The sequence below is a fragment of the Nelumbo lutea genome, chromosome 8 (genome assembly GCF_056320005.1).
Source record: "Nelumbo lutea isolate HS-2025 chromosome 8, American lotus-T2T, whole genome shotgun sequence".
NCBI classification, from domain to species: Eukaryota; Viridiplantae; Streptophyta; class Magnoliopsida; order Proteales; family Nelumbonaceae; genus Nelumbo; species Nelumbo lutea.
Window position 1 is genome coordinate 34,703,375 of NC_142691.1, and position 288,358 is coordinate 34,991,732.

The 288,358-nt window shown below is 38.8% G+C and overlaps 3 protein-coding genes, 1 long non-coding RNA gene and 1 other non-coding gene across 5 annotated transcripts; 3 read left to right on the top strand and 2 right to left on the bottom strand.

Moving 5' to 3' along the window:
• Positions 1–14,742: 14,742 nt before the first annotated feature.
• SEC6 lies at positions 14,743–137,439 on the top strand. The gene is made up of 26 exons (XM_088958254.1): positions 14,743–15,054; positions 15,173–15,330; positions 17,429–17,467; positions 24,505–24,593; positions 24,743–24,833; positions 33,085–33,174; positions 33,532–33,611; positions 54,052–54,144; positions 55,815–55,841; positions 73,563–73,670; positions 73,774–73,912; positions 74,033–74,077; positions 74,888–74,943; positions 91,223–91,331; positions 93,065–93,205; positions 93,313–93,492; positions 93,740–93,823; positions 93,922–94,008; positions 118,661–118,705; positions 126,947–127,025; positions 130,922–130,991; positions 132,383–132,470; positions 132,585–132,674; positions 135,408–135,524; positions 136,650–136,712; positions 137,074–137,439. Exons 2-26 carry the CDS (start codon positions 15,202–15,204, stop codon positions 137,212–137,214), a joined length of 2,280 nt encoding a protein of 759 aa, XP_088814380.1. The 5' UTR covers positions 14,743–15,054; positions 15,173–15,201; the 3' UTR covers positions 137,215–137,439.
• A 16,922-nt stretch (positions 137,440–154,361) lies between these two features.
• Positions 154,362–154,468, top strand: LOC148843789 (small nucleolar RNA R71). The gene has a single exon (XR_016103945.1). It is a non-coding gene; the product is annotated as a small nucleolar RNA R71 (small nucleolar RNA).
• Positions 154,469–178,547: 24,079 nt separating this feature from the next.
• LOC148843790 (uncharacterized) lies at positions 178,548–188,012 on the bottom strand. Its single transcript, XR_016103627.1, has 2 exons — positions 187,736–188,012; positions 178,548–179,385 (listed from the first exon to the last, which is right to left on the bottom strand). It is a non-coding gene; the product is annotated as an uncharacterized LOC148843790 (long non-coding RNA).
• A 28,033-nt stretch (positions 188,013–216,045) lies between these two features.
• Positions 216,046–219,338, bottom strand: AIL5 (AINTEGUMENTA-like 5). The gene is made up of 9 exons (XM_088959102.1): positions 219,033–219,338; positions 218,533–218,881; positions 218,368–218,450; positions 217,936–217,944; positions 217,690–217,778; positions 217,537–217,610; positions 217,402–217,452; positions 217,171–217,247; positions 216,046–217,068 (listed from the first exon to the last, which is right to left on the bottom strand). The coding sequence occupies exons 1-9, from the start codon at positions 219,208–219,210 to the stop codon at positions 216,392–216,394; spliced, it is 1,587 nt and encodes a 528-aa protein (XP_088815228.1). The 5' UTR covers positions 219,211–219,338; the 3' UTR covers positions 216,046–216,391.
• Positions 219,339–250,305: 30,967 nt separating this feature from the next.
• On the top strand, positions 250,306–251,338 carry LOC148843792 (fasciclin-like arabinogalactan protein 14). Its single transcript, XM_088958041.1, has one exon. The coding sequence runs from the start codon at positions 250,337–250,339 to the stop codon at positions 251,201–251,203; it is 867 nt and encodes a 288-aa protein (XP_088814167.1). The 5' UTR covers positions 250,306–250,336; the 3' UTR covers positions 251,204–251,338.
• The last annotated feature ends 37,020 nt before the right edge of the window (positions 251,339–288,358 follow it).

Here is a 288,358-nt window from a genome sequence, read left to right on the forward strand (position 1 = left end):
TAATAAATCAAAATTTAATAAAAGTAAAAAATTATTAATTTACTCAATTTTAAAATAATAAAAAACAAACACAAAAAGATAGGTTCAGTATGGATGCCTTCACCTTACCTAAGCCCCACACTTTGCCACATCATTGAGCTCTTACCCTCTAGCCATATCTCCCTACCTCCCATTTCACTCCCATAAAAAGGTGAAAATTTGCCAAACATTAAACATATAGGATAATTAAAATAATTAGAAATATCAATTTATTTTGATATTTTTAGTAATTAATTATTCATAAGTACATAATTTTTTAAAAAATAATTTATTCATACCAATAATTATTCAACAATCATATTTAGTATTTAAATATTAATTATTATTATTATTTTATGAAATTATTATATACTAGTATTATCTAAAATTAATAATTAGTAATTAAAATTTTCAGGTGATTTTTTAATTTTAAAATTTCAGAAAATTAATTTTCATAAATTTTTGGGTAATTTCAAAAAGTTATTGTTTTTGAAAATTAATTTGGTAATAAAAGTTATTTATTGATATTTTTATTTACATTGGTTTTTGGTAATTTTTAAATATTAAATTGGAAAATTATTGGGGAATCTTAACTATATGTATAATTTCCATATCAATCTCAGAAAATTTAATATTTTTTGAAAACTATTAAATTGGAAATTTTTAATAATATCTATAATTAATTATTGGTAATTCAATTAGTTTTTGGTAATTGTTAAATTGGAATTTATTTGGAAATTTTAATATTGATAATTTATATTTGATAATTATTAATAATTTCCCTATTATCGGTAATTTACATTGGTTTTTGGCATTTATTGAGAAATTTTAATTTAGTGGTTTCCATTAACGAATTTTCATGTTTTGGTAATTTAATTTAGTGAAAGTTAAAAAACTAATTTACTAATTTGTTATTTTTTAAGCAATTAATTATTCATAAATTAAGATTTCTTTTTAAAAATCAATTTATTAATATCAATAAATTCTAAAGTTTTTATTCATGTCAATCAGAAATTTATTCATAAATTTTTTAAAAGTAATTTATTCATTTCAATATTTGTACTGAGGATTTTTTGGATATTCAAGTTTTTCTTTCTATTTTTTATTTTTCTATTGTGCAAATAACAATAAATAGAGATTTTTTATTAATTTAGTTTTAAACATCCCATGCCAAAGTGTCAATTGGTTGGTAAGGTATAGACATGTTCATGGGTTGGGCTTCAAGCCTAACTAACATTGTGTCCGGCTTGGGCTCTAGGCTCTATTGTGTAGCCTCATGGAGCAACAAAATTTAAGCCTCCCCTATACTTTGACCCACAAATAAGAAAAAAAATGGCATCTTTATTATTATCAATTACTTGTGCATCTCACGGGCCCTACTAGTAATCCAACACAAACACCAAAAAATGGTACATATAGAATCTTGTATGAGCAATTTCCTTGATGTTTTTTATCAACACTACGATAAGTCCTAGTCGCATCTTTGGCATAGGCAGACAAGCTCTAGTCGCCTCTTCGGCATAGGCAGACAAGTCTTAATCGCCTCTTCGGCATAGGCAGACAAGTCATAGTCGCCTCTTCAACATAGGCAGACAAGTCCTATTCGCCTCTTAGGCATAGGCAGACCACTTCTTACGCCTGAGGCATAGACAGTTTGGTTACAAACCCAACTATGTCTAGCCCACCTCGGCATATAACAACAAGTTGATCCCATTGGAAGTCGAGCCCAATGGCTCAGCACTAAGGGATAGCCGACACCTAAGCGAGTAGCCCATGTGCAGACAGGTCGGGTATATACCCTACAGTGTCCGCCCACCCCGGCGTACAACAATGCGAAGTTATCCCTACTCATAGTCCAGCCTGTTAGCTCGATAGTTCGGGGTAACCAACACTTAGGAAAAAAAATCTACTCCTACTTGGGGTCGGCACAAAATGATGTGAAGTTATCCCTATTAGTAGTCCAGCTCATTAGCTCGACAGGTCGGGGTAACCAACACTTGGGAAAAAATCTACTCTTACTTCGGATCTGCGCATAATGATGCGAAGTTATCCCTATTAGTAGTCCAGCTCGTTATCTCGACAGCTCGGGGTAACCAACACTTAGAAAAATCTACTCCTATTTTTGGTTTAGTTCGCTAGTTTGGGAGTTATTTACACTTAGAAATTTTTTACACAAGGATTGCCAAAATACTTGTATTTCATTAATGTGAAGCTTTGACTACAAAAAAAAAAAAAAAAAAAAAAAGAGAAGAAGAAGAAACTATCACTATGAACCAAGCTCAGAGGCCCGGGGTACATCATAAAAAGGTCCAAGAAAAGAGGCAAGGATTATGCATCTGAACTACGGGGCATGTTAGTCTCCATACAATCCTCCTCCGCGTCCTCTCGACCTTACGGGCCTGCCTCGGGGACTTCATCATCGCTTTCCTCCTCGGAGGAGCCGGGTTCTTCGTTGGCCGCCTTCGCCATCTTGGGAGTGAGGTCGAACATTGACACAACTCCGAGGTCCAGTTCGGGAAACTTCTGCCACAACAACCATTTGCATAGCTTGAAGCTAGACTGGTAAGAGCTCGATTTGTACTCAACTTGGAGATTGTGGAACTCTGGAGACTCCTTGAAGCCTTCGATGGCACGCCCTCTCTCCTCAGCTTGCACCTCTTAAATGGCGGTCTCGAAGATCTCGGTGCGTTCTTTTATCATCACGTTGAGGTTCTTGTTCTCACGTTGGAGCTTCTTCTTCTCCTCAATTAGCGCCAGGGTCAGTTCCTGTTGGTTCCGAGCTCCTTTCTTAGCCCAAAAAACCTCACCCCGAGCTAAGTCCAGCTCGCGGTAAAGTTTTTGAGCATTCTCCTCGGCTTCTTGAGCTCGCTTTAGGTGGACCTTGGACTGGTAGACCAACAAGTGAATGGCGGAGTTTACCTGGCAAAAGGAAAGCTGAGGTAAGTACCTTTCAAAAGCGAACAAGGAAATAAAGTATAAAGGTAAAGTACTCACCACCATACAATAACAGGCAGCCCGACCTCCGAGCTGGCTTGTGGGCATGTCAGCCCACTCCGCGACTTGAGCAGGAAATACGACATCCTTACTTCTGAGGAACCTGAGTCGAGGAGTCATTATGCTCTCCTTCGAAAGTTGAGGCTCGGGCGCGGAAGTTCTCTCCGGTTTGCGAGGCGGAGCTCCTTCATCCTGGTCTTGGTCCAGGTCCACAGTAGGAGGTTGGGGACAGACCTCCTCCTCTGGAAGCTCAGCGGAGATCGATTCCGACGCAGCGACATCGTGCAGAACGGGGGCAGAAAGACTGACCTCTCGGCGAGACTTCTTTGAGGCCTTCCTCTTTTTTCTCCTCTAAAAGCTCCTCAAAAAGGTTCTTTGCATCGACCTCCAGCAAGGCTACTGCAAGAGAAAAAGAAAAGGTTAGTTGCGAACTAAAGAAAATCCAAAAAAAAAAGAATATGAGCACAGAGGTGGAGGCCTACCAGGAGGGCTCAGCCCAACTCGCACAAGCTTCTCCTCAGCCAAGAAATCTCTTATCTCTAGGCCGAGGTCCCTCTAGGAGTTAACGACCGCTCTGGTCTCCGCATCTAGCCTCACCCCGGGATCTTTAATGGCCACCCGTCAGTGAGTTGGGAAGGACCATCCCTCAAGGTTCCAGACAAAAAAGTATCTCCTCTTCCAAGTCGGTATTTTGTTCGAACTTCCGAACAGGATTTTGAACCCGAGGCGAGGAGAGATGTAGTAACTCTTTCGGATGTCCCCGCGCAGGCAGGCGGAGTTCTTTTTGATTGTACAGATCAAGCTAAAAACATCTAAGGACAGAAGTCGGTTATACTCATGGAATAGGGAGATTGTACCTACTATAGTTCAGATGGAGTTTAGGTGTAATTGGTCGATGGTGATGTCAAAGAACTTAATTATTTTTATAATAAATATGTGGAGCGGGAAGCGCAGCCCAGCTATGAGCTGCTCTTCAAAAACCGCAGCTCGTGGTGACCATGAACCCAAGGGAACCGACCCAAAAGAATACTAAAAACTAGGTTATCAGGAAGACGATAACGAGCTACCAAGGACAGCAGCCTGTTCAAAGTCATAGTTGAAGGCCCGAAGTCATCTGGATCCCGACCCCGAGAAGATGATGGGACCCCCTCTCTGGAGGTCGGTCCCTCCTCCCGAGCTACAGGCTCCTCAGGCCGAGATGGCCCGACTTCGGGTAAAGAGGTTTCTCCTAAGGGGCGAGGGGGGGAAATACCTAGCGAGGAGCTAACCTCGCCAGCGGGGAATGAGGACTGCACCTCAGCACCCTCAAGCCCACTAGAGTCACTAAGAAACCTATCTATGATAGCACTAGACATATTGAAACAGAAACAAGAAAGGAGAACAAACTAAGGAAGAAAAGATGAACTCACCAAAAAAAATGAAAATGACCTTGGAACACAAGGGAAGAAGTGGCGAGCTAAAGGACTCCGACGCGATCTCGAGAGAGCTCAATCACAAGATTTTTGGTGAAGAAGAGGGGCCCCTCAGCCCCCTATTTATAGCTCACCCTGTGGCGATCAATGGCTGAGACCTGCTCAATCCAACGACTCTCATGAAAACTGATTGCATGACACCCAAGGACGAAATCGGTTGAGCGCACTCTTTGACGTCTGCGGAGTCTATAAACAGTGTGACGTCCACACGTACCCGAGACGCAATCTGGGTCATTTCATTGTTGAGCTAGACGGTTCAACAGGCCCGACCAGCGGTTTGCTCTTCAGATTGTTAGACCCCGCGCCAAATTCACCTAGATCATCCATGAACACCTCGCACCGGGTTGGGACCCCTAGCACAAGGAGTGAGGGGCAATTGATGAAGGGTGATTTAGAGTGACCTAGCAAGAAGGGGACATGTGGACATGACCTGACTAAGGGATGACAACTCAGCCTAGCAAGACTAGTTCAGAACGTTTGAGCTTGGGTGTTCGATCACCTCGGCATTCAATCCAGCTCGGAACTAAAAGAACCGAAGTATCAGCTCAGGGCCACCAACCCAAACTGCCACGTACCAACTCCGGAAGTTTCTCCAGTAGACTATGGACCTCACAAGATCACACTGCGTAACGGCTGGCCTAATCTTCTCCCTGCCCGGATCGGGCAGAGTTGTTATTAATTGATACGTTACTCCCCAATTAAAGCGGAAAAGGATCCCCTCAGGATGAAGATCCCAGAACCAATCCGCAAAACCCGCGAGAGCTCAACTAAATAAAGGCACCAACCTCAATGACACAAGGTACACATGTGATTTTTCTACTCTCTAGCTCTCTAGCTTCCAAAGCTTTCAGCTTGCACCACAGTATATTAAGTTAAGCATCGGAGCGACCTTGTCGGGTTACCCCCCCCCCCCTCAGGTTCTCTGATCCGCTGTCTTGCAGATTCACCTAGCTTGATGCTCGATTGGAAGCTAGATCATCCTCCAGCAGGGACTAGTCAGATCACGCTCCATCATCTCTCATTCAAACCTTATTTCTCTTATACTTATATGCATCTTACCCTAATGTTCCAATCTAATGGGTAAGATGGCATATCACCTGTTAAAATATTCAAACCGTTTAACCCAAACGGTCGAACCGCTGACCCAAAACCGATGGATAGAATAGTTCCATTTTCGAATCGGTTTTTAAAACCTTGTATTGAACTATTGATCACAAACTACTCCAATCACAAAAACCAAATGGCTTATAAAACAACCCAACTACCAATTTATAGGAGATTAGGAGTCCTAGAAGGATGGAACATAACAACCCCAAGGTTGTTAAGTGATCATAGCTCCTTATCAGCCCTTCCCCTTAATTTGGAGTCTGAAATTAGGCTCTTTTTCCCGGCTCTTCCCCACGAATGATCAAAACAGCTCCATTGATTGACCATAATAATAACTGTTTGTCTAAAAAACATTACAGTGCATTAATGATGCTTAAATTTCTACTTAAACAGTCTACTTGTGAGAAAGTTTACATGCCCAGCGTAGGGGGATCCTTCTTCATTTGCCCTCCTTCCTGGTGGGGCTTCTCGGCTCAACAGCATAACAAAGTCCTTGTCAGGGCTCCTTCCTCAGTGAAGCACTAGGAGAGATTCTTTTTTGTGTGCTGCCCCGGGGGCTATCCATTCCTTGCCGAGCTTTTGTTAGCAGTATATGCCCTTAGCTCCAAACAAATTGATGTATATGTACATTTATTGTAAATAAATAAAAATACATAATTGTTTCATGTTATCATCGGTGTGTTTCTGTGTAATTACCCCTTAAACTAGACACTTATGAGATTCATGTTAGTTTAGAATGTTCTCAGCCATTGGATAGACTTGGGGAGTTTATCCTGCCAAAACTGACACTAATGTGCTGCCAAAGAAGTTGGGACAGTTTGTCTCGGCTACTAGGGTTAGACCCAAAGCATATGTAGTGTGTGTTTGTTTGAAGCACTGAACCCAGACCCTTTTCCAGTGATGCCCTGGACCTTGGAGACTAATGGGAAAAAATTGGAATGTTACACCTAACCCCTAGACTTGATTATGGTACTACATTGAGTGTCAGATCGGGTTGTCTTTGATATGTCAATCAGTGAGATCCTTTGGGGATCAAATCCTGGGTATGTTGGGGCAGTTTAAGAATTCACTTTAATGGGTGATCATAGTAATAGGATCAGTCCCTTTGTCGGACAAAGTGAATGATTGGCACTGCACTCTCTCTGATGGAAACCAAAACTGCTGGCAATCGATTTCAACCGTATTTGAGATTTGTTTTGCAAAATATATTTATATGATAGTTATATATATATATATATATATATATATATATATATATATATTATATTTCAAGAAAAATGTTTACAAAAAGGTTTCAATTCCTAGGACCATCCGAATAGAGAGTGCAACACTACACTTTATAGTCAAAGGAGATATCCTTCCCTGATGGGTAGTGTTTGATCATTGTGGACTGAGAGGTTCAGTGTAAGAGACTATTAAGGGCCGGTTACCTGATGGGCTATATCTTGCTTAAGTCCATTATCCTTGAGCCTTCATAGGATGGCTGGACTCAGAGATCATTTAACTATAAATGTTGGACCCATTTTGAGACCATAATGATGGACTCAGGGGTTCACTGCATTTGGCAATGAATTCAACCAGGCCTTTTCACAAAGGTTGGTTCGAACCCATGTGGGCTTATGTGATATCATTGTTGGGGTCCCACACCATACAAATTGAACCTAAATGGGCCAGCAACTATCTTGGGATGTGAGCACTTGCTTAATGGGCCTAAAGCCCATAATTAATGAGATTAATCAAGATGTCACATGATATCTTAAATAGTCATGAGACATGGGCGAATATGGGTTTGGATATGGGTTTCGAGAACCTATTCTCATAAGAGGATAAGACCTATCTGCTGATAGAGTCTAGATCCAAATAAAGATTTGGATTATAAACCTCCTAATTCAATTAGGAGTGGTGCTCCTTAAGGCTTATAAAAGGAGAGGAGGCGAACTACTCCAGATATTACTCCACTCTCAGTTCTCTCTCTCTCTCTGCTCTTATCGCCTAGAAACCCTAGTTCGATCTCCAATTCTTGGGACTGATCTTGATCAGTTCTATCTCTGAAATTTGCAAGAAAATTGCAGAGAAAAACCGTTCTCATCTCCCTTGTTCAATCCATACAATTAGATTGTAGTTTTGTTGAAAACTACGTTGTTGAACCAGCTTAATTCCAAGCTGTGCCATTTTCAGTGGAGGCTGGTTTTGGGAATCTATTTGGGCGTTAATTACCACATTGTGAGTTACATCTATGGAATCCGTATCAAGTATTCTTCTCCCTTCTTTTGGTTTCAAACCTGACCTGGTTTTGGAGCAAGAACAATCCTTGAAAAATGCAATTTTTCTAAAACAGAAAATTCAATTCCCGGAAGGTGAAATAAAATTTTTGAAAATTCTCCCAACCATCTAGCATGGTTTGGCCATCCATATGATGGATTACACCTTCCTTCAACTTTATGTCACAAGGACCAAGGTGAAGGCACCAACCGACACCAAGCTTTCTAGAGAGGAGTTAGTGTCCATAAGGAAGGTAAAGAGGAAAGACGTGCAGGAGTACACATCGTTCTTGATGTTAATTTGTGTGATTAGAACAACCAAGCACTACCAGTCCAGTCCATGGTTTGTACGATCTTTCCTTTATTTTGATTTTATCTCTATTATGTGCTAACCTTGTGTTGAACTATGCAGGAACGGATATGGATGGTGTTGAGGAGATGACTCGGCGTACAAGGGTTGTGGCAGAGAGAATAGCGCAAGCGGCTAAAGCATAAGCATGCAGCCCAGGGTTGCCAAACAGTAGGGGCGCTTGGTAGAGTGCGCACCTCAGTAGGTGAAGAGGTTGAGGCTCCCTAAGGAGGTTGTCGTCATCAATCCCGAAGAGGTCGCAACCCAGTTCAATCAACTGTCGTCGCCGAGGGGGACATGCTGGAGCATGCCACAGCAGAGAGCTTGACCGAGTTGTATATACCGTGGTGGACTGCTCAGCTGGACGACACCCTTGAGATGGATGGAGTGCCCGAGAAACTTGCTTGGGGTCTGATGCTCCCCGACATAAAGCAAGAGAACAGTAGTTCTACCAGCAGCTTTTTAGAGAGTGCGGCCATGCACCAGGCCATGGCGATGAGTTTTGCTTTGTTGTTGTTCATTGCTTTTCTTTTCTAGTATAGATAGTTTGTTCTTTTGCATATTGTTTGCTCGGTCTTTGGTCTCGTTGACTGCCTCCACGCACTATAATGCCTTTGTGAGGCACGGGAGGTCAAGTATGAGCAACTGAAGGCGGAGTCTGTCGAGCTGAAGGCATAGATGTCCGAGCTAAAGCGCGGTGCTAAGGAGAGGGACAACACCGTTCATATGTTAAAGAGACGCGTCCATGACCTGAAAGAGACATTGGATGCGCTGAGGAAGGAGCTCGGGAATGTTGATGCAAAGATAGCTCGGGCAAAGGAAGAGGGCGTCTCCGAGTACAAGGCTTCAGAGGCCAATCAGAATGACCTAGATGACTTCTCCACTAAATCTTGGCAATAGGGGTTTGCTCTCTGCCAGTAGAGGGTCGCCCGTCACTTCCTAGAGGTGGACAAGGCTGTTTAGGAGTTTGGCCCGTTCGACCCCCCTACGCCTAACGGGGAGGACGCCACTGCTGATGTCTAGGAGCAAGTAGAGGAGCCCCAAGTCAATGACTGAAGCGCTTCCCTTGTCTTTTCCCTTCTTTTTTTGTACTCAACTCTGTATGTCAAGCTTTTAATCAATGTAATTAATTTTATAATTAATGAAAAATCAAACTTTTGTCGAGCATCGTGTCCTTTCTTTTCCTTTACTATTATGCTTAGTGAAAAAGTTTATTGCAAGTCCCGGTCTTGTGTTGGCCGAGGTATCCAATAGTCAAGGTCATGGGTTCCATGGCCTCGGTTTTGTGCTAGCCGAAGTGCTTCCAAGCTCTCAATACCTTTGGAAAGCTCGGTGGAACCTAGTCTCAAGGAGCCTTATGCTCTTTCTGGGCTAGTTGTGTTCCTCGTCTTGCTGCTCTAACAATCTATCAACTGGGTATGGGAATTCAATGGCCATCCTCTTGCCCCTTGGGCAGGGATGTCATTCCTATATGGACCTCGGTTGTTTGAGGTCGGTCGGGTCTGTTAGTCATACTAGTTCAGCTCGATTCTATCGTTGCGTGGAGGTGTGTGCAGTGACGAGTGTGTGTTGTGCTTGAATACCTCAACTATTTAGTGTTTGGTTGGGCGAGTGTGTGTTGTGCTTGGATACCTCAACTATTTAGAGTTTGGTTGGGCGAGTGTGTGTTGTGCTTGGATACCTCAACCGTTAGAGTTTGCTTAGGCAAGTGTGTGCTATGCTCATTGGTCATCGGCAACAATGTGAAACTTCATTAGATAATGTGGGGTTGGCTACTGATAGTACATCCTTAGGTTCCTGATATTCTAGCTCCTTGGCACTGGCTTCCCATTGAGATCTTCTAGTTTGTAGTTGCTTGGGCCGAGGACTCTGGTCACCCTGTATGGACCCTTCCAATTGGGTCCAAACTTCCCTTCTCCTGGTATTGGTACTATGACTTTGCAGAGGACGGGGTCCCTTGTCTTGAACTCCCTCCTCCAAACTTTAGAGTTGTAGTACTTGGCCATCCGGTGTTGTTGCGCTGCCATCTTGAGGTGTTCTCGGTTGTGGGCCTCCTCCACTAGATCGAGCTCTGCGCGAAGATCATCATTGTCCATCTTGTTGTTATATAGTTCAGTCCGGAGAGTAGGAGAACCGATTTCCATGGGAATCATTACTTTGGCTCTGTATGCTAGGCTGAAAGAAGTTTCTTCAGTGGCTATCTACGGTGTGGTTCTGTAGGCCTAGAGAATGCTTGGCAGTTCCTTGACCCATCTACCCTTGGCCTTATCAAGTCTAGTCTTCAGGCCGTGGAGCAGAGTTCAGTTGGTCACTTTGGTATTCCGTTGCTCTATGGTTGGTGAATGGCCATGGTCCGGTGGTCTATCTTTAGCTCTACTTAGAAGGCCTCGCACTTCCGATTGGTGAACTTGGAATCGTTGTCGGTAATGAGGGTTCGAGGAATGCCGAACTGACAAAAGATGTTTTGCCATATGAAGCTCTAGGCATTCTACGTAGTGATGCATGCTAGGGCTCGGCCTCCACCCACTTAGTGAAATAGTCCACCGTGACAAGGAGGAACTTCTTCTGCTCGACCGTGCTTGTCGCGGTGGGGAAGGCCCCGAGAATGTCCATTCCCCATTGGGTGAGGGGCCATGGACTGATAATTGGTGTTAGAAGAGCCATTGGCTGGTGGTGAATATTTGAGTGCCTTTGACAACAACCACACTTCCTGACGAGCTGGGTTGCATCCTGCTTCATGGTGTGTTAGAAGTAGCCTTGCCAAAGTGCCTTATATGCCAAGGTTTGAGCATCGGGGTGATCTCTGCAGATACCCTTGTGTATCTCCCTAAAAACATAGTTGGCCTCTTATAGGGGGAGACACCTCAAGTAGGGGAATGTATGTGATCGGCGATAGAGTTGTCCTTGGATAAGGTAGTATCGAGCTAACCTATGGGTGAGTCTCTTTGCTTCGGTCTAGTCTGTCGGGAGTGTGCAGTCCTATAGGTATTGTACTATAGGGTGGTCCATCCTTGATTTCTGTTGTTAAACGGGGAGTTTTAGTAGGGTTGTCTGTGAGATGTTGGCCTATGCTAGGATGTCCATCCAGACGGTCATTTTGAGGTTTGTGCAGGGCGAGTTTGTGAGCTTAGAGAGTGCATTGGATCGAACATTTTTGGCTCTAGGGATTTGTTGTATGGTGAAGTGTTCAATTTGTTGAATGAGCTCCTGCATTTTCTGTAGGTAGCTCGCCATAGTTGGTGTCCTTGCTTCGAACTGACCGATGACCTGGTTGACCACTAGTTGGGAATCACTGGAGGCTTCAACTTGCCTAGCTCTAAGGTTTAGGGCAAGCCGAAGTCCTTTTATCAGGGCTTTATACTCGGCCTTGTTGTTGGATGCTTTGAACTCAAACCTAAGGGTGTGCTTTGGAATGGCATTGTTTGGACCGAGGAGAATGAATCCTGCTCCACTACCTTGTTGGTTGGATGAGTCATCCACATGAAGAGTCTAGGTTGGTGGGACCTCGGCTGGATCCTATACTAAGAAGGTGCACTCAGCTAGGAAGTTGGCCAAGGTCTGGGCTTTGATGGCGGGCTGAGGCTCATAGTCAATATCGAACTCGTTCAGTTCCACACTCCATTTGCCAAACGTTTCCAACCTCCATAGGACTTGCCTGAGTAGTTGATTGGTGAGTACCTGGAAACTATGCTCCTAGAAGTATGGTATGAGCTTCCTCTCCAAGGTGACTAGGGCTTGGGTGACATTCTCCATGTTTGAGTACCACATTTCTGCAACTGTGAGGACCTTGCTGGTGTAGTAGATCGGCCTCTAGGTCTGACCTTCCTCCTTCACCAAGATTGAGCTGACCACATCGTCTCCGACCGACAGGTAGAGTAGGAGTAAGTTCCTAGGCTTGGTGTTGTGAGTAGAGGTGCCGAACTCAGGTATTGCTTCAGCTCCTTGAAGGACCATTCACATTCTTTAGTCCACTAGAAGCCTTTTACTTTCCTCATCATCTTAAAGAAGGGAAAACACCGATTCATGGATTTTGACATGAATATGCTTAGTGCTGCTATCCATCCGGTGAGGCGTTGCACTTCTTTGTAGGTTAACAGTGACTAGATGTTGAGGATGGTTTGGATTTTCTTTAGGTTTGCCTCGATCCCCCTCTACATAACCATGAACCCCAGGAACTTGTCAGAGCTGACACTAAAGTGGGGCAGTTATCAAGGATGATTAATGCAAAAGTGAATTGGTAAATGAAGAATCAAGAAAGAGTCTGAAAAAATTGGAGCAATTAAGATGATTTTATCATTGTAGGAGCTTTTATGATGACACTTACATGCTAGTTTTGATTTTCCCTACCCACTTACATTTCGTCCCATAATAAAGTCCTCCCTAATCAGTAAGATGTCACAATTCATGTTGATGAAGAACATGAAGAGCAATCTCCATCCATATGGCTATGAAGAGAGCCTCGATAAAAAAGGGGTTGAAGCAAAAAAAAAAAGAGAATACGAAAAATATGATGATGAAAGTAGACCCTGAATTAGATCCGTGGAGATTAGGGGTGAGCATTCAGTTTATTCGGTTTAAAACCGAACCAAATAAACTAAAAATTTAAAAACCAAACTAAAAAAACCCGAAACCAAAATTTTTGGTTATTTCGGTTAAAACCGAATTTTAATAATATATACTCTATTATATATATATATATATTATAATATATATTATATATTATGAAATCAAATTTTAGTATATTATATATTATATATTATATATTATATGTTACATATTATATATTATATACTACATATAATAATAAAAAGTTTGGTTAATTTGGTTAGCTAAATTTCTAATTCTAAAATCTGAAACCGATAACCAAATTAGCCAAAAATCGAAATAACCAAACCGATTTAACCAAAAATCAAAAAAATCGAACTGAAAAAACTGAAACTGAAATTGTCGGTTCGGTTGTTTGGTTTTAACCGAATAGTGCTCACCCCAAGTGGAGATTCGAGCATCCGATGCCTGTATTAATTGCTATTTTTGGTTCGGTTCGGTTGTTTGGTTTTAATCCATCATTTATAACCTCCATCCCATACCACGTTTTGTCCTAATGAGCAAGACCTTCTTGATCTTTGAAAATTTGGCAAATTAGCACTACATAGACCTATTTGGCCGATGATGAAAGATTATAGTTGTCACTCACTCCATTAATGTATTAGCTTCATATCCCACCATTTTTGTTAACAAAAAAAAAGAGAAGAAAAAAAACTGGGATAAACCCCCTCTGATAAAGGCTTTTCTTATAGGGAATCCCTTGTTCAACAACTTACAATTCCATCACACATGCTTTTGAATTCAATGAGTAATGACCTTGAAGAGAGGATACACACTCTCATCTGATGCAAACCAGACATAGCCCATTTGGATGAAATTACTCTCATATGAGTTAAGGTTGAGGGTACTTTTACCCTTGAGTCTTGGAGTTTATCATTCTTAACATTCCTATTTTTCATTTCCCTTATGCATTGTTTGATAATTGAATACTTCCTTGTACTACAGTTTGAGGAGATGGTTTGACATTTCCAATGCACTTGGCTTTACCATCACATTATATCCTTTTTGCCTGCTTATATGTTGGTTATTCTGAATTCTGTTGTGCGAATCATTGCCTTATTCTCCGAAAAACCCTTCGATTGTTTATCTCACACTTTGATATTCTGTTTCTTAAGTCCATAATTTGATTAAATATTTATTACTTAGAGTATCTAAATCTCAATTTCATTGATGATATTCAAATCGGTTTCCATTTAGTCATGTCAACCTCTATGTTTTGACCCACGTCAAAAAATCCTGTAGGAGTCATGTCATCCTTTTATGCTTTGACCCGCGTCAAAAATTCTGTCGGTCATATTAGCCTCCATGCTTTGGCCCACATCAGAAAATTCCACTAGTTATGTCAGCCTCTATGTTTTGACCCGTGTAAGAAAATCCCATTGGTCATGTTAGCCTCTATGTTTTGACTTGCGTTAGAAAATTCCGTTGTTCTAGCACGACCTGATTTATACCTCTATTTGAACCCACCCAATACTCGGGACAGGGTGGGGAAATTCGAGGATTCCCTATCTTTAACTCGAAAATTCCCCATCCTTGATGAGGAGTGGGGTGGTTTGCCCTTAAACTTACCTGGCATTGAGGAGTGGTTGCCTTGCCTTGAACCTGGTTGACACTAGGGATGAGGTGGGGATGGGGTAAAGTGTCTTTGACTATGGGGCAAGGACAGGGATGGGGTAATCTGCCTTCAACCCACCCTCTTGTCATTCCTATAATTAACATTTATTTAAAGTTAATCAAAATTTCATTTAAAAATAATAAAAATAACAATTATTAAAATTACTACAAATTATTAATAAAACTAAAGAATATTTGTTCATATCAACTTAATAATAATTATTTTCTATAAATTAATATTAAATTAGATATTAACAATTACTAAAATTTCCACGCGTCCCCGCTAGTTTTCATAATATCGGAAAGTGATTGCAATTACCACAGGTGGATTGAGGTTTGAGAAACTTGAGAGGAGATTTCAGCAATTTACCCTTTATTTATTAACGTTAATATCTGATTACATCTGATTGCATCAAATCCGTGCCTTCACAGCCCATTCGGTCCACCATCGGCCATCTCTACAACTAAAGTCTACCATCTTTGTTCGAGTGCGGGACTCCACAAGCGGTTTCGTTGATTTTCGTCACTGGAAATAAGAACCATTCTCCATACAAAACGCGTAAAATGCAATTCGATTTCGCTGGTCACCAACAATTTGTTTCAGTCGATCCACTCTTCTAATTAAGCTCTCCAGGTACTTCAATCGTCCGTCTTCAACTTCATTCCTTGAATTTTCGATACAGAGAAAGCTATATATTTTTGCTCAAAGTGATAAACGAAATCGTCTCTAATTTATTTATTTATTTTTTCAGGTATACAATAGATCTCCATATTTGCCAAAATGATGGTCGAAGATCTAGGAATCGAAGCTAAAGAAGCAGCAGTTCGTGAGGTTGCAAAGCTGTTGCCGCTTCCCGAACTTTTGTCTTCCATTTCGTCGATCAAGGCAGATTATGTTAGTCGCCAACAGGTATCATCATGAACATTTCCTTTCTTGAGCTTAAGTACGACCTGTTGGCGTGTAAACTTAGATTTAAAGTTAATTAAGACCATTCAGTTACCAGGTTTTGGATACGGTTCTTATGAATTGACTTGGCCGGTTACGATGTATATGTTATTGTAAGAAATAATCAGATGGATATGAAAACTAGATATAAGATTGTAGAGTGCGGTATAACAATGAAATATGATGATGTGATGCAAGAACTGTCACCTGGGGGGGGGGGTGGATTAAGTGAGCAACTAAACCTAAAGCCCGAGCGACTAGAAGTGTGGATGTTGGAGTAGTTTGATAGGAGCTACTTTGTCCAATTTGTTGTGTATTTTATGTTTGATTTTAAGATGCTTGTTAGTGTGAGTAGAAGATTGAAAAATTTGATGAGGGACTTTTTGTGGAAGCTAGGGGAGGAGAAAAAGAACCCTAGAGTTAGTTGGGAAATGGTGAGTCGGAGCAAAAAGTTTGGTGGGTTAGGTCTAGGCAACTTACTTAAAAAGGAATGTGGCTTTGCTGGGAAATGGCTTTGGAGATTACTTGTGGGACAAGCTTTGGGCTGAGATAGTCATTGGTATTCATGGGCTTATAGCTAACGGTTGGGATCTGGAATACTATCCGGGGCTACCAGAGCCTCTCCTTAGAGGGGCATTAATGTTGTCTTCCCATCTTTCCTGCCCTTTGTTAGATACGGCCTTTGTTTTGGTAACCTTATAAAATATTGGGAGCAAGTTTGGGTGGGTGATCTCTCTTTGAAAGATAAGTTCCCCTCTGTCTTTGCCCTATAAGGATATAAAGATAAACTTGTCTCCTCTTTCCTGGCTCCTTCAAGCTCAAGAACTGGCTTAGATTGGGATTTGTGTTTAAGGAGAGGTGTGAGGGATTCAAAACTTAAGGAGGTTCTGGATTTACTTAACATCTTTGATGGGGTATACTTGGAATCATTGAAACCTGGTAGTCATATTTGGAACCTATCTTCCTCTGGTTTCTTTTTCTATGCTTCTTTTTTTAAGGCCATTATTCAACTTGTTGATTCTTTGGGAATTCCATTTCCGGTGAATGAGGTCTGGGGTAATCCTATCTCTCCAAGAATTGGGAACTTTTGTTGGGAAGTCATCTTGGAAGCAATTAATTGGAAGTGCAAGGGGACTCCCAAGTGGTCATTTCCTGGACAAGATGCAATGGTTAAGTTCCTTGGACTATAGGCACATCTTTAGGGAAATTGATTAATTGAAAGCCCATCAAGGGAGTTAAATGTTGCTTTTAAGTGGGCAACGAACTGCAAATGGGATGGCCAATGGTCTAGCTAAACAAGGGGTTAATAGGAAACAAGTGTTTTGGGCAAAAGTGCAACTCATTTTGTATTTTGGGATGATCGAACCTTCCCAACTTATTGTACTCATTTAAATTAAGTATTTAATAAAATCGTCTTTGCTGATATATCTTCTAGCGATTTCTTGCAACATCAACAAATCTACTTTATACCATCTCATTACATTTCTAACCACCTTTATCTTCTAGGGTCGTTTGGGCCCCCTTGTGTTCCACGAGAAAATTCTCATTTTTTTTCCTATTTTTTTTCTTTTTGTTTCCTTTTTTCCTTTCCTTTCCTTTTCCTTTTTATTTTTTAATGATTCTCACTATTTTCTTCTAAATCCTTAAACACCTTGAAAATTCTTCTCCTCCTAGGAAAAACAATCTCAATGTTTTGCTCACGTCCACCTCCTTGTTCACCATTGTTTCCAAATTGACAGAGCTCTCCACTCCATGTGTTTCATCCAGCGTCACTTCGCCCTCCTGGTTATCTTCCTCTTCATCTTCAAATTCACTCACTTTGTTTTCATTTAGCGGTTTTGTTTCATATTTCTTTTTCTATTAAACACTTTCCATGTCACTGCTAGTTCAACGAAGATATAAAAAGGAAATAAAACTGGTCCATAACTAAAGTCCACTAACTAACAATAACACATTATTAACAGCACAAATAAAATAAAAAGATTAAGGCTCACTCAGCCCATCATCTCTACACATCATAATCTTAACGTTATCTGATGCTACACTTGTGCTATAATGGCAGGCCAATGATGCACAACTCAGCACAATGGTTGCAGAGCAGGTATATCCTTGTATTCCAGATAATTGTTAATATCATGTAATCTTAATTTCACTATTTTTTTCAGAGAAGTTCTTTAATGTTTCACATTAAGTTCTTTGATTATAAATCGTAACCACTTGTTGTATTTGTTCCCTAATTAATGAATAGACTTCTTCTTTGTTGCTGATATATATATATATTTTTTTTTGAGAACAGGTAACTTAAAAAACTTTAATGTTCTGATTTATTGTTTTTCAGCTGTTTTAGCCTTGATGTTAGTGGCACATGACTGGATGTGGAATTAACACTAAAAGTTGAAGTATCCAACAACATCGTATCAGATATGAAATTAACACTAGAAGTTGAAGTATCCAACATACTGATAAAAAAGTATCTAACATGATACAACACCCTTGTACAGGTATCCATGTATCATAGGTTTAGAATACTTTTGAAGGAGTGGGTATGTATGTGAACCCCTTTAGAACCATCACTTCTCATACACTTTCAAATTCAAACTTGTCTTCTACTATCTCCCTCTCACCCCACCTTAGTAATTTATTTCCTCTCATATCACTATCTGCTTCCATAACCACAGTTTAAAATGTCGGTATTGGTGGAAATGCTGGTCATCCAAATAAATGAAACATGTTGAAAATATTGGAAATATCACATGGAAATGTTGTAAAAATTATAGACATGGTGGAAACATTGTAATATATGCAAAAGTATAGAATGATATTTTATGAAGTTATAAAAGATGTATGGACACACCTTTTTAAATTATGATCTTGTTCCAAATCGTTAAATAAAGCTAAAAAACTTAGGTTATAGACAAAATAATATGTTGTGAAGTTATCCTGTAAACCTTAAGATTCAAAACTATATGACAGAATGAGTTGAAGCAAAATTTAAACTCATAGAAAGCAAATGATGCAAATAAATCAACCAAATAATCTATTATACAAACAGAAACTAATATTTAACTTCATGTTTGAAATGAATATCGAGCTGGCTCAAAGTGGTAATCATGTACATTAGGCAGGCAATAAAATTGCTACTCCACATATCTACAATATTGACATCAACTTATGTTATAATACTATCTCTTGTACTCCACATAATGCTGGTAGTGTTCATCGGAGAATATGTCGATTCCAGTAATCATGTCACTAGCCATGAAAATGGAAATATGTTGTGGAAAAGTTGGGAAATTTATGGACATTTTAAACTATGTTCTTAAAGACCTATTTATTTATTTATTTTTGAGAAAGTTAAGGTAAAATTTTATTGATGAAAAGGAGATAATGATACAACAAGCCACTTGTATGAGCTTCAAACTAAGGAGCCCCTAGACAGGCAACATCCATCAGAACAGAACAACATCAAATGAATATATGGACTGCAACAGGGAATTCATTAGATACAGATACCCATGAGCCAATTTTGCTTACAGCCATGTTGATGAGATCCTCAAAATAGTCCTCAATATTGCTTCTGGTACCAGATCCCAGATTAGCTTGCCCTTGAAACGAAAGCTTTGAATCGTCCAAGCCAATAGCATGTCCAGAACAGATCCAGACATTGACTGGCTAAGGTGAGCAGCTTTGAAGAAATGAATCAATATCTGCCCAGAAACTTTACAATGCAAGAAAAGGTGGTTGCTTGATTCCAAATCCTGGTCACACATAGATCTGTTCTGATCCTGAATCAAAACACATCTTCAAACCAAAGTATCCCTCGGAAGAGACTTTCCTAAAGCTGCAGATCAGACCAAAAGGGCAATTTTGGAGGGCACCGAGGATATCCAAATCAGATTACTGGGAAAAGGAGAGCTAGCAGGGTTTCTCAGAAATCTGCTACAAGTTTGAACAGTGAAGCAACCTGTTTTCTCCCCCTTCCATCTTCACTCGTCCACCTGGATGACTCTTAATTGCTGGTTCTTCAATAATTGCTTCAATCTGATAATACTCTCTGCCTCCCAGTCCTGTAAATTCCTTAGAAATCAAGGGGTCTAAATCACTCAATCACCTTGGACAAAATGATTCAAATACCAAAGCATCCTTATTTTTATCAAACAAGTAAAGGTGTGGGGAATAGCTCATGAAGAGACCTATCCCCACACCATCTGTTGTTCCAGAAACTAGTCTGTATCCTCTCCTCACCTTAAAGCACACCCCTATGAAAGTTGAATAAGTTTTTAGAATGCTCTTCCAAAGTGACTGGCCTTTTTTAAAAGGCTGGTATGTGGAGGGACTAGCCATGGCAGGTTGGTGTTCTGCATGCTTCCTGCTGCTGCCTTTTGGACCATCTGGACACAGAGGAATTGCAGAATTTTTGATGGCAAACCCTTTCAAATAGATGGAATGATTCAAAATATGATAGCAAAAGTTTTCAGAATGCTCTTCCAAAGTGACTGGCCTTTTCTAAAAGGCTGGTATGTGGAGGGATTTCTAGCAATGGCAAGTTGGTGTTCTGCATGCTTCCTGCTGCTGCCTTTTGGACTATCTGGACAGAGAGGAATTGCAGAATTTTTGATGGCAAACCCTTTCAAATAGATGAAATGATTCGAAATATGATAGCAAAAGTTTTTCCTTGGGCTCATGCTGCTAATCTATCAACTGAAGCCCTCTTTTTCTAATTATCACAATGTGTGAAATACTGTGTTTTCTCTGTTTGTACAGTTACTGACCTTACCTACTGTAATGGGGCTTACCCTTTAACTAAGAAAGGGATCCTTGCAGGGCAGGGGGAAAATCATCCCCATCCCCACTCCCACCCCATTCGGGGTGGATCTCCATGGGGATCGGGGAAATGGGGAAACATTGCTCCGTACATTTGGAGCTTATTGGAATAGTTTGGTTTATTTTTCTGTTTACTATGTTAAGATAGTTCAGTTTTATATTGTTTATACACTGTAAGTACCGTAGGGGCATAAGGGTCTTTTCCCTTATTTTAAGTGATGCCCTATAAATAATAAAATATTCTGGCACCGCTAGAATAGATACTCTCTCCAAAAACTCTCTCTTCTCTTCTCCCATCTCTCTTCTCTCTCTCTTCGTCTTCCTATTTCTTCTATTCTTTCTCTCTTAATATGGTATCAGAGTGGTTGTACTGGGTTTGAGAGCAGATCAAACAAGTTTTTTCTTCTCCATCTTACTATCTTCTCCAGACTGAAGTAAGAAAAGACCACCTACAACTGATACAATTTATTTTTATTCCTTCTCCTTTTCTCTTGGTCGTGTACCAAGAAAACAACCAATGAATCAAGGCTGTTGAATGCTGTACCTGAAAATAGAACACCTGTAGGTCATGGATGACCTGTTTTTCAACCTTTTTGGTGTGATGACACAGTTTTATGACCCCTCCTGGTAGTCGGTGTGTTTGGGTGATTTGGAAGTTTGACGGATTGTGACTATTAAGGCAGTACAGCACTGAAATCAACTTAAAATTTTTTCTTTTTGGAAAATTAAAGCTTCTCTGTATTCAGACTGTGTCCAGATTGCAGTGTTTGCATGTGGGCTGCATCTTTGGTGTGTTTCTAGGACTGTTTTTGGTGTCAGGAGGGATCTTAAGGTGTGTGTTGAGGCTGAATAGTGATCTGAACCATGTCTTCTGAGAATTCTGCAACTTTTGGGGTTTTTGGAAGTCAAACCAGAATGGGTGGGGGGCTGGATATGAGTTTCTCCATGGTTGTAATTCCCTTTGATGGACTAAATTACCTTGAATGGTCCAGGGGAATTAAATTCTATATTACTGCTAGGGGGAAGATAGGGTATATTAATGGTAAAGTTAAGGAACCAAAGGCTGAAAGTACTGAACATGACAGGTGGAACCAAGAGAATAGTATGGTGATGTCGTGGCTCTTAGTTTCCATGTTAGCACAAGGAAAAATTTCTGTGGGCTGAAACAACTTGTGAAATATGGGAAGGTTTACAAGTCACTTGTCTCCCAATAGCGAGTGTTTGCTTTTCTTTTGGGGCTGAACCCGATGTATGAGTCTATCTGGGTACGAATCTTGGGTAGTAAAGACTTACCTTCAATCTAGGAGGTCTATGCCTTAGTTCAGTCCGAAGAGAGTAGAAGAAGTGTGATGAAATGTGCAGAGGGGGAGCCAGTTGCATTGGCAGTCTAAGGAGGTACAAGTACAAATGGTGGGGGCTCTTTTAAGAAGGGTGATTTGCAGAAGAGGGTGGATATAAGTACATCATTACTTTAATTGATAACTACTCTAGATACACTTGGTTTTATCCTATGCGATCTAGAGATGAAGTGCCAAAGATTGTGAAAGATTTTCTATGCTTGATTTTTACTGAATTCCAAATTGGGATTCATATTTTCCAATCGAATAACACAGAGGAGCATTTTCACAGTGATCTCACGAAGTTCTTTGCTTCTTGTGGTTCTCTTCATCGGAGCTCCTGTGCTAAGACACCTCAACAAAACGGTGTTGCCGAGAGAAAAAATCGTCATCTTCTTGAAGTTGTTCGTGGATTATTACTCCATATGCATGTTTCGAAATGCTCTTGGATGGATGTTGTTATCTGTGTTGCATATATCATTAATCTATGCCGTCTTGATTGCTAGAGTATAAGGCCCCACATCAACTGTTGTTTCCTAAGGCACCTTTGTCCTCCATTCCAATGTGTCTTTGGATGTTGTTGCTTTGTTCATGACTTGTCCCCTGTCGTGGTAATCTTGAACCTCGTGCTATCCCTTGTGTTTTTCTCGGTTATCTTTTGTCTCAAAAGGGCTATTGATGTTATGATCTTGCTTCACGTAAGTACTATGTCTCCATGGATGTATCATTCTTTGAGACTCAACCTTTTTTTTTGGTTTCTCCTCAGGGGGAGAGTAGGGTTTAGGACAAACCCAAACCTAAGTTTTATTACCTCCTCTCCAGAGGTAGATCCTCATAAGCCAAGTACACTTGTTCCCATTGATATGCCTGATCCCCTTGATATTGATCCTCCTGTTATTAATGATCTTGATGTTCTTATTGCTAAAAGAAAATGGTGTTAGATCTTGTACTACTATTCATCCTATCTCTCACTTTGTGTCTCATGATCATATCTCACCTTCATATCGTGCGTACATTTCCTCCATTGACAACATCTCTATTCCTAAGAATGTGGTAGAAGCTTTATCCAAACCTAAATGGATAGATGCAATGAAGGAAGAGATGAATGCCTTGCACAAAATGACACTTGGGAGTTGGTGGATCTTTCTAAAGGAAAAGAACCAGTGGGGTGCAAGTGGGTGTTCACTGTGAAGCATAAGACTGATGGTACAATATAAAGGTACAAAGCCGGATTGATGGCAAAGGGGTTTACTTAGGTGTATGGAGTAAACTATGCAGAGACCTTTGCCCCAGTAGCCATGATGAATTCTATTAGAATTCTTCTCTCATTATTAACTAATCTTGACTGGGAACTTCATCAATTGGATATTTAAAATGCATTCTTGAATGGTGACCTAGAGAAATGTTGGACATGACTCAACCTCCAGGTTTTTGTGCCAAAGGTAGTGAGTAAAAGGTGTATAGGTTAAAAAAATCATTATATGGGATGAAATAGTCACCTCGGGCCTGGTTTAGTAAGTTTCACATAGCTGTATAACAAATGGGTTTCAAACAATGTCAGTCAGATCATACTCTGTTTGTAAAGAATGGCGAAGGAAAAATTGTGGCTCTAATTGTTTATGTTGATGACATAGTGGTCACGGGAGATTGTAAGATTGAAATTCTTAGCCACTCAGTTCAAAGTAAAAGATCTAGGCCTCTTATGCTATTTCCTTGGGATTGAAGTTGCCCGCTCTCAAAGAGCATCTTTATTTCTCAAAGGAAATATGTTCTAGATCTATTAGAGGACATAGGCAAGTTAAGAGCGAAGCCAATTGATTCACCCATTGAATATAATCATCAACTGGGTGACAATCAGGGGGATGTTCTGAAAGTTGTGAAGAAGTTCTGAAGACTTGTAGGGAGACTCTTAAATTTGTCTATGACCAGACCTGGTATTGCCTATGTAGTGGGTGTCCTTAGTCAGTTCATGCATAATCCTAAGACTTGCCACTTTGAAGTTGTAGAAAGGATCCTTAGATACCTCAAGTAGTTCCTAGGGCTGGTTTGTTATTCCAAAAACAGGGGCATTTGAAAATTGAAGTGTATACAGATGCTGATTGGGCAGGGGCAGTCGATGACAGAAAGTCTACCGGTGGGTATTGTACCATTGTGGGAGGAAACTTAGTCACTTGGAGAAATAAGAAACAAAGTGTGGTGGCTAGGTCTAATGTTGAAGTAGAATACAAAGCTATGTCTCATGGAGTTGCTGAAATCATGTGGATAAAGAACCTACTAGGCGAATTGGGTTTTGTAGTTAATAGCCCTATGTCACTCTATTGTGACAATAAAGTTGCTATCAACATTGCAGCCAACTCAGTCCTCCACGATAGGACAAAACATATTGAAGTGGACAAACTTGTCAGTTCAGAAGAACAATTTGCAGACATTTTCACCAAGGGCCTTCACCACATACAGCACAATGAGCCGTGTGACAAGTTGGGCATGATTGACATCTATGTCCCAACTTGAGGGGGAGTGTTGGAATAGTTTAGTTTATTATTCTGATTAGTTTATTTTCTGTTTACTATGTTAAAATAGTTCAGTTTTATATTCAATTTTATATTGTTTATACACTGTAAGTACCACAGGGACATAAGGGTCTTTTCCCTTCTTTTAAGTGATGCCCTATAAATAATAAAATTTTCTACGCTGCCATAACAGATACTCTCTCGAAAAACTCTCTCTCTCCTCTCTTCATCTTCCTATTTCTTCTATTCTTTTTCGGTTAATGGAGCTTTTCAAATGTAATGCTCCAACTTGTGTAGGTCTTCATATATCTATTAATGTGTGAAGGTCTTCACTGCTGGTATGATGTTGGATATGAAGTTTACACAAAATTGAAATATCCAAAATGATATGGCACCATTATACATGTATCTGGGTAGAATAGATCTACAGTAGAATATATTAAACCAACGTTTCCTCTTCCCTGCAGGTTGAACAAGCACATGCTGGGCTAGAAGCCCTTTCCCTGTCCCAGAAGACAATAACCCAGCTACGCAACAATTTTATTTCTATTGAAAAGTGAGTTCTGAATTGTTTGTTTAGATTTTACAAAGAACTTGTGAGCAAATTGCCTTTATTATCTTTCACAAAGGATCTTTCATGCAGCATTGACATTATCATCTTCTAGCTATTTATTTTTATGTGTTTATTTCAATTGTGTTCATCAGGCTGTGCCAAGAATGCCAAACACTAATTGAAAACCATGATCAGATAAAGCTCCTTAGCAATGCAAGGAACAACTTAAACACAACACTAAAGGTTTGCCTATTGTCCAATCTTGCTGCTTAGGTTTGATTTCTTATGCTTGATGGACAGTGATACATAGTTTCCAGAAGGAAACATGTATTAACAAAATTAATTATTAGTATGATTTTGTTTTTTCCTCTTCTGATCGGTAAAATGAAAAATAGTACACCTACATAGTTTCCAGAAAGAAACATGTATTAACAAAATTAATTATTAGTATGATTTTGTTTTTTCCTCTTCTGATCGGTAAAATGAAAAATAGTATACCTACTCTTTTGGCTTTAACAGATTGGTTATAAATATGAGTCTTGATGTTGTAAAAACTTGTATAATTGCCAATGTGTCACCAGCTGTTCATTGTCTTGAGGAGACTTTGAGCACGCTGGACTATGAACACAGGGCAAAGCACATAGAAAACAAGCCTGAGGTTAACTAAAAAATGATGAAGTCAACTCTTATCAAGGATCTTTACGGTGAAATTGATAGATTTAAAGCAGTGGATTGGGAGATGGGGGCAGGTAAGTTTGTGAAGCATGATTCTTGGAAAAGGATTGTGAAGATTGAAGCAAAGCAGTTCCTTCTCGAGAGCATCATGGTGAAAAGGAAACCGGTACTCAAGATTAGGGAGATGAAAAGGGCAATGGCGCTTCTGGTTGGGGAAGAGGTTATTGGATCGTTCAAGGCCTTCGAAAAGAAAGCTACTCAGGTGAGTTGGAAGCAGGAGTGCAAGGGGATACTGGAAGAAGGTGAAAGAAAGTATGTTGCAGAGAGAATACAGAATGAGAAGGGAAGATTCCTGGTGCTTGTGGAATTTTTTTTTGGAGCTGGGGAAAAACAAATAGTATGTATCCCATAAGGAAAGTCAGCTGCTGGCTGGAAAGAAGTTTCAGGCCTGCTGGAGGACTTCACGGTCAGCAAAGGGAAGTGCAAGAGACCTGGAAAGGCACAGAGGTAAAACAGGAGAAAGGTAAAGAGACAATTGATTTGAAGCAGAGGCATGGTGAGGAAGTGGAAGCCTTGATGGCAGCAGGACCGGCTGCAAGTGATGGTAAAATATTCACTTGTGTCTCAAAGAAAGATTGGAAGAAGAAATTAATACCGACTGTTAATGCACCACCTAGAGATTGGAGAGTTGTAGCTGAGGTCTTCAAGGAGCTGAAGCTGAACAATACCATTATTTTAACACCCTTTGAAGACTGTAAGGCTCTGCTGGAATTGGAAGGGAAGGAGATTGGGTTAGTTGCTGTGTGCTTAAAGTTGAACTGAGGTACAGTTGCTGTGTCCAGGTGGTCTCCTAAGTCCAATTCCAAAAACTTATAGTGTGAAAGACACAGTTCTGGTGCATTTGCTATTTGGATTTTTTACAACATTCCGGGAAGAGATAAAGAGGCTTAACTCTCCCAAAAAGAAAAGATAAGAAAAGTACAATAAAGCCCAAAACATCTTTTCCCTTCCCACCCCTTGTTTTGCCAATGTATCTGCAAAAGCATTTGCAGTCTTCTTCACCCGCTGAAACTGAACCTCCAGCCCCCTAGTTAGCCATTTAGCGTCCCTTCTCTCATTTGTATATTTCCATAGTCCACTGTCCTTCTGTAACCAGCTCTTTTATCCTTCTTAAACCTTCCATTAAGGCACGCTGAGATGTTTTTTTTTTGTGAGAGATTTGCAGTTGGAAGCTGTTTATCTGAGCCTGAAGATATCCCCAGAATGGTGAAAATATGGTCACATGGAGTGTTTCTCTGTTTGGTTGGTGACTGCCATTGAAGCTTCTTTGTGGTGTGAAGGAAGGTGGAAGATGAGAAGGTTGAAGAAGATGGGTTACCTGCAACTCAGGGAGTGGGTAATTCAAACTGGTTTGAGAATTTCACAAATATGGGAAGTCCAGGACAAAAGATAGTAAAAGCAAAGAGAACAGAAGTCGAGCTAGAAAAGGAACCACCAATTGAAGGAAAGATGTGTGGCAGATCTTATGTACAGGTGCTGACAGGAGGTAGCCTTGGGCAGATAATTGATAGACAGGTTACATTAGATAGGCGAGCTAAAAGTCTTACAAAGGGATGTGGACTGACTCCAAGCTCCTTTGTTCCACCAAGTCAGGAAGAAAAAACAAGGGAGAATGACAGTTCAGCCCAGGGTCAGAATTTTTAGGCCCAACTGTCGGCCCAGGTCAGAATTTTTGGGCCCAAAGTACAGTTGGGGTGGGTGCCAGCTTGGAATTGATGCCAATTCACGGGCGGGCGTTGGTGTGGAGAGTGGGGGTTTTTGACATTTTGAATGTTTATAGCTCTGCAGTGGAAACCAGAAATCTGCATTCGGCCTGTCTGTACTCTGAAAAAACAATGGGTAGTGACATCCGGGTCATGGGTCATGTAGGCACCAGCAAAGAAGGTGCTCTTTTAAGTGCCTGGTTCAATTATGGTAGGACAAATAATGTTGATGAGGAAGGCCTTTTGTCTAATACTGGGCCAGGCTTTAGCGAAGAAAGGTTGAACCTAGTTGGGCTTTCAAACAATTTGAGACTGATTAAATGTGGGCCCACTGACCCAAAAGATCCTGGATCAAATACAAATAGGATTATTAGAGAGGAAATCAATGGGCCGAGCCCATTTTTAAGTTTAAAAGATAGGTTATGTGACTTTAAAAGTGGTCACGTGGGAAGCCTTAAGCGGTCGATGATAGATGGTTTGCGGGGTCTATCATCATCCCCAACTCGACCTTTGGCTCATTCCAGGGACCAAGGGCAGGAATGCTCCATTTAGTGGATGCCTAAAGTAGCGAACAGGGGGCTCTCATTGGATCTTCGCCACCCAAGATGCAAGAAAAAGTACACTTCTGGGCATGCTGAAGATGAGGAAGGTGATTTTTCAACCAGTGAGGAGTACGAATCGGATGACACTGAAACTTCAAGTTTGGGCAGTGATTGTCTTGGAAGATCAGTAGAACTTCAAGAGAACGAACACTTTGAAATGGAGAAACTTTTTTTGGAAGACGAGGAGGATTTCGGCCCTAAAAAAACTGTTCTTGCGATCTCTGAAGCCCCAACAGAGGTTGTAAGGGATGAAGATCACCTGGCTGGTAGTTTGCCTCGATCACTGCCTCTTGGGATCGATTTCTTTCTTGGATGCACAACAAGTTCTGGGCATCCAACAGTTTGTATACAGTCTTCCTTCTACGCAAGGCAAAGGAACTGCAACTTTGGATTCTTCTCTCTACCCGAATGTTTAAGTTCCACCCAAGCATCCCTTCCAACTCCACGTCCGATGAAAAGTGGTTCGTTTAGGTCATTTGCTGATCTAGGTGCTCAGTAACCAAGCTTCCTTGTTGTGTCCATATTTCCAGGTACGCTTGTCAATAACATCAAGGCTACTGATGTTTTTTTGTGCCTATAACAGAGACACTCTAGTCCCAACCACTAGCTGTAGGTGTGCAAGAGGAGAGTAATAGGGATGAGGAAGTCAGAATAGAAGAAGGGGGTGGGGAGGAAACTTGTGGGTACTAGGGAGAAAAAAATTGCGAACTAGTGTGTGAATTCCTTGAGGACCTACTTAAAAAATTGAAGAAACAGGAGAAGCTTTAGAAAAGCCATTTGATAAACCGAAAAATGGTCCGGCGAAAAGGGATTTAACTAGGAGGGGAACAGGGAACCTTTGGTAGAATTAGTAGGGGAGTTGGGTCTTGGGGTGAAAGAGTTAAAGGATGTTAAATTCTATTCCAAAAAGAAGGGAGAGAAGGAGACTCAAAAGAAGAAAAAGTTGACTAAGGTAGAAAGGTTGAAATCCAATGTAGCAGAGGATCTAGATTTCAGTGCTAGAGGGGAAGAAGGAAAGGTCAAAATTAGAGGGAAAGAGGGTAAGGGGTGGTTCGATACAAGTTGACATGAAGATAATCAGCTGGAATGAATGTTAGGGAGTTGGGCAATGCTAGGAAGAGGTGAGTAGTGAAGTATCTGCTTAGAAAGGAGAATCCCAATATAGTGCTGCTACAGGAAACAAAAGTTGCGGATATGGATAGAAGATGGGTGAGAAGTGTGTGGGTCTCTAGAGATATAGGATGGTCCTTTATATCGTCATGGGGCACTTCTGGAGGCCTAGTAACAGTATGGAGGATTGAGATGGTGGAGCCCTTGGAAGAACTAATAGGTCGTTTCTCCCCTTCCCTAAAATTCAAGAAAGAGGTGAAATGTGGGAAGAGCTTTTTGATATTAGGGGTCTGTGGAATGAGCCTTGGTGTTTAGGGGGAGACTTTGATGTGGTCAGATTCACTAACGAGATGAATAATCCCAATCAGTTAGTCTCCACTAGTATGAGGAAGTTTAATGATTTCGTAGTGGAGCGTGAACTAAAGGAATTTCCCACCCAACATAGTTTATCCACCTGATCCAATTTACAAATCCCCCCTAGTTGCTCAAAGCTGGACAGATTTATTTTCACTCTGGATTGGGAAGAACATTGGAATGGATTGGTGTCAAGAGCTTTACCGCGAGTTACTTCTGACCATTGTCCGATTAGCATTGAAACCAAAGAATTTTTGAGTGACACAAAACCTTTCAGGTTTAAGAATATGTGGCTTACACACCCTAACTTTATCCATAAGGTAGAGGAATGGTGGGGAGCTGAAGTGCAAGGAGTGTGGTGGAAAGGTGCAAAATTTCATAGAAAGCTACAAAGGCTTAAATGTGAACTCTAAGAGTGGAGCAGAGACCATTTTGGAAGAATAAAGGAGAGGAAATTTTTGGTAACTTTTCAAATTGAGCACTTGGATGCTAAGTAGAGTCAAGGTTCAATAAATGAGGAAGATAACACTCTGAGATGGTCATTAAAAAAAGAATTGGAAGAAATTTTGTCGAGGGAAGAAATCAGTTGTAGGCAGAAATCGAGGCACCTTTGGATTAAAGAGGGAGATGGGAATACTAAATTTTATCATACACTTGCTAACAAAAGAAGAAGAAAAAATTTTGTGGAGAGTTAGAAGCAAATGGAGAAACTTTGGTTAGAAGAGATTGCTATTTTGTGGCTCATTTCAAATCAACGTTTAAAAGGCAAGGATGTGGGTGCCACTTTGGAAGGACTGGATTGGCCAAGATTGAGCTCGGATTTGGCAAGTCTGTTGGAAAGGGATTTCAACTTGAAGGAGATAAGGGGGCTGTATTTTCAACGGATAGATCTAAAGCTTCGGGACTTGATGGTTTCACTATGGCTTTTCATCAAAATTGTTGAGAGATAATTAAAGCAGACCTTTGGGCAGTCTTTGAGGAGAGACTTTATTAGTCTGAGAATAAATTATACTTTCCTAGCCTTGATCCCAAAGAAGGGAAGTGCCAATCAACCAAGAGATTTCAGACCAATTAGCCTAGTAACAAGCATCTACAAAATCTTGGTTAAAGTGTTGTCTTTAAGATTAAAGCAAGCCCCTCTTGGTTTGATAAGCCACTCCTAAAGCGTTCATTCAAGGTAGACAGATCACAGACCAAGTTTTGATAGCTAATGAATGTGTAGAATGTTTTAAAAAAGGGAAAAGAAAGGTTTTGTGTGTAAATTGGACTTGGAGAAAGCTTATGATAAGGTTGATTGGTCCTTCCTTTTGGACATTTTGAAAAAAATTGGGTTTGGGGAGAGATGGTGTGGATGGATTGAAGGATGTTGAAGACTTGTCATTATTCAGTACTAATTAATGGAGTGGTGAGAGACCTTTTCCCAGCAACCAGAGGTTTGAGGCAAGGGGATCCCTTTCTCCTTTCCTATTTACCTTGGTAACTGAGGTGTTTAGTAGTCTTATTGTAAGAACTGAACTGGTGGCTTGGGACTATTTAATGGTTGGAGGCTTGGGAGAGGGAGCACAGTTGTTACACATTTGCAGTTTCCTAATGATACAAGTATCTTTTGTGAGGGTGCTGATCCTCAAAAGGCAAGTAATTTGAAGCAGGTGATCGAACTGTTTGAATTTGTATCTAAGTTGAAGATCAACTTTGAAAAGAGTTCCATAGTGGGACTGAACTTGGGAGAGGAGGAGATGGCTGGAGTTGCAAAAGCCTTAGGTTGTCCTACCGCTAGGTGGCTTTTGAAATATCTAGGTATGCTCTTAGGAGCCAACCCAAGGGAAGGAAGCTTTTGGAGTCCAATTCCTGAAAGATGTGCCTGGAAATTGTCAACTTGGAATGGGAATTATGTGTCTTTATGGGGTTGTATCACTCTGATTGAATCTACTTTAACTAATCTTCCAGTTTTCTTCCTCTCAATATTCAAAATGCTACAAAGGGAGGTATTGAAAGTAGAGAAGATCAGGAGGGACTTCTTGTGGGAGCTTGGTGAAGGAAGGAAAGATCACTTGGTGAGATGGGATCTAGTTGGTAGAAGTAATGAGCAAGGGGGTTTAGGGTCAGGCAATATAAGAAAGAAGAATGAAGCTTTATTGGGTAAATGGCTTTGGAGATGGCCATTAGAGAGAGAGAGAGAGAGAGAGGCTTTGTCATAATCTGTGGGAAGTATTCATGGTTATGCAGAAAATGGTTGGGATGCTGGAGTGTCTCAGTGGGTTACTCTAATCTCTCCGTGGAAGGCTATTCATGGTATCCTTCCTCAATTCCTCAGCTTTAGCAGGTATGATGTGTGTACTGGTGATGGGATTCTCTTTTGGGAAGACACCTGGATTGTTAATTCCACCCTTAAGGACCTTTATCTATCTTTGTATTCCCTTTCCCTTTTTAAATGTAAACCCATTCAAAGATTTGTTTCTTTTTCCCAGTCCTCTGGATTCAGTTGGAATTTGGGTTTTAGAAGAGATCTAAGAGATTCTGAACTTGATCAAGCTGCTTTGTTAATCAAAACCCTCGACATTGTTTGTTTGGACTTTTCTAAACCTGATGCTAGAATCTGGATTCCCAACTCTCTGGGTCTTTTTTCTTGTGCCTCTTTATTCTCTCAGTTGTGCTCAGTTTCTAACCCTCAACCTTTCTTTTGGAAGGAAGTCTTGTCTAAGCCCACTCCCCCTAAAGTTGTTGCCCTTTGTTGGGAAGCCTCTCTTGGGAAATTAAACACTTTGGATACCCTGTAAAAGAAAAGACCTAACCTCTGCATCTCCCCAAGCTGGCGTTTCCTTTGCAAAGCAAATGGAGAGAGCTGTTACCATCTTCTAATTTCTTGTCCTTTTGTTGTGAATCTTTGGGAAAAAAGTTTTGGTCTTTTTGGGGGGTAGGTGGGTGATGCCTCTGCAAATTAGGGGGCTTTTCGACCCTAAAACTTTTAGGTGGCCTATGAGAAGAGGTAGAATTTTATGGAGATGTGTTAGGGCTTCTTTAGTGTGGACAGTTTGGGAGGAAAGAAATAACAGAATTTTTAAGAATAAAGAAAGGGATGTAGATACTGTTTGGGAATGTCTGCTAATAAGGGCTATTAGTTGGGCCAAAACTTTGGATTTATTCTCACTTTTCTCCTTTGATGACATACGAAGAAACTGGGAATCTGATTCTTCCTCGGTTAAGGACAAACCTGTTGTAGACTGGAAGCCCCCAGAAGAAGGCTTCATAAAGCTCAACTTTGATGGCAGCTGCTTTGGCAATCCTGGACCTTCTGGTATTGGGGGTGTATTTAGGAATGAAAAGGGACAGATTGTTGCCTTATTCTTGGGCCCAATTGGAGTGGGGGATGCAGTTAGTGCAGAGGTGCAAGCTGCTTTACAGGGAGCACAAATTGCTAAAGAGATGAGCTTTAGGAGGTTGATCATTGAAGGTGACTCTAAAGTGGTAACTGGGTGGCTGAAAGAACCAGAGACAGTATCCTGGTCTTTTAGGGGAGAAATTAAAAGATTCAAGTGGCTTACCTCTAATCTCACAGTTAGGCTATGTTTGGTTTGAAGGAAAAGGTAGGGAAAGGAAGGGAAAGACAGGAAAACCAATACAGGGGTTGTAAAGGTTTCCTTACCTTTCCCTTCCTTTCCCTACATTTTCCTTCAAACCAAACATAGCCTTAGAGTTCAGTGGGAGAGGAGGTTGGAAAATGGGCTGGCTGACCTACTAGCTAAGCAAGGGGTGAACAGGGATCAATTATTCTGCGCTCAATTGTAATTTTACTTTGTTTTTAAGGCAGCAACTCACTTCTCCTGGGAGAACTCAGTTTTGTATGTATTTGTCAGTTTACTTTTATTATTATTAATAAAATACTTTATTATTCATAAAAAAATATGAATCTTGATATTGCGCACATGGAGATCTCTGTTACCTGCTTTTCTGGGTCACCTTTTATCTAATTAGCTTCTTCGTTTTACATAGGATGTAGAGGGGATGATGTCCATTTCTGTTGAGGCAGCTGAGGCACGGGCTTCCTTGAGTGATGATAAAGAACTCATTAGCACTTATGAGGTATGCCTATGACGTTTTTTGGTTGCTTCCAGACTAATCTTATGATGGCATGGGTTTCCCAAACCAAAAGGTGGAAAACCATAAATTAGGTTACTGCAGGTGCAAATTCACACACTCTTGTGTATGTGGTAGTCGGACGGATACTTGCAATAGGGGTTATCTTTGCCTACTTCCTAAGATTTTAACCCTACTCATGAATCATGGCCTGCCTTTCCCAGATTTATTGTATAACTTCGTGCATTTTTTGTTGGAATAGTTTGTGTTTTCCTAGGTCTGGATTGCATATCTATGCTAATAGATATTTAACTCTGTATTTACCTTTGTTGTTCTTTTTTTTTCCTGCCTATGTTGAGTTAGAGATTAACAGCTCTAGATGGAAAAAGGAGGTTTGCATTAGCAGCAGCAGCGTCTCACAAGGAAGAGGTTGGTAGGCTAAGGTTAGCATCTCTCACGTGCCTTTTGTATATTGGGCCCTTGGCATTTCTTAGTTCTTTTTCTTTTTCTCTTTTTTTTTTTATTTTTATTTTTTATGTTTGACAATAGTGATGCTTTTGGAGCAGAGCTACTAAGGAAATTGAAAATTATGGTTCTTTTTGTGCATTGAGTGTGAAGGTTGAGAGTTGAAGGAAATTGAGAGAAGACTTAACTGGAATTGATTGTCTTTTTTTTTGCAGCAAAATAAGGTCCTTTTTTGATGTTGGATGATGACTTTTGATGAATTTCTTCTAGGTCTTTTATGGCCGTTGGTGTCTGAATTGAGAAAACTTGCAAGAGAAGACAAGAGAGAGTGAAACAGGAATCACTTTAGGGTAGGGGCAATCATTTCTAGCCCAGCCTGCAAGCTTGTCTCCTGTCCTGGAATATACTTGTATATATATATATTCATGTGTGTGTTATTTCATATTATTGATATATTATATATAAATATTATAAAATGATACATGTAATATATTATATGCCATACAATATAAATTAATTGATATATACATATATATGTATATATATTAAATATAATGCATTTAATGACTTAGGCGCAAAGCCTGTCTTGGGCCTGGCCCAGGATCATCCCTACTTTAGGGCTGTGGAATCACTCAGAAGAAGTCACACAAGCAGAAAATGATCTCCAGATTCATTAGCCATATATTTGGAACTTTACAAACAAACACATTAAACCATTTAGGGTCAGCCAAACTCCGTGAACAAAAAGAAGAGAACTCAAAATTACAAACTGCCACTCACTTTCCAACTCAAAGAAAATTATCTCCTTAACTACTTAAGAAATGACTCTGAAATTTTGGCAACCCAGGCCCTTCAGGAATCGGAGGGGTATTAAGGGATGAAAATGGAGTAATCTTGGGTTTGTTCTCCAGACCACATGGAGCAGGGGATTCAACAACAGCTGAGTTGAAGGCAGTGTGATATTTGGGATTGGAAAAGCTAGAGTTGGGGGTAAGGAGACTCTAAAGTTGCCCTAAGCTGGCCGAAATGAATGGAGCAGACTCCTTGGTTTTTCAATGGACCCCAAGATCAGCCAATGGTTTAGCAGATCAGTTAGCAAAGCAAGGGGTAAACAGGGAACAGTGCTTTTGGGATAATTTGTAATGTGAAGGTTAAAGATTTCTAATAACTGATGTCCTTTGATTTAGTTTGTGTGGGCCTGTGGGGTAGCCAAGGCTACATAAAAGCTAATCCTCTCTGTTTTATTAATAAATTTTCTTTTACTCATAAAAAAAATTGGGCACAATTAACTTATGACTAGATAGTTCAAACTAATAATTTGGGCGCCACATACGATAGTCAAAATGATCCAAGTACCCCTATTGAGAGGATCACCAATGAATTTTCATTGGGGATAATGAATTTTCATTCTGCCTTCATGAATTTTGTCTCCTAATGCTGGAAATGGAGCAAGTATCAGGTTTTGGGAGGATTATTGGTTAGAGATTGGAAAGTTATGTCATATATGTCCAAGACTGTATAGGTTAAGCATGAGAAAGATCCCAGTTTTGCAATGCTATGAAGTAATTCAAGGTTCGGTTGTGTGGTTTCCAAAATTCAGAGGCTTCTCTCCTTGACTGTGAGATTGAAGAATGTGTTAATTTGTTAGCTAAGGTGCAGGCAGCAGAGTTGCTGGAAAGGGCTGATTTAAGGTGGTAGGAGAGTAACAAAGGCATGCTTACTGTAAAGTCATTCTACAAGGCATTAGCAAGGAATCAGATTGAAAGTGATGATGTTAAAGGTAGTTGGGGCAATCCTATTCCTCCTAGGATGGAAGTATTTGCAGTTAGTGGCTATGGACAGCATTCTTACCCAAGATCATAACAAAGAGTAGAGGTAGTCAGTTGACAGGGAGGGATGGGGTGTTTGAAGGTGAAAATGAAATTAGTGTCTTGGAATGTAAGGGAATTGAGAGAAGAATGGAGAAGAGTTCTAGTGATGCTTTGCTGAGATACATAAACCAGATTTAGTTTGCTTCAAGACTTGACAGTGGAAATTATGACTTTAGCATGAAGATTGAGTCTGGGCTTTTAGTAATGGGGAGGGGGTGGAGGTGAACACGGAGGGCCTTTAGGGTGGTTGGTGGTTATGATGATAAAGCTTGGAATAAGAAAGGTTTGGTGCAGCCATTGATAAACCTGTGTTAGTTTGGGTGCAATAGTGCTAGAATTCAAACCTTCCCAAAGCTCCTTACAGCCTTCAACCACATACAAGAGTTTCTTCTCCCCCCTCTTTGTTTGTTAGTTCTGTTTCGGCTCCTTTATCTTTCTCTCAAAGCAACCACTTCTCCTCTTGTTTTCCAGGTTCGAATGGTGAGCAATCCCAACCACAACAGAATGATAGTCTTCGCCCAGATTCTGTGGCAAGGAAGGCAAATGAACAAGTTCAGAACAGTAACAAAAGGGAAGCTTGTTTGGAAGGTGGTGGTACAGAGGAGATGGCTAAACTTCTCAGTCTCAAAAGAAGAGAGAAAGAAGCAGAAAATGAGAACACAATGAAGGAAGAAAGTAAGATGAGAAGGAAAGATCAGGAAGTGAAAGAAGGGGGTCTAAGAGGGAATTGAGATGTCTACAGTGGGGGTTGACAGATAAAAGATTAGCAGGTAATAATAGGGTGGCTAAGGGAAAGACAACAAGAGAGGCCTAATGAAGATTCTAAGTTGGAACATCAAGGGATTGGGAAGGCGGCTGAATAGGTGTCTAGTGAAAGACTTTAAGAAGACAAAACCTGGATATCATTATTTTACAAGAATCTAAAAAAGAGGTAGTAGATAGAAAACTGATTAAAACAATTTGGGGAATCAGAGGAAAAAATGGGTGGCAGTACCTGCAACAGGTTTGTCAGGAGGAATTATTCTTGCTCGGAATGAAGAAGTCTCAGGTATAGAAGTAGACAAAGGGGTTTTTCTATCTCTATCTTGTTCACTAATAAGAAAGATGGCTTTAATTGGATAATGACTGGAGTATATGGGCCAAATTCCTCTTCAGAAAGAGGAAGATTTTGGGAAGAATTGGATTCAGTACATTCTCCAATGGCAGAACTTCAACAAGAAGTATGAGGAAGTTTTCAAGTGTTGTAAATAAACACAACTTGTATGATCTCCCCCTTAATAACGGGAGATTCACTTGGTCAAACTGCAAGAAAATGCGATAAGTTGCAGACTTGACAGATTTCTAGTCTCTTCAGAATTGGTAGAGAAGTTCCCTAAACCTGATTCAAGAACTTTGCCCTCACTGCACCTCAGATCATTGGCCAATTGCCTTAAGAACAGATCTGAGTTTTAATTGCAAGGCCCCCTTTAGATTGGAAAAGATGTGGACCACTCATAAGGACTTAAGCAAGAAGGTGGCTTCTTGGTGGGAGGAATGTAAAGTGGAAGGCTGGACAGGTTTCAGACTGCTACAGAAATTGAAGTTCTTAAAAAGCAAGTTAAAAGCTTGGGAGAAGAGAGGAGTTTAAGGCCTTTAAAGAAGAGAAGGGTAAAATTCTTGCGGATCTAGAAGAGCTGGACCTCAGAGATCAAAACAGCAACCTAGATAAAACAGATAGAAGGAGAAGACCTGACCTGAGAACTCTTTGGGAAAAGCTTATTATTAGGGAAGAAATTTACTGGAGACAAAGATCACGGGTGAAGTGGCTAAAAGAAGGAGAAAATAACTCCAGATTCTTTCACTCTTATCCTTCAGGAAGGTGCAGGGAAAATCTCATCTCTAAACTCAAACTAGGTCATAGGGAAGTGGAGGATTCAGAGGAAATTACTGAGGCCTTTCTCTCTTACTTCAAGAACCTTTACACTAAAGAATTTCCTAATCAGTACACTCTGGACAGGTGGGAAGGGTTAGAATTATCAGAAGAGAATAAAATCTGGATTGAAAGAGAGTTTGAAGTGCAAGAAATCAATGAGGCAATATTTCTAATGAATGGAGATAGGGCCCTGGGTCCAGACAAATTCCCAATGTTCTTTTTTCAGTTGTGTTGGGATATTGTAAAAGAAGATCTCTTGGAGGTTTTTAGGGACTTCAATGAAGGGATAGGAAATCCATCATATGGACGCCCAAGATTGCGGAATAAAGGGGCGAATTTCAAAAAATTTTTCTTTCCCTTCAACTGGGAATCGAATTCCCTATTTAGAAAATCATATTTTTAATGATCATTCTTAAACCATAAACTGAACCAGATCTGAACCAAAAGGAGGAAAGAGAGATAATACCTGATACAGAGAAATAATATCTCTCAATGGAGGTGTTCACGCCCAAGGTAGAAACCAAAATCTGCTCCCACTGAAGATGGCGCAGTGCAAAGTGGAGCAGAATCAGCAGTGTCCTCCTAAGAACTTGATTCTTCCAAAAGAATCACCTGGACGGCTTAAGAATACAACTCTTACCAATCTTTTCTCCAAAAGATTGGAATCAAGATCCAATATTGATTTCTCCCAAGCATGGAGATCGAACTGCTATAGGCGGCGGCTGCAGGAAGGAGGCGGCTAGAGAGGATTTGCAGGGTGCAGAATTCTCTCTTCTATGATCTCAGCTCTGAAGACAAGACTCTTGTTGGTGAGTGTGTTGGATGTTGTGTCTAAAGGCTGCTGCCCCCTCTTCCTTTTATAGACTTAAAGGGATCAGCTCCTAATCCCATTAGGAGTTGCTAACCCAAATCATATCTGGATTAGAAGTCCCTTTAAGATAAATGATAATCCTTATCTTATCTGTAGATTAGATCAGCCAGTTCCTAATCTAATTAGGAAGTTTCCAAATCTAAATCTCATTTAGATCTTGGACTCTTTGAGTGGATAGGGTGTGGGCCCAATCCTACAGCTGATCTTATCTTAGAATTCGCCCCTTAAAGACTAATCAAATTAGCCCAGTTCGAAATAGGCTTAAGACCCATTTAGGGTTATGTATTCATTAAGCCTTCCAGACTGCTGCCTAGTTGGGCTTCCTTGTATGACGTGGGACCCAAACATTGATCTACACATCAACCACATGGGTTCAGCCCAGCCTTTGTTACAAGGCCTGGCCGAATACACTGTTATGGACAGTGCACCCCCTGAAACCCATCAGATGGGCTCTATGGGCCCAACACTTACCCTAAGTGGTCCTTTGGCCAAGCCACTTTGTAACACCAGGGACTGTGGGCAGATGCAAGATTACCCTATCAGGTATCATCCTTAATGGCCTTACACTTAACCTCTCAACCCATAATGATCATACACTGCCCGACAAGAGAGGACCTCTCCCTCGGCTGCAAGGCACAGTGTTGCACTCTCTCAAATATGGATCCCGGGAAATAAAACCTTTTGCAAATCATTTCGAAACCATAATTTTTATATATACTTTTATATCTCATATAAAATATATTTTGCAAAACAAATTTCAACGATTGAAATTTGCTACTGGCAGCCTTGGTTTCCATCAGTGAGAGTGCATCCCCGATCAGTACCTTTGTCCGACAAAGGGGCTGATCCTGTCATTATGATCACCCACTCAGATGAATTCTCAAACTGTCCCAACATACCCAGGTTTTGACCCCCGCTAAGGATTTCACTGATTGGTATATCAAAGATAGCCCAATCCGACACCTAGTGCAGTATCATAATCGAGTCTAGGGGTCGGGTGTAACTTTCTAGTTTTGCCCATCAATCTCTTAGGTCCAGTTACTCCATCGTTGTCACACAACAATGGGATGGGTGATGTGCTGGATGGAACTACTCCCAACTCGTGAACGAATTTCTTCATCCACACGGCTTCTTTGGCAGCCTCACTTGTGGCAATGTACTCGGCCTTGGTCGTGGAGTCTACAGTGGACCCCTGTTTGCTGCTTTTCCAGCAAACAGCACACGATCCTATCGTGAAAACATGCCCAGATGTAGACTTTCTATCATCTGGATCTGAGTATCGACATTTATATACCCTTGGATCTGTAGTGAGCTACCATCGAATAATAGACAAAACTCTTTTGTCCTTCGAAGTAGTCCAATGCTCCTGCCCTGGGTTGGCTTGAAATCTGCTTACTACACTCACTGCCTGAGCAATGTCAGGGCGAGTGCACAGCATGGCATACATGATGGTCCCTACGGCAGTGGCATAGGGAACGTCCTTCATGCCATCAATCTCCTCAGAAGTCTTAGGAGACATCTTCTTGGAGAAAGTGACTCCGTGCCTGGAAGGAACATTTCCTTTCTTGGAGTTTTCCATGCTGTATCTTTTGACTATTTTGTCAATGTAGGCAGATTGGGATAATCCTATTATCCGCTTCGATCTATCTCTATAGAGTCGAAGACCCAGTATATAGTAGGCCTCTCTAAGATCTTTCATGGAGAATTGCTGTGAAAGCCATACTTTTACCGTAGTGAACAATCCTACATCATTCCCAATGAGTAGAATGTCATCTACATATAGAACCAAGAAGGTAACCTTATCTCCACTGTACTTCCTGTAAACACAGGGTTTATCCGGATTTTGCTCGAAGTCAAACGATTTGACGACAGAGTCAAAACGGATGTTCCAACTTCTAGAAGTTTGCTTAAGTCCATAATTGGATCTATTAAGTTTACATACCATGTTTTCCTGACCCGCAGCTATGAAGCCTTGCGGCTGCTGCATATAGATATCTTCAGTAAGATCTCCATTCAGGAATGCAGTTTTGACATCCATTTGCCAAATCTCATAATCATGGTGTGCTGCTACAGCTAGCAAGATCCTAATGGATTTGAGCATGGCCACAGGCGAAAAGGTTTCCTCATAATCGATACCCTCTTTCTGAGTGTACCCTTTCGCCACCAGACGAGCTTTGAAGGTCTCAACTCTACCATCGGGGCCCTTCTTCCTCTTGTAAATCCATTTGCAACCGATTGCTTTTACCCCGGAGGGCGGATCTACTAGAGTCCAGACTCCAATGGTATCCATTGAGTCCATCTCTGCTCTCATGGCCTCCACCCACTTCTGGGAATTTATGTCCAACATAGCTTCCTCGTAAGTCACGGGATCCTCCTCACTAGTCAAGGTTTCCACCAGGTAATTATCCTGGTCATAACCCTAACGGACTGGTGGCCTGGATACCCGAGTGGATCTTCTAGGTTGGTCACTACCTAGAACTTGTGGGACATCTCTCACTGCTCCTGAACTCTCCTCATCAAGAACAATTTCCTGACGATGGGTGTACAGGATGTAATCGGTCTCCAAGAACTGGGCATTTCGACTGCAGAACACTTTCTGCTCACTTGGGTCATAGAAAAGGTAACCTAGAGAGCCTTTTGGGTAGCCTACAAATAGGCAACGACTGTTCTTGGATTCAACTTGTCTGCATTCGTTCTTTTAACGTGTGGTGGACAACCCCAAATCTTAAAGTGTTTGACACTTGGTTTCTTTCCGGTCCAAAGTTCATATGGAGTGTTCGGAACCAATTTGGTTGGAACCCGATTCAGCACATAAATCGCAGTTTCTAATGCATAACCCCAAAAGGATGTGGGTAACTCTGAGTGTATGAGAAGTGACCGGACCATATCCAATAAGGTCCTATTCCTCCTCTCTAAAACACTGTTAAGTTGTGGTGTAGCAGGAGGAGCTAATTGTGATACAATCCCATTGTCGTTTAAGTAGTCCCTGAATTCGTCAGAGAGATACTCGACACCTCGATCAGATCGAAGGGTTTTAATTTCTCTCCCCAACTGTTTCTCGACCTCTTGTCTAAACTCTTTGAACTTTTCCAAGGATTCAGACTTGTGTCTCATTAGGTACACGTAACCATATCGTGAGAAATCATCTGTGAAGGTGATGAAATACACGTGTTAATTCCGTGTCCTAACACTCAGGGGACCACATACATCAGTATGTATTAGGTCAAGTGTGCCTGTACATTTTTCAGGCTTACCGTTAAATGGCGGTTTTGTCATCTTGCCTTGCAGGCAAGGCTCACAAATGGGAAGATCTTCTACAGTTAGAAAATCCAAAGGACCATCCTTTACCAGCCTTGTGATTTGGTCAACACCGATGTGGCCAAGTCGGTAATGCCATAGACACGTGGGATTAACTGTATCACGGGCTCTCTTCTTGGGGATTTCATCCGACGTAGTTTCGGTTATGTTAGTTTCTAGAGAAGGATGTAGAACATAGAGACCGTTCTCTAGTTCCTCGTATGCGATGAATCTGTTATTTCTTTTAATAGTAATCGTATTACTAAAGAAGACAGAATAACCATCTGCACACAGTTTTGAAACAGAAATCAAATTTCTTCTTAAGTTTTGTACATAAAGACAATCTTTTAGTACAACTTTTCCTTCTCTAAAAAATAACTCCACGGTTCCTATTGCCGCGGCTGCAACAGTTGCAGTAGTCCCCAAGTAGAGAGTGACTTCTCCTTCACTCAGCTTTCTGCTTACCTTGAACCCCTGCAGTGAGTTACACGCATGAGTTGAAGCCCCGGAGTCAATACACCAGGACGCAGAAGCTACCAATAAATTGGTTTCTATAACACAAGTTTCGAAATTACCTTTCTTGGATTCCAGGTAGGCAGGACAATTCCTTTTCTAGTGGCCGGTCCTTTTGCAGAAGTGACAGGCATCTGATGCTCTGTCTTTCTTCTGCCTTTTGCTCTTAGTGGCTTTCTTCTAAGGCTTCTTTGCCTCCTTTTTCTCTTGCCCGTTTTGCTAGCTTTAACAAGCATAGCTACAGGTTCATCCTTTTTAATCAGTTCTTCAGCTCTTTGCAACATATTGCTGAGCTCTTGCAAGCTGACATTCAGTTTGTTCATGTTATTGTTCATGATGAACGGATTAAAGGAAGGAGGCAAAGAATTAAGGATATCATCTATCTGGTTGCGAGGTCCAGGCCGGATCCAAGAGCCTCCAGTTCGTTGATGTAACCCATCATCCGAAGACAAGGTCGTGAACTTGTTGGCCCTTGGACATTTGAGTGGTCATGAACTGCTTCAAGACCTTTTGCCGAGTAGAACGATTCTGCTCTTCATACATCGTCCTCAGGCTGCCCAATATGTCCTTGGCAAGTTCGATCAGATCGAACTGCCTCTGTATTGGGTTGTCCAAAGAGGCGATGGTGTAACACCGGGCTAGGGAGTTTTTCTCCTCCCATTCCAGAAAGTCTCTCTTTCGGGCCCAAGAAGCCCTGTCACCCGGACGCTCCGGGGCAGGATTCTTTGCCACTTTGTCTAGTTTTTCTGAAGCTAGGACCAGCATAAGGTTCCTGTACCAGTCGACATAGTTTGGGCCCTTAAGCTTGTTGTCATCAAGAAGCTTTGCAAAAGATCCGTTTGCCATTTTCTGATAAAAGAGCAAACATCAGTCCACAACCTAATTTGATTCATGTTCATTTCATAGATATGGATTTTAATTTACGATCCGTTTCCATTTATTCATCTCTGAGATTTCCCTCCTTTCTCAGTGATGGGTTGTCTCTGGAAATGTGGGAAATCACATAGGGTGCATGGAGCCAACTGTTTCAGCTGCATAACCCCACCACCTTTCTGTGAATGATCATATCTACTCATCATATGAGTTTTCCCTTTGGCCTCTGTCAGACAAGGTTCAGAGACGTTTTTCAGGTAAACCTTTCTGTCCAGTGAGTGTTTACCCATCATATTCGTGAACGTCAAGGTACCGTGAGAGAGTTCCCATTTTCTGGTGAAGCCCCTCTCACATCTGTCTATGACGCCCCTATCATCTTATGAAACATTCAGACAAGCCCAGCAACAAATGGATAGCCCATTTTCTGGTGCGTTTCCTCATTATTGAAGGACCCATCCTCATGTTAATGATGGAAGGCCTTTAGAGAGTTCATCATATGAATCTCCCTATCACTTGCACTCATATTAGTTGGAGGGAACAAATAATTACGCCCTAGTTTGATTTAGGTCAAACCAAAGTGGCTCCCACTGACTTTCATAAAGCCAGATTTTGGTGGGCCTTAAATCGGCTACGGTGCTGCACGTTACCTCTTGATGAGGTGTGGGGCCCACCACTGAGGGAGGTCATCCAATGACCAAAAGGGACACCATGGCAATGATGTGCATTCAGCCATGGTGTGCGCAAGAGCCACTGTCGAATGAGCATGGGCCAAGTACTTATGGCCCATGTACGCAGCACATCACACATCCATACATCTCATGCAGGGATAAATTGATCCAATCAATTAATTATCTGTAAGGCCCGTTGGAAGCCCGTTAAAATTCCATAAAATTAACCATTAATATTATCTAGGTATATCGGCTGAATTAGGGTTACCCAGTTCGGCCCATATAGCTTTATCCTTTAAAATGGGCTTTTGCAGTTTTAACTATTTAAAACTGGGCCTTTACAGGCTAGGCCGAATTAACCATTTAATTAAATATCAACCCTCAGGCCCATTAGTGGAAAAATTAGGGCTGACTTTCAGCCTTGATTAAACCCTCGAATTGGTCCAAACAGTTTGAACCAATCTTGGTTCGAATGGGTCTAGGGTTTGATTTTTAATTAAATCATTGATTCAAGAAAATAATCTGAAATTAAATAACTGATAAAAGAAAAACAAAAAACAGTTAATCAGGGCTGTTCGCACACTCCATCCTGCAAAACAGAGGTTAGATCGCAGATTGCAGTTTCTCAAACTACAAGTCGCAGATAGCGATTCTCCCATCTGCGAAATCTCCTTCTCTGTGCCACCAACTTCGATCCAAAAATAAAATTAAATAGAAATCCTATTTCTATTAATTATTACATCAGATCGATTGCCTATACATTGAGTCTAAAAATAAAAAAAATATTTACAGACCAAATGTAATAAATAAATTCAATAAACTGCAAATCTTGCAGTTCTCCCTGCGCAAGCCAAGATTTCGATCTCCTCTTGTATGAACAACCCATAAATCAAGAAAATTACAAAGAATTATATAAATAAAAATCAGATTTATTTAAAATCAATTTCAGATTATTTGCCCCTTTGTTTTGGGAACAAATTTCCCAAAACCCATATCTGCGCAAATTGGGTAGAACGCCTTCTCCCTATTTGCGCAGGTTCAGATTTGAAACAGAATGGTTCAAGATTTGAACCATGACTCTGATACCACTGAAGGAATAGGAAATCCATCATATGGACGCCCAAGATTGCGGAATAAAGGGGGCGAATTTCAAAAAAAATTTCTTTCCCTTCAACTAGGAATCGATTTCCCTATTTAGAAAATCTTATTTTCAATGATCATTTTTGAACCATAAACTGAACCAAATCTGAACCAAAAGGAGGAGAGAGAGATAATACCCGATACAGAGAAATAATATCTCTCAATGGAGGTGTTCACGCCCAAGGTAGAAACCAAAATCTGCTCCCACTGAATATGGCGCAGTACAAGGTGGAGCAGAATCAGCAGTGTCCTAAGAATTTGATTCTTCCAAAAGAATCACCTAGACGACTTATGAATACAAATCCTACCAATCTTTTCTCCAAAAGATTGGAATCAAGATCCAATATTGATTTCTCCCAAGCAATGGAGATCAAACTGCTATAGGCGGCGACTGCAGGAAGGAGGCGGCTAGAGAGTATTTGCAGGGTGCAGAATTCTCTCTTCTGTGATCTCAGCTCTGAAGACAAGACTCTTGTTGGTGAGTGTGTTGGATGTTGTGTCTAAAGGCTGCCGCCCCCTCTTCCTTTTATAGACTTAAAGGGATCAGCTCCTAATCCCATTAGGAGTTGCTAATCCAAATCATATCTGGATTAAAAATCCCTTTAAGATAAATGATAATCTTTATCTTATCTGTAGATTAGATCAGCCAGTTCCTAATCTAATTAGGAAGTTTCCAAATCTAAATCTCATTTAGATCTTGGACTCTCTGAGTGGATAGGGTGTGGGCCCAATCCTACAGCTGATCTTATCTTAGAATTCGCCCCTTAAAGACTAATCAAATTAGCCCAGTTCGAAATGGGCTTAAGGCTCATTTAGGGTTATGTATTCATTAAGCCTTCTAGACTGCTACCTAGTTGGGCTTCCTTGTATGGCGTGGGACCCAAACATTGATCTACACATCAACCACATGGGTTCAGCCCAGCCTTTGTTACAAGGCCTGGCCGAATACACTGTTATAGACAGTGCACCCCCTGAAACCCATCAGATGGGCTCTATGGGCCCAACACTTACCCTAAGTGGTCCCTTGGCCAAGCCACTTTGTAACACCAAGGGACTGTGGGCAGATGCAAGATTACCCTATCAGGTATCATCCTCAATGGCCTTACACTTAACCTCTCAACCCATAATGATCATACACTGCCCGACAAGAGAGGACCTCTCCCTCGGCTGCAAGGCACAGTGTTGCACTCTCTCAAATATGGATTTCGGGAATTAAAACCTTTTGCAAATCATTTCGAAACCATAATTTTTATATATACTTTTATATATCTCATATAAAATATATTTTGCAAAACAAATTTCAACGATTGAAATCTGCTACTGGCAGTCTTGGTTTCCATCAGTGAGAGTGCATCCCCGATCAGTACCTTTGTCCGACAAAGGGGTTGATCCTGTCATTATGATCACCCAGTCAGATGAATTCTCAGACTGTCCCAACATACCCAGGTTTTGACCCCCGCTAAGGATCTCACTGATTGGTACATCAAAGATAGCCCAATCCGACACCTAGTGCAGTATCATAATCGAGTCTAGGGGTCGGGTGTAACTTTCCAGTTTTGCCCATCAATCTCTAAGGTTCAGGGCAATACTGGAAATCTGGTCCAGTTCAAAGATTCATTTAATCCCACACTGTGTGTGCCTAGGGTTTCACCCTGGTAGCTGAGACAAGACACCCCAACTGATTTGGTGGCACCACAGTGTCAGCCTTGTCAGGATAGGTCTCCCCAGACTGACCCATTGGCTGTGAACATTCTAAACTAACATGAGTCTCATTAAGTGTCTAGTTTAAGGGTATTACACAGAAACATACCAAGGGAACATGAATCAAATATGCACTTTTATTCATTTACAATAAACTCATAAAGTACATCATTTTGATTGAAGCTAAGGGCATACAAAACTGTTTAACATTCAACTCCTTGGCCATCGTGGACAAAGGATTGAACTCCAATTTCATTTGTCTCATTCCAAAGAAAGGGGGACTCTCGGAGGTAAGGGATTTCAGACTGATTAGCCCAGTAGGGAGTTTTTACAAGATTTTAGCCTAAGTTCTAACAAGAAGACTAAAAGAAGTTCTAGGAGACCTAATCTCCTCGAATCAGTTTGCTTTTTTGAAAGGTAGGCAAATATGGGATAGCATTCTTATAGCAAATGATTGTGTAGAAGACAGAAAACTAAATGAAAACCCAGGGGTCATAGTTAAACTAGACCTTGAAAAAGCCTATGACAAGGTGGATTGGGAGTGTATTCACCAAATTTTAAAGGTTATAGGCTTCGGTGGGAAGTGGGCTAAGTGGATTAAAGGCTGCATCGAATCAACTTGGTTCTCAATGTTGATAAATGGAGAACCAAAAGGCTACTTCAACGCAAGTCAAGTTCTGAGACAAGGTTGTCCCCGATCCCCCATTGTTTTCACATTGGTGATGGATATCTTCAGCCAGCTTTTCAACAAAGCTAAATGTCTTAACTTGGTAAAAGGTTTTGAAGTGGGAAGAAATGCTCACCATGTCTCACATCTACAGTTCTCATATGACATTATCTTATTTTTGGAAGCATCTCTAGACAACATAACCAATGCTAAGAGGGTGATTAATTGTTTTGAGTGGGTAACTGATTTGTGGGTCAACTTCTCCAAAAGTAGTGTTGTGGCAGTAAATTCTGTAGAAGCAGGTCTGCTGGAATCTTTCAAAGTCATTTTGGGATGCAAAGTGGAATCCTTGCCAACCCTCTACTTGGGGATGCCTCTAGGAGGGAACACGAAAAATTTCAGCTTTTGGGGGCTGGTGATGGAAAAATGTGAGACGAAACTAGCAACTTGGAAGAGCTGCTATTTATCAAAAGGGGGCAGACTCACTCTCTTAAAGTCCTCTCTTGCAAATCTGCCAATCTATTATTTGTTGGTCTTCCAAATCCCAAGGAAAGTCGGATCTAAGATTGAGAAACTTAAAGAAACTTCCTTTGGGAAGGCGGTGGGAAAAAAAGAAGTCACTTAGTAAGTTGGGATCAAGTATGCAAACCTAAGGATGAAGGTGGATTGGGTATTGGCCATCTCAAGGAGAAGAATACTTCCCTTTTGAGGAAGTGGCTTTGGAGATTTCCCAAAGAATCAAACTCTTTATGGGCAGTTATCATCTCTTGCAAGTAAAAGACAAGTTCAAATGGTTGGGATAGAAATCTCCATTTAAATTCTGGAATGACCTTTGGTGGGGCCACTCTACCTCCCAAGACTCTTTAATCTAACCCAAGATCAAGATGCTGCCATTTCTGCTTGCATTCCTGCTTCTTTCTCCGAGAACACCCTGAACCTGAGCCTTAGAAGACCTCTAAGAAACCCAGAGATAACTGAAGTAGCAGGCCTACTCCAAGCTCTAAAGGAGGTTTACATCTCACCTAGTTCTCAAGACTCTAGGATTTGGTCCCCTCACCCTATAGGTTAATTCTCTACCAAGTCCTTTTACAATGTTCTGACTGCAGGTGATCAGACCTCCCCCTTCCTGTTCAAGAAGGTTTGGAGTAGTCATATCCCCACAAGAGTTAGCTTCTTCATGTGGGAAGCAGCTTGCAAAGGATCAACACTTGTGACCTTCTCCAAAAGAAGAGCTTGGGAAGACTGTTCATTTCTCCCCGTGCTTGAACTTTATGCATGAGTGCAGGAGAATCAACTAATCACTTACTCTACTGCAATGAGACAGAAAATTTGACACCACTTCCTGAAGTTGGTGGGGTATAGTTGGGTTGCCCCTGAAAGTATCCAGGATTTCATTCAACAATGGCAAAGCAGAGGTATTAGCAAAAGAGGAAAAATCTATTGGCAAACAATCACTTGAAAGAAGAAGAAGAAGAACTGTTTACTGTATTACAGGTTTGAAGAGAGGAGGAAGAAGAAGAAGAAGAGAGAGAGAGAGAGAGAGAAGGGGTTCAGTAGTGAATGATCTGCTGCCTCATACACTCCTTTGTTTATAGCTTTTAGGATTCTTACAAGAATTGGAAATAAACAAAAATTAGAAACAGTAAGGCCAGCCTGCCCAACTTTACAGAATTTAGAAACTTCTAATAATAGAAATTAGAAGCTACTAAAAAGAAATTAGAAACTACTAATATAAGAAATTAGAAACAACTAGGTGTGGTTATGAAACCACACACTAGAGCCTGAGTGTGGGTATGGAACCCCACACTCGTGGCTAACCAACTATTTCTTCACTCCCCCACAAGTTGGGAGTAGATATTTGTCATGCCCAACTTGCGTAGATCTATCTCCAATTTGCCTTTTGTGAGGTCTTTGGTGAAGAGATCAACTAACTACATGTCTGAGTCAATGTAAGGAAGGCATACTTCTTGAGATGCGACTCGCTCTCAGATAAAATGTCTATCAATCTCGATATGCTTAGTCTTGTCATGCTGTATTGGGTTGTGGGCAATATTAATTGCAGCTTGATTATCACAATATAACATTAGAGGCTTCTCATAATCAACCTCCAACTCATTAAGCAAGGATCTCAACCATAACACTTCTGCAACACCATTGGCCATGAATCTGTATTCCGCTTCTGCACTGGAGCGAGCAATAATATTTTGTTTCTTGCTTCTCCAGGAAATAAGATTTCCCCCCACAAATGCACAATATCCAGAGGTGGACCTCCTATCATCAACAAATCCAACCCAATTCGCATCTGTATACACTTCTATTTTCATATGATCATTATTCTTGAAGAGTATACCTCTCCTTGGACATCTCTTTAAGTAGGCAAGGATCCTTTCTACTGCAAGGAGATGGGTGGTCCTAGGAGAATGCATGTATTGACTAACAACATTGACGGCATAAGAAATATCTGGTCGGGTTAGACAGAGATAAAGAAGTTTCCCAACCAGCCTTTGGTACATAGCCCTGTCTTCAAGGAGTTCTCCACTTTCTGCACTTATCTTATGGTTAGGTAGGCTCAATGGGAGTATCAGTTGGTTTCACTCCTAACTTGCCAGTTTCTTCTAGTAAGTCCAAAACATATTTCCTTTGGTAGATGAAAATTCCATGCTTAGATCGAGCTACCTTAATTCCTAGAAATAGTGTAACTTTCCTAGGTCTTTCACTTCAAATTCCTTGTGAAGGTGCTGTTTAAAGGTTTCAATTTCACTAGTGTCACTTCCTGTTATCACAATGTCATCTACATAGATTGCAAGTAGAGAGTGTGATCTGACTGAGCTTGTATGTATCCGAATTCGTCCAAAGCCAGTCTAAACCTATCAAACCAAGCTCTGGAGGATTGTTTCAGCTCGTACAAGGCCTTCTTCAAAAGGCAAACTTTCTTTCCTGCTTTTGTACTATAAAAACCAGGGGGTAACTTCATGTATACTTCCTCTTGCAAGTCTCCGTTGAGGAAGGCATTCTTAACATCTAACTGAAATAGTGGCCATGAGAAGTTTGTAGCAATGGATAGAACTCTGATAGTGTTCGTTTTTGCAACAGGTGCAAAGGTTTTTGTATAGTCTATGCCATAAGTTTGTGTGAATCCCTATGCAACCAATTTGGTCTTATACCTCTCTATAGTACCATCAACATTATATTTCACACTAAACACCCATCTACATCCAATAGGTTTCTTCCCTTCAGGCTGGTTAACTAGTTCCCATGTGTTGTTCTTGACAAGAGCATCCATCTCTACTTGCATTGCTTCCTTCCATTCAGGTATCAGAAGAGTTTCTTGCACTTTTTTGGGTATAGGAATAGCAGAAATAGATGCCAAGTAAGATCTGTAGGATTCTAAGAGACAATTATAGGAAAGGAACTTGGAGATGCAATGGGTAGTGGATGAGGTGCAACAACGCTTCCCTTTACGAATGGCAATTGGAAGATCAAGGTCATCTGTTGGTGAAGACTGAACCTTTGTAACAGTGGGAGCAGTAGTAGTGTCTGGATCTAGAGCTGTAGAAGATGTTGGGACTGGTTTGGTTTGCTGTTAAGTACAAGAATCAACTTGCCTCTACCACTTTCTGTGATACACCCTGCATTTTTGACAACCTTCTTCGCAACTCCCCCCCTCAGTAACCAGGATAGGTAAAGGAACTCTTGGAGCTGGAACCCGGAGGAGAAGCCTTATGATAGTAGGGCATATCCTCAAAGAAGGTGACATCCATGGACGCAAAACGCTTCCTTGAAACTGGCTCATAACAGCAATATTCCTTTTGATTTTGTGCATACCCAAGGAAAATACACTTAGTGGCTTTGGGATCAAAACTTGGAGCGATGAGGTCCGAGATTTGAACAAAACAAGTACACCCAAAAGTTTTGAGGGGAATAGTGAATAGGTCCTTATCTGGATATAGAAGATTGAACGGGGTTTACATGTTTAGGACCCGTGAAGGAACCCTGTTAATGAGGTATATGGCTGTACGGATTGCATCTCCCTAGAAGCGTATGGGAACATTGGTGTTGAGAATAGTGCTTTTGACTACCTCTAAAATATGTCTGTTGTTTCTCTTAGCAACCCCATTTTGCTGAGGTGTGTGAGGATAGGTGCTCTAATGAATGATCCCATGATCAAGGAGATAGGATGCCAAGGGTTTTGCAAAGTATTCCTTGGCATTATTAGATCTAAGAATCTTGGTCTTGGTTTCAAATTGAGTTAGGATCATCTGATGGAAAGCTTGGGTCAGAGAGGGGACCTCATCTCGAGAGTGCATAAGATAGACCCATGAAAAACGGGTATGGTCATCAACAAATAATAAGAAATGATATCAACAGAAGTGCACAGTTTCTCTTTTCCCAATCGATTCCCCCCCTGCTGTTCCCGTGTGTTAGTAAGAAGAAGGGAGGGAGGACAACTGTAAACTTTGATGGGAGCATGTCAGGCAACCCAGGAGTAGCTGGTATAGGAGGCATAGTAAGAGATGAAAGGGGTGTTATTGTGTGAACTTTTAGTGGTCCAATAGGCGTTGCTGACAGCTCTCATGGGAATCCGAATAGTTAGAAACCTGGGCATTCAAAACTTAACCATAGCAGGAAATTCAGCAAATACTATCAAATGGTTAAGAGAAAAAGAAGATGTCATTTTTTGACAGAAGCTAGAGAATCTCTGGATGCTGAGTGTTAATCTGATTTGGATTTTGAGGGAACTAAACTCTATTGTGGATGGTTTAGCTAAGTTAAGGGCACACTTGAATGTAATGTATAGTGACAACTTGATTCCAGTGTAATCCACAGGGCTTTCCCTTTCTATGTTGTACATCTCCTCATGTACTCTTTATTTTTATCTAATAAAATTCTGTTACCTTTTCTCAAAACAAGAAAGGAGATTCTAGGGGATATCTTTTGGGGTTACAAATATTAACTTGTTGATCTGTTTTCTTTTGTTTTTTGATCAGCACGATATATAGCCATTTGAAAACATTTGGGGGACCAACTGGGTTTGAACCGGGTAACTTGTTGATCTGTTCTGAATTGGTGTTTCCTTTTTGTTGTTGTGTTCGTAGGTGTTGTCTTAACACCTACCCAATTTGCATTTCATTTTTCCTTTTAATGAAATTTTTGTATTTACTTATAAAAAAATCAGCAGGCAGGAAGATGTTATCTTTGCCTGTGCTTCACCTTTGTTTTGGTTGTTCTTATGTGAAGATCATTTGGGTGGTATTTTTTTCTGTACTCAAGATGGAGATGTGGAACCCAAGCTCTCCAAGAGAAATCTTTGCTTGCTGATCAGCCTTAAATAGAAGTAGAAAAGCATAGATGATTTGGAGTTGTGTGTCATTTGGAATATGTTGGGAGTTGTGGAAGGGAAGAAATAGAAGCAATTTTGAAGACATTGTCTTGCTTCAACTACTGGTAAAAGGATCTTGGAGCGGGTCTTGATTCTTCCAATTTTTGCAGAGGATAGTAAAGAGTCATTTGGTTTTGGGTTTTGGTCTGTGTTTTAAAATTGGAATTGGGCAGGGGTGATGATGTAAAGTGTACTGCTGTGTTTTTTCTTTATTGGGTGATCTCTCTATCACTTTTCCTTTATACTCTCTTTCTTTTAATTTAATAAAATTTTCTTTTATTTATACCAAAGAAAACCCAGAACAATCATTCTGCTAAATCAGCAATTGTGGTAAGCCTTTTTTCCCTCCTAGAATGTCCTTACTCCTTAGAGGCTGTATTGCAATCCACTTCACCACTATTTGCTATCCTATATATATATATGTAAAAGTAATATTATTCCATATTTCTTTACAAGTATGCATGTGAGGCCACATACAAATATTACCCTGTACAACCAGCTTACCAGCAGCTGTACAACAAGGTAACTTGTTACATGAGTTGTCTATACAAAGACTCATAGTAACAATCTGTAAAAAGAGTATGTCACTAAACTCTTGCAAACTGAAAACCATGAGCATGTTGCCCTGGTAGATCTTGACATGATTTGCTCCATAGAAGAAATGCAGTTGTAAAAGATGTGATCATTCTTTTCAGTTCAGATCACCCGAAATGTCACAGAAGCACATCCAGAGAATCTTTCCTCTTTTATTTGGGCTCTTCAATTTCCAGCACGAGTCCCTGGTGGTTAGTGGAAGGACCAAGATCCACCAAACTTAAAATATTGTAGAAGTGAGCCCAAAGAACTGGGCAGAGATCACAGTGAAGGAATATGTGGTTGGCTCTGTGGGCTATTTTAACAGATGTTCTCAGTTAGAGCCTTTAGGTTGGGTCACTTGTCAAAAGAATTAAAGCTTTTAAGTCTGTCTTTATTAGGGAAATTTGCTATTGTCTTCCTCCCTGTACTGTCCCAAGGATGGCTGCTATGTTACATTTCCAATGAGTCTTACCTCCTTTCCTTGTGCATCTGAATGTGATAACATGCTTTTGCCTTTAAAGTTGAAGTGTAAAGAAGCTTTATAATTGGTTGAGTTTAATGCACTTAAGGGTAACACATTTATACATAGGATCCTATATCTATTTTTGATATTTGGCTGAAATCTTCAAATTATCAAACGGAGTATTCAAGATATGTAATTGCTTAATGTCGTATAAATGGTTTTGTTTGTTGTGAATTGATTTTTTGTTATTTAGCAGCTGTTTCTGAATCATCAAATAGAATGTTTTACGTCAGCTCTTTGTATGTCTATACTCTTTTCTTTTCTTAGTAAATTGTCAGTGATCTGTTACTGTTACTTAAAACATGTTTTTCATTTGAAATTTACATTGTTTCCTGTGATTTTGTAGTGTTTGTTGACCATGATAGCTGCATTGTTGGGTTTGGCTAACCTGTATTTATGGAATTTACCACTTTGGAACTTTCTCAGAGAATACTTTGAAGATGTAGATCGGACCTGGGAAACATTTGAGAAGACATTATGGGCCCATATTTCCAACTTCTTCAAACTCGCAAAAGAGAGGTATTAATTTTTCGTATTGAGATTTTTTTTTTTGTTGGTTTTAGTCTTTTATGCAGTTGAAGTGTGTTTCTTCTTATAGGCAAATACTATGCTAAATTTCGATTATGTTGCCCTTATCTTCATTTTCTCAATAAATCCTATTATTTTATATGATCAAAATGGATTCTTGAAAGGATCCAGTGTTCAGACAATTTTTTAGTGTTGCTTAGTGTTTGGATAATTTATTGGAGCACATGCTGTAATTTATTGTCTAATTTCTGGACCTCTGGTGTACATGAGTATATTAAAGTACAAGTAGAAAAGTACTGAAGAAGTACATGAAGTAGTAATAATGGGTCTAAGGAGGTAAGGAGGCTAAATCTGGTCAATGGGGCTTTTCTTGTTAAGTGGTTTTGGTGTTATATTGTTGAGCCGGACAACTGGTGGAAGCAATATTTGGTTCAAGGACAAGTTGCTAGGAGATCAGAACAATAAACATGTCCTACAACTGTTCTATGTAGAAGGGAATAGAAAAAGCCTACAACTTGTTTGCCAAAGGGGTGGCTTTCAAGGTTGGGGAGGGAATAACCCAGGGAATAGAAAAAGCCTACAACTTGGTTGTCGGTTGTCATGGAACCTAGGGAATAACCCAGGATTAATTGTTTTTATTTGAAAAAAATTCCATTGCCTTGGAAACAAGGCACTCCCCTGTTACCTAGCCTTACCTTTGTGCCTTGAAAACTATGTCCTCTTCTAAAACCCAAGTCTAGAGAATATAGCAGAATATGAAGTAACCCAATAAAGTACAATTTTGTTTTTGTTGAAGGAGAGAGAGAGTAGATGTTACGGTATTTGACTTTTAAAAGTTTTATCTCCCTACTAGTGGTCTTCCTAGAGTCTAGTTTTGTTCCCATCTAAAACATACCTAATGTACCGAAGAAAGGAACTCAATATGCTTGAGATGGGTTTCCAAGAAGAGGCCGAAGAAAACCTAGTGATCAAAACAAAATCAAACTTACTAATCTCCACCCCATCCATGTATGCTTTTGATAACTTTGTGTCATTGTTCATTTAAGTCTAGTGGGAATGTCCATAGCCACTTGACAAGGAAGAATTCCTAAAGTAATTCTCCCCATTCCCAACCCCTTCCCCAAATTGATTTTCATGTTTGATATTCTCTCAAAAGCTCTCAGAAGAAGCTGGAGATTTCTTGCACCCTCTTATCCCTACCCTCATAGAAGAGTATTAAATCATTTTCAAACTAGAGATGAGTAACTATCACCTCCTCTCTACTAACCCTCCACCCTTCAAGTAGTTCGAATCTATCTTCCCTGGAGATAAGTTTACTAAGTATATTTTCTAGTAGGGCAAACAAGAATGTGGATAATGAATCCCCTTGTCTAAGCTCTCTTTTGGCCTTGAAGAAGTTGTTCAAAACTCCATTGATTTGTGTAGAGTAATGACAATTAACTCAAACACTTCATCATCCTTTTCATATATTCTCTGCATTACTTTCTCATTTCTTTTAATAAATTTTTATTTTACTATGGAAAAATATATTCGCATGTCTATTTCAGTTCTTGTTTATAGATATGTATGTCTATGTTGTTCATGTTTCTTTATCTTAATTCTTATGAGTTTCTTTGCATTATATTGCAAGCATCTGATGCCGGTTTTTGTGATTTCTGCAGCCCACAGACATTGGTTCGAGCAATGAGGTATGATCCATTGCACAAAAATTTTACCTCTTCAATGTTCCACTGCTGCTTGTTTTATATTGTATTTTACCATTCCTTGTTTGGAGAGTTATTTAGGTTTGAATTTTCTGTTGAAGTGTATTATTTTGTTAATCTATGCAAAATATTTTTAAAATTCATGAGTCAACAGTCATGGCAATGATACCGATTTAGGCTAGAAATAATGAGGAACTTTGCATAATTCTGTTTGGTAAATAGTAGAGATACTGAATTAGAAGAAAAGTCAAGAGTGACAGAGTACACAAAAGGATACCAATCTGATAAAAAGGAAAAGAAGGGACTAAAATAAAATGTCTTGTGAAGAGAAAGTGAAACAATCCCTACCCAATAATTGGCAAGATTATCTGCAAACTCCTTAGAGGCACCTCACTATATATTTTATTTTCTGGAGAGGCTTTTTATTTTTTGATCAGTAACAGAATCAAATTCATTAATTAGGAAGAAACTTAGTACAATGGATAAAGAAAGAAAGGGGGAAAGATAAACTCTCTTAGCCTTAACCAACAGAAAATTCAATTACACCATAGCCCAAAATAAACTATTCCTTCCCACCTGTTAGGAACCTGCCTAACTCAGGGCTCTTGGAGGGGCCAACCTCCTGAATTCTTGGAAGAAGAGAGAGGAAAGAGAGAGAGAGAGAGAGAGAGAGAGAGAGAGAGAGAGAGAGAGAGAGAGAGATTTAATGCTGAAAGAATCAATTTCCTATTCCTTTTCTGCTCTACTAATAGTTTTACAATCTTGATTGTCTTTCTGTTACAGTTTCTATTACAGTTGTTACAAGTGGATGGTTAGTTGTGCTGATGTGGCCTCCTCTTGTAAAACTGATTAACTGCCTTCTGTTGGTCTGTTCCAGCAGTCTTGACAATCCCCCCTTCCTTTAGAGCGATCTTGCCCTCAAGGTCTAATGTAGGAAAATTTGATTGCAGATCTAAGTAGAATTCCCAGGTTGCATCCTCTTCTGGAAGGTTAGACCAAGCAACTAATGCCTCTGGTATGACTCTGCCTCCCCTGCGCACCCATCTGAAATCAATGATGCGGGCTGGCTCAGTCTGCACTTGTCCTTCTTCTGAAAATATGGGAAGGGTCGCACTTGTAATGACTCCTGACTTCTGCACCTCCTTCAGTAAGGAGATATGGAATACAGGGTGCAGTTTGGATGTTGCTGGAAGGTCCAGTTTATAGGCCACTGATCCTATTCTCTCCAGGATTTTAAATAGGCCAAAATAGCGTGGGCTGAGTTTGTTCCACTGTCGGTTTGCAATTGAAATCTGCCTGAAAGGTTGTAATTTGAGAAACACCCAATAACCTACTTCATATTGGACATTCTTGTGGTGTTTATCATAGGTGTGCTTCATCCATTGCTGTGCCTGTAAGAGATGATGTCTCAGTTCCCTTAGCACCTCATCTCGTTGCGTTAGCTGTTCTTCAACGGCCGCTACTGTGGTGGTTCCTTTTTCATAAGGAAGTAGAGGGGGAGGGTCCCGACCATATAAAGCTCTGAAGGGTGTCATCCCCGCGACGCTATGGAAAGTGGTTTTGTACCACCATTCGGCCCAGTGGATCCACTTCATCCATTGTCTTGGTCGATCTCCCGTGAAGCATCTTAGATATGTTTCGAGACTCTTGTTAACCGCTTCTGTCTGTCCATCAGATTGGGGGTGGTAGCTAGTTGACTTGAATAGTTTAACCCCATGTAGGTGGAAAAGCTCAGCCCAGAAACGACTCATAAAGATAGGGTCTCTGTCTGATACAATTGAGCTGGGGAGCCCATGTAGGCGCACAATTTCTCAGAGGAATAATTCAGCAACTGTGGCTGCTGTAAATGGGTGCGATAGAGGTAGGAAATGGCTGTATTTTGTCAGTCTATCTACTACCACAAGGATAACTGTTTTGCCGGCAGAAACAAGCAATCCCATGATGGAATCCATTGATATATTATCCCAGACTTGGGTTGGTATTGGGAGTGGTTGCAAGAGGCCTGCTGGTGTTGTAGTGGCTGACTTGTTTTGTTGGCATACTGCACACCCAGCTATGAAGTTCTGGATAGATGTACACATGCCTTTCCAATGAAATTGTGTGGCGATGCGCTTTTGTGTTCGTAGGATGCCGGAGTGGCCACCCGTGGGTGAGGCATGGAATAATTCCAAGAGCTTCCTGAGATGAGTGGAGGCTGTTGGGATCTCCAGGCATCCTTTGAAGAAGAGTAGATCATTCTTTATTGTGTACCCGGGGAGTAGTGAGGGATTTGCCAATACTTGGGCCTTCAACTGCTGTAACTCCTTATGGGATATAACTCCTTATGGGATTGGGCTTCTTTTTGCAGTAGATCCAGGAGTGGAGAAGTTGGGGAAGATACTAGTAACTGAAATGATTGTGGGTGCTGTGAGAGGGCGTCCGCCACTTGGTTAGCAGCCCCTGCTTTATATTCAATTCTGTAGTCGTACCCTAGTAGCTTGGATATCCAACGTTGCTGTTCCGTGGATAGAACTGATTGGATCAATAAGAACTTTAGACTTTGATGGTCGGTCTGAATTGTGAACCATCCACTGATCAAGTAGGATCGCCAACGTTGGACTGCTAAGACTATTGCTATTAATTCTCGCTCATAAACTGATTTGGCCCACTTTCATGATGTTAAGGCCTTGCTGAAAAAGGCTAGTGGTCGCCCCTCTTGCATGAGAACAGCCCCAACGCCTTGACCGGAGGCATCACACTCAATGATGAACTCTTTTGTGAAATCGGGCAGTGCTAATGTTGGAGGACTCGCAACTACCTGTTTCAATTGCTCAAAAGCTTGTTGGGCCCAGTTTGACTAGTTAAAAGCGTCTTGTTTCAGCAATTGGGTCAATGGGGTAGCTATTAGGCCGTAGTTTTTGATGAAGCGGCGGTAGTACCCGGACAGTCCCAAGAAGGCCCTCAATTCTTTCACACATTTGGGTTGCGGCCAGCCCAATGTACTGGAGATTTTATCTGGGTCAGCCGCTACAGTCCTCTTTTCTACATGTCCCAAGTAGTGAACTTGGTTTTGTCCAAAGGAGCACTTGGACTCCTTAGCGAACAGCTGGTGGGCCTCAAGTGTTGCAAGGGTGACCTATAGATGGTTCAATTGTTCCTCCCAATTGGGGCTGTAGACCAATATGTCATCAAAGAAAACAAGGATGAACTTACGTAAATATGGTCGGAATATGTCATTCATCAATGCTTGAAATGTGGCTGGAGCATTGGTCAGCCCAAATGGCATGACCCGGAACTCGTAGTGGCCATCGTGTGTCCTGAAAGCTGTTTTGTGAACATCCTCCCTATGTACCCTTATTTGATGATACCCAGCTCATAAATCCAGTTTTGAGAATATGGTGGCTTGACTGAGTTCTCATAAATCCAGTTTTGAGAATATGGTGGCTTGACTGAGTTCATCAAGCAGCTCATCAATGACTGGTATCGGGAATCGGTCTTTAATGGTGATGCTGTTAAGGGCTCTGTAATCAATACAAAACCGCCACGTCCCATACTTTTTCTTGACTAATAGTACCGGTGAAGAGAATGGGCTGTGACTGGGCTGTATTATCCCTTGCTTAAGCATATCTTGAACTTGCTTCTCGATTTCAGATTTCTGAAAGTAAGGGTATCGGTAGGGTCTTACATTGGTCGGGGCTGATCCCGCCATGAGGGGGATGCGGTGGTCATGCTCCCGGCATGGTGGCAGTCCTCGGGGTTCTTTGAACACGTTGCCATAGTGCTGAAGGAGTTGTTGTAGGCGGCTTTGGAAGTCTCTAGGTCCATCTGGGCTGCTGTTAGCTATGGATGGCCTGGTCCAATTTGAGTTCATGTGCATGAATATGGGCTGATCTGGATCTCCTCTTTGCTTTGTCAGTGTTGCAAGATTGATGGGCCTTGGGCCCTTGCATGTTTGCCCTTGTAGATGGACTGTAGAGTTTCCTGATGTGAAGTCCATGGTGAGATGGGCCCAGTCATAGACCATGGGTCCTAGCTGTCTTAACCATTGAATGCCTAGCACCACGTCCGCTCCACTGAGATGGAGAGGATATAGGTCCACCACAAACTGATGACCCTGAATCTTTAGTGGTAGGCCCATGCAAATGCTATTGCAAGATAGGCTGCTACCGTTGGCCACATGAACCGTAAAGGCCGTTGTTGGTTGAACTGGAAGTCCCATTTTATCCATCAAGACTTGAGTTATGAAGTTAAGGGAGCTGCCACTGTCTATGAGGATTGACACTTGGCGCCCTAGGACTAGCCCTGCAACTCTCATTGTCTGAGGGGACGCAAGTCCCGTAAGGGCTTGTAAGGATATTTCAGGCGTGCTATTGGATTGTATTTCCCACCTTGGGTTAGATTCTCCACAACCGGTGATGTCATCTTCCTCTTCGGCATCTATTTGGAGGAGAAACGCTTGTTGTTTCTTGCAGCGATGGCCCGACCCAAATTTCTCTTCGTAGTTGTGACAGAGACCTTTGTCTCTGCGGGCTTGCATCTCTGCCCAGGTCAGCCGTTTGAAAGGAACCAGTGGACCTGGACCTAGTACTCCTTCCTCCTTGTCTGGTGCTGTCGTCCTTTCTTGCTCCTTGCTCCTGGACCCCATGGTTGCTGCACCTTTCTTGCTCGACTGAACTTGTCCTCATACAATCTGGCTAGTGCTGCCGCATTGATGACCGAAGTGGGCTGCATCGCTTTCACTTCCAGTCACAGTTCTTCTTTTAGGCTACGGACGAAGCTTCCCACCAACGCCTTCTCCGTCCACCCTTGGACTCTCACGGCTAGCCTTTCGAACTCCATCTGGTATTCCTTTTCTCATTTGTTGTTTTCTTTGTCTTGTTTTGTTTTAGAAGAGGGGGACTTACTCATGTGGTAAGGTAGTCCAACTCCCTAGAGATTTTAGGAGGTTGTATAGTCCTGGTAATACCATAGTTGGGAAACTCCTAGATTTATTTCTTCAAGAACTTAGTCATGGTTCTGAATGTTGGTATTGATACTTTCTGATTAGAGTTTGTGGGAGTTGTGGGAGAGTTTGTGGAGGTAGGCCGTTGGAGAAAAGCCTTGAAGATTGAAACTAAGGAGCTGCTATTTGAGGAGTTGAGATTAAATGGTCAGCTGAGCTTGAAGATCAGGGAAGCAAAGAGAGGGATGGTGCTGTTAGAAGGGTTGAGGGTAATAGAAGGGTTCAAGGAGTTTGTAAAAGGTGCAAGTAACAAAGGCAAACAAAATTGTTGGAAAGAGTTTCTCTCAGAAACTGGAAGAAGGTTTGTTGTAGAATGTAAGAGAAACCTTAAAGGTTATTTCATTTCTTTGACAGAATTTTTTGGCAAGGGAAGAAAGCAGATGGTCTGCCTACCAGAAGGAAGGAAGAGTCAGGGCTGGAAGGCAGTTCATGGGGTCTTATGTGAACTGCTGCAACGCTTGGGTGCTAAAAGAGAAGTAACAGTAAAAGGAATTTAAGCACTTCTACTAGTCTGGTGAGAAATAAAAAATAAGAGACTCTATTAGTGACAGCTGGGGCAGGCAAATACAGAATGGGAGTAAACATACAGAGAGGAGATTGGGAAAGTAAGCTGATAGTTAAAGCTTCAGCTCATATACTAGACTGGAGGAAAGTTGCAGATCTATTAACAGCAAGTTTAAAGCTGAAGAGTACGTTTATTTTAACACCCTTTGAGAAGGATAAGGCTGTGCTAGATCTGCTTGATAATAGAGTAGAAGTTGAGGCATTAAATATCCAAGCTGATCTTGGAAACATCACAGTATCAAGATGGTGTCCGGGATCAAACTCCAAAGATTTCTTTGTTGAAGATGGAGTGCTGGTGTGCCTCTTAGGCCTTCCCTTTAGCTTGTGGAAGCAGGAAGTTGCTGAAGCCATTGCTTTGATGTGTGGAGGATCGTTAGGAGGTGCCTTTTGGGGAGACCTTTGTTCAGCCTCCATTTTATTGAATGGTGTAAAACCTGAGGAGATTCCTCGAAAGGTTGAGGTGCTAGTTGAAGGGCTTTGCTATTCAGTGTGGTTGGCCTCATCCTTTGAATTGGTGCTCTGGAAGGAGGCTCGTAGGGAGGGAGATGAGAAGGTTGAAGAAGAAGTACTGCATGGCAAGAAGGGATTGGTTGATTCAAACAAGAAAAGAACTTTCACAAAAATGGAAAAACAAAGGCTGGAGAAACAAAAGGGTAGCATTCAGGGGGTGGGTTTTATGCGTGTGGGACCAGTGAACAGTCTGGAGGGTGGCAGGTCTTTTGCACAGGTTGTAACCGGCGCCAACTTGACCTGTTTGAACAAGGAAAAGGAGCCGGTCCAAGGAAGAACTGGATCTAGATTGGATAAAACTAAACTGAGCCTGGGGTCAGATGCATATGACCCTTTTAAAAGTCACGTGAGGTCGCGGTGGCTTAAGAATGGGCCAAAGCCAAAGCCCATTCGAAACATTTTGGGTGCGTTTAAAGGCACATTTGGGTCAGCGGGCCCGTTCCAGTGTTTTAAGAAGGCGGGTGAGCCTTTAATAACTCATTTGACTGGGGACACGACTAAGATAGACAATGTTAATGGTCTACCATCGTCCCCAGTCGCGTGACAGGGGGGGAACGCGCGCAGCGTCGGAAAACAGAGAAGAAGCTCGACCTGCAATGGGTTTCCCTACGAAGGCTAAAGGAGTTTAACCCCCTGCGACGCTCCTCAGAGAAGCCGAAGCCAAGTTATGTTAGGGGAAGATCTGAAGAGAAGGAAGAGAAGGATGAAAGGCTGGGCGCAGTGCAGTGAAGGTAATGAAGATTTAGTGGACTGTTCGGTTGATGGTACTAGTGTGGGCAGAGCAAACGATGAAGGCAGTTGCGCTACAGGTGACATGGATGGGTGGAATATTGCAAGTCTATTTCAGGGTGACGATGGTAAGCGGTTCAACTCATTCCCAAGACCACAGAGTGTGCAAGGAGTATCAGAAGGGGCAGACCGGGAGAACCAGAAGCAGAGCAGGAACACACCATCAAGGGGTGAACCGGGGGTAGAATGGAAAGATCACCAGGGTGACCAAAGGACAGAAGTACTTCCCGACCAACTCAGGGAGATAAATATTTACCAACCTTTGGAACAAGAGAGGGTGATCAAAGGACAGAAGTACTTCCCGACCAACTCAGGGAGATAACTATTTACCAACCTTTGGAACAAGAGAGGGAGGCAAGGAGCAGTCCTTTTCCAGCTTGTCCATCAGTCCCAGGTAACCAAGTGATTTCGGTTTGTGCTACTAATGTGTCTCCAGTGTCTTTGGTTCCAGATTCCGTTCCTGTTCCATGTTCTGTAGCCCATGAATATGTAGCCGAGCTAGCAGGTGGGCTCTCCAAGGAGGGAGAGACCGGAAGGAAGGAAGGTGGGAAGGTGTCGGAAGGAAGGTTTAAGAGTGAATAAGTATGGGAAATTATTGAAAGAGTGCTTAAGAAAGTGGAAGGAGAGCTGATCTGGAGAAGTGAAGGGGAGGCAGGAAGAGGGGAGGGGTTAGTGGAGAGGAGGGAAAGGAATGAGGGTAGAGATGGAGAGGACTACGGGGAGAGAGCAGGGTTGGAGGGAGGTAATAGGAAAGGGAGGGTCGATGGAGATGAAAGAATAGGGGTGGGACCAGAGGAGAGGAAGAAAGGGCAGGTGGATAGAGATGGAGGGGATTCTGTAGGAAGGGTAGGGCTGGTGGACTTGGTGAGAGAAGACATGATAGCAGAATTTGTAGGGAAGCTAGGAGACAAGAGGCTCGGGGTCAAGGGAGACAGAAGGTAAGGGGAAAGTAGTGGTAGGTGGCAAGGGGTTTAAAAAGAAGAGGAATGAAGATTCTTAGTTGGAATGTGAGGGGAATTGGGAGTGCAAGGAAGAGGGCGACAATAAAAGAGGTAATAAGACGGTGTGACCTAGACATTGTGGTGCTACAAGAGTTTAAGAGAATGGAGTTTAATGATAAATGGGCAAGGAGTGTATGGAAAGCTAGGGGAATTAGCTGGGTGGCTGCTCTCTCGTGGGGTGCTTTCGGGGGGATTGTAACAATGTGGAAGAAGGGTGTGGTGGAAGGCCTGGAGGAGTTGATCGGAAAGTACTCGGTGTCTATGAAGTTTAAGTAGCAAGAGGATGACTATACATGGGTGCTCACAAATGTTTACGGACCGAATGACTGCAGAGAGAGAGACAGAGGAGTTATGAAGGAATTGGCTGATGTTAGAGGGTTGTGGGATGGGCCTTGTTGCATGGGTGGGGATTTCAATGTGATCAGATTCTCGGAGGTGTCCAATAAGGTTAACCAGAGGGTGACAAAAAGCATGAGGAAGTTTAACAGTTTTGTGGATGCCTTTGAGCTTAAAGATATTCCCCTAGCCCATAAGACATTTACATGGTCAAATCTCCAATCTAGACCCATTTGCTCTAAATTGGATAGATTCCTGTTCTCTTTGGATTGAGAAGAATATTGGGCAACCTTGGCTTCTAGAGCTCTCCCAAGGGTGACCTCAGATCACTGGCCCATAGTATTATGTAAGGAGGAAAGAAGGTGTGAGGTCCTACCCCCTTTAGATTTGAAAATGTGGTTACTTCATCCAGCGTTTACTCACAACGTGAGGGAGTGGTGGCATGATTGTAACCCACTGGTGGAATGGGAGGGGATGAGATTTCATAAGAAACTACAATTCTTGAAAGCAAGAATCAAGGAGTGGAACTTGATGGAGTTTGGGAGGATAGAAGAAAGGGAGATATGATGGATAAGATTGAAAGCCTTGACTCTAAAGAAGAAAGGGGAGAATTTGGAGAGGAAGACAATGATTTCAAGAAAGATTTGAGAAGACAGCTAGAGGATTATCTGCACAAGGAGGAAATTAGCTGGAGGCAAAAATCTCAGTTTAAGTGGTTGCAAGAGGGAGACAGAAACACTAGGTATTTCCATTCTCTAGCAGATGGTAGGAGAAGGAAGAACTTTATCTGCAAATTGGTAGTAGATGGAGTCGAGTTAGTACAACAAGAGGAGATTGCCAGGGCCTGTGTGGAGCACTTCAAATCTATTCTAAGAAGGCCTGTGAGTAGAAGGGTGTGGGTAGAAGGTTTGGACTAGCCAGATGTAGGGGTGGAGAACAGGAGAAGGTTGGAAAGAAACTTTACTCTAGAAGAGGTCAAGGAGGTTGTGCTTTCTATGGATAGAACAAAAGCTCTAGGGCCGGATGGGTTCACAATGGATTTTTATCAGGACTGTTGGGATATCTTGAAAGATGATCTCTTGCGGTAGTTTGAGGAGTTTTTCAGGAGAGGAATTGTCAATCCGGGTGTGAACTCTACATTTATAGCCTTAATTCCAAAAAAGAAAGATGCATTCCACTCGAAGGATTTTAGGCCAATTAGCGTGGTTATTAGCTTGTATAAGATCATTGCAAAAGTGTTGTCTTTGAGGATGAAGAAGGTATTGCCCGATGTCATTGCACACTATCAAGGAGCCTTTCTGAGTGGAAGACAAATTACTGAGCAGATTTTAATTGCTAATGAGAGTGAGGAGAACTTTAAGAGGGATAAGAAGAAGGGAGTGGTTTGTAAGTTGGACTTGGAAAAGGCTTATGACTTGGTGGACTGGGGTTTCTTGAGGAGAGTTTTGACTAAACTTGGGTTTGGGGCTAGATGGTGCAAGTGGATCATGGGTTGTGTCAGGAGTTGTCATTATTTAGTGCTAGTGAATGGGACAGTGGTAGATTTCTTTCCAGCCAGTAGGGGTATAAGATAAGGAGACCCCCTGTCCCATTTCTTGTTCATTCTAATTGCGGAGGTTTTGGGGAAACTGATTCATAGAGCAGATTCTAGGGGGCTCATTAGAGGCTGGAGAGTTGGGAGGGTGGATACCCTCCTCACTCACTTACAGTTTGCTGATGACACGATTCTATTTTGTGAAGGCGGTAATGTGAGCTTTATCAGGAACTTGAAGTTGGTAATACAACTGTTTGAGAAAATGTCTAACTTGAAGGTTAACCTTGGGAAAAGTTGTATAGTGGGGGTGAACTTGGAGGAGGCAGAGCTCAGGGAGAGTGCTGAAGTGTTGGGGTGTGAAGGTTCGGGGTGGCATTTGAACTACTTAGGGTTGCCATTAGGTGATAATCCCATGAGAGAGAGCTTTTGGAACCCAGCGGTGGAAAGGTTTGAAAAAAGACTGGTATCCTGGAAAAAGAACTACCTCTCTCTCGATGGGAGAATTACACTAATTAAGGCCACGCTTGTTAACTTAACCATCTTTTTCCTATCGGTGTTTAAAATCCCAGTGAAGGTTGCTAATAGATTAGAGAAGCTTACGAGAGATTTCTTGTGGGAGCCATGAGAGAAGAAGAGGGATCACAAAGTTAGCTAGGAGATAATATGTAGGAGTAAGTCTTGTGGTGGCGTAGGGCTTGGGAGTAACAGGAGAAGGAATATGACTCTGTTGGGGAAGTGGTTGTGGAGGTTTCCTATGGAGAAGGAGAAGCTATGGGCTAGAATAGTGGCAAGTATACATGGGCTGGAGCATAATGGATGGGACGCTGGAATCAGAGCTAGGACCACAAACAATTCTCCTTGGAAACCCATTCATGACTTGCTACCAGTTTTCTTCCCTAATATCAGGTATGACTTGAATTCTGGTAACTCCATAAAATTTTGGGAACAAACCTGGGTGGGGAGTGCCCCTTTAAAGGATCAATTTCCTTCTTTGTATGCTCTTTCTGATTTGAAAAATGAGCCGATCTCGTCTTTCATCACCCCGTCCTCTTCCACTTCTGGGATTGGGTGCAACTTGGGTCTAAGAAGGGATTTGAGGGACTCAGACCTCGACAGTATTTTGAGCCTTATTGCACTTCTTGATAACGTTGTCTTAGACCCCACTAGGGCGAATTCTAGAATTTGGACACCTACCCCCAATGGCATCTTCTCTTGTGCTTCGTTCTTCAAAGTCTTAAGTCAGTCCACCGGTCCTACCTTCCCCCCTTTCCCTGTTGGTGAGGTTTGGTGCAGAGCAATACCTCCTAGGGTTGGTAGTTTTTGTTGGGAAGCCTGTTTGGAAAGAATCAACACTGGTGATCCACTCCAAAAGAAGAGACCCAATACTTGCTTGTCACCTCAGTGGTGTGTTCTATCTAAAGCGGATGGGGAGACTGGTTTTCACCTACTGGTGTCTTGCCACTTTGCAAGGTCAATTTGGGATTGAGCTTCCTCCTTATTTGGATGCAGTTGGAATCCCCCATTAGACTTGTAGGGCCTTTTCTCCCCTACCTTTTTCAGGTGGCGGATAAAACGAGGAAGGATAATGTAGAGAGGACTAAGGACTGCAGTATGTTGGACATTGTGGGTGGAAAGAAACTCTAGGATATTTTCAGAAACCCAAAGAGGAGCAGCAGATCCGAGGGCTATCATACATATTAGGGCGGTACAGTGGATGAAATATTTGGAACTATTCATAGATTACACTGTGGATGACATGTTGAGGAAGTGGGGTGAAATTGCAAATTGCACACAGACCAAGGCAGTAATGAATGTGGCTTGGACGCCCATACCTAGTGGATTCTTGAAATTAAACTTTGATGGATGCAGTTGGGGAAATCTGGGGCAATCGGGGATTGGAGGTGGTTTTAGGGACGAAAATGGGGTCATCTCTGCCATGCTCTTAGGCCCAATTGGAGTGGGTGACTCCCTTAGAGCTGAGATCTTTGTAGTTATGGAAGGAGTTCGGAAAGCTGAGGAGTTGAACATCAAGAAACTCATAATTGAAGGGGATTCAGAGGTGGTGATAGGGTGGCTGACTAAAGATCAAAATGGTTTATGGAAGTACAACAATGAGAGGAGGAAATTCATGTGGCTGGTGCGGGAGATGGAAGTTAAGACATGCTGGGTTAAAAGATCGGCTAATTCCCTAGCTAATGATTTAGCTAAACAAGGGGTAGAAAGGGATTCACTGTTTCGGGCTACGCTGTAACTTTAGTGTCGTATTTTTTTCTTCTTTTTTTTACTTTTATGAGGCTCTTTGTGGCTCTTGGAAGATAAGTGTGTTTGTCTTCGAACCCAGATGATCCAAAACGGACAGTCATGGTGTCCGTGAAGTCTACCCAGGTTTGACGAGGGTGCCCCCTTCGGTACCATTGAAACCAGAGGATAGCTTCCCCTTCAAGATGTGCAGAAGCCAGAGCTACTCTATCTTGCCCCGGTGTTTTATGGTAATGGAAATACCTTTCGGCTCTGAGAATCCACGGAGTTGGGTCGCCACCTGAGAAGATGGGGAAGTCGATTTTGGCTGTTCTTGTTGCTGCCCCTGTTCTGCGGCTGCTTTCATTGTTGCGCTCTTCTTGGCTTCCTCTGTCAATGTTCGTTGCCCCCTGCTCCAGTCGAAGGAGGAGAGCAATGAAGCCTGCCTTCATTTCTTTGAGATCTGAAGACATTCGATAGATCTCTACCTCCATCTGATCCACTCGGGTGTCCACTGACGTGTTTCTTGTGTTGGTCATGCTGGCTCTGATACCAACTTGTTAGGAACCTGCCAAACTCAGAGCTCTTCGAGGGGCCAACCTCCTGAATTCTTGGAAGAAGAGAGAGAGAGAGAGAGAGAGAGAGTTTAATGCTGAAAGAATCAATGTCCTATTCCTTTTCTGCTCTACTATAGTTTTACAATCTGATCGTCTTTCCGTTACAGTTGTTACAAGTGGATGGTTAGTTGTGCTGACGTGGCCTCCTCTTGTAAAACCGATTAACTGCCTTCTGTTGGTCTGTTCCAGCAGTCTTGACACCACCCCTTGGTTTGGTAAGTGTTCAGCAAAAGCATTAGTCTCTTTTGATCCAATTAAAGGTCACATCTATCCCTTGTAACAATTTCATGGCTTTTCTTTTCTCATAGATGTAGTACCACCATCTAGCCTCCTCTTCCTTTTGGATCCAGCTTATTACAAAGTTTGAATCACCTCCAATTAATAACATTCTGATTTCAGATCCTTGCCTTTTGAATTTTTTGCACGACAACCATAATTTTGGTCCTCAAGGAATTCCCTATTCCAATTGGGCCTGAGTAGATTACAATGACATTTCCCTCCTCATTCCTAAAGACTACTTCAATGCCAGATGGGCCCGGATTGCCTATATTGCTGCCATCAAAGTTGAGTTTTATCAATCCTCTAGGAGGTTGGGATCGAAAAAGGCCTAACCACCTTAAAAGGGGAAGAAACAACTGCTTCACTTCAATTCCTCATCAATTCACCCCCAGAAATATCTTTGAAAAGATCTGATGATTTCATCCAATGGACCATCTCAATGGTGATGGCTTCAACGGTAGCTTCTCTATTTCTTTCTCTTTCAAGAAAGATTCTGTGGTTCGTCTCTTCCCAGATTGTCCAATAGACTGCTGCCCATGTTTACCTCCAAAACATTCTTGCCCTCTTCTTTGTCCAGCTTATGAAAGTAGGAGCGGGCAGGCTTTGTACATTAGGCAGAGGGTTCCACCATTAACTTTGCAGAGGGAGCACTAATGGGGGAAAGGCACCAATTAGGTCTTTTTCTTTGTAATAGACCACAAGTATTAATTCTTTCCAGATACAATTCCTAGCACAGACCATCCACCATTCCACCCTATGCAGAGCAGGTTTACTCCAAATCTCCTTAATTGGAAAAGAAAACCCTTATTGTCACTGGGCTGAATGAGGGATGGGAAAAAGGATGCACATGTTAAGGTACCAGAGGGTGACAAGGTCCAAATCCTCCTAACCCTTTTTCCATCTTCCAAAAAACACCCCTTCCAGTTCCAGGCATTGTATTGGATTCCTGACATTGCTTATTCCATACTCACGTAGCCCTCTTCCGAACCCCAAATCCCAGTCGTACTCAAAATTTGAATTAGATGGCACCATAAAACAGGAAATAGGCTCCTCCCTTCGGTTGGAGATGGCATAAAGAGAGGTGAGGTGTCTTTACTCTTTAGTGGTTGGTTGCTTGCCTAAACATGGTTCCGGAATTTAACACAAGTTCCCGAACTGGGACTATACCTGATATGTGGTAAGAAGAGAGGTAGAATGTCACAAATAGACTTCCAAGGAGAAGCTCTTGTAGCACTAGTAGCTGAAGTTCCAGAATCCTAGCCATTAGTTGCAAGCAAAATTTTAAAACGCAAAGGTGTGATGTGAGGCATTCCACTACCTAGAGGCGTGAGGTGTAGTTCAGAATGTAAGAGGTGTAAGCTTCCCAAACACAAGGCAGCACAAGCCTATGGCTCCTTAAGAGGAGGGGGAGGAGGAACAAGTAGAAGGGGGATCTCATTTTTCTTTGTTTTTAATAAAAAGCTTTATATTAAGCAAAATGAAGATGCATAACACTAGCTGAAAGGGGGGGGGGTCTAAAAAAACAAATTGGGCTTCGTTGGAAAAGGGGTTTGGGGGCAAAGTCCTTGATCTACTTTCTTTCCCCTTCTCTCTCCTTCCCTTCCCTTCCCTTTTCTTTTATTTCTTTTCTGTTTCTTTCTTTTTCTTTCCCTTCCCCCTCTTTTTTTTGTCTTTTTATGAGGTGTGTGTGAGGCACATGAGGCGCATGCCTCTTGCACCTGAGGAGTATGCCTCAGAGGTGTCAATGCATTTGGCATGCACCTCAGAGCATTTTGGGGGTGCCTTGCCTAGAGGCACGCCTCCAGGCATATGCCTCCCATGCCTTTTAAAACACTGGCTACAAGCCCATGAATACTAATTATCACCTTCATCCACAACTTATGTCTATCCAAGGGCAATCTCCATAACCATTGCCTAACAATGCAATGTTCCTATCTTGGATATTACCAAGACCTAACCCTCCATACTTCTTATTATCTACAAACAACTTCCCAATTTACTTTATGATCCATCTTCTCTTCCCCTTTCTCCCATAAAAATTTCTCATCAACTTCTCCAATTTTCTACTTACCCCAGCCCAAATCCTAAAATCTGACAAATAATACACAAGTAAGTTGGCTATTGTAGATTTGATTAATGTGATCCTCATAGGGACAAGTAATTGCACTTCCATGAGGCCACTCTCTTGGTGAAAGGTTCAATCACAAGATTCCAAAAATTACTAATCCTCGGATTATCCCCCAAAGGTACCCAAGTAAGTCATAGGCCACTCATAAAAAAGACAACCCAGAATTAATTTTTAGATTAGACATTTTTTCAAAGATTTGCACCATAGCCCTTAAGTTTCTCACCCAACTAAGCTCACCCTTTTCACAAAATAGCATAGTATCATCAACAAACTGTAGGTGAATAAATGGTACTTCTTCTCTCCCCACCCTCCAACCCTTTATTAAACTTCTAGAATCTGCCCTATCTATGAGTCTATGGGTCCCCTTGTCTAATTCCTCAAAGGGCTAGGAAATGATATATCATTGTCTCATTTATCGGTATTGAGTAATGACTAGTCTTAACACACTCCATTATCCATCTGCACCATTTGTCACCAAATCCAAAACTTTCTATGACATCCATTAAGAAATCCAATCAACTAAATCATTTGCCTTTTCCAAATGGAACTTATAGACAAACCCTTTCTTTCTAGTTCCCTTCATATTCTCCACACTTTCATTAGCAATTAGAATTTGATCAGTTATTGGCGTGTCCTTAACAAAAGCCCCCTAAGACTATGAAAGGGAGTACTAGTGTTTTAAAAGTGCAAGGCGCAAGGTGCAAGGCGAGGTGCACACCTTTTTGAAGCAAGGTGCAAAAATACAAAAAACGCTAAAAAATGAAAAAAAGTCAAAAAATAAAAAAATTGCAAAAAATTTTAATCGTACTATTAATAAAAAATATCAACTAAAAATTTAAAATAAATGTTTTAAAAAACCTATTATCTAAAATTAAAATTCATAAATATTACATGTAAATCATATTCAAATGAAAATTTCAAAATAAAATCAAACATATAAAACATTTTCAAGAATGTAAAACCCACAATCTCTTTTTTTCTCAATTGCATTACTTCAAGTACCTATTGTGATGTAAAAGATATTAAATTCCTGATTCTACATGTTGCCTTTTTGCCACGCCCCTCAAGGCAAACCCAAACAAATCTATGTTAGGGTCTTAAATTCTTAGTTCTCACACAAAAAATAACGATTTTGTATTTTAATTGCCTTTTGAGAAGATATTTTATTAGGATGAATGAATGAACAACATTAGCAAATAGGGGGTTCTTGAAGCTTCGATGAGCAAGGGAAGCGAACGAAACTGGTTGAGGCACCAGGTGTGTGCCTTTTGAAAGGGCTGTGCCTAGGGCCTAGGCGAGGTGCATACCTTAAAATGCACCTCACCAGTGTGCCTAGGCACGCCTTTTAAATCAATTGGGAGTACAACCCTAATCCTTTGAAAAAGCACCTTAGCAATGATTTTATAAAGGCTATTAACCATGCTAATTGGTCTGGAATCTTTGAGATGCAAGGCCTTAGCTTTCTTCGGGATCAAAGCAATGAAGGTTGAATTTAGACCTAAATTAATCACACCCCTTTCCAAACATTCATCAAAGACCTTTTGGATATCATCTTTTAATTTCTCCCACCAGTCTTGGTTGAAGGCCATAGTAAAACCATCAAGGCCGGGGGCTTTAGCTCTATCCATAGAAAAGATTGCTTTCATTATTTCTTCTCTATGAAATCTTCTTTCTAGCCAACTCTTAGACTCCTTTGATAACTTAGGCCACTCCAACCCATCAATCCAATTTCTATCATTGAAAGGATTTTTAAAAATTGATTTGAAGTGTTCCACAAAGGCTTGAGCAATCTCACTCTGTTGGTAGACACTCACCCCATTCACCTCCAATTTTGACACAAAGTTCTTCTTATCCTCCCACTTGCCAACACATGAAAGAATATAGTATTCCTATCTCCCTCCTTGATCCACTTCTTGATTTTTGCTTCCAACTTATTTCCTCTTTGAATAAAAGGTCCTCCAAATTCTTCCACAAAAGCCATCTCTCGTTCACGTAATTTTCCTATTAGGGGTGATTATTTCTAGATTGGCTGACAAACCTAGCCTGGCCTGAAAATTTCTGGGCCCGGCCTAGGCCCAACACTTTAGGCCCCACCCAGGCCTGGTCCGTTCTACAAATCTACAATGTATTTATATGTTACATATATTATTTTATAATACGTGATATATAATATATAAATATTATAAACTGACACAAAATATTATATATACTATTATTTTATATTTATGTAAATTATAATATATATTTTATACATTAATATAAATTATTATATATATTAAATATATTGTATTTAGTGATGTAGGCCCAAAGCGCAGCTTGGACCCGCATAGACTTGAGCCCAAGACTATATTTCAGGCCTGGGCCCAGGCTGTAGCCCCTTGTCATAGGTTCTAAGCCCAGCCCGGTCTGGCATGGTCCATGATGACAGATCGCTCCTATTTTCAATATAGCAAGTCTAAGACCTAAAATGTTGCTTGTGTTTATTGAGAAATAGCATGTTGAACATAAAAATCCATTGGAAAAACAAACTTCTGTACATATGTTGGGAAGTACTTCTGTACAAGTCTAAGACCTAAAATGTTGCTTGGATTCTTATAAATCCGAAAGTACTTCTTTCATACTTATTTTGGTTAATATGAGGCATTTGTTTGGATAGCTTTAATTTTTACAGAGGAGTTTGATTCTGTTTGCCTTGTTTTCAATCTGGTCTTCCAAATTCCTTATTCCAGGGTAGTTGAAATGCAAGAGATCATTGATCAACAGGTTGCTGAGGAAGCAGCTGAGGCCGAAGGGGAAGATGACATGGCAGCAATTGCAAATCCTCGTAGATCTGACAAGTAATTTCTTGGAGATGATATCCTTAACATATTTATACTGAATGTTATAGTGTCTGGAGCTTCTCCAATTTTGTTTTGGTGATAGTTACTCTATTTTCTGCAGAAAATCAACAAGGCAGATGGCTTCTTCTAAAAGCTTGACACAACATAAATCGAAAATTCAGGGGAAAGGTTACAAGGATAAATGCTATGAGCACATTGGGAAAGCAGTTGAAGAACGATTTAACAAGTTGTTGACAGAGGTTTTTTTTTTTCTCCTTTTGTTCACATTTAATCTGCAATGTGTTATTGATTGGAAAAATATTTTGGTCTCCTAGTTTGGCATTGCCTTTTTTTTTTCTAATTGTGCTTCATCCATACAGCTTGTTTTTGAGGACCTAAAAGCTGCTTTGGAGGAAGCTCGAATGGTAAGCACAGTTGCTACCCAAAAATTCTTAGTATTTTTTTTTGTCAAACTTTCTTTCCGGGGAAGATTTTTTTTTTGTAGAATCATAAATGCTCTGAATCGTTGTAAGCCATAAGTTCATAAAATGTCAGAACGAATACTTGCCTAATAATGACAGGTTTCTCTCTTTCCTTGGTCCTCATTTGAGGTCCAAACTCCTTCTATAAGATTTTTCCACACTTTCTCCTGCTTAATCACTTGATTTCTGTGAGAATCTCTAATCTCCCAAAGGGTATTCTTCCGAGTTATTGCTCAGTTGTTTTAAAAATTTACTTGATTCTGAATAAGAAAGGTCATAAACTGGGAGAACAATGTAAGATGCTGTTGTTGGATTTGGATTAGCCATTACTGCATATAGCTGTCTTAGAGGTGGAAATGTGCTTCAAATGACAAGCATATCATCTGGATTTTAGATGCTGAAAATAGTAATGGTCAGTGATAGAATCTGCTAGAGATTTGATACAACTACTGAATTTCCCCCTCAAATCTCTTTTTCTTTTTTTTTTTTTGAGAAAAAGGTGACTTTCATTCACAAAGGAATGGGAAGGATAATTTAGTTCTTGGTTTGTTTGTATTTATTTTTGGATTATAATGTCAAATCTCTCATTTGATGACAACTAGGTTGCTCCTTTCCATTTTTCTAAGTAATATAGTTTTACTATTCTACTGTTGATATGAATAGGCAATTAACTGAGATCTTTATTCCAACAAGTCCTTACAAGCCTCTCCATGCTCATTTCTAACTCCATTTTATTGATGCTTTGACTCTTAGATTGGGGATGAACTTGGAGATATATACGATTATGTGGCTCCTTGTTTTCCTCCAAGGTTTGTACATTAGGATAACTTTTCACTTTATGGTTTGAATTAGCTATTCCTTATCCATTTCTAGAGGTTTATAGGAAGCTTGTAAGAAAATATCATTTTCCATTATTTAACATGTATTTTTTAAGAAAGAGTTGCTTCATTAAGAACATAAGCAAGCTGCACAAGAATAAATAGACAAACAGCCCAACTGAAAGTCTTCTTGGGCTAATGTTGTTACTACACAAAAAAAGACCTTAAAACCCCCAGTTTATTTAAACTATCAGATGTAAATATGTCCTTCAACTGTCATATAAAAACTGATTAAAAACAGAAAAGAGAGAGAGAAAAGAGGATTACAGCAGAATAGAAGAAGACAGAGAAGAATAAGAGAAAGGAGAAGTGAGTCTGATGGTTTCATCTCTCCCTCACTAATCTTTTATTAATCTTAATTAACTAGGCTAATTACAAGTCTGCCCTTTAAGTGGGCAGCCAGCTAAGCAAGAACTTAAAAAAATTAAAAAGAGGTTAACATACCCATGAAGAAAAGGCCCATTAACACAAAATAAATAGAACGCTGCTTAAACATAAAACAAATATTAGGGCCCATTTGGCCCAGTCTCTCTACACTCCCCCTCAAGCTGAGCATAGATATCAATCATGCCTAATAGACCTGTTCATGGTATGGGCTCTAGCTTCGCTTTAAATTGAACGGGGTCCAACCCGAAGCCCGAGCCCGACACAGTGTAAGTCAGGTCTGAAGCTCGGCCCGTGAATAGGTCCAATGCCCAACTTGCTTATATAGGGTGTTAGCTTTCCTTTTGGAACACCTTTGGTCAAAACATCAGCCAATTGCTTTTCTGAAGCAATAAATGGCAAGCAAACTTCCACTGAAGCAACTCTCTCCCATATAAAATGTCTATCAACCTCTATGTGCTTAGTTCTGTCATGCTAAACAGAATTATGTGCAATGTTGATAGTTGCTTGGTTGTCATAGTAGGGTATCATTGGCTTTTCATAGTCAATACCCAACTCTTCCAAAAGTGATCTCAGCCACAATAATTTTGACACTCCATGTGCCACTGCCCTGTACTCTGCTTTAGCTGAGGATCTAGCTACTACAAACTATTTCTTACTCCTCCATGAGACAATGTTCCTTGCCACCAAATCACAATATCCTGAGGTGGATCTCCTATCATCAATACATCCGGCCCAGTCGGCATCAGTGTATGCTTCCGGCTTCATGTGTCCATGCTTGGAAAACATAATACTTTTCCTTGGAGCGCCTTTCAAGTAGCACAAAACTCTTCCTATAGTTGCTAAATGTGTATCTTTGGGAGAATGCATAAACTGACTAATAACACTCATTGCATAGGAAGTATCTAGCTGAGTCATGCAGAGATATAACAACTTCCCAAGTAGTCTCTGGAACACTCCCCTATCAGACAACAGTTCACCATTGAAATAGCAGAAAGCTTACGGTTTAGGTCTATGGGGGTGGAAGTTGGTTTAGCACCAAGTTTACCATTTCTGCAAGGAGGTTAAGAACATAGTTGCGCTGAGAAATGAAGATACCATCCTTAGATCTAGTAACTCCAATTCCAAAGAAATATCTGAGATCCGCCAAATCTTTTATCTCAAATTTAGTGTTAAGAAATCTTTTGAGTTTAATCACTTCTTGAGTATCATTACCGGTAACCACAATGTCATCAACATAAACAAATAGAAAGGTCACCAAAGAGGTATTTTTCTTCACAAACAAAGTATGGTCAGATTGAGTCTGTGTATAACCAAAAGAAATAAGGGCAGCTCTGTATCTCTCAAACTAGGCTCAAGGGGACTGTTTGAGACCATAAAGAGACTTTTTCAATTTACACACATTCCCTTGCATTTCCTTTCCATACACCCTTGGAGGTAAAGACATATAAATCTCTTCATGTAGGTCTCCATTTAAGAAGGCATTTTTAACATCAAACTAGTGAAGGGGCCAATTAAAAGTAGCAGCTAGATACAACAAAACTCGAATTGACATCTCGAACTGAAATCATTTTAGCCATAGGAGAAAAAGTCTCCAAGTAATCAATATCATACATCTGAATGTAGCCTTTAGCAACTAATCGAGCCTTAAGCCTCTCAATAGTGCCATCATAATGATACTCAATAGTGAATACCCATTTACAACACTGGTTCTTTCATTTCAAGAAAGTCCACAATATCCCAGGTATGGTTCTTATGCAAAGCATCTAGCTTAATCATCATAGCATCCCTCCATTCAGGTTTGGACAGGGCTTCTAGTATAGACCTGGGAATCACATAGGTAGAAATAGTGGCAAGAAAAGAATAATAGGTAGGGGATAGAAGGCTATAGGATAGGTGTTTGGAGATATAATGTGTTGTACACTTCCGCTTGCCTTGCGAAGGGCAATAGGAAGGTCAAGGTCTGGGAAGGTAGTAGATTGGTCAAATGAAGGCTAGGTTGTTACCTCAGTAGTAATGCGAGGTGCAAGAGGCTCTATTGAAGGAGTGGAAATAACATGCCCATGCCTAAATCTTTGTCTTTCATATCACCTTTGGACAATAGGATGGGAAGGAAATATAGGAGGATGAGCTAGGGGAGGAAGGGGAGCAGGAACATGTGAAGTAGACATAGTGGAAGGAGAGGCAACAAAAGAAGATGATGAACAACTGAAGACATAGCAAATGGCTCCTCAGAATGCTCTCCCTCAGGAGAAATAACAAAGGCCTCAACTATTGTAACATCCCTAGAGACAAAGTGGGTGCCATGAACCTGATCAAAACAACAATATCCCTTCTGTGTGGAGGCATATCCTAGGAAGACACTTATGTACCTTATCCCTTCTATGTGAAAGGATAGGAAATCCATCATATGGACTCCCAAGATTGCGGAATAAAGGGGGGCGAATTTCAAAAATTTTTCTTTCCCTTCGACTGGGAATTGAATTTCCCATTTAGAAGATCATATTTTCAAGGATCATTCTTGAACCATAAACTGAACCAGATCTGAACCAAAAGGAGGAGAGAGAGATAATACCTGATACAGAGAAATAATATCTCTCAACGGAGGTGTTCACGCCCAAGGTAGAAACCAAAATCTGCTCCCACTGAAGATGGCGCAGTGCAGGGTGGAGCAGAATCAGCAGTGTCCTTCCTAAGAACATGATTCTTCCAAAGAATCACCTGGACGGCTAGTGAATACAACTCCTACCAATCTTTTCTCCAAAAGATTGGAATCAAGATCTGATCTTGATTTCTCCCAAGCAATGGAGATCGAACTGCAATAGGCGGCGGCCGCAGGAAGGAGGCGGCTAGAGAGAATTTGCAGGGTGAAGAATTCTCTCCTCTGTGATCTCAGCTCTGAAGACAAGACTGTTGCTGGTGATTGTGTGTCTAAAGGCTGCCGCCCCCTCTTCCTTTTATAGAATTAAAGGGATCAGCTCCTAATCCCATTAGGAGTTGCTAACCCAAATCATATATGGATTAGAAGTCCCTTTAAGATAAGGGATAAACTTTATCTTATCTGCAGATTAGATCAGCTAGTTCCTAATCTAATTAGGAAGTTTCAAAATATAAATCTCATATAAATCATGGACTCTCTGAGTGGATAGGGTGTGGGCCCAATCCTATCAGCTGATCTTATCTCAGAATACACCCCATAAAGACTAATCAAATTAGCCCAGTTCGAAATGGGCTTAAGGCCCATTTAGGGTTATGTATTCATTAAACCTTCCAAACTGCTGCCCAATTGGGCTTCCTTGTATGGCGTGGGACCCAAACATTGATCTACACATCAACCACATGGGTTCAGCCCAGCCTTTGTTACAAGGCCTGGCCGAATACACTGTTATGGACAGTGCACCCCCTGAAACTTAGCCCATCAGGTATCATCCTCAATGGCCTTACATTTAACCTCTCAGCCCATAATGATCATACACTGCCCGACAAGAGAGGACCTCTCCCTCGACTGCAAGGCACAGTGTTGCACTCTCTCAAATATGGATCCCGGGAATTAAAACCTTTTGCAATCATTTTGAAACCATAATTTATTTATATACTTTTATATCTCATATAAAATATATTTTGCAAAACAAATTTCAACGATTGAAATCTGCTACTGGCAGTCTTGGTTTCCATCAGTGAGAGTGCATCCCCGATCAGTACCTTTGTCCGACAAAGGGGCTGATCCTGTCATTATGATCACCCACTCAGATGAATTCTCAGACTGTCCCAACATACCCAGGTTTTGACCCCCGCTAAGGATCTCACTGATTGGTATATCAAAGACAGCCCAATCCGACACCTAGTGCAGTATGATAATCGAGTTTAGGGGTCGGGTGTAACTTTCCAGTTTTGTCCATCAATCTCCAAGGTCTAGAGCAATACCGGAAATCTGGTCCAGTTCAAAGATTCAATTAATCCCACACTGTATGTTCCTAGGGTCTCACCCCGGTAGCTGAGACAAGCCACCCCAACTGACTTGGTGGCACCACAGTGTCAGCCTTGTCAGGATAGGTCTCCCCAGACCGACCCACTGGTTGTGAACATTTTAAACTAACACGAGTCTCATTAAGTGTCTAGTTTAAGGGTATTACACAGAAACATACCAAGGGAACATGAATCAAATATGCACTTTTATTCATTTACAATAAACTCATAAAGTACATCATTTTGATTGAAGTTAAGGGCATACAAAACTGTCTAACAGCTCCCACTTGCACTTAGGTCCAATCAGGTACTAGTCGGAGTCCCATGCTTGCCACGTGTTTCTCAAACACTTTCTGTGATAGTGGCTTTGTCAATGGGTCTGCTACATTTTCCGCTGACGCTACCTTCTGAATCAGGACGTCTCCTCTACCAACAATCTCCCTCAGTACATGGTACTTACTCTCGATGTGCTTCGATTTCGAGTGGGCTCGTGGCTCCTTAGCCTGAGCAATAGCTCCATTGTTGTCACACAACAATGGGATGGGTGATGCGCTGAATGGAACTACTCCCAACTCGTGAACGAATTTCTTCATCCACGCGGCTTCTTTGGCAGCCTCACTTGTGGCAATGTACTCGGCCTCGGTCGTGGAGTCTGCAGTGGACCCCTGTTTGCTGGTTTTCAAGCAAACAACACACGATCCTATCATAAAAACATGCCCAGATGTAGACTTTCTATCATCTGGATCTGAGTATCGACATTTATATACCCTTGGATCTGTAGTGAGCTACCATCGAATAATAGACAAAACACTTTTGTCCTTCGAAGGTACTTAAGTATGTTTTTCACAGCAGTCCAATGCTCCTGCCCTGGGTTGGCTTGAAATCTGCTTACTACACTCACTGCCTGAGCAATGTCATGGCGAGTGCACAGCATGGCATAAATGATGCTCCTACGACGGAGGCATAGGGAACGTCCTTCATGCCATCAATCTCCTCAAAAGTCTTGGGAGTCATCTTTTTGGAGAGAGTGACTCCGTGCCTGAAAGGAACATTTCCTTTCTTGGAGTTTTCCATGCTGTATTTTTTGACTATTTTGTCAATGTAGGCAGATTGGGATAATCCTATTATCCGCTTCGATCTATCTCTATAGAGTCGAAGACCCAGTATATAGGAAGCCTCTCCAAGATCTTTTATGGAGAATTGCTGTAAAAGCCATACTTTTACCGTAGTCAACAATCCTACATCATTCCCAATGAGTAGAATGTCATCTACATATAGAACCAAGAAGGTAACCTTATCTCCACTGTACTTCCTGTAAACACAGGGTTTATCCGGATTTTGCTCGAAGTCAAACGATTTGACGGCAGAGTCAAAACGGATGTTCCAACTTTTAGAAGTTTGCTTAAGTCCATAAATGGATCTATTAAGTTTACATACCATGTTTTCCTGACCCGCAGCTATGAAGCCTTGCGGCTGCTGCATATAGATATCTTCAGTAAGATCTCCATTCAGGAATGCAGTTTTGACATCCATTTGCCAAATCTCATAATCATGGTGTGCTGCTACAGCTAGCAAGATCCTAATGGATTTAAGCATGGCCATAGGCGAAAAGGTTTCCTCATAATCGATGCCCTCTTTCTGAGTGTACCCTTTCGCCACCAGACGAGCTTTGAAGGTCTCAACTCTACCATCGGGGCCCTTCTTCCTCTTGTAAATCCATTTGCAACCGATTGCTTTTACCCCGGAGGGCGGATCTACTAGAGTCCAGACTCTATTGGTCTCCATTGTGTCCATCTCTGCTCTCATGGCCTCCACCCACTTCTGGGAATTTATGTCCAACATAGCTTCCGCGTAAGTCACGGGATCCTCCTCACTAGTCAAGGTTTCCACCAGGTAATTATCTTGGTCATAACCATAACGGACTGGTGGCCTGGATACTCGAGTGGATTTTCTAGGTTGGTCACTACCTGGAACTTGTGGGACATCTCCCACTGCTCCTAGGCTCTCATCAAGAACAATTTCCTGCCGATGGGTATACAGGATATAATCGGTCTCCAAGAACTGGGCATTTCGACTGCAGAACATTTTCTGCTCACTTGGGTCATAGAAAAGGTAACCTACAGAGCCTTTTGAGTCGCCTACAAATAGGCAACGACTGGTCTTGGATTCCAACTTGTCTGCACTCGTTCTTTTAACGTGTGGTGGACAACCCCAAATCTTAGTGTCTGACACTTGGTTTCTTTCCGGTCCAAAGTTCATATGGAGTGTTCGGAACCGATTTGGTTGGAACCCGATTCAGCACGTAGATCGTAGTCTCTAATGCGTAACCCCAAAAGGATGTGGATAACTCTGAGTGTATGAGAAGTGACCGGACCATATCCAATAATGTCCTATTTCTCCTCTCTGAAACACCGTTAAGTTGTGGCGTAGCAGTAGGAGCTAATTGTGATATTATCCCATTGTCCTTTAAGTAGTCCCTGAACTCGTCAGGAGTTACAGGCTCATCCTTTTTAATCAGTTCTTCAGCTCTTTGCAACATATTGATGAGCTTTTGCAAACTGACATTCAACTTGTTCATGTTATAGTTCATGATGAACGGATTAAAGGAAGGAGGCAAAGAATTAAGGATAGCGTCTATCTGGGTTGCAAGGTCTGGCCCGGATCCAAGAGCCTCCAGTTCGTTGATGTAACCCATCCTTCGAAGACAATGGTCGTGAACTTGTTGGCCCTTGGACATTTGAGTGGTCATGAACTGTTTCAAGACCTTTTGCCGAATAGAACGATTATGCTCTTCATACATCGTCCTTAGGCTGTCCAATATTTCTTTGGCAAGTTCGATCTGATCGAACTGCCTCTGTATTGGGTTGTCCAAGGAAGCGATGATGTAACACCGGGGTAGGGAGTTTTTCTCCTCCCATTCTAGATAGTCTCTCCTTCGGGCCTCAGAAGCCCTGTCTCTCGGACGCTCCAGGGCAGGATTCTTTGCCACTTTGTCCAGCTTTTCTAAAGCTAGGACCAGCATAAGGTTCCTGTACCAGTCTGCATAGTTTGGGCCTTTAAGCTTGTTGTCATCAAGAAGCTTTGCAAAAGATCCGTTTGCCATTTTTTGATAAAAGAGTAAACATCAGTCGACAACCTAATTTGATTCATGTTCATTTCATAGATATGGATTTTAATCTACAGTCCATTTCCATTTATTCATCTTTGAGATTTCCTTCCTTTATCAATGACGGAGACTACGGGTTGTATTTGGAAATGTTGGAAATCACATAGGGTGCATGGAGCCAACTGTTTCAGCTGCATAACCCCACCACCTTTCTATGTAGGATCATATCCACTCATCATATGAGTTTTCCCTTTGGCCTCTGTCAGACAAGGTTCAGAGCCGTTTTCAGGTAAACCTTTCTGTCCAGTGAGTGTTTACCCATCATATTCGTGAACGCCAAGGTACCGTGAGAAAGTTCCCATTTTCTGGTGAAGCCCCTCTCACATCGGTCTATGACGCCCCTATCATCTTATGAAACATTCAGACAAGCCCAACAGCAAATGGATAGCCCTTTTTCTGGTGCGTTTCCTCATTACTAAAGGACCTATCCTCATGCTAATGATGGAAGGCCTTTAGAGAGTTCATCATATGAATCTTCCTATCACATGCACTCATATTAGATGGAGGGAATAAAATTACGCCCTAGTTTGATTTAAGTCAAGCCAAAGTGGCTCCCACTGACTTTCATAAAGCCAGATTTCGGTGGGCCTTAAATCGCTAGGGTTCCGCACGTAACCTCTTGATGAGGTGTGGGGCCCACCAGTGAGGGAAGTCATCCAATGACCAAAAGGGACACCATGGCAATGATGTGCATTCAGCCATGATGTGCGCAAGAGCCACTGTCGAATGAGCATGGGCCAAGTACTTATGGCCCATGTACGCAGCACATAACACATCCATACATCTCATGCAGGGATAAATTGATCCAATCAATTAATTATCTGTAAGGCCCGTTGGAAGCCCGTTAAAATTCCATAATATTAACCATTAACATTATGTAGGTATATGGGCTGAATTAGGGTTCCCAATTCGGCCCATATAGCTTTATCCTTTAAAATGGGCTTTTGCAGTTTTAACTATTTAAAACTGGCCTTTACAGGCTAGGCCGAATTAACCATTTAATTAAATACCAATCCTTAGGCCCATTATTGGGAAAATTAGGGCTGCCTTTCAGCCTTGATTAAACTCTAGAATTGGGCCAAACAGTTTGAACCAATCTTGGTTCGAATGGGTCTAGGGTTTGATTTTTAATTAAATCCTTAATTCAAGAAAATAATCTGAAATTAAATAACTGATAAAAGAAAAAGAAAACAGTTAATCAGGGCTGTTCGCACACTCCATCTTGCAAAAGAGAGGTTAGATCGTAGATTGCAGTTTCTCAAACTGCAAATCGCAGATAGTGAATCTCCCATCTGTGAAATCTGCTCTGCGTCGCCATCTTCGATCCAAAATTAAAAATAAATAGAAATCCTATTTCTATTAATTATTACATCAGATCGAATGCCTATACATTGAGTCTAAAAATAAAAAAAATATTTACAGACCAAAGGTAATAAATTCAATTCAAAAACTGCAAATCTTGCAGTTCACCCTACGCAAATCAAGATTTCGATCTCCTCTTGTACGAACAGCCCATAAATTTAAAAAATTATGAAGAACTATTCTAAATAATAATCAGATTTATTTAAAATAAATTTCTGATTAAATTTCCCAAAACCCATATCTGCGCAAATTGGGTAGAATGCCTTCTCCCTATTTGCGCAGGTTCAGATCTGAAACAGAATGGTTCAAGATTTGAACCATGGCTCTGATACCACTGAAGGGATAGGAAATCCATCATATGGACGCCCAAGATTGTGGAATAAGAGGGGGCGAATTTCAAAAATTTTTCTTTCCCTTCAATTGGGAATCGAATTCCCCATTTAGAAAATCATATTTTCAAGGATCATTCTTGAACCATAAACTGAACTAGATCTGAACCGAAAGGAGGAGAGAGAGATAATACCTGATACAGAGAAATAATCTCTCAACGGAGGTGTTCACGCCCAAGGTAGAAACCAAAATCTGCTCCCACTGAAGATGGCGCAGTGCAGTGTGGAGCAGAATCAGCAGTGTCCTTCCTAAGAACTTGATTCTTCCCAAGAATCACCTGGACGGCTAGTGAATACAACTCCTACCAATCTTTTCTCCAAAAGATTGGAATCAAGATCTGATCTTGATTTCTCCCAAGCAATGGAGATCGAACTGTTATAGGCAGCGGTTGTAGGAAGGAGGCGGTAGAGAGAATATGCAGGGTTCAAAATTCTCTCCTCTATGATCTCTGCTCTGAAGACAAAACTGTTGCTGGTGATTGTGTGTCTAAAGGCTGTCGCTCCCTCTTCCTTTTATAGACTTAAAGGGATCAGCTCCTAATCCCATTAGGAGTTGCTAAGCCAAATCATATCTGGATTGGAAGTCCCTTTAAGATAAGGGATAGACCTTATCTTATCTGTAGATTAGATCAGCTAGTTCCTAATCTAATTAGGAAGTTTCAAAATATAAATCTCATTTAGATCTTGGACTCTCTGAGTGGATAGGGTGTGGGCCCAATCCTATCAGCTGATCTTATCTCAGAATACGCCCCTTAAAGACTAATCAAATTAGCCCAGTTCGAAATGGGCTTAAGGCCCATTTAGGGTTATGTATTCATTAAACCTTCCAAACTGCTGCCCAGTTGGGCTTCCTTGTATGGCGTGGGACCCAAACATTGATCTACACATCAGCCACATGGGTTCAACCCAGCCTTTGTTAGAAGGCCTGGCCGAATACACTGTTATGGATAGTGCCCCCCCTGAAACCCATCAGATGGGCTCTATGGGCCCAACACTTACCCTAAGTGGTCCCTGGGCCAAGCCACTTTGTAACACCCAGGGACTGTGGGCAGATGCAAGATTAGCCCATCAGGTATTATCCTCAATGGCCTTACACTTAACCTCTGAGCACATAATGATCATACACTTCCTGACAAGGGAGGACCTATCCCTTGGCTGCAAGGAACAGTGTTGCACATTCTCAAGTATTGATCTCGGTAATTAAAACCTTTTGCAAACATTTCGAAAGCATAATATATATACTCTTATATCTCATATAAAATATATTTTGCAAAAACAAATTTCAACGATTGAAATCGGCTGCTGGCAGTCTTGGTTTCCATCAGTGAGAGTGCATCCCCGATCATTACCTTTGTCTGATAAAGGGGTTGATCCTGTCACTATGATCACCCACTCAGATGAATTCTCAGACTGTCCCAACATACCCAGGTTTTGACCCCCGCTAAGGATCTCACTGATTGGTATATCAAAGACAGCCCAATCCGACACCTAGTGCAGTATGATAGTCGAGTTTAGGGGTCGGGTGTAACTTTTCAATTTTGTCCATCAATCTCCATGGTCCAGGGCAATACTGGAAATCTGGTCCAGTTCAAAGATTCAATTAATCCCACACTATATGTGCCTAGGGTCTCACCCCGGTAGCTGAGACAAGCCACCCCAACTGACTTGGTGGCACCATAGTGTCAGCCTTGTCAGGATAGGTCTCCCCAGACCGGCCCACTGGCTGTGAACATTCTAAACTAACATGAGTCTCATTAAGTGTCTAGTTTAAGGGTATTACACAGAAACATACCAAGGGAACATGAATCAAATATGCACTTTTATTCATTTACAATAAACTCATGAAGTACATTTTGATTGAAGTTAAGGGCATACAAAACTGTCTAACAATCCTCAAATTTGTGTCTCTAATTATTAATAACATGCATATAGCAGGTGCACCCATAAACTCAGAGGGGAAGAGAAAAGAGATCCTCATCCGGAAAGAGAAGGCTAAATGGGGTTGTGAAACCCAGAACCTGGGAAGGAATGTAGTTAATTAAATATGTGGCAGTAAGGATAACATCCCCCCAAAATTTAATAAGAACATGAGACACAAAAAGGAGGCATCTAGCAACCTCAACCACATGGTGGTTCTTCTTTTTCGCCACTTCATTCTATTATGTAGTGTAGGAATAAGAACTTTGATGAATAATCCCAAATGTCTCAAAGTAGGATGAAAAGTTCATCTCAAAATATCCCTTAGTATTATCAGATCAGAATATTTTGGTACGGGTGTTAAACTGGGTAAGCATAAGTTCGTGAAACTTTTGCATTATAGTTGGTATTTCATCCCGGGATCTCATGAGATAAATTTAACTAGAATAATCATAAATAAAGGATAAAATACTTGTAACCCCCCATAGTAGGCATATGATATGGTCCCCACACATCAGTGCAAGAGGCTCTGTTGAAGGAGTGGAAATAACTTGCCCATGCCTGGATCTTTGTCTTTGATATCACCTTTGGACAATAGGATGGGAAGGAAATAGAGGAGGATGAGCTATGGGAGAAAGGGGAGTAGGAACATGTGAGGTAGGCATAGTGGAAGGAGAGGCAACAGAAGAAGATGACTCAACAGAAGACTCAAAAGGAATTAGAAGAGGAACAACTGAAGACATAGCAAATGGTTCCTTAGAATGCTCCCCCTCAGGAGAAATACCAAAGGAATAGAATCAACTAATGTGACATCCCTAGAGAGAGAGCGGGTGCCACGAAATTGATCGAAACAACAATATCCCTTCTGTGCGGAGGCATATCCTAGGAAGACACATTTATGTGCCTTAGGGTCAAATTTGTGTTTGATGATTATGAACATGCATATAGAAGGTGCACCAAAAAACTTAGAGAGTAAGAGAAAAGAGATCCTCATCTGGAAAGAAAAGGCTAAACGGGATTGTGAAACCCAGAATCCAAGAAGGAATACAGTTAATTAAAATTGTGGCAATAAGGACAACATCCCCCCAAATTTAATAGGAACATGGGATGCTAAAAGGAGGCATCTAGCAACCTCAACCACATGGCAGTTCTTCCTTTCTGCCACTCCATTCTATTGTGAAGTGTAGGAACATGAACTCTAATTAATAACCCCAAAGGTTTCATAGTAGGATGAAAAGTTCTTCTGAAAATATCCCTTAGCATTGTTGGATCAGAATATTTTGATTCGGGTGTTAAACTGGGTAAGCATAAGTTCATGAAACTTTTGCACAATAGCTTGTACTTCATCCCGAGATCTCATGAGGTAAATCCAAATATAACGAGAATAATCATCAATAAAGAGAATAAAATACTTGTAACCCCCCATAGTAGACAAATGATTTGTGGCCCCCACACATCGGACTGCACAATATGAAAAGGAGAAATAGATCTTTTATTGCTTATTGACTAAGAATGTTTACAATGCTTCGCAAGTTCACATTACTCACAATGAAGATTCGATAAAGACATTCCCTTAAACATATCGGGAAACAAATGACTCAAAGCAAAAAAAGGTAAATGACCAAACTGTAAATGACATAACATGACTCTATCAATAGGCTCTGACAAAACAAACTCCAAGGCTACTCCATTAGGTGGTTCAAGGCTCCTATCAGGTGTGTCTAACAAATATATTCCACTCGCCTCATTGCCACTCCCAATCGTCCTCTGAGGTTTCAGGTCTTGAAAAACACAATGGGTAGGAAAAAAGGTTATGCTACAATTCATGGATTTAGTCAAGCTACTAACAAATAAAAGGTTGGTATTAAGCTTGGGGACATGAAGAACATAAGATGACAAGAGTATTAGAGGCGTTGATATCTCCTTTGCTAGAGATGGGAGCAAGAGACCCATCAGCAAGGGATATCTTCTCTCTACTGGAGAGAAGCTGACTTATATGGGGCTGCATAGAGTTGAGCAACCATCCAATCATTGTGTAGTTCTCCTACATCCATTTCTCATATGCAAGTTTTACTTTACTACTTGTGAGATACCCTAGTTTACCTCTACTGCAAACATAAATCTGTATAGACTGTGCCCATGCTAGATAATTGGTTCCATCTAGTTTAATTGTGGTCACTCTAGTCAAAAAGGAATCTATTGGATCAACCCCAAATACCGACATCTGCTTCATTTCACTTCCAGATTGTTCCATTGATCAAATGAATAAAAAACTAGTTTTTCAGTCTTTATAGACCTAACTGAGGTCAGTACAGTACCTGAAGACTCAAAAACTAGAGTTTCATTGCACTCGGTTGTGGGGGAGGAAGAGAGAAGAGGTATTCGCTCCTTCTAGAGCTTCCCAACCTTCAAATCTGAACTGCACATGTCTGGGGATCAAAATACACCTCCCAAGTCCTGAGCGCCACACCCAATCCTTCTCCTTAACCTGTAACTTGACAACTCCCTAGTTGGCTAGGGTTTTGGGCAGAAAAACTATAGCTTCACTTGGCAATTTTCAGCCAGATTCTAACTCTCCAAATCCTCTACCAACCAGGCAAATAATTCTTTGATTGATCAGCAACTTATCTTTCCATACACTCTTCTTATCAAAGGGTGTATGGGAAAAAAAGGAAAAAACAAAAGGAGGAATAACTGTTCTGATTCTGATACCAAGATGTAAATCTATCCTTCAAACCTGATATAAAAACTGATTAAAAACAGAAAAGAGAGAGAGAAAAAAGGATTACAGCAGAATAGAAGAAGAAGATGGAGAAGAAGAGAAAGGAGAAGACAGTTGATGGTTTCCTCTCTCCCTTCACTAATCTTTTATTAATCTTATTTAACTAGGCTAATTACAAGTCCACCCTTTAAGTGGGCGGCCAGCTAAGCAAGAACTTAAAAGAAATTAAAAAGAGGTTAACAGGCCCATGAAGAAAGGGCCCATTAACAAAAAATAAAACAAATAGAACACTGCTTGAACATAAAACAAATATTAGGGCCCATTCGGCCCAGTCTCTCTACACTATCAACAATAAGATTAAGCTCTCTTGGGATCCATTGTATCTGGACATTCATCTGAGTGAGAATTTCTCTAATTTCATTTGAACTTTTATTTTCACTTCAAAGTTTCAATGTGGTGTCACCACAGTATAAATTGCCATCTTATCATTAGATTTTTTTTTTGCCTTTACTAATCCTTTTTCATATGCATTATGAATAGTTTAATCTGGTAAGTTCTTTTATCAAATCGATGATTGGCCCAAAGCCCAACCATGGCTCAGCCATAAAATTAATTGCTAAGTAAATGAATCCTGACAGCAAAGAAAACCAACCCAGACACCATGCACCCCTGATAATAGTGACTTTTCCAAGTCACTGTTTCTGATCCTTTAGCCATGCCACTATCAATTTACAGTCACCTTTAATTTGCAGTCTGTCATAGTTTAGGTCTCTAGAAATTTGTAACCCTTGCAAATCAGCTTGGAGCTCAGCTTACACCTAGCAATTTGTAACTCTTTTCAAACTTCTTTTTTGATGATATATGGAGAAATTGGGAAAGTGTAGCAAGAAGTTCTGTTGTGAACTACAAACCAGCTATAGTTTGGAGCTCCCCAGAAGAAGGTTTTATTGAGCTAAATTTTGATGGAAGGCGTGATATAGGAGTGATCAGAAATACTGAAGGAAACATTCTTGTATTTTCAGGTCCTGTTGATGTAGAGGATGTGGTGAATGCTGAGCTTCAAGCTGTTTTGCAAGGTTTACAAATTGCTAGAGGCCTAAACTATGACAGACTGCAAATTGAAGGTGACTCTAAATTGATAGTGGCATGGCTAAAGGATCAGAAACAGTGGCTTGGAAAAGTCACTGTTATCAGGGGTGCATGGTGTCTTGGGTTGGTTTTCTTCTTTGCTGTCAGGATTCATTTACTTAGCATTTTATTTTATGGCTGAGCCTTGGCCACCAATCGTCCATTTGGTAAAAGAACTTACCAGAAACCAGATTCACTTCAGAAGATTTTGCCCAATCTATAGCCGTATTTACTACATATTCCTACATTAACTTTACCTCTTCTTTCTTTTATCTTTGAAAATTCTGCTATTCCTTTCTTCCCATTCCGTCCAAACCAGTGCAGCCCAAGCACATCTCCACATAACTTTACCTCTTCTCTTCAGCCAATTGAAGGTTATAGGGTAAAAAAAGCTACTGATCTGCAGGGTTACACTCCACCTGTTACCAAAAATACCAAAACTCTTCCCAGATGCCTACAACAAAAGGGCAGGAGATTAGAATGTTTTAGCAACTTTCTCCATTTTCTTTGCAATGGGTATTCCAGTGTGGAGAGATACACAGATGAGGCCTATTTTGCAAGACATCCATAGTGTTAAGTTTTCCATGAAAGACTTCTCAATGTAAAGCTCCAACCTTGGGAGGAATGTGTTTGGACCAAATTTCTTTCAGAGGACAAGGCTGAGGGGGTAGGGTTGGAACAGAAGGCGGAGAAGAAAGAGTCACAGGAGAACACTCCCTTGGGATGAGGAGTCCAAATGCGATCATCTGGCTTAGACAAATCCAGAAAAAACAGAATAAAGTTGAATATTACCAATCAAAAAGTTTGCAGATCCCCAAATTGGTTGAGACAATTGGGAAGATTGGCTATTCTCTTAGCCTCATCATGGATTAAGAAAAAACGGGAAAGAAGCCAAAATTTACATCTTCCTTGTCAATAAGGATGGTGGTGGAGATCACTTTTTTTTTATCTTATTCTTGGGTGATTTCTTAATTTCTTATCACCCTTTATTGTACTTTTTTTTTCTTTTAATGAATGTTTATTTATTATCACAAAGGCAGCCTTCTGTTCCAGTTTTCATACACTTTTTCTATACCATAATTGAATCTTGGTAATCAACCATAAAATTAAAATCATCCTGCATGAATGATCTGATATTGTTTTGCTTGCTCTTGATTTGTTTTCTCATGCTGTCAGATATGAAATTTTCCAGCTCATGGTTAATCTTTACACAGAAAGGTTTATTCAGATGCTCAGACTGCTTAGTGATAGGGCAAATGCACTGTCAAATATTGAAATTTTGAAGGTATTCCTATCTGTGTTTTTTTTAATGCTTGCTTATGTTATAACTTATAAATCCTCTTTTTATGTCAAACATGTGAACTGACAAGGATTAATCTCCCGAGGGACAGCTTCTGTTCTTTTCTTCCCTAAATCAATTAGGCAGTGTCTGTAAGCATTACAGATGCACAATAAATTCCTGCACTCAAATGAGTTAACATCCTTAATGATACCTTTGTTGCATCTTAGAGCATAGTACCCTATATTTAGATTTCTTTCGTTAGCAATATTTCTCCTCCAAAGGCCCTCCATTGTGCTTGATTTCTTAGTTGTAATGATATATTATTACTTGCATTGACAATAACATCCAACTCTTGAATTTGGTATAAGTCCATTTGCCAGTTGTAAATCACACCTGAAATAATTCCCTAGCTGACGGTTTAGCTAAACAAGGGGCAGAAAGGGATTCATTGTTTTGGGCTAAGCTGTAACGTTAGTGTCTTTATATTTTCTTTTTTCCTTTCTTGAAGCTCTTTGTGACTTTTGGAAGATAAGTGTGTTTGTCTTCCACTTGTAAATTTTCTACTGATGAATTAATGAAAGTGTTATTGATAAAAAAAAAACCACACCTGAAATAATCTGAATGAAAAGATAAGAAACATGAGAAAGGAAGGAGATTGAAAGAGAGAGAAGTGGAGGAAGAAAATGGAAGAAAAGGAAGAAGAAGAGAGAGTAGTTCAAAACCTCTCTTCACCCCCCAATGATCTCTTTTATTCTTTTGTTGTAAATCACACCTGAAATAATCTGAATTAAAAGAAAAGAAATATGAGAAAGGAAGGAGATTGAAAGAGAGATAAGTGATGGAGGAAGAAAATGGAAGAAAAGGAAGAAGAAGAGAGTAGTTCAAAACCTCTCTTGAGCCTCCAATGATCTCTTTATTCTTTTGTTGTAAAAAATAAGGACAATTACATGAGTTCCCTTAGTAGGGCGTCCATCACTAAAGACAGCAATAGAAAAGAATAAAAAAAGAGAAAACAGGCCCATAACTAAGGCCCACTACCTATTAACACAAGTCATAAACATAACTTAAAGAAAAATAAAGGAAGTAAGGCCCATTTATCCCATTATCTCTTCATGCTTTAATTGGTGAGGATGTGATAATTGCATTATTCTTATATTTCTGTGATTAAACTTGGTTAAAGAATGTAATGCAGGACTGGCACAAAAAGTGAGCAAAACCTAATGCACATTAGTGATTGAAGGTCTTCAAAGGCTCGGGTTTCAATTAGAGGAGGTTAGAATAGGTCTTAACAAAATGGATGGGTTTAACTGGATTAATATGGCCGGAATTGAAATTGAAGGTAAATTTCCTGGGAATAAAAAGGGCTATAGTGCTAGAGTAACACCTGAGGTTATGTTTGGAAGTGGTTTATTTACTTTAGATGATTAATTATCAGGCAATAAGCATCCACCTAACAACACATTTTTCTTTCACTAGTTCTAGTCAGATGCTTCTTGACTAATTCGTTTTAAGTTGGATTGTTTCTGCACTGTTTTTATTATTCTTTTTTTTTTGTTTTTATTTCGGCATCACTTTTTTTTTTGCTAAGAATGCTTGGTTCAAGTTCCTTCAATTAGACTTTAGGATCTTATATTGAGCACTTATATATTGAGTGCCCTTAGAGTTTCTGCATTACTAGTCAGATGCTTCTTGACTACTGTGTTTCCTTTCTTATTCAACCCTATTCTTGCTTGCAGGTAACTGGTTGGGTTGTTGAATACCAAGAAAATTTGATCGGGCTTGGAGTTGACGATTCTTTAGCACAAGTTTGTTCTGAGAGTGGTGCAATGGATCCCCTGATGAACTCATATGTTGAACGAATGCAAGCCACAACACGCGTAACTGCTAACCATTTTATCCAATTGATTGTGCTTGTGTATGATCAATGCACATATTGTGTTATCTTTTTTTATTCAACTATCAACTATTTCCTTTTCTGTTGTAGAAATGGTACTTAAATATTTTGGAGGCTGACAAGGTACAGCCACCAAAGAAAACAGAAGATGGGAAGCTATATACCCCAGCTGCTGTTGATTTATTTAGGATCCTAGGAGAGCAAGTCCAAATTGTTCGTGATAACAGCACAGATGTCATGCTCTACCGGATTGCTTTGTCACTTATTCAGGTAAGTGCAGGTTTACTAGATTGATGCCTATTTTGTGCATTAGTATTTTCCTGCCTTATTCAGTATATGTTGCTTTTACTCTGGATGTACACTTCAAGATTCCAAATTACACATTTGATTATGTCTAAATGGTCTCTTGATTTTTGTTCAATTTTAAGTTCATGTATTTTCAGTTTCAATCGTGTGGAAACTTGTCATATTGTTTCCTCGTGATTTTCTCTCAGTTTTGTATCTTGCTCGTCTACAGGTAATGATTGATTTTCAAGCAGCTGAAAGGAAGAGACTAGAAGAACCAGCTTCTGAAATTGGTTTAGAGCCATTGTGTGCAATGGTTTGTAGATTTCTTGAATCTGTAGCATACTTGGAGAGTAGTTGGTGATTTAATATGAATAAACCAATCAATATCTTATGCCTTTTGCATTGTGACAGATTAACAATAACCTCCGCTGTTATGACCTTGCAATGGAGCTTAGTAATAGCACGATAGAATCTCTTCCACAGAACTATGCTGAGCAGGTCTTGGAATTTCTATCCTTTTCACATGTTTCATGAGTTCTCGTCGTCAATAATCAATTTTTAAGCTCCTCTAAATTTTATTCATGGATAAATCATTTAAAATTTTGCTTTTAATTGTTAACACTGTAATACTTCACTAATTTATAAAAAGAAAGGCGATGTATACTGTTAGAATGATGTTAAAATAACTTAGTTGTAGATGTTAGGGCCTGTTTGGCTAATTAAAGTGTTTTTTTTCGTTTTTTATTTCTGTTATGTCCGTTATTGTACTCAGGGGCACAAGGATCTTTTTCCTTGTTATTTCTGTCGCCCTATATATAGTAAAATAAAAGACTGGCGCCGTCAGTACTGTTACATTGCAAAACCTTCTCTTTTCTCTCCTCTCTTCTCTTCTCTTCTTCTTCTCTTCTCTTCTCTTCCTCTTATCTCTGGCCGGCCACACTGCCAAGATGGTATCAGAGCGGGAATGCTGATTAAAAGAGAGCAGATCGATCAACCCTACTGTCAAGAGAAGATCGATCAACCCAAAGAACAGATCGAACAGACTAGCAGAATAGAAATCTGATTCTGGACTACAAAATAGCTACAACTGGTACAGTTCTCCCTATTTTTCTCTTCTTTACCCTCCTTGGTCATGTGCCGAGTGAAAACCCTATGAATCTGGGGCAGCTGAATGCTGTTGAACCCGTGTAACCCCAGTTTTCTTGGATCATGTGATCCTGTTCATGTGTTAAGACAACTGTAGGTCAAGGATGACCTATCTTCTCAATGGTTTGAGTTTATTATAAGTAAGAAGGATCTCTCCTGCTGATTAGTGGCTGTTAGACATTCTGGAATTCTGGTAGGTGGGGACTGTTAAAACTATACAGGTCTGAAATCTGCCGAATATTACCTCAGTTTTTGTCCAGAATTTGGTACTGTTTGTGCTCAACCTGGTTGTTAAACCCAAGTGTGTGGGTGTGAATTGAGTGGAGCATTGTTTTGTGGAGTAAGGAGGGGTCCTAAGTCCGGTGTTTGGGACTGATTAACTGCTTGACCATGTCGACTGAGAATTCTGCTACTTCAGAGATCTCAAGGAGCCACAATGGAGTGAGTGGGGGAATGAATATGAGCTTTCCCATGGCTGTTATTCCCTTTGATGGTCTGAATTACCTTGAGTGGTCTAGGGGAATAAAATTCTACATCACTGTTAGGGGGAGAATAGGATACATCAATGGGATAGTAAAGGAACCGAAGTATGGAAGTGTTGAGCATGACAGGTGGAACCAAGAGAACAGTATGGTGATGTCTTGGCTCTTGGTTTCAATGCTGCCACAAGTAAGGAAGACCTTTATGTGGGCTGAAACTGCTTGTGAGATATGGGAACAAGCGAAGTCCACTTATTCAGAACAGAGACACTATGCCAAGATATATCAACTACAAGCTGAATCTTCTATTTGCAAGCAGGGAGAAAGGAGTCTCTCGATGTACTATTCTGATTTGACATCAATATGGAAAGAACTTGATCACTATCAGAATGTGAATTGAAAGTGTGATGTAGATGCAAAGGTCTATAAGTCACTTGTATCACAACAACGATTGTTTGCCTTCCTCCTAGGGCTGAATCCGTCATATGAGTCCATTAGGGTACAGATCTTGGGTAGTAAAGACTTGCCATTAGTCTAGGAGGTGTATGCTTTGGTGTAGTCAAAAGAAAGCAAAAGAAGTGTGATGAATGGTGTAGAAGGGGAGTCAGTTGCCCTAGCTGTCCGGGGAAATTCAGATACGAATGTCGGAGGTGGTTTTAAAAGGGGTGACACTCCGAAAAAATCAGAAGATAAAAGCAAGCTTTGGTGCACTCACTATTAGAAGACACGACACACGAAAGATACATGCTGGGATCTTCAAGGAAAACCTAAATGGGCACAGGATTTGGGTAAGAAGTTAGCACCGGATCAGGGCAAGAAACCAGGCCAGGAGGAGATCTCCAAAACGAAAAAGGCTGAACTGCTTTTTCTGTTTTTCTGGAGAGTATGAATCAGATCTGATCTGAATTCGCAGGAGATATCCTATACCTCTTCAAGGTGGTTCGAAATCTCCTCCTTTCTTCTTGATTAAGAAACCTCATTTTTAGGAGTTATCCCAATCCAAATCAGTATTTGGATAGGGGATAATCTTAATCCTTTCTGCAGATAGAGTTAGCTTACTCCTGATCTTATCAGGAGGTTACCAGATTCAAATCTAATTTGAATTTGGTCTCTAAGAGTGGATAAGGCTAAAGGCCCAATCCTTTTACTAACTTTAATCTCAAATTCGCCCCATGGATGGGTGATCATATCAGCCCACCTCGAAATGGGCTTTTGGCCCATTAAGTGTTCAGTGTCTAATTACTTTCCAATCTGTTGCCCAGTTGGGCTTCTTTGTATGGCGTGGGACCCAAGCATTGATCTACACACCAGCCACATGGGTTCGGCCCAACCTCTAAAACAAGGCCCAGCCGAATTCACTGAAAAACTCAATGAACCCCTTGAGTCCATCATATGGACCCTATGGGCCCAACACTTACATTAAGTGGTCCCTGGGCCAAGCCATCTTATAAAAACTCAGGGACTGTGGGCAGGTGCCAGATTAGCCCATCAGGTATTATCCTCAATGGTCTTACACTTAACCTCTCAGCCCTTAATGATCAAGCACTGCCCGACAAGAGAAGACCTCTCCCTCGGCTGCAAGGAACAGTGCCGCACTCTCCTCTCACATGGATCCCGGGAATTAAAACCATTTGCAAACAATTCGAAACCGTACATATATATATAAATATATTAATTTTGCAAAACAAAATTCCAACGATTGAAATCAACTGCCGGCAATTTGGTTTCCATCAGAGGGAGTGCATTCCCGATCATTACCCTTTGTCCGACAAAGTGGCTGATTCTGTCACTATGATCACCCACTCAGATGAATTCTCAAACTGCCCCAACATACCCAGGTTTTGATCCCCGCTAAGGATCTCACTGATTGGCATATCAAAGGCAGCCTGATCCAACACCTAGTGAAATGTCATAATCGAGTCTAGGGGTCAGGTGTAACTTTCCAGTTTTGCCCATCTATCTCCAAGGTCCAGGGCAATACTGGAAATCTGGTCCGGTTCAAGGATTCAAGTAATCCCATATTGCATGTGCCTCGGGTCTTACCCTGATGGCTGAGACAGGCCATCCCAACACTTGGTGGCACACCAGTATCAGCCTTGGCAGGATAAATCTCCCCAGACTTATCCAACGGCTGTGAACATTTAAAACTAACATGAGTCTCTATAAATGTCCAGTTTTAGGGTTTTACACAGAATTAAACCAAACAACATGAATCAAACATGCACTTTATTTATTTCCACTAAATAACAAAAGTACATCAAATCAGATTGAAGCTAAGGGCATACAAAACTGTCTAACAGCTCCCACTTGCACTTAGGTCCAATCTGGTACAAGCCGGAGTCCCATACTTTCCACGTGTTTCTCAAACACCTTCTGTGTCAGTGGCTTAGTCAATGGGTCTGCCACATTATCCGCTGATGCTACCTTCTGAATCAGGACGTCCCCTCTACCAACGATCTCCCGCAGTACATGGTACTTTCTCTCGATGTGCTTCGACTTCGAGTGAGCCCGAGGCTCTTTAGCCTGGGCGATCGCTCCATTGTTGTCACACAACAACGGGATGGGAGATGTGCTGGATGGAATCGCTCCCAATTCGTGTATGAACTTCTTCATCCACACGGCTTCCTTGGCAGCTTCACTTGCGGCAATGTACTCGGCCTCGGTTGTGGAGTCTGCAGTGGACCCCTGTTTGCTGCTTTTCCAGCAAACAGCACACGATCCTATCGTGAAAACATACCCAGATGTAGACTTTCTATCATCTGGATCCGACTGGAAATCGGCATCGGTATACCCTAGAACTTGCAGTGAACTACCATCGAATACCAGACAAAACTCTTTTGTCCTTCGAAGGTATTTGAGTATGTTCTTTACAGCAGTCCAATGCTCCTGCCCTGGGTTTGCCTGGAATGTGCTTACCACACTCACCGCCTGAGCAATGTCAGGGCGAGTGCACAGCATGGCATACATGATGCTCCCTACGGCTGAGGCATAGGGAACGTCTCTCATGCTCTCAATCTCCTCAGAAGTCTTGGGAGACATCTTCTTGGAGAGAGTTACTCCGTGCTTGAAAGGAACGTTTCCTTTCTTGGAGTTCTCCATGCTGTACCTCTTGACAATTTTGTCAATATAAGCAGCCTGGGATAATCCAATTATCCGCTTCGATCTATCTCTATAGAGTCGAAGACCCAGTATGTATGAAGCTTCTCCAAGATCTTTCATGGAGAACTGCTGTGATAGCCATACCTTGACCGAAGTCAACATTCCTACATCATTCCCAATGAGTAGGATATCGTCCACGTACAACACCAAAAAGGTGATCTTATCCCCACTGGACTTCCTGTAAACACAGGGCTCATCCGGATTCTGCTCAAAGTCAAACGTTTTGACTGCAGAATCAAAACAGATGTTCCAACTCCTAGAAGCCTGCTTAAGTACATATATGGATCTATTAAGTTTACATACCATGTGTTCCTGACCAGCAGCAATGAAGCCTTGCGGCTGCTGCATGTAGATATCTTCACTAAGATCTCCATTCAGGAACGCGATTTTGACATCCATTTGCCAAATCTCATAGTCATGGTACGCTGCTACAGCTAGCAGGATCCTAATGGATTTAAGCATGGCCACGGGCGAAAAAGTTTCCTCATAGTCGATGCCTTCTTTCTGAGTATATCCTTTCGCCACCAAGCGAGCTTTAAAGGTCTCAATCCTGCCATCGGGGCCCTTCTTCCTCTTGTAGATCCATTTGCAACCAATTGCTTTTACCCCGGGGGGCGGATCCACTAGAGTCCAGACTCCATTGGTCTCCATTGAGTCCATTTCAGCTCTAATGGCCTCCACCCACTTCTGGGAGTCTATGTCTAACATAGCTTCCGCGTAAGTCACGGGATCCTCTTCACTAGTCAAGGTTTCCACCAGGTAACTATCCTGGTCATAACCATATCGGACTGGTGGTCTGGATACCCGGGTGGTTCTTCTAGGTTGGTAATTACCTGGAATTTGTGGGACATCTCCCACTGCTCCTGAGCTCTCCTCATCAAGAACTATTTCCTGACGATGGGTGTCCAGGATGTAATCGGATTTTAAGAACTGGGCGTTTCGACTGCAGAACACTTTCTGCTCACTCGGGTCATAGAATAGATAACCCACCGAATCCTTTGGGTAGCCTATAAACAGGCAACGACTGGTTTTAGATTCCAACTTGTCCGCACTTGTTCTTTTAACGTGTGCAGGACAACCCCAAATCTTCAAGTGTCTTACACTTGGCTTCCTTCCGGTCCAAAGTTCATATGGAGTTTTCGGAACTGATTTGGTTGGAACCCGATTCAGCACGTAGATAGCAGTCTCTAATGCGTATCCCCAAAAGGATGTGGGTAATTGTGAGCGTACGAGAAGTGACTGGACCATGTCTAACAAGGTCCTATTCCTCCTCTCTGAAACACCGTTGAGTTGAGGTGTAGCAGGAGGAGCTAATTGTGACACTATCCCATTGGCCTTTAAGTAGTCCCTGAATTCGTCAGAGAGATACTCGCCACCTCGATCTGATCGAAGGGCCTTAATTTCTCTCCCTAACTGTTTCTCGACTTCCTGTCTGAACTCTTTGAACTTTTCAAATGATTCAGACTTATGTCTCATTAGGTACACGTAACCATATCGTGAAAAATCATCTGTAAAGGTGATGAAGTACACGTGTTGATTCCGTGTCCTAACACTCAGGGGACCACATACATCAATATGTATTCGGTCAAGTGTGCCTTCAGATCTTTCAGACTTACCGTCAAATGGCCGCTTAGACATCTTACCTTGAAGGCAAGGTTCACAAGTGGGAAGATTTTCTATAGTTAGAAAATCCAAAGGACCATCCTTTACCAACCTTGTGATTCGGTCAATACCGATATGGCCAAGTCGGTAATGCCAGAGGCACGTGGGACTTACTGTATCACGATTCCTTTTCTTGGGATTTTCGACCAACGTAGTTTCGGTTAAGTTAGTTTCCAGAGAAGGATGTAGAACATAGAGACCGTTCTCTTGTTCCCCGCATGCGATGAATTTATTATTCCGTTTAACAGTAATCACATTACTAAAATAAACAGTATATCCATCAGCACACAGTTTTGAAACAGAAATTAAATTTCTTCTCAAGTTCTGTACATAAAGACAATCTTTAAGTACAAGTATTCCTTCTTTAAAAACTATTTCTACGGTTCCTATTGCCGCTACTGCAACACTTGCAGTTGTTCCCAAGAATAATGTCACTTCACCTTCACTCAACCTTCTGCTAACTTTGAACCCCTGCAGTGAGTTACACGCATGAGTTGAAGCCCCGGAGTCAACACACCAGGACACAGAAGTAACTAACATGTTAGTTTCTATGACACAAGTTTCGATGTTACCTTTCTTAGATTCCAGGTAGGCAGGACAATTCCTCTTTCAGTGGCCGGTCTGCTTGCAGAAGTGACAGACATCAGATTCCTTGTTCTTCTTCTGCTTCTTAGGATTGGTAGCCTTCTTCTGAGGCTTCTTTGCCTTTCTCTTTTTCTTGCCCGATTTGTTACCTTCAGCAAGCATAACTACAGGCTCATCCTTCTTGAGTAGATCCTCGGCTCTCTGCAACATTTTGCTGAGTTCCTGGACACTGACATTCAGCTTATTTATATTGTAGTTCATTGTGAACGCATTGAAGGAAGAGGGCAAAGAATTGAGGATGGCATCCATTTGATTGCCAAGATCTAGCCCGGATCCAAGAGCTTCAAGTTCGTTAATGTAACCCATCATCCGAAGACAATGGTCATGAACTTTCTGCCCTTTGGTCATCTGCGCGGTCATGAACAATTTCAGGACCTTCTGTCGAGTAGAACGGTTCTGCTCTTCATACATTGTTCTTAGACTGTCCAATATGTCGTTGGCTAGTTCGATCTGATCGAACTGCCTCTGTATTGAGTTGTCTAATGAGGCAACGACAAAGCAGCGGGCTAGGGAGTTCTTATCCTCCCACTCTTGGTAGTCCCTCCTACGGGCCTCAGAAGCCCTATCACCCGGATGTTCCGGTGCAGGATTTTTCACCACCTTGTCTAACTTTTCGGAAGTTAGGACCAGCATAAGATTTCTGTACCAGTCGGCATAGTTTGGGTCCTTAAGCTTGTTATCGTCTAGAAGCTTTGCAAATTGACCGTTTGCCATTTTCTGATAAAATAGCAAAATCATTAGTCCACAACCTTAGTTTTATTCATGTTACCTACATAGATATGGCTTTTAATCTATGTTCCATTCCCATTTGTTCATCTCTGAGATTTCCCTCCTTTCTCAGTGACGGAGACGACGAAATGTCTCTGGAAATGTGGGAAATCACATGGGGTGCGTGAAGCCAACTGTTTCAGCTGCATAACCTCACCACCTTTCTGTGACGGATCATATCCACTCATCAAATGAGTTTCCCTTTGGCCTCTGTCAGACAAGGTTTAGAGCCGTTTTCAAGTAAACCTTTCTGTCCAGTGAGTGCTTACCCATCATATTCAGGTTACGCCAAGGTACCGTGAGAGAGTTCCCATTTTCTGGTGAAGCCCCTCCCACATCGGTCTATGACGCCCCTATCATCTTATGAAACACTCTAATAGATCCAACCGCAAATGGATAGCCCAATTTTATGGTGCGTTTCCTCATTACTGAAGGACCCATCATTGTGCTAATGACGGAAGGCCTTTAGAGAGTCCATCATATGGGTCTCCCTATCACATGCATTCATATTTGCTAGAGGGAACAAAAACGCCCTAGTTTTAATTTAGGTCAAACCAGAGTAGCTCCCACTGACTTTCATAAAGTCAGATTTCTGGTGGGCCTTAATCGGCTAGGGGTTCCGTACGCATCCCTTTTCAGGGTTGTGGGGCCCACCAAGCAAAGAGGGGTCATCCAATGACCTTGAAGGACACTATGACAATGATGTGCATTTAGCCATGGTGTGCGCAAGAGCCACTAACGAGTCTTCATGGGCCAAGTACTTATGGCCCATGGTCGCAGCACATCAAACATCCAAACATCACATGTAAAGGAGGAATTGATCCAATCAATTAACTGCTGTAAAGCCCATTGAATAGCCCATTTAAAAACTAAGTCATTAACAATTAATGACTACTAGGTGTATGGGCTGAATCGCAGATAGCAGTTTGCCCCATACAGCTTTTCTCACAGTAATGGGCCTTTTGCAGTTTTAACCCTTTAAAACTGGGCTTTACAGGTGGGCCGAATTAATCCTTGTAATTGAACATCAGATTTGGAACAGTAAGTGTGAGAAATACAGACTGAAAAACAATCCCTATCGAACCCCAGATTCGGTCCAAACAGTTTTGGTCCAATCTAGTCCGAGAGGATCCAAAACTGATTTTCAATTCAAGAATTAATTCATGAAAGATCTGAAATTAATAATTTTGATTTCAAACAATCACAAATCAAGCTATGGACTGTTCGCACCACCTGCAAAACAGAGGTTAATCACAAGGGTTGCAGTTTCACAAACTGCAAATCGCAGTATGCGATTTCTCCAACTGCAAATCTCCAGCGCCGCCTTCTTCTTCCTTCTTCTTTAATCAAGAAAAAATAACAGAAATCCTATTTCTATTAATTACATTCTTGATCAAATCCTATACATTCAGTCTAAAATAAAAAAAATTATTTACAAACCGAATATAAATAAATAGAAAGAAAAAGGGTGCGCAGACTATCTGCGCCAAATCTGCACTGTGATCTCCAGGTTCGAACAGTCCATTAAATCAAAATAAATAAAGAACAATTCTAAATAAATTTTGGATTTAATAAAATTAATTTCAGATCAATCGCCCTTAACAAGAAACAGTTTCTTGAAAAAAAAAAAAAAGAAAACAATCTGCGCAAATCCTGAAAGAACACCTTCTATCCATCTACGCAGGGTCATATCTGATTTTCTTTTGGTTCAAGATTCGAACCTGTGGCTCTGATACCACTGAAAGAATGGTAGGATCCATCTAATGGACGCCATAAAGGTTGCGGAATGGGTGGGCGAATTTCAAAAATTTCCTACCTTCTCTCAACTGGGAATCATATTCCCTAAATTTAGAATACAATATTCAAGGATCCTACTTGAACCATAATCAAACCAGATCTGTACCAAAAGATAAATGGGAGGAATATACCTGATCCGGAGAAGCAGTATCTCCCAAAGTTGGTGTTCACGCCCAAAGAATGCTCCAAGATCCGTTCCTGCTGAAGATGACACAACTGTGAATGGAACAGAACCAGCAGGGTGCGTCCTACACACTGGATCCTTCACAAGAATCCTCTGGAAGTACTAAACACTGAATCTTTTTTCAGTCTTTCTTGCAAGACTGATGTCAAGAACAGATTTCTTGACTTTCTTTTCTGCAAAGATCTAATCTTGCAATGGCAGATGGCAGCGGCAGGAGGAGATCTCCAAAACGAAAAAGGCTGAACTGTTTTTTCTGTTTTTCTGGAGAGTATGAATCAGATCTGATCTGAATTCGCAGGAGATATCCTATACCTCTTCAAGGTGGTTCGAAATCTCCTCCTTTCTTCTTGATTAAGAAACCTCCTTTTTAGGAGTTATCCCAATCCAAATCAGTATTTGGATAGGGGATAATCTTAATCCTTTCTGCAGATAGAGTTAGCTTACTCCTGATCTTATCATGAGGTTACCAGATTCAAATCTAATTTGAATTTGGTCTCTAAGAGTGGATAAGGCTAAAGGCCCAATCCTTTTACTAACTTTAATCTCAAATTCGCCCCATGGATGGGTGATCATATCAGCCCACCTCGAAATGGGCTTTTGGCCCATTAAGTGTTCAGTGTCTAATTACTTTCCAATCTGCTGCCCAGTTGGGTTTCTTTGTATGGCGTGGGACCCAAGCATTGATTTACACACCAGCCACATGGGTTCGGCCCAACCTCTAAAACAAGGCCCAGCCGAATTCCTGAAAAACTCAATGATCCAACACCTAGTGAAATGTCATAACCGAGTCTAGGGGTCAGGTGTAATTTTCCAGTTTTGCCCATCTATCTCCAAGGTCCAAGGCAATACTGGAAATCTGGTCCGGTTCAAGGATTCAAGTAATCCCATACTGCATGTGCCTCGGGTCTTACCCTAATGGCTGAGACAGGCCATCCCAACACTTGGTGGCACACCAGTATCAGCCTTGGCAGGATAAATCTCCCCAGACTTATCCAACTGCTGTGAACATTTAAAACTAACATGAGTCTCTATAAATGTCCAGTTTTAGGGTTTTACACAGAATTAAACCAAACAACATGAATCAAACATGCACTTTATTTATTTCCACTAAATAACAAAAGTACATCAAATCAGATTGAAGCTAAGGGCATACAAAACTGTCTAACAAGTTACAGTGTCAAACTTGTCAGTTGAGTAAGCATTGTAGAAGTTCTTTACCTTTACGAAATAAAAGATCTGAGTTTCCATTTCATATTGTTTATTCTGATGTTTGGGGTCCTGTTACTCTACCTACTGCGGCTGGCTATAAGTATTTTGTTACTTTGATTGATGATTATTCTCGATACACTTGGGTTTACCCTATGCAATCTCGAGATGAAGTGCCATAAATTGTGAAAGGTTTTCAACGCATGGTGTTCACTCAGTTCCAAACGGAAATTCATATCTTCCAGTCGGACAATGCAAAGGAATATTTCCATAATGATCTCACAAAGTTCTTTGCTTCGAGTGGGTCACTTTAGCGAAGCTCTTGTGCCAGGACACCCCAACAAAATGGTGTGGCTGAACGAAAAAACCGTCACCTTCTCGAAGCTGCTCGTGGTTTGCTGATTCATATGAATGTGCCAAGACAGTTCTGGATGGATGCAATATTGTGTGCGACATATATCATCAATTGCATGCCCTCTCGGCTACTAGAGTATAAGGCCCCACATCAGCTCGTGTTCCCTACAACCCGGCTGTTCATCATTCCGATGCGTGTTTTTCGGTGTCGTTTTGTCCACAACCTGTCACCTACTCGTTGTAAACTTGAACCTCGGGCTATTCCTTGTGTTTTTCTTGGTTACCCTTCATCTCAAAAGGGGTATCGTTGCTATGATCTCATTGCCCACAAGTACTATGTTTCCATTGATGTCTCATTCTTTGAGAGTCAACTGTTCTTCTCGGTTTCTCCTCAGGGGGAGAGTAGGGTTGAGGAGAAACAGGCCACGATTCAGATTCAACTACCTCCTTTACCCGATCCTCCTCCGTTCTGGGTTTTTCATCATTGCCATAAGAGCCAGTAGAGTTCAAGAGCCGTGGAGCCGGACACTATGCAACCAACATCATCGGATTCACCCAAGGCAGATCCGTCTCATCAACCAGGTACACTTGCTCCCATTGCTCCTTTAAATGTTGATTCCCTTGTACCAATGATCTTAATATTCCTATTGCTAAGAGAAAGGGTGTTAGATCTTGTACCACTAATCATCCTATATCTAATTTTGTGTCCTATGAGCATGTTTCACTTTTGTATCGTGCCTTTCTCTCTTTTATGGATAGTGTCCCCGTTCCTAAGACCGTGGCAGAAGCTTTGTCAAAACCTGAATGGACAGATGCAATGCAGGAAGAAATTGATGCCTTACACAAAAATGGTACTTGGGAGTTGGTAGATCTTCCTGAAGGGAAGGAACCAGTGGGGTGCAAGTGGGTGTTCACAGTGAAACACAAAGCTGATGGAACTGTTGAAAGGTACAAGGCTAGACTGGTAGCAAGAGGCTTCACACAGGTATATGGAGTGGACTATACAGAGACTTTTGCTCCAGTAGCGATGATGAACTCTATCCGGATTCTCCTTTCCTTGGCAGCAAATCTTGATTGGGATCTTGACCAATTGGACATCAAGAATGCCTTCTTGAATGGTGACTTGGAAGAGGAAGTGTACATGACCCAACCCCCAGGGTTCTGTGCCAAAGGTAGTGAACAAAAGGTGTGTAGGTTAAAAAAATCCCTATATGGGTTGAAATAATCACCTCGGGCTTGGTTTAGTAAGTTCCATTTAGCAGTCCAACAGATGGGATTCAAACAATGCCAGTCAAGTCATACCCTATTTGTGAAAAGAGGTGAAGGTAAAATTGCAGCTCTTATTGTGTATGTGGATGACATAGTGATCACAGGAGATTGGGAGGCTGAAATCCAGAGACTAAAAAAATTCTTAGTCACTAAATTTGAGGTGAAGGATCTAGGCCCCTTACGATACTTTCTTGGAATTGAAGTTGCCCGCTCTCACAAGGGCATCTTTATTTCCCAACGGAAGTATGTACTAGATCTACTAGAAGATACGGGCAAGTTGGGGGTAAAACCATCTGATTCACCTATTGAACTTAATCACCATCTGGGAGACAGTCAGGGAGAGTTTTTGAAAGATGTAAAGATGTTCAGAGACTTGTGGGGAGACTTGTGTATTTGTCTATGACCAGGCCTGATATTGCCTATGCAGTGGGTGTCCTTAGTCAATTCATGTACAGCCCGAGGACAACTCACTTTGAGGCTGCAGAGAGGATCTTGAGATATCTCAAGAAGTTTCCTGGAGCTGGTTTGTTGTTCCAGAAACACAGTCACTTAAAAGTGGAAGTATATACTGATGCAGATTGGGCAGGAGTTGTGCATATAATTCAGCCTTGGTTCAATACCCTTGGCCAATAGGTCTGCAATATATCACCAAGATTTCCCCTTTATGGTCCCTAAAAACTCCTCAATGCTTGAAGCTTCTAGATTGTCCAAACTCCAAATTACACCCATCAAAATTTAGTTTAACAAGGGTGTAGGTGGTAGAGACTAAAGAAATGTAGACACTATGCACTCCTCCGCACCAACAACCAAAAACTTGCACTACAAACAGAAAAATCTCAATAACTGCATTCTTTTTCCTTCTCTTTGCCGTCCTATTTAATCACTTTTGTTTTTTTTTAACATGAACAATGCTTCGTTTCCATCTAGAAGTATTTGCTATTAGTGACTAGGGAATTTTTGTTCCCCACAAAGTTTCTGTATATAGAACAATGTTTATTACTAGTAGTGTAGAGAGTGTTTGTGAGGAGACAGGAGAAAAAGAGAATGGGAGGAGAGAGGGGAGGGAAGAGTAAAGAGAATATGAAGAGGGAGTGAATGAAAGAAGAGAGAGTTGGATAGAGGAGAGAGAAAATGTGAAGAGGGAGAAAAGGTGGTGGAGAGAGAGCGATGTGGTTGACCCAAACAGGTACCGATGACCCAACCTAAGCCAACCGACTTAAATCTACCAATTGCTTATACAGCCCATTCTGACCTGCCAACTAAATGGGTGGGTGGATTGGTAAGATAGCTTGGGTCAGAAATTGCCACCCCTATTTCAGGATCCCAAGATTGGCTGGGTGGATGGATCAGCCCAACAATATCTTGATGTATAACAAGGAAAAAATAAGAAAAGGCTGTTCAGGAGAAGGAAGAAGGAAATGGAAATAAAAAGGAGGAGAAGAGAGCTGAATCTTCCCTCTCTCATTCCCTTAATCATTATATTTGCTTGAAATAAAATAAATAGGAAAATTACATGGGTGCCCCTACTTAGGCGGCTTACCCAAAGACCATAAGAAATAAAAAAGTTTAAGGCCCATAGAGCCAACCCATTACAGTAGAAATAAAGAGGGAAAATAACTAAATAAAACTAAGGCCTATTCGGCCCAATCTCTCTACACTCCCTCTAAAACTGAGCATAGATGTCAATCATGCCCATCTTGCTTACATAGTGTTGGAGCTTCACCTTAGGTACTCCCTTGGTCAAGATAGCTTCTAGTTGTTCCTCTAAAGAGATGAAAGGGAGACACACTTCCCCTGAGGCCAGTTTCTCTCGTATTAAATGTTTGTCTACCTCAATGTATTTGGTTGTCATGCTGAACCGAGTTATAAGCAATGTTGATGATTACCTGATTATCACAATACAACATCAATGGCCTATCATAATGAAGTCCCATCTCTTCTAAGATAGATCTGAGTCAGAACAACTCCGACACCCCATGGGCCATAGGCCTATACTCTGCCTCAGCAGATCGAAAAACAACAGACTACTTCTTACTCTAGGAGACAACATTTCCAACACAATGGAACAATAACCAGATGTGGATCATCTGTCCTCTATACTACCTATCTGGTCAGCATAACATATACCTCTAACTTCATATTACCATGCTTAACACAATACCCTTTCTGCAGCAGCCATATGTGTGTCTCTAGGAGCATGCATAAACCGACTAATCACTCACAACATAGGAAATGTCTACATTTTCCGTACACAAGTATAAAAACTTCCCCAATAATCTCTGAAACACTCCCCTGTTGGTCAAGAGTTTTCTATTATTAGTTGAGAGCTTATGATTTACATCAATAGGAGTGGAAGTAGGCTTGGCACCAAGTTTCTCGGTTTCAGTGAGAAGATACAACACATACTTTCTCTACAAGATGAAAAACCCCTCTTTAGATCTAGCAACCTCAATGCTTAAGAAATGCCTCAACTCGTCCAAATCTTTAATCTCAAATTCAGAGTTAAGGGGACATTTTAGATCATGAATTTCTTGTGCATCAATACTTGTGACAGCAATGTCATCCAAGAGTATGGCCTAATTATGTTTGAGTATAACCAAATTGAATAAGTGCAGTCTGAATCTATCAAACCAAGCACTGGGAGCTTGCTTAAGTCCCTTTTCTCTTTTTTTCTTCTCTTTCTTTTTCTTCCCTTCCCTTTCTTTTCTTTTCCTTTCCTTTCCTTTCCTTTTTTTCTTTTTCTTTTCTATCTTTTTATGTAAGATGTGCATGAGGCGTATGAGGTGTATGCCTCTATCACACCTCATGCAAAAAGCACATGAGGCGTATGCCTCTAGCACACCTCATGAAAAAAGCGCATGAGGCGTACGCCTCTTGCACCCGAGGCGTATGCCTCAAAGGTGTTAGCGTCTCTAGCATATGCCTTAGGGCATTTTGGGAGCACCTTGCTTAGAGGTGTGCCTCTAGGTGTTTGCCTCCCACGCCTTTTAAAACACTGAAAAGGAATAGTAGGAAGGGGATAACAAATTGTAAGAGAGGTGTTTCGAAATGCAGTGTGTAGTGCATATCCATTTACCTTTTCTTACAACAATGGGTAGGTCAAGGTCTTGGAGTGAAGGTGTTGGTGTTGGTTTTATAGGAGTTGTCCTCTCTTTAATGTTTGTAGGTGCTAGAGACTCACCTAGAGATGGGGGAACAAGCTGTCCATGCCTTAGCCTTTGTCGTTGGTACCACCTCTAAAGAAGAGGGGATGTAGTGAACATAGGAAGACTATGAGGAGGTGCAGGAGAAGCAGGAATGGGGGATCCAAAAGAGCCAATAGGAGCCAAAGGAGTTGAAGAAGAACTAGCACAAGAGTCAACTTGAGCTAGTAAAGGTCAAGGTTTAAAATGTCAATGTTAGTGGAGATGTCAGTCATCCTAATATAAGAACCATGTTGGAAATATTGTAAAAGTTATAGAGATGGTGGAAACATTTTAAAATATGCAAAATATAGATTGATATTTTATGAAATGATAAAAGAAGCACAAGCACACCTTTTTAAATTATTATCTTGACCCAAGTCATTAAACAACGCTAAGAAACTAAGGTTATAGACAAAAGAATACGTTTTGAAGTTGCTTTATAAACCTTAAGATTCAAAGCTTCATGATAAAATGATTTAAAGCAAAATGTAACTCTAGGTACTTCAGTACGTGAATGCATCAATGGTAAGGCCCCCACACATCAGAGTGAACAATGTTAAAAGGAAAAGTGGATCTTATATTACTTATATTATAAGAGTTTTCTACAATGTTTTGAAAACTAACAGGACTCACAATGTAGACTCGACAAATTGACTCCTTCAAATGTTGTAGGAAACAAAAGCTTTAATGAAGAAAAGGAAAGATGACCCAAATGATGGTGACATAACATGACACAATTTGCTGACTCTGATACTGTAGATCCAAAGCTGATTTCTAAGGTTGTACTCAGCTTTGCTCAGGCATGTCTAACAGAGATATCCCATTCGCCTCATAGCCACTCCCAATCACCTTCTGAGATTTCTTGTCTTGAAAAACACAGTAAAAAGGGAAAAATGTTACATGCAATTCAGAGATTTAGTCAAATTACTAATTGAAAGAAGGTTATTAAGTTTAGGTACATGACATAGTTTTCAAGGCGCCAAGGCAAGGCTAGGCGATGGATTTTTTTAAGTAAAAACATGTATCCTAGGGTAGTTCTCTAGGTTCCATAATCATATTTCCTTAATAAAAAGTACAAAGAAAAGAAAATTTGAAAAATATAGGGGCTGAACCCCTATTTCTGTTATAGCTAAAGAAGAAAAGAAAAGGTGGAAGAAGAAGAAGAAGAAGAAGAAGAAGAAGAAATTAGTATATAAAAATACAAAATTAGTAAAGAAAAAGAAGAAAATGTGTTGACTGGACAAGAATTTATGTTGTTTCTTACTTATTGGTTCAGTTTTGAAGTCTTTGAGAGTTCAATACAGAATTTAGCAATGTTTGTGTTGATTAAACCCTAACAAATAAGAAAATAACAAAAAGAAATTAGTATATAAACACACAAAATGAATATTTTAGTTAAAAATGTCTATTTTATAATTATAACCTCAAAAAATTAAGAATACAAAAGTTTGTTATAACACGCTATAGAAAACTGCTTGGCGAGACTCCAAGGGTGCCTTGTCGCCTTGACAACTATGGTACATGAAAAACATAGGTCAAACTATCAAAGTAAGGGAGTTTGTGGTTCGATGTCTCCCTTGCCTAAGATGGGGGAAAGAGAGCCATCAACAAGGTATATTCTGTCACAACCATATAAAATTTGGTAAATAGAGAATAAAGTGGAAACACTAGTCATATGGTCAGAATCACTAGAATCTATTATCCAAGGGATCCTACAATTACCTGTGCTAAAACATGATTTGTAGGAGTACGAATACCTAAGTGAGCACAGGCAAAGCTGAAGTTGTTATTGGGTGGAGTAGAAGCTGAAGAAGTAGATTGAATATGACTGATGATGCAACCATACTTATCATATTTTGCTTTGATGGCTACAAGCTGTTCCCCTACAAACTTCTCATTACATTGCCCCTTCTCACCATCAAAGAAGGTGACAAAATTAGCCTTGCCTCCTTTCCCATTCCCACACTTTCTGTCATTATTATTATTCTTGAATCTGGGAGGTAGGATCTCTAGATGCAATTTCCAACAAGTGTCTTTTGTGTTCTTCGACTTTTGCAGTATTCACACACAACCTCCTTTCTCTCATAATCGTCTTCAGCTTCGTCCCAACATTAGCATAAGTGTTCTACTAGGACCTTCACAATCTGTTCCTGTCTCCCGCTTTCCTCACTACTGACCATAGCATAAGGTTGGGAAAGGGTCACCTCATCCTTAGTTAACACATTCTATCTGATTATATCATACTCAAGATTGAGCCCATTTACGAACACAAACACCCAGATCCTCTCTACCAATTTCATATGGGTTTCAACATCTTTTATGCATCTACATTGAACTATCTCCATCAAATCAATTTCCTGCCACATTGACTTCAATATTGAGAAATAGAAAGCGAAGGGCTTCTCCCCCTGTCTCAAATTATTTACATCGTTCTTCTATTTATAGGCCCTAGCAACATTTAGCTTATATGAATAGGTCTCTTTAACAATATCTCATACCTTCTTAGTAGTCTCCATCCACAAGTAGTTTTGGCTGATATGAGGTTGCATAGAATTCACCTACAAGCCTACAACAGTGTAATTTTCCTGCATCCACTTCTCATAGGTAGGATCATCCACCTTGGGTTTTGCCTTACACCCAGTGATATACCCCCATTGTTCTCTACTACAAACATGAACTTTTATTAATTGAGACCATGCCAAATAGTTTGTCCCATCTAACTTCACAGTAGTCAGTGTCCCACAAAGATTCTTTGTAGACCCTTGGTCACATCAGAAGTTTGTAGGAGGCATACACCTTGAGGTGTACCTCTAGGTGAGGTGCCCCCAAAACACTCTGTGGCATAGGCCAGAGGCGTTAACACCTCTGATGCGTATGCCTTAGGTGCAAGAGGCATACACCTTATATGCTTTTTTGTGCGTCATGCACACCTCATATAAAAAGACAAAAAAAAAAGAAAAAAAACACATTGGCCCAGAAACTAGGTTGTGGAATGCCTCGCATGATGCCTTCACGTTTTAAAACATTGGCCCCATTGATCAAATGGAGTCAAACAAAAAAAAAAATTAAGATACCAATAAAAAAACACCAACCTGAGCTTCTTTGCAGCAAAAAACTAAGGTTTCACAGCACCCGACACCAACCTAATCTTCTACAGCTAGAGTCGATCCTCCAAATAGGTCAGCAAACTCCCTTTTAACCACCAAGCGCCAGCTTCAAAATAACTTTAAACCCTTTAGTATGCTTTCTCCAGTCAGGTAGGGTTTTTGGGAAAAATCTTCAAGAACCTGCCTTCGGCCTCAATCTAAGTGATAAATCTTCTCTAAACATCTCCTCCGACTGGGCAACATCAAATTTCAATCGATCAGCAGCTTACTTGTCCATACACACTGTGTATGGAACCAAGGGAAGAAAAGCAGAAGTGGAAACCTGCTCTGATACGAAGTAGAAAATCAATTCAACAATATCGTGAATCGTCCCTCTCCTTAATCAATATACATATATATATATATATATATATATATATATGCTGAAATGAAATTAAAGAAAAAATTACATGGGTGCCCCTAGTTAGGTGGCTAACCCAAAGAACTTAAGAAATAAAAAGGTCTAAGGCCCATAGAGCCAGCCCACTACAGCAAAAATAAAGAGGGAAAACAACTAAATAAAACTAAGACCCATTCAGCCCAGTCTCTCTACAAGATACATTTGGGGTTTTTGGACTAGCTATTGTTTTGTTGCTTGTTTGGGTTGGGTTGGGTTCCATTCTTATGGGGTCCTGTTAGGCTCTTTTCATCCTTGTATTCCACTTTTTTTATCATTAATAAGTTCACTATTTATTAATAAAAAATCTCCAAGCTTAAAAGTATTCCATTTAGTAAAAAAATATATATCTATACTAATACAAAAAGTTGGAATGGACCTTGTGTTTCTGGACTTTTATCTTGACTAAAAGACCATATTTTTGAATTTGGTCATTATCTATTGCAATGGGAGTTCAAATCAGCCACTCACAAGACTGCCCCCCACAACATCCCACATCACATCCCCACCGTATATTGGGAATATCTCCCAATTATAATACCAATAATGATGATGCCATCATCGGGAGATGATCCTAATACATGGCGGGGATGTGCTATGGGACATTGTGGGGGGCAGTCTTGTGGGGGGCTGAAACAGTCTCTTGCAATGGTAGAAAAGATAATTTGCACTACTTTGTCACTGATATTAACTCCCATCTCTCTCATTAAATCCAAAATCTAAGGTATTTTGGTTTCTCACCATTAAATTCCACTACTCAAATCTGTACCCAATAATTTCAATAATATTAAACCTATATTTTTTAAACTGACCTGGAAACGACACTGTTTTTCCATCTACATGGCAGGTAAGCAGTTTAATCATCCAGGTCAAATGGATCTATGCATGATGCCATAATTAAATAGTAAAAATTTAAAATAGATACAGAAAATACAGAAGGTTTGCTGAAAATAAAATTTTGGCAGACCTTTAATATTATATATGTTTTTGAAGAAGATTAAGGCTATGTTTGAATAGACTCCATGCTTTGTTCTTTTTGAAGTACTAATTTACTTTAGTACTAATAAAGTAACAGCATACCGATTGACCAGATTGATAAGTCAAACAAGAAATGACACCTTGGAAGGAGCTATTGAATACCAAATCTGTGGAGCACTAAAATGACCAGAATTCAACCTTGCAATCTGATTGTTGGAAGATTTATCTGAAAAAAAACTCCAACTTCTGGAGAAGACCACCAAAGGTTCCCAGTCATTCAAGTGCCTTCCAAACAGTTCTGCCTTTGAAGATTTAATGGTTCTCCATCATTAACCAATTTATGTTCTGAGAAACGTTGAACAGCTAAGGAAAACTATCCTTCGAGGATCTGTCATCAGACCAAGCATCAGTTGAGAATCCAACCCTATTCCCATCCCCTAAAATTATATATTCATCATATTAAACAAAAGTATGATAAATCATCATCATCATCCAAGTCTTATCCCAACTATTTGGGGTTGGCTACATGAATCATGTTTTGTCATTCCATCTTTCTAATGCTGTATCCATAAGTAATTTTTTTGATCGGCAACAATAAAAGAGATTCATTCATTAATTAGACAGAGATACAAGTGGTTGTGATAACTATCAAAGAGAAGTCAAATATAGCCTCTGCTATCCCACTCATCCTTTGCATTTTACAACATTTTACAGCATTTCCCAAAAGAACTGTTGCCTATTAATTTCCTGCTTTGCCAAACCATCAGCCAAGCTGTTTTCTGATCTTTGCACCCAATGAACCTCAATCTGCATATCCTTTGAAAACCATTTAAACCGCTTAATTTCATTTTTGAAACAACAAGCTGTCTCCATCCCATCTAATAGCCAACCAGTAACCACTTTAGAATTGCCTTCTACAATCAATCTTTGTTCTCCCATCTCCTTGTCCTTTTGCACCCCAATGGTTGTTACCTTCATCTCTGTCCTTACTGAATCCCCTTCACCTATTGGACTTAAATGCATTGCAAGAATACTACCATTCTCATCCCTATTTACTCCCCCAACACCAGATGACCTGGGTTGCCCACACTGCTCCCATCAAAATTTAACTTCCACCAACTTCTACCTGGTGCTGTCTACAAGTTGCAACCGCCCCCCAATTGTTGAGTATGTCATCAAGTGTGAAATCTGAAAACAATTCCAATGTGCTATACTTATAGTAATGTTTTCTATCAGCACTTCTATACTCCTTTCTTTTTCTTCAAAAATTCTTGCATTCCTTTCCTCCCATAGAGTCCATATCACTGCAGCCCTTGTTATCTTCCACATTTACTGTCCCCTTTTCTTTGTGCACCTCATCAAGGAAGCATAAAAAAATCCACCCAAGGTAGTAGTAGGAGTCCACTTACATCCAAAAAGAGCAGTAAACCAATTCCAAATACAACATGCCAAAGGACATGATATAAGTAGGTGGTAGGAAGTCTCACCATTCAATTTGCACATATACACCACTTAGGGGGAAGGGGCTGATCGGGTCTCATTTTTTGCAATATGTGACAAGTATTGATGCTTCCATGGAAGACTTCCCAAAAAAAGGTTCCGACTTTAGGTGGAATAGGGGCTCACAAACTTACTTAATAGGAAAGGACCCAATAGGGGAATTAGTCAAGACCAATGAATTGAAGAATGATGCACAAGGAAAACTTCCTTCAGGATTTGGAGCCCAAAGACATTTGTCCCCCTTAGAATTTTCAAGAACCACTCCATCTAACAATTTCAGAAGGCAAGAAACAGAGTGGATTTCAGATTTTCTTTGATTTCTCTTGAAGCCCAAACTCTAGTCAAGTCCAAGCGGTAAGGAAGAAGGGATGACAAAGTCATATATGGGTTTACCTTTTAGGCTAGAGATAGTAAAGACAGAGGGAAACAAACCTTTCAAAGGAGACTCCCCAATCCCAAATCTTCCCAAGAAGCAAGGGTAGCTCTATGCCATAAGCCATCATCTGACATCCATTATGTGAGAGCCCATGAATACTAGTCACAACCTTATGCCACAACTTATCAATCTCAAATGAAAACCTCCACAACCATTTCCCATGGAGAGCTCACTTCTTCATGCTAATGTTCCCTATTCCCAGGCCTTCATCCTATTTTCTTCTAGCCACTATCTCCCACCTAACCAAATTGTTCTTCTTCCCCTCTCTTGGTTCTCAAAGGAAGTTTCTCATCAATTTCTTTATTCTTTTCACAACCGCTTGAAGCATCTTGAACATAGAGAGAGAGAGTATAGAGGCAGATTATCCAAGGTGGACTATCAAAGTTAACCTATCCCTAACAGATATAGTTTCTTTTAATATCTTTTCCACTTTCTCATCTATTGAGTTGTAGAAGCTAACAAATTTAGGGTTTGCACCCAAGGGGAGCCCTAAGTAGTTCACTGGCCACTCACTACATATGCACCCCAAGGCTGCTGCCCAAGACTCTAATTCATTTCCCCCTATGTTTAAACTTTCTATCATGCTTTTAGTCCCATTTAACTTTACCACAAGCTTTAAAACCAGAATCATATCATCTGTAAATTGCAAATGTGTCACTACAGCTCTATCCCTTCATACTCTCTACCCTCTATCCAAATGCATTCTTTCCACTCTTCAGATGAGTCTGCTTAATACATTAGGTTAGGATCCCCTATGTAGTGACCCGAGGTAGAAGGTGGCCTGATCATCACTAAGTCACCTATGTTCAAACCAGTTTTTAAATCACTGTTGATCCAAACAGTCGAACCATTTAAATTGTTTGAACCAGACAGTTAAACTCATATTTTTGGTAAAAACTGTTGGTTTGGTTGAAGACCAATTGGCCCAAGTGGTTGCAACATTGACCTGTTTGACCCATGGGTCAACCCTAACCTGAATATTTAGGGTTAGGGTCTAGCCTTTGTTGACCAAACCCGAAAGCTGACCTGACCTAAAATGACTCGGAAATGCTTTGATCTGATCCAACCTGACCTGACCCGATTGCTAGGTGTACATCTGCTACAAGAGTGAAAAGAAAGGAGAATCGTGGATCTCTTGTCTCAAGCTTCTAATGGCCCCAAAAGAATTCTTCACAACTCCATTAACAATCATTGGTAATGACAGGTCTATAATAATCTCTAATCCACTTGCACCATATCTCCCCAAAACCACAATTTCTCAAAATTTCAATTAAAAATGCCTAGTCTACAAGATCCCACACCTTTTCCATTCACATCCATTATTAAATTGTTAGCACTTAAATCTTTTCTTACTACTTTGACCCATGTCCTCGTCTACCCTTACCCCTTCTAGCCCTTTCAACTTGCAACAAATCACCTCTTCTTATGTGTGTTGTCAAAGGTCTTCTATGCAGGTGACCAGACCATCTTAGTCTACTTCCTCTCATTTTATCACCTATTGGATGTGGGAGCTACTCCTAGGTTCCTTAGAATGATTTCATTTCTAACCTTTTTCTTTCTATTTTTTCTACTCATCCATCTTAGCATATGCATTTCTGCCACACTTGTTTTTTCTTTCACATGTTTCTTGACTGCCCAACACTGCTACACACAACATAGTCAGCCTTACAACTGTTTTATAAAGTCCTCCTTTTAATATAAGGTTTTATTCTTCTATTTATCATATTAAACAAAAATTAAGTATGACAAATAAGAAATATATTTTATAAATGATGGAAATGAATGCAATATTTAAACTTTACTATGAAATGAAACCATTTCCCCATCCAGGCAGTGGGTCAACAGTTCAACCATCTAGGTCAAATGGGTCAACCCATGATTTCATAGTTAAATAGTAAAAATAAAACATAGAAAATTAAAAAATATAGAAACTTGTGCATAGGTTGACCCACTGGCCTGGATGGGGAAATGGGTCAAGAGTTCAACCATCTAGGTCAAATGGGTCAACCCATGATTTCATAGTTAAATAGTAAAAATAAAAACATAGAAAATATAAAAATACAAAAACTTTTGCAATTTATGCACATCTCTAAATTGAATAAAAATTTGAAAAAAGACAATATAGAAATTTTCATGAATTTTGTAGAAGATTTGTACTTGTTATTGTTGAAATTATATATTATGGAGATATATAATTTCCATAATAGTTCATCATATTAAGCAAAAATGTGTGAAAATGTGAATTATTATTAATTATGGAAATGTTTAAAAATACAAAAAAAAATGATGATTAGCAAATAGGTTAACAGTTCAATTAGTTAGGTCATCTAGTTGTTGACCAAGCCAAATGGTTTTTTGCAATAAAGTGATTTGGGTTGAGATAGACTCAGAAGTTTGTTTGGATGATACGCCAATTAGTCTAACTGGATGAGTCAAATTTTAGTTGAAAACATTGATATAAACTAAGAAGACTTAATGCAAGGTCTTTAGGTCAAAAAGCAACAAATCTACCATTACAAACATGTTTTAAGAACTTGTCTTTGTTACATGGGTTCTGATAAAAATACTAAAATTATTGTTGTTGTTATCTGAAATTGCCACATGAATGCACATGTACATTTATCGGTAAAGAGAATAACTTATAAAAAGGGTAAAAACTTATCCCCCAGATCTAATTGTAATGTGTTAGATCCTTATTCCCAAGTAATGAAGTTAAACAGTTCTAGAATCTGGCTTATTTCTTTTGTCTTTGAGATGAATAGGGGATTTGAGTTCTTATAATAAAGACATGCATGTATCCTTAATTTTTAGATTTTTGTTTTCCTTGCTTCTTTTGCAGGTTAATTTTGAGGACACTTGCAAAGGTTTCCTTGAGGTTGCAAAGGTTTGTTTAAGTTTCCTTCATTTTAGTTTTACTACTACTGGATTTTTTTAATTATATGCTGTCTTTGTGTGCATCAAAATAATGCTTTCTATTTTGAACCTTGTTTTCTATTTCATGGCAAAATTTTGAACCTTTTTTTCTCTTTCGTCAAAATAATGCTCCAACTGTTAATTTCATTCTTATTCTTTTATCAGTTTGGTTCTTGATCCCTATATTTTACTTTTTTCCTGTGAATTTAGAAGTTTTTCATTCCAGTTGTCTTCTATGTTTCTGTTTCTAGTTGGTTTACTGTTGCTTTTAATGCATAGAAGGTAGATGGTTTATCCATTGTTCTTTTTTTGCTACTAGTTTTCATTATTCATTTGTGTGAATAAACCCTAGTTGATTCTAGGTCAAAGTAGAGAAGAAGAAAGAAGAAGAGTCTTCGGCCAGACTAGAAGAGAGAATGTGAAAAAATCACTCTCCTAGCCGACCCACTTGAATTTTATTCATAAAACTTAGAGTTACAAGAAAGACAGTTTTGTCCCTCATATTAAGATGGGACACAACTTAAACTCAGATACAATAGACCTTTCACTTTCAAGAAGATAAACCAGAATGACCAAAATACCCCTGACTTGAGCATTCTAACACTCCCCCTCAAGTTGGAGAGTATATATCATATAGTCCCAGCTTGTTACAAATGTAATCTATTCTTCCCCGAGACAATCCCTTTGTGAAGAGATCTGCCCACTGATTTCCCTCGCTCACATGAGATGTAGTTATTACCCCACTTATCACTTTCTCTCTCACAAAGTGACAATCCACCTCAATATGTTTAGTTCTTTCATGGAAGACGGGATTGGATGAGATGTGAACAGCAGCTTGGTTATCACAGTATAGTTTCATGGGTTTGTCAATTGAGAACCCCATCTCCTGTAGTAAGTTCTTCAGCCATACTAGTTCACATGTGGTATGGGCCATAGCCCTGTACTCTGCTTCTGCACTACTTCTTGCCACCACTGTTTGCTTCTTGCTCTTCCAAGTTACAAGATTGCCACCCAGGAAGGTACAATACCTTGTGTTTGACCTCCTATCTGATATAGAGCCAGCCCAGTCAGCATCTGTGTACCCTACTATCTCAAGAGTTCCCCCCTTTTGGTATAACAAACCACGACCTGGAGCACCCTTTAGGTACCTAACAATTCTCAGAACAGCTTCCCAATGAGGAACCCGGGGATGTTGCATAAACTGACTCACCACACTCACAGCAAATGATATATCTGGTCGGGTAATGGTCAGATAGTTCAACTTTCCCACCAACCTTCTGTATCTTCCAGGATCATCAAACTTTTCACCTACATCCACACTTAACTTGGCATTGAGTTCCATAGGAGTCTCTGCTGGTTTAGCACCTAACAACCCGGTTTCTTCAAGTAGATCAAGAACATATTTTCTCTGACATAGGTAGATCCCTTGTTTTGACCTCGCAACCTCAATTCCTAGGAAATACTTTAGCTTCCCCAGATCTTTCGTATTGAAGTGGTCCTGTAAGAATTTTTTCAGCCTGTCAATGCCATTGTTGTCACTTCCAGTTATGACAATATCATCCACATACACGACTAGCAAGATTGTCCCATCCTTTGAGTTATAGCTGAACACATAATGATCAACCTGACACTGTTTCATCCCAAAGGCCTTCACCACTTCACTGAACTTGCCAAACCATGCACGTGGAGATTGTTTCAGTCCATAGATTGCCTTTTTGAGCTTGCACACCTTGCCAACCTCCCCCTGAGCAGCAAACCCTGGTGGTTGCTCCATATACACCTATTCAACAAGATCACCATGTAGGAAGGCATTTTTTATGTCAAGTTGCACGAGAGGCCAATCATACATAGCAGCTAATGAGATCAACACTCGAACTGAACCAATTTTAGCCACAGGAGAGAATGTCTCCATATAGTCCACACCATATAACTGAGAATAGCCCTTGGCCACTAACCGTGCCTTCAATCGTTCCACACTGCCATTAGGAAGATGCTTCACTGTATAGACCCATTTACACCCAACAGTGTGCTTACCAGGAGGAAGGGTGGTGAGTTCCCACGTGTGATTATGTTGTAGAGCAGAGAGTTCTTCTTCCATGGCTTGCCGCCACCCTGGGGAGGTAAGGGCTTCCTGTACAGTCTTGGGAATGGGAACCGATGAGAGTTATGATAAAAACTTGCAATGAGAAGCAAAAAGGTGAGTAGTGGAAACATAGTCTGAAATGGGATGAGAAGTACAAGTACGTTTACCTTTCCGCAAAGCATTAGGAAGATCAATATCTGAGGGAGAAGGATCAGTAGCAGGATCTGTCGACAGGCGCTGAAGTGGAGGAGGGACTGAAGCACTTCTGCGGGTATACACTTGAGTAATTGGCGGCCTCTCTGTAGTAACAGGCATATGATGTGAATCTGTAGTAGGAATGGGAGCTACGGGGAGAGGGTCCATAATCGGTACAGGAAGAGGAACCACAGAGGGAGAAGAAGAGACCTCGGCATCTGAGAAAAATGGAACTGATTCAAAGAAGGTGACATCAGAGCACACAAACGATTTATGAAATTTTGGGTTATAACACTTATACCCTTTCTGAGTCCTCGAGTAGCCAAGAAAAATACATTTCGTAGCTTGAGCATCTAGCTTGTCTACTCCAGGCTCCAAGTGTTGAACAAAACAAACACAACCAAAGACTCTTGGGGCGAGAGGAAATGGAGACAAAGTGGGAAACAACATGGAGAAAGGTGATTGACTTCCAAGGATTGACATGGGCATCCGATTTATTAGAAAACAGGATGTAAGAACAACATCACTCCAAAAATTCTTTGGGACATTCATATTGATCATCAAGGACCGAGCAGTTTCAAGAAGATGTCTATTTTTCCGTTCAGCTACACCGTTTTGTTGCAGGGTGTAGGCACAAGAAGTTTGATGAATTATCTCATGATGTTCTAGGTATTGCTGAAATGGTGAGGAGTTGTATTCTTTGGCATTATCGGAGCGAAGTCATCAAACTGAGTGCGTATTTCAGCATGAAATTTTGAAAAATAGAGAACAATTCACTACGGTCTTTCATAAGATAGATCCATGTCATCCTTAAAAAGTCATCAACAAAGATTAAAAAATACTTATACCCATTGTATGACACCACTTTAACTGGACCCCATACATCAGAATGAACTAAAGCAAAAGGACTTGAGACACGACTATCAATTCTTGGACTAAATGAGACTCAATGATGTTTTCCCGACTGACATGACTCACAATCTAATGATGAAAGATGACTCAAGGAAAGAACCATCAGCTTCAAAGCCTTGAGAGAGGGATGACCAAGTCTGCAGTGCCATTGGAGAGGAGTAGTAAGAAATGACTGAAAAGCCACTGGGGGGCCACCACCATCAAGATAATACAAACCACCTGCTTCATGCCCTCCACCAATCTTCTTCCCCGTCTTGAGATCCTGAAACACACAAGAAGAAGGATAGAAGGTTACAGAACAATTAAGAGACTTGGTTAATCTACTAACAAACATAAGGTTAAATGGGAACTTAGGAACATATAAAACATATGTTAAAGACAAGGAGGAGAAATCAACATCACCAACACCACAAATAGGAGATGTAGAGCCATTAGCAAGAGTAATTGACTGAGATGTGGAGGAGCGAGAAAGGGAAGAAAATACATCAAGAGTCCCAGACATATGGTCCGAGGCTCCGGAATCAATGATCCAGGGTGAGGCTTTGGAAGCTAAGCAAGTCATACCTGAATGGGCAAGTGTAGTTGTGTTCTACTGAGATGTTTGAAGGAACTGCTCATATACTGCCCATGGTACACTCACCATTTCTTGCCTGGAAGCACAAGAGGGTGTGGAGGGGGTTGAGGCAGTTTGCTGGCTTTCAGTAATTGTACTACTACTCTTAGATGTTGCATGGTTAGCCCAAGTGTTGGGTGGACCATGCAAATCATAGCAGAAATTAATTGTGTTACATTTTATCTAAGCATTACTCCTTCCTCTTCCACGACCTCCCCCTGACTCTCAGCCTCCAGTCCGGCCACTAGCCCGGTTAAACATGTGTCCACCACGGTTGCTTGGAGGACCACTGCTGCCACCACCACTTCTACTTCCACGGCCACTCCCTTTAGTCACTACCAAACCAGATCTATCTGAGAAGGAAGAATGTTCCACCGACTCAATGGATGCCCTTTTAAGATGGGCAAAAACTTCTTCAAGTGAAGGGAGAGCTGATCCCCCCAATATCTGTGCTCTGACAGGCTCATACTCATCCTTCAAGCTCACAAGAAACCTAGTCACATCAAGCTGTTCATGTTGCTTTTGTTAGATCTGGACATCTGATGTTAGAGGGTGATACACATTTAGCTCATTGCGGATGTTCCTCAAACTTGCATAATACTCCTCTAAGCTTTGACTTCCTTGCTTCAAATTGAAGTACTCTTGGTATAACTGATATACCCCAGTTGTGTTGTCTTGTCCAAAGTACAACTTTTTAGCATGATCCCAGATCTCTTTGGCTGTATCTAGGAACATGAAGTTCACACTAATCTTTGGTTCCATGCTGTTCCAAAGCCATGTCATTATCTGTGCATCATCTTGTTCCCAATCACTGAACCCTGGGGAATTAGAGGAAGGTTTCTCCTCCCTCACATGTTTTACTTTCCTCTTGGCCTTCAAGAACACCTCCATAGATTTTGCCCATGGTACATAGTTCTCACCATTCAACTTGATGGATGTCATTTGAACACTTATATAATCTGAAGAAAGCATGATGCTGGTTTTGTTGTCATTCCCATCTACGGAAGAAGCCATCTCAATTATTTCACTTTCAAATATACAATACAACCTCACACTCTTTCACAAGGCTTATCTCACTTATAACACCACCAACCCCAGCTTCTTTAAATACACATTACACACCACACACTAAGGCTGAAATCACTCAGTCTTCACATCAAACACCTGGGCTGCACACTGCAGAACCATTCACCATCAACACACTAAGACTGAAATCACTCAGTCTTCACATCAAACACTTGGGCTGCACACTGCAGAACTGATTACACACAAGGTCTAGGACACAACCACCACCACCACCACCAATCACCACAACACAACCTCCACCAATCTACTGCTGTTGTGAACTTCAGCAATTGACAACTCTTCTTTCAGCATACATATGAAGAGAAATGCAGAGAAACACGACTGAAATGCATATCAGTCACACCGAGCATCACCACAACCAACTTTTGAAGCAATAAGAAAACATTCACAGTCCCTTATTTGGACAAACAACAATAGTTTTCATACCCGTCCACATTCAGCCCTCTTCGATACTGAATAGAGGGTTTCGTATACCACTTCAACGACCACCACAGCAACGACTGGAGGCATTCCCACCTCCAGGCCCACAAAACGACAGCTCCTTTTCAGCCCCTTATCGAACCTCCACTCAGGTCAGTCGAAAAAGAAGAAGATGACTGTGAAAGTTGGCGGCGAACCCAGAAAGAGAACAACAACAAGAAAGAAATAAGGATACGACCTTACAGCTCTGACACCATGTGAATAAACCCTAGTTGATTCTAGGTCAAAGTAGAGAAGAAAGAAGAAGAAAGAAAAGAGAAAGAAGAAGAAGAGTCTTCGGCCAGACTAGAAGATAGAATGTGAAAAAATCACTCTCCTAGCCGACCCACTTGAATTTTATTCATAAAACTTAGAGTTACAAGAAAGACAGTTTTGTCCCTCAACTTAAACTCAGATACAATAGACCTTTCACTTTCAAGAAGATAAACCAGAATGACCAATTTACCCCTGACTCGAGCATTCTAACAATTTGAAAGTTCTTAATTTGCTCCTATGATGTCTTGTATAGTATGTGTATGAAAAGATTGAAATAGGCTTTATTTTTGGGAAGAGTTTTCTTTTTTTTAAGTAACAAGAAATTTTATTAATATGTAAAAGAACCATACATCCCGGAGAATAATGTAGGATAAAGGACATGTACAAACAGCTTGGTGCTGACAAGAGGATTGTATGCATTTAAAGATGATTCGGTACAAGTCCCTGTCAAGATTAGGCAAACCTCAGTCCATTAAAACTTTGTTTTCTCCCTGTCTAGAAGATTTGCTAGGTTGTTTGCAGATCGGGGAGTCCATTTGCGCGAGTTGTTCATTGTTGATACCAGTTGCTTGATTTCTCTTATCAAATGCCTTAGATTCCAAGGGCATTGATATTCTGATGCAAGCCATCCAATCACAACTTGGCAGTCACCTTCAATGGATAAATCAGTCCAGCCAACTTCTCTACTCAGCCTGAGAGTCTGAGACCATGGAGAAGTGCTAATGTTTCAGCTTTCAAAGAGTTCTCTTCTCCATCTTCTTTTGAATTAGGCATCCTTTTTCTCTAGTGCTTGCTGGGGAAGCATTTATGAAGGCATCAGGCATTAATAGGAGAATGATGCTCTTTGGCGAAGGGTGGTGGTACATGGTGTGATTTCACAGGGTGGCTCGTTTTGGCTGGGTAAGGGGTGTAGTTGACTTATGCAGTGTTTTTAGAAGGGAACCATGAAGTTCCATTTAGATTTTCTATTATCATGCTTTGTGGTGATGTGGTGCATAATATGGAGTAGGTGAACTAACCTTTGGGAGAATACAGTTCAAGTTTGAGAAAGCAGTTTAAATCTGAGAGCAGCCACTTCATGCAAAAAAAATGTCAAAGATTAGGTCTGTATCCAGATAGATGGGACCACCATTGGTTGATGGCCTTTTTACTGATGTAGAATTGGGCAACTGTATGTTTGTTCTCTAAGTTATTTTGATTAAAATAAGAAAAACTGTTGGCCTTTGCTTTGAAGTTGAGAGGAGGTTATTTTGTCCCCAAATGCCCTTTGCTAAACGAAGTAATAAAAGAGTGGAATTGTCCTCAGGTGACTGGAGAAGTTTTTGTATCTTTATCTAGATTGGATGCCCAATACATCTCAGTTCGCCATCACTATCCCTTGCCAAAGAATGTTATGATTTTAGTAGTTGATCTTCTGATTCACTGGAATGAGATATTCACACTGGATGGTAAAGATCTAACATCTGTATTTGCATGTTCAAGATGTCAAGTTCCTTCTCTCCTTGCTAAAGAATCTTACATTACTAGTAGATCTTTATCTAGATTGGATGCCCAATACATCTCACTTCAGTAACACTATCCCTTGCTAAAGAATCTTATGGTTTTAGTAGTAAATCTTATGATCCACTGGAATGAGATATTCACACTGGATGACAAAGATCTAACATCTGTATTTGCTTGTTCAAGATGCTAAGTTCCTTCTATCCTGTCCCTCATTCAGCCAATCACCATCTGCAAGTCTTCAACTCTTATATAATCGTAGGGGAAGCAGCTCTTTTAGAAGGGAGTGTGTCTATGCGCAAATAGAATCACCTTGTCCTATGGGGCCTGAATCAATTATAGTAGCTCCCCCTCTGAGTTCTGAAGATTCCATCTGCTCCTCAGGGGCCCTGATTTCTGAGTAAGCATAAATATTCAGCTTCATTACCCCTTGAGATGGGGAGACCAGAACTGATGAGGATAATCTCTAGATGGTGAAGAAGCTGTGGTAAATGATCTGCCTCTAATGACTACAAAAATGGTAGTTACATCCACTAAAGAAAAAGAAGAAAAAAGGAAAAACTCATTTCAAATGATGTAGGATCCATGAAGTGAGTTATTATTTAGAAATAAAGCTTCATTTAATCTCTTAAATTAAATAAAAAATCTATTACATAAAAAGTCAAATGAAATAATAACCTAAATTTACAGCATAAAAAATGGGTGTCAAACAAAATTTATAAGAATACAGAAATAAAAAAAATATCAGAATACTGGCCCCGTACTTAGTTTGGAGGGTCATTCTATAGTTTTATTTTATTTTATTACTTTTTCCAAATGATTCTTCCTATTAACAATTGAAAGTTGTTTCTCAAATAGCTTCCATTAGATTGAAAGTAACAAATATTTAGATGAGGGGTGTTGTTTGTCCCCATGGTGTTCTGAATCTTGAAGTTCAAATTTATGTCCTCATGTGTGTAAGTTGAACTTGATTTTGATATTGCATTTAACATGCATTTCTAATCAAATTTTGTGATCTGAAATCTAAAGGCACTGCCTACTTTGTGTCTGAGAACTTTTCTAACCACTAGTTTGCTTGTTGATGGCAGGAAGCTGTGCGCCAAACTGTTAGTGTTATCTTTGAAGATCCAGGAGTGCAGGATTTACTGGCTAAGCTTTACCAGAAAGGTATATTCATTATACCAAGCAATGCTGCAGGTTCTTTTTGCTGTACAGAGTGGTTTTAGTTAAATAATTTTTCCCTCTTCTTTGGCCAACTTAAAAATGTCGAGGCAAACAAGCTTTGCACATTTGGTGAGGAGTTCTACCTACACCCAAACAAGGAGCAAACTATTCCCATATGGAATTTACAAGAGGGTAGGAGATTGACAAGTGCTAGCAAGATTCTCCATTAGCCTTATAGGGAACACACCAATGTGGGGACTGGGGATAAGCACCAATTGGGTCTTTTTCTTTGGAGCAAATCGCAAGTATTTATTCTTTCCGGGAACACATCGCAACAGGGAGACCTCCAATTCTAGGAGAGATAGGTTTACTCCAAACCCCCTTCATAGGAAAGATTGCTCCAAGCTATTAGAGGGTTGAGTTAAGACCTTGAAGAAGGAAGCACAAGAGAAGGTTTGGATGGATCCAAGAGAACCCCTTCAAGGATATGAAGCAAAGCCAAGACACTATTTAATTCCGAATCCCTTAGATCCCTTCTAAGCTCAAATTCCAATCAAAGCCAATTATTGAACTAGACGAAACAAGGAAAGATTAAATAGTCTCATCTTTGTATCTTGAGAGGGCAAACAAAGAAGGGAATTGATATTGATCTTTCAAAGCAAGATCCCCAACCTAGACATGTTCCCAAAATCTTATCAAATTATCAAAGCATGGATCATACCTGATACATAGCAAGAAAGAAGGTAGAACGGCATGGATGGCCTTTCAAGGAGAAGCTCTTATGGCCTTAATTAGTACTAGAGTATCCCAACCATCCATTGCAATCCCATGAATGCTTACAATTATCTTTGCCCATAATTTGCCCTGCTTATCAGGTAGTCTCTAAAGCCATTTGCCTAATAATGCCACATTTCTCTTTTGCAAATTTCCTAACCTTAGATCCCCCTACTCTTTGCTTCAACTAACTACCTCCCATCTAACTCTATGATCCCTTTTCTCCCCATCTGAATCCCATAAGAAATTCGGCATCATCTTTTCCAGTTTCTTTCCCACCCCCTCTGGCATCTTAAAGGCATACATATAATACACAGACGGGTTAGTTAGGATGGACCTAATCAAAGTAATCCTGCCTCCCAAGGAAAGGTAACTTTTCTTCCACGAGGCAAGTCTTTTAGCAAACCTTTCTACAATAGGGTCCCAAAATATACTCCTCTTTGGATTGTCTCCCAAAGGTAACCCAAATATTTCAAAGGCCATTGAGACACCACAGACCCTAAAATGCTTGCACTTTCTGCCAACTCCCTTTCCTCCAAGTTAATTCCCACTAAGCAACTCTTATCGAAAATCACTTTCAGATTTGACATTTGCTCAAAGAGTTCTATTGCTAATTTCAAACTCCTAACCTACCTTCTATCTCCTCCTTCCCTGAATAAGATCGTGTCATCAACAAATGTCACTAACTCACCATTTCAAATGAATAATGTATGATTAGATTGAAAGTGAGTGAACCTAAGTTTCCATAGTTCACCTCTTAAATGATCAAACCAACATACCTAACCCTTTTCAATTTTGCAATAAAAACCAAGGGGAAATACTGTATATACTTCATGCAAATCATTATTCAAGAATGCATTTTTCACATCAAACTGATAATAAATAGAAATAGTGAACAACGATGGACTATAGTACCTTGACTGAAGTCATCTTAGCAATTGTGGAGAATGTGTTTTTCATCATCTAGACCATTAGTTTGATTATGACCTTTTGTAAATAACTTACATCTTTTATCAACCTTGTATTTCATTGAAAAAAAAAAAACTATTTTACAACCTACTAATGCCTTCCTTCTAGGTAAGTCAACAATGTCTAACATCTTATTCTTTGAAAGGGCATCCATCTCTACTAGCATTGTTTCTTTTCACTCATGTTTGGCCATGGCCTCTGCCATACTCCTAGGAATATATTCAAGTGAAATGGAAAGAAAAAACCAATATGCAAGAGATAAATGATCATATGAATGAAACTTTGAGATACGTTGTGAAGTAGAGATGCTTACCCTTATGTGGGACAATAGGAATGCCAAGACCTGACATAAGAGGCTGAGACATTCTTCTTCAAAGTCAAATAGAAGTGGCTGAAGTGAGGCAGCAAGTGCACTCTTCCTCCTTTGAAGAACCTAGCATTCATTTTCACGACTACTGCCAATATCAAGAGGAGAAGGAAAAGGAATTGAAACTAGAATTGATTCAGGAACATGAAGTGACATAGCATCAACAATTAAAGAGGCACAAGAAAAACAAGAAAACTCTCTTCACTTCTTTTTCCCCTAAAAGAAACACAAAATTAAAAGGTAGTATTCTCAAAGAAAGAAACAAATCCCATCTCTAAAACAGGGTGAAGCAAACAATCCTTTTTTTTTTATGCATATCCAAGAAAAAAAATACTTAAGTACATCTTGATCAAATGTAGACCTTTTATGGACCATGAACTTGGGAAAAACATGTACAACTAAAAACTCTTAAAGGAACAAGTATCAATAGGATGCAAAAATTAAATAGAGTTTTAAATTCCAAAACTTGAGATGGTGCCTTGTTGATAAGTACCTGCATTGATTGCATCACTGAAAAGGAATATGGATATTAAATATAATGTCCCTGGAAACCTTAAGGATATGAAGATTTTTTCTTTCTGCCACCCATTTTTCTATGGAGTATAAGCATTAGAACTCTAGCAAATAATGCTGTAGTCTAAAAGATAAGAAGCAAGATGCTTGTCAAAATGCCCTTTAGCATTAGTAAATAAAATACTTTGGTTAATACACTAAACTATGTTAAAAAAATTTTCATGAAGTCAATTTACCAAATTAAGAACATTATCCTAAGAATACATCAAATGTACGAAGGAGAAATAAAATAAAATCATCAACAAATAGCAAGGAGTATTGTGTCAACCCATAAAAGAAATATGATATGGTTCCCACACATTGGTATGCACAATATCAAATGAAAAATTACATGTTTTCTTAATTGGGCAATGAGAATATTCGCAATGCTTAGCCAATTAACAATTTGCTTACTATAGACTTGACACTGCAACAAACTCAAACAGATTAGGCCATTAGGGTACAAAGATTTAATAACAATAATACACACAATAGTTAGTGCCCAGACCAGGAATCTCCCATATAAGTTGTTCCTTAGTCACATGTCTTAGCCAAAGCATCAGCTATTGAGTTCGCGAGTTGAAATGTCCATCTGAAGTTCTGAACAAGCAGCTCAGATTGGATGCCACTGTAATGGTTTCTGTGATGAACTCCAAAAGAATGTTAGGAAAAGTTAAGCAAAGAAGGGAACGGGTTAGAAAGTGATTCAGACTTCAGATAAGTTAGAGTTTAAACAGTTTAGCCCATATAGGACTTGAACTTCCAAGGCTACTACCTTCTTGTTATTAAGACAATACTCTAACCAATTGAGCTAACAAGATTTTATTTCTCTGTGAACTTAGTTTTGCATATTGTTATATATTTATGTTTTCTTTTACCTTTTTTTTTCATAATTGGCGCATAGGACTTGAACTTCCAAGGCTACTACCTTCTTGTTATTAAGACAATACTCTAACCAATTGAGCTAACAAGATTTCATTTCTCTGTGAACTTAGTTTTGCATATTGTTATATATTTATGTTTTCTTTTACCTTTTTTTTTCATAATTGGCGCCTCACTTCATCTAGGCTTGTGCCTAGCACCTTGCACCTCAGGCTCGAAGAACCTGTTGCATGTAAATTGTGCTTGTCACCTTTAAAGCATTGATATCAAATAAATTATGTTTTCCCAAATCGTTATCTTTTCTAGAAATGTTTTATTGACTTCTCAGTGTGTCTTTCTCTTCTATAAATTTCAGAATGGTTGGAAGCAATGGTGACTGAATATCTTGTTGCTACATTTGGTGATTACTTTACGGATGTGAAGATGTAAGTTTTCCTCTTTTAGTATGCAGTGCTAATCCCACAAAGAGATGGCTTCTGCTAAAGGAGTCTATATTAAGTCTAAATATGTTAATTTATTCCTTCAGTTTATGTTTGCATCCATTTTGACACAACATGAGACACTGATCTGTGTTTTTGTTGATAGAATTGATATTACCTTCATAGTTGAAATGTCGAGAGTTTTCTATCATCTCAATACTAGTATTTGTCAAGGTGGAATGCGAAATTACAATAGACTTTGCTTGTTGATTTCATTTCAAAGAATTTACTTTAGCCTTCTTATTATCATATTAGCATAATATTCGTGTGTCTCAATATAAGTCGTTGAAGTGTAGGAAGTTAGTTTCAAATGATGGAAGCTGTGCAAGTTATTGACATAAAAGAAGTGGGTTGTCTAGAGTAGAGATTCAAACTACTGGATAGTTGTTTGGTGGGAAGGTTTATAAATGCAGATCCAGAGGAGTTGTTTGTTTCCAAATGGATGTCACAGGAATGGGTTTTAGGATATAAAGTTGCTGTTAGAGAGTTAGGTGGGGATTTGTTTCTTTTTTGCCTGAGAACAAAGAGAGACACTAGTAATGTTCTCAGATGGGAAATACTGCAACAAGATTACTTTAATTTCATTTAAATTGCTGGTTTCCATTAGCGGGTTGCATCAGGAATAATAGGTACCCAAACCTAGTTTAGATTGTTGTAGGTGCAATACTTATCCATGCAAGGCACATCCAAACATTTAGATTGACCTGAGATGCAGTGGGCAAATTTATTACTGTCAGTAAGAAGAATACTTCGAAATGCATTGGGTAGGCAATAACACCCATGGAATGTCAAGAAGGGGCAAATGGCATTAACAGGAAAAAGTCAAAGGTGTGGGTAGGGCCAAATGAAATCCCTTAAAAGAAAGATGCACAAGAATATGAACCCGAGGAGATAAGAGTCCAAAACCTGGATTCATGTTGGTGTGATCAATGAACACCCCCTCTAGAAAATCAATCAGAGCCAAAGCCTTTGATGATTCATCCTCCTCAAGACAACACCTAGAAGATGGACTAGCAAAGCAGGGGGCAGCAAGAGAGATGTTTTGGGGTCTCCTACCTCAATGGGGACATTATAATTGAGAATTCTAAAGGTGGCTAGCTGAGGCTAATTACCTTTCTCACTTGTAATTACACTTAGTTTTCTCATTAATCAATAAAATTTTTAATAGTAACCGATCAATAAAATTTAAAACTGGAATGTCATAAATCTCACCTGGAGAAACAAAGAAGGGAGAAATAATGTGTTATATAATGCTTCTTCCAGTTGAAACTAAGATTTACTCATCTTTTTGAATTTAAATACCATGGATAATTTCTAACATTTGCTGTTTTCATTAGGTACATTGAAGAAAGATCATTCAGGAGGTTTGTTGAAGCCTGTTTGGAGGAAACTGTGGTTGTCTATGTTGATCATCTCCTTACACAGGTTTTCATTGAAAATATGCTTACAATGTCTCTTTTGAGAAAGATATTCATTGTGGATTTTTCTTGCATTCTTTTTTGTGTTACTTGGCTCCTCAATGGCATTTCTTTTTGGCAGAGGAACTACATCAAGGAAGAAACTATTGAACGTATGAGGCTAGATGAGGAGCTTATTACGGATTTCTTTAGGGATTTTATAAATGTATCTGTAAGTAACAGCCATTTGTTTTAGAAAAATGAGGTGATCCTGTTATGTCTTTAAAGGATCATCCTTTCCATTATCTTTGGGCTAATGAGTGAGACGTTTAAAGAAACTGGAAAGAAGTGGATTTCCTTTATCATATGACATTATCCAAGGCCTTCTTTTTCTTTTCCATTTTTTACCAGATGTCCCAATCAATGCTGTTGACTAGTCTCCCTCCACTATTGCAGTATGTGCTTTAAGATTCTTGCACATTTAAGCATTGAAGTAACACTAATGCTATGAACTCATTTTCAGTCACTTCTACCAATCAAGTCAAAATTACATCATCCAACAAAATGGGGTGACTAAATGGAAGAACCACCATTTACTCAAGTCTACTTGGTCCCTTTTGCATAATATGAATGTTCCCAAATGGTTTTGGAGTGATGTTGTACTTACATCCTATTTTCATTAATTGGGTGCCCATGTCTATCCTTGAAGGTCATTCTCCTTTTTTAGTTTTGTTTTCCACTCTGTCTCATTTTCCTCTTACTCACAGAATTTTTGATTGTGTGTTTTGTTAATAATCTAGGACCTGGGATGGACAAGTTGGATGCACATTCTACAAAGTGTATCTTTCTTGGCTAATCTAGCACCCAAAAAGGGTATAAATGCTATAATCGTAGTTTTCAACCTTCATTTGTTTGTCCAAATGTCACTTTCTTTGAATCTATTTCTTTCTTCACTGGTCTTGATGCTCCTCCTTCACCCCCTATGCTTTCTCTTTCAGTTCTGATTGATGACCCCATTCCTATAGTTCTAGTTGTGTTCAAAGTTTCACCTCCTCCAATGCAAGTTATTATTAAATGACCACTAGTCAAGCAAGTATATACTTATCGACAAACACCGAGTAAAAGACTTTGGTATGAGGCAATGTCAAGTCGATCTCTCAGTATTCAACTAAGATTCTAAAGCTAGGAAGATTTTGTTGGTGGTATATGTAGATGACATTGTTATAACTAGCAGTGATAGGTTGGGGATTTACAGATTTAAGGCCTTCCTACATGATCACTTCCAATCAAAAGATCTTGGCAAATGAATCATTTATTTTATCTTTTTTTGGGAATAGAAGTTGCAAGGTCAAAGAACATCAATTTGTGCCAAATGAACTATATGCTTGACTTGTTAAAGGAGACGGGATTGTTGGGTGCCAAACTAGCTGAATCAAATTAAGTACTAATGTGGGTAAAGAATTTGATGATCCTAGAAGGTAAAGAAGGTTAGTAGGTAAGCTGAACTATTTGACTATTACCCAGCCAGATATCTCTTTTGTAGTTAGTGCTGTTAGCTAGTTTATACAGAACCCTTGGGTTCCTCATTATAATGCAGTCCTAAGAATTGTGCGGTATTCGAAGGGAACTCTAGGCTGTGGGTTCTTGTACAAGCTTGGAGGAAGTCTTATAATAGAAGGTTATATAGATGCAAATTGGGCTAGCTCAATATCTGACAGAAGATCCACTATAGGGTATTGTGCCTTTCTTAGAGGGAATTTAGTGACATGGAAGAGCAAGAAATAGATAATGGTAGCTAGTAGTGTTGAAGCTAAATATAGAGCCATGTCACATACTGCTTGTGAGCTAGTGTGGTTGAAGAACGTCCTATAGTAGATCAGGTACTCAGTTAACTGCTTCATGAAGTTGTACTATGACAACCAAGCTGCAGTTCACATCTCAGCTAATCCAGTCTTCCATAAGAGAACAAAGTACATAGAGGTTGATTGTCACTTTATAAGAGAGAAACTGCGTAATGGAGTGATAAGTACAGAATATGTAAACTCAGGGAGTCAGTGGATAGATTTGTAACATTTGTTTACAAAAGGGTTGCGTCTGGGAAGAGTGGATATGTAACAAGTTGGGACTTTATGACATATACTCAACAGCTTGAGGGGGAGTGTTAGAGTTGGCAGTCAAGGTTATGCTAGTCTTTGTAGCTTGTTTTATTAAAAGGTGTTTAATCTATTTTGTTTCAGTTTAAGTAGTGTGTCTCATACTTAATTAGGGGCATAAGTGTCTTTGTATATTGTTCATGAACCTATAAATAAGATTTGGTCAGCTGAGAGGTAGAGTGAATTCTCTCTAGCTTATACTGAATTCTCTCTCCCTCTCTCTCTCTGAAACCAGTGTTAACCGAACTGTTAACATTAGCCAATGTTGGTACCAGCTATCTGGGGCCTTGGGATTGCTGCTTTCCTATTCAAACTTGTGTTCTCATCTTGTCAGCCTGACATTTATCATTACACCAAGCAATGGCTCCCTGGAATTCCAATTTCTCATATCCATACTGCCATTCCCTTAGGCCGTGTTTGGTTTGAAGGAAAATATAGGGAAAGGAAGGGAAAGGTAGGGAAATCTATACGAACTTTGTACAGGTTTCCCTGCCTTTCCCTACATTTTCCTTCAAACCAAACATAGCCTAAACTTTGTGTGGAAGAGTCAAGTGTACATTTCTCACCCTACTTTCTGAATGGTACCTGGTGGAATGCAAATACCATACCATAACCCCATAACTAAAATTTCTTAGAACATCTTTTAACTTAACATTTTTGCCCTTGGAAATCACCTAGTGATCAAGGGAATTCTTTCCGCTGATGTGTATTTTCTGTTTGTATAATTTCTTTATCTATGGTTAGAATGTTTATTTATCTATCCTTTTGGATCAGATGCCTCCTCTTTCTGAATATTATTATTTTTGATACAGAAAGTTGAAAATAGAATCCAAATCCTGAGTGACCTAAGAGAGCTTGCTTCAGCTGAAAGCCTGGATAGCTTCACACTCATTTACACAAATATTCTCGAGCATCATCCTGACTGCCCTGTAAGTAGTAATGACTAGTACAACTTGTATCTGTTTTGGAAATTGCCCGTCATACTTCTTGGTATTCAACAAAGATGCAGCTTGTAGCACTGTTGTACTAAGAAAACTGGCTTAGAAGGCTACAAACAGATCTGATTGAATTCAGATATGGGTATATATATATATGTATATAACCCTTGGCATTTTCGCACAAAGTGCCCACTCAGAATTTGAGATTTTACCATTACACCAAACAGTGGCCCTTCAGAATCTGAGATATATATATATATTCAATTTGAAATCCAACGGATATGTAAAACATATTTTCAAATTTGATTCACTGATATATCCGCATATCCAATTCAATCTGGTTTAGTTCGAAACTCGGTAAACCTGTATAAAACTAGCATAATTCCATAAAATTAAATATAAGACAAAATCTATATATCATAAATAGTATGGCTGCAACTTGGACGGGTTCAGGTTGACCATTTGTCAAAATTTGAAAGGGCCTGGCCCGTATATGTGTAAACTCTTCAAGTCAAGTACCTTGGAAATTTTTCAAATTTTCAATGGGCCCAAACCCTTACCTGAGCCCAATGTAGTTGAAATTCTTTAGCAACCTGACTTGCAACGTTAGTTAATAGACAAAAATAGGTTTATCTAAACCTGAATTCCCACTTAATCCTAAAGAAGCTTAAATTTAAATTATATACATGTATACAAATTATATCATTATATATCAGATCCTACATGATTGGAGGAAGCAATATCTGGTTTAATTCAATTAATAAAAATATCGCCTTTTCAGATCCTGATTCTTTCCTATTATGGTTATATTGGATATCTGGATTCCAACCTAAACGATTCAATTCAAATTTGAGTTAGATTAAATCCTATCATTTTCAGTGTGGCCCTAGTTACTATGTACTTTTTGTCATCTTAAAATGTGTGGTATGAGAATAGTATATTAAACCATATGAGGACTCCCGTACTTGCACTTACTATTTCTTTGCTCATTTGGATTCTGTGATTTGTATTTGTGAAATATTGCCACATGAGGATACTTTATTACACTGAATCAGGACTTACATATTTGCACTTTTTTTGCTTGTTTTCATTCTCGGTTTGTACCCTGGATTGCAGCCTGATGTTGTAGAGAAGCTTGTGGGATTGCGAGAGGGCATACCACGAAAGGATGCCAAAGAGGTAATAACAACTTTATCATCTGCAAATTTGCTCGGTAGAATGACTGCATTATCTCTCTATATTCTATTGGACTAGTTAAGTGGACTTTTATGCCTTATGTGTTAATAGCGTCTTTTTAAGCTGCTGTATAAATTCCAGGGTTGCGGTTAGTTGATTACAATTGACGTAATTAAGAGAGGGTCTTAAAGAATTTATGGTTTTCTGTTCCTTGAGAAGTTTAAGAGATGTTATATTATTGATTAAATTCAAAACTTATAATTATCTCAGAAATATGAAGGTATTCTTAATTTGTCCTTGCTTCTTAGAGGTAGTGAGGATTCCGAGGTTTACATTTGACTTATTGGTAACCTTATATGTGTAGGTTGTACAAGAGTGCAAGGAAATATATGAGAACTCACTAGTTGATGGAAACCCTCCAAAGGCAGGTTTTGTCTTCCCAAGGGTGAAGTCCCTTACTACTACTACTACTCTCAAAGGCTCTATATGGAGGAAGCTGACTTAGTGCATTGGAAATGTTTTATTGGAAATAAATGTGACATTTTTTTCTTGAGCCATAGGAAACACTACATAAACTCCCATTGGAAATCATGGTTTCTTTTATTCATTTATTTATTGTTTTTTCTTCATGTTTCAATTATATGCTTTTTGTCACATTCTACTTGGATAAATGTAGCACATTTTGTTTATATTGCATATAATATATTATAGTCCCTACAGTTCGGACAAAGGCTTAGATGATGATGATGATGATGTTGACAGTTGAAACTGCCCGATAAGTCTGGAGCTAACTCTTAAGCTAAGGGTATTAGTGTATGACCTTAGATCCCTAAGACTGTCCAGTCGCAAGGCTTTGGGGGACACAATAAAAATTAAGGGTATAAGACTTAAACCTCCCTTATGCTTTTCAATCATGGATATCGGTCCCTTGGACCAAGGTTTTTAAAATCGATCCGGAAAATGAACTGGTTAGGGGCAAGGTTCAAAATATCGATATGCCTGGATATTGTTTTTTATAGTTTTTTTTTTTTTTTTTCAAAACCGGATCAAGGGGCCAATTTAAGGCTCTTCCACCCCCTGAACTGGTCAGAACCCCGATACACCCTTTGTAGGGGTGTATCATGGAGGTCCTGAAATGATATGTATTAGCCGATACGGGCCAATATGTGTTGATACTTTGAACCTTGATCAGGGGTCTAGTTTCCAGGTTGAATGGTCTGACCATTCGAATCGAATGGTCGGCCTGTTCTGCCAAAAAAATAAAAATAAATAAAAATGTCAAAATTGTTGAATGGTTCAACTGCTCGGGTCAGCAATTTACCGCCAAATTAACGTTTTTTTGGCAAAAATCCAGTTTTGGGGAAAAACATAAATGGTCACCTGACCGGTTCCCTTTTTTCCAGCCCAACCGTCTAATTCGGCCCAGTTTTGAAAACCATGAATTGGATTTTAATCTCCCCTCTTAGAGTTATGCTTAACAGAATCAACAAAAAGTCTCTTTATCCTTGTTGATTCTTCAAATTCTCAAAATAATAGGCCCCCATGGGGACCTCACATGAGTGGGAATGGTGCGACACGGTTGGCATCTCTCGCATTTCTTGTGATCTTCTGATGACCCTTTTCGGATGTTCATGTTGGTGGTTGCCTTCTGTGCTTAGTGGGGCCTTTGGGTGCTGCTTTCCTCGGCCATTTTACGTGTCATTGATGTGTCGTTGGTTTGGGGGGTGGTTGCCTGAAGGTGTATGCGATGCGCTTGAGTGGTGTTTGGATGGCATGTGTTGATGGGCTCTGTCCTTGTGATCGGAACCATTAACCTGCCCCTCTTCTTTAGTTTCGCCCAAGCTAATTGCTATCTGGGCGTGTGCGGATGGTTCCTGTGTTGCCTACCCAAAGAAATCCACCTATGAAACTTTGTTCTAGTGTCGGTGATTTTTCATTGTATATTCATCATCTGTTAACATGCTTTGGTTGCCTATGCGTCGTCTTGTGTAAGCCCATTGAATTCACGATGACCATCTTGCATAAATCTATGGGAATCAATGACGATGAGGTTTTACCATTTTAATTTTAAAACTTAGTTTCAGTCTCTGTTTAACACTTTTATGCAGCATTTCTTTTCATGGATCCATTTGTTCCCATATTAATCTTCACCTATGTGCGTATTTTCCAATTTTTTCTCCCCAAGACCTGCTTCACTGCCATCGATTTTGAAACCTTGAAATAGTGTAGTTAACGAAAGAAAAGAAATGCTTCCAGTAGAAGTACATTTAAACAAGTTTTTTAAAACTGAACGGCCAATGGACCAGTCAGGGGTCCGGTTTCCAGGTTGAACGGTCTGACCGTTCAAACTGAATGGATGGCCCATTCTGACAAAAAAATAAAAAAATAAAAAACTGCCAAACCGTTGGATGGTTTGAATGATTCAAACACCTGGGTGAGCGGTTTACTGACCAAATCAACATTTTGGGGAAATAACAGTTCTGGGGTAAAATGGAACTGGTCACTAGACCGGTTTCTGGTTTTTCTGGTTTGACCGTTCAAACCGAACAGACGGCCTGTTCTGACCAAAAAATAAAAATCACCAAACCGTTGGACAGTTTGAATGTTTCAAACACCCGGATCAGCGATTTACTGGTCAAATCAACAGTTTTTGGGGAAATAACAGTTTTAGAGTAAAATGGAACCAGTCACCAGACCGATTCCCGATTTTTCTGGTCCGTCCGGTCCGGTTTTGAAAACCATTTAAATGACAAAATCCTGGGATGGGGATGGGAAGTTGGAACTATAAGGTGAAGGTCTGTCCTTCCCTTATGCTTAAAATCTGCCAACTTTCTTTGATGACGATAGCATGCCTCTATTAGCTGGAACTAGAGGTGGAGGTGATCATCAAAAACCAAAAAACAAACCGAATCAACTGATGAAATCAAACTGAATTCCGGTTAACCGAATTGGTGATTTGGTTTTTTGTTAACCTAGAAAAAATCGACTTGGTTATATGATATTGTAAGTAACTATATATGTATATGTTAATGACTCCTTTTTCAGAAAAGAAATAACATTGATGACACCATTTGCTTGATGTCACTAACCTCTCCAACTCTACCATCACCGGTTTCTCTCTCTGTTACAGGTAATTTTATTCTCTTCCTTTCCCCTGTTTCTTTCTAAAAATCCATTGTGTGCATTTTCTTTTTCTTTTTCTTCATTCTCTCAAAAATAGAGGTGGATTTGTTGTGGTGGTTCTATCGTCAATTGAGAAGAAAATAGGGTAAATTACAAAAGTCCCCCTGTAGTGACAAAGACCCTTATACTCTAATTTACAACAAAGACCCTTCTAAACTTTAGCCATTAGACAAAGACCCCTTTTGTTAGCGTTCTGTCAGTTAACTTTGAAAAAGATTCTCATCCGATTGTTTAAAGTTTTCTAAATGCCCAAATTATCCCTTTCTCATCCAATGTTGCATTGGCCCTATTACGTCTGTCTTTCATGGTTGTTTCATTCAGGTAAAACTTTCTTGTTCTTTCTTTCAACCTTTGTTCTAGAAACAAGAGTAGAGTTTCGAATCTCCAACATCTCTCGATCGAAATGCAACGACATAGTCCATAGTCAAGCTGGTTGACGGTTTCACTGAAGGTGCCATGATGGAATTCATAGACAAGCCTGACTCCGATGCCAGTGCAACAAGACCAGAGCTTCAAATCTTCGACGAACATTTGCTCCTTAGGCTGAGTTTGGGAGGAGTAGAAATGTAAATATGTAGAGTACAAAACCTTATATTTTGTATTATTTTGTATGTATTTACGCTGTTCATATTTTCATTTATACTGCTTCCAAACTAAGCCTTAGGCTAAGCATAATTTAGGAAGAAAAACGCATGTTGGAACAAGCCAGCCAAAAACAAGTTCTGAATTAATTTTTCATGGAAAAGCCATACACATTTAACTTAGATTATTGAACTGAAGCTGACTGATCATGTGACTATGATCACTTGAATACTTGATAAGGACTTCATGTGACTATGATCACTTGATCAGTCGATCCTATTGGCCTTCCCTGTCAAAATACCCGAATGGAATCTTGATGCAGGATCAGTAGAAGAAAAGAAAACATTGCTTCTCGTGTGGAAATTATGCTAATGAAGAGAGTGGAAAGTAGAGAAAATCATGACAAAACAAGAAGAACAGAGAGAAATATGAAAAGAAAGACATTTTCGATGAGGCCAAGAGATTGAGGTCAAGTGATCATGGCTAGCAATTGTGGTAGAGGAGATCTGTTGTCTCGGCTCACCCATTGATTCCCGGTGATTTCTGATTTGGTTGTAAGAAGGATCATTATCGATGGATTGATAATTATTGGTAGATATAAACAAGAGTTTTTTGCCATTTGCGGATTTGCGTGATGCCAGTAATAATGCGGTTATTGAATCTTTGATGTCGGCTATGGTGTCATCAGTGGATCCTTAGGCCCTGTTTGATGATTAAATACTTGTTAAAAGAAGTATTTTTTTCACAAGTACTTAGAAGTACTTGTTTTAACAATCTTTTAGGCTGTTTGGTAACCCACTTTTTCAAATCACTTATTATGTTTTTAAGTACTTATTGGGGTGGGAATGTTTGATAAGCTACTTTTCCCATAAGTGCTTATATTTATTTAAATGACAATTTTACCCTCACTTCTCTCATACATATATACAATACTTTTCAATAATAATAATAATAATAATAATAATAATAATAATAATAATAATAATAATAATAATAGTAATAATCATAATCATAATCATAATAATAATCATAATAATAATAAATAATCATAATAATAATATAAATAATGATTATAAATAATAATAATAATAACTAATAATAATAATAATAATAATAATAAGACGATGGATAGAGGGAAGGTTGTCGCCGCTACAACTCCCCTATTCTCCCTTCAAGCGATAGAGAGCGTCAACAATCTCTCCTTAGTCTTTCTCTCCCTCTCTCTCTTTCTCTCCTTTTCTTCTTCTTCTCCTTTGTTTTTGTTCTTCTATAACCACTGAACCACGAACAAGACATTGTTCATCTTCCTCTCCAAAAGAGAACCAACGGCGGCTGAACGTCTCTCTTTCGGTTCTTCGACACCTGAACGGTGGCGGCGACTAGATCAAGCTTTGTTTCAAAGATCTGAGATCGAGCTATGAACTCTGTTTCAGAGATCTGAGATCGAGCTACGAGCTCTGTTTCAGAGATCTGAGATCAAGCTACGATCTATGTTTTAGAGATCTAACTTCAAAGCGTAGAGGAAAGAGGCCAAATAGCATGTCCACCGGCCACGGTTCCTTACCGTCGATCGTCGCCAATGGACCTGCAATTGATGCACCGCTATTGCTAGGGTTTGAGGATTGAATGAGTGGAGAAGGGGGAGGTATAACTTTGTGGGGGTATTTTAGTCATTATACAATTTTTTTAGGGACTGGTTTGTCCCAATATTTTGGAGAAGTACTTCTTCAAGAAGTACTTAAAAAAAGCCAACTTGAAGTCACTTTTTCAAAGTACTTTAAAAAAAGTACTTTTTCCCCACTTTTTTACCACACCCATAAGTACTTAAAAACCACTTAATGTATGGTCCCATGTCTAATATCCCTACAAAAAGCAACATCTGAAGTGTCATCCCCTCTAGGGATCAAGGATCAAAATTAAATATTTTATGTAAGTTGAGGGATAGGGCATTGATGGTTTGACTCAAAAAGTTTGAGGAAATGGTTATGGTCTACTGAATTTTAATCTCATTAGAGATTAAATCCAATGGGTTTGATTGGTTAATTACATGAGAAATTAAACCTGCACACTTGTTTTAGAAAATAGCTTTTCTCTTACTAAAATCAGTTTTGAACTTGTTCCACATTGGAAAATTACAAGTTTTGTTTTGAGTTTTTTAATACGAGTTGATTTACACTCCATAGAAATAGAATAGGAGAATATGGAGGCTTTCTACCGCGAAAAACTTTGGCCTAGTCCTATGCCTCCAATTTCCATTTAGTGAGACAACTTTGTCAAGAGCCTATAGTGGTACTTACAATGGTAAGTTTAGACATATAAGTCTAAAAGACAAATTTGTTAGGCAACTGATTCAAGATGAGGTCATCATTATAACTTATGTGAGGTCTAGTAAAAACTTGGTTGATCCTATTACCAAGGGTTTGGCCAGAAAATTGGTATTGGGTTTAATGGGTAACAATAAGTTACAGCAATGTGATTGTTAGCATTGACATTGAGAAATTTTCCATCACAACATAAACAGTGTTGTTCGTTATGATGAAAGGTTGAGTTAAACATTTATGAAATTCTAAAATGTGTCAAATAACGGAACACATAGTGGAACTTTACCTATGTGAACATAGAAGTGGTGTCGCTTCTCATGAGAGTTTGGGTTTGCTCTCAAGATTGTTCGTGAAAACCAAGAAAGAAGCATATGGCCATAATAGTGCTGATCAAAACTTGAAACTCTTGCAGAGAGTGGACATTTTATGTGTATAGGTATCTCTGATGTGTCTTGAGAGTAATTGGTTTAAGATCTTACCACCAATAACTTTGACAAGGCTTTGAGATATCTATACTAATAAAATGTTTAAGTTATTAAGCACCCTTTGTATGCATAACTATGTCATAGTAGTTTGGATCGAAAGAAACCTATGTAATTGATCAATCAATGTGGGGGATTATTGGGTTTTAATCTCATTAGAGATTAAATCCAATGGGTTTGATTGGTCAATTACATGAGAAATTACACTTGAATACTTGTTTTGGAAAATAGTTTTTCTCTTCTAAAACCAGTTTTGAACTTGTCTCACATTGGAAATTACAAGTTTTGTTTTGAATTTTTTAATAGGAGCTGATTTACACTCCTTAGAAATAGAATAGGAGAACATGGAGGGTTGTGACTGCACAACGTGCGTGCATGCATGCGTGTGTGTGTGCGGTGCAATGAGGCACTTTAGAGGAACATTTTTTGTTGCAATGCTGACCATTGATGTGATCAACAGCCATGATTCGATCGAGTGTGACCAAGAGACACAATTCAAAGTTAATAGTCATTAATTGTTAATTACCTTTTAAACAGTCACAATGTTTGAAATTGTGACTGTTAACATTGTGACTGTTCAAGGTGCCTTTCTCTGAATCAAACCTTCCTCTTCTACATAACTCTTTAGAAACTATTTAAGGAGTGTGAATCAAGCTTTCAAACACAACATTTTTGAAAATCACTTTGTCTCTCTCTCTCTCTCTCTCTCTCTCAATCCAGTCTACTACAGTCTTATAGAAGGTCTCTTTGGAGACTTTTCAACTTTGTTGGTTGTAGATTCTCGCCTAAGGCTCTGTTGTATCCTGTGAACGGATTTGCCTATAACTCAATAGTAAACTCAATGAAACTGAGTGGGGGCAAATAACATTCTAAAGATAGTGTCTTCAGACGCACCTTAGAGCTTCTCCTCCAAGTTTCAGTGACCCCACTTCCCAACATGGTCTAGAACAGGGGAAAATAGAAAGAAGGGGATAGAACCAGTTGGACCTCTAAAGGGGGGAAAACGAACTGTCGAACTATGTTATATATATACATATATATATATATATATTGTATATATATGTATGTATGTATGTATGCATTTATCAGTTTCGTTTTATGTAGGAATGGCAACGGGTAGGGTACCCGTGCAAATTACCCTACCCATTCCCGAACTCGGCTATGTATCCCTGATTCGTCTAACTTTTTCTCTCAATTTCCCAAACATGTCCTATCCTTAACCTATTAAACCCATCCCAACTCGTCCCACCTGTTAAACCCCTTGACCAAACGTTTTCTAATAAAAAAAAATTTCTTAATGCTTCTAGTGTGACTTGAACCTAGATTAATTAATGATACTGCTAAATCTCTTAATACTACTTTAAGCCATTAAGCCATCTCATCCAAGGTTCAAAATATCGATACACCTAATATGCCGGTAGGGGCGTATCGAGCGAATCGATACTGCATTTTTATACTTTTTATTTTGCTTTTTCTGCAACTCGTTCAGGGGGGCCGGTTTAGGTCTCTTCCATCCCCTGAACCGGTCAGACCCCTGATACACCCACTATAGGGGTGTATTAGAGAGGTCTCAGAATGATACATATCGTTTGATACAAGTCGATACGTGTCGATACTTTGAACCTTGATCTCACCTTTTGTGTTATTTGATGAAATAAAATAGATTTTGTTAGCTTTTGTGTTCATCAAAACAATCAATACATGTATATGATTAACAATTCCAACAAAAAATTAAAAGAAACAATATTTAAAATTAGCATTTTATAACTAAATGAAATAAGCAATCTATCAAATCGAAATTTACATCAAATGATGGTTTTAATCCCCAAAAAATTATACAAATAAAATATTAGTAATAGAGTAATTATCTTAGTACTTAAAATTTATAAATTTGGGCATGATATTTAATATAATAGGTTTGTATTTATGCATCCCGGGTATCAATTATCAGATACCCTAAAGTCAAAAGCCAAACCTTATAGGATTTTAGATAAAAATCCCAAACCCATCCCAAACCCTATAGGGTTTTGATAAATGTGTCCTACTAGGGTCGGGACGGGTAGGATACCCGAAACTTCCTATAAAATTGCCATCCCTAGTTTTATGATCTCTTAAAGGAATAATCCTTTTAAATGCATTGGTGAGATGACAAAAATATTTTCCGATGAGAAGCAATGAAGATATTTTTGGGTCAATTAGGTTTTAAGAGAAAGGTTACGGGGGTATATTGATAATTTAACACTCTTTATTGTAAATTGAAGTATATGGGTATTTGTCACTGAACCCATAATACACTGGGGTCTTTGTAATGAGAATAAAATCTTTAGACTATTCATATATTTATTTATAACTTACATATTATAAATATAAAAAACCAAAGAACCGTATCGATTTAATTTTGATTTAGGGAATTTCAGAAACCGGTAATACTAATTCGGTTAATAGAAAACCATAATTCAGTTAATCAAACCGTGAATACCCCTACCTAGAGGACAATAACAGAATGAAAAGGAGACGGATGTTAAGTAAATTTGTATTCTGAACCAAATTTGGCCTGTTCTCGAGCATAGCGGCAAGATATCAATGGCACCTACCGTTTTGTATATGTAGATCAGGAGGCAAATTTGACTTACTTCAATAAATCCTCAATCGCAATTGTTGGTTTTAGATCGTTAACAACAAGTGCAAACGGACTTTTGACAGATTGCCCAGAGGAGGGAAGGTCTTTGTTGATAAATCACCCGACAGGGATAGTTTCAATATTTAGGAGAAATCTCAAGGGAGGTTTAAGTCTTTTATCCAAAAATTAATTGGATCATAATTGTAAATTTCAATGTAGAGCTAGATTATGGATTTTGTAATGGATGCACTAAATTGAGATTGGCTTCAGGCTCGTTCTAACAACCTTTATAGCCTTGCATTGGGAATATCTGGAGATATTCCCAATGCAAGGTCATAAAGACTGTCTGAACGGGGCCTTACACTGATTGAAGCAGAGTTCCACTAAATTAGGGTTGAAACTTGGGCATGCTTACCTTAAACCCTACTGACCCAACTCAATGCCCTTGTTTGGAATAGTTTCATACACCGACCCACATTATCAGTCATTCTATGTAGCACATTACTCATTATCCATATATATGGCATCTATATATATATATATTAAACTCGGTCCTGCCATGTCAACATATCTCTCCTTCCAGGAAACCCCCCATTCTAATTTTATTTTATTTTTATTTTTCTTATTTTTTTAATTCTGCATAATTGTCTATTAAACCAATAAGAAAACAATATAGGCTAAATTATCTATAACAACAACTAGATAAAGAAATAGAGATTCGATTTTCTAATGTCTAGCCAAGTGGCACCACTATCCCTCACTTTCTCCTAAATTATCTCTAATTCCTATTTATCATCTCCTCCCATATTTTATTATCTAAATATTTAAATAATATGTGAAATATTTAAAATTTTTTGTTATTTGAATTTTATTTATTTTAAAGTTATTGCATAACGTTATATATTTTGTTATATAATTATTTATCTATTCTTAATATGTTGTAATTTAAGATATTTATTTATTAAAATATTTAAATAATATTTTTTTTATTGTTAAATTTTTATCATTTAAATAACATTTAAATTGAATAATCTGTAAAATTAAAATATATTTTTTTAGTTACATAATTTCATGATGAATTTTGTAAAAATGTAAAATTATTAATAATATGAATATTATTAAATCTACTATAATTATTTTTGGTGTTTTTAAGAAATATTATAAAGTTATTTTATAATTTTTAAATTTGTTAATTCAAACTTTCTTTGGATAAAGATATTTTTAATAATTATGTATAAATCTATTTTTGACAAGCTATTTAACAGAAAATTTTCAATAATTGTTAGAGACTAACCTACTACTATTTAACTTTTTAAATTCAATTTATTGTAGATTTTTTATAAATTTATTGTTAGTAATTATGTATTTTAGTTATAATTTATTGATTAACATTTATTAGAGATCAAACTATTATTTGAGATTACACTATTTATTGACTAATTAATATATATTTAGTATTTATTATATTTTTGTAATTATTGTATTTTTATTATTTCTGTATTGTATTTTCATTGTAAATTTGTTTCCAATAATTGTGTACTTTCGCTATATGTTTTCAATAATTATTGAAGATTAAACTTTTGTTATTTATTAGAGATTAGACTAATAATTTAGCTGAAATTAGGAGTATTCGTTGGTTGGTTCTGTTTGGTTTTCAAGCTGATTGACCAACCAAATCAACTTGGTCAGGTTGGAGAGTTGGTCACCGAAAACTAACTGTTAGTGAAAAGTGAATACTAGCCAACTTGGGTTGTAACGGTTTGGGTCAATTTTTAGTTTGGTTGGTTGTTCAAAAGATAAACTTAAACTTTTAAACTTAAACTTAAAATTTAAATTTAAACTTAAATAATTATAGTGGTATTTAAAAAAAATAAATTTAAAAATTTTAATTTAAGATATAAAATATTTTAGACAAAGGAATATGTGAGTTTCAGACTTGCCCCTATTAAAAAATATATTTAAAATATCAAATATATGGTCATGCTAGTTCGGTTTTGGTTGATTTACAAATAGCCAAGCTGAAACTGATCCAACCGACCAAAGCCGATCTGAAATATTAGAAACCGACCAGCTCGTGTTAAATTATGTCAGATTAGTTAGTTTCTTCAATTTCATGAACAACCCTACATGAAATTAATTATTGTTATTTTTGTATTGTAAAAGATTATTAAAATTAGTGGGTGGATTGGTCAATTATGTAATTTTGTGCATTTCTATAATTTTGTTCTCTTAACAAAGCATGTGCATTGCACAGGTCTCCGCTATCTATCTATATATATAGCAAGACAATCAATGTCATCATGCCTCTCCTTGCTTCATTACCCCTACCCTTCATTCTTCTTTACTCTCTCTCCTCTCTCCTTCCCACCACCCCCATTAAGCCATGTCACCATTCCCAACCCAACTACCTAAAAATATTCATAGAATCTCTCTCCTAAAGGTATCTCTTTTAAGCCATTAGAAACTGTTACCCCACTCCCCAATCAATTCCTAAAATCTCCCCTCCAATTTATACCTAGTCTCTCTCATTTAAAATATTCATATTAATTAATAAATAGTTAAATACTATTAATATTTAATCCAACCCATATTCAATAAGTATTAAATAGTGTTATTACCAAAAATTAATAAATACGATTAATAAATTACAAAAAATTAATGAATATTATTATTAATTAACTCATGAAATTTTAATGTAAATTACAAAAAGTTAATAAATATGATTTGTTTTTTATAACTTTGATTCTTATTTTTTAAGCTAACATCCTTCCACTAGGTGCTTGCTTGATCATTATCTTCCTAAGTAATTTCAAGTAAAATACCTTGTAACCGTCGACTGTAGGTTTTGATTCATTATGTTCTTATTTGACTTTCATTTGTTGTGAGTTGGGGTTTTGATTCAAGGCTGAATTGGTTATGTTCCATTGTTATTGTGACATTTTTTTGTTGTTGGACAGGTATATGTTGGTATTTGGAGTAAATTTGTGGAAGATGGTTTGTGGTTTTTCTCTCCGTCATGCAATTGATGGAAACCGATAACGGACACGATTTTCTACAAGAAAGGCAGGCACGGGAGATCTAGAGAGAGAGGGTATAGAAATTGAAAAAACAGTGAGGAAGTGGTTGTGGCATGCAACGAAGATTTGAGTAGAGGGCAATCGTCGTTCTTAACTGTTAGCTGCCTGGATTAACCAAGGGCAATAAGGTAATTTTATTCTCAAGTTTTGAAGGCAGGCCGAAGGCTTTGAGGATTCAGACAGAGGAGGGTAGCTGAGGCCGAGGACTGTAGGCCAAGGCAAGATGCTCCCTTCTGAGTAAGGTAGAAGTTGAGGACTGTAGGTCGTCGGCTTGGTGATGAGGTCCCTGGAGATCCGAAGTACTACAAAACAAGAAATGTCAGAGGCCTCAAGTGGAGATCCGACGCTCAAGTTAGTACAAGGTGCCAGGTGGGGGAAGGTGCAGACAAGGTCTCCGTGGTAGTTCTTGGATGCACTGGATCCCCAAGAGTAAATACTAATGAAGCAATTATATGCGGTTAATTTAGTTGGTTATTAATCCGCATGATTTATTTGCCTGATATTCTTCATTCATATGCTTCAGGATGAATAGTTACTAAATTCGACCTCTTAAGATCGATATCTGAGGCCCTCTTTGTTCGTCTTCTTTTTTTTTTTGTTCTAGTTATTCAATGCTTCCTTGATGCTGGGATTAGAGATGATAGATCCAAAGATGGGTACACTTGCAATGAGAAAGGGGAGGAAATAGGGGTAATTAGACCTTTTTGTAAATTAGAGGAATGGAGATGGATATGTTCGCAAAAAGGGGAAATAGTGATGGAAATAAAAAAAATAAAAAGTAAAAAAAATCTAAGAATAAAAAAAAAGGATAAAGATAAAATAAATAAAGGATTCAAAAAAATAAGAAATATAATAAAAAGATAAAATCCAATAGACAAATAGGGTTTCATAAGAACATTAAAAATATATAAAAATAAAAATACAAAAAATTAAATAATTAGTGGAGGATGTTTTGTGGAGTTTTGTTCTTTATTTGTTTATCTTATGTTCTCAGTTAATTGCATAATTGCCTATTTGTGTTTGTTTGCTTGAGACCTCATGTGGGCTCCACCTATTTGACCCGGGAGAGGGGTGCCTAACCCCTTCCCTCTCCCATCCAAGTCTTACCCGTACTGGTTAGCCGGTGCCTTGGGATTTGGAGTAACTATTTGGATAAAAATGATTTTGATGCCATTCTTAGAGGTCCCATCATCTCTAATTCTAAAACTAGTGGGTGGTGACTCAAAATCTAGCCCAAGTGAGCCATTTTCCCGACACTCATAGATTGGTGACTCCACCGGAGGGTTCTTGGACCATAGGTGAGGCCCACATGGGGCCCATTTGGCTTGATAGCTTTTCTTGTATATATGCATGCCTCTATGTTGCTTTTCTTTTATTAGGACAATAGCTACTTATTTCTTGTTAATTATTAGATAGTTGTTTATTACTTTATTTCTATTATTCTTTATTTGCTTATGCACACTCTACTCATTATCCTGCATTAGATTTAACATTCTATTGTCCTATATGAGAGGGTTGTATGCTTAAACCTCATGACCAATGTACCCATACGTTGCACTGAAATCCCTCGATCAACCACCTACTTGAGAAGCCCATTTGTTTCGAGACCAATGCACCCGTACCTAGACGTTGCGCTGAAATCACACAACAGTGGAATGGGTGATGTAGTATGACTCTAAATTCCTAGACGAATTTCTTTATACATAGTACTTATGTGGTAGTCTCATTTGTGGTAATGCGTTTGGCTTCGATTCATTCTTTTTCTTTTCTTTTTATACTCTTCCTTTTAGCCTCCCTCTTTTCTAAAGTCAGTTGCCTTTTTGGAGCCTCCCCCAGGGCTACGACTAGGCTGCCTTTGGGCCTCTCTGCTTGGTGGGACGAAGTGCTCTCCTTTAGATTTTCAGCTAGGTCTTTCTTCTTGATGGGCCGAACTACTGTTGGGTTGCTCTCCTTCACCAGTGCTTCTCCATGGTGGGCCGAACTACTATTTTTCCATAGGGTTTTAGTTGGGTTGCAGGTGGGCCTCTCTTCTTGGTGGGCCAAACTGCTTCCCTTTTTTCCATATCAACATGTCTTCATGCTCTCTTCACCCTAGATTGTCCCAAGCTCTTGGTTTCCTGAAATCTTTCTCAATTAGAGTAAAAATCATTGAAAATCATCGTCAAAACCATGTATAAAGCAATAAAAATGATGTGTAGCATGCGCACACATCAAACACCCCCACTTAAGCTTTTGCTTGTCCTCAAGCAAAGATATTACCCATAAACTGATCATTCCCTAGATTATTACCATCTACCAAATGAGTTGTAGGATAAGAATGCATTAAGTGGTCGAGAATGCTACATAAACATTCTTATTCATCCCCATGATTGGCCACTCTTACCACATACATGAGAACAAAGGAAAGGAGAACATGAGATTCTTCATGCTCTAGCACTCAATTCCGTTCAATGTGTATAGCATCTCCTTGATCACTATAATTAACCACCACCTAGAGCTTGGTCTCAAATCCTGTCAATGCACTCAATTGAATTTTCAATTATGTTTTTGTCCCCTTGAACCTTAGCTGTCACTGAATTATTTTCTCTTTTTTTTTCTTATTTTTTTTGGTGTGAGTGTATTTTATGCTCCATCTCACACGGGCCACAAGCTAGAGGCAAATAACAATACTCATATTCCAAGTTGCTAGTTTTACTATTCAACTTGGAAAAGCAGAGTTGGGACTGAACTCATATCATGAACTACTAGTTTTACTATTCAATGCATGACAGTGGAGTAATTCAAACTTTGTCCTTTCTTCTTCTCTTGTCTTTTTTTTTTCATGAACCAATTGTTGAAGTTCATGCATTAACAGTCCATGATGCACTAATAGCTCGAATGATCATTAAGATTTCAATCAAGTGCACTATACACATGAGTAGAGTTAGTGATGGTCATGATGAAAGTCCTATTCGACTTTCTCATCCTCATGTATTGTGATAAAATTGGATACTTCAGAGTAACACATTCTAGCACTTATAGTGATTTCCTTCGACTTCATCGTATTCCCTCTTAGAATTCACCCTATAGACAACAATAATGTTGAGGGAATTTTCAGTTTATGCAGCCTATCAATGCATTTATGTATTGGGGTGATTGAAGTGCATAGCTACAGCCTCCCCCACACTTATCATGAACATTGCCCTCAATGTTCATATAGAGAAAGTGCTAAGATGAATTCAGCAATGTGAGCAATGGGACTTCAAGCATTTGAAGGGGTTTAGAGAACTTCTCTAAAGAGCGTGCTAAATTCTGAATTGGCTCTTCCGTTGGACCCTCTACCTGCTAAGGTCAAAAGAAACTAGAAGGAGAGAATGAGAAACACTAAGAGAGATCAACAATTTACAAAATTAAGATCCTAGAAAAGAAAACATCGAATGGTATGGAAAAAGAAAAGCAGAAAAACAAATAAAATAAAGAAACTACTCATCAACATTGGGTTGCCTCCCAATAAGCGCTTGTTTTCTGTCCGAAGCTCGATATTACGGTGTGATCAATGAACATCTAGGTATATAGTTGATGGGGTAGGCAATGCTCCATCCGCTACATATGGTTTGAGGTGCTGCCCGTTGACCTGAAAACACCCACCAACCGCATAATCAATGACACCTATCATATAACATGAGTCATCACTAGAGGGTGCATGTTTTATAGCATTAGACATTTTAAAAGTTACTTCCTCATCTTGAATCCTAAGGCTAAGTTGTCCTTGTTGGACATCAACCATTGCCTTTCCTGTAACTAGGAAGGGTCGCCCTAGGATAAGTGGGACATCAACATCCTCTTCCATGTCTAACACTATGAAGTCATCACCAGCCGCATAATCAATGACACCTATCATATAAAATGGGTCATCACTAGAGGGTGCATGTTTCGTAGCATCAAACATTTTAAAAATTACTTCCTCATCTTGAATCCTAAGGCTGAGTTGTCATTGTTGGACATCAACCCTTGCCTTTCCTGTAGCTAGGAAGGGTCGCCCTAGGATAAGTAAAACATCAACATCCTCTTCCATGTCTAATACTATGAAGTCCACAGGAAAAATGAATTTATCAACCTTAACAAGCACATCTTCTATGATTCCCCTAGGATGCTTTATGGACCTATCAGCTAACTGTAATGCAACTCTAGTGGGTTGGGGTTCACCTAACCCTAATTTCTTAAAAACCGAATAGGACATCAGATTTATACTAGTTCCTAAATCACATAATGCCTTGTTAATTTTCAAATTGCCTATAGTGCAAGGAATAGTAAAACTCCTTGGATCTTTCAATTTCTGAGCTAACTTGTTGAGGAGGATTGCCGAGCATTCTTCATTCAGTGCAACTGTAGCCACATTTCCCAATTTCCTTTTGTTTGCCAAGATTTCCTTCAGGAACTTTGTATAGTGCGACATCTGGGCTAAGGCATTTGCAAAAGGAATGTTAATATGTAAACTCTTAAAAATGTCAAGAAACTTACCGAATTCTTTTTCCAATTTGTGTTGCTTTAGCTTTTCGGAAATGGTACTTGCGGTTGTTGACTTTTCTCTTTCTTTGAATCAAATTGCTCTTCCTCCTTTTCGGTTTCTAGGGTTGCACTCACCTTGCCTTCTTCTCTTGCTTTCTTCTCCACCTCTTGCAGCTCCTTACCACTCCTCAAGGTAATGGCCTACACCTGTTCTTGGATTTTCTTTGGTATTGTTGGGTAAAGCGCCTTGTACTCTAGAAGATATCATCTGTGCCAATTGTCCCACTTGAGTCTCCAAGTTCTTGATCGATGCTTCTTGGTTCTGAAATTTTGTTTCCGCACTTGATATGAAATTTGTCATCAGCTCCTCTAGATTAGATTTCTTTTTTGGCCGAGTGAAATTTTGAGGGAATGGTTTCACCGCATTTTGATTTTGCCAAGACAGATTGGGGTGATTCCTCCATTTGGGATTAAATGCACGAGGGTACTGATTGCCTTGCTGCCTTTGCAAATTACCAACAAAATCTACTTGCTCGGGAGACTGCATGAATTGATTTTCAACTTGACATTCGGTGCTGATATGACCTCCCCCACACCATTCACAAGCTACGGTCTGAACATGCATGTCTCCCAACTACATTTCATCTATCTTCTTGATGAGGGCACCGATTTGTGCAGATAGTGTTGTATAGGTGTCTACATTATGAAGTCCGAGTTGTCTCCTAACTTGGGCTCTCTCGGAATGCCACTGATAGTTGTTTGCAGCCATCTCCTCAATGAGTGCATGGGCAACTTCAAGGGTCTTGTTATTAATGGATCCCCCAGCTGTAGTGTCCATAATAGTCTTATTTGCTTCGGTCAACCCATTATAAAATGTCTGAACTTCCAGCCATACGGGAAGTCCATGATGAGGGACATTCCTTAGTAATTCTTTGTAATGTTCCCATGACTCATACAATGACTCCCCATCTTGTTGAGAGAAGGTGGTGATATCACTCCTCATCTTTGCTATCTTGGATGGAGGAAAATACTTGGATAGGAAATGGCTAGCCATTTCATCCAAAGTAGAGATCGACCTAGCTGGTAGAGATTTTAGCCAAGTCTTAGCCTTGTCCTTCAATGAGAACGGAAACAATCTCACTGCATCATCACTAACCCCATTGTTCTTGAATGTGTCACATATTTCCAAGAAGTTGGCGATGTGAGTGTTCAGATCTTCATGAGCCAAGCTACAGAACAAAACTACATTCTAAATCACCTGAATGATTGTTGGTTTGATTTCGAAGTTGTTGGCAGCTATTGCTGGTCTCACAATGCTCGAGGCTGCTCCAGTGAGGGTCGGTTTGGCATAACCCATCGTGGTCCTTTGTTCGGCCATCTCTGCACTTTCAGCTTTCCCTTGCTTAGAAGCTCTAAGGCGGCAACAGAGAGTTCGTTCAATCTCGGAATCGTAGGTGATGCTCTCCTTTTCATTTTTGCGTGTCATAAACTGTACAAGTCAAAGTCATAAAGAGGCTAATACACAAATATCAAAAACATAATGACAGATGGTTCCTAATATTGTTGTGATAATCCCCGACAACGACGCTAAAAACTTGATGCGTAGAGATTACACTAGCAAGTGCACTAGCCGATCAAGTAATATAATGATGAGTAGAGTATCGTTCCCATGGGGATTGATCCAACAACTACTAGTATTGAATCAACCTTTGGTTATCTGATAAACCAAAAGATTAAACAAAGAAAACCCTAACTCCTAATTAGCAAACTACCCTAAGCAGTTTCAGATCAGACCACCTTTAATAATAAGAAGAATTACTGCATGCAAGAACTAGTAGAACTAGTTTTAGCAATTAAATCATTAAGCTATCCAACCAAAGTGAATTCAGTCTTGGGTTGGCAAAACCCTAATTGTATGATAAGCCTCTCTCGAGCACAACCCAACCTTTCTATCAGCAATAATCCCTATATCTCTATCAGAAATTTAATCGCCATATATGCATTAAGAACAAATAATTCGAAGGTCATTAATTCGAGAATGAATGGATGCCAAAGAACCGTGCATATTATCTCTAAGATGCATTAAATTCGTTTTCTTGATTAATTGATTTGATTACCTAAACTCTTTCTCAAGCAATTCAAGCAATCCAAGAAACAAGAATAATTAGGCTAAGATTATTCTACTAATCGAAAATCCTAATCAAGAAATCACAAGAATGAATCAGAAACGATCAGATATGCTTAAAATATTAATTACATATCAGAATTAAAATCCATCATGGTTCACATAATAGAAAGAAGAGAAGAAAGATTCAATAAAGAAAACCAAGAAATCCTAATTGAATCTAGGTTACCGAATTTGCAGAATCAAAGAAGAAGACAACCTAAGATTTCTACATCAACCTTCGATTTCCTCTTCAATTCGCATTCAACAACCTTTCTCCCTCTTCTCTCCTTCACCAGCACTTCTTCTCTTCTGTTTTGTCTTTAGGGGTTCGAACCCTAAATCCTTCTTTTTCTTTTCTTTTTATACTCTTCCTTTCAGCCTCCCTCTTCTCTAAAGTCAGCCGCCCTTTTGGAGCCTCCCCTAGGGCTGCAACTGGGCTGCCTTTGGGCCTCTCTGCTTGGTGGGCCGAAGTGCTCTCCTTTTGATTTTCAGTTGGGTCTTTTTTCTTGATGGGCTGAACTGTTGTTGGGCTGATCTCCTTCACCAGCACTTCTCCTTGGTGTGCTGAACTACTGTTCTCCCATAGGGTTTCGGTTGGGCTGCAGTTGGGCCTCTCTTCTTGGTGGGCTGAACTGCTTCCCTTTTCACCATATCAATATGTCTTCATGCTCTCTTCACCCTAGATTGTTCCAAACTCTTGGTTTCTTGAAATCTTTCTCAATTAGAGTAAAAACCATTGAAAATCATCATCAAAACCCTGTATAAAACAATAAAAACGATGTGCACCATGCACACACATCAAAGACAATATAATATTATTTAATTCTCCATAGGTACTTTAGTATATTTTCCATAACTATCCAATGCTCTTATCCTAGTTTAGATTGGTATCTAAATGCAACACTGACAGGCTGAGCAATGTTTGGCCGTATGTACAACATAGAATACATGATACTCCCTACGGCTAAGGCATAGGGAACTTCTCTCATGTCCTCTATCTCCTTAAGGGTCTTAGGTGACATTCCTTTGGAGAGAGTGACTCCATACCTAAAAGGAAAGAATCCCTTCTTGGAGTTCTGCATGTTGTATATTTTGTCAATCTTGTCAATATAATTAGATTGGGATAATCCAATTATCATCTTTGATCTATCTTTATAGAGTCAGTTTTAAGATATAAGAGGCTTCTCCAAGATCTTTCTTAGAGAATTGCTGTAAAAGCCATACATTCACCGTAGTCAACATTCCTACATCATTCTTAATGAGTAGAATATCGTCTACATACAAAACCATAAATTTAACCTTATCTTTCACTATCTTTTTGTAAACACATGGTTTATTTGGATTTTATTCAAAATCAAACTATTTGACTATTGAGTTAAATCAGATGTTCCAGATTCTAGAAGCTTGCTTAAACCCGTAAATGGATTTATTCAGCTTACACATCATATGTTCTTTAGTAAGATCTCCATTTAAGAACGTAGTCTTGACATCCATATGCCAAATATCATAATCATAGTGTGCAGCTATGTCTAATAGTATCCTTTTGGATTTGATCATGGTCATCAGCGAAAAGGTCTCCGCGTAATCGACTCCTTTTTGAGTGTACCCTTTCGCTACAAGTTGAGCTTTATAGGTCTCAACTTTTTCATCAAGGCCCTTCTTTCTCTTGTAGATCCATTTGTAATCAATCACTTTCACACCAAGGGGCTTGTCTATGAGAGTCCAAACTCCATTGATTTTCATTGAGTCTATCTCAACTTTCATGATATCTACCCATTTTAGGGAGTCTATGTCCAATATAACTTCCGTATAAATCACGAGATCTTTCTCACTATTTGCAGTTTCCATCAACTTTCTTGATCATAACAGTGACATAGTGGTGTTCACAGGATGTAGTCCTCCTCCAGAAGTAGGCATTTTAATTAAAAAACAATTTTTGTTCTCATAGGTCATAGATCAGGTACCTTATAGTTTTTGAATTCATAGGAGAGATATTCACCTCATCGATCTAATTGAAGGGTTTTGATCTATTTCTCCAACCATTTCTCGATTTATTGTCTAAACTCCTTGAATTTTTCAAAGGATTCAAACTTATATCTCATTAGGTACACATAACCATATCGAGAATAATCATCAATGAAAGTTCTAAAATAACAATATTAGCTTCGTGTCCTAACATTCATGGGACCACATGCATCAGTATGTATGAGGTCAAGTGTGCCCGTACTTCTTTCAAGTTTACCTTTAAATGGATTTTTTCCATCTTGCCTTGGAGGCAAGGCTTACAATGTGGTAGATCTTCTATAGTGAAAAAATCTAGAGGACCATCTTTCACCCATCTTATGATATATTCTATATTAATATGGCCAAGTCGATAATGTTATAGACATGTGGGATTATTTGTATCATGTATTTTTTTCTTAGGGATGTGTACTGTTATGGTTTCGATTACATTTGTTTCTAGAGAAGGATGGAGAGTAAGGAATTTGTTATTTAATTTAATTATAATCTTATTACTAAATAAAATAGAATAACCATCCTTACATAACTTAGAAATTGAAATCAAATTCCTTCTAAGTAAAGGTACATAAAGATAATCTTTTAATGTAACTATTCATTCTCTAAAAATTAAATCTACTATATAGCAACAACTACAATAGTTACATTTATATCAAAGTAAAGCACAACATCGTCATCATTTAGTCTTCTGCTTTCCTTGAACCCTTGCAATGTATTACATGCATTAGTGGAAGCCCAGAGTCAATACACTAGGATGTAGAAGTGACCAACATATTGGTCTCTATAACAAGTGTAGGTACATGTTGATTATCAAAACTATAATAGCATAGAAGGTGCTAAACCGGTGCCACAGACACACTCGTGATGAGTTCATGACCTGGCACAAATCTGCAATGAGCTTTGAGCCTACACAGACTTGTAATGAGCTTAAAGCCTAAAACAAGCTTGCGATGAGCTCAAGGCTACCACATGCCTACAATAGATTCAAAGCTATAGCACCGAGGATGAATCCGAGGCCGCTAGGAATCTGTGATCAGTATGAAGCCATCGCAAGCCTACGATGAGCTAAGAGATATTGTGAATCTGCGATGAGCGTAAAGCCATCGTTAGCCTGTGATGAGCTCAGAACTATAACAAATCTACGATGAGCTAACAACCATCGCAAATATTAGTGATGAACGAACGAACTCGATGATTGACCAATGTCACTCATGACAGGATGCCCAATAGGATTAAGAAAGACACATAAGATTAGTATTGAAGTCATTCGTGCTATGTCAGTTTAAGAGACTCGCAAAAGAAAGTAGCATATGTGTATTATGAGAATCTTCAGATGAAAGGAAACCTCATCATTGAGAGATCTCGTAAGACACATGGTGGAACCTTAGCGGTGTCCCCCTGACAACTGACACGAATCAAAGATTCCATTTTCAAGTGGAAATCAAACTCTTTTAGCTCCTTCCTTCCAAGATCTCAAGATCTTTCCCTATAAAAGGAGATTTGACTCATAATGAACACAACATGTTGTCAATCAAAACATTTATCCTACCCTTTGCCCTTTGCTTTCCTTTTTCTTTCAAGGAGACACCCGTACGTAGCCTTACCATCACACTCACAACAAGAGATTCAAAATTACCTTTTTTGTTTTTGCGAATACTAGGGACAATTCCTCTTCTAGTGCCTAATCTGTTTGTAGAAGTGACATTCATCAAATGACTTGTTTTTCTTCTGTTTCTTTGATTTGCCTCCCTTTTTTCTGAGGCTTCTTCTTACCCTTTATTTTCTTCTTGCCAGATTTTTCACCTTCAACAAGCATGGCTATTGGCTTATCCTTCTTAATTAGTTCTTCAACTCTTTGCAACATATTGTTGAGATCTTGCAAGCAAATTATTAACTTGTTCATGTTGGAGTTCATGACAAACTGATTGAAGGACAAGGGTAGAGAGTTCAGGACGACATCAGTCTTGGTGTCATCATCAAGTTGGGAGCCAAGACCCTCCAATTCATTTATATAACCTATCATCCACATGATATAGTCATGAATTTGTTGGCTCTCGGTTATTCTCGTGGTTATCAATAGTTTGATGACCTTTTATCTTGTAGAATGATTTTGCTCATCATACATGGGTTTTAAACTATCTAGGATATCTTTGTAGATATCAATTTTATCCAATTGCCTCTAGATAGAATTATCCAATGAGGCTATGATATAACACTGGGCAAGAGAAGTTTTCTCTTTCCATTCTTGATATTCCCTCCTTCTTGCCTCAGAAGCCCTATCATTCGGATGTTCCAGTGCAAAGTTTTCAATAAATTTGTCCAATTTTGAGGATGTGAGCACAACCTTAATATTGTCCTCTACATAGTTGGGTCCAAATTTAGGTTATGAAACTAGTCTACATAGTTGGGTCCTTTCAATTTATTGTCCTCTAACAATTCAACGAACTGTCCATGTGACATTTTTGATAAAAGACACGATTAATTAGTCCACAACCTTAATATTATTTGAAGTTATCTTTCATAGAATGGACTTTTATTTATGTCCCATCCGCATTTGTTCACCTCTGGGATTTCCCTCCTATTTCAATGATGAGGACACAGTTCATATCCTTGAAAATGTGGGAAGTCACATAGGTGTATAGGACTAACAGTTTTAGCTACATAACCCTATCACTTTCTATGAAGGATCACATATCCACCCATCCAATGAGTTTTCCCTTTGGTCTCCATCTATATTCATTTACATTTTAGATTAAACCTTTCTAACTGATAGGTGCAGACCTATCTTATCGGGAGCCCCAAGGTACCATGGAAGAGTCTTCCACTTTAAGACAGGCCCCTCCCACTAGTCTATGATTCCTCATCATCTCATGAAACAATCCCACTGTCTGTCTCAATGAAATGGATGGCCCAATTGTATGGTGCTTTTCCACCCTCCAATTCAGCCCGTTTTCATGCTAATAATAGAAGGCATTTAGAAATATTATCTTATGGAATTTCTTATCTCATTGCAGTTATATTAATCATGAGGGTACGTGTAACTCAGTCCCTAGGTCAGATTTAGGTCATACCATAGTGGATCACACCAACTTTCATAAAGTCAAATTCAAATGAGCTCTTAATGGGTTAGGGTTCCTGCGAGGTTCCTATTGGGGAGAAGCTATTAAGGGGGCCCATAGGTAAGGAAATCATGCAATGATCCATGAGCATCATGGCAATGATGTGGATTCAACCATGATATTCGTAGTAAGACACATAAGTCAATACATGGGCCAAGCACTTATGGCCTGAATGAATAACATCCATTTAGCATATCACATACACATACATAATTGATCCATATCAATTTAAAATTTGTAAAACCTAGATCCATTTAGATTAATGCATGATCAACATATCAATGGACCAAATTATTTAAAAATTTTGTCTTGGTATATGGGATAAACTATAAAAAGTAGTTTGGCCTATATAGTAGTTCATGGTGAAATAGGCTAATCTTGCTTTAATATAACATAAAATGATTTCCAAGTATGGTCCGAATTGGTCCATGCAATGAGCCATCAAACCCCTGGCCTAGATCGATTTTGGGTCACTTTAACAATGATCTAATGGGTTGTGATCATATTTCAAAGAACTATAGGTTCAGTCCAATAAGATTGAAGAAAAGCTAGGTCAGATCGGCCTAGGGTTTGGTGTCCAAAATATGCATCAATTCACATAGGTAATAATATGAAATTATCAGTTATGATTCACAATCATATAAGAAAATAAATAACAAATAATAAAAAATAAATGACTAGGGATGATAGTATGATGGTCCGAATCCAATCCGAACAAAAATTGCATCTCTACAAAACTATAATCTATAGATCGATCTCCATGTGCCAATCTTTGTCTTCTCTACCAGCTTTGGCGATTTCTCCGATGTAAAAAATAGAAAAACCTTAACTTCTATTGCTTACAGAAGAAAACCCAATACATTCTTTATAGAAAATAAAAATAATTAATTATTGACCAAATAATCAAATTAATAAATTTGGTGTGCACAGATCTTGCCACTATCAAGAGTTCAATCTTCATCACACTTTCAACACTAGAATTCAAGAATTCATAATTGAAAAATTTTATAATATATCAGTTATATATATATATATATATATATATATATATATATATATATATATATATAAAATTTCAAATCATTGGCCCACTCTAAGAACCGAATTTTTAGAGATTTCTGCTCACTCCTCAAATTAGACAGACTAATTCTAGCCGATTTGAGTTTGGTTCAGCCCAAGGGCTGAACCTAGTGCTCTGATACCACTGTTGGAAGGGTTAGGATCCACCATATGGTTGGCTGAACCATGCTAGACGGATGGGCAAAATTTCAAAAATTTTTTGATCTTTTTGGGAATCGAATTCTCTATGTTTTGAAAAACTACATTTTCCAAGATCGGTCTTGTACTAAACCAGACCAGATTTGTAACTAAACAAAGATGGAAATGAATATTTGATACGAATACCATAAATGTAGATCCCAAGATGGAAGTTTATGCTTAATTAGTTCCAAGTCCAACCTCCACTGAAGATGATACAGTGTATTCCTAATGTCAGTTCAACAATACAGTTTTCTGCAAAATTGAGATCTAAATGCTAGAATCGAACTGAGGATGAGGAGCCTGATATCCTCTAAATTTTTCTTGCAAAAACCAAAGGAAAAACTGTTTCATATCAGTCCTAGATAGCTGATGTCGAACTGAGAAAAACTAAGAGACAAAAGGGTACAGAGAGAATCAGAAGCAGCAAAAATATGAAGCTGTCTTGGACTAGTCTGCCCCTCGTCTTTTATATCTCTTATGAAGCTATCTCCTAATCTAATTAGGAGATAATCCATATTTAAATTAGATCTGGACTATAATTAGAGATATACCTTATCGCCTTATGAGATTAAATGCTCCAAATCCAAATTCACCCCATGGCACATGACAACTTGCTAGCTTAATTAATCATATTAATTAAGGCCCATCAAGTATAAGGCTCATGACCCAAGGGTTTTTCATGGCCATCTTAGGCTTAATTTGTATGATGTGGAACCCCAAAATGACTTCACATAAGTCCACATGGTTTCGGCCCAGCCTCTGTGTAAAGGCTTGGCCAAACTCACTACTAAACACAGTGAACCCCTGAGCACATCACTATGAGCTCAATATGACCCCAACATTTAAATGATCATTGAATTCTGCCATCCTATGAAGATCCAAGATAATGGACTTAAGTAAGATAACCTATCAGGTAATCATCCCTATAATGGTCTCTTACACTTGGCTCTCGGCCAATAATAGCCAAACATTACCCGAAAAGGAAGTACCTCTCCCCTGGTAAGATATATATATATATATATATATATATATCTATAGTGTAAATTCTGTCATTCACTTTGTCCAACAAAGGGGCCGATTCTATCAATATAATCTCCCACTCAAATGAATTCTCAAACTGTCACAACATACATTACAATAAAAATGGGTTTTAGTGATGGATAATTATGTCCATCACTGAAGTATTTATAGTGACAAATTTAAAGCTCCTTCACTAAAAATACAATATTTAGTGACAAAAAGTGATAGAGAGGTTTTATGTCACTATAAAAAATTATAGCAACGGATGGTTGAAGGTCTATCACCAAATTGTGATTTATAGTGATAGACATTTAATTGTCCATCACCAAAGGATGCAATCTTAATATATAGTGACGAATAATTGTCATCCATCACAACTAATTGACTTATAGTGGCATACAACTTAATCATCATCACTAGATATTCAGCTATAGTGGCAGACAATTGAATCAACGCCACTAAATGGTTAATTATAGTGACAAACAATTAAATGTCTGTCACAAAATCATAAAAGTTGATTTATAGTGATGAATAGTTTAATCTTTGTCAGAAAATATTTATTTATAATGATAAGTGATTAAGTATTTGTTACAAAATCTTGATCTTTAATAATTAACAATTTAATGTCTTTTACAAATTAAAATCATAATATCTTTATTTTTGGGACATTTTTTTCTAGTGACATTTTCTCATACTTTTTAATTAAAGGTTGGTACATTTAAAATAATCTAATGAATTGGATATTTGAATTTTAATTGATATATCTGAACAATGGGCAATATGTTATACATTCAAATATTTAAAGAAAGTTTTTGTAAAATTTTATTTAAGCCCTAGCTAAGGATACTCTTAGGTCAAGTTTTTATAAACCATTTATAGCTTTGAATGTTGTTGAGGCTTGATTGGTCCATACATTTGGCTTGATAATATATGTCTAGGGTTTGGTATTCAAGCTAGGTAGCTTGTGTATAAAAAAATAAAAAAGTTAATTTAATTTTATAATAAAAATATAGAAAAATATGTAACATTTTGTGTGTTCACAAATATATTATACTATATATTTATATCTTTCCTTCTCTCTCTCTCTCTCTTTATATATATATATATATATATATATACAAATATGTATGTATATATGTGTATACAATGTTTTGCAAACTATATGTCCTTGAACTGGTTAGTTAAACTAATAAAATGTTGACCCAACCACAATTATAGTTTAGGTTAACCTTAATTTTACCATTACTTTAAAAATTATTGACTTACTTGAGCAAACCCCACCAGGTGGTTCAACCATTGACCTACTTAATGTTAGACAGTGTATGCATGTTCTTATCTCCATTCAAATAGATGTATGGATACATTTATTATAAATGAACAAAAATACATTATTGTTTATGTTGATATTAGTATGTTTCTGTGAAACTACCCCTTAAATTGGATGCTTATAAGACTCATATTAGTTTAGAATATTCTTAGCAGTTGAATAGAAATAGAGAGTTTATCCTTCCAAGGCTGACATTGATGGGCTGCCAAAGAAGTTGGGGCAACTTGTCTTAGCTTCTAGGGTTAGACCCAAAGCACACACAGTGTGTGTTTGGTTGAAACACTGAACCCGAACCATTTTCTAGTTATGCCCTGAACCTTAGAGATTGATGGGCAAAACTAGAAAGTTACACGTAACCCCTAGTCTTGATTATGGTACTGCATTAGGTGTCAGATTCTTTGATATGCCGATCAATGAGATCCATTGAGGGTCAAAACCTGGGTATGTTGGGGCATTCTGAGAATTCAGTTAAGTGGGTGATCATAGTGATAGGATCGGCCCCTTTGTCAAATAAGGTGAATGATAGGGTTTGCACTTTCTTTGATGGAAACTTAAACTACCAGCAGTTGATTTCAACTGTGCTTGAGATTTGGTTTTGCAAAATATATATTTATATTATATATATATTATGTTTTATGAAAAATGTTTGCAAAAGGTTTTAATTCCTGGGATCCATTTGAGCAGAGAGTGTGACACTGCACCTTGCATCCAAGGGAGAGGTCCTTCTCTGTTGGGTAGTGTTTAATCATTATAGGCCGAGAGGTTAAGTGTAAGAGGCCATTACAGGGTTGATTACCTGATGGGCTTTATCTTACTTAAGTCCATTATCCTTGGTATTTAATAGGATGACTGAACTCAATGATCATTTAAGTATAAATGTTGGGCCCATTTTGAGCCCATAATGATGTGCTTAGGGATTCACTGTGTTTAGTAGTGAATTCGACCAGGCCTTTTCATAGAGGCTGGGCCAAATCCATGTGGACTTATGTGAGGTCATTATGGGGTCCCACGCCATACAAATCAGGCCTAGGTTGGCCATGGAACACCCTTGGGTCATGAGCCTTATAGCTGATGGACCTAAAGCCCATAATTAATATGATTAATTAAGCTATCACATGACAACTTAAGTTATCATGTGACATGGGGCGAATCTGGGTTTGGAAATGGGTATGGAGCACCTATCCTCTTAAGATGATAAGGCTTATCTCTTAATAGAGTCCAAATCCAAATTAGATTTGGACAATCTCCTAATTTGATTAGGAGAAGTGCTCCATAAAGAGATAAAAGAAAAAGATGGCGAACTAGACTAAAACACCTCTCAGTTCTACTCTCTCTCTTCTTCTTTTGTCTTCCAAGAAACCCTAGTTTGACTACAACTTATTTGGGACTAATAGAGATCAGTTTTTCTCTGATTTTTGCAAAAAAAAAAAAAATCTAGAGTAATTTTGTATTCACCTCCCTAGTTCGATCCAAGCAGTTGAATTGCAGTTTTGCTAAAAACTGTGTTGTTGAACCGACTTCAGGAGTACACTATGCCATTTTCAATGGAAGCTAGTTTTAGGACTGATTTGGGTGTGAATTTCCACCTTCGGATCTATGTTTGTGGTATTTGTATCAGGTATACATCTCCTTCTTTGGTTGGTTCCAAATTTGGTCCGGTTCAGTGCAAGACCGATCCTAAAAAATGAATTTTTTCAAAACATAGGGAATTCGATTCGTAGAAGGATTAGAAAATTTTTGAAAAATTTCCCAGCCATCTAGCATGGTTCGGCCATCCATATGATGGATCCTAACCCTTCCTTCACTTAAGGGTTTGCTTGGCTTAAATCAGTACTAAATGATCATCTTTAGTTCTATCTTTGTATCCCAACCAACACTTTCAATCCATCATTTTCCCAGACTGAAGAATTGTTTGAATCGTCACTTGGCATTGGTTCCGGGTTTGGTTTAGCTAATCCTAGGATACGGTCAAAACCCCTTGATATGGTTAAAAACCCTTTTAATCCAAATGACTAAATTGTTGACCCATTTGACTTGATCACTATGTCATGGGTTGCACCACACTTAATGTATGTGCAAACTTCCGAAGGCCATTACTTTGTGATTAGATAAACCCAATTTGGGAGATTTATGTTTTATTTTGGGTACATTTTCAAGATCTATGTGCCCCAAGATGCCAAAGGCACCTTGCCCTGTTATTTTCTTCCAAAATTACCCTTATTATAGCCTCAAATTGCAATATTTAACATTTTTACAAATAAAAAAAAAAACCTTACCCATTCAACATGAACGATCAAATTGGTGAGTACAACTCAAAGGCAGCAACTATTAGGCCTCTAGGTTGATTTTTAAAACATTGATCTCAACTACTCCATTCTCTAAAGATCAAGTACCATTGATTCCAATAATATAATAATTATTACCTACAAGTTCAAGGTATGAAAATGTTAGTTGAATATGTAATTAGAGAATCAACAACTCACAACTTTAAATAGATTTGGTCAAAAATGACATTGTTACTAGTAAAAGATTTACAATTTGAAGTTGATTACTAAAAGATTTTAAAATTTTATGTAGATAAAATAAAATAAAATAATATTATAACTAATTAATAATAGTAATTTTTAAGTTCTTAAAAAAGTTTAAACATTAATAACACTATAATAATAAAACAATTTTCATTTGAAAATGCATATTTATAACATGGTTTTAATTTAAAAATATATTTTTCTAATAATAAAAAATGTATAAATAATAAAAATAACATTTAAAATTCCATTTAATTTAAAATCCTCAGTCCTCAACAGAGATGGGTCCCCCATCGGTGACTTGAATCCCCAAACTTTTTTAATTAAATGTTTGTTTCCAGAAAGGTCTTTATTTAAAATAAAGTAAAAATTAAAATAATAATATTTTAAATATGTTTTGACATATATATAATATAAATAATATCATAAATAGCATAAATAATATTATATATTTAATATAATATATACATATTCAATATATATATATATATATATATATATATATATATATATATATATATATCTGTGTGTGTGTATACAATCGAGATCGTGGTGGGGTCTTGTCCATGTGGACTTCACTCCCCATCTCGATCCCTGTCCCTAATCGAGTATTCCTATTAATAGCATCCCTACCATGTCCCTGCTAAGGTAGCCTCTGTCCCCATCCTGGTCAAGGAGGCTGGGTACTCGATGTGTTAGTTTAGAGTGCATCGCAAATGGCCTATTAGTATATTATACAGTTAATTATTAATTAACAATTATTGATTCTTAATATATTATTAACTAATATTAATAAATAACATTGGTATGGTACTAATAATAAATAGTTGATTATGTTAGATAGTGTATGCCCTTAGCTCCAATCAACATGATGTACATTATGACATTTATTGTAAATGAATAAAGTACATATTTGATTCATGTTATTATGGTTTGTTTCTGTGTAATATCCTTAAACTAGACACATATGAGACTCCTGTTAGTTTAGAATCTTTACAGTCGTTGGATAGATCTGTGGAGATTTATCCTACCAAGGCTAACATTGATGTACCACCAAGTTGGTTGGGGTGGCTTGTCTCAACTGCCAGGGTGAGACCTGAGGTACATGCAGTGTGGGTTTTCTTGAAACCCTGAACCAGACCAAAATTCCAGTATTGCCCTGGACCTTGGAGATAGATGGGCAAAACTGAAATGTTACACCTGACCCCTAAACTTGATTATAATACTACACTAGGTGTCGAATTGAGCTATCTTTGATATTCCAATTAGTGAGAACCTTAAAGGGGGTCAAAACCTGGGTATGTTGGGACAATCCGAGAATTCATCTAAGTGAGTGATCATAGTGATAGGATCAACCCCTTTGTTGGAGAAAGTGAATGATCAGGGATGCACTCTCTCTGATGGAAACCTAAACTACCGGCAGTTGATTTCAACTGTTGAAATTTATATTTATATAGAGATATACATATATGTATATACTGGGATCCATGTGAGTAGAGAGTGCAACATTGCACCTTGTAACCGAGGGAGATGTTCTCTCTTGTCGGGTAGTGTTTGATCATTATGGACTGAGAGGTTAAGTGTAAAACCATTGAGGGTTATACCTGATGGGCTAATCTTGCATCTGCCCACAGTCATTGGGCCTTCATAAAATGGCTGGACCCAAGGACCATTTTGTGTAAATGTTGGGCCCATTAAGAGCCCATAATGATGGACTCAGGGATTTATTGTATTCAGCAGTGAATTCGGCTAGGCCTTATAATAGAGGCTAGGCTGAACCCTTATGGCTGATGTGTAGATCAATGATATGGTCCCACGCCATACAAAGAGAGCCAAGTTAATTAGCATTAAAGAGGAAGTGAGCCTGAAAGCTTAATGCGCCTAAAAGCCCATTTCAAACTGAGTTAATTAGATTAATTAAATAGGGACGGATATGGGATTTTGATTAGTAGATAAGATAAGAGATTATCTTTATCCACTTAAAGAGTCCAGATCCAAATAAAGATTTGGATCAAAGGAACTCTTAATTTGATTATGAAGGCTGACCTTTATCTGTAGATAAGATAAGGGATTATCCTTATCACTTAAAGAGTCCATATCCAAATAAAAGATTTGGATCAGGAAACTCCTAATGAGATTAGGAAGTTGTCTCTTTAAGGCTATAAATAAGAGAGCAAGGTGAACCTTGAAGACACACTCACTCAATACAGAGAGAAGACAACTCAGTTAGACTGATCTTGCCTTTAGCTCTTTTTTTCCTGCTCTTGCTGCCCTACCCTGTTCGATCTCTAGTTATTGGATTTGATCAAGATTTGATCTTGGTATTGTTTCTTGCTAGAAGAAACAATTTAGAAGTTGTTCTTACTATCCCATTTGATTCTTGCTGAAGAATCACTAGTTCTTGGTGAAGAACTACCTGCTGATCCTACCTCGTCCCAAGCTGTGTCATCTTCAGTGGAGGGAGGATTTTTATACTCTTTGGGCATGAACACCTACTTGGGAGGAGCATTTTTGCGTGGATTCCATATCAGGTATATCCATCTCTTAATTTGGTTTCAGATTTGGTCCGGTTTGGTTACAAGAATGAACCTTGAAAGTGCAATTTTCTAAATTAGGAATAGGATTCTCGGATGGGAGTAAAGAAATTTTTGAAAATTTGCCCAACCTTCCTACAAGGTTCGGCCATCCATATGGTGGATCCCCCATCCCTACAGATTAATCATTTATAAATATTTAATATTTATTAATAAATAAGTAATAAAATTATAAAAACATACAACCGTTCGATTCGTATGCGATTCAGTCGAACTATAACCAAGTTTGGTCCTACCCCTAAGAAAAAAACATTTGGAAAGCTCCCAAAACTTGCACTCCAAAACTCAAATTTGGCCTTCCCTCTCCCTCACTCTCTCGTCAACCAAGAACTAGTGAATGATCCCGTACTAAGTACAGGGAATCAGTAATGTTAAATTTATATTTATTAATATTTTTAATAATTATTAAAATTTCAATAAATATTTATTTCAAAAAAATAGCTTTTCAATAATTATTAGAATATGGATTGAAAATGGTGGTAGTGGGTTGTGGGCTTTAGCAGCAACTTCTCAAAAAAGCCATGTATTTAGCTTTGTAGTAAAATGAGAAGGCAATGTGTTTGAATGGTGTTTGAAAAATGAGAAGGCAATGTTGTAGCCTGGTAGTAGGTTGTGGGCTTTAGCAGGAAGGCAATGTCTAGCTTTTCCACATGTCTAACTTTATAGAAAATGAGAAGGCCACTTGTTTGAATGGTGGTAGTGGTCGGTGGGCTTCAACAACAACTTCTCAGAAAATGTCATGTGTTTAAATTTGGAAAAATTAGGTGTCTGAATGGTGGGGGCTGTAGCCTGAAAGCCTTCCTTTATTATATATATATAATTAGATTAGTGCCCCTCTTCCAACAGCTGAAGAACCAACCTCCGGCAAGGTATGTCACCACCAATCATGGGTGATAGCTCTCCCTCTCCCTATTATGCCTCCCTCCCTCCCTCTTCGTCCTCCTATGTCGTCACTGCTAAAACCAGGTATCAAAGTGATCAGCTCTCTCTCTCTCTCCTTCTTCTTCTTCTTCTTCTTCTTCTTCTTACTCGTTTTTATGTTTTCTAGATCAACCACGAATCTTGAGTGACTTAATCCTAGCTTTGCAACCATTAAGAGCAGCATCGGTCAAGGTATTTTATCAATTTTGTTTGTCACTATTTTCTTTTATTGTTATTTTTGTGTTGGGGTGGTTCTTGATTGGTATTTTATCAAGTAATATTTCTTACTTATAGTGGTTTGATCTTATCGAAATTAATTACTTGATTGTCAAGTAATGGTTTCTTACTTTCTTGCAACCCCCTCCCAACCCAAAAGAAACACCGAGGTTCATTTGACGACTTAAATTCAAAACACCAGACCGATTTCTCTCTGGATGAACTCAATTTTTTGTCCAATACATAAAGGTCTTATTAGTCAGGCATTTCAACATCCTCATCTCAACCATGATTACTCTGTATGTTATTTTTTTTGGATCCTAAGCATTCTGTCTGGTAAAACATAAATAAACTAATTTCTGTCTTGTAACTTGTAAGGTTCTCCAGAATTGAGTCACACATCTCCATCTCTGTTTTTGAAACATGCCAATGTTCTCTAAGTTCAGCATTTAGTTCCTTACCTTCTTATAAATATTGATTCCCATCCAAGCGTGTTTCTGAAATAACACCAATTTTTTTTTTTCAAAGAGCTGACCTACTTCCAATTCTTCAGTCTTATTATTGAAGAAATTTTTAGGTTGAGTGGAATTCTCTTCACTGCTCAAAACTTCAAGCCTTGACACAATTCTTATGACACATAGACAAATGGACTAAGCCTTGACACAATTCCCTTGAGGCTTCCCCTGAATACTACAACCTCCCCTAGTTTCTTAAAATGGAATAAGACCTCACCTTGCTCCATGAGAAACACAAGAAAGAAAGATGAGCAACGCCCAACTCTAATATCAAGATCAACTGGCTTCGAATCAATCAACAACAGACCAAAAATCTGAAATGAATTCGATTGTAGTGGTAGTAGTTCTTTTCTTCAATTTAGTGAGCTTGGGTTCAGATTAATGAGTTTCGGTTCAGGTTCCAATTGAAAGATTACTATTATCTTTACGTAGAAGGATGTGCATTTCTTAAAACTTATTGTTATATATAACATTGTTAACATGTTATTTAGTTCATATGAACATATGAATTCCTTGTGTAAAATAAATTTTCTTTTCCTTCTTCAAAAATGTCTTAATTCTCATAATCTAATTAGTTACTTTGTATTCTACTTAATTTCTGTTATCTATTTATATGCACTTACTATACATGGTTGAACCATAGCGTTGCCTACTTGATGGACAGTCCAGATCAGTCAAAGGCTCTTTCATGAGACTCCTCAATCAATCTGATCCTTGGATTGGATCAAATAAGTAGGATTGGACTTGGGTTAAGTAAGTATTTCAATGGATTGTTTGTAGGAATTTTCATGTTGTAGATTTGACTGAAGAAAGGTGAGAGGATATGTGAAGTGGGGTTGACAAGGATATAGTTTACAGTGGGAAAAAATTAAAAATCAAGTATTGAAAACTCTGGATTGCAATTTTTGCCTATCCAAGGTATTGATACTCTGAACCATGAATGTAAGTGGTTTGATGCATGACATTGCTAGCTGGTACCAACCATCGGCACTAGATGCCATAGGTACTGGATTATGGCATGTGTTATGGCATTCTTAGGTCAAAATGCATGCAATCTACTTGTCCATCCATGAACAAAATCACGGAAATCATTTTTTGCTTTGCTACCTTTCATACAAAAGCATATCTTAAAGAGATGGTTAGATTTAAAGGTGGATGTTTAGAATCCATCCATTCTAGGTTGAGCATGTCAAGAGTGTTTCAAATGCGTTGGGATGGTTTAGAATCTATAATCAATATCCAGCTATTTTAAGCCTAACAAGTGAAAGTGGTAATGCATCATGCATGAATGCTTTAACATGACTATAATCAAGAACAGTTAAACTTTTTATTGTTCTTGAGGTATTGTTTATCTGTTCTTGAACTGATATGCTTTAGTTACCATCTGTTAAATCAGATGATACACTTAGCATTTTAATTTTCACCTTTTGTTTCGTTGGAAACTGTACTTTCCAGCATCCTTCTCTAAGGTTTAACTTAAAAACTATTTTCTGACATTTGCAATGTCTAGAATCAATCTGTTAGCCTTACTTTGACAGGGATATGGGAAATCAGTGTGGTTAATGGACAAGATGTTCGGGGCCAATGGAGAGTGTGGTTATGTGAAAAAAACCTAATTATATGATGGATGGAGAGTATGATCCTAAAGTAAAGTCTCCAGTTAAGAAAACATTGAAGGTGAGTGAATTGTTTGAAATCACATTTAATTTTTGTTGCTAAATGATCTATAATTAAAACTAACATGTCACAAAACAGGTGCATGGGTGATGGGTGGCATGTGGATTTCAAGAAAGCACATTTTGATTCCTAGTCCCATCTAGACTTTTATACAAAGGTAAAGTGGTCTAAATTAATATTGGGATCGAAAAATTTGATGCCTTGGTCACTTTTATTTTATTAATAAATCATCCTCTATTTTCTATTTAGTTAGATATTGAATTTAATCTAGAGAATATATTTAATTTAAAATGTTCTATTAGATTGGAAAGGACACACATTCTATACATCAACATGATTACTTATGAGTCTATTGAACCATATTATGCTACATTTTTCTGTACATAGGAGAGAAAAAAATGGATGTGAAAAATTAAAGCTAGATCATTTTCAGAAAATATTCATTGTTTTTGGAAAAGCAATTTCTAGATGTTTGGTTTACATAAAATAACTAGGAAATAGCTTGTTTTCCTATAAACTAGGTCTAATGTCCTAGTAATGATTAATACTGAAAGTGTTTGTAACTTTTTCTGCTATGTTCCATGCAACCAAATGAGCCATGGATGGGAAGGTCAGGTATGGTCCTTAACTATTACTAGAAAAAGGAGATGATTTTGAAGCATCTCGTGTTCAATAACTTAATGGCATGTTACAGATGATTGACTCGAGAATAATCTTTTAGCACATTTTTTCCTCCTAAAGTTTTGAAAACACTTTAGACTACAAGGATAAATATGCCATTGAAAATATCAAGCACATAGCTCAGAATGGGCCCTAGGTGTAAGCACCAGGATAAGGTGGAGGTTGATCACTTCTCTAAAGGTCCAGAGATGGTAGCGGGGAAGAGAGAGGAAGAGAGAGGAAGAGAGGAGAGAAGGAAATTCATCTTTGTGAGAAACCCTAGGTCAAGGTTATCATTGTGTTTTCTCCCGTTGGGGAAGAATTGCTCTTCCCCTTTAGCGGGCATACTTTCATTAAACTTGCATGCGTAATTTAAAGGCACACATGTAATCGACATTTATTCCCGATCTTCTATGATTCCATGGTTCTTTTATGATCTTGGGTTCATCTCAACTTCGCATGTGTTTGGGGTTCATCGCAAATCCACACACATTTTATAGATCATTGTAGGTTCGCATGTGTCTAAGCCTTATCGTGGATTTGCGCTAACCGAAGTTCACTGTGACCTGCCCTGAGTATGAGTTCATCACATATTTGCGATGAGCTATGAACTCATCACAAACGTGCGATGGGTTATAAATTTATCGCAGACGTCCGTATAGCATTGGTTTGACAGCTTCTGTACTTTGATGGTCTTAACGACCACTATGTACCTACATTAGGGGCTTTCAAAATGTTAAAATACCTAATCACACAAATATGATTGCATGATACACCTTATCCTAAGCCTGTGATGGGCTTAACATGATTAATTCATGCCCATACCCTCTACTCAAATGGGACTTACGCAAAATATACAGGGTTTCAAGAAAACCCACACTGCATGTACCTCAAGTCTCACCCTGGCAGCTAAGACAAGCCACCCCAACCAACTTGGCAACACATTAGTGTAAGCCTTGGCAGGATAAATCTCCCCAAATCTATCCAATAGCTGTGAAGATTCTAAGCTAACACGAGTCTCATATGTGTCAAGTTTAAGGGTATTACACAAAAACACACCATAATAACATGAATCAAATATGTGCTTTATTCATTTACATTAAATATCATAAGGTACACCGTTCTGATTGGAGCTAAGGGCATACACTGTCTAACAAGTGGAGGGTGGAGATTTGATAGCCTAGGGTGGCGAAGAGAGAAATAGATGAGGGGGAGGCTCTTAGGGTTTCAATGAGGAGAGAGAATTTTGCTAATTTAGTGGGAGGGGCACCTATTTGGGTTTGGCAGATAGGAGGTGCCCTCCTGTGCTTAGTTTTTCATAGAAACACCCCTCTCTCAATTGAAATTCACACCAGATTCCCCGAAATAGCATTTCAGCCCTAAAAGTTCTCCAGTTTTCCTAGGATTTGCACAGAGACACTCAGATGTCACAATATTGAACTTAACTGGGAAAATGGCATATTTTGACTATTCTAAGGCCTATGTAACCCTAAAATGATGCCCGTTAAGGCATCAAAATACAAAGTTATCACACCCCCCAACTTAACCATTGCTAGTCCCTTAGCAATGCAGTCTTAAAATTATACTAAATAAAAAGATAATTCTCATTGCAAGATCATCATTGACAAAATTAGCCAAGTATCCTGATTCCAGAATTCTCAAACGTTGTATAGATTAGTATTGGGCTTAAGGAGTAAACCTGTCTTGCTTTGAATATTTAAGAAACTTAGCTTAAAAATCTTGTATACTCTTCCATTTGTAGTTTGTCAAGAAAATCTGAGATTGATTTCAAAATCGGATAGGTATTCTTCTTACCACTTCTGACAATGAGTTTCTACCCTTGAACTTTGAGATGCACACTTATTTTTATTGCTACCTTCCACCGTTTGACGTGAATCTCGATACTTGCCTTAGGTGAAGAGACCCAATTACTAAGTGTTAGGTGATTGACTTTGGCATTCCCTTTTCCATTTGACGTGAATCTCGGCACTTGACTTAGGTGAAGAGACCCGGTTACCAAGTCCAGGGTGTTCATTGACATTTTTTTTTGTGGAAACACTGTTTAGGGTAGTCCATTGTCTCTAATGACTTGAAGAATTTTTGTCTAATTTCTCAATCTTTCTCTTCTTTTCCTACTAGGGGAGTATTTTCCAATTTCTAAACGGTTTTGACAATATTCAAATAAGACCAATTTTGACTCCAATCACTTGCTACCAATTTCTACAAAATTCAATATTCTTCTATCAGTTTCCTCAACTTTTTCTGTTTGGGAATCTCTTTTAATGGAAAATTTTGTTAATTTTTTAGTGAAAATTTTAATTCTATATATTTAAAGGCTTAGCTTCTCAACTTTTCAAAATTTTCTCTCTTTCCTTACCCTCCAACTTAAATGCCATTGTCTCTAATGGCATGACTAGAATGATGCAAAAGGGACTTGGGCCAAAGGGAACAATCAATAGGGTTTTCCCCAAGGGGTTTAAGGTCTGCCAACTACGTTGGGTTGCCTCCCAACCAACGCTGAGTTTAACGTTTTCATCCAGACACATTCACTCACTTCTCACATCTACATTTCCAGACTCGCTTTCTTCTTTACATAGACAAGGCTCAGATTGGGCTAACCAAAGGGTAGACAGGGCATCTACAAGGGTGTCCACTACCTCTACCTTGAACTCATCTTCCCCTAGGTTTGGATATTTAGTAGCACTAAATACATTTAATCAGACTTTCTGCTCCCCAAATGAAATGTCCATTTCTCCCAATTTATAGTTGATGTTTGCATTGACAATTGCTAGAAATGGGTGCCCTAAGTTTATTGGGTTATGGTTTAGTTCCTCGGTTGGGGTCATGTCTAGGATGATAAAATCCACTAGGAAATAATCCTCTACTCTAACAATCACATACTCAATAACACCTCAAGGAGTCTTGACTAACCGATCAACGAGTTATAGAATTATTGGGGTAGGTTTTAACTCGTCGACCCTGAACCTTTCATAAATAATAGAGGGGTGCAGATTTACACTAGCCCCAAGATCCAATAGGGCCCGATCGAAAGTGATTCCAGAGATGACACAACTTATTAGAGGAGCACTAGGGTCTTTCATTTTCTGGGGGAGTTGGTTTAGGAGAACCACACTAACATCTGCTGAGAGCATCACTTTTTGTGGGGTTGATCATGGCTCCTTCTTTTGAGTACATAGCTCTTTCAAGAACTTGTCGTAGGTCGGGACATGTTGGATCGCATCGAGGAGAGGGATGTTAATATGGACATGCTTGAATAACTCCCAGATCTCCTCGTTGTGAGTCTCTTTCATCTTTCCCAACGATCTGGTTGTAAGTGTGGTTGGAAAGGAAACTATAGGTTGGTTCACTATAGGTTCTTCTAAATTTTCCTTTCCTTTTTCTCCCCCCCCCCCCAACTTATCGTCTTCTTGCTCCTTTTCTTCTTCACTGATGTTTTCAAATTTCATTTTTTCATATGGGTCCTCTAAAATCCTCCCGCTCCTTAAGGTCATAATAGCCTTGGTATTTTCAAACTAAGGGTTCTTAGGAGGTTGTTGAACTTGCTGTGGAGGAAAACCCGGTGGATGGTTTCTAGGATTCGCAACTGGTTGACTCAGTAGTTGTCCTACTTCTCTCCTTGCATTAGCTTCAGCTAACTATCCTATTTGGCTCTCTAATCTAGTGATGGACTGCTGCTAAGTTAGAATTAGCTACTAAAGCTACATGACTTTGTCATCAAATGTACTGGTCTAAGGAGGTTATGGGTAAACCTGGTAAGGTTGGACTGGCTAGTTCCTAGAGTAAATCTGCTAGAATTGGCTCTACACTTGTAGCCTCTGAAATTGTTGGGCCTTGGAGTTAGATAGATGGTACAATTGGGACTGTGTGTTAGGTTGGTGTGTTCTCCAAGAAAAGTTAGGGTGATTTCTCCAACCAGGGTTGTAAGTATTTGAAAATGGGTCATTATTAGGCATCGAGAAACCCTTGGCTGCTTGAACCTATTCTTGTATAAATGGCAAAAATCGGGATGCCGTTGGACAATCACCAACTTGATGGGTTGGGCTAGCACAAATAGAACATGTTGGATAGGATAACAAGGTGGGGTATGGGCCAATTTGTTGACAAAATGCAAGGACTTAATCAAGTCTTTGGGCCATCCCATTAATCTTATCCAGTTGTTGAGACACATGGTTCCAATCTATCCATGGCTTAGGTTGGAAGTAGTTTCTCATTTCACAAATTCATCCATTGAAATCAGTTTATTTTGTTTTAATTTTTTTTCATTAAGCAGAAACAAGTAAAACACACGACCTAGGGGCTAAACTAAGGTTTCCTAAACTAGTGGTTCAACCAATGTGAACCCTGTTAGGTTCACTTGGAATTACACCACTTCCTTTGGTTAGCCAAGTTAGAGGTGGGGATGTGGGAGGCTCCCCTTACTCTTGTAAGGACCTAATTAAGTAACAACAAAACCCGCTTAGACTTAGCCGGTTAACCTCTTTCCTTAGACACCAACCGACGGTTATGGAAAGTAATTACAAGTTTTCCTAAAATTTAGCACACTTTTGAACCAAATGTGTGGGGCCCCCTAAAGCATCTTCCTATCCAAAATTTAAGTTAAGGTTTAGGGTGAACCACAGATGAAAGGGTGGTGGTTTTTGGGCCAAGGAAGGGTGATGAAATCCTCACCTTATCTTATTTAAATTGGATTGCCCTTAAATGGACTAACGGAAAAACACAATAAACAAAACAAATGCAACTAATTACAATGCATGAACAACTATCTCTAATATGAAATTCAACAATAAAATAATAAAACAAATTAATTCAGCAAAGAGAGCAATTAAAAAATGAAAAACCCTAACACATTAACAACTAACAAGAAGATTTCAGCAATTAAATAATCCTATATGATGCATGCTCTAGAACATATCTAACCCTAAATGTTGGAATGCAAATGCAAATAATTAAAAAAAATTTATTTTTGAAATTTGAAAATTTTAAATTCAAATTCAGATTCAAATTAAAATTCAAATTTTGAAATTTAAACTCAAATTCGAAATTTTGAATAATTCCCTAATTAACAATTATTTACTCAATTAAATAACTAATTAGATCCAAGGATGGAACAAAAGAAAGAAAAAAAAATCCTGAAAAAAAAAATCGGATCTATCAAGAAATAAAAATAATTAACTAAGAATTCAAAAACATTACTTTACCAAAAGGAATTCAAAAAAAAAAAAACAAAAAAAACAAGATTAAATTGGACAACTACACCGGAATCGCAATCCCAATTCTCTTGTCTTCTATTTTCTTCAACAATCTGGCGACGCTCCGATACCCCTTCTTTTGCTATTATGTCCTACAATATCAAAGAGAAACATGAATTAAAATGAGATTATAGATCAAGTAATCAAACAAAAATAAAAAAAAAATAATGAAATAGATTCGAACAAAGCAAATAAAATTTTTTTCTCCGTTGCTTCTCCAGCAACAGCGCAAAAAACTTGGTGTGCCAGAATCGTATCACTAACCACTTCAGAACACCAGTTTCAATATTTATAAAATTTTCAATTCTCAAAATAACTACAAAATGCAGTTAATGGTGAGAATGGGGTCGTATCCACAGGGAAGCGAGGGAAAAATTGTTACGTACTTCAGTCTGGAAAAAATAACAAGACTTGAGATTATAGAAACACAAAATTTAATTAACTAAACAGAAATCCATTAAAATAAAATTCTAACAATGCTAAAAGTAAAAATTGTAGAAAAATAAATAAATAACAGAAAAAAAAATAAAATATCTGCAACTTGGTCACAGGTAGCAATCTCCGGATCTATCCTTTGACCCTCAAACTCCTCGAGCTAGGCCTTCCATCTTACCTGGCCAAATTTCAGATCTGCAGAAAGGAAGACAAAAATTAAATTTGATAAAAAGAAATTGCAAAAATAAAATAAAAATAGAAAATTAAAGAACGGAAAATAAAAACACTTGTAAAAAGTAAATCTAAAACTATGGGAAAATAGTTGGGAATCGGATCCAGAGGTGGCAGTAGTGGCTAGGCGAACTACAGGCAGGAACCCCTCCTCTTGCTTGGGCGTTCTCCTCTTCCTTTACCCTTAAACTTCTCAAGAATAACCTTCTATCTCACCAGGGGGTATAATCCAACCAAAATTAAATCTAGATGATTGCCAAAATAAAAATAACATAAAAGAAAATAATGAAAACGAAAGGGATGTTTGATTAAATCCAGTGGCGGTAGTTGTAGATTGGCTAGACTACTTGTAGGAACCCCTCCTGACAAGATTTGTGCGTCCTTCCTTTCTACAACTCTTGAACTCCTTAAGAAACCTTAGCATTGTGAATTGGGTGAATTGACCAACCCCTTCTCAAGGGCCCATTGGGTCCTTTTTATAAAGAAGGGTGGACATAATTGGGATTAGAGAGGAAGAGATGGTCAGCTCTTGGGTTTACGCACAAATATGGGAACCCTAAGGTTTGAAAATGGAGGGTTAGGATTGTTCTAATGAGATCCTAAGGTTGAAAAGAGGAGGAGAGGGTGCCCAATATTATGTAGGGCTGAGATTTGGGCGCCTAGAATGGTGGGTGCAGATTTGGGCACCTACAACTGGAGAAAGGTGATTGGTCTATGTGATGTGGTGCCCAAAGGTGATTGATTGAGCTTTAAGATGTGAGGTGTATGGATAGATGATGTTTAGGGAGAGATCTAAGTGTACGAGAGGTTGCTAAGGCTTGGATGGTTGAGATTAGAGGTTAGGAGAGAGTGAAGGGTGGAGATTTGATAACCTAGGGCGGCTAAGGGAGAAAAAGATGAGGGGGAGGTGCCAAGGGTTTCAATGATGAGAGAGAGTTCTGCTAATTTAGTGGGAGGGGTGCCTATCTTGATTTGGCAGATAGGAGGCGCCCTTTTGTGCTTTGTTTTTCATAGAAACACCCCCTCTCTCAGTTGGAATTCACACCATCTTCCCAAAAATTGCATTTCAGCACTAAAACTTCCCCAGTTTTCCCCAAGATTTTCGTAGGGACCCTCAAAGGTCACAATGTTGAATTTAACTGGGAAATGGCACATTTTGACTATTCTAAGGCCTAAGTAACCCTAAATTAATGCCCGTTAAGGCATTAAAATACAGAGTTATCACTGGGCACGTTCTGGGCAGTTCACCTATTCACGCCCATGCTTTGGTATTTAATAAAAATAAATTAACATGTAATCACTAATTTGCCCATTCTCAGAATAACACGGCATTCCTAGAAATTCTCTCAACAATAGAATTTGTCACTAAAATAAAACATAATAGTGATGTACAAAACCATCACTAAATTAGTGATGCCCATTAAGGCATCAAAATGTTTGTCACTAAATTAGTGACAGATTTTAAATTCATCACTATATGTTATAATGGCATTGCCTATAGTGGCGGGCATAATTTTGTTGATTGTTCGTCACTATAGCCTTTTAGTGACAAATTTCTGATCTATAGTGACGGTTTTCGTTCATCACTAAAAGCGAATTTTCTTGCAGTGATACCCAAGTTTTGAGCCTTGATGGATATCACTAATTAGTATATCAAAGAAGCCCAATCTAACACCTAGTGCAGTACCATAATCAAGTATAGGGATTATATGTAACTTTCTAATTTTTCTCATCAATATCCAAGGTCCAGGGTATAATTAGAAAATGGTCTAGGTTTAATGTTTCATCCAAACACACACTACATGTACTTCGAGTGTAATCTTAGCAGTTGAGACAAGCTGCCCCAATTTCTTTGGTAGCACACCAGTGTCAGCCTTGGTAGGATAAAATCTCCAAGCCTTTCCAGCGGTTGAGAACATTATAAACTAACACAAGTCTCATAAGTGTCCATTTTAAGGGGTAATTATACAGAAATATTCCAATATCAATATGAAACAATAATGTACTTTTATTCATTTATAATAAATGTATCTGTACATTAATTTGATTAAAGCTAAGAGCATATACTATCTAATAGGTAGTTCATGCCCAATATTAGTCTCAAAATTGACATCTAACTAGAGATGGTGTTGTGTGTACTTGAAGTCGACTTTATAACACTACTACAACAAAAACCAGTCTCAACTTGCTTGGATCAAAGTGGGCATGTGAACCTGATATGCTCTGATGTCTTTCTTGCAAAAGCACAATAGATGAATGATGAAAATAAACTTCTATCACAATTGGGTCGAATAAGGGTTTCTGAGATGCAAAAGGAGAAATGGAGAGGATTGATGAATTCACCCCTCCCTAGTCCCTTATACAAAGTACTCTCCTAACTGAATTAGGAGCTAATCCAAATCAAATTTGGATTAGGACTTCATCTTTAATTGATAAGAACTCTTTTCTTAAGAGAATAGGTGCTCCATATCCAGATCCATGCCCATTTTCAACGCAAATCACATGAGGTGATCACTTAACTAATCATATTAATAGTGGACCTTAGGCTCATTTTCTTTAATGTTTCATGTCCAAAGGTGTCGCATAGACATTTTAGGCCTGAATATTGTATGTCATGGAACTCACATAAGTCTCACATAAATCCATAAGGCTTCAGCCCCACCTTTAGTAGAGGTTAGGCCAAATTCAAAACTTTGGGGCAGTAAACCCCTGACCCAATCAACTTGGGCTCAATTTGGGCCCAACATTTACATAAATGATCATTGGATTCAACCACCCTATGAAAACCCAAGTATAATGGGCTTATGTAAGATAAAACACATTAGGTAATCAACCTTGTAATAGTCTCTTGCACCTAATCTCTTGGCCCATAATCATCAAAACACTTCCCACACGGGAGGACCTCTTCTCTGACTGAAAAATGCAATGTCACACTTTCTACTCAGATGGATCCCGAGATTAAAACCCTTTGTAAACATTTTTTTTATAAAATAGTAATATAGCATATAAATACATTTTGTAAATTAGACTTCAAATATAATTGAAATCCATTGTTAGCAGTTTAGGTTTCCATCAAAGAAAGTGTAAGCCATGATATTCACATTGTCTGATAAAGGATCCGATCCTATCACTACGATCATCCACTTGGGTAATTTCCTTAACTACCCCAACATACCCATATATTTGACCCTTGATGGATCTCACTAATTGGCATATCAAAGACAGATTAGTCCAAAACCTAGTGCAGTATCATAATCAAGTCTAGGGTTAAGTGCAACTTTTCAGTTTTGCCCACCTATCTCCAAGGTCTAGGGCATAAATAGAGATTGGTTTAGTTTTAGTGTTTCTTCTAAACACCCATTGGTTGTGCTTAAGGTCTAACCCTAGCAGTTAAGACAAACTATTCCACCAGTTTGATAGCACATTAGTGTTAGTCTTATTAAGAAAACTCTCTAAGTTTATCCAATGGCTGAGAATATTTTAAACTAACACGAGTCTCATAAATGTCTATTTTAAGGAGTAATTAAAAAAAACACCAATAAGAACATGGAATAATAATGTACTTTATTCATTTATTGATAAATGTTTATGTGCATCAATCTGATTGGAGTTAAGGGCATACACTGTCTAACACATGGGTGATATTTGCTACAACTTAGCTTCATGTCCTTAAGACCAACTATCAACAAAACAACAATCTACAATCTCTCAAGGTTCATAAACTCATACTACAATAGGGCAACAAGATATTTCTACTTCATTATTCTTTTAATTAGATCCACCTCTTGGTCCACTATAATGAAAAACATTAAGTAACAACCCCTTTGTCACCCCTTAACACAACCTCCTAGCTTCCAACCTAGAAGGGCAACCATAATAAGAAAAAAAGAGTTTAGTTCAAGATCATAAGTAGAAGTCAAAGGCAAGGGAGTCTTAGATTATATAGGAAGTATATGTACAGAAAGTAACTTGAAATCTATGTTCTTGTAAAAAAGAAACGAATGTATGATGTCACTATATTGTCATGTAGAGACTATGAAATCTAGATGTAGGGCTATTTTTGTACTTTTACTCTTCGTTGTTGTATAACTATTCTTTGTATTCTCTTTCTCTTGTACATTAAAGGGTAGGTTTGTCCTTTTACCTTTTAATATAAATATATCTTTTAGGGTGTCGATTGACACAAGGTGTCACACCCACCATTCAGCTGTGTTCTCTTCTTTTCTCTCTCTCTCTCTCTCTCTCTCTCTCTCTCTCTCTCTCTCTCTTTCTGACTCTAACATGGTATCAAAGCAGATCACGACCTGAACTTCACTTAACATCCCAGCTACTACTGATTCAAAAACTCCCTAACAGTATTTGGAAGTTCTTGAGTGTCTTTTAATACTCTTCCTGGATTGGCTACAAATATGAACTTTATAGATCTATTTCCTGGACTGTTGCGCCATCAGATTCACCTTTCTTCTCAGATCTCCCCGTAGAGACCTTAGATTAGCCTAAAATTTTAGATCTAGTGTCACCTAGAACAAATCTACTGAATCCCTTTGGTTTGGTTTGGATCAGTTTTGTCTTTAAGGGGTTTTGATCCACTCTTCAGTTTGGTAGAACTATAAAGTTGCCTTTTTTGGACATCAACAAAAAGGTATTCTCCTTTTCTTTCTCTGGTTCTTTTTTTTTTTTGGTTTCTGGAAGTGTGTGTTGTTGCCTTTTGTCTTCCAATGGCATCAGAAAGGATGGAGGTTCTTCCTAATAAGTTCAATGGTATGAACTACGCATTATGGAAGTATAATTTTTAGTTCCATGTCGAAGCTAAGGGTCTTTGATGCTCGAATCAGTGTGCTATCATCAAATTCAAGGGGAGAGTAAATAGATGGGGAGTTCCAAAATTACCTAAACAACATGGAATTCAACCACAGAAATCCTGCATGAGCACCCTACAACAAAACGGGATAGCAGAAAGGAAGAATGGACATACCTTGAGTGTAGTCAGAACACTTCTATAGGATTCCCATGTACCCTCTTGGTTTTGGATGGAGCCGGTCAGCACTACTGTGTATCTCATAAATCGTCTTCCATCATATGTTTTGAATAAATCCTCTCCTTCTCAATCTCTCTTTCACAAACCCCTAGACTTATCCATGCTCAAGGTTTTTGGTTGTGCTTATTTTGTCCACCTTCCACCTCATGAGTGCATAAAGTTAACTACATAAGCAACTTTGTGTGCCTTTATGGGGTACAGTTCTAAACACAAAGGGATCCTTAGCTATGATCCTTTTGTTCATCATCTTAGAATTTCTCGTAATGTAGTTTTTCTTAAAAGTTTGTCCTTTTTTGAACATATTGTGAAATTCCCAGTTCCTTCTATTTCCTTGCTGCACAATTTTGATTCTACAAATACCTCAAATATTCCATTGTGACTTCTGCAACAACTTCAGACCTACCTTAGGAAGCAACAACCTTCTTCAATTTCCATCCCCCCTCTGCTCTGCCTCCATTTACTAATTCGGTCACTCCAACTACCTCAGTAAGTGTACCTAACCTTCCTCCTGAACCCACTACTCCCACTTTACACCATTCCTCTAGAATTTCTCATCCACTTAACCGTTATAGTTATTCACCAGACCATAGCTCCTTTTTTGTTGTTTTATCTACCATAGACATTTTCAGATCTTACTAGCAGGCCATAGTAGAAGCACATTGGAAAGATGCCATGGATTTTAATATTCGAGCCCTTTTTAAGAATGACACTTGGGACCTGATCAAAGCTCCACCTAAGACATCTCTCATAGGAATTTGATGGGTCTATTCTGTGAAACTAAAATCCAATGAAAGCCTAAACAAATATAAAGCTAGGCTTGTTGCATAGGGATATAAATAGGAATATGGGATAGACTATGAGGAGATCTTTTTTTCTTTAGCTAAAATGACCACTCTACGACTTCTGGTGGCTATATCTACATCCAAACAATGGACAATCCATCAAATGGATGTCAAGAATGCTTTTCTCCATGGGGAGTTGAAAGAGACAGTCTATATGAAGCCCCCTCTGGGATATTGTACAAACTCGTAGCTTGTTTATCGTCTGAAGAAGTCGCTCTATGGCCTGAAGCAAGCTCCTAGGGCCTAGTTTGAGAAGTCCAAATCCATCATCACTGATGTTGGATTTACCCAGAGTTCTAATTATTCGTCATTCATCTTAATACTCCTTTATGTTGATGATATACTCATTATAGGGGATGGCATAGAAGGAATTTCTAGGCTACATCAGTTACTCAGTGAGTTGTTTAAAATGAAGGACTTGGGGCCTTTGACATATTTCTTAGGACTTGAAGTGAGCAGAAACTCTCGGGGCTACTTTGTTAATCAATAGAAGTATGCGACTAATCTTGTTAAACTGGCAAATCTTAGTGACTCTAAGATTGTGCACACCCCACTAGAACTGAACCTAAAACTTAGTAAACATTGCGGTTCTCCTCTTGAAGATCCTACCCTTTATCATCAGCTAGTGGGCAATTTAATATATCTCACCATGACTCAGCTAAATATATCTTATGAAGTTCAGATAGTAAGCCAGTTCGTGTATCTGTAGTTCATCAAATCATTAGATATGTGTGAGGCACCTTGTCACATGGGATATTCTTCTCTTCCTCATCCCCTATTAACCTTATGGCCTATTCGGATATTAATTGGGTTAGATGCCCTGATACATGACAATCCATTATTGGATGGTGTGTTTTCTTAGGAAACTCTCTTATCACATGGAAGTGCAAGAAACAAGCTACTGCGTCCAAATCTTCCACCGAAGCTAAATATAGGGCTATGTCTTCCGTGTGTAGTGAGATCATATGGCTTCAAGCTCTTTTATTTGAAATACTTAATGAGACATCATTGTTTGTCCCTCTCTATGCAGACAATATCAGTGCAATAAAAGTTGCTTCCAACCCTGTATTCCATGAGCGCTCCAAACACATAGAAGTTGATTGCCACTTTATCCACGATCTCCTTCTCAAGGGTACCATATCTCTTCCTCATGTCTCCTTCGGGCTCTAACTAGCAGACCTGTTGACTAAAGCAATGACATGAACTCGACATCTATTTCTCATGGACAAACTAATTCTTATTCCTAGGCATTAGATTGAGGGGAGTATAGAGACTATGAAATCTAGCCGTAGGGCTATTTTTTTTACTTTTACTCTTCTTTGTTATATAACTATTCTTTGTACTCTCTTTCTCTTGTACATTAAGGGCAGATTTATCATTTTACCTTTTAATATAAATATATCTTTTAGGGTGTCGATTGACAAAAGGTGTCACACCCACCATTCGGCTGTATTCTCCTCTCACTCTCTCTCTCTCTCTTTTTTCTGACTTTTGATCTCACTCTAACAAGTGCCATATAATTAATTACAAATTCCAATTACTACTTACTAATGAAAGAATGAAACATACCATCAACCCTAAATTGGGATGATTAAAACACATAATTTATTAATGACCATTAAAGTTAAAACCCAACATTCACAAATGCATACATTAACCCCAAAACCTGGAACCCTCTTGTTGTTGTTGTATCATGTTACACAGAAATTGGTGAAATGATAATCAGCAACTGGAAATGCAAAATCAATCCACCTTCTATAGAAGTTGTATCATGTTGTATCAAGAATTTCAGTTTATTACTTGGAAGTTGGAACATAGTCCCACCTCCTCCTTGTATAGAAGACTAAGTGAGAAAACCATGTTGTCAGAAATAAAATTTCCTTATAGTTTTATCATTGGATCTGTAGACTTGTTTTGTGAAATAAGAAATCAGATGGTCTAGACTAAAGATGCCATCTGAGAGAACATAATTTACAATTTTCCTTTTGGTATCATCAATAATCCAAGTAGGATTTAGGAAGAAGATTCGAAAAGTTTACACCATATACAATTTTTTTTTTCAAATACTAATAAACAAGTAGAAAAGAAAACTTTCGATGGTTGGAATTCTCGAGATCCCCTCTCGCTTCCTTTCAACATTCCATTTCTTCCCATTCAAAAGAACTGCAACAAACCCAAACACCCTTTCAACATTACATTATCCGAAATCATTGCAGTCCAAGACAACACACTTTTTTTGAGTATTTTATCAAATACATTGTAAGCAACACCCGTTGGAATATTGAGATTGATATTAGAAAGGAAGTTAATGCATGCTGATATGTACGATTGTACATGAACCATTGGCACAATTTGTATCTCAAAAAAACAAAAGAAAAAAGGAAAAGAAAAGAAAACTGAAGTGATTTGAAGCAAGATTCAATCGAGCTCTTACCTAAAAGGATTCGCGGCAGTGGTGCTGTGGTGATGCCACTAGAAAACCCTTACCAACAGCAACTAGAAAACCAACAACAAATGTCTCCCACTACGATTTTAGGCAAGTTCCAGCAGCAACAAGTGTTTTATAAGAAAAGGATAGAGTACGGAGCAAGGGAAATCAAAATAGGGGTATGCCAAGATCGAGAGAGAGAAAGAGAGAGAGAGAGAGAGAGAAAGAGAGGGAGAGAGAGAGCAGGCAGGAAACAACCAAAAAGGGAATGGGAAAAATTGAGACCTATGTTATTTGTTTTTTTCTATTTTGAATAAAAGAGGGACCCAATAAGGGTGTGAATAGTATTCAAACATTCGATTTCAAATTCGAGATTGGACATAATTGAATCAAATTTGAATAATTTGAATATCTAATCGGTCAAATTTGAATATTCTATTCATATGGTATAGCTGATCGGATTCGAATTTGGATATGACTTGATTTGACTCGATAAATATCTGAACTTGACTGATTATTTAAATATTATATAATATATATATCTATAATATTTAAATGCTTTATATAATTTATATATATAATAAATATATTATTTAAATAACTTATATAATTATATACTTTATATAAATAAAATATTTATTTTACATTTATTAATTACCTAAAATAATTAATTGGTCGAATTCAAATTGAACATTCAAATATTTAATCAAATTAGAACTCAAATTCAAATATTACTTTTCAATATCCGTCAAATGTCCAATCGAATTCAGATATTGGATTTCCTAATCCAATATCTGAATTCGAGCTTGGATATTACCTAATTCGATTAAAATTCAATCTGTTTACACCCCTACCAATATGATTCAGTATTTTGTTCATGGCCCTGACCCTTTCACCATAGCTTCTATGCCATGGTTTGGGTCTGTAGATAATATATTGCCACAGTATTAGCTCCGGTTTGTGATGCCGTGGCTAACATATTGCTATGGTTTGTATCTGTGGCCATATCCTAAATTAAAAGGTCAGACCAATTGCAACAGATAAATAAATCTATTGCTATGAACCACCCTCAAGCATCGGTTTTTGTTGTTTGTTGCTAGATTTCCGCTGCTAGAAGTTAGTTTTCTTGTTTTCAAAGGTCATCACCTTGGAATCCACATGGGCAAATTGTAATGCACAAGTACATAGGTTTAGTGGAGATATCCGTTGCTCCTATAACACATACAAAGAAAACATATATCAATTTCTTAGCTTCTAAGGTAGCCTCCCATTCATCAACCAAAATTTGATGAAGGATGTTGATGCACAAAGGAAGTTGGATGATCATTAATTATCTTGTGGTTAATTAGCTTAGTAGCTATGCATATTTTATATTGTCGGTTAAAATGAAAATAAGATTCTAAGCTTAATATGACCACCAGGTAAACATGAAAAATACTCTACTCGCTTTTTGACAAGTTGTCACAGGGCTAATCGACGGGGCCCCGTGCGACGCTCGATTGGGGTCGAAAAAGCCTACAAATGCAAGCAACAACACACAAAAGGAAACAAGAATGCACACAAATTAGAAAAAGGCAACTTGTATTGTATTAATCAGTGGTAAGCACAAGCACACAGTACAGTGTCGAGGGGATCTCGTGCTTAACCTTTACACGCTTATGAGCTCACTTGACTACCTACCTCCCCTCAAAGAGTACGTTAAGCTTTTGAGGGAGTGACAAAATGATACATCAAAATACTGTACATGCATACTACTATTTACATAATTGCCATTGGCATACCCCCCTTACAAAAAGAGTACAAGGACCCAACCCAAAACACTTAGATGGCGTGCTGGTGGCGCTGATGGTGGCTGAACCGTCATAGTCTCCCCCACTCAATTCAATCTTCGTCCTCGAAGATTCTTCCTCAAGTACTCATCCAACTTCACTGCGAACGGAAGGAGGTCTTCTACAATCTCCCAGGTGTCTTCTTCTATAGGTCCCTTCCACTTCACCAGGTACTCCCATTCTGATGCTTGGGAGGATTGGGACAACCTATGGTTGATGATGGAGTCGAGGGATCGGTTCTTGGGTGGTTGGTAGGATGGGTGTGGGCGTTGACTTTGGTTTCGGGAGGTATCTTGGCTGTCGGCATGGTAGGGTTTAAGTTGGCTTACATGAAAGACAAGGTGTACTTTTAGCCAAGGGGGTCGTTTGAGTCTATAGGCTGAAGCTCCTACTTGGCAATGGGTATAGAGTTTTACTAAGGCCAGGTCACCTACTTGGAAGTTCTCGGGTCGTCTACCCAAATCGGCCCATTTCTTCATTCTTCTAGAGGCTTTCTCTAGGGAGGCTCGAGTGATGTCAAGGCATTCTTTCCATTCCCTAGTGAAAGTGAAGGCTCGAGGGCTTCTTCCTTGATGGTCGTTGACGATGCTGTGCGGACATCTTGGTAGTTGGCCGGTGATGACTTCAAAAGGACTTTGATTGGTGGAGGAGCTCTTCTGTGTGTTGACGGAGAACTATGCAATGTCCAGCAATCGAACCCAATTCTTCTGTGTAGCTGATACAAAATGGCGGAGGTACTCTTCAAGGAGGGAGTTCATTCTCTCTGTCTGCCCATCTGACTCTAGATGGCTGTTGCTGGAGAAGTTAAAGTTCGAGCCAAGAAGCTTGAAAAGCTCTGTCCATAAAGCACTAGTGAATCGGGGATCTCGATCACTAACAATATTCTGTGGGACTCCCTAATATTTCACCACATGCTTGAAGAAAAGGTATGTCGTGTCTTCAGCTGAAAGGTGCTTTGGTGCTGGGGTGAAAGTGGCATACTTGGAAAATCTATCGACAACAACAATGATGGCTGCATAGTCTTCCACTTTAGGAAGACCGCTGATGAAGTCCATGGAAACATTCTCCCAAAGTTGTGAAGGAGTTGGAAGAGGTTGTAGGAGTCCAAGAGGCTTGGCACACTCGGGCTTGCCTTGTTGGCAAATCAGGCATGTCCTCGTGTATTCTCGAACATCTTGCTCCATATGAGACCAATAGTAGGCATGTTGTAGAAGTGCCAAGGTACGCTGCCACCCAGGGTGTCCTGCCCACAAGCCGTCATGACATTCACGTAGGAGAGTCTTTCTCAAGTATTCAACTCTCGGTACAAATATCCGCCTTCCCTTTGTCAAAAGAAGGCCTTCTTCAACCCAAAACCGCCTAGTCTTCCCTTCACGAGCTACTATCGATAGGCTTTAAGCAATGGGGTCCTTCTGGAGTCCTTCCTTGATGCGCTTAATGAGGTCCAGTCTGATCTGGCTTTGAGAGGGACCCTCACCCGTGGATAGTGCTGCAAGCTTGGCCTTCCTGCTAAGTGCATCAGCAACCCTGTTCATCGGCCCTGGCTTGCACTCTAGAGTCATGTCAAACTCCGCTAAGAAATCTTTCCATCGAGCTTGCTTAGGGCTTAGCTTCTTCTGTGACTGAAAGTAACTAGTAGCTATGTTGTCAGTCTTGACCACGAACTTGGAGCCAACCAGGTAGTGTCGCCATGTGCGGAGGCAGTGGATGATGGTTGTCATCTCCTTCTCTTGCACAATGTACCTCCTCTCAGTATCATTCAATTTGCGGCTTTCAAAGGCGATGGGATGTCTTTCTTGCATCAAGACCCCACCAATGGCAAAATCAGAAGCATTTGTGTGTAGCTCATACGGCTTGCTTGGGTCAGGCAAGTCGAGGACAGGTTCTGCTGAGACAGCTCTCTTCAAATCATCAAAAGCTGTTTGGCAACACTCACTCAAGGTCCACATACTAGTCTTCTTCAGTAAGTTGGTGAGGGCGGTGGCTCGTGCTGAGAATCCAGAGATGAATCTTCGATAGTAGTTCACGAGGCCAAGGAAGGAGCAAAGTTCGGTGACCCTAGTGGGCGATGCCCAATCTTGAATGACCTTGACTTTAGTTGGATCCATACTGATTGTGCCTGCTCGGATTATGTGTCCAAGGAAGGCCACCTCTTCTGTGGCGAAAGAACATTTCTCTTTCTTAACAAACAGGTTGTTGTCCTGCAAGACCTGGAAAACAGTACAGAGGTGGTCAACATGTTCCTCCAAGGTTCTACTGTAAATTGCAATATCATCAATATACACAACAACAAATTGGTCTAGGTAGGGATGAAATATTCTGTTCATCAATGTACAAAAGGTGGCTAGAGCATTGGTGAGCCCAAAGGGCATGACACGAAATTCAAATGACCCATATCGGGTAACACAAGCTGTTTTGTGCTCATCTCCTTCGGCTATACGCACTTGATAGTACCTTGACCTTAGGTCTAGCTTGGTGAAGTACTTGGCCCTACTGATCTGGTCAAAGAGGTCAGCCACCAAAGGTATGGGATATTTGTTCTTGATGTTGAGCTTGTTGAGAGCTCGATAGTCAATACAGAGCCAAAGAGATCCATCATGCTTCTTTTGAAATAGGACTGGTGCTCCAAAAGGGGCCTTAGAAGGCTGAATCAATCCAACATCCAACAACTCATTCAACTGCTTTCAGGTGTTTTCTTCACAAACTGGCCACCCCTGTATCCAGAGTCTCCTTCAGGTCTTCTGTAGAACTTAAAAGTGTTGGGTTTACTTGGCCCAGAGTCTCCTTTGGGCGCGTAGTAAGGTTTCCTATCACCTCCAATCTTCCCTACACCCAGAGTCTCCTTTGGCCAGTTGTTCAACAACGGCCATGGCTGTGGCAAGGTCCTTCACACCTCGTCTCTGGAGTTCAAGCTCGGCCCATTGTTGTAGGCCATCCATAAAGTTAAAGAGCAGGTCTTTGTCTGCCATGTCCATGATCTCGAGCGATAGTGCGGAGAACTCCTTCACGTACTCATGCAATGAGCCCGTGTGTTTTAGGTTCTTCAGCTTCTGACGGGCTTGGTACTCCACGTTCTCTGGATAGAACTAGCGCTTTATCTCGCTCTTGAACATGGACCAGGTATTAATGGAGCATAATCTTCGCTCCGCATTGGCACATCTCCTACGCCACCATAAGATAGCAACATCAGTAAGATACATAACAACATTACGCACCTTGGCCGCCTCTTCAACGAGTTCGACGTCGGTGAAATATTGTTCCATTTTCCATAGGAAGTTGTCAAGCTCCCGGGCATCGTGGGTCCCTGCATATGAGGTAGGCTCGCGGACTTTGATCTTTGGAGGGGCTGGAGCACCAGGTGTGCTAGCTATACTAGCCATCAACCTCTTCAGAAGGGTCACTTCGCCCTTCAAGTCTTTGAGCTAGATCTGTAGGCACTTCACCAGGTCTTCTAGTGGGTTGTCTGGCCTGTTGGAGCTGTCACCAGACTGATCCTCCAATCTTTCCACGACCGATGCTACGGTTCAAGGTTGAGTTGAAGCTCGTCCACACGATTACGAGTTTCGCCAACCACTGCTTCACAGCGCATGATGCGCTTGTCCATGGTCGCGAGCTTGTCAACTGACTTGTCACGCTTGCTATGTTTTGAGCTGACGCCTTTGTCTTTGGGAGAGCTATCTCTAGGCTCGTCCTCATCATAAACTCATGAGATCCCTTCCTGGATCTCCTCTCGCGTATCACGATTCTTCATCGGGCTGGTGTTGTTGCGGGGCACGACAGGGACTCGTTGGGCTTGACAACCACTAGTGTCAATGAGGCTCTGATACCAACTGTCACGGGGCTAATCGACGGAGCTCCATGCGGCGCTCGATTGGGGTCGAGAAAGCCTACAAATGCAAGCAACAACACACAAAAGGAAACAAGAGTGCACACAAATTAGACAAAAGGCAACTTGTATTGTATTAATCAGTGGTAAGCACAAGCACACAATATAGTGTCGAGGAGATCTTGTGCTTAACCTTTACACGCTTATGAGCTCACTCGACTACCTACCTCCCCTCAAAGACTATGTTAAGCTATTGGGGGAGTGACAAAATGATACATCAAAATATTGTACATGCATACTACTATTTACATAATTGCCATTAGCATTCCCCCTTTACAAAAAGAGTACAAGGACCCAACCCAAAACACTTAGATGGCGTGCTGATGGCGTGCTGATGGTGGCTGAACCATCACAGTGGCATGCCAAACGATTGCATGTTTATCAAGCATGATTGCCACAAGGAAATTTTGACATGTGGCATTTTAATCTATCACAAATATCTTGAAGCATGCCGCATCATCAACAATGAAATGCTATGAGTATTTTTGTGGAAAAAAATTATGGAATATTTGCCAATTATAATTGCCATATGGCAATCTTTATGTGAATCTCAGGACATATGCCATGTCAACTAGTTAAAGGTTATTAAGTGGCATGTGAAGGGAATGAGAGATCCATCCCATTGATGCCCAAAGATTGTGGAATAAGGGGTGAATTTCAAAAATTTTTCTCTCCCTTCAATTGGGAATCACATTCCCTATTTAGAAAATCATATTTTCAAGGATCAATCTTGAACCTTAAACTGAACCAGATATGAACCAAAAGAAATGGGAGAGAATAATACCTGATACGGAGAAGTAATATCTCCCAACGAAGGTGTTCACGCCCAAGGAAGGATCCAAAGACTGCTCCCACTGAAGATGGCGCAGTGCAGGATAGAGCAAAATCAATAGTGTTCTTCCCAAGAACTCTGTCATTCACAAGAAACAGCAGGATGGAACGTGAGCACAGCTTCCCTTTTCAGTCCTTTCTCAAAGAACTGATGTCAAGATCCAATCTTGACTTCTCCCACAACTGGAGATCGAACTGGCAAATAAGGTGGCAAGAGCAGGGAGGCGGCAAGAGAATATTCGCAGGGTGCAGAATTCTCTCTTCTTGATTTCAGCACTAAAGAGGATCTGACGTGTTTCTTGGTCTCTCTAAAGGCTGTCGCCCCCTCCTTCTTTTTGTTACCTTGAAAAGATCAGCTCCTAATCCCATTAGGAGGTGCTTATCCAAATCATATTTGGATCAGCCTTCTCTTCTAGTGATAAGGTTAAACCCTTATCTTATCTGCAAATTAGATTAGCTTTATCCTAATCCCATTAGGAGGTTTCTAGATCTGAATCACATTCAGATCTGGACTCTCTGAGTGTATAGGATTAAGACCCTATCTTATCTGCTAATCCATCTCAAAATTTGCCCCTTTAATTAACTAAATTAATAGCCTAATTCGAAATGGGCTTCAGGCCCATCAAGCTTATGTGCTCACTTAACCTTCCTAACTGCTGCCCAGTTGGGCTTCCTTGTATGGCGTGGGACCCAAACATTGATCTACACATCAGCCATATGGGTTCGGCCCAGCCTTTGTTAAAAGGCCTGGTCGAATACACTGTTAAGACAGTGCACCCCCTGAAACCCATCAAATGGGCTCTATGGGCCCAACACTTACCCTAAGTGGTCCCTGGGCCAAGCCACCTTGTAACACCCAGGGACTGTGGGCAGATGCAAGATTAGCCCATCAGGTATTATCCTCAATGGTCTTACACTTAACCTCTCAGCCCATAATGATCATACACTGCCCAACAAGAGAGGACATCTCCCTCGGCTGCAAGGAACAGTGTTGCACTCTCCACTTATATGGATCCCGGGAATTAAAACCTTTTGCAAACATTTTAGAAACCATAATATATATACTTTTATATCTCATATAAAATATACTTTGCAAAACAAATCTCAACGGTTAAAATCGGCTGCCGGCAGTCTTGGTTTCCAACAGTGAGAGTGCATCCCCGATCATTACCTTTGTCCGACAAAGGGGCTGATCCTGTCACTATGATCACCCACTCAGATGAATTCTCGGATTGTCCCAACATACCCAGGTTTTGACCCCCGCTAAGGATCTCACTGATTGGTACATCAAAGACAGTCCGATCCAACACCTAGTGCAGTATCATAATCGAGTCTAGGGGTCGGGTGTAACTTTCTAGTTTTGCCCATCAATCTCCAAGGTCCAGGGCAATACTGGAAATCTGGTCCAGTTCAAAGATTCAATTAATCCCACACTGTATGTGCCTAGGGTCTCACCCCGGTAGCTGAGATAAGCCACCCCAACCGACTTGGTGGCACTGCAGTGTCAGCCTTATTAGGATAGGTCTCCCCAGACCGACCCACTGGCTGTGAACATTCTAAACTAACACGAGTTTCAATAAGTGTCCAGTTTAAGGGTATTACACAGAAACATACCAAGGGAACATGAATCAAATATGCACTTTTATTCATTTACAATAAACTCATAAAGTACATCAATTTTGATTGAAGCTAAGGGCATACAAAACTGTCTAACAACATAGACATTGGTAGGTGTGTCAAAGGCTCCAAATACAACCAATTAATGTATCTTGTTCAATTTTCCCAGCAATCAAACATTGAAAAATGAATTTTCTCACATATTTGGCCTCAACAACCAAAAAGAAATTTTCGTTTCTCATCCCACCCATTCTCGCAACCTAATATATATATATATATATATATATATATATATATATATATATATATATATATTAAAATTGGTCTGTCTATGTCAACATGTCTCTCATTTGAGATAAGTTATTTATCTATTTAGGTCTCCCCAGACCGACCCACTGGCTGTGAACATTCTAAACTAACACGAGTTTCAATAAGTGTCCAGTTTAAGGGTATTACACAGAAACATACCAAGGGAACATGAATCAAATATGCACTTTTATTCATTTACAATAAACTCATAAAGTACATCAATTTTGATTGAAGCTAAGGGCATACAAAACTGTCTAACAACATAGACATTGGTAGGTGTGTCAAAGGCTCCAAATACAACCAATTAATGTATCTTGTTCAATTTTCCCAGCAATCAAACATTGAAAAATGAATTTTCTCACATATTTGGCCTCAACAACCAAAAAGAAATTTTCGTTTCTCATCCCACCCATTCTCGCAACCTAATATATATATATATATATATATATATATATATATATATTAAAATTGGTCTGTCTATATCAACATGTCTCTCATTTGAGATAAGTTATTTATCTATTTTCTCTATTTCCTGCAATTTTTCTTATTTTCTTTTGTTTTAAATATATAAAACAATAATCATTGCTTATCTTGCCTCTTATTTTAATGCATATTATTATTATAGTCAAAAGGGAGAGAGAGAGAGAGAGAGAGAGAGAGAGAGAATAGTAATAATATAATATAAATAGGTTGAGGTTAAACAATAAAAAAATTATTAATTTAAAAATCCACCTAACTTTCATTAAAAATAAATATTAACAAAACTTAGTAAATATTAAAAATGTGTTTCAATTCCACTTAAAAATCAAACTTAATAAATGCTAATAAAATTATTGTGCATAATAAACTCATTAAAAATGATAAAAGGTAATGAAAATTTAAAATGCAGATATTATTTAATTAAATGCTCAATTGAGCTGAGATCTTTATTAATAGTGTTTTATTGCAAAACTTACTGAATAATAAAGAAAATATACCAACAATTAATTAATGCATTTTAATTAATTAATAATTTGTATGAGTTGAGACCTTTATTGTGCATAAGGAACTCATTACAAATGATAAAAATAAATGAAAGTTTAAAATGTAGAACATGTTTTATTAACAGTATTTTATTGCAAAATTACTCGTATGCAACAATTATTGAATAATAATGAAAAAATACCAACAATTAATTAAAAATCTAGAAAATTATGAAAATCCTAAACAGAATTAAAGTACTAAAAATAATTAAAAAATATTGAAAATTGACAATATTTTATATTAATAAGGGTATTTTCTAAAAATAATTAAAAAGTACAACTAATCGTATTTTATTATTAAAAAATACCAAAAAAATATTAAAAAAAACACCCAAGCCAGAAATTAATGAAAAAATATTGAAAATTAGTTGTGTTCTTTATTTAGTTATTTAATTTATTTTTACTAAAAGCAAATACAAAATAGTTTTGTAGTGACTAATATGCAAAAATAAATGCTGAAAATTGTTGAAAAATACTCATATGCCAAAATTACTGAATAATAATGAAAAAACACCAAAAATTAATTAAAAGTCCAAAAATTCTGAAAAACCTAAATCTTAAATAAATTACTAAAAATAATTTAAAAAATAAATTAATTGTATTTTATTGCTAAAAATACTAAATAATAATGAAAAAATAATGCAGTTAATTATTAATAGTAATATAATTAACCGTAATTATTTTTAAACTATGATGAACAATAATTATAACTTAAGCTATAAATAGTAGAAAATTACATTTAATTAACAAAAAATCATATTTAATTACCAAAAAATTACATTTAGTTAGTTTTAGCCAAGAAATTAGCAATATTTTTGGAAATATGATAATTTCTAAAAATTACTATATTTTAAATGAATACAGTAATTTAATAATTACAATATTTTAATAATTAATAATAAAAAGTAACAAATCATTTATAACTTAAGAAACTATTACATCTATAAATTTGCATGCTCAATCAACTATTTTCTTTTGAGTTAGGTCTAACTGAGATATGCATCATGCCCACACATTATCAGGGATAATTAAATTCGAAGTCTAATTGGGTATCAAACTTTTGGAGTTCAATGATGGTTTTAGCAGATAGGGTCCAAGCTAAATAACCCCTAATAAGCTCAACTTGGAAGTTATATGCATATATGGTAAATATTATTATATAATATTTAAATAACAAATTTTATATTAATATATATAGAAATATTATATATATTTTTTAATAGACTAAAATTAAATAAAAAATTTAATTTGTAAAAAATTGTAGTTTTATAATTAACATGAGCCTCTTTATCAAAAAAAAACGTGCAAATCCGAGCCCGAGCCCAGCCCGACCATCGGGCCTAGATCTTGAGCCCAAGCCCAGCCCTTATATAAAGCCCAAAGGTCAAGCCCGATCTATACACAAAATGTCTTATTTTCAATATACTTTTATAAACTAATACTATATTAATTTAGTAGTAATTTAATAAATTAATAAACTAATTTATATTTCTTAATAGTAAATTGATATTTATTAATAATTTAAGAAGTATATATATATATATATATATATATATATATATATATATATTATTTATTAGATATAACATAAGTAATTTTTTTATGTATGTAATAGTATCGGGTTGGGCTTATTTAAGAAAGCTCAAGCTCGAGCCCACAGGCCTGAATTTTTGTCCAAGCTTGAAAAATAACGAGTCAGACCAGGCTGGGCCATCGGGCTACCCGACCCTTGAATAGGTCTAATTGTATATATAAACAATTGTATACATAAAAAATCATATGAAATAAAAAATTAAACATATTTTTCAATTTTTTTTTTTAAGTGGACATCTCATAGCTTGTCCCGATCCGTAGCCTGGCTTAGCCTAAGGCTCGACCCATGGACCAGCCTGGCCCACGGCACAACACGAGCCCGTGCAGGCTTGGGCTGTGGGGCATACTGAACTAACCCCCAAATTATCTTAGGGGAAGAAGAAACGATCCAACACACCTTGTGGGCCAATACAACATGGCCCACACTTTGAGCAGGTCACATACGGGTCATGTTGTACTAGCCAAACATGGCCTGATTTCCACCTCTATTTGAACCCGCCCAATACTAGGGGGGCGGGATGGAGAAATTTAAGGATTCCCCATCCTTAATGAGGAGTGGGGTGCTTTGCCCCTAAACTCGCCTTACATTGGGGAGTTGTTGCATTGCCTTGAACTCGCCTGACACTGGACGGGGTGGGGATGGAATAGAGTGTCTTGACTATGGAGCCGGGAGAAGGATGAAGTATTGTGAACGTTGGAAAAACAGTTAGTTCACTTGATGGACAAATAAATGGAATCGCCACCCATCAGAAATCAATAATGGGGAGTGATGGGTCTCTCGGAATTAAAATGGTAAAAATGTTTTGGTATTGTTAGTGATTCCATACTGCCCGTGCGAGATAAGGCTATTCCGAGTAAGTTGAGAAAGAGACTCTCTAGTCGGTGTGAATACCGTAATTCCCTCTTCGGCTTACAAAGTATTAAGAATCCAGATCTCTAGCAACTCAAAGGAGCATGGTGTTTCTTTCTTCTCTTGCAGGCCAGTCCCTTTTGGATGCAGGGGCCTAAGCAAGAGACTCATAGAAGCAAGCAAATCGACAATAGAAGAAATAAATAAGCAAATAAATAAAGTAGATAAAAGGATAAAAGACTGAAATACTTCGAGTAGGGGGAAAGAAGATGAGGTAACGGATTTTACCTCTTGTGGTCTGTGAGTCAGGTTGATGGTGCTATAATAGAGCTCTAGGTTCCACTTTTGTCAAAAATGGTTTTTCGATGGAGATTTTTTGGTATGCCAAGTAAGCAGAATTTCAGCATGAAGCAACTATCGCCTGGGCAGGGTTTGGTCGGAGACTGGGAAGAAGGCAGCTGCAAGCAACGGGTATTGGCATGATTTCTACTCGGCTAATATAGAGAACCGAGGACAGGAGGGTTTGCTAGGCAGGTCGCCGCTGCTAAGAGTCGTAGCGGCAATCCATAACAAAGATAGAGAAACTGGGAGGAAGAAGAAGAAGAAGGGTGGGAGAAGAAGGAATAAAGAGAGAGGAGAGAGCTTCGGGTAGGTTCGCCGCTGCAGCTACTTTTTCCGTGAGAAGACAATTAACGGTGTCGCTACTATTCCGGTTTTGGGTTTGAAGGGAGGAGACGGTCTCAGTGCCACCCCTCCTTTAATTCGGTCTTTCCGCCTCTCTCTCTCTCCAAGCTCTTGGCTCTCGGCCAACCCTTACTCCTAGTCCCACCTTTTTCCCTCTATTCTCTTCAAAAACCCCTCTTCTTTCAGAGCTGTCTTCCCGTCTCTCAAATTTGGTAGCTGCTAGAAACAAACGCTGAGAGCTCCATCTTTTCTATTCTAAGAGACCCCCCTTTCTTCTCAAGCTTTTCCCTCTCGACCCCCTTTTCTTGGGAATGATGCTCCCTATTTATAAGGAGAGGGCAGGGTGGTTTCTGCCAAAAACTTCAAGGTACATGGGATATTCTCGGTAATTTAGGGTTTGAGAAGGTGTATTCAGGATCACATTTGGGTGCAGGGGATTTTAGGTAATTTTGAAGAGAGTGATTTGGGAATTAGGTCAAGGGTATTTTGGTAATTGGTTACAGAGATCATTCGGGTAATTATGGTCAAGGATATTTTGGTAATTTTAGAGGAAGGGACATTTTTGGGATTTAAGTCAAGGATTTAGGGATAATTTAGGAAGTGGTTAAAGGGTAGTTCGGGTAATTTTGTTTGAGGGTATTTTTGGGAATTTGATCAGAGGGGTGGTGTGGGAATTTGATAAGAGGGTATATTGGGCATTTCATAGGAAGGGTATTTTGGTAATTTGGTTAAGTGTATTTTTGGGCATTTAGAGAGAAGGGTATTTTGGTAATTTTGGTAGGAAGGGTATTCTGGGAATTTTGGGAAATGGGGTAACTTGGTAGTTTTAGTAGGAAGGGTATTTTGGTAATTTTGGTGGGGATAATTTGGATAATTTGGTTGGAGGGGTATTTTTGTAATTTTGGGAAGATGGGTCAAACTGGGTTTAAGGGAGTCATGTCGGGTTTCTAGTTTAATGGTGGGGATTTTCGGGTCAGAACATGGAAGGTTGAGTTGGGTCTGACTATAGAGGGGGTTTTGTGTCCATGGGCTAACGAGATTGGTCGAAATAGAATCTTTTTAGATGGAAGGCTAAATGTGGATACTTTTTGATAAAATTTGGCAAGGTGGAGTTTTGGGGGATTCTGGGTTGATTAGTGGGGTCAGATTGTCCCAACTGGGCCCAGACCAAGCAGATTTGGAAAGAGCTTGATTCGACTAATTTGGAACCTTGAAATGGAATTTTGGTGCGATTAAAGGGCTAACGAAGGTATTTTGGGTTGAGATTTCACAGGTGGGTATTTGGGGGTGTCCGAGAATTGCTAGTTGTGTCTGATATGATGGTTGATGTGTAAGTGTGGGTCGATCTGAGTCATCGAATAGGTATCGGGTAGGTTTGATAGTGAACCTGAGGGATCGGGGTGAAAGTCAGGAATTTTGGGTTTTTTGGGTGTTTCAGAGGGATTAGAAGGGTCTCATCGGGTGTTTGGGGTACCTTGGAGGTTCAGGTAGCAAATCGAGCAAAAATCGAGTGCTAACAGGTGTCCCGCCCTAAGCCCACCCCATTGTCATTCCCATATAATTGTTAATTATTAGTGAAATTAATAAAATTTTATTTAAAAATAATAAAAATAATAAAAAATATTAAAATTACAACAAATAAAACTAAACTTATTAAAAAGTATTTATTCATATTAAAGTAACAATGATTATTTTTTGTAAATCAACATTAAATGAAAATTACAATTATTAAAATTTTAAATATTAACAATAATTTTGAATAATTTTAGTTAATTAACAACAAATTTTTATTATTAATTTAATATTAATTAATAGTAAATAAAACTATTAAATCTTTCATATTTACGTGCATTGCATGGGTCCTTGCTAGTAGACCATTAAAGTTTTAAGAATTATTTTCATGCTTGTTTTGTTTTTTTCTTCCACTATAGAGAAAGTTACACCTTGGAACCCAAAAATTAATTACAACTTAAATCAATTGCTCTTGGATTTTTAAAATATGTTATAAAAAATACAATTGAAAGACTGCAAGTTATGTTAAGTTGCTATCTAGTTAAACCCTATAAATTAGAGGAAAATTCAGAAACTATAAGTAAATAAGTTGAGTTAGATTGGGTTCAAGTGGGATTAGGATTCCATCATATCGAGCATAATCGAATAGTTCAAGCTTGAATTTGATTAGGTTCAATTCGAGTTCATTGCTAATTGAATTTGAATCTTAGGCTATGTTTGATTAATTATTTTAAATTAAAATTCAACAAATAAAAAATTTGGCTCAACAGCTCATGAACTTGGCCTAGCTAATATAATATAATATAAAAATATATTTTTTACATTATACACAATTGCAGATATTATATAAAATATATTAAACAACTTGTATAACATTAGACTATATGGTGTTGTTTTATGTAAGCTATTGTGTTAGAATAATCGATATTTTTATTGGTATTTCTAGTTAATTTCAAATGTGAGAAAGCAAGGTTTTATGTCAAATTTAGGCTCGAATTTGAGCTCTCTAATTCAAACTTGCAAGCTTAATTAGCTTTACCAACTTTCGAACCGAACTTGAACTTTTTGAATGTTTGGTTAAACCAAACATGATGAAGAAAATAGAGTTCAAGTCGAAATAATACTCAAACTTGAAATCGAGTATAGGAGTATTTTACTTGAACCGAGCTAAGATATGTTGAAGTTTGGCATCGCTTGATTTGATTGAAGCCTTAGGTGGGATATTTGGAGGGTGAAGGAAAACCTGTATCAAACTTGCCCATTGACATCTCTATGTGTTGATATCAAATATAAGTAGGAAGATTTGAAATCAGGTATATATCTTGGTTGAAACACAACAAATGTACCACTACACCATGTTTGGATTCCTTGCCTTCATTATTATGGTCCTAATAAAGCCATTGCAATTATTATTATTATTATTATTATTATTATTATTATTATTATTATTATTATTATTGTTGTTGTTGTTATTGTTATTATTGTTGTTGTTATTATCATCATCACCATCATCTTAAATTATCACGTGCACATTTATTAAATTTTAAAGACTGATCAAACAATAGAAATATCCTATCATTAAAAAATTTTGAAACTTTAGGAATGAAAATAGTTGCATCACATATGTATGAAAATATTAAATTAATAATTAAACAACTAAGGGTTTCTATGTGGAATATATGAGCCTCTATATTTGTTAGATTTGAATTGTATGGTTTCCGATGTGAGATGTAAATCTTTAAGCACTTTAAATATAAGCAGAATCCTGTAAAACTTGGAGGCCACTATTTGATGTTTTCTAGGGTGTCTCTATCTTTCCGACTGGTGAAATGATGTAGGAGACATTTGAATACTTCATTGATAGCTCATATAGATGAAAGGAAAAGAGGGTATCGAGCGGATGCTTGATGGTTGCCGATCAAAATGGGTTGAGGGCAACACTGTAAATTTACTTCCAAGCTGAGGTGTTGTTGAGTGATTCGAGGTCTGAGGTGGTCAAGGACTGGTAGGCCGGTCTTGCACGGAGTAAAGGAAGGAGAATGTTAGAGGCCCTGGGTTGATACCAAAGGTGGAGACTCCGACGGTTAATTTAGTACTAGGAGAGGTGCAAGGTGGACAAGGCCTGAGGTGTGAACACTTAGACGAAGCCACAGAGGAAGCTAAGGGTTCTCAAGTGCTTTTTCTTGAGTCTAAGTTCCAGTCTAGTAAATGTAGATGTTTACCTTGAGGGGGTTGCCCCCTATTTATACTTGAGGCCGCCTGGTGATAGGTGGGCTCAGACGGTCCGTATGCGAGGAGCGCAGTCATCTGAGGTCGCCAAGTAACTCTGTGCTACTGGTTCTAGAAAGCCTGCAAAACTTTGTTCTATACACGCCCTAATTGAGTCCACTCTGAACACAACCTCCTAACACATGTAGGCCCATTATTGGGAAGGCCACATGCGCCTACATCATTTTCCCCCACTCTCGAGGCCGTGGTGGAGGTTTGAGCTAAGGACATAAGCTTCGACCAAAGAGAGTGTGTCGGTTGTACTAGGAAGTGTTGTTGGGCCTTCTAGATAAGGGTTTTGGCCTCAACTGGTCTGGAATGAGCATGAAGTGGCCTGCGATGGCGTCGACTTGATCTTTGTTTCCTTCCCTAAGGGATGCCATGGAGGCTCTTGCTGCTAGGAGTCCTCAGCCTTGGCTTTGGTGTCCGTGCTAGAGATGGACAAGAGGGAATTCTGCCCCCTACCCTGTTTTCTTGCTAGTGTAGAGACAAGTCCATGGAGGTCTCGACCTCAGCTAAGGGTGCCGAGGTCATGGCACTAGGAGGCCCGAGCTTGTGACTTAGTTGTTTGTAGGATAGAAATCACCACTGTCAGTCTACGAGCCGTGAAGGAGACGGGTTTTGACAACGGATGCAGACTGTGCACGACACAGGTTTTTGAACTGGTTGACCATGGACGTGCCCATGATGGGTCGTAGCACTATGTCCGTGGGTGGAACGGGAGTCAGGCGAGTTAGGTTGCACATGCTTTCTGGTTCAGCATCGTGAGTCAAACCAGTGAGTGTGGCGAGAGGACCAGTTAGCTTGCTCGGCGTCATTTCATCTTCCTGAGGCGAGTGATGCATGTCAGTCGGTGGATAGGGTCGTAAAGGCAAACGTTGTGCAGCTATTTGATTGGGGGCAATCTGGGCTATCCGTTTTCCTTAAAATAGGGGCCTTAGTCACATCCTACCATTTGCATCCAAGTGTCCTTGCCTTCGAGTTACCTTTGCTTCCTAGAGCCCTTGGCTTACTCGCCCTTCTTAGAACTTTCCAGCCTTCATCTTCATTTAGGTAAACACCTCGCCGCCATGCCTTATTCCAACTCTGACCCTAAATGCTATGAGTTCCCAAACTCCTCGAGGGTGAGCTCCTACCATACCCCGTCACCTACCAACCCTAGTTGAGATTCTTTGGTGGTCAAGGTCCAAGCCCCATGAGAGTGCAGCCAAAGGGGTGATGGCTCTCCATATGAGAGTGCCATGTCGGCGATGCCAAGGAAGGCCGAGGGATCCCTAGAAGTGGTAGAGGAGGAGGAGGTCCCTGAGCCTTGTCCGAGGACGGTGGTTGAATACAATGCCCGAGGGGTGTCGATAGGGTGTCTGTTGCGTTCAAAGCATGACAACATCCTTGACTTTGACCAAGTGAAGTCCCTGACTAGGAGATACCACATCCCCCAGTCCTATAGGCTTAGAGTTCCCGACACTAGGGATTCGCCGTGGATGCTGGAGGAGGGGGAGATCTATGTTTAACAACATTTTTTGGACTTTGGCCTCAGATTTCCCCTCCATCCTCTAATAGCTGAGCTGCTAAAGTGGTACGGCATTATGATGAGCTAGTTAGCCCCAAATGCCCTTAGGACCATCCTTGACCAGCTGGTGGTGGCTCGGCTTTGAGACATGAAACTGGCTCAAAAAAGTTTCCATGCCTTGTTCGTGCCAAGGCCACACCCTATTGAGGGTGGTATATACTACTTCCAGCCCCGAAGAGGCCGATCTGTAGACAACCCCTTGTTGATGCACAACTATAAGAGCAAGTTATTCTTCATCTCCTACCTTGAGGGTAGTCATTTAGCTGCCAAGAAGGCCACACCTCTTCTTCGGGATGGTGAAGCCACAATGGTGACCCACATTCTGGTGTTGGGGATGATATGGGCCAAGCCCCTAGTGACAGAGGAGTTTTTCCTTAGCTTTTGTCGGGCTCAGCTCAGCCCGCCTTGGTAGGAGAAGTCATGCTATCGGCTTTTAACACATCGATTTTTGTTTTACTTGGAGGTACTAACTCTTACTTTGTCTTCTTGCAGAGATGCCGGTTAACACGAAGAGGTTCCTGCTAGAGAGGGCCCAAGTGAAGAAGAGTGCCCCAGGCAAGGGCACGTTCGGGAGGCAGACGCCAAGGAGGTCTGCTCCTACTCCCGCCAAGAGGATACCTTGGCCTCAAGCTGCTGTTGGCAGAGGGGATCACCGAGGCAAGAAGCCAGCAGAGGGTGATTGGCCAAAAGAGGCCAGCTGATGTACCTTATCCCCCTCTAGGGAAGAGGTTGGCACACAAAAACCGCCCAGCCAAAGGCGGTGACCAAGAGAGGGAGGCCGCTACCACCCTGAGGGAACCTTCAACAAAGGGGCCCATGACCAGACCTTCTTCTTCAACAGAGACTTTGGAAGAGGGTGAGCTCGTCGCACGACAAGTGTTCTACCCTCGGTGGAACATCCAGGACGAGGATTCTATTGATGTCAAGGGGGTCGGCTGATCTTTGATCAAGGGGATGATTCCTCAAGGAAATCATCTCACCATGATGAATGGACACCCCCTCGCCATTCAGGACCAGGGTTTGGACTTTTTGGTCGAGGTATGTTTTCCTTTCCATCGCTTTGTTAGTTGTCTTTTTCATTTTTTTAGTTAATTTTGCTGATGGAGATGCTTTTGTTGCAGGTCTGTCGACACTACGTTAGCTTGGGTGATCAAGTTGGGCTCCTCCTCGATCATCTAAAGAGGGCCGAGGAGAAGAATGAGTAGCTCGGGGTGTGGGTTGCTTCGGCTGAGAACAGCCGGGATAACACCCTTTGAGCTATGGAGGATGAAAAACAACTATAGAAGATACTAGAGGATGACCTGAAGACAGAGAAGGCTTGGGTCACTGAGCATGGAAAATTCTTTTTGCATATCTTATGCCTTTGTTGCTTCTTGTGCTTGCTTTCTTTTTCTTCTTCTTGTTTTTTTTTTTTTTGCTCGGAGGCCTATGCCCCCTTTTGAGAGGTCATAAGTAGCAAAAAGTTGATGTCTGGGTGGCCTATTACTTTGTCGCTTGCCTAGGAAACTAAAGGGTGTTGGCCGAGGCCCAACTATGTTGTCGAGGTGGCCGGGACCCTTTCCCTTAGCGGGGAGGGAAGGGAGTTGCCTTGGCTCTCCTAGCCTACTCCTTGTCCCCTTAGAAATTGGTTGGGTGAGGTTGGGGTGAGTCGTCGTGGTGCTCAAGGTTGTGTCCCACCGGATCTTTGTCACGCTAAGTGCTTGAATTCTAGGTGGTCCGTTGTCATCGAGGATGCGGGCAAAGGGTATTATACCTTGGTCAGCTTGGCTTATCTTTTCCTGCTCGGCGAGGTACTTAGACTATTGTTAGTGTGATTGTTCATTATAAGCCGAGGTTATTAGCCAACGCTTGCAGCCGAGGCCCCTATTACTCCTTTCCTTAGCGTGAAGGCAAGGCGAACGTTCAATTCATGAAGAACCATGTGTCCCAACCACAGGCCAGTCCAAGTGTGGGGCTTTGAGGAGGTTGTATGCGTCTACCAGTCATGTGGCCGAGGGTTCTTGACCACTTATAAAAAATAGGAACTTATACACTAAAACACTAAGTTGAAGGGGGAGGAACTTTGCAATAGCATTCATTGTTCAGCCAATAGGGATTACATTCACTGGTAATACATTCGAAGATTCTCCAAGTTCCAAATTTGAGGGACTGGCTAATGACTTGCTTAACTTTTTAGGGACCTTCCTAGTTGGGGTTAAGCTTGCCAATCTTAAGATTGATGATTTCATGGATGAACAAAATGCTGATGTGAAAGTGGATGAGGACAACATCGGTCCTAACAATTTTAATAAAAAACAAGATAAAGATGCTCAATTGGAATATTGTTAGAGGAGATCAAATCAGCCCCCCACAACGTTCCGCAGCACATCTTCGCCATGTGTTGGGAACATCTCTCAATGATGATACTAGAGATGATGATGTCATCATCGAGAGATGTTCACAATAAACAGCAGGGATGTGCTGTGGGACATTGTGGGGGGCAATCTGGTGGGGGCTGATTTGAACTCTTGTTAGAGGGTTGGTAGGCATCTATTTCGTTGTCCAATTATGGAAATAGTTCATTCTCATAAACCTGGTTTGTGTTTTTTGATGGAAACTCATGTGAACTCCATTGGAGCTATGCTCAGTTTGGAAGGAGTACAAATACAAACATGTATAGTGTGTAAAATGTTGTATTTTGTATTATTTTTTATACATGTATTTTTATGAATATTTTATTGTTGAGTCTATTGGTTTGCTGGAGATCCTTGGATTTTGTGAGACAGTATATGTAATGTGAATGTGATTTTGTCTAATGATAGACTAGTTCATGCTTTTACCATTGGTTCTGTACTTTCGTGCATGCCCCCTAAGAAACTTGAACAAAAGATGGTTTGGGAATGGATTAAGGATATAACTCCCAACACTAATGGAGTGTGGTGTGTGATGGGGGTTTTTAATGCTATGCACTCAAATAAAAATAAGATGGGGGAAAGACCTATTCAGCATAGATACATTAGAGATCAAATCAGCCCCCCACAACATCCCACAACACATCACTACTGTGTATTGGGAACATCTAACATCTCCCAATGGTAATACCATAAACGATGATGTCATCATCGGGAGATGCTCCCAATACATGATGGGAATGTGCTGTGGGATGTTGGGAGGGGTGCAATCTTGTGGGGGCTGATTTGAACTCGATATATTAGAGACTTATTGAATTTTTAAATGGCTATTGTTTGAATTCACATGATGGTTAACCATTTTACTTGGAAAAGTAGCTCTACAAGGGAAAGTCTGGATTGGGTGTTTACAATTGATAAATGGAGGGGAGTGTTTTAGGATGCTTTGTTGGTCAATCTTCCCTTCCTTGCTTCTCACCGCTCTCCTGTATTGCTTTCTACTGACCAGATCCAATTTATGGGCCACTGACCTTTTAGATTTGAAGCTATGTGGTGTGATGACCCAACTATTTCTAATGTGGTGACTAACTCGCAGAACTTTAATTGTAAAGGTTCTAGGGCAATGTAATTGATTCAAAAAAGAAATTTGTTAATCCAAAACCTGAGGAAATGGAATAAAGAGCATTTTGGAAACAATTTTTAAGAAAAAAAGAAGATATTATAAATCAGTCAGGGGAGGTTCAAAGAAATTTGGTGGTTAATCCAAATAGCATAGCTCTTACCAATCTTGAAGGTGCTCTTCAAATTTAATTTTATAAAATTCTCAAGAGAGAATAAATATTTTGGGCTCAAAAAGTTCAAATTGATTGGATTAAATTTGGTGATAATAATAATAAATTCTTTCATACAATGACCAATATTAGGAGAAATAAGAATAAAATATATAAAGTAAAAAATGATAATGGTGATTGGATTTATGACCAAAATGAAAAAAAAAAAAAACTTTTTTGTTGAAAATTTTGAGGAGAGATTCAAGAATGAGGGGACTAGAGATATTGATAAATGTATTTGTAATATCAATGCAGTGCCAAAATAAAGCTATTTTCAAGGATGTTACAAATGAGGAAATCTCAAATGCACATAAGTCCATTAAAGATTTAAAAGCCCTTGGCCTAGATGGTCTAAATGTTTTGTTTTTCAAAATATCCTGGGCAATTATTGGAGGTATTGTTTGTAAGGCAATGAAAGCCTTTCTCATTCAGGTAAAATTAATAAGATTTTCAATGAAACCTTTATTACCTTGATCCCTAAATCAAAAAACCCTGAATCGGTTAAAAACTATAGGCCTATAAGTTTGTACAATTTTATTTACAAAATTATTGAAAAAAAATCTTGTTAATAGGATTAAACCCTTCTTGGGCTCCATTATCTCTCCTTTCTAGAGTGCTTTCGTCACTAATAGAGAAATAAATGATAATATTCTTATTGCACATGAAATGATGCATTCAATGAAAAAGAAAGGGTAACTCGGATATTATAACTTGCAAAGTAGACATTGAAAAGGCCTATGATTGGCTTAAGTGGGATTTCATTGAAAATGTCCTCATAAAATTTGGTTTTCAGAAAAAATGGATTGATTAGGTGATGGCTTGTATTAGATCGGTATCATATAAAATCTTAATAGATGCACCCCCCCCCCCTTTGAGTAGTTTCAGTCCTACTAGGGGAATTAGGCAAGGTAACCTTCTCTCCTATATATTTTGTGTAATGTGCTGAGGTTCATTCTAAAAACTTTGAAGTTAAGAAAAATAATCCTGAGATCCCTATTGCGTGTTCTGCTTTGAGGGGTGGGCTCTATATTCCCATTCTTCAATTTGTTGATGATTGTTTAATCTTTGCAAAATCATCTATTCCAGCTTTCCTGAAAATTCTCCACAATTTCTCCAAATCTTCAGGTCAAAGTCCAAATTTAGCAAAGTCGACTTTAAGGTTCTCAGAGATCACTCCCCTAAGACTAAAGAAGATCATGTGTAAAATCTTGAAAATTCCTCTAGAGTTAAGGCATGACTCATATTTGGGTGTCCCTATCATTAATGGTTGTGTTTCCAAGATAATATTTAAGGATCTAAAGGAAAAAAAATTAATAGTAAGCTAAGGGTTGGAAAAATAAACTCTCTTTCTATTTCTAGAATAGCCACCTTGATTAACTAAATTTCTAGTATGATGCCCCAATTTATTATGAGATCCTTCAAAATCCCAAACAATATTATTGAGGACATAAATAAATCTCAGGGGGCATTCCTTTTCTGGATTTTGAAAGGAGGGAAAGTTGGTCAATGGGATTTTAATTTCCATTGACCAAAAATTTCATGTTCTTTTTTCAGATTTATGTGGAGACCAGAGAAAGTTTATTTTCCTGGGTATCGCTTACCTGGGTAAGTGATACCTATCTCCTAGGTGGGTAAATAACTAATAACTTTCCCACCTTGGGGGAAAGTTGCCAACACTTGAAAGGGACAAAAATGCCCCTTGTAATAATGGGTTTTTGTGTATAAAATGGTCATTGCCTTATTTACATGAGAAATAAAAGAACATGGGTAAATGCACTTACCTGAGTAAATCTTTCCTGGAGAACAATTAGCTGGGTAGGTTTATTTACCCGGATAAGTAACTTGCTGAAATGCAAATAGGGCCTCAGAGAAATTTCCTATGGTCAAGTAATAATAATATGAAGCCCATACATTTTATGAGTTTGAGTAAAGTTTGTATGCCTAAAAGATGGGGTGGTTTATGATTAAAAAAATTGTATTGGGTGAATGATGAAAATCTTGCTAAACTTGGGTGAAAATTTTTAAATGATAAAAATAATTTGTGGGTTCAAGTTATATCAAATAAATACTTAAAGAAGGATAATTTTTTGGAGTGCAAAACCTACGAAAGGCATTTCTTGGGCTTGGGGAGGGATTTACAATGCTAGACCTTAGATAAATTGTGGTATTGGATGGATTGTTGGAGATGGAAAATCTATAAATTTCTGGAAGGACAAATGGGTGGATGCCTCATCTATTTCTGAAATAATTAATTGTGACCCTTCTTTTGTTGAGCACCATTTTAAAGTGAGTGAAATTATTAATCATGATAGAATGGTTTGGAGGGAAGAATTATGGTCAATCACCAACCCTACAATTTTTGGTCATAAAGAGTATGCTGGTTATATTTTACAATGGTGGAAATGTTTTATTAAAATGGTAAACCAAATTTACTTGAAAATTGTTGCATTATTCTTTTGATGAATTGGAAAAGTGGAAATAATAAAATTTTCAACAAAAAATGTCCCTCTCCACCTATTTTGGTCAAACGTGTTTTAAATTTTTTTTTATGTGATTAATTAGGTTGTTAGTCCTCAATTGATTCCTTCTATGCCTAAATGTTGGAGAGATATTAGGTGGAAATGCCCAAAAGTGGGGGATTCAAAATAAATTTTGATGCTTCCTGAAATGAGGATGGGGCTTGCTCAATTGCTTGCATTGCTATAGAAATTATTTTAGGGAATTAGTAGATGTAAAAGCCTATTTTATTGGGATTAACTCTATTAATCTTGAAGCTTGGGAAGCCCACAGTATTGTTCTCAGCTTCAAGGATCATCTAGTTTGCATTGAAGGTGACCTTTTGCTGATGATCTCGTGTCTCAGGAATTAATGTTAGACCCTGTGAAGATTAAAGACCACCGTGGAGGAACGTTCGAGGTTAGTCAAGATTTTGGATCTCTGTGTGGAGTACTACCATTTGTTTAGGGGAAGCAAAACAAGATGCAAATTAGCTGGTGCATAAAGCTTTGTCGAGTATATGGAATCCTCTCCCATTCCATCCCCATGCCCTTCCTAGTGAGTTGGCTTTCATTTGTTTGTATGATATTTGTGGCCGATCTACCCGTCTTGTGTAGTTCCTCCTATTATCTCATTTTTTGTTCTCTCTCTCTCTCTCTCTTTGCAGTTAAAATGCCCCCATGAACACTTAGTTTTTAATAGCAAAAAAGAGATAAATCCCTATAAGGAATGCCAAATGCAGCTTAAATGAGATAACTAATTACCATTATTAAGTATTAAGCATTTGTAGTTGAGACAACAAAGTGGAAAAATTTTGTAAGAACGTTTTATCATAAAGGTAAAATCTTGGGCAGACAACAAGAATGAAAAAGCAGGTTAAAATTTGAAGTGGACACTTTGTTCAAGAAATTGTTAAAGACTATAACCATATCCAGTCCACCGCTCCCAACCCCAGATAGCTGGACCAACATTGGGTAATGCCCGCTTTATAAGTATGCATACCACTGAGATTTATGTCAATGATGACATTACTACTATAACCATGAATTATCTCGACATGACTTGGAAGATTGTATGACTTCCATTATTTCAGTATTGGTGTTCTTGCTTGCAATTAATCTCCATTTACAAATGTTTCTTTTTCTTTTCTTTTTTTTTTTTCATGTTTATGGGCCCATGAGTCATTTCCAAGTGTAATTTGGTAGTTTATTTGAAAATGTTTTAAACGAAAAAGGTTTAGAAACTAAAGGCAATCTTACAAACGAAAATGAAAATAAATAATTAAGTTTTACTTCGTACATGTCTTATTGATCAGATGGGTTATTTTGGTTATATGTTTGGACAGCATAAACATTGTAATGGAGTTAGGATTACATGAAAGTATAGAAGCTCTTTCTGCTCCTTCAGAGTCCGTAAATCTTAGTTTAGCTTCTCTTCCTTCCCCTCTTTTTTCTATTTGTTTTGCTGATGTTTGGGGACGTGTTATGCCGTCTTGTGTAGACCCTTTTGGTTATATCAAAAGAAAAAAAAAATAGAAGTTTTAGAACTCCTTTTAATTATCTGTTTTTAATCTTTCATTACTTGTCCACCATGTTTATATTTTGATGAATACCTGATTGGTAACAAATTTTATGACACAGGTTGATTGGTCATAAGTTTTTCCTATTGAAATGTTACAAAATCACTTAGAAGGCAAGATCAATCAATCACCTGGTCTGATGTATCCAATTTTCTGGGTCATTAACTTTGGATGAGATATAGTATTCAATTTGAATGAAATGAATTTGCCCGAGGGTTTCAAAATAAATAAATAAATAGATAAAGAAAGAAAGAAAGAAAGGTAAATGTTGACATATTCAATTTGTATCCATGAAATGCCATTAGATATCAACGATTGAAGTTCATCATTAGCCATGTTCAATTTGGCTTCCTAAACATATTCAAATTTTAGAAGAACAAAGTATAAAAAGAACAAAAAAAAAACGAATGAAAATAGAATCTCTCTGATTGATTTCAATATGGTTTCACAGAGCACAGAGATTAATAGAAATACATCAAACATCATTGTTTCTTCACCCTTTTTCTTTCTTTATCATTGGTTATGTTAGAAAGACAATGGGGACGCGTTTTACTGACAACCCCATATCATCATTTTGCCTATGAACTTGCCTTTTTTTGTGGATGAAACCATGAAGAGAAAATTCTTGTAAGCCAGACTGATGAAGAGAAATTCTTGTTAACACTCCTTGCACCTGCATGTGGTCCAACGCGTCAAGTTTAATTACTACTTCTAAGGACACAAAACCACGTCAAGCTTAACAATTTTCTAATCAAATTGCCTCCTCAGACACTCCATGGCACAAAAAACTCTCATCCTCCATTCTCGCTAAAGACACCTCTTCGTCAGGGAGGTAATGGCGTGATTCCTCCGAGCGCACGCTCCGCCGAGCACCCTCGTCAGAGGAGCACGTGTGGCTTCATTATTATATGGTCGACTACAACCATATTATTATTCTATGCTAGCTTAAAATAACAGAAGAAAACAAAGAGTAGAGATGAGTCCTGGAAGACAACCCTCCATGTCCTCGATTCACGATGAATTGTTTACTTGATAGAAGGCTATGCTAAACCCTAAATAATTAAGAAACAAAGTAAACAAATAGTAGCTTTGGTTGCTAAGATACTTGGATTTTGAAATCTTCAGTCAAAGCAACAACATATGAACGAAGATGAAAGGAAGAAATAATAATATAAAGAATGGAGGAGGGCAGATGGGGTGGCCGACATCTCTTCTTCATCAACAAACAAAAGCGAGACACTGATAGGGACTAAGCTCAAACAAAGGAGGGTCCCCACAGGTTTTGTTTTAAAAGAGAGAATAAAAAAGGAAGATCTTTTACAGTCTCATATTTGACTAATACTTCTCGTGCCATTGAAAACTTGGCCTTTGCAGGACCAGGATATGGCATGTGCAGGGAGCTTGTGATTTACAGTAAGTTTTATTAATGGCCAAAACTATTCATAAAAGATGGGTAAATATTCCTAAGGGTCAAGCACATAATCAGGATTCACACCTTTCTAATGGGTCCCAGCTAATGATACTCTAGGTTTATCAATAGAAAATGTAAGCTCAACCATCTCATCGATCCATCGCAGTTCTTTTGGTTGAGTGATGAAAACTAAGTGTGAATGGTCTGGCAAAAAGAGCAGGTCTGTTTTCTGTGTTGTCATCACCAGTGTTATTACCAACTCTAACCCAAACCCTATCTTCACAGCTATGCCCTGTCAATGATCTGAGGCCCATATATTTATGTAATCGGATCGGATTTAGATGTTACAATCTACACCATATTAACGATAGAATATTTTAACTAGGAGTCATTGACCGTATTAGGCAGGTCTTCATAGATTGCCTTTGCCTTGATTCTGATCTATAATATTTGGTTATTACGTGAACCTATTAGAGAAGGGTCACCAGTAGATCAATTAATGAGGAAGATCTGGAGATTAATTGGTCTTGTGTGAACCCATTAGAGTGGGTCATCATCAGTTGAGTTAATGAGGTAGAGCTGGAGAGGGTTAGTACTATCAGTCAAAGAATGGTCAAAGAAAGGCAATTGGTGTAGGTGGAGAAAAGGGACGAGAAGGTGTTGTTCTAATTCTAAATTAGCGCCGAAAGGTGCAAGACAGCCATCATCTAAGCGGGGTAGAGACAAGGATAGACGGGATTTGAATTGAATCTCAGAAAAGAAAATAAATGAAAAGATAAGGACACCCAAAAGTTTCATACAAACAAAAAATAAGCAGATAGCATTTGCATCTTTCATATATTTAATTCTTTCCATTTGCGTTAGCAATAGCCGAATAGAATATCTCCATTTTATTCTTCTTTGCTTGTCCAACTCCAACATCTAGCAAATTAAACTATATTTTCTTTTAGGCTACATAGAGCTACATAGATTGCCTTTAGAAATATAGCTGCAACTAAAAATAATATATAGATGCGAACCTTAGATATTTAGAAGCCAAGTTATGGGGAGAATGAAGACAAAGGGGGAAAATCTATTAATAGATCCTAGCCTGAAACTCTGAATAATAATAATAATAACAATAATTAAAGAAACAAGCATGGGAACTAATAATATTTGGACTGTCTTCATATCATAGATAGTTAAATACCAATAGGATGGATAAAAGATACAAAAGGATCTCTTTCCCCTTATACCCATATATGAATAATGTCAGTAAAGAAAAAAATAAAGCAAAAGGGAAAAGAAACCCGAGAGGGAAAAAAGAGAAGAAAAAAAACGGGAACATAACCGTAACTTAGATTTCTGTTAGTTTAGTCTTCTGTCAGCTCTGCTATCTCTGAAAGGATTTGTCAGTTCATCTCATCTGTTCAAGTTGGCTATGCTGCGTACGTTAGCAATGTTGCTGCCCTTGATGTCACAGATTCTCCTCCCTTCCACTACTGAGATCATTCCATACCAAAAATCGGTGTCTGAAACACTGAAAGATTGGGCTTTCCAGATTGGTATGCATGAAGAGGCGTAACCCAGCTACCATAAGCAGAACCATCATAACTGTTGCCCCCAGTTACAGTAATGGGAGTAGCCAATGGGATAGAATTACTCTGATGTTGTTGTTGAAGAAACCCACCATTAAAGAACCCATCGTTGGTTTCATTAATAGATGAAGTTGTGGAGAAATCCATGTTGAAGCTTGGTGACAGATTCTGAAATGCAGAAGCACCATTTGTTGTTGAAGGTTGAAACAAAGTTGCTGCTGTTGATACTACCCCAAGGTTCTTTACATTGTTCTGAGAGGATGATGTTGAAGGGTTTTGAAAGCCAATAATAGACCAATAATCTGCGGGGTCTGGCTTAATGGGAATGGCAAAACTGAGAGTAGATGATGAAGGCTGAGATACAAACGAAACTGACGAATCGTCCGACTTACTTCCCTCGTTACTCTTGTTATCAGAAACTGATTCTGAAGAAGCTTTGCTTTTGCTCGTGATGCTTCCTATAGGAAGATTGCTATTGGCAATGCTTTTCACATCATATCGGCTCATATCGAAGTTGGTCACTGCATTCACTCCTCTAAACTTGATAGCTGCAATATCATAAGCTTCTGCTGCTTCTTCTTGGGTACCTGATTGACAGAAATTTAATTCAACCATACGTTAGTACACAGTTCACAACCCCACAAACGACAGAACAATATTCATCTTTATAAAACGATAGAAATACTAACTGAAGGTTCCCAAGTAGAGATCTTTGTTGCCTGCAACTCTCCCTATTCTTGCTTGCCATCTTCCATGTTGATGGTGTCTGAAAAACCCAGAAGGAAGAAAACCATATTTGTTTTTAGCTCGTAAAACAGATTGAAAAAATCTAATGATAACAACCGTTCAATCTTTATAACTACAGAATAACTATTCCAACATCCATGATTAAGAGAACACAGTGAGTCCAATGAACAAACCTTGTGACACCTCGATAAATAGAGGCTCCTCTTGAAAACCCACTGCTTTTCCTGTAGAGTAGAAAACCCATTAAATAACAGCATCAACCAATACTTTAATGAATAAACAGGAAATATGGATTCTCTAGTCTATACCTTCTAAGTGAAGCAACGAACTCCTGCCTGGTCATGTTCTTCATCTCCTCCAGCTCCTTCTCATAGTTTGAAACCTTAAAGAAAGTAACAACGCGTTAAATACTAATCAGAACCAGATAAGTTCTGACTCGCCGGAATCTGACACCAACTTACCGGAAAATTTGTGGTAGTGGTTGGACCCCAGTATTTGAGAGCTGCAAGGTCGTATGCTCTGGCAGCTTTCTCTTCCTTATCATAACCTCCTAAAATATATTTAAAGAAAAAAAGAAAAAAAAAAACAAGTAAGAAGGCAATCGATTATCTGAAAACCCTTTTTCATCAGTATCGATTATCTGAAAGACTGAAACCTTAAAAATAAAATAATGATTATTTCATGAGAAGACCGCCGAGAAAACTCACCCAAATAAACTGATGATGATTTTCAACCATGGCAGCAATCATTCGTCGTTTACATGCATCCACAACGAGAGAAACTATAGATCAGGAACCGAAGTCACAGAACAGATACATTAAAAGAGTATGATGGTAGCAAAACAGCGACTTCAGATATAATGAGCGTCTTCAGTGATTGCAATATCATCGGTAGCCAGATGATCTGAACCGTAAACCGTTGGATCAGTGTCACTACCCATTCATGTTGGGATTTGTACCCTTGAAGTTCTTTTCCATTTTTGCCCATCATCCCGGTCTTTCAATCAGGACCCTTCAGTAACAGATCGCATGCTCCGGTTGAGGCTTTGCACTCTAGCAGGATACCATTTTTCTTTTCTGTTTTTATTTTTTATTTTTTTTCTTATTGAGAAAAGAAGAAAACCCTAATGAAAAAGTTACCTTGTCTTCCTTTCCGACTTTGTCCTTCTCTTCTGCAACTGTTGTCCCACAAATGAGCTTCATATCTCCCGGTCCATCGATGCCTACCAACCAAAAAGCAAACCCTTTATTGTAAATTCACACAAAAAAAAAAATTGTTTTGTAACGAAAACCAAGGAAAGTTACCTGGTAACTCCTCGATAGATTGAAGTTCTTTGTCCGAACGTATCAACCGCCTTCTTTGAGGCCGACTCCACCGGAACTACCGGCTTCTCAGTTTCGGTCTGTTCAGTAGAGTACCCACGCAAAAAGCTAGCAGCAATCGTCTTTAGCTCGGAATCATAAATGCCATTTTCAGGCTCCGACGCTGGGTTCTCACAGGGAAACTGACCCATTGAAGCCCCAGTTGCAGTTCCGGCACCGGCAGCGGAACTGCCGCAAACGCCAAGGAAATCTTCAAGCTTTGGACCAACTGGGAACATCGACAGGTTTGCTGTTGCACTACCCCCATCTTCCTCCACTCTATCTACTCTCTCTACGGGAGATCACCAAGAAATTCAAAAACAAAAGAGAATCAGAAACCAAGACTAAAAACCAAAACCCAGATGCGTTTTCTTGTCATTTTTTTTTTCTTTTATCTTCGGAGATCAAAGAAAAAAAAAATACAAATATCGTTGAATACTGACTGTGATTAGTGTCGAAAGCTTCAAAGAGACAGAGCTGAGACGAATCTGAAGGGTGCTGTAACTGCTGTTGGTTGGAAAGAGAGAAGCCGAGCCAGTTTTGAGACGAGTCCATGCTGGTTGTGTTGGTGTGTGTGACAATGAGAGGGGTAGTTTGGGAAATAGAAGGGAAGAGAGGCATAAGACAGAGATTTGAAAGTTACAAGGAGGCGAGGAAATGGTGAAGGTGAACGAGTAGCAGTGAGAAGGGAGGACACAGATATAGAGGTGGTAAGAAAAAAAAGGGGGATTCATTTGAAGCCCTGCACGATCATCGAGAAGGTTACAGAAAAAGAAGAAATTGTTTTCTATTTTCTGCTAATTATCAATAAAAAATAATGTTCGTAGAGAGCTGCAAGTGGAAGCTTTTATGGGACGACTCGGCGGTCCTCTCTCTTCGTTTGGTCTTTTTTGCTTGACCGAATGTGTTTAGTGAGAAGGTATAGACTCTAAGTCTAGAGAGAGAGAGCGTGAATGAAAGGGAGAGAGAGATGTGTGTTGGGGAGGGACACGAGGACCCATACAAATGGGCTGAAATCATTTCAAAACGCATGCATAGAGCGCCACGTGTTATATTGTTCTTTGTAGGGATTTCCTTGTTTGGACGTACCTTGATTTTCCAACCTCATTTATACAAGCTTTGCCACGTGGCAAATGTTGTGAGGAATGGGAATCAAATGGATCTAGGTCATCTGCATGGTTGCCATGAGTCGAAATATAACACACTCTAATGAGACATTTTAGTATGTAATTAGAGCTAAGCTGTGTGGTCGAGGATTAGTGGCTGGCAGAGGCAGAGGCAGAGGCAGAGGCGTTTGAGTGTTTTTTAAATGCTTGGCTGCTGCATGAAGAGAAGTGGGGCTGAGGGGGGCTATCAATTAACGTTGGTGCTACCGTCCAGGGATTAGATTCTGCTTATGGGCAGATCACATGCCTACGTGACTGCTGCAAACAGGTGGATCTCTTGGATATAATTATTCAAACCACGTGTCTGTTACGATTGAAGTTACGTTGTGCATCAGTGCAAAATTTTCCACACAAGTTTTTAATGATAAATAACAGTCCCAGTTTTTTATCCTACTGTACGTCACTTTTGTGAGAGTTAATGGTGCCACAACTGGTACCTACCGTAAAAAACGGTACCGTAACCGGGTGTGATCAGTTTTGCTAGCAGGTGAAGTGGCTGAATTTAACAGCTTATTGTTTTGTCTTTCAATGAATATAAGCTTTTAAAGAGGTTATGGACTCTCTAATTGCTGAAATTGAAGTTGGATACATCAGTGTACTCATGAATAATATTTTATTATTTAATGGGACCATCATTTGGTTTGATCAGTAGTTTTAATTGCAGCTTATATAGCTGAACGCCTGAACTGAACAACTTATTCTATTCTATTGTCTATTATAGTAAATAAGCTTTTAAATAAAGAGGAGGCTTTCCTTGATGGGCGAAGCTGAAGTTGGGGTAGATCATTATATCATGAATAGTTTATTATTTAATGGTACTATAAATGGGTAACATCTGAGGTGGGTGAACTGAAAAACTTATTGCTTTTTACAAGAAAGAAAAAAAAAAAAAAAAAGTAAAAGAAAACTTCTGATTTTGTCTATTTGTTGGTAAGGTTTTAATACTCCACTTGGTATGATTTGGGGGTCTATTGTTTTAGATTAAGCATTAGTTTGTTGTTAAATGATGTCTAATGGGAGAACTAAATGGGAATTTGGATGGTTCGGTAAATCTAGAAGAACTGAATAAAGAATTGAACCTGTTGTTTTATTGTTAAGCAATATTCTGAAATTTAAATAAAAATTTGAAGGATTACATCTAATTTATTGCTGTTCTGGCAATAATTAAGTTGAACGTAGAAGCGCGTGGAGTAATGGGTGAACTACTTCAATAATTGTACACAGTGAGAAAAATTATTAATTCTCAGGTGTTGAATGTAGCTGAAATAATTTATCTGAAAAACTCTTTTTCTCCTCCCATTGTCATTTTTTATCAGAAAGAAATCAGAAATGAGTTAAAGTCGGTTCTTTAGACTTTGTCTCGGATTGTTATAATGAGCTTACACATGGGTTAAGTCCGGGCTTGTAGCTTAGACTAATCAAGACCAAAATAAAGCCTAAGCATAGTTAGAGGATTTAAAGTGAACACTACGATGGCTTAAAAAAAAAAGGGTGAACACTCATGCTACTAACTAGTTGGTTGGTAAGGTCCTCCTACTGATCCTAAATCCTAGTGGAGATTTGGGATCGAATTTTATCTGCACCTGGGTTAGGAGATGGGCATCCCACTTGTGGGGTACGGATGTGATATGACCCACCCTTACCCTGATTCACCCTATTTAATTTGCACCCATATGATCCATTAATATTAATGGGATTTCTTAACCTATTCAGTATTTCAAATGCATAAAAGCATAGAAATATACTTCAATTAAAAAGATTAAAAATGACAAATTCAAAAAAAATCAATTAAAATAAAAAAAATCATAAAAACTGTATATTTCATGTAAACAGTAAAAAAAGTGTAGAAAATATAATAAAGTTTTAGAAAATGTAAAAAATAAAATAAAAACACATAAAATGCACAAAAAACAGAAAGTACAAAAAAAAACACAAAATGTAGAAAATACAAAAATTGAATAAAAACAAAAAAGGTAGATCAATAGAAATTATAAAAAAAAAAACAGCAAAAGTTATAAAACAACACAAATTTGTAAACAAATAAAAAATTACAGGAAAATATAAAAATTATAAAAAGAAAAAACTTACAAAAGAATAGATATTTCAAAAAAAATACTAAACCATAGAAGCCACCACCCTCTGGTTTTGCTTGCTTTTGTCTTTTCCAACTATGAGAGCAAGCAAGCGAGAGGGCAAGTGAGCAGTGCATGCACACGAAAGAGAGAAGAGAGAGATTATAACTTGGATGGAGGACCATAGTTATGCTCAATTTTTTCCCCAAAAATTACAAATGGCAGTAATAAAGAAGAGAACTACAAATGCTTTAATTACTTGAATCGCCATTCCCCTTTTGGAGGCTCTTACCATTTTCTACACAATTCAATATTGCTTACTTAGGTTTGTGTTAGACAGTCCTGTTCTTGAGAGAACAGTTTGGGATTTCCCCAACCTATTGTGGATACTCACCACTCACAAGGGAAGAATTACAGAGAAAAGAAAAGAAGTTCGAAATGTTTGGTGCCCTTTATTGCTATCAATTCTGTAATTATATAAACTTCTTCATTAGTTACAACCAAATAAAGGTAAATGATTGATACAATCATTACTAGGCTCCACCAAACATTAGATCCTAACGGTGTCTCATCCAATTACGTGCTTGGTAGTTGAGTCAAAAAAGATACCAATCAATTCATGTAATAGTTGTTAGACAATGTATCTCCTTAGCTCCAAACAAATTGATGTACATTGAGTTTTATGTATTAATAATATCAATACATTATTATTTTATGTTCAAATTGGTATATATATATATATATATTTCTATTATTTATACCTTAAATTGGATACCTTATGACTAATATTAATTTAAAAGGTTCACAACCATTTGATAAACTTGGAGAGTTTATTTTGATAAGGCTAACACTGATGTGCTATCGAATTGGTAGAATAATTTGTCTTAGCTGTTGGGTTTAAACCCTAAGTACAGTTAGTGAGTATTTGTAAGAAACATTGAACATGGACTAATTTCCAACTATGCCCTAGACCTTGTAAATAGATGAGCAAAGTGGGAAGTTGCGGCTAACGCCAAACTTGATAATCATACTACATTAGGTCTTAAATTGAGTTGTTTTTTATATGACAACCAGTAAGATCCTTTTAGAGTCAAATAATAAAGTATGTTGGAGCAATTTAGGATATTACCTAAATGGGTAATCATTGTGATAGGATCAGCCCCTTTGTTGAATAAAGTGAATAATAGGGTCATGCTTCTAGCCAACGAAGTATGCATTCTGAGGAAACCAGTAGGCGGTCAACACTCGAGCAACTAACCCTAAGATAGAAAATGGTTAGAGAACCATTAGTGTAATCACAAGGTTCATTGGTCTCTAGGCTTTGACGCACATCCCTCAAATGGTAAGCAGTTAGAGAAACTTCAATGTAGCCATAGGGTTCATTGATCATCAAGCTTTAGATACAATCCTCAGATCTAAGTGGTTAGAGAACCTTTAACACAACCAAAGGGTTAATTATTCTTCGAGCTTTAGATGTACATCCCTTAGATGGTAAGTGGTTAGAGAACCTTTAGTGCAGCCATAGGGTTCATTAATCCCCATGCTTTGGTCTACAATCCTCGGATGGTAAATGGTTAGAGAACCTTTAGCGTAGCCGTAGGGTTCATTGATCCCTGGGCTTTGGCATACAACCCTTGAATGGTAAAGGGTTAAAGAACCTTCAGTGTAGCCACAAGGTTCATTGATCTCCAAGGTATAGTGTATAACCCTCGAATGGTAATTGGTTATAGAACCTTCTGCCCAGTCATAGTATAAAATATGTTTTCAAAAGTTTTTACAATTTTTTATATTTTGATATCTACAAAAATTATTATTATTTTTCACACTTATTATGGTTCATTGATATAAAAGGTATATATGCCTAAATGTTTTCTACATAATTTATATATTTTTGTGTTTTTGCCTTTTTGAAATTTTATTATTTAATGTAACTTCATATGTTGACACATTTGACCTAAATTGTTGAATTGATTTGCCATTAAACAAGAAACAATTTCACTTTTGGGTTAGTTCTGAATTTTGTATTTTATCTATATCATCAATAAAAAAGTTAAAAACAATGTTTGCTTATCCTGTCTAATTTTTAATATGATTAATATAAAATATTAGAGATGTGTTTAAATGTTTCCTACAGAGTTTCTATCATTTTTACTTTTTTTGTATGTTTATATTTTTTTATTTTTATTATTTAATTATAAAATCAATGGTTGACACATATGACCAAAATGTTGAACTATTGACATACCACTAGGAAAACAAAAAAAGTAAAAATGATAGACAGTATAGATAGTATAGACTATCTAAAATATTAGATAGTTTCTATCTAATGAAATTATTGACCCACCACCACAAAAGAAATTTTTATTTTTGGATTGGTTTTAAATTTATATATCATTCCAACATCAATACGAATAATTATTATTTATCACACTTATTTTTCTTTATTAAGATTAATAAGCATAAGAAATTAGAGATGTAGCCACTTTTTCTATATTTGTATTTATTTATATTTTAAAATATTTTTAGTTATTTATGGCATCATGGATTAGTCCACTTGACCTAGATGGTTGAATTGCTTATTTGCCACCATGACGGAAAAACGATTCCATTTTTGGGTAAATTTTAAAACGCATGTATTTTATATTGTTAAAAGTGTTGCATGTAAATCTAATTGATAGAATTTATTTTTTTATTTTATAAAAATAATATCTTAAATGTAGAATTCAATGAGAGTTAATACCCTAAGATAAGACTTAATGGGAAGGAATTGAAGGAAGAGAAATGTAGTAGTTCAAATTACATTTTGTGGTCTCACAATTAGAAAGGAGTCAAATTCAAAAACAAAGGTATTCTAGTCAAGAAAATGATTCAATGAATATTAATGGAAGTTACCACTTTAAATATGAGACTTAATGAAAGTGATTTGAATGAAGAGAAAAGTGTTTTTTCAAATTACATTTTCATCCTTAAAATTAGACAAAGACTAAATTTAGAAATTGGGGTAATTTAGTCAAACAAAATTTCCACACCATTATTCACACTTTTAATAAAAGTATATAGATAAAAATTAAATGAAAAATGTAAAATGACATTTTTTTATAGCTTGTTTCCCAATTATTGAACAAAAGAAGTACTTTTATGTCTTTTTATCAAATAGGCATTATTAAATGAATATGTAAAATAACAATTTTGTCTTTACTTGTTTTCCAATTCAAACTTTACAAAAGGGGCATTTGTTATCTAATGAAAATTTTAGAAGCCAGGGACACCTATTCACACTTTTATAGATAGTATAGATATTTTTTGTCATTATAATCTTCTTTCTTCATTTTTTTTGTTTTTATATTCCTTTTTTTGTTTTTTGTTTTATTCTTTTTTGTATATCTTTTTCTAACTTTTCTTAGGGTATTAATTCCCCTATTCTTTTATTTCATTTTTTATTTTTTCTTTCCTTTTTCTTGTTTTTTACTATTATATTTTTCAATTTCATAACATTCTCTAACTTCTTTAAATTTTCTGCCTTCTTTTCTTTCCTCTCTTCTTCACTTTATTTATTTATTTATTATATCTTTTTATGAAAAATTCTCTTGTCCTTTTTTCTTTCCTTTTTACTTGATTTCATTTATCCATTATTATAACTATAAGTGTTTCCTATTTTTATTATTATCTTCTCACTTTTCTCCTTTTTATATTTGATTTTCCTTCTTTTTTTCACTTACTTTTTATACTTTTATATATTTTATTTATTTTTTATTATTTTTATCATTTTTCTTTTTTCGCTTGTTCCTCTTTTTTTGAATTTGATTTTTTTATTTTTCATTTTCATACCCTTTTTCTGTTTTTTTTATTTCTTTATTCTAAAGAGGACCCTATATAGAATGCACAAGCAAGCAAAGCTAAGGTAACTAACACCCTAGGTGACTAGGCTAGCATGTAGAGTGTAATGCATGAGGGGATTCTTTGACATATAGACTCAATAGCTCCAACAAGGTTGCCAACCTTTAAACCTTCATCCATTGGACAAATGGGCTTCTCAAATTGGTGGCTAGTTAAAATCTTTCAGCTTGGCCAACAGGTACATTGATCCTATGACTTAAGCTTATAGTCTTCTCTCATAGGACAATGGGATTCTAATTTTAACGACAGATAATATGTGTAAGAAGATAGACAATGAAAAAGAAAAGCAACAAATAATTATCCAATAAGTATCATGAAATAAGTGATTAATATAATAAAACAAAGAGATAACATAAAAGCATGCTTATATGGGTAGAAGAGATTAAATGGAGTTCACCAACAATGGAAGCTTCAATGAAGGATAGCCTCATCCTCTCTATTCTCTAAGTACATTCACAGAAGGTTAGATTCATTCATTGGTTGGATGCATTAAAATTTGTTGCAGCTCTAGGATTCTCTTCATTTCTTGTAGAAAGTGATTCTATGATATGATTAACATTCTCAATGATTAGGCCCAAGCACCTTGGAAAATTTTAGCATGGTTCGATGAGATTATGGAGTATTAATTCGGATTCCATGAACTTACACACTCCAAGGAAGGGAATGCAGTTGTTGATGCTTTAGCATCTCATTTACTTCAATGGAAAATGTAAACTGCATTTGACTCTATTGTCTCTCTACCATGTCCGATTAGAGCATTCATTTTTTATGATTTATTACATTTACCTAAGATACATCTTGCTTACTTTTTTTAATGTAAAATTCATAGGTTAGATTGATGAGTGCATTTGTATTTGGGCTTGGGGCAAGGCGGGCTACGTGCTCCCTACTAATTACTATTATAGTGATCTTTATTAATAAAATTTAAGGTGGGCCCCTCCATCTGGAGTAAAGTTTGGGGTTTAAAATATAAAATAAAATAAAAGCATGTTTATATACAAAAAGAAAAATCCAAAACAAACGACCCTCGTGTGGGTTCCACCCATGGTCTAAGAACTCTCCAGTATGGTTGCCAATTTGTGAGCATCAGAAAATGGCTCAATTGGGTTGAACTAGTTTAGACAAGACTCGAATGGGAGAGGTAAGGTGTTAGGCACATGTGAGCATCGGAAAATAGCTCGTTTGGATTGATTTGGAATCGACATCCATCATTCATGTGAAATAGAGGTGATGGGACCTCCAAGAGTTATTTTCAAAATCATTTTTGTTTGATAGTGACTCCAAAACCCAAGGCACCGTCCAACCAGTCCAGGTAAGACTTTGATGGAAGAGGAAGAGGGTTAGGCACTCCTCTCCTATTTCCAATTGGTGGAATCCACATGAGGCTCCAAAGAAACACAAAGATTGATTCATAATACTCAATTATTTATTATTTATCATTATTATTTTTTATTTTTACCTCACCATATCTATTTATTACTCATCATTCTTATATGAAGACTTTTACTTCATACTTCCCACCTTTTATATACATATTATTTTTTAGCACTTATATGCAAAGTTCAAAATTTTGCAATGTATCGACTGATGCATATTGTATCATTTGTATCGTGTTTTCTTGTCATGTCAACCCATATCGTGGCATATCGGGGGTGTATTAGGTCTCCCTAGACCGACCCACTGGCTGTGAACATTCTAAACTAACATGAGTCTCATTAAGTGTCTAGTTTAAGGGTATTACACAGAAACATACCAAGGGAACATGAATCAAATATGCACTTTTATTCATTTACAATAAACTCATAAAGTACATCTTGGTTGAATCTAAGGGCATACAAAATTGTCTAACAACTCCCACTTGCACTAAGGTCCAATCAGGTACTAGCCGGAGTCCCATGCTTTCTACGTGTTTCTCAAACACTTTCTGTGATAGTGGCTTAGCCAATGGGTCTACCACATTCTCCGCTGATGCTACCTCTTAATATCATCCTCCCATAGGTCCAGTGTTGTCATACAACAATGGAATGGGTGATGTGCTGAATTCCAAATTCAAGAATGAACACTTTCATTCATAAGGCAACCTCACTTACGGCAATGCGTTCGGCATGGGTTGTGGACTATTAATTTGCTACTCAGGACCCCTGTTTGCTGACATTCAGAAAATAGCACACGATCCTATCGTAAAAACATATTCAGATGTAGACTTTCTATTATCTGGATCCGACTGGAAATCGGCATCTGTATACTCTTGGATCTGTAGTGAGCTACCATCGAATACTAGACAAAACTCTTTTGTCCTTCGGAGGTACTTAAGTATGTTTTTCACAGCAGTTCAGTGCTCCTGCCCTGGGTTGGCCTAAAATCTGCTTACTACACTCACTGCCTGAGCAATGTCAAGATGAGTGCACAGCATGGCATACATGATGCTCCCTACGGCAAAGGCATAGGGAACGTCTTTCATGCCATCGATCTCCTCAGAAGTCTTGGGAGACATCTTCTTGGAGAGAGTGACTCCGTGCCTAAAAGGAACATTTCCTTTCTTGGAGTTTTCCATGCTGTATCTTTTGACTATTTTGTCAATGTAGGCAAATTGGGATAATCCTATTATCCACTTCGATCAATCTCTATAGAGTCGAAGACCCAGTATATAGGAGGCTTCTCCAAGATCTTTCATGGAGAATTGCTATGAAAGCCATACTTTCACCGTAGTCAACATTCCTACATCATTCCCAATGAGTAGAATGTCATCTACATACAGAACCAAGAAGGTAACCTTATTTCCACTGTACTTCCTGTAGACACAAGGTTCATCCGGATTCTGCTCGAAGTCAAACGATTTGACAGTAGAATCAAAACGGATGTTCCAACTTCTAGAAGCTTGCTTAAGTCCATAAATGGATCTACTAAGTTTACATACCATGTTTTCCTGACCCGCAGCAAAGAAGTCTTGCGGCTGCTTTATATAGATATCTTCAGTAAGATCTCCATTCAGGAATGCAGTTTTGACATCCATCTGTCAAATCTCATAATCATGGTATGCTGCTACAACTACCAGGATTCTAATGGATTTAAGCATACCCACAGGCAAAAAGGTTTCCTCATAATCGATGCCCTCTTTCTGAGTGTACCCTTTCGCCACCAGATGAGTTTTGAAGGTCTCAACCCTACCATCGGGGCCCTTCTTCCTCTTGTAAATCCATTTGCAACCGGTTGCTTTTACACCGGAGGGCGGATCTACTAGAGTCCATACTCCATTGGTCTCCATTGAGTCCATCTCTGCTCTCATGGCCTCCACTCACTTCTGGGAATCTATGTCCAACATAACTTCCGCGTAAGTCACGGGATCCTCCTCACTAGTCAAGGTTTCCATCAGGTAACTATCCTGGTCATAACCATAATGGGATGGTGGCCTAGATGCACAAGTGGATCTTCTCAGTTGGTCACTACCTGGAACTTGTGGGACATCTCCCACTGCTCCTGAGCTCTCCTCATCAAGAAAAATTTCCTGACGATGGGTGTCCAGGATGTAATCGGTCTCCAAGAATTGTGCATTTCGACTACAGAACACTTTCTGCTCACTTGGGTCATAGAATAGGTAACCTACAGAGTCTTTTGGGTAGCCTACAAATAGGCAATGACTGGTTTTGGATTCCAACTTGTCTGCACTCGTTCTTTTAACGTGTGCTGGACAACCCCAAATCTTCAAGTGTCTGACACTTGGTTTCTTTCCGATCCAAAGTTCATATGGAGTATTCGGAACTGATTTGGTTGGAACCCGATTCAGCACGTAAATCGCAGTCTCTAATGCGTAACCCCAAAAGGATGTGGGTAACTCTGAGTGTATGAGAAGTGACTAGACCATATCCAATAAGGTCATATTCCTCCTCTCTAAAACACCATTAAGTTGTGGTGTAGTAGGAGGAGCTAATTGTGATACTATCCCATTGTCCTTTAATTAGTCCCTGAATTCGTCAGAGAGATACTCGCCACCTCGATCTGATCGAAGGGCCTTAATTTCTCTCTCTAACTGTTTCTTGACCTCTTGTCTAAACTCTTTGAACTTTTCAAATGATTCAGACGTGTGTCTCATTAGGTACACATAACCATATCATGAGAAATCATCTGTGAAGGTGATGAAATACACGTGTTGATTTCGTGTCCTAACACTCAGGGGACCATATACATCAGTATGTATTAGGTCAAGTGTGCCTGTACATCTTTTAGGCTTACCGTTAAATGGTCGTTTCGTCATCTTGCCTTGTAGGCAAGGCTCACAGGTGGGAAGATCTTCTATAGTTAGAAAATTCAAAGGACCATCCTTTACCAGCCTTGTGATTTGGTCAACACCGATGTGGCCAAGTCAGTAATGCCACAGACACATGGGATTAACTATATCATGGGCTCTCTTCTTGGGGAATTCAGCCGACGTAGTTTCGGTTATGTTAGTTTCTAGAGAAGGATGTAGAACATAGAGATCGTTCTCCAGTTCCCCGTATGCGATGAATCTGTTATTTCTTTTAATAGGCAAAAAATGAATTAAAAATGTTTGAGAAAAAAGGCTTTTAACTCTCTCCAAAAGCCTTCTTTCTCTTCCAAACTCACCAAATTATCCCTATACATTCTTGGATTGTAAAATCTTTGAATAAACCCAAAATACTCAAGATTTTCAATATATATATTTAATTTTTTTTAAATTAAAAAATATATAAAATAACAATAAAAAATAAAATTTTATATTTTTGTGTAATTTGCCTAGAAAGAATAATTGTGTCATAGATCTATGGGTGATCTACCATATTCGTAGATCTCTTTATATTTCTAAAATATTCATTTTTATCTTTTGTAGCTTTTGAATAAAATTATTTATTTTTTTTTCATTTTTAGTATGAAAAAGTATTTATTTTTGTATAACTAAAAATATTTATTTTTAAAACTTTTTTTAATTTTAGATTAATATTTTTATTCTAAATTTTAATTTATAGATTTATTGAAATTTATTGTAAAATGTTTATTTTTTATTTTTTGTTGTATTTATTTGTTTTTGTAAGTTTTTGTGTGATCTAACCATAATATTTACCACATTATAAATATATGGATGATTTATCACATCCATAAAATTATTTTTTGTTACATTTTATTTATTTTTTATTTTTGTAATAAAAATTAAAATAATTGAAAATATGTGAGACGAAATGGGGGAGCTGCCTAGGGATTCTCGAGGTGCTCCTTCCTTTGTCTCGGTGGTTGATACTACCGCGAATCCTTTTCCTCCTGTTCTTGATCCACTAGCGGTGGATATTCCATTGATACCTTCGACCAAATGGGGAGAACCGGTGATGCTGTTCTCAGAAGAAGATATTGAGAGATCTCTCTCCCCTCTCCAATTTTCTTTGGTTGGAAAATGTTCATATGGTCATCCTTACCTAGCGGAGATCAGGGAATTTCTAGTAGGTACTTTTAGACTCCAAAAAGCCATTGTGGTCACTACATTAGATCTGAGACATGTGCTTCTCATATTTGAAAGTGAGGAGGAATACCTTAGGGTTTGGCTGAGAGAGGCTATTATTATCAAGGATTTTCTACTAAGATTTCTGAAATGGATGCTTGGGTTGGACTTAGGTTGGGAACCATTAGTGGTTCCTCTTTGGATTTCTCTACCAATGTTGTCGATTAATTTGTACAATGACAAGTACCTGTGATCAATTGCGCAAGTAGCAGGAAGGGTTCTAAAAGTTGATTCGACTACTTCTTGTTTGACCAGAACAATCGTGGCTAGGGTTTGCATGGAGGTGGATATGCTAAAAGAAAACCCTGGTCATGTTTGGGTTGGGCTCGGCAAGGAAGGTTTCTGGCAGAAAATTGTTTATAAGAACCTCCCCAAATATTGCACTTTCTGCTTCAAACATGGTCATGGTGAGGGGGAATGCAAACTAAAACTGAAGAGAAATTCGAAATCTAAGGGAGAAGTCGCCAAGTCTAAACCCACTTCAGCTAAAATGTCTGGTAATCCTGAAGCACCCAGAAAAAAAACAAACTGTGAAGTAGGTTTAGCAGGAGTTCGAAGAACCCCAGCACTGGTACCAAAAGTTGTAGTGATAGAAAACATAGATACAGAAGAGATCCAAGATAAGCAACTTTATGGACCTTGGTTGTGAGCTGGAGATTTTAATGTGATTATTTTTAGAGAGGATAAAGTGGGGGGAAGAAATCTTGATGTGTCTGCTATGGATGATTTTTTGGATCTAACAAATGCTGTAGAACTGATTGATTTGGGTTTCTCTGGAAGCCGATTTACTTGGTGCAATAACAGAGAGGGCTTGGATTGTGTTTGGGCTCGTCTAGATCGAGTTCTGGTTAACTCAAGTTGGGTGCAATCCTTCCCTTTCAAGCCTGTGACTCATCTTAATCGCACCTGTTCAGACCACTACCCTCTAGTTTTTACTATGGAGGAGGAAAGACAGACAGGTCCTAAACCTTTCTAGTTTTAGTAGATGTGGCTCTCTCATCACTCTTTTCACACGATGGTCAGGGACTATTGGACTGAGGAGGTTCATGCCAATCCATTGATGAGTTTATTTCTCAAACAACATAAATTATGGAGTAAACTCAAGCAATGGAACTAAGAGGTCTTTGGGAATGTTCATCAGGCTGTCAAGGAGGCAGAAGACAGGGTCCAACAAGCTGAATTGAATCACTTACAGATAAACTCTACAGCTAGCCTCATGGAGTTAAGGGAGGAGAGGAATAAACTTCATGAAGTTCACAAACAGGAGGAAATTTTCTGGAGGCAGAAATCATGAATTAAATGGTTGAAAGAAGGGGATACAAACTCAAAATTTTTTCATATGTCTGTTAATTTGAACCGAATGCATAGCAGAATTAGCAAGATTAAAAATTCCACGGGTGATTAGATTTCTAACCCAAATGAGTTAAAACAAGGTGTTGTAATTTTTTTTTTTTTTTTTTGTAGTGTTCTTTCAGAGGAAGGAGCAGTTGGTGATGAGGAATTGCTGGATATCATTACGTGTGTGGTTAATCAGGAAGACAATGTCAACCTTTTGGTCATACCTTCTGAGACAGAAATTAAAGAGGTGGTCCATGCCATGACAGAGATAGTGCACCGGGGCCGGATGGTTTTATAGGACATTTTTTTGTCTTGTGCTGGGACATTGTTGAATCAAATGTGGTAGGGGTTGTCCAGTTCTTTTTTAATGGTGGCCAACTTTTGGTGAGTTACACTTCTTCCTTTATTTCTTTGATACCAAAATGCAAGGTCCTTGAGAGTTTCACAAATTTTCGTCCCATCAACTTAGGTAATTTCTACTACAAACTTATTGTAAAGATCTTTACTAAAAGAGTAGTGGGTATTTTACCTAAGTTAATTTCACTAGAACAAGGTGCTTTTATTCAGGGGCGAAACATCATGGATAATGTAGTTTTGGTACAGGAAATGATAACAGATATTGATAGAAAGGTTTGTGGGGAATGTTGTGCTGAAACTGGATATGGCCAAAGCTCACGATTGGCTGAATTGAGACTTCCTCTTCAAAGTCCTGAGACAGTTCAGTTTTAGTGAACATTGGATTGATTTGATTAGAGAAATGGTTGTGAATTGCTAGTTTTCAATTGTTTGGAATGGAGGAATCACAGGATTTTTTCAGTCCACCAGAGGCTTGCGGCAAGGGGATCTCCCCTTTCGTCGTATTTGTTTATCATTGCAAAGGAGGTACTCAACATAAATTTGTCCAAGTTGGGCGTATAGTATCCTGCAAATACTTATGTGACTCATAGGGGCTGCCCTCCTATCACCCACAACCTCTATGCTAATGACACCATTATCTTCACAAGAGGGTCCAAGCAGGTGTTAGAGAAAGTAATGTCAATAATCCAAAGGTACGACCAATGTTCGGGTCAATTGGTGAACAAGGTGAAGAGCTATTTTTTCACTTCAACAAAAGCCTCTCGCAGTAGAATCCAAATCATAACTTCAGTCACGAGCTATGTGCATAAGTCTCTCCCCTTCACCTACCTTGGGATCCCCATTGGTAAGGGCCAAGTGAAAGCATAAGCATTTGATGGGATTGTGCAGAAAGTGGTAGCAAAAATTTCGGGCTAGAAAGAGAAAATGATTTCAGCAGGAGGTAAGTTGGTCTTAATTAGACATGTTTTGAGCAGTATTCCAATATACTTGATGTCGGCAGTTGCAACTCCCAAGAAGGTTATCAAATGCTTGGATCAATTGATGAAAGGATTCCTTTGGTCTAATTCGGAGATAGGTAGTCATCACCATTGGATAGCTTGGAGGAAAATTATGAGACCTTTTTCTAAAGGTAGGTTGTACATTAAAAACTTATCTAATGTCCAAAAGCACTCAGGTTGAAAGCTTTGTGGCGAATGTTGTTCCAAAATTCATTATGGGCAGAATTTTTCAGAGCTAAGGAGCTGAAGGGTGGTCATTTCTATACAGCCATCCCTTCGTGCTATACTTCTCGTACCTGGATGGTGAACATGGAACTTGAAGGGATGGGAGATCCATCATATGGATGGTCGAACCCTGTAGGAAGGTTGGGCAAAATTTCAAAAATTTCTTCTCCCATCCGGGAATCCTATTCCCAATTTAGAAAACTGCATTTTCAAAGTTCATTCTCGTAACCAAACCAGACCAAATTTAAAAACAAAATAAGGGAGGGAGGGATATACCTGATACGGAACCCATGCAAGAATGATCCTCCCAACGTAGGTGTTCACGTCCAAAGAGGGTACCAAATCCTCCATCCATTGAACATGACACAGCTTAGGGTGAGGCAGGATCAGAAGGCAGTTCTTTACCAAGAACTAGTGATTCTTCAGTAAGAATCGAATGGGATAGTAAGCACAACTTATAGATTGTTTCTTCTTGCAAGAAACAATATCAAGATCTAATCTTGATCGAATCCAAGAACTGGAGATCAAACAAGGTGGGGTGACAAGAGTAGGAAGAAAAATGAGCAGAAGGCAAGAGTAGTTTAACTGTGTTGTCTTCTCTCTGTATTCAGCGAATGTGTCTTTGGAGGTTCTCCCTGCTCTCTTATTTGTAGCGTTAAAGAGATAATTTCCTAATCCAAATCTTTTATTTGGATCTGGACTCTTTAAGTGATAAGGATAATCTCTTATCTTATCTACAAATAAAGATCAACCTTCCTAATCAAATTAGGAATTCCTTTTATCCAAAAATCTTTATTTGGATGTGGGCTCTTTAAGTGGATAAAGATAATCCCTTATCTTATCTGCTGATCCAAATCCTAGATCCGCCCCTATTTAATTAATCTAATTAACCCAATTTGAAATGGACTTTTAGGCCCATTAAGCTTTCAGGCCCACTTCTACTTTAATGTTGGCTAGCTTGGTTCTCTTTGTATGGTGTGGGACCCTATCATTGATCTACACATCAGCCACATAGGTTCAGCTTAGCCTCTATTACAAGGCCTGGCCGAATTCATTACTGAATACAGTGAACCCTTGAGTCCATCACTATGGGCTCTTAATGGGTCCAACATTTACACTAAATGGTCATTGGGTCCAGCCATCTTATGAAGGCCTAAGAACTGTGGGCAGATGTAAGATTAGCCCATCTTGTAGGTCTCAACCTTACCATCGAGGCCGTTCTGCCTCTTATAAATCAATTTGCAACCAATTGCTTTTACTCTAGAGGGTGATTCTACCAGAGTCCAGACTCCATTGGTCTCCATTGAGTCCATCTCAGCTCTCATGGCATCTACCCACTTCAAGGAATCTATGTCCAACATAGCTTTCGTATAAAGTCACAGGATCCTCCTCACTGATCGTGGCTTCCACCAAGTAACTTTCTTGGTCATAGCCGTAACGAACTGGAGGCCTAGATTCATGGGTAGATCTCCTAGGTTGGTTATTAACTAGAGCTTGTGGGACATCTCCCACTACTCCAGAGCTCTCCTCATCAAGAACAACTTCCTGATGATGATAATTCAAGATGTAATCTTCCTCAAAGGAATGGGCATTTCGACTACAGAACACCTTATGTTCTCCTGGGTCATAGAATAAATATCCTACAAAGCCTTTTGGTTAACCTACAAATAGGCAATGACTAGTCTTAGATTCCAATTTGTCAGCAATTGTTCTTTTAACATGTATCAGACAACCCCAAATCTTCAAGTGTCATATGCTTGGTTTCTTATTGGTCCAAAGCTCAAAGGGTATTTTTGAAATGGATTTGGTTGGAACCCTGTTCAACACGTATATAATAGTCTCTAATGCGTAACCCCAAAAGGATGTGGGTAATTCCGAGTGTACGAGAAATGATTGGACCATATCCAATAAAGTCTGGTTCCTCCTTTCTAGCACACCGTTTAATTGTGGTGTAGTAGGAGGGGCTAGTTGTGATACTATCTCATTTTCCTTTAATTAGTCCATGAATTCATCATAAAGATATTTGCCTCCTTGATCTGATCTAAGGGCTTTAATGTGTCTCCCCAACTGTTTCTTGACCTCTTGTCTGAATTCTTTGAACTTTTCAAAGGATTCAGACTTGTGTCTCATTAGATACACGTAACCATACCAAGAGTGATCATCGGTAAATGTTATGAAATAAACATGCTGATTACATGTCCTAACATTCATGGGACCACATACATTAGTATGTATAAGGTCAAGTCTGCATGTTGATCTTTCGGACTTACTATTAAAAAGTCATTTCGTCATCTTACCCTAAAGGCAAGGTTCACAGGTTAGAAGATCTTCTACAGTTAGAAAATCCAAAAGACCATCATTTACCAACCTTGTGATACAATCTATTTTAATGTGGCCAAGTCGGTAATGCCACAGGCATGTAGGATTAACTGTATCATGGGTTCTTTTCTTGGGGTTATTATCCAATGTAGTTTTGGTTATATTTGTTTCCAAAGAAGGATGGAGGACATAGAGACCATTCTCAAGTTCTCCATATGCGAGGAATTTGTTATTCCTTTTGATAGTAATCATATTACTAAAGAGAACAGAATAACCATCCGCACACAGTTTTGAAATAGAAATCAAATTTCTTCTCGAATTGGGTACATAAATACAATCTTTTAATGTAATTATTCATTCTCTAAAATACAATTCTACAGTTCCTATGGTTGTAGTTGCAACACTTGCAGAAGTCCCCAAGTAAAGAATCACTTCACTGTTTTCTGCTTGTCTTGAACCCCTGCAATGTGTTACATGCATGAGTAGAAGCCCCAGAGTCAATACACAAAGAAGTAGAAATCACCAACATATTGGTTTCTATGACAAAATATTCGAAATTACCTTGTTTCTTGGACTCCAGGTACTGAGGATAGTTTCTCTTCTAGTGGTCGACCTATTTGCAGAAGTGACAAGCATCTGATGCCTTGTCCTTCCTCTACTTTTTGGGCTTGCTAGTTTTCTTCAGAGGTTTCTTTTTTGCCTTCCTCTTCTTCTTGCCTGATTCGCCACCTTCGACAAGCATGGCAATAGGCTCATCCTTCTTTATCAGTTCCTTGGCCCTCTACAACATATTGTTAAGTTCCTAGAGGCTAACATTTAGCTTGTTCATATTGTAATTCATGATGAACTGATTGAAAGAAGGAGGCAAAGAGTTCAGGATGGCATCAACTTTGGTGAAATGATCTATCCCAGATCCAAGAGCCTCCAGTTCATTGATGTAACTCATCATCTTAAGACAATGGTCATGAACTAGCTGGTTCTTGGACATTTGTGCAGTCATAAACTATTTTAGGACCTTCTGACGAGTAGAATGATTATGTTCCTCATACATTGTCCTTAGACTATCCAAGATATCTTTGGATATTTTGATCTGATCGAATTGTCACTATATTTGATTGTCTAAGGAGGCTATGATATAGCACCGAGCAAGAGAGTTTTTCTCATCCCGTTCTTGATATTCCCTCCTACGGGCCTCAGAAGCCCTATCACTCGGACGATCCAGAGCAGGATTTTTAGCAACCTTGTCTAATTTCTTGAACATCAAGACCAGCATAAGGTTATGATACCAGTCAACGTAATTGGGGCCCTTAAGCTTATTGTCATCCAACAGTTTGGCGAATTGTCTGTTTTCCATTTCTGATAAAGGCAAAGAAAATATTAGTCGTCAACCTGATTTGATTCATGTTTTCTACATAGATATGACTTTTAATCTATGTTCCATTTCCATTTATTCATCTCTGAGATTTCCCTCCTATCTCAGTGACGGAGACTGCAAACTATGTCTCTAGAAATGTGGGAAACCACATAGGGTGCATGGAGCCAATTGTTTCAGCTGCATAACCCCACCACTTTTTGTGAAGGATCACATCCACTCATCTCATGAGCTTTCCCTTTGGCCTCTGTCAGACAAGGTCCATTGCCATTTTAGGTTAAACATTTCTATCTAGTGAGTGCTTACCCATCATATTCGTGAATGCCGAGGTACTGTGAGAGAGTCTTCCATTTTAGGATAGGCCCCTCCCACATCGGTCTATGACGCCCCTATCATCTTATGAAATAATCCAACAGATCCAACAGCAAATGGATAATCCAATTTTATGGTGCATTTCCTCATTACTGAATGATCCATCATGTTAATGATAGAAGGCCTTTAGAGAATTCATCATATGAATCTCTCTATCACATGCACTCATATTTCAGTGGAAGGAACGAAATATTATGCCCTAGTTTTATTTAGGTCAAACCAAAGTGGCTCTCACTGACTTTCTCAAAGCCAAATTTAAATGGGCCCTAAACGGCTAGGGTTTCGTACGGTTCCTAATGGGTTGTCGAAGCCCTCAAAATTAGTACTAGTCCCACAACAAAATATTTATAGTAAAAGTGGTACTAGGTCGAATCCCATAAGGAGCTAACAGTAATCTCTTAATCAAATGAATATTATCACTAAGTGGGAAAATTAAATAACTAAAATTAAAAGAGCAAGAAAGCAATAGCAAATTTAACTAACAAAGAAGTAATCAGTCTTACCGAATTCTGGTTCAAGGGTTCGGTTTAGTCAATTGGCCATCGATCATAGGTAGACTTCGGTGGTCTTGCAATTCAAGCATTTAACCTTAGATTTATTAGGATAGCCATAATAAACTTTGTGTTTTCCTAAATCAGTTGACCAAACCCAGCATTCGATCAACACTTATCACTAATCGATTGGGTACGATAGTGTTCCATATCAACTAATGATAGCATTAAGCTTTGTGAAAACAGTTAAACCAAAATAACAATAATTAAGATAGCTGCAATTATCGAATTCTGTTCCATCGATTCCCTTTAGGTTAAAACATGTCAATACATTGGTCAAAGGCTATCATGAACAATTGACCCAGAAAGATATTAACTTAATTGCTACTTGTACCACTATTTGTGACAATTACGGATCACCAAACTATGGATAGCAGTAGGAAAATCAACATTAATTCAGTTTGTCAGACTAATTAACATTAACATCCAATGAAAATATCCACAAGAATCAATGAATACTTGAATTAGAAAGCAAGATCTTAAATTTAATACAAAACCTCACAATGACTCAATCGAACCTCCCCCTTCGAACCATAAAAGAAAAGCTTAGTTGTTCATGATCTTTGAACTCTCCATGCTTTGCTTCTCAGTGGCCGAATTGCTCTCTTGGTAGCTTGAGTTGCTTGATGATATCTTGGATCCTTGAGTGATGCTAGAGCTGGTCCGCCCCCCTCTTTATATAGCAGAGGGAGAGGGCTGTTTTCCAACTCCTTTTAGGAGATTAACTCCAAATTAGAAAGTCCTAATCTGTTTTCAACTAATCCTATTCTATCTCTTATCTAGTGATCTAATCCAATCTTCTTATCTTGATAGGACTGCATTCAAGAATTTTAATCTAATAAGACTCCCTTTCTGGAGGTTACATTCGAAATTGGGGCTCTTGGCTTTTGAATTCAAGTTGGGCTGCTACAAGGCTCTTCTGCGAGTTGGGCTTCAGTTGTGAAATGGGTCTAGCTATGAACTTGCTCCAACTTCAGTCCCGGTTTCACATTCGATGTGGACCGAATCTGTCAAAACCCAAAACATAAAAGTTCTAGGCCTTCCTTTCATTTTTCTGATGCCTCTTGAATTGTTCGATTCAGAGTCCGGAATTGAGAGTTATGCCCATAAAAGTTTTGGGCCTTCCTTTCATCTTTCTGTTGTCTAAAATTAGAGGTTGCATTGTGATTTTCTTGGATATCCTGCAAACTTGCAAAGAACAGAATCGCAGATTGCATAATCGATATCTGCAAAATCGCATATTGTAGAAAAACCTAATTTTTCTATTATTACATCACATCAAATTCTTATACAATTTGTTTAAAAATAAAAAATAAAAATTATTTACAAACCAAATTGCTGAAAGTGTTGAAGGGTGGTCATTTCTATACAGCCATCCCTCTGTGCTATACTTCTTGTACCTAGAAGGTGAACATGAAACTAAGAGGTGATTTAGTCCTTCTCTCGAGGTGGTTAGTGGAGAGGGGCGAAATCATCTTCTAGTTGGATAATTGTACTATGTATGGTCCTTTAATTGAGAAATCCATTCAGCTAGATGGTCTTAATATGCAGTTGAGAGTTTGTGATGTTGTTGATGAGGCAGGAATTTGGAGTCTGGATCAGGTTAGGGGGCTTCTTGAGGATGAGGCCCTCCGATAGATTCAGAGGTCAGGTATGAAGCTCTCTAACTGCCAAGAGAAGATAGTTTGGCTTCCTAAAATGAAAGGAGAGTTCTTTGTTAAAACAACTTGGTCCTTCTATAGGGATGCTCATCCTACGATGGATTAGTACAAGTTAGTTTGGAAAGCTCTATTGCCCACCAAGATAAGCTTCTCAATAATTGAACTCTTAGAGTTATGCATTTACTTAGCCTTAAGATGGGCATAGGATGAAGCATAAAAGATGTCAAAATTGGCCTTTTGATGCTACTTCTCAAGAATTGATATCATAAGGGCATGCATCTACTTAGCCTTGAGATGGGCACAAGATGAAGCACATAAAAGGTCAAAATTGACCTTTTTATGCTACTTCCCAAGAGCTAATCTCATAAGGGCATGCATTTACTTAGCCTTGAGAACAACAACTTTGAGTGGCAAGATAGGCTTCTTTAAGTATTTCAAATGGGAGCTTTAGATTTGGAGAATTTACTGGATTTTGATCTTGATTTCATATTTGATTTTTTTCTTTATTTTTACTATCACTAAACTTTAATCTTAGGTGTAACATTGATAGCTTAAAAGGTACTTTGATATTTTTAGAATAGGTTTTTTCTCTTAAGAGATTTAAGTTTTATTTTGATCTTACTTCTAAGGATGGAAACTGCATGGTGCAACACTCTTAGTTTCCTACTCTTAATTACGGTGAGGTTTTTCTATCCTATTTCCATCTGAGACTTCTATATATGGGTAATGTAGGTGCAATGTATGAAGTTGTGAGGGGAGTTCTAGACTCTGAGGTTCCAACAAAGTTACTAGCCTTCAAACCTCCACCTATGGACAAATGGGATTCTCTGGTTGGTGGCTAGTTTGAAGGTTTTTGGTGGAGCTTTCAACGACAAAAATTTAGGGGCACACACCTATTATTCTTCCTCTAATAGGTGAAATGAAATTTAATTCTATTTACATGAGAGTGTTTGTGAAGTATGCAAGAGAAATGAATATAAAGGAAACAGAGAACAAAGGAAGAATGTAGCCACATGTTTAAGTTGCAAGCATTCCTATAACTTTCTGGGTGGCCACTTTTGGTGATTTAAGAGAAGATAAGTTATTTCGATACTTGCCAAATGAAGCAAAATAAGAAACTAAAGATGGAAATAACATAAGGCAAACAACTATAACTTACAACTATTCACAGATAAGGCTAAGCAAAGTCAATAGGAATAGAGAAGTTCAAAAAAAGTTTCCTCTTAAGAGGACACCACAAGAAAAGAGGGGGGAGCCAAAAAACAAAAAAAACAAAAAAAAAGAAAGAAATACTCATGATAAAGACCAAGGATGCATGTGATGGAGGGTTTGATGCGAAAACAGGGCATTGAAAAGGTATATGGGTGTGATTTAAGTGCGATAAGATTGAAATAAGATGTGATGGGTAGGTTCTAAGGTGCAATGAGCAAGAAGTAAGGTGCGATGAACAGGTTCTAGAGTGCGATGAGCATGAATGAAGGTGCAACAAATAGATTCTGAAGTGTGATGATCAAGAAGGAAGGTGTGATGAATATATTTTGAGGGGTGGTGAAGCTCTGAAGGGGAAGTAATTTTGATGTTGTGGTCTATGATGGGACTAAACTCAAGTGCAATTTTGTAGCTCTTTTCTATAATGGGACTGAACTGAGTTGCGATTTGGGGCTTCTAGGTTCCAATGGTACTGAATTGAGTTGTGATTTTGGGCTTCTAGGTTGTGATGGAACTGATCTGAGTTGTGATTTTGGGCTTTTGGATTACGATGAGACTGAACTGAGTTGCGATTTTGGGCTTCTGGGTTGCAATGGGACTAAATTGAGTTGCGATTTTGGGCTTCTGGGTTGCAATGGGACTAAATTGAGTTGCGATTTTGGGATTTTGGATTGTTATGGGACTGAACTATGTTGTGATTTCGATAAAGGTACGGTTCTAGGTTAAGTTTCAGGTGTGATTTTGGCATTGGAATGGATTTGGATGTAGTTTCAGCTGCGGTTTTGGCACAGGAATGGTTTCGGTGATTGCAATGGGAAGGTTTATCATGCCCGACTTTCTTGAGGTGCGATTCTGAATTGTAATCTAGCAACTTTTAGTCTTTAAGCCTTACAACGCACAACAACTAAGCACAAACTTGAGCCCAAACATCTCCCTATAAAGGCCTTAAAACACTTAGTGGAGTCACCAGCTGTGAGTTCTGGAAAACTCATGGCCGAATCAAAGAGATGGAGCCGCCACCCATTTTTTAGAGGAAATTGGCCGAAAGTTCAACTTTAGCTCTTTGATAGTGACTCTATTCCTCGTGGGGAAGGCACTTAGCCAAAAGGTTTTGAGCCCCAAAGGTTGGGAGAGGGAAGGTGTTAGGCACCCTCTCTCTAAGCTGGTATAGTAGCCCATTACGGGGGTAATTTAGGCTTAAATTCTTGTGCAACACGAATTAACAAGATTGCTCAAAGCTTCTGAAATCTGATGTAAATGTTCCCAACTTCGCCTAGAAATGATTTGAGGTGATGTCATCGGGTCTTAGGTATTGGTTTGGTTTTAGGACTTTAAGCAATCTGAAACTAAACTAAAAGCAGTGAGATGGTGGAATGAGAGACTTACCTCTCTTGTGCGACCTTAAAACAAACTTTCTTGTAGGTAAAAAGACTTAAAGCGAAGCTTGAGCAAGGTATGGAGCTGGGCTGAACATTTCTAGATTTAAGTTTGGAAAACAGGGAAAACAAATCTGAGGCTTGAGCTTGGCTTCAGGGATTTTGAGATTTTAAGTAAAATGAGAGTATTATAGAAGTTGGGAAACTGCTCCTCTCCCCTTTTTAGGCTCAATTTGGGCCTTTATTTATAGAGGAAAAGAGAGAAAAATGGGTCTACAATTTGTCCGTCTACAATGTCTGGAGTTCACTAGAACTCTTTCACCGAAATAGGTAAGGTTTTTTAGATGAAAGGGCCTTCAATTGATCTTTCCTTCTTTGTGCAATAGATTTTCTTGAGTTCGGAAGGCTTTTTTTATGGATCTCGTGCATCCAATGAGAGTTGGGGCGTGCTAAATGTTGCAGCCCCGTATTTGGGGCTAACATTGGCAAAAAACATAAATTTGATGAACTTTTAAATGTGATTTTGTCATTTCTTAGTTTCAAGTGGGGTTCTGTTTGGTATTTTGAGCTTTTTAATTCTATTAGGCTCAAATTCATTGGTCTAAGTGTTTTAAAGGGATAAAGTAAGGATCTGACATCAATTCCCACCCTCCTGAAATCCTAGGTTGGACATTTGATGTGGTGATTCATTCTACTGCGTTGAAATGATGTGTTCTTAATTTAATAGTCAAACGAGAAAATTAAGATGTGAAATTTGACGTGTTGGGGTTTTTTGGATTTTTGAACATGTTGTGGGATCCGATTGTCCAAATAAGGCTTGGATGATGGAGATTTATGCCAAGTAAGCTTTTGATCAATAAGATTTGTCAAAACGGAATTAAAATTTGATGATGGGTCAAACGAGGGAATTTTGAGATGAAATTTGCTGAGTAGGTGTAGATTGGGATTATGAGGATGTTGGGATGGTTTGATTGTGTCAGATACGTATAGATCATAGGTTTTAGGCTCGAGTAGCATCATAGTGTTAGGCACGTTGAAATGGAATCTCTGATTGATGATAGGCTAAATCAAGGAATTTAGGGCTGAAATTTTGTGTGATTTGTTTTTTAAGGATTTTTTTTTCTTGTGATAAACTTTGATCGGGGATTGAGTATGGTGATATGGCATAATCAAGATCATTAAAACAAAATCATGTAGATTTAACGGTAACTTTATGGGCATTTGGACTAAAATTTGGTTTCTTAGGATTTTGGCATGTTATAAAAAGATTGGTGTGCTCCGATCGAGCATCCAACAACAATCAAACTAGGCTTTCTTTCTCTCTACATAGTTGAATTCAACCATCGATTGTAAGAGACTTACCTAGGGTTCTAGAACCCCATCTGACCAGACCTATTGTGTATTTGTTATAGCTTTGTTCTAGAACTGTTTGAGTGATAAAAGCCACCCAAATCGTGGTCCACACTACATCATTATAGTTGAGAGATTGTTTGGAAGTGCAAACCCTCGTGTTGTGCATCTTTGAGCTGGTGTTGACTTTCTTAGGAGCATTAAAGATCGTATTTGAGTTACCACTTCAATCTTTACAGTTGTGGACATCAAAGATCAAGCACTATACTCATTACATATCCAAAGATTTGATCTTGCATTCTCCAACAGGCCTAAACAATTAAAGAGAGATTTATTTTCATGTTATGTGATTTCAACATTAGGGTACCAAAAAAATGAATTTTACCTTTTCTAATTGCTAGGATTTTTACATATAGCGATCACTATATGGGAGTTGATCTTTAATGAAATTTCTATAGAATTTTGGTGGCTAATATTTCACAAAATTTCTTTATAGTTTGGGGCTAATCTTTTAAAAAATCTTCAATAGTTTAGGAGTTGATATTTCATGAAATTTCCTTATAATTTTGTGACCTAATCTTTCAAACAATTTATTCAAAATTTCGGGGATATTTTGAAAAAGCTTTAGTAATTTGGGGATAATTATTCAGAAAATTTTACAAAATTTTGGTGACTAATCTATAATAAACTTTCATCAAAATTTTGTGGGTTAATCTTTCAAATATTCTTTAATAATTTGGGGGTTGATCTTTCATGCATCATTCCCATCACATAGAAACCTATGAAACTAAGATTTTATCACAAATTTATTAACTCCACAACATTTTTTTAGTCTTTTTCGTACCTATTGTAATGAGGGGCTACCATAGAGGGAGCATTCCAAATTAATAACACTAATCCCAATTCAAAGTATATGCTTACTAATTAAAAAATTCTGTCAGTAAGCAAGGGTTAAGAGAGTAGTCCAAAATAACAAACTCTATTTCAAGAAAACATCGACTACAATATTCTATTAGTAAGTATGACCTAATGTAAGAACATGTGATTAGTATTCACTAATCACACATCATAAGGAGTGCAATGTAGAGTTAGAATCTTAAGCACCAACGAATAACAATCCAAACTGGGATATGACTCATGTACCACATCACAATCGCATGCTTAACTATTTGCAAAGCACTTAATGTGTCCATATCACAAATCCCAAGGCCAACATTAAGAGAGATCGTAGACAATTAGAACTTGCAAACATCAAATACTTGGGTAGTACCAAAGCCCTCGTAATGAAACGTGGTAACTCCCTAATTAGTCCAAATGTCATAGATTGAGCCAATCTTTTAGAAAGGAGCTCAGAAAGAACTTCATGGAAGGAAAAAGGTCATTAGGAAGAAAACTATAAATAGGGATCCATTAAAGAGGAGAGGTATAGTCGAATCCTTATTCTCCTTAGGATGACAATTTTGCCCATCCTAATCAGGTGCCTAACCTCGTCGACCTAATTAAGTTGGGGATGGGGAATGAAGTCCTTAAAATTTTATATTTGAATTTTTTTCTTTATTTTAAGTATAAATTTTTCAAAATATATTACTAATTAAAAACTTTTAGGAATCTGTGTCCCCATGAGGAATTTGTCTCTATTGGTATAATCTATACATCAATCACTTAACTAATAAACCAAACACTCAATTAACGAGGACATTGATATCAACATTTAACATCACAAAGGCTTAGGAAACTATAATATAATTATACGTTAAATTTCATGACCAAAATTTAAAGATTCATTGTTCACCACACCAACTTCTTTTCTAATGGTCTCGATCTACACAATGCTCAAACCTTTACTCCTTAAAACCAAATCCAACACCTTCATTGCCTCAAGGTCATTAAGATACGATTAACTACCAAATTCACCTCAAATTTACGACGATCAACCTTGAAAATACCAAGATACTATTTCAATGACCCTAAATTAATAAAGCTAGACAGTCAAGATCAATACATTCTTTCTCAAATACAAACCCTAAACCTATCTCCTCACCTCAATCCACCCCTACACAAAATTTCAACTCAAAGTTCCCTCATTTGACACATCAAGTCAAGATTCTGTTTCAATAAATTTTATTGCTTATAGCTTATCAACCATCATCCGAGCTTTATTTAACCAATCATAACCCATTATCATATTAGGATTTTCCAAAATCCCTTGTATATCAAATTTCATGACTTAATCCCTCCGTTTAACCGTCGAACAAGAAAAATATCATTTTAGGACTTCTCGTTAATTGATAAACCATAAGCTAAGACCTTGATCTGAACTAAATCACTTAATCCACATTTATGATCACAAATTCATCTCTTCCATCAAATTTAGGATGTTAAAAATGCCTTTCCACCAAATTTCATTCCAAAATTCGTTCGTTTGCCCCTCTATTAAGCCAAGGTTCTATTTCAACAAATCTCATTGATTAGAGCATACCAATGGTGGAACTCCATCATCCAAGTTTTATTTGACCAATAAGAGCATGACACCTTGTTTAGAGACCTAAAACACACTTATACATCAATTTTCACAGTCTAATTCACCCATTTGAACGTTAACCTAGAAAATTTTTATTTTAATGCAATATATTAATTTGCCACATCAGCTGTCCTAACCTGAGACCTCAAGAGGGTGGGGGATGATGTCATCCCCTTAGTTGACTTGTTAAAACATCTAGACCAATAAAATTGAGCCTAATAGATTTAAAAGGCCTAAATACCCAAAGATACATGTACCGAAAGCTAAAAAAAGATAAAATAACATTTATTAGTAAGTTAAATTTATGTTTTATGCAACTGGTAGCCCTAAATATGAGACTGCAATGGCAGGCACACCCCAAACTTCATGGAATGCACAAAACCCATGAAAATCAACCCCAAATCGAGGAGGATCATTTCACTAAGAAGGAAAACTTGATTGAAAACATTTTTCTTTGAAATCTTTATCATTTTTTCATAAAAAAACTCCCTTTAAACACATGCTTTGTGATTGGGCGAATTTTAGAATGGTTTCCCTTCTTTTGTCTATAAATAAAGACTAACTCTATCTCTAAGGGGATGCAGTGAGAAGAAACAAAAAGAGGAGAGAGCCAATAAGGATTCCCAACCCCTATGAGTGCCCCCTTCGTGAAAAACCTCCAAGCATTTGAACCTTAAACTTCAAAACTACCCACTATGTTTTACATCTAAGATTTGCATGAAACCTTCAAGCCCTTGACATTTTTCAAACCTCTCTTGAGATCGTTCAAGCACTCTTTTTGTCCAATTCAACTGCTGAAATTTCATTGACAATGTTACATATGAGAGGAAAGCCTCTCACTCATTCCTTTTGTAGGTCAAATTTGTAGTTCCAAAGTTTACTTTGTTTTTGGGTTGCTTGAAGTCCCAAAAATTTGGAAAACTTGCATTTCGTCTTCTTCTAAGTTGAAATAAAGAGGTAGAGATGCAAAGGTCTAAGGGAAAACAATACATAAGGCCCAATAGCATCATCTCAAATCCATTTGGGTGAAAACGGTAGCATTTTCACCAAATTTCAAGGATTCCTAGCTATTAATTTATTAGTTTTTCGCTATAAAGTGAGCCTAAACAACTCCCATATCAAGCTCTCATTTACAACTTGGAGAAAATGGTGCCTAACACTTTTCCCTCTCCCCAATACTATCAAATTTGGAATCCCCCCAGTTAAGTGCCTTGCCCATGGAGAATGGAGTCACTATTAAGGAAATAAAATCAAAATTTTGAAGCTGAAATGAGGGCCCATTTCCTTTGAAAAATGGGCAGCAACTTCATCTTCTTTGAGCTGGCCTGAGCTTCTCAGAGCTCATAGCAGGGATCAGGGCCGGGGATGGGGATTTATTTCAAAATCAGGGTCGGGGATGGGGAATATGATCCCTGCCGCAAACCCACTCCATTGTCATTCCTAATTCTTCCCTCGTGAGTCCCCAAGTGGTTACAATTGTTCTATAATCCAAAGACTCCACTCCCTCCTATACACACATACTCTCTAGATCTCTCTCTCTCTCTCTCTCTCTCTCTCTCATCTCAAATATGAGATTCCCTTTTCCTTAGGATCTCAGGTGACCACCCTTTCGAGGTTTATCATTTTCACTATCCTTCAAGCACATATTCTTATGAGTGTCGATCCACACCCATGTACACTATGTTTGTGATGTCACTTCCTCTTTGTTGAGGCATAGGTTCTTTATTGATTTGTAACTCAACTTATTTGAGGAATGAAATTGACATTAGGGTCTTCATATATAGATAGATAGATAGATAGATAGATAGATAGAGAGAGAGAGAGAGAGAGAGAGAGAGAGAGAGAATGGTGAGCAAGATAAAAAATCATAACCCTTAATATGGGAGGGTATAAGTTGAAAATAGGAAAAAGCTACACTACCCTTCCAAGTTTTGAGAGAACCTTTCTATTGACACAAAGGATCATCCTTTTCTTTTTCTTAGGTAAGTTTCTAAAACATCCCCTAAAGTTTTTGACCATTGCTGAAACCTCCCATGAAGCTTGGTAATTGCAATCACCTTTTCTAAGCTTTCTAACACAGCTGCAAGTAGACCCCCTTTGTTAGAATTCTCTAATAAGAGGCATGAAAGTGCCCAAATTAAATACCCATGCAGTTACTATTGAGGCCGGTTTCTACTAAAAAAAAAAAAAAAACAATACATTATGATCATCAGAAAAAGAAAGTTTACAGTTACAACTTTACCTTGAGTGTTTGATATGAAGGGATAATTTGAAAAAGAGAAGGGTTTGAGTTAGAGATTGATATGAAGAGAAAATTTGGAAAATAAACATTTTGGTCAAAATTAACTATGGGCATTTTAGGCATTTTCATGCCTCTTGTTAGAGGAGGATTCTAAGGGAGGGGGTCAATTTGCAACTGTTTCAGAAAGAAAGTTTAGGGAAGGTGATTGCAATTATCAAACTTTAGGGAAAATTTCAGCAATGACAAAAAACTTTAAGGAGATTTGAGCAATTTATCCTTTTTTTCTATTTATTTTCATTTAGACGGATGCTTGCTAGGGCTGAGCATTGTTCGGTTAAAACCGAAAAACCGAACCAAAATTTTTGGTCTCAGTTTGTTTGGTTCAGTTAATTTGGTTTTAGAACATTTCGATTTCGGTTAACCGAAAAAACCAAAATAACCAAATTTTATTATATAAATAATATAATATATCTTATTAATATGTAACACAAAATATATTCTAATATGTATATAATATATATTATATAACATATTAAAATATAAAAACATTAACATATACATATATTATAGTATATATAAATATATTAATATAATATATAATATGCATTAGTATAATATTAATAAAATTCGATTTTAACCAAAAAAAGCCGAAAGCCGAAACAAAAAATTTAGTTTCAATATTTTCAATTTTTTAGTAATGTAGTTTCGATTCGGTTTTATATTTTATAAATTCGGTTTATTCGGTTCGATTTTTAACCGAATAAACCGAATGCTCCTTGCGCACTAGGCTTATGCGTCTGTCCAATTGTTGGCCATGGTTTGATAAAAGATGAGAGAAATAGAAAGTTGAAGGAGTTTTTGTTTCTTTCTTTCCCGCTGCATTTTCCCATAATTTATATTAACTTTGTGTTTATCTTTTACTTGTCAAACTAAAAATAGCCTTCAGTGATGGTTTGATCATAATAAATCCGGACGGGTGTAACCCCAAATATAACAGAAGATAAGAGAAACTTCCAAATTTATATACTTGGCACTGGCAACCGTCCCTCCAAATTTAGAGGAACTTCCAACTGTTTTTGACAAAGCAACAGCCCCGCCAAATTTGGCTCGTCTCCACCAAATGGGACATTCAGTTTAGAGAGAAGCAAGATTTAGACCTAATTATCCGTATATAAGCCAATGAGGTCCCCGTTTACCGATGACTCATTTGCAAAGATGAATCCCAAATCCTCCATGGCCACTGCTGCCATCCTCGTCCTCTCTCTTTTCCTCGCTTTCGCTTCCACGGAAGCGTTTAACATCACCAGGCTTCTGAGTCAGTACTCTGATTTCAGCAACTTCAATGACTATCTGACACAAACCAATTTGGCCGATTCGATCAACCGGCGACAAACCATTACCGTCCTCGCTGTCGATAATGGCGCCGTATCGTCTCTTTCAGGAAAGTCCCCTGACCTGATCAAGAAGGTCCTGAGCTTGCATGTCATACTCGACTACTACGACATTGATAAGATCAAGAAGCTATCAAACAAGTCGACCATTCTCACCACCTTATTCCAGTCCACAGGCGTGGCTGTTAACAAGCAAGGGTTCTTGAATGTCACACGTTTTGCTTCAGGAGAGGTGAGGTTCGGGTCTGCCGTCAAAGGTTCAAGCCTGGATGCACAGCTCATCAAGAAGGTTGCAGCTCAGCCCTACAACCTTTCAGTTCTGCAAGTCAGCAGTGTCATCTACCCTACGGGCATCGAAGACATTAAGTTCACGCCCACTCCCCTACCCCCACGCGCAAATGCACCGAGAAAATCTCTAAGCCCCGCCAAGGCTCCCGCACCAGCATCAGACTCCCCATCCGATGCTAAAGCACCTGTTGAAAGTCCCTCTCGTGATGCGGACACTCCGGCGAGTTCTCCTCCTTCACCCGTTGCAGATGGACCAGCTGATGATTCCACAGGGGACGCTGATGCACCAGGCCCTGAAGGCCCTTCAGCTTCTTCTGCTACTCGCGTTGCATTTTCTGCATTCTTTGCCCTTGCAATGGGATTTTTCTCATCCTGGGCTGAATTCCAATGGGTTAAATTCTAAAATGGAGGATTTGTAAATGAAAAGAGGAAAAGAGATGACGAGAAAATAAAATGCAGTAACTATCTAAGTATGGTGCAACTTTCATGTACTCTGTTTCCCCTAAATATTCAAATGAAAGCTTGAAAGTTGAACCAATTTATTTATTCTTATTGTTCATTAACTTGCATCTTCTTGACTTTGCCATTAATGTGGAATACTGGACCAAATAATCAACCGGAAGTTAAATAATCAGATGGAATCCGTAATTTCTTGATGGAATCGGATCAAGGCTTTGCGTGAACAAAACGATCTAAATCAAAATGTCACCTCACTTGTGAAAGTAATTAGTATCGTCTGTACTCCCCCAGACCCACACTCCCACTCTAACTTTTCTTGAGCAAAACTTTGGTTCTTCTGTATCTTTTACATTAATGAAAAAACCAATTTAAGATTTGAAAAAAAAAACAGTATGTTAATTTCTCTCTCTCCCACTGGCCGAATGTGAGGTTCTGTAGATGTAGATCTTTTCTGTACATATGCAACCTACCCAATCAAACACGAACAGATCAGCAATAGAAATACATTCGAGGGGTTACAAGGGAGTCCTGTGAAATCATACATTTATTCCATAACTCTTTTATATTCTTTCTTTAACATGTAGTATATAATGGACTGTACAAAATATATGCTGAGCAAAACCTAAAAACACAAATTTGAATGGATTAAACTAAGCAAAACAGAGACATGAAAAGCAAGAAAAGAGAATAAAACAGAGCACACAATGATTTAGGTGGTTCGGCAATTGGCTTATGTTAGAAGGTGATGAAGGAGTAAAAAATCCACTATGGAAACTGTAATGAAGGGTACAAGATTGAGGTACCTTACCTCTCTAGAAAACTCTAAACCCCAGTACACCTCAAGCACTATCTTTGATGGCCAATTCTTCGGTCTGCCGCAAGAGCCTCCAATTTCGCCAAATGCCCGATCAGATCCTTCCAATCCATTTGAAACACCCAAAAACCTGAATTTCACTCCGAGCGCCCTTAGATCTATCGCTAAACCTACCCAATACCTATCCGATGGCCCTGATCGATCCCCACTTACACCTCAACCATTAGTTCAGATACAACCATCAGACCCAAGACCTCCCAAAATACCAAATTGTGAAATCTCAATCCAAAATACCTCCGTTTTCCCTTCAGTAAAACCAAGATTCCATTTCAAGGTCCTACATTGACTAGATTACAAATCTGCCCAATCTAGGCACAGTTGGTTCAACCTATCCTTACCAATCACCTCACACTACCTAAAAATCCTACCCTGTGAAATTTCATCAGAAATAGACATTATTTTCCTTTCGATCACAGATTCCATTTTGAGACCCTAAATTAATCGAATCGAACCCTTTCCAGATCTTCCCAATTCGGGCACATTTGGGCCAATCTGACCCCAACAATCACCTCAAACTACCCAAGAGCCCTGTCCTGTCAAATATTAGTCAAAACGACCATCATTTACCCATCCATCTGAAAATATTCTATTTTGACCAATTTCATTGGCCCGTACTTGCACAACCTCACTCCACAGTCAAACCTATCTCAAACTTCCATCTTTGGCCCCAAAATCTCAGCCATCCATCCCGAATCTCGGTTTGAGCTCCCTTAGACCCAGATTAATCAACCTTTTCCTAAATTACAAAATTACCCTCATTTTTTATAAAATTACAAAAATACCCCTTGCATTCTTTAAAATAAAATGATTGTTTCATTTTTACCTAATCGGAAGGGAACACTGTTGGGGGATTTCTTGGAGAAGACTACTGTTCATCGTCTTCTCCATCCGAAGGTGAACCAATGACGGACATTCTTAATTCTCCTCCGTTGAACTCTCTTCTCATTCTTTCTATCTCTTTCCTCCCTCTCTTCTTCCGCTTCTTTCTTCTCCTCTTCCTCCATCGAGCCTCAGTCGCAGTTCTTCAAGAACCCAACCACCTCTGATCCTTTCACCATCGATCATCTTTCCATATCTCCTTCCACCATTCTCTCATTTTCCTAATGAAATAAATAGAGAGGGACAAAGAAATATAGTTCATCGTCTCCCACCTTAAGACGAAGAACAGAGTAGCGGCAGGTGTGATCTCAATAGTTGCTAGTTGGATTTCGGCGGTTAGCTATCATTTTCCAGGGCGCATTATACTCTAGAACTCCTCATCGGCCTTCTTTGTTAGTGTTGATTCCTCAAACGTAGTGGCAGCCCCTGTTCTTCACCAACACGACACGGTTATTGGCAGCAATGATTTGAGTTTACCGAACTGTTCTTCCGATCCCGACCAACCTTTCTACGTTTCTCTCATCATGTTTCCAGAGTTAGCCACAATCTGAAAACAAAAGGCAGAAACAGAACTAGTCGAGTTATCACTTGCAGCATCAACCGAGTTCAGGTCAATATCCAGTCTAGACCCATTATCAAATTAATTCCAACAAAATGTTGGACATCCTCACAATTCTGAATAGCTTATATTCGTGTTGTGCATGCATTGCTATATTGTCTATAGATATGAAATCAGCCTCTCTTAGTTTATTGATAAATTCATTTTCGTGTTGTGCATGCATTGCTATATTGTCTATAGATATGAAATCAGCCTCTCTTAGTTTATTGATAATTTCATTTTCTCACTGAAAATATATTATCGAACTGGTGAGGTTTGAAGGGAAGGGAGATCCATCATATGGATGGCCGAACCATGCAAGGTGGCTGGGTGAAATTTCAAAAATTTATTTTCTCCCTTACGGGAATCATATTCCCAGTTTTAGAAAAACTGCATTTTCCAAGAACGGTTCTTAAAACAAACCAGATCAGATTTGGAACCAAAATAAAGGGAGGGTTATACTTGATACGAAATTCACACGTGTAGCTTCCAAAGTAGGGGTTCACGCCCAAAGAGAGTATCAAAACCCGCCTCCATTGAATAAGGCATAGCTTGAGATGAAGCAGGTTCAATAGTGCAGTCATTCAGCAATAACTGCAATCCTTCAGCAAGGATCAAACAAGGGATGGTGAGCATGAATTAAATTTGATTTTTCTAACAAAAATCATAATCAAGACCCAGTCTTGATCAGTTCAAAAAAGTGGAGATCGAATAGGGTAGGGCGGCAAGAACAGAGGGAGAGAACTATGAGCAAAAAGGTGAGAAATAAAATAGTTCGCCCCCTCTATTTATAAGCCTCCAAGATCAGCTCTCCTAATCATATTAGGAGGAGCTCTTCGATCTAAATATTTATTTGAATTTGAACTCTTAAGTGGATAAGACTTATCTTATCATCTTGCTGATCCAAACCCAAATTCGCCTAGTCCAGTTCGATATGGGCTTTAGGCCCATTAAATTTGCAACATCACTTCCCTTGTAACTGCTGGCTAACTTGGCTCTCTTTGTATGGCATGGGACCCTAACGTTGATCTTCACAAAATCCATATGGGTTCAGCCTAGCCTCTGTTACAAGGCCTGGCCGAATTCATTGTTAAACATAGTGAACCCCTAAGCCCATCAGTATGGGCTCTTAACAGGCCCAACATTTACACTAAATGGTCATTGAGTCCATCCACCTTATGAAGGCCCAAGGACTATGGTCTTAAGTGAGATTAGCCCATTAGGCATATAAGCCCTAAATGATCATACACTTAACTTTTCAACTCATAATGATCAAACACTGCCTGACAAAAGAGGGGCTCTCCCTCGTCTGCAAGGTACAGTGTTGCACTCTCTACTCGGATGGATCCTGGGAATTAAAACCTTTGCAAACCTTTTTCATATTACATAATATATATATATATATATATATATATATATATATATCTTTATATAAATATATTTTGCAAAACCATTCTCAAACAAGTTTAAAATCAACTGCTGGCAATTTAGGTTTCCATCAGAGAGAGTGCTATCCCCAATCATTCACTTTGTCCGGCAAGGGGCTGATTCTATCACTATGATCACCCACTCAGGTGAATTCTCAAACTACCCCAACATACCCATGTTTTGACCCCCGCTAAGGATCTCACTAATTGGTATCTCAAAGACAACCCAATCCAACACCTAGTGTATTACCATAATCGAGTCCAGGGGTTAGGTGTAACTTTCCAGTTTTGTCTATCAGTCTCCAAGGTCCAGGGCACAACTGGAAATTGGTCCAGTTTAGTGTTTCTAACAAACACACACTACATGTGCTTCGACTCTAACCCTGGAAGCTGAGAAAAGCCACCCCATCCGACTAGGCAGTACATTAGTGCCAGCCTTGGCAGGATAAATCTCCCCAGGTCTATCCAACGGCTGAGAACATTCTAAACTAACACAAGTCTCATAAGTGTCTATTTTAAGGGTAATTACACAGAAACATACCAGATATAACATGAAACATTATGTACTTTTGTTCATTTAAAATAAATATCAAATGTACATCAATCTGATTAGAGATGAGGGCATACATTGTCTAACAACTCCCACTTGCACTTAGGTCCAATCGAGTACAAGCCGGAGTCCCATACTGTTCATGTATTTCTAAAACACTTTCTATATCAATGGCTTTGTCAATGGGTTTTTCACATTCTCTGCTGATGCTACCTTCTGAATCTGGATGTTCCCTCTACCAACAATCTCTTGCAGTACATGGTACTTCCTCGGTGTGCTTTAACTTCGACTGGGTTTTCCTACTTTCTTGTATTAAAAAATTAAATTTAAAATATAAAATATTAATATATATTTATTAAACCAAAGCCGATCTGAAATACTAGAAAACTGACAAACTTGGGTTGAGTTTGATCGGATTGTTTATTAAAAAGTTAAAATATAAAACAATTATATACTCTTATGTATTTTTATTGTTTAACTTTTGCTTAACAAAGCACGTGCAAGGTCTCGTCACCATGCCTTTCCTTGTTCCATTATCCTCACCCTACATTCTCTTTGACTTTCTCTTCTCTCCCCTTCACACCACTCCCATTAAGCCATGTCACCCAACTACCTAAAAATATTACTATAACCTCTCTCCTAAGGTATCTCAATTAAACCAATAGGAAAGTATCATTTTTCCCCACTCCCTAATCAATTCCTAAAATGCATCCCCCTAATCATGTTGCCTCATTTAAAACATTCATATTAATGAATAAATAGTTAAATATAGTTAATATTCAATCCCACCCATATTCAATGAGTATTAAATAGTGTTATTACCAAAAGTTAATAAATACGGTTAGTAAATTACCAAAAATTAATAAATAATGTTATTAATTAATCCATTAGCAACATTTTATAGAAATTGAAAACTCTTTAACTAATTTCTATAAAATTGAGAATTATATTTAACAAATATCAAAAGTATAAAATTTTAGTTATTGTTATTATTATAATTAATAATCAAATACAAATGGGGGAACAAAATATTATAATATTAGAAAATGAAATTATTAATTAATTTATATTGAAAAATAAAAGATAAATTAGTGTAATTTTGTTAGTAAACTAACAAATAAAAATATATATTTAATAACAATTAAAAAAAATCAATAAATCCCCATAGTTACACAAATGTAATAAAATTTTCAAAAATTTTCATAAAATAACATTTTTGAAATTAAAAGATATAAAGTATTTGAAAATTTATTTAAAATGCATTAAATAATTATTGAAAATTATTAGAATGTTTTGGAAATTTTAGAAAAATTTATTACATTTGATAGATTTTGGAAAACCATTAAAAAATCATGTCATTTTCATTGCAAATTATTGAAAATTATTAAAGATAAATGACTATGGGAAATGGAAAATTATAATTTGAACAAATAATTACACAAATTATTAAGATAAATTAGTATAACATTGGAAAAAGGAAATTATTGGTTAGTTTATATTAGAAATTATAAGATAAATTAGTATAATTCTGTAAGTAAACCATTTAAAAAGAAAATAAATTATTTAATAAAAATTTAAATGAATTTGATTAAATTTTCAAAATTACACGAGTACAATAAATTTTGTGCGGGCCACATGTGGGTCATGTCGTTCCAACCCAACATGACCCAATTTACACCTCTACTTGAACCCACCCAATACTGTAGACAAGGCAAGAAAATTCCAGGATTCTCCATCCTTGATGAAGAGTCGGGTGCCTTGCCCTTGAACTCGCCAAACATTGAGGAGTGGTTACCTTGCCTAAACCTGCATGACATTGGGGACGGTGCAGGGATGGAGTAGAGTGTCTTGACTATGGGGTAGGGAAAGGGATGGGGTGCCCTATCCTGAACCCACCCCATTATCATTCCTATATAATTGTTAATTATTAGTGGAATTAATAAAAGTGTTAGCTTTTATAATTATTTTTATTTATTTAAAAATTAAAATTTCATTTCAAAATAATAACAAGAATAAAAATTATTAAAAAAACTAAATTTATTAAAAAATATTTGTTCATATTCAATTAACAATAATTATTTTTTATTAATCAATATTAAATGAAAAATTAAACTATTAAATCTTTCAGATTTTCATGTGCATCGCACGGGTCCCTGCTAATATGATATAAAGATAAAATCCAATAGACAAATAGGGTTCCATAAGAACATAGAAAAAATATGTAAATATAAAAGTATAAAAAAATAAGTAATTGGTGGAGAATATTTTGTGGAAGTTTTGTTCTTTATTTGTTATACTATCTTTTGTTCTTAGTTAATTACATAATTGCCTATTTGTGTTTGTTCGTTTGAGAGCTCATGTGGGCCCCACCTATTGGACCCAAGAGAGGGGTGCCTAACCCCTTCCCTCTCCCATCCGACTTTTACCCAGACTGGTTTTACTGGTGCCTTGGGCTACTGGAGCAACTATTAAACCAAAATAATTTTGATATAATTCTCAGAGGTCCCATCACCTCCATTTCTATAACTGATGAATGGCGATTCCAAATCCGGCCCAAGTGGCAAGTGAGCCATTTTCTGATGCTCACAATTATATTTGGGTTGGATCCATAAATAGAAAATAGGCTGGTCGAGTCCATACCGCTGTGACGGACTCATGCACCACATACCAATTTTCCCTTAGGCCCCATTTGCTTTCTAGGAAGTTACTTACCTCAGTAAATGCACTTATCCAGGTAAGTGTTTCTTGGGAAATACTTACCTGAATAAGTGCATTTACCGATGTTATTTTATTTCCCAAGTAAATAAGACATGGACTACTTTAGCCATAAAAATCCATTAATAGAATGAAAAATTTTGTCCCGTGCAAGTGTTGGCAATTTTCCCCTTAAGTGGGAAAGTTATTTACCTACCTGGAAGGCCAGGTAAGTGATATCAAGAGAAAATAAAATTTCCATGAACCAACTTACCCCCTTTCAAAATCCCATTAACCAACTTACCCCCTTTCAAAATCCAAAAGAGGAATGGGCCCTTAGGGTTTTCTCCACAAATGTTGGGTTAGGTCATGGAGCAGGCCATAAATAAAAATTTAGGGAACAAATAGCCAGCAATATAAATGTAAAGTGTTGAGGTGAATTCAACCATTGAATACTCATTTAAACAAGTTTTAATTATCATAGATGTTCACTACACGGTATTAGATTCAATGGAATCCTATTGACGATGGAACATAAACCATCCTTCCTCTATTGTTAACCTTCCTAGCTCAACCATTGAGTCCATGAGTAATATATACCTCTATTGCATCAATATTCAACATCAACATTACTTATCGATTAAACTTACTAATAAAAATTATCCTCATTGGAATGTTCAGCTAGTTCCTATTGTAAGCCTATTCTACCGGATGAGGATTGTTTGTTGGTTTTGAAGTTGGAAAATGGAAATGCCTAAGGATGGGAAGATCTTAGATGAGAAAAGTGATTAAGTTTTCACAATTAGGGCAAAACAACTTAGTCTGAGACCTCGTACCCTTCGAGGTTATGGTTTTCTATTTATACAGTCAGGGAATCATACTACATGCATTGGTTGTACATTCCAGAATCTTCTTCAACTTTCACTAACATACGAGAAGAAGATCCCACTTTTTCCTTCCTGAAGACATGTGTCCTAGGGACCACAAAGCTATTAAACCACATTCTTGGGAGCCACTAAAGGAGTGACTTATGTCCGCATGAACATCAAGTACAACCAGTCATGGTTTCTATAAGGCGGTCAAACGTCCTACCCCGAGCACACTCTTGAGCAAGCTTAGACCCAAGCTCATTCTAACGTAGGGCCCAACTTAATCCCAAATCCAAACAAGTTTAAATCCAAGCCGATTTCAACCTAGCATCCAAGCAAGCCTAGACCCAAGTCCATCCTAACCTAGGGCCCAACCTAATCCTGATTCCAAGCAAGCTTAGACCCGAGCCCATCCTAACCTACAGCCCAACTTAATCACAAATTCAAACAAGTTTAGATCCAAAACCATCTCAACCAAGCTTCTATGCAAGCTTAGACCTAAGCCCATCTAGGCCTAGGGCCCAACCTAATCCCAAACCAATCACGTTTACATCTAAGCCCATCTTAACCTAACAATCAAGCAAGTTTAGACCCAAGCCCATCCAACCTAGGGACCAACTCAATCCCAAATCCAAACAAGTTTAGACCCAAGCCAATTTCAACCTAGCATTGAGGCAAGCCTAGACCCAAGCAATCTTTGACTGAAGCCTACACTAACTTAGAACCCAACTTGATTCAATTCTAAGTAGACATAGGCCCAACCCTATCCTAGCCTAGAACCAAATTTGGACCAAGACCATGCATGTAGACTTATGCTCAACTTTCCCCTAGGCCAAGCTAGGTTGAGACCAAGTAGGCTTAAGCCTAAACCTATGCCAACATAGAACCAAACTTGATCTAAACTTATCCACTAAACTCTTCTTCTCCATATTCTCTTCTCCCACACAAAAAAAAGGTCTCCAACACTTGAATACAGCACTGAACCCTAACAACTCATTCTCTTCCTTCTCCTTTCTCCCTTCTTCACCCACCATCAAACCAACAATCTCTTCTTCTCCCATGACCGAACTGAATCCAAGCTCACTCCCATCTCCATGAACCATCTTCTTCCTCCAATCTCCCTTACACATTACACATAACTCAATCTCAACCCTAACATCTTTCAACATTGCTAACTTCACTACCTCAGTTTTTGTTTTTTTTTTGTTTTTGTCTTTTTTTTTTCTTTTTGCTTTCAAAATCATACTTTGTTGCCCTAGTTTTTCACTTTTGACTTTATTTCCTTTTTTGGTTTCATGTAAGGGCATTCAAACATTTGACATCCATCACTTTGAAAAAAGGTTTAATCAAAGATAAATAAATAACATAAAGGCTCAAAGGGTTCACTAGTGGATTAAATAAAGGTGTTAGAGTAGACACGGTAAGACAAACGACCAATAGGTGTCCTCCCTTTATCTCTTGATTGTATGCATGATTCAAGGGATGAAATAATTATTACTCTTGAAAATGTTAGGGGTTATTTAGTGGGCCTGCTCCGAGTTTCTTCTTCACGCATACTCTTTTCATGTTCCTTCTTGTTTTTTGGTTTTTTTCTTGTCCTTTGATTTATACAACCTTGTAAACTAGTAGGTTTTGTCAAAGGAAGGTTTTGACGAAAGGCTCAAATGGGTTAACTATCATTTGGATGAATGATGAGGGACCAAGGGGGAAATGATTGGCCGGAAAGGCCTCTAGTCCTTTCTTTGATCAATCAACAATTGGCACTGATATTCCTTATATCTTTAGTGCCTATGCTACTTGGATTGTCCCCTTCTTTGAATATTTCCTTCTTTGAATTTCCAATCAACAACCAACTATTCACTAGAACACATCCACAAGACTTGTTGCAAGTCCTTAATTAAGTTCAGTTTCAATCATCAAATCTAGATATATTAGAAGGATAAATGGGTCCTAGTGAATTTATTGTTTTGTAGGGAGTAAGTATTGGGACACAAACATAGATTAACAAAAGACAGAAAAAACAAACATTGTTAAGTGATGGAGGGTGATTTGACCCGACCCCTTGAGACGATGACACGTAGACGTGACTCAGCACGAACAACAGCTCAGCACCATAGCCTGACTGCGACTAAGTAACGAGCCCATAGGACAGCTCGCTACACCATAGCTCGCTATAGGGGGAGCTCATTACAACACGAGCTCGAAGTCCCCCGAGCTACTGAAAAGGGAATACTCCAAGACTCCCAACTCACGAGATAGGGTAACCAGCTCGCTACCTGTGTAGCCCTGACAGATAACGGTTGCGACAGAAGCCTAGTGGCAGTTACACCCGACTTGACAGGAACGCCTATATAAGGGCCCTTTAGTTGAAGGGGAGGGAATCTGATATGATTTTGGATCTTGAATCATCTTACTTGCTCTCGAGCTAATCTTGAACACTCAGTGATCTAGCATGAATTCTAACTTAAGCATCGGAGTATTCTCACAGGGCAAGCCCCTGGGAATTCTTCACCGTCTTCTTCTCAAGTGTCGTCCATTTTCAGGTAGGAGTGCCCAGATTGCGTAGCATCATTTGGCGTCGTCTGTGGGAAACGCTTCAAAAAGCCTTCCTCTAAGCTTCTACAATTTCCTTTTGAAAACTCAGCATTCATGGCCTCCTCCAGTAACGTCGGACGTGGTGCCAGCCAGAACGCTTCTGGGGAGCAACCCCAACTTCCCACTATATGTATCAGACAATTCACTGTCCCCCTCTCCGTGGACGGGATTCCCAGTCTGAACGTGCCTCTCACAGGGGCACCCGTGGTTGCTCCACTCCCTTCCACGGTGGGAGCAACCTTTGCTGAACCTTCGGTTGTGCCCCCAGTGGCCAACCCAAACCAGTTGGAAGACTTAATGCAATGCATGCGAGCCATGCAAGCTCAAATGCAACAGTTCCAACAGTTCTAACTTTACCAACAGCAAGTGCTGCACCAGGTTTCTTAGTACCAGTACCAACAGTAGTTTCCCTCTTTGCCTGAGGCCCAGCTACTGCTTCCCCCTCGGCACCCGGCCACGAAGCAGACCAAGCCCTCCCGCCGGAGCGAGCGACCTCGCCGGGGAGAGGCCTCCCAGGCCCAGGATCCCACCAAGAGCCAAGCCTCTTTCCATGGTAGGAAGGAGAGGCCAAACACCCCCACCTCGCAGCCTGTGGGCAGGTCGGGGGCCTCCCAGCCAACCAAGCCTATATTGCCCCAGCATTCGCAATTCAAGCTCCCGCTCGCAGAGAACCCATTCGAGGTCCTGGCCGTAGACTACCGGTAGGGCCCTTCGGTTCAAAAACACCGCCAATAGTCCGAGCCCATCAAACTTGGTGACACTGAAGCATCAAGCACCAACGCTGAGCCAACAAAGCAGCAGCAGAGACGCCGGCAAGCTCGACGAACAAGTACCCGAGTCTCTCCCGAGCTCAAAGGAAAAGATGAGGTATGCTCAGATGAAGTGAAAGCTGCCCCTCTCCTCTCAGTTTCTTCCCCACTATCTCCAGAACTCCTTGCTATCCCCATGCCAAGGGACTTGAAGCTCCCTCCACTGGACAAGTATGATGGATCCTTTGACCCGAATGATCATGTAGACGCCTTCCAGTCCCAGATGTACCTGGCAAGAGCTAGCGAGTCCTGCATGTGCGTGGCCTTTTCCACCACCTTCAAAGGGGTAACCCGCACCTGGTACCAAAACCTCATGCCCGGTTCGATAAGAAGTTGGGCGCAGTTCGTGCAATTTTTCACCTCCCACTTCATCACCAGCAAGAGGTGCCCGAGAACTCAGGAAAGCCTCCTCGGCAAAGTTCAAGAGGAAGAGGAGTCCATTCGGAGTTACATCAAGTGGTTCAATGATGCTTGTTTGCAGATACCTGACCTGGATCCCGTAGTTCGTCTCGCTGCAGCCAAGCGATGTATCACCCACAAAGAGTTCAAGTGGCACGTAGTTGTTAATCAACCCAAAACCGTGACCGAGTTCCTCAAGCTAGCGGATTGGTTCATAGGGATGGAAGATGAAATCAACCAAAAGGGCGAGCAGGCCCTTGAGAAAAGAAAGAGGGAACTAGAGCCCCCAGCCCAGGGCGACAAGAATAAGAAGAAGGACCAAGCTCAGGGGGCAAAGCCAAATTAGCCCTTCCAAACTCTAGCAGCAGAAAGGGACTACACACCCCTCAACACAAAGTGGGCTGAGATCCTCATGGCAATCAAGGATGCTCCGAACGTGAAGTGGCCACCTCGGCTAAAGGTCGACCCTAATGCTAAAAAAAAATTTGTATTGCAGTTTTCATAAAGATCACGGTCATAGTACTGAAAGTTGTAAAAACCTCCGCAATGAGATAGAAGGACTCATCCATCGCGGATATCTAGAAATTTTGTACAAAATAACAGTAATAATAATAAAGCAGGTCAGAAAGGGGAGCAGAGTAGAGACACTCCCAAGTCCAACAGGCAAGCAGAATAGCCACAGAAGCAACCCCCCGAAGAGAGACTGGTTTGGGGGACCATCCATGTCATAGTCAGATGTTCGATTGTGGCGGGCTGCACCTTAGCTGTAGCTCACGCATCAGCTCGCGAGGCCGCCAAGGAAGAGCAGAACCCCCCAAAGCAGCCAAGGATGGAAGACCCCATTTTCTTCACAGAAGACGACTCATGCAGGGTCCACTACCCCCATGATGATGCGCTCGTCATAAAGGTGAAGATCAACGGCTTCGAAGTCAGGTGCGCCCTCATTGACTCAGGCAGCTCAGTGGACATCCTCTTCAAAGCAACCTTCAACCAACTTCAGCTCCAAGAGAGCGACCTGAAGCCTGCGAACACTCCCCTAGTAGGACTCAGCGGAGAGGAAGTCAGGCCCCTGGGAAGGATTATAGTACCCGTAGAGGTTGGCACTTGGCTTAGCATAGTTTGGCTCAACCACGATTTCTTAGAGGTCGCAACCCCCTCCCCGTATAATGCCATAGTAGGTCGGCCGATTACCCATGCCTTACGGGCTGTGGTGTCCACTTACTACTTGGCCATGAAGTTCTCTACGGACTTCGGAATCAGGATAGCGTGAGGTGATCATTTTGAGTCTCGCAAGTGCTACATCACCGCCCTCAAAGGGAAAGCCAAGGTGGCCGATGACCTCGAGCTGGAGCGACTTACGGAGCAGAGCGAGGAGTGAGCTACGCCCACCGAATAGACCGTCTCCATCCCAACCTCGACGAAGGACCCAATCCAAACCATTCAGATGGGTGCTTCCCTTGAGGAGCCTCTACGATCTAAACTGGTACGCTTTTTACTTTAGAATTTAGATGTTTTTGCATGGTCAGCGGCAGAAATGCCCAACATAGACCCTAGAATTATAACTCATAAGCTTAATATTAGTCTTGTAGTTAGGCTCGTTAGACAGAAGAAATGCAACCTAGCCCCAGAGCGGTGGAGGGCAGTCAACGAGGAGGTCGGGAAGCTCCTTGCAGCCGATTTCATCAATGAAGTCCATTACCCGAGCTGGGTGGCCAACCCCGTTCTAGTGAAAAAGGCTAATGGCAAATGGTGCATGTGCATCGACTACACTGACCTGAATCGAGCTTGCCCAAAGGACTGCTTCCCGCTTCCCAGGATTGACCGTCTAGTGGACGCGACCTCGGGGCATGAGTTGCTGAGCTTTCTAGATGCCTACTCGAGCTACAACCAGATCAGGATGGACCTAGCAGACGAAGAAAAGACTGCCTTCATAGCTGAGCTTGGCATGTACTACTACAAGGTCATGCCCTTTGGGCTAAAAAATGTTAGGGAAACCTTTTAAAGACTTGTAAATAAACTGTTTGAGCCATTGATTGGCCAAAGAGTAGAATGTTATGTAGATGACATGGTCGTCAAAACCTAGTTTTCATGCGACTTAATACAAGACTTGCATTTAGTCTTTGAAATTCTGCGTAGATTTAATATGAAGTTGAACCCGAATAAGTGTGTCTTTGGCATCACCTCGAGTAAATTCGTAGGGTACATTGTAAACCGGCACGGCATTGAGGCCAACCCAGACAAAATAAAGGTCATCCTAGACATGAGACCACCCCAAAAAATGAAGGAGGTTCAGAGATTGAATGGCAGAATAGTCGTTCTGAGCCGCTTCATGTCCAAGTCGGCGGACCGCTGCCTACCTTTCTTTAAGGCAATTAAAAGCAAAGGGTTCGAATGGACCCAAGTTTGTCAGCTCGCATTTGACGAGCTCAAAAAGTACCTCGCTAGCATACCGATCTTAACCTGACCTGAAGAGGGCGATGTTTTAGAGTTGTACCTCTCGGCAAGTGATAAAGTGGTCAGCTCAGTACTAATAAAAGAAGTAGATCGGGTCCAATGACCTATCTACTATGTTAGTAAAGTGTTGTAGGGAGCAAAGACAAGATATCCAGAGATAGAAAAATTGGCCTATGCACTGGTTATTGCAGCCCGGAAGCTCCATTCATACTTTCAGGCTCATACTGTTATCATCCTCACCAACAAACCTCTAAGGCAAGTCTTACTCAAGCCCGAGGTCTCTGGTCGACTGACGAAGTGGGCCGTTGAGCTCAGTGAGTACGATCTCCAATACAAGCCACGAACTACTATTAAGGCCCAAGCCTTAGCAGACTTTGTCGCGGAGTGCACTTTTAGCTCCAAAGTCCCCAGGCCAGTTGAGCACAAGGCCCCCAGTTCAGGAAAGCCCGGAGCTCCCAGGCCAGTTGAGTCTGAGCACCGTGATGTATTAACTAGTGTGGCATCTCTCCTAGTTAGGCCAAGCGCGAATTGGGATGAGGAGCCCTGGATCCTTCACGTAGATGGCTCCTTAAACCAGCAGGGCAGCGGAGCCGGAATAGTTCTACACGGCCCAAGTGGCACAAAACCGGAGTATGCACTACGCTTCAAGTTCGCGGCATCTAACAATGAAGCGGAGTACGAAGCATTGATAGCTGAGCTAGATCTAGCCAAAGAAGTGAAAGCCAAGCATATCGTCATCTGCATCGATTCCCAGCTCGTGGTCAATCAAATCATGAGCGAATACGAAGCTTGCGAACTGACCTTGATAGCCTACTTAGTCAAAGTAAGAGAGGCTCTACTCAACTTCCAGTCACACTTCATCAGACAAGTCCTGAGGTCGGAGAACACTGAGGCCGACACCCTATCCCGGTTAGCCAGCACCAGTGATAACATCATGAGAATCGTGTACATAGAGAACCTGTCTCGTTCCTGTCAGTCAAGCAGAGCCTAGCTGGATTGACCCGCTTGCAATCTTCCTACTACACGGGACCCTCCCTGCAGTTCGCAATGCCATCAGAAGGGTAGAGCATCAAGTGGCCAAATACATCATGATAAGCGAATGGCTATACCGAAAGATCCTACACGCTCCCCTACCTACGCTTCTTGCAACCTTCCAAAGCCGAGCTCATACTCCGTGACACTCATGAGGGCCTGTGCGGCGAACACTTGGGGGGTAGGGCCCTCGCCCAAAAAGCATTTCGACAGGGGTACTACTGGCCAACAATGAAAGCAGAAGCTATTGAGCTCGTAAAAAATTGTGACAAGTGCCAGAAGCATGCCAATATCCACCATCAGCCCGTTGTCGACCTCAAGTATCTCACCAGCCCGTAGCCTTTCGCACAATGGGGCATCGATATACTTGGACCAAATTGGGAAGGACTCTACCGAGTGAAATGGGTGCTCGGGGAAGGAATGTACGGGCTTGAAACCCTTGAAGGGAAACAAGTACTTTGGGCATGGAATATTGTCAATTTAAGGCAGTATTACCTGTAACTACTGAGTAGACCATGTGTCACTCTCAGAGCCTAAGGGCCAAAATGGCAAGCTAACATGTCCTCGGCGCAATCCAATCGCCTCTATGGCATGGACAAACTACCGAGTAGACCATGTGTCACTCTTAGAGCCTAAGGGCCAAAATGCTGAGCTAACATGTCCTCGACACAATAAGATCCAGTCTCCTCTATGGCATGGGCGAACTACCGAGTAGACCATGTGTCACTCTTAGAGTCTAAGGGCCAAAATGCTGAGCTAACACATCCTCGGCGCAATAAGACTAGTCGCCTCTATGGCATGGGCGAACTATTGAGTAGACTATGTGACACTCGCAAAGATTAAGGGCCAAAATGTCGAGCGAACACGACCTCGGAACAATAAGACCCAGTCGCCTCCATGGCATGGGCAAACTCCAAGGACAGACTATAAGTCACCCCCTCAGCATAAGGGCTAAAACACCGAGCTAAGTAAGACCTCGGCACCGTGAAAGACTTAGCCACTTCATTGGTAAAGGCGAAGTATGAAGTACCAAAGACGTAAGCAGCTCGGGTCTGAACCCTACGAAGCATAGCTCGTCTCAGTACATCAATTAAACCAAATAAGGAACAACCTACAAACATACAGTTCAGGCATACACGGTAACTACTTCGCGGTATACTATAAAAATGCCTCAAAACACTAAGGATATCTCGGGGTAATAATTACCGAAAATCCTATTTCAGGTATGTAGCTCTAATAGCTCGAGTGATGAGCGCTTTCGCAAAAAATAAAAGAGCACACCATAATTAGCAAAAAAAGGAAAATTTTCATTACTATTTCATAAATAAAAAAAACAAGCCAAAAAGCTCGAGAAAGTTCAACAAGAAGTAAAAAACGGCACACCTGTCCAAGAAGAAGATTTTTGAAAACCAGGTTCTGGCACCCGGGAACCACCAGAAGTCAATTGGAATAATAGAAAAATAGAAGAGCTGCTAGCCTCAAGGGTCCACCTCCTCCACCTCGTCCTCGTCCTCTGGGGAGTCAGGCTCCTCTTCCTCTGCCTAGTCCGCTATCTCGAAAGCCAGGCCCTTCATTGGGATGCTGTCGAGGTTGAGCCCAGAGAATTTCTTTCGGACCAACCAACGACAGAGATTGAATCTGGAGCAGTACGAACTCGAGCCATACTTCACTTGGAGGTCATGATACTCCTGGGAGTCCTTGAAGACCCAGACCGCCTTAGCCCACTCGGTCTCCACCATGGTGTCGAAGTTTTGAGTTCGGTCCAGAAGTGTAGACTCCAAGTCTCGAATCTGCTGGTGAAGGAGCTCCCTCTCCACTACCACCCTCGGTGACTCCTCCCTGTAGCGTGCGCTCTCCTCAGAAAGCCTGGTGATCTGCACCTCCTGGTCACGGGCAAGCAGCTCCTGGGCCTCGCTCCCATTGCGAGCCTGAAGGATCTCACCTTGGGCCTGGTCGAGCTCGCCTTGGAGCTTCTGGACGTTGGCCCTTTGATTGTCGCCGGAGTGGATGTTAGTCTGGAGGGCCATAGTGTGGATGGCGGAGTTCACCTGCCATATGTGTGTGTGTGTGTGTGTATATTTTTAGAAGGCACTACGCGACCTAAAAGGCAACCTACCTGAACTCAGGTAAGCCTGCATGAGCTTTTCCTCGGTCAAGTAGTTTGAACAAAGAAGGCCTACTACTGCCCATGACAGTAGCGTTTTCTGAGTTTCAGGGTCCAACTCAACCCCAGAGTCCTGGATGGCAGCCCTCCAAGAAGTTGGGAAGGGCCACCCCTTGGGGTTACGGACCACAAAATAGTCCTGCTTCTAGGCCAGGATCCTGTTTGGCAGATTGTGCACGAGCTTGAAGCTGCGACGGGGAGAAAAGTAGTAGGAATGCCTTTCCGGTGATGCAGAGAATGGAAGAAAAGATATCAAGATCAAGGGGAAGACAATACTCATAGCACAGAGAAATAGCCCCAACTACATTCTGAATGGCGTTGGGATGGAACTGGTCAATGGTGACGTTGAAATGATTCAACACCTCCACTATCAGAGGGTGTAGATGAAGACGCAGGCCATCCTTGAGCTGTTCCTGAAAATTCACTATGTCATTGGGACCATGCTCCCAGGGAAAGTTACCAGAGGGGAGACTGTAGATGAGGTCCCAAAGAAGGTTAAAGTAGTGAACTAGAGATCTAAGTCACTCCATTGTCATAGAGGAGGGACTGAAAGTGTCGGCTCTCTGCCCCGAGAAGTAGAAGCCACCTCGACAGAGGCTTCTCGAGCCTCCGAAGCTTGCTTCCAAGCTCTCCCTGAGCTCGAGGGGGGGTCGTTTTGGTTATCGTTCCAAGGATAAACATGGTATGGATATCCAGACATGATTGATAGAATGATTAGACTCACCGGAAAAGATGAAACGGTGTGAACAGGAGAAGAGCTCGGGCAGACTAGATGGATGCGCGACCTCAGAATCCGAAGACAAAGCAAGTTAGCATTCGAAAACGAGGCCTAGGGGGCCCTCCTATTTATAGCCACTATGCCCCCAGATCAACGGCCTAGATTGAGACAGATCTGACGATTCACAGTCAAGCTGACCTCACGTCTTCTGAAACCGAAATGTGACTAGCTGCACATCTCCCATGATTGAGGTAATGATGGCTGCACGACATCCAGAGTTGAGAGCCGCTTTGGTGCATTTCTTGGCATTCAAAAAGTCAAAAATCCCCTGGTTCCCGCGCACACATTTAATGCAAGTAGTCAATCAAGTTTGAATTTTGGTCAAATCCACCCGTCGCACTTCATGAACTCCTCATGCTAAGGTAGCACTCTTAGCCCGATGAGTGGGGGGCAATTGATGGAGGGTGATTTGACCCGACCCCTTGAGATGATGGCACGTGGATGTGACTCAGCACGAGCAACAGCTCAGCACCACAGCCTGACTGCAACTAAGTAACGAGCCCATAGGACAGCTCCCTACACCATAGCTCACTATAGGGGGAGCTCGCTACAATGCGAGCTCGAGGTCCCCCGAGCTACTAAAAAGGGAATACTCCAAAACTCCCAGCTCGCGAGCTAGGGTAACCAGCTCGCTACCTGTGCAGCCCTGGCAGATAACGCTGCGACAGAAGCCCAGTGGCGATTACACCCGATTTGACAAGAACGCCTATATAAGAGCCCCTTAGTCAAAGGGGAGAGGATCTGATTTGATTTTGGATCTTGAATCATCTTACTTGCTCTCGAGCTAATCTTGAACATTCAGTGATCTAGCGTGACCTACACTCTTAGCCTCTTTACATTCTTTACTATTTTCCCTAGCGTTCTAACTTAAGCATCGGAGTATTTCCTTCGGGCAAGCCCCCCGAGAATTCTTCACCATCTTCTTCTCAAGTTTTGCCCGTTGCCAGTTAGGAGCCAATCAGCAGCTAGCTAGGAGTGCCCGGATTGTGCAACATCATTAAGTAAAAAAAACCGAGTACAAATGAAACAAAGTTCAATGCGAAGGTGCTTTAGGTGGCAACATGTCCATAAACTTGAGCTTACAGTTGTATTGGCCATCATCAATGAGGCATTGGACAACATACTTTAATTGTCAACCTTCATTAGATTTTTACAAAATCTAAGACCTCTAGGATTTGACACCATAGGTATGTAGAGCCCAAAATTCCAAATCCAACAATATGAAGATCACCCAAATCCGACATTGTTTATCCCTTCATCTTAAGGCCCGAAGACAAATCCAATTCCAATTATCTAATCGTGATCATTTTGATCCTGAACCTCATCTCACATCACATCATAAATTGAACACTATATGTATGGAGAGCCTAAAATTCTAAATCCTACGATACAAAGATCATCCAAATTTAACATCAGCTACCCCCTTCATCTTAAGAGTCGAAGCCGAGACTGATCCTAACCATCCAATCAGGGTCACTTTGATCTTGAAACACATGTCAAATTAAGTCAGAAGTCAAACACCATAGGCACATAAAGCCCCAAATCCAAAATCCAACAACACCAAGATAACCCAAATCTGACACCATTTCCCCCTTCATCTTAAGATCCAAAATGGAAATTGATTTTGTTTGTTTGATCAAGATCATTTTGATCCTGAACCTTATCTGAAGTCAATTCAAAAATATCTTTCCAATACCATAGGCATGTAGATCCCATAATTCCAAATCGATGACACCAAGATCACCCAAATCTAATACCATTTACCCATTCATCTTAAGATCCAAAACCGGATATGATTTTGGTTGTCCGATCAGGATCATTTTGATCCTGAACCTTATCTTATGTCAAATCAGAAATCCAAAACCATAGACACATAGTTCCCAAAATTCCAAATCTGACAACTCCAAAATCGCAGTTTATCCCTTCATCTTAAGGCCCGAAGTCGGAACCGATTTCGATTATCCAATCGGGATCAATTTGATTTGGAACCTTATCTCACATTAAATTAGAAATTGAACATCATATGAGTGAAGAGCTCGTAAGTCTAATGACACCAAGATCACCCAAATTTGACACAGTTTACCCCTTGATCTAAAGACTCAAATCTGGAACTAATTCCAATCATTCGATTGGGATCATTTTTTTATCCTGAACCATATCTCAAAATTACGAATCCAATGATACTAAGATCATCCAATTCCAACACTGTTAACCCCTCCATATTGAGACCCGAAGCTAGACTCTATTTGGACTCTCTGCTTAGAATCTTCTTCACTACAACTTCGAATCTTGGGTTCCACATGACCAAATATTTATCCTAGCCTTTGGAACTATTTTAAAATTTAAAATTTAACTAGCTAGGGGTCCTCTAATCAATCAAGCCAATCACCTAAACTTGGAATGTTCAATTTAGGCAAATTGGAGAAATTTTCCATTTATTGTCTTGATTGATTGAGAGAATCTCTCCCAAAGCTATCTTAACAACCCTTCCCTCAATCAATCTCCCTCAAAAATACTTTAAATCTCATCATTGATTTCTCCAATGTCAACTCTCAGCCCTCCATTCCCTTCTAGAATCCTCCCCAAAACTCTATAAATACCCACCCCTTTTCGCACATAAGAATATACATTTTAGCTTACACACATTCCAACCTAGGGGGAAACTCATGCAAACACACTCATACATCCATTAGCTACATCCCAAAGCCTCCATACTCACTCTCCAACGTCCCTAGAGTCCCCCATACTTGTTTGAAGCCAAAAAAATCTCACTGACGTCATTCTTACATCTACAGCGTGAAACATAAAGCATTCTTGAATCAAACAAACTTTAGCAGAATGTATAAACATTCAACAGTGCTTCCTACATCCAACTATCCAAGGGTACATACCACATCCAAAATGGTCCAAAAAACAGCTAAGGATGGTTCCTAGAAGAGTTTCCAAGAGAGAAGGGTCATAAATTAGTTAATGGAGGGGTGTTTGGAACTTGATGAAGAGAAAACATGATGCTGAGAAGATTTAGTTATTCGATACATTTCTACCCCCCATTAGTTTCATTCTCGAGCTCTTTTCAAAGATGTGATTGAGCCATACAACTTGTTTAATCTGTGACATTTGTGAGACTTTCATTTGTGGCCATAGAAAATGTATGATGTTCTCCTAGTAGTATGCTTGATTCTTTTGCTTTTATCTATTTTTTTTTTCTGTTCTTTTTTTGGTAATCTTTGTTCTTATTTCTTCTCTCTTTTAAGTAGTCTAGTAGGGTTGGCTATCAGCTTCCTGATGATGAACATATATTTGTTAGTCTTTCTAAATAGTATTGTCCTTATTCTTTCTTGTTTGCTTTTATTCATTTAACTTTTTTACTCTATTAATTATAGATTCTATGGTTTTCATCAATTTCGTTGTGTAGTTTTGAAAGAAATCTGTTTTGCATTGTAGGGCTAATTAATTTTGTTGCATATATCTTTCTTCATTCACTTATTCAAGGAATTATTGTGTTTGCATCACATTAGAGTTAATTGAATCATGCCTTATTTGCATTTGATTTGATGTTTATTTTCAACCTTCGAGATTCTCATAAACAAGCTAGTAGTTTGTTCTTTCTTTCAGTTGGTCATTCTCATATGTTTCTTTGTGACCTTGTTTTGACTATAGGACATAGGCTACCTCTAGGCTTTAAGTGGCCCAACATGGACAAATACAATGGGATTGGGTGTCCAAGAGTACCTTGCAATAAAAGAATCAACCATTTGATCCCATTAAGTACATCAAGCCCATCCAATTAGTGCAAATTGTATTAGAAACCAAGGAAGATAAGGCTTTTGATCTAACCCAACTCATCAAGCCAATTCATAGGTCAGGAAAGGAACCCAGCCCCCAAAATGGTAATGCACATTATCATTATAATGTAGTAGAAGACTAAGAAGATCATCCTTTCAATCCAACGCAATTCATCAAGCCAACCCATAAAGCAGATACACATTAACGAACTAGTTCAAAAAGAAGAGCATAATGTACAAACCGACCAACTAGACTTAGAATAAGGTTTTATTGCCTCTATTCAAGTGATCCTTGTAAACCAAGGGCAAGAAAATGTTAATATAGGTCTAGACTCGGGGAAAAATTCTACCTTGGAATCTCGACATCCCACCTTTGAATCAAAAATAGAAGATTGGTGTGGTATGAATCAAGTTGAGCATGACCAAGACATAGAAATCTGGCATAATACAAGGAAACTGGAGCAAGACATAAACTAGGTTGATCAAGACCCCATTACTAAACCTAAAGACTGACATGGTGCACAACAAGAAAAGCTTGAGCTTAAGAAAGTTGATCCAAAACCCATCTTGAACACAAACGCTACAGTCTTGCATGAGAAAATGAAGGTTAGGCAAGTCATTAATGGGGTAAACCAAGACCCCATCATTCAATCAAAAGACAAGCATAATATAGGGTAGGTAAAACAATATCCTCAAAAAGCCAATTTGGAATCTAACTCCAACACAAAAATAGAAGACTAGCATGGTGTAAGACAAGGCAAGAGAGGCCAAAACCAAGTTGACCAGGACTTCATCATTAGCATAGAACTAGAAAGCATGCAACATCGAGAACAAGTTAACCATGACCCTAATCTACCAACTTGGGAGTAACTTTCATCTCGAGTCCAGAGATGTAGCAAGAAACCCATCATGATGCAAAATGGGCTAGCTATAATTTGGATCGGTAAAAAAGCCACTTATGACTCAAATGTAAAAGAAATGACTCAAGATCTCTCCTACAAGAAATTAAGCAGATCAAGCTTCTCTTAGGATGGATTGATTCAAATATTGTCATTAACTTGGATATCAAGGTAGAATTCTTGGACCTCCAACAAGATATGCTTCTTGAACCTCCTGATCCACCATGGGTGACATCTAAGTTCATCTTTGACCAATGCCTAAGTTTGAGGCTTCAAAACCCTTTACAACTATTTGAGCAAGACCCAACTCTAGGTAACCATTCATTGGGCACCAATCCACCATGGGATGATTTCAAGCCCACATTTGACTCTAGCCTGAATCTAGGGCCTCATAATTTCTCACAATTACCTAATTCAATTGACACACCATGGCTTGATCTTAAGCTCACATTTGACATTGGCCTGAGCCAAGGGCCTCATAATTTCTCATAATCACTTGGTTCATCTAATCCACCACAACCCTAGTCTAGGGCCTCATGATTTTTCATAACTACTTGATTTACTAGATCTACCATAGGCTAGACTTAAGCCTACACTTGGCCTTTGCCCAATCAAAGGGCCTCACAATTTTTCACAACTGCTTGATTCACCTTGGGCTAATCTTCAACATATCTTTGGCATAGGCCTAAATCTAGGGCTACATAGCTTTTAGCTACATCAAAACTTAAAGAAAGACCTCCTTTGTTCAAGCATGAAGCGGTTCGACAAAGGACCCACTACTAACTTAGGTCCAAGTTTGGAGCTTTGACATTGTTTATAGGATGAAAACACTACCAATCAAAGGGAAGATCATGATACAACAATATTAGTATCACCCAATACAAATATATCATCATTCCCAATCAAGCATAGTACAAACTCATGCATGATCCCTTTTTTCTGGTAGTTGTTTTTCATCATCACTTTCATCCCCTTATGTGGCCTAGTAATAACTTACATTTTCATATTGTTTTTGCATTTCTTCACTGATTTTCTTTACCCCCTATGCACTTAAATCAACCTAGATCCCCATTGAGTGTAATGAGTCAACTATTCCTCCAAGTACAATTATGGTCAACCCTAGAGACTCATTTCTTGATTCAAAGTGCCTAAAATTCCTTAAACATCTTCTAATGGAATTCTTCATCTTAATCTTCAATCCAGGTGGTTATTTCTTCCAAAATGGGATAGCTTTTCTTAGCATTAGTTTGTTTTTCAAAACAACAAAAAGAAAATCAAATATTTTCTTAAAACTAAAAAAATAAAAAGTTTCATAATACAAAAAATCAAAAAATTTCAAAATCCAAAAAATCCAGGTGTCAAGTAGTGTTGACACTACTCCAACTGCTTGGCAACACGCCATTTTCTACTGTTCATTACCTTTGATCTAGAAAACCAGCGGAAGAGACTCAAAAGTGCAAAGCCTTGGTTACCAACGACAACTTAACCACACCACCTCTTGTATTTCAAGCAGCATACCTCCGAGGCATTATCATTTTCGTCAATCCCCTGGTTAGAATCCGAATCAGAAATGAATGATCTGAGACTAAAACATAGATCTCCTCTGTTTTTTGTCATTCATGAAGTGAAACCAAACGTAACAACCTTCATTTGAGCTCTCACCCTCGATCAATCGGCAAAGTTCAGAATCCGTTAATCTCCCGATTAGCAACCGTTCAACTTCAAGCCAACATATATACGACTACCAGTACATCCCCTTATTAATTTTCAGGTATCTTTCTTTTCTTTTTTTATCTGTCTAACGGTTATTGGGGATGATGATGAAGTTCCGCTGAGCCCTTCTCCGTGAGTTTTAGTCGGTGCCGGAGTTGACAATGCAGCCTCTGTAACCAGGTTTTAGTGACGATAATAGGATTGCCGCCTAAGGGTTTCGAATGGATTTAATTTAGTTATTCTTTTTTTTTTTGTGATGTTGATGATAATGGCTCTATTGCTTTATTTTTTTCTTTTTTCATGTTGTTGATCATTGCTATTGCTGTGATTTGAGATTGATCTAAAGGTGAAGTCCGCCATGCTCTGTTTATGGGTGATTGATTTGGTGTTTTGTTTTATTAAAAGTTTGTTTGATTCAAACTCTCAGGTCAGGGATAGGGATAGGCATTTTAATTTGTTATCTAACAAAATCAGATTTGGAGTAGATAACTCCCTGGTCAATAAGAATTAGCACAAGAAGAAAAATAAATAAACAAAAGAGGAGAAGAAAATAAATAGCAGAGTCGAAGATTCGTCCCTCCATCTACCAGAGAAGAAAGGGAATAAAAAATAAATAAATATAAAAATATAAGAAAATAAAATAAATAAAAATATAATTAGGGTGAGTACTCTTAGGATGCTTTTTTTTTTAATTTTTAATTTTTATTTGTTTTGCGTTATTGAATACTTATTCCCCTGTTTCAAATTTCATGTGGGCCCCATCTATTGGATTCGAGAGAGGGTGCCTAATCCCTTCCCTCTCACATCCTCGGGTTACTAGAGTCACTATTAATGAAAACGTTTATGATGAATATCCTAGAGGTCCCATCACCATTTCACTTACTTGATGGGTAGCGAATCTAGTCCCGCCCAAGTGAGTCATTTTCTCGACGTTCACAAATTGACAACTCTACTGGGGAGTTCTTGTAAAAATTTATTTAAATCCAAAAAAGTGAAATAGAAAAAAAAAAGAGAAAAAGGGTAAGAAAGAAAGAAAAATAAAAAACAAAAAAAATCAAATTTCCCATTAGAAAAAGAAAAATCAAAATCACATAAACAGTAAAAAATATAATAATAAATCCAAAAAAATAAGAGAGAAAATTAAAGGGGAAGTTTTTAAATAGGAAAAAGAAAAAGAAAAAAAAGAATAAATATATAAAAAATGTAAAGAAAACAAAAAAAAATTATGAAAAATCCAAATATAAAGTGTCAAAAAAATAAAATTAAAAGCAAAAAAAATTATAAAATAACAATTGTAAATAAAAGAAATTACAAATATATGGAAAATAAAAAAATCAAATAAGGAATTAAAAAATCAGTAAAAATAGAAATACTAAAAAAAAGGAATAGAAATGGGAGAGAAAAAATAAAAAAAAAAAAGAAGAAAAAAATGAAGGAATGAAAAGAAATATGGAAAAAGAGAATAAGAAAGAAAACAAACAAAAAATCATTTAAATAAGAGAAATTTTGAATATTTCTTTAGAGTAATTAAGAAAATTAATTATAGAAAACAAATATATAAAAGATAAAAAATAAAAAGGCCAAGAATTAAAGATGTAAAAAGCAGAAAAAATTCAAAAACAAAAACAAAATGTTCAAAAAAATTTAAAAATTTTTAAAAAATAATAAATAACATCACCTTAGATCAATCAAGGAGTTACAAGTAAAAAAAAAAAGACATGGAAGAATAAGCTAAATATGATATAATGGTGCACAATGATACCCTTTCTAGAAGAAGTTATTCTTGAAAGTCCAGAATTCAAAAAGCATTGCGGTTCAGCCTAGATTCTTTATCATGTCTGAGGTCCCTCCTAAGACCGATTGCATCCCTCAAGTGGCAGTCCCACCAAACAGTGTCAACTGTGTTGACTCATGTCCCTTATAGTGACTACCTCCATCTCCAGGAAAGATTGAATGAGATATCTATTAAGTTGGCCAAATTAGAAGTTGAGAAATCCCAAACTGCTCAATTTGCTCCTATAATGGGAGCCCAACAATCTTTTCCTCCTACATCCTATGCTTTTGCATCATCTTCATCCCAAAACCTTGGTTTCATGGCAAAAATAGCATGCTGGTCACCTCCCTTTGTCTTTACTACAAGAACCAAATAGGCTCATTAGTTGATGACATTTTCCACCCATAACTTCGAGAATCCAGTCATACTTCAACCCACTACTACATCCTTGGGATGAAAGAATTTGAATATGACTATCACCCAGTCTTCGCTCCAAGATCCCCTCAAGATTGAATTAGACCAAATGAAAGATGAGCTAAAGAGGTTGAAAGATGTTTGGAATTTAGGAGTTATAGATTTTAAAGAGTTATGCCTATACCCTGATGGGAAGTTACCTGTTAAGTTCAAAATTCTAGACCTTGAAAAATATGATGGGAAGGGATGCCTGCAAACCCATCTAAAGATCTTTTGTGGTGAAAAGAAAAAAACTTCGAAAGGTGTTTTAGAGGCATTCTTAGACCAATTTTCTTATAACATATTGTTAGCACCTGATTGAGTAGATCTCGAGCCTATGACTTAGAAGTCAAGATAAAGTTTCTTGGATTATGCATATCAGTGGCGTGAAGTGGCAGCTAAGTTATGGCACCTGATGCCAAAGGAAAAGGTGGTGCGGTTGTTTATCAAGATATTAAAGGATCCATATCATACATTACTAATTGCAAAACCTTTGAATGATTTTAGTGATGTTGTGAAGGGAGAGAATCGAAGAGGCTCTTAGGCAATGTCGAATCAACCTGGTGATGATCCCTAGAAATTCACCATCAGTTAGGATTCCTCTCCAAAATATAATGAAGGGAATGAAGTGCAAGCTATTTGAGTCTCAAGTACCTCAAGCCCATTATCCCAAAAGTTTTAAAGCTGCAGCTTATCCCGAATCTTCTTAGACCAGTTGAGCCGCACCTAAGCAGACATATTATCCTTCACTCATACAAGCACAAACATATCATTTGCCTCACATAACCCTAATTACTCAGTAGTCTCCTCAAAAAGAAAGAATAAAGCTTTCCCCATTGCTATGTGCTCATTCTTAATTACTCCTTGCTTTAGTTCAAGGTGGATTTTTGTGACTACTTAAATGGAGGCTTCCATGGGAGCCCAAGCCTAGAAATTATGACAAGAATGCTCATTATGATTATCATCAATAAGGACTCGATTACACCATCGACCACTACTAGTAATTGAAGTTTTCAATTCAAGATTTGATTCATGGTAACATTCTCACTTACTAAGACCTTGTGCAAATGCAACATTTTACAAAAGTCCCCCAGAACCTACTGCTTGATTCAAGGGAAAAATTTGACACTTCTAGCATTTTTAAGATCTTAGCATTCTTATTACTCCCTTTAGAGCCCCACCAATGGCATCAGCTAGTTTGACCTCTTGGCCTTGACCAAAGCATGTTGTTAATTCTCTGCCAACTTTAAGGGGAGGTAGTCACTATGAGGAGAAAAATTTGATGTCATTACAGCCTCGATTGAGCAAAGTCACAAATTCCAATTTTGAGCCATCATCGGTAATTGAAGACTTAACCTTTGTGCGGATTGCATAATGTGCTATTGAGAGCCCAGCTAAGGAAGACATGTTTGTGATCGATTTGGATGTTTCGCCAAGAGTTGAGAATAATTTGTCTGTTTGCTCGACTATTTCAAATGTTGCTTCTAATACTAGGGCACCTTTGTTAGTTTAGATGTAAATTCAGGAATAGGGAAACAATGCTCTCTACCTTACTTCCACATTCATTGAGAGCATCTTTGCTTCATTGTCTATAATCCCTATCCCTTTCTGTTTCCGTATCATTCAAAGACATACACTAAACTATGTTTGGCCTGATCCCTCTTATAGGGATATGTAGAGTAGCCTATCTCACGGGCATGGCCTCTTCCTTCAAAAATTTACCATTTTCCCCCAATCCTTTTCTATCATTTGCTTTTCCCTGAATCACTTATTCATGATGGAACAATAAATCCCATTGTGTCTCATCACCCTTAGAAAAAGATGAAGATTCCCCTTTCTAAGAAAGTTGCATAATTGAAGCCTAAAATAATCAGGGATTTGCAATGAATTTCAAAGTCATGTCTTTGTAAAAAGCTAACTGACAATCATTGACTCACATCTAGAAATACCCAGCAAAAGGGGATAGCCCAATAAATAAAAGCACTGACCCCACCCATATGCACCTCACTGAACATTGCTAACAACCCTAAGCTTACATCCCAATCTTTTTTCATGAGAAACCAAATATCCTAAACTAGGGAAGTTTTGACAATTTAAGCATGTATCCTCTACGAATTTCCCCAGAGTTAGCACAAAGTAAGGATATCATCATGACCTAGTGCTTCACTAATTGGTAAAAGAAAGAACTGGAGGCCGCTTTGGTCATTTTTAATTCTCAAGTGACCCTATTAATCCTTAAAATCTTCTAGCCAGCTCGATTGAGCCAATGCATAAATACTTTTTCCTTGGTAAACTTGTTAAATTCCCGGTGCACCTTTTATAGGGCCAAAAAAAGAGAAAATAAATAAAAAAAGAGAAGAAGAAAGAGGAATGAGCAATGAAGAAGAAACTAGGGCAACATAGAATGGAGGAATGGTTAAGGAAGTTTGAAAAATTGGAAAACTCTAAGGAAATGGAAGTCAAAGAAATTCAAAGTAGGGAATTTGGGGAAGATGAAAAGTGAAAGGGAATAATAGAGAAATATTTGCAGAAGGTTAAAAAAACTAGGGCAAATATATGTTCCAATCATTTTAGAATCAGTTGGATTGAGTATTTGTTTATCGATTCTCTAGCATGTGAAGTCCTCCATGATCAGTGAAGTAACATGGCTCATATTTGAAGATGTAAGGAGTATGTGAAAAGAAAGAAAATGTAAGAAAGAAAAAATGAGAAAAGCAAAAGGAATAAGAGAATATAAACAAAAAATGATTATGAGAAATAGTACCCCCGCATAAAGGTCAAGCATATGATTTCCAATTGTAAATATGCTTTTGAGCCTTTCACCCTTCATTTTAGATCCCTGCCCCAAACCACATTTCGTCTCACTCACTAAGTTTTCCTCGATCCATTAAAAAATGGTAATTTAGTATAGAATAGACCTAATTGGCTGGCGATGAAGGATTTTGTTTTGAACCTTCTTCAATCAAGTATCTCTCATCACAAATCTTCTTGTTAACCATGGACTGGTGCAATTTCTTATAAAACCCGAGTGTTTTCCAAAGCGAATTTGTGATTGTCTCATTCGCATTTTTGATGCACATGCCTTTATAATTGCTATGGTTTTAATTAACTTCTTTTTGAAGAGGGGAAAAATACTTTTTTTTCTTAAGGCGTGACATGGGTCCCTTTGAACATAATTGTTCTGTCATGAATCAATGCTAGTGACATCTCCTATTTTCCTATTTTAATCTCATAGCTCCCTAGAAGAATGTATAATAAAAAAGAAAATAGAAATTTTCATCTCCTTTATGTTTGAGTTGCATTATCTTTCTACTCCAAAAGTGACAAAAAAAAAAGAGAAGTAAAACAAGAAAAAAAAAACAGAAAAGAAGGAAGAAGAAAAAGAAAAAAAAGAGAGATAAAATGAGGGTAACCTATGGCCTTTGACAACTAAATCGAGCATAGATACGTCTCAAAGAAGAATGTCAAGCCGCACCATTGCAAAAGTCTTTCAAAAGTGAATTCAATTGTTCATTGTGCACCAAAAAAATATAACAAAAAAAGAAGAAAAATAATAAAAAAACAAAAAAAAAACATAAGTAATAAAAAGAAAATGCAAAGTGTGGTAAAAATGCAAAGAAAAATGATTCCCAACAAGGAGAATGAACAAGTGAGAAATGAGAATTAAGCTAAACCGAATTTGTTGAGATGATATTTCCTTATTTTTTATCGCATTTTGCATGTTCTTGGCATTTTCGAATTTTCTATTGTTCATCGCCTTTGATCTATAGAACCTGCGGCAAAGGCTCGAAAGTGCAAAGCCTTCGAGTCAGGGATAGGGGTAGGTATTTTGATTTGTTATCTAACAAAATCAGATTTGGAGAAAATAACTCCCTGATCAAAGAGAATTAGCACAATAAGCAAAATAAATAAAAGAGGAGAAGAAAAGTAGAACCGAAGATTCATCCCTCCATCCACTAGAGAAGAAAGGGGATAAAAAATAAAATATAAAAATACAAGAAAATAAAATAAACAAAAATATTATTAGGGTGAGTTCTCTTGGGACGCTTTTTTATTTTTATTTGTTTTTCATTATTGAATACTTATTTGTATTTGTGATTGCCCATGTTTCAAATTCCATGTAGGCTCCACCTATTGGTCCCATCACCTCCATTTCACTTACTTGATGGGTGCGACTCTAATCCAACCCAAGTGAGTCGTTTTCCCGATGCTCACAAGCAGCATGTCTCAGCTGCTAGGGTGAGACCCTAAGCATAGCTAGTGGGTGTTTATCAAAAGCATTGAACCCGAACCAATTTTTGTTTATGCTTTGAACATTGGAGATAGATGGGTTACACATAATCCAAGACTTGATTATAGTACGACACTATGGGTTGGACTGGGTTGTCTTTGATATGCCAACTAGTGAGATCCATCAAGGATTAAATACTAAGGTATGTTGGGGTAGTATAAGAATTCACCTAAGTGGTTGATCATAGTGATAGATCATCCCCTTTGTTGGACAAAGTAAATATCATGGTTTATACTCTCCCTGATAGAAACTAAAATGCTGGCAATGGATTTCAGCTATGTTTGAAATTTGATTTTACAAAATGTATTTATATATTATATACTACTATTTTATGAAAAAAGGTTTGCAAAAGGTTTTAATCCGGAGTATCCATCTAAGTAGAGGATGTGACACTGTGCTTTGTAGCCAAGGGAGATGTTCTTTTTTATCAAACAATGTTTTGATCATTATGGGCCAAAAGGTTAAGTGTAAGAGACCATTATAGGGTTGATTACCTGATGGGCTTTATTTCCCATAAGTCCATTATCCTTGGGTCTTCACAGGGTGGTTGAATACAAGGAGCAAGGATCATTTAGATGTAAATATTGCGCCCAGACTAAGTCCATACTAATTGGCTCAGGGGTTCACTTCCCTAAGCAATGAATTCGGCCTAACCTCTTTCAGGAGTAGGACCAAACCCTTATGGACTTACATGAGACCTTTGTAGGGTTCTATGCTATAAAATATCAGGCCCAAAGTGGCCATGCAACACTTAGGGATGTGAGCCTTTAAGAGAAATGGGCCTAAGGCCCATTACTAATATGATTAGTTAAGTTGTCACATGACAACTTTGTCATGTGATTTGGGTCAAAACCAGGTATGGATCTGATCCAAATCAGATTTGGATCCAATCTAGTTGGATAGCAGACTTGTCAAAATTAGAGTTGCTTAATCAGTTTCTCCCGTACACTATGCCAACTCTAGTTGAAGGCCGATTTTGGAACTGATATTGGGTGTGAACTTCCACCTTAGTAGCTTCAACATGTGGTTTCTGTATCAGCTATAATTCCCTTTCAGTTTGGTTTCAAATCTAGTCCAATTCAGTGGAAAATCAATCTTAAAAATTCAGTTTTCAAATTTACCAAGAAATCGGTTCGTGAAAGGGTTAGAAAATTTTTTGAAAATTTTCCCAACCATCAAGCATGGTTTGGCCATCCATATGATGGATACTACACCCTTCCAATAGTGGTATCAAAGAACTTGATTCGGTTCTTGAATTGAAGCCAATCAGATTTGAAAGAAAGTTCAAATCGGCAAGAACTAATCTAATTGATTTGACATGGTCAACATGAAAAACTAAGAATTTGGTTCTCATATTTGGGGCCTATGATCTGAAAATTAATCTTTATTTTTCTTGACATTATTTAGAATTTTCTATACTGAATTCTTGAATTCTTGGTCTGAATGTGTGATGGAGATCAAATTCTTTGATAGTTGCAAGATGTATGCCCACCATGCGATTATTTGATTATTTGGTCCATAATTAATTCTTTTTATTTTTCTATAAATAATGTATTAGTATTTTCTGATGTAAGCATTAGAAATTAGGGTTTTTCTATTTTATTTACATCAAAAAACTTGCCGGAGATCATGGAGAAGGAGATTAATGTGAAGATAGCAGTTTGATAGCTTCCAACTTTTCGTCGGATTAAATTTGGACAATCGCACTATCCTTTAATTCAAGAGTGATTTATAGAGGCAATCAAATATTTAACAATTTAATTTTATCACAACCTTCTTTTTGCACATGGTTCCTACTTGGATTTGTCTATGCTTAAACATAATAATGACATTATGAAAATGATTCCCGCTAGATTGAACACCTTGACCTTGAACTTCCTATAACTTATCAACTCCATTTCATTTATTTATTTGTTGGGTCCTAGATGTTTGTGTGTTTGTCCCTTCATACCATTTAGTAGGTTAGAAAAGCATATTTACTATTTGATCTGATGCTTGAATATTCAATGCATGGGTGAGGGGCCTCCCTAACAATCTAAGCTTGATTAATGATCTATTTGGGTTAGAAAACAACTAGTTAATTAGTTCGGTTGGTTGGGTTTAAGCTAAATTGGTTTTACTTGATGGAAATATCACTATATATATCAACCAATGGAAGAAATTTGAACTCAATAAGAAACAAATAAAAGATACTGATCCTTTTATTATTTGGTCGTAAATTGATGTTTATACCGTTGGGTTCTTTGATTTTTCTATCAGTGTTTTTTCCGATAAATAACCTAGCTCTTTGATTCATTTGGTTGTCCTAGATGGTTTAGCAATAATATGGTACTGGTAGTGTTTATTAAGTTGAGATGTATTTACCTTTGCCACCAAGCTTAACATAGTTAAACTCTTGTATTTAGCTTTTAAGAAAGGAACCTTTTGTATTTTAGATTTTGTATGTTGTGACATTCCATTTTATTTGTCAATTATTTTTCTACTTGTTACTTTAAAGTTGGTCTTCTTTGTTTCTAGAAGTTGACTATATTTTCAATTTACTAGTTAATTTCTCTGTTTTTATCCATTTTATAAGCATGCATTTGAATGGCTGGCAATAAGGACAAGTTCATAGTAGTCTTATTAGTGAATTTTGTGGACGGTTGTATATTTTTAATGGCCATATAAGATTGAATTAAACATTGAATTGTGCTCATGTCATCTGATATGAGAAGTATCTAAACTAGTCAGTTGTGTAAATTGCATTAAGTACATTATCAAATGCTGGTCCCACCTATCTGGGTGAGGAGTGGATTAGATATGCATCTAACTTCCAACATTTCCTCTACAAGGAGTGTCTGCTCTCTGTCTCAAACTCATGTTCTCATATTTGTCAGCTTATGGTTTTTCCATTGCATGAAACAATGGCTGTTTGATTGCATTATATTAACAGGTTGGAAATTTTTCAAGCTGGTTAGTTTGATCATTTAACCATTTTAAACTGGATTTCTAGAGCCCATCACTCTATGCAAGAACAAAATAGGGGAACTACTAGTATGCGACTAAATCTACTCCTATTTTGGTGTGGTGGTCACTCAGAAACTAACCAACATATTTACAAGAAAGCAAATACGAGAAATAAGTGTTTAGTTCTACTGAAGCTACTACTATTTGTGATCTCAGTCCTTGATGGTTTAAAAAAGAAGGATCTACATGCATATTGTAGGACCTTTATTGGGTCAAACAAAAAGGCTCCATTTGTTTTCCCAGAAAGTATGTGAAGAAACTTTTGAAACAAGTGTTTGGTTGATCTAACAATGCAGGTCTGGCCCATTATAGGATTTTCTTGGCTCCTAAAATTTTCCTTTAAATGATGTTTATGTTTCCCTCAAGAACTATCTTTAATTAAAACAAAATTTAGTGCAGATTGCAACATGGGTAAGTAGGGCCCAACAACAATTGATTTTTAAATTGTTTATGAAAAATTATTTTCTTTCATTTTCTATCTTTCCTAATATTGTTTTACCTTTTTATATTTCCTTGGCAACCAAATGGAGCCACAAAAAGCACACATTTAATTGGAACAATATAGATAAGTTGTCAAGACTTACATAAGTGTCTCCACATTTTTTGTCAGGAACATTCAACAAGTTAATTTTATTCCTTGAATACCTTACACTTGAAGAAATAAAAGAAAAGAAAAAGAAAAACAATTAACAATTTTAACATTCAATGTAGAATTCTTAAAGGATAAAAACAAATCCACATGTAATATCAGATCATGTGCTAATATTAAAAGAACTCATCGATTGAGGGGATTGACTTTTAATCACTTTGCAGAATAACATCAAGTTTATATTACACAATTAATAATTAGATTTTCATACATGATTTTATATCTCTAGAATTGTGATTGCTAACCTATTTTCTATTATTTGTTATGGGTTGAACATGTTAAAGGATATACTCACACGTGGATGGAGCGAGATATATTTGATCGAATTATATGCGACAAGTTTTTTATGGATTTAGTTTTATGTATTCAAGATCTCAAATTGTAATAGATTTTAAACCCATGGATGTATTAAAGAACCTTGAGATACAATTCATTTTTTTTCATTATATAATCTTTTATTGAAAATTTGCGTTCAAGTTTCATCTTATATTAGGAATGAAATAAGTTGTGTTTGCATTCGATACATGAAAAAAGGCTTCAAAAAAGTAATGAATAAAATTTCAAGATCTAGCCATTAACCACAGATTAACAATTTTAATTACGGATTATTAAAAACCGTAGCTGTAGATTTATATTTTTTGCTACAGATTGCTGAAAGCGTAGCTATAGCTTTTTATTTTTTAGCTACGGATTAGCAGAATCTGCAGTTATAGGTTTATAATTTTAGCTACAGTCACATTAAACTGTAGCTATAGATTCCTATTTGTAGTGACATTTAGCTACGATCAAAACCGTAGCTATAGGTTAGTTTTAGCTACGGATTCTAGCATCCGTAGCTATTGCCTATAGCCACCATAGCTATTGCTACTATTTTTCGACCGTAGCTAGGCCATAACTATTGACCTATAGCTACGATTTTGTCTGTAGCTATATGTCTGTTCTTGTAGTGCAGGTTGACCTTAACATAGCAGACACAAATGAGTATGGGCTTGGGAACAAACTTACAAATAGTCAATTAGCTCTGCATGCATTTATCTAGCTAGATCCAACAATAAGAAGTTCCTAGCAAAATAATCTGCAATAAGAGAATCCATTCCAAATTTGCATTCTTTGTGTGTGAACTTCAAATGACATGAAAATACACAAATCCCTCCAAAAGACTTAAATAAACACAATAGCCTATACATCTAAGGCCAAGTACGTCCAGCTGTCAATGTTTCTGAAAACACGAACACATTGACAGATATACCAACATGGTGCAGATATGGATGAGCTGCAAAAGTAAGTAACAAGTTGATGGGAAATTATCAGCTTATCATGTGCTTTGAAGATGAATTCTTGAATTTGTTGGAATGGTCTAGTTTTCCAAGTTCGAAGCTCTAAAAGTCCCAAGGTGGAAAAATATGTTGTATATTCAAGTATAGCTTTCAAAGTTATATATTGTTATTTTTTTTATGTAAATGAATAGCTTGGTTCTCTAATGCTGGCCTAGGTAAGGCTGTCTGCACCTACCTACCTGAACCAGGTTTCCCTATCTTTCCCCTTCCTTTTCTTTCAAACAAAACACAGCCTAAAGGTGACAAATCTTGGCTTCACATGCCTGCCTACACCTAATGTATCCCTTGGCTGGCTTGAAATTTTCACCTTCACTACTTCTCCTTGGGAGGTGTTCTTGAAGCTTATAATGCTCTTGATATGCATGCTGCAAGTTTGAGGATTTTAGTAGCGAAGCGAAAAGTTCTTCGCTAGTTGTATTGATCTCTTCTCAGATGGTATTTGTACATGTTAGTAGCGCCTAAAGTAGAAGCATATAGTAGGAAGGAAGGTCCAAGGTTGAAGATGATGGTAAGATGGTGGGTTGGGTCACAAGTGGAGGTAGGAGAGAAGATAACAAAAGACACATGTAGAAGAATTTAAATAAGGAAGCTGAATAGTCAAAGGATGAATAAGATATTACTGGAATAAAAAAGCAAAAGGTATACCATAAGCATTTTTTGACCAATAGCATATTACTTGAACTATGTCCATGTAAAACATAAACTAATGAAGGTCAATAGGATGAATTGGTCATAAACACAAAGAATTGCAGAGAAATACTAATTTGTCAATAAAAATTCCATTTCTTTCCTCTTAAAATAAAAAAATTACACTTGGAAAAAAGGTAAGTAAGAATATGAAGTAAACAAAGTTCTTTGGAACACAATTTAAGGACATCAACATTCATCTTGAGAGTAGATATTCTCAATTTTATGGAGTAAAAAAGAGGAAAAGTCATGAGCACTCCACCTCTTGGTAATTATCAGCGATGAAGGCAGAAGCATTTGTCAGTGATATTTTGTGGAAATGAGAAGAATATAATTTAATGAGGAAATGATCCTTTCAAGATGATAAAGCTTAAAATTGAATA

Excerpts from the sequence above, each read along its gene's own strand:
- AIL5 (XM_088959102.1), bottom strand. The coding sequence starts at position 219,210 with ATGCCTCTCTTCCCTTCTATTTCCCAAACTACCCCTCTCATTGTCACA. Across the intron at positions 217,611-217,689 it reads CCACTACCACAAATTTTCCG|GTTTCAAACTATGAGAAGGA; the intron begins GTAAGTTGGTGT and ends ACTTTCTTTAAG. Across the intron at positions 217,069-217,170 it reads TCTCTACTTGGGAACCTTCA|GTACCCAAGAAGAAGCAGCA; the intron begins GTTAGTATTTCT and ends TCTGTCAATCAG.
- SEC6 (XM_088958254.1), top strand. The coding sequence starts at position 15,202 with ATGATGGTCGAAGATCTAGGAATCGAAGCTAAAGAAGCAGCAGTTCGT. Across the intron at positions 54,145-55,814 it reads TTCAAACTCGCAAAAGAGAG|CCCACAGACATTGGTTCGAG; the intron begins GTATTAATTTTT and ends TGATTTCTGCAG. Across the intron at positions 73,913-74,032 it reads TTAACAAGTTGTTGACAGAG|CTTGTTTTTGAGGACCTAAA; the intron begins GTTTTTTTTTTT and ends TCATCCATACAG.
- LOC148843792 (XM_088958041.1), top strand. The coding sequence starts at position 250,337 with ATGAATCCCAAATCCTCCATGGCCACTGCTGCCATCCTCGTCCTCTCT.